The sequence below is a fragment of the Triturus cristatus genome, chromosome 2_1 (assembly GCF_964204655.1).
Source record: "Triturus cristatus chromosome 2_1, aTriCri1.1, whole genome shotgun sequence".
Classification (NCBI taxonomy): Eukaryota; Metazoa; Chordata; class Amphibia; order Caudata; family Salamandridae; genus Triturus; species Triturus cristatus.
This window is the reverse complement of record NC_140581.1, coordinates 937,519,511-937,807,868: the sequence shown is the minus strand read 5'-3', so window position 1 is coordinate 937,807,868 and position 288,358 is coordinate 937,519,511. Positions and strand designations below refer to the sequence as shown.

The window sequence follows — 288,358 nt, the reverse complement described above, 5'->3', positions numbered from 1 at the left end:
TCGCTGCATGAATGGCACAGTGCTTCCTGTAGGCGAGTGCGCTCATAGATGCTTAAGATAAGCAGACGAACAGATTTATGTATATATATATATGTAGGAATATATGCATCAACTAAAAGATGGTTGAATGGCGTAGTGCTTAGGATGCATGGATACTGCACTTTAATTGGGCCAGGTCTGAGGACCAGCACTTATTTTCACACAGCCTCCAAACGACTCTCTACCAGGCTCTATTTTCGGCCCTCTCAAAGATAGTCGATTTTTTTTATTTTTTTTATTACACGGCAGTGACAGCATGCACATCGATGTACGCATGCTTATTTTGGTCACGCGAGGTTAACCACGTTGTAGAAGAAAGGGAAATCCTTTAAAAAAAGGTTTTTTCCCGAGCCTACGATAATTGGAGAGGATCTTCTAAAGCACACAATGATACTTATCTTGATTTAGATCATGCCCCAAGTTGCTTTGACCCCCCCCCCCCCGTTTTAGAGCACCCCCACTTTTTTTTCTCCCACTTAGAACCCTAACACCATAGTAACAAACAGTGTAACCTTCCATTAAAATCTACAATGGCACCAGGTTTCATAATTTTCCATCAATGCTATCAGCCTTCTACCACAGTACAAGAGTGTCTATCAGCACAAAGATGTCTTATCCACAGAAGTGTTGTGTAATTTCTGTACCTGTCTGCTGGAACACTCCCCACCAAAAAGTATTAAAACATGGGAATTTGCCAGAAAAACATATACCATACCATAAAGCGATTCATAAATGGACACACTGCCACTGCACCACCCTCTTCCCCATCCATCCTTAACTTTAGAAACTTAAAGAAAGAGCCACACCAAACCTAGTAAACACACTATACCAATACAAGAACTTAATTTCAACAACCATCTACCGGAACGCTCATGAGCAAAGCGTATTAAAACATACAAATGTGCGGGTAAAACATATACCATGCCATAGGGCACTTTATAAGTGCTTCCAGTGGTACTACATCACCTTCAGTAGCTCGACATCTGCACGTTACTAAATTCTGTGTTTTAATCAGAAACATACCCACCTCCGCCACACCCACCCCCGCCCTTCCTTAAACGTACAAAATCAAACAGAAACCCCCACCATTCCTAGTAGCTCCACTATACCCATACACAGGCTTAATTTTAACAGGTGTGTGCTGGAACACTTAAGTATTCAAACATGCAAATTTGCGGGAAAAACAAACAATACCATAGCACGGTTAATAAATAGGCCCACTCAAACTTCATTACCTTTACTAACTACACATGCCCGCGTTACAAATGTCCGTCTTATAATCAGCAACATACGCACATCCCCTACCTATACCAATGCTTAACCTTACGAAATCAAACAACGAGCCCCTGCACTCACGTAACTGCCACTATAGCCATAGATGGACTTACTGTCAACAGGTGTCTGCCGGAACGCTCATCAGCAAAAGCTATTAAAACTTACAATTTTGCAACTCAAACATACACCATACCATAAGACGGTTTAAAATTAGTCACAGTACCAGTACACCCCCCCAACACCCCGCCCTTGCTTAACTTTACTCAATAAAAGAAAAAGCCCCAGCAAACGTAGAAGCGCCACTATAGCCATACACAGCCTTAACTTCAACAGATGTCTCCTGAAAAGCTCATCAGCAAACCGTATTAAAACATGCAAATTTGCTGGTAAAACATACACCATGCCATAGGGCGCTTTATAAGTGCTCCTAATGGTACTACATCACCTTTAGTAGCTCCACATCTCCACGTTACTATATTCTGTGTTTCATTCAGCAACATAACCACCTCCCCCACACCCACCCCTGCCCTTGCTTAACCGTACGAAATCAAACCGAAACCCCCACCATTCCCAGTAGCGCCACTATACCCATATACGACGTTAATTTTAACAGGTGTCTGCCGGAACACTTATCAGCAAAAAGTATTCAAACATGCAAATTGGCGGGTAAAACAAACCATACCATAGCACTGTTTATAAATGGGCCCAGTCGAACTACACCTTTACTAGCTAGACATCTATATGTTACGAAAGTCATTTAAACACTCTGTAGAGTGTATAGCAGGGCATGGGGAGAGTAAACAAAGTTCTAATTCCCAAACTTTTGATATACAGTCCCTTTACTGTATCTATATTAAAGATATTAAATGAAATGAATTGACGTGTCTCAAAAGGGATAGTGAAGTTCACCATCAGTAAAACACGAACCACCTCAACACCTACATATATCCGTCACAGCGACACAGCCTGACAAATAGAGAACTACATGCGATTATAAGTGATACTAATGTCAAAGTCATACAGAAAATATACCGCACATTTAAAAAAAATTATCACACATTTATAACCTCTCTTCTAAAGAAGCACTCCCCAACTACTTCTATTCCATAAGAACAGAATAATTAATACGTTTATTACCATATATTTTAGTATATCTACCTTTTTATTTTTCACTAGTCAGAAACCACAAAAACTATACCCAAATGCAAACCAGAAACCATATTCATATTCATCTCAACTTAGGATCACATGATTCAACTTATGCGTACATATAAAAGGAACATATCGCTTATCACTTTTCCTATCTCCATCTCCTCTCCATTTAATCTCCAAACACTGTACACGGCCCCACTGTACAACAACCTACCCTGAGTTACATTCAAACCTACCTCTCAGTGTCAAAAATAAGACCACAACCTGCCCACATAACATTTCTGCATTTTGTTTTATCGCTTTTAACTTAACACACACGTCTCCTACCACCACCCCACCCCACTATTTCCACAAAAAGTATCAGTTGCAAACGTGCGACATTCTCTTTATCTCCCCAAATACATTACAAACTCAAATTAACACTGTACCTCATTTTTAAAACAATACAGTCCTATAAAGATGACAAGCTACACTTCTCTGTAAAAAATTCCTAAACATATATAAAATACTTGTATAACAGCTCACATTTTGTGCATATTTCATAACCAATATCAAACACCACACTTTACTAACACTATATTACTTTGAAATAAAAAATACTTTCAAAGTTAAAAACATCACCTCGTGACGGGCCCCACGCGTGTCATGGTACGAGTGTGGCACGCGGCTAATGTAGCGATGGGGTGGAAGGATCGTTTGACCCGGGCGTCACCACTATACGCATCTGAGCAGTTGGGCTCCCTGTGGACCTCGAAGGGCTTCGAGAAGTGGGACATGATAGGCATCAGCAGGGTGGGGGATCTCTGGACGAGGGGGGGATTCAAAACGTTCGAGATGTTCCAGTTGCAGGACAGGGAGTACTTTCGGTATATGCAGATCCGTCATGCACTATGCTCGGCCTTCCCGGACGTCGCCTCCATCCTGGAGTACTCCCCTCTGGAGGATAGAGTGCTGGATGGACCTGTACCGGAAAGCACGATCTCATTAATCTATAAAAAACGGATTAATGACCGCTCGGGATTGCTGACTAATCTTCGTGAGGCTTTGGTTGCCGATGGATTGGAGCTGGACGACGAGGACTGGGTCTCTGCGGTGGCCTCCCCGAAAGAGGTGGCCATACCGGCCCGCCTTCGCTTCGTCCAGCTCAAGATACTCCATAGGGTCTACATAACGGGGCCAAGGCTATTGCGTATGGGCTATGCTGTGGACGGGTTGTGTAAGCGTGGGTGTGGTTCTTTGGGGACCTTTCTTCATATTTTGTGGGAATGCCCAGAGGTGGAGCGATTCTGGCGTGGTGTGCATGAGGTCCTGCGGGTGGTTACGCGTGTGTCGCTACTGCCCGAAGCGAGGAGATGCTTGTTGAACGGGTGGGAACCAACAGACTACTCGGCGCCACAGACGTGGTGGGTGACTCTGGGATATATGGTGGCCAAGCGCGATATTGCTCAACTGTGGGGTTCCCAGAGGTCCCCGACTGTTTCGGCCTGGAAGGAAAATATGGACTGGTGCATGTTTCGGGAAAAGGTGGTGTATGTAGCGAGAGGTAAGCCTGGGACATGGGTGAAAGTATGGGGCCCCTGGAACGCCTACCGCGGGGGAATCTGTGCCCCGCCGTTATTGCCTGATCCATCGCCTGCCCCGTCCCCTTAGCCGGTTTAGCTCTCCGGTACCGGGCACGGAGTCCACCCAGTCCCTGTCCTGACCTTCTCCCCCCCTTGATACTCCTATGGATCGGTAGGGTCCCCCTTCAAGGGGAGCACATGCTGCTGTTTTCGATTGTGGGTTGCCTTGTGGTTTGATTTTTTGTTATTTATGTTAAAAAGAAACCGTTATGTGGGGTCCGGATGGTGTGGCCATCAACGCTGCTAACTCCTGTACGTTTCCCTTTGCCGCAGCATGCGTTCTACTGTGTGTATCATATGCTCCTCTTGTTTGCTAGCGGCCGGCCTGAAGGTTGTAGGCCCATCTTTGTATATTCTTTGAACTTTGTAATAAACGGTTTCAAAAAAAAAAAAAAAAATAGCTTAGGCTCAATCTGAATCCATCCAGTAAAAAAAAAAAAAAACATCACCTCAAATACTTAATCAATACTATAAAACACATAACACACCTTGTTAATTTCTAACTCACCTTTGTAGTTGTTATCCAGCTTTCAAATGACATACGCATACAATTCTCTCTCTCACATAGTACATGTAAAGCTCCGACTTCATTAAGAATGAAACCAGGAATGGCACAATTGGTCGCTCCACACAAATACATGTAAAGAACAAATCAGAATACTTCATTCCTTCAACAACATTCCAAAACTTTCCTTCATTGGTTAATTTTGAATTTTCCTTCCGAAAAGCTACTTCTTATTCTGCGCCTCATACAGGTCACAAGTTCAACCTATTTTATCACTACACTTTCTGGAACCTTGTACAACACCTGCAGGTTAAAAGTTCATCATTTTTTTTTTAACCCAACGATTTACTTTTGCAACATTTTATCGAACATTCAACGGCATGTGCACTTTAAAAGTTCACAATAGGGGTCAGTAGTTCATCAGCTTTATTCCCAACTCCAGCAGCACCTCACCCTATGTCCCCAGCACCAAATTCATTTCATACACACGAATTTACCTTCACACTCCCTATATAACACCCCTAAGCACCATACACAAGTTACAATGTTTGAAACAAAAGTTCCTCCAAGTAGCTTGAACTACATGCTGACACTACTTGCACAGATGTGGTACAGCGGCCAGAGCACATGACGTCACAGCATACGACACAGATTGGGCTCACGCTTTCATCCCCGAGTCCGGCAGCAGCTCAGCTTAGCAGCATGAGACTCTACACACTACCTCACATATTTTTCGTACCCCAGAACTTTCAGACCAGTACAGGTCAGGAGTTCGTCCTAGTAGGTATAAATACATGATGCTACTTCCACAACTGTACTGCAGCGGCCAGGGCACATGACTTCACAGCATAAGACACACAGTGTGGGCTCACGCTTTAATCCTCGAGTCGCACACAAGCTCACCTTAGAGACATCACACACTAGCCAAAACCTCACTTAATTTTTGTAGCCTAGAACCGGTAGGTATGATTAGTTCACTTCGCACCCCCTCTATAGCACACCCTAACCACCCCACAAAGCTTACAGTGCTCCTACCCTCCTCTCTGCCACATTTTCGCCCTGTATCCCCTCTTACTAGCTTCAACGGAATCACACAATGGAGGCCAACACTTCCTAGTTGCAAACGCTCGCAGCGCTGGCAGCCAATCAGCAGCAAGCTCGTGCTCGTAACGCCTCAGCCAATCAGATGTCAGAATTCCCAAATATCGATATCTGTAAATTTCGATATTTCTCAAAAATTACTGAACGGATTTACACCAAATAAACAAAAGCGTGCTTTCTAGACCAAGACCCTTCTCCCTGCCAAATTTTGCGTAATTACGTTCACCTGTTCGACCTGTTGCCTTGTCTAAAGTTTCCTATGGAAATTAACATTGAAAAAACACGTTTTGGGACCCCCTTTACGAATCACCCCAAACTTTCAACATAGGAGCTGATCTCAACAAAGAATTTGTTTTGAAATTTTCACGAAGATTCATCAATCGGCGCCAAAGTTATTGCGAATAGAATGTTGCCATTTTCCTATAGTAACTAGGTCCTAACTATAACTACCTACTGGCGACCGCCAGTAGGTAATATGTGTATATATATATATATATATATATATATATATATATATATATATATATATATACGATCATTGTCCATTTCAACTCCTGATGAATTATGGGATTTGCAGTGTGGGAGCAGTCCGGCAGGTACTTACCAATTACCTCTGGGACATTGCACACGTGTTGTACCTCTGAAGAAAGCAATACGCTGAAACGCGTCAGGTGCTTCACCATCGTTGCAGCCTGCTCTTAGCATAAATAAAGCCAGTTTTCCCGGAACCAGTGTTGTGGCGCATTTCTGGTATGGATGTTACACGCGGGGAGCGCTGTCTCCCGTTTAGCCATGAACGCCCTGCAGGGTTGGGGGCCCCCGACGGCAGCGAACTTTGTTGTATGGTATTAATTGGGGGGCATGACCCGCTTGACCCACTGCAAGCCAGAGGATTTACCGGCGATTGTGCAGTGGTAACGAGAAAGGGAGCAGAAAGGGGGTTGATACCTCCTTGTAGCAGGTTCCGGATTCAGCGCCTTAATTATGACATTGTGCAACTGCTACGTGAGCGAGTATGCACCAGAGTTTGCCAGCACCCATACTCACCAGCAACATCATGTCGGACTTTGAGGTGGGATTTAACGACATTAGGTCTGTACGATCATTGTCCATTTCAACTCCTGATGAATTATGGGATTTGCAGTGTGGGAGCAGTCCGGCAGGTACTTACCAATTACCTCTGGGACATTGCACACGTGTTGTACCTCTGAAGAAAGCAATACGCTGAAACGCGTCAGGTGCTTCACCATCGTTGCAGCCTGCTCTTAGCATAAATAAAGCCAGTTTTCCCGGAACCAGTGTTGTGGCGCATTTCTGGTATGGATGTTACACGCGGGGAGCGCTGTCTCCCGTTTAGCCATGAACGCCCTGCAGGGTTGGGGGCCCCCGACGGCAGCGAACTTTGTTGTATGGTATTAATTGGGGGGCATGACCCGCTTGACCCACTGCAACCCAGAGGATTTACCGGCGATTGTGATTTCACCCTCACGTTTATAAAAAAAAAAGCACCCGTCCAGAGTTCAGCAGGTTGGGTGATACCTGTGTTTGTATATATGTATATATATATATATATATGGATGGATTATGACAATGTCCAGTTCAGGCTATAAATGGTTTTGGGAATACCTTACATTTCTTTTTTCATAGGTTCCCATACCATGGTTAAAACAATTTAACAGGATGCAAAAGTGGAAATCCTATGATTCTTGCATCCCTCATATGCCAACATGTTTTGGATGAATTTGAGACTGCCCAATAGGTCACTGCCTTCCTTCGGGCTCATTGACCTCCCTACCTACCCTTTTCTTACTCTAGGGATAACCGGTCAGCTGCAGAAAAGCGAGGACTCCAGTTTCTGCAGCAGACTGTTTGGAGTCCCTGCACTCCCCTGCAGTGCAATGTCCTTGCTGCTGTAACTTGCCATTTTGCTTTCATCATTGCCTTCAGCCAGTATCCTGGCATGCCCAATTGACTCATTTTCATGGAAGTCCTCCAATTACCCCCTCATGTAAAGTGTGACCTTCATACGTTTCACTCTTGTGGGCTCTCCTTTAAACTATAGTCCGGATGATGATCCCTGTATTCTCGAAGGGATCACGCTATTGACTTTAACACCTTGTGTTTTATTTTGATGGGCCATGCTATTCTTGTTTTTCTGGTACATATGATGATCACGCTGTATCACTGGTCTGTATCACTTGAGAGCACCGAGAAGGTTTTTGCACAAGCATCCATTTTCATTGTGTAGGTTGCTTAAAATACCTTTTGGTCATGTAACATAGTATTTGTTGTTAGGATCTGCTGGAGCAGAGTTTATTTAGAAAATTCAGGGGCTTTTGAAGCTCTAGTATGTCTATGCGTATTATTAATTATTAATGAATAACAAATTAATTATTTGTCTTGTGCAAGTGTGTTTTTATTAATCAATCCGTTTGTCTTAACATAAGAGAAAGTTACACGAGGGTTAGCATGTGTGTGCTGTTTTTGTTTTCTAAACAATAACGTGCAAGTTTTCATGTTTAAACGTTGCTGTGTGCTGTTTATTTTGAGCACAAAACGCTGTCTGAATTAATGTTTTTTATGTCGCAAAAGCTAGATAAATGCATACACATAAGGGTATTAGTGGGGTTAACACTGTTTAATCATTATGCTGTAGTAACGTTTATTTTGTCTCTTTAATTAAAGATGGTCTATTGTGGCCTATGGAGGCTGTATTAAGATGGCTGAATTTTGAAGCCTGGCCTCGAGTGAATATGTGAAAGACGTGACGAGGGAGACCCCTGCTGGAAATGGTCTTGAAGTTGACTGACCATGGTCCTTCTATGAAATTTTCCATGAGGACGGCAGCAGTATTTGGGAGTTCTCCAAGAGAAGTGAAAGTGTCCTTGGCAATCTCGAAAGACAAAGGAGCCTTAGAGGAAAACTCTGAACTGTGGCTCGATGGCCGAGGAGAAGCCGGATTAAATGTGATACATGTTTTATTTTCTTGGTTCCTGTTCCATAGTCTTCGTTATGTGTATTTTTCCTGAGCGGAGGTTCACAAATGTTGCAATGTTGCATCCTTTCCTTCTCGCTCTGCTCAGTGATTCAGTGTATTTTGCAAACTTGATGAGTGTTTCCATTGTAATTTTTACTATAAAAATTGTTAGCCTAGGGAGGGCTTTGCCACTTGCCATTTTACCTTTGCTGCGGGAGATTGCGTTGCTGAGGATCGTGCTGAGGACTTTGTCTTGAAAGACTTTACCGAGAGACTTGTCCTGACCCGTTCTGACACTTAGTTAGAATAGGTAACTATGAGAAATGATTTATTCTGATTGATTTACTTTGACTAATTTTAGATAAAGCAATATAATTTTAAACATGGTGTTGAATTTTCTTTCTTGTCAATTATTGGGTTTATATTTTTGATCATTATTGAATATGTTGTGTAGATTATGTTATTGATTAGGACAGTCACTAAACCAGATCTGATCGACCTGATATTGATGCAGGGTGTTTAGGTGTTTTCTTTCCACAGGTTTATTGCTGGTAGAGTATTTGAGCGTATGTTAGTGAAATGGGCCCTAGCGTATGATGAATGTATGTGCGTGTAACTGTGTGATTACTCTATCCGTAGTCTACCCCTCCTTTACAAAATCTTTCAGTAGACTTCGTGTCAAGATTTCTACAAAATCTATTAGTTACAACATAAAAACATCTCCATTGTCTGCTTCGCTAACCACAGAATAGTAAAAGAGAGTCTATTTTCATAAGAAACCTTTCATTGACACAGTAGCACTTCTTCTACTCTGCCCTACTAACATACATTCATTAACTGTTTCCTCTAAGACTTATCCAAAGAGTCTTACAATCAACAAAATGTACAAACATTCACGCACATTCATGCAAGAAAAATATAGTACATACACACAGAATCCTGTTTCCCGAGAACAGACAATCTGCTCCACTACAGAATTATAACATACATTAACTAAGCAACTTCGCCCAGTTCCTCAAACAAGCTCAGAGAATACCTATTACTCCTCCCGCGATAAGCTTTAACGGAAATCCCTACGGATCCCTGGGACTTAAGACCAGAGTTTCAAAGATAACCTTCACTACGATACACACATACCAGAAATATCTAATAGTAACATACGACGATGTCACTGATTCCGAACCCAGACAATGTGAACGCGCAACTTCAATTGTCACACGTTATTCCTTACAATCCCGTCTTTCCCGAGAGCAGCATATACTTCCCTCTGCCCTACTACGGAACTGCTACAACAGCTTCCAAGTTCCAGAAGCACTACATATAACTCAACATGACGACTTCAACATATAATATTAGTACATATACCAATATTGACAAAATAAATCAATAATCAATAAGCCAATGTACAAGCAATCTTATCAGATCAAGACAACCATCTAAAACCATCCTCTGCTACCAGGAAATTGATAGAGATCAGGGTATCTAAAATATGCCCGGGATTGATGAATAATGTAGATCCAGTGAAAATTGCAGTGAAAGAGGGAATTACATATCCTAATATTCCTCAGTACAAAATGACACCAGAAATAATTGAAGGGATAACTCCTATAATTGAGAAAATGATTCAGCAAGGAGTTCTGAGAGAACTACTGAGTAGTCCGTGTAATTCACCGATAATGGGACTGAAAAAGCCCAATGGCAAATTTAGGATCGTACAGGATCTGAGAAAAGTTAATCAAATTGTGGTGGCATGTTGTCCTATTGTGCCAAATCCATCAGTGATTCTGTATCAAATTCCACATGATGCTGAGTGGTATACAGTGATTGATTTGTGTCATGCGTTCTTTTCAATTCCATTGCATCATGACAGCCAGCCAGCCGATTTTTGCATTTAGGTTTGGCCAGCGTATCTTAGCATGGTGTCGAATCCCACAGGGGTATACGGAGAGTCCTTCGATATTCAATCAGTTATTGAAGAAATCGTTGGAAAGTTTGATCATGCCCGAAAACTCAGTGTTAGTGCAGTATATTGATGACCTACTGGTGGCATCAAAGACACGTGAAGCTTGTGAAGTGGATACCATAGCTTTACTGAATCATCTGGCAGATGGAGGGTTAAAGGTATCTCCAGCCAAATTGCAATTTTGTAAGAAAGAGGTTCATTATCTTGGACACAATATTGAAAAAGGTCTGAGAAAAGTGACTACTGACAGGATCAGAATAATCAGAGAAATGAAAGTTCCAAAGACCCAGAGAGAAGTGAGAATGTTCCTGGGTATGGTGGGTTATTGTCGTCGGTGGATAATTAATTTTTCTCTGATAGCAAAGCCACTGATTAAATTGACAAAAAGTGAAATGACAGATCCATTAGATTTGGATGCAGAACAATTGGCAGCATTTGAAGAGCTTAAAAGTAAAATGTGTGAGGCTCCAGCTTTGGGTATGCCTGACTATGAAAAAGAATTCGAGCTGTACTGCAGTGAGAGAAATGGATGTGCACTTTCAGTGTTAATCCAGAAACATGGACAATTGAGAAGGCCTATTGCGTACTTCTCATCAACACTTGATCCTGTAGCTGTGGGTTTACCAGGTTGTCTGAAATCTGTGGCTGCAACATGCAGGAGTCTGGAACAGAGTGAAGGAATCATAATGGGATATCCTGTAAGGGTATTCGTACCTCACAATGTGGCAATTCTTTTGACAAGAAGCAGAACTCAGTACATGTCACATAGTCGATTGACTAAGTACGAAAAAGTGATTCTGGGTGCATCAAATGTGACTCTTGAGAGATGTGTGAATGTGAATCCAGCGACACTCTTGCCGGATATTGAAAATGTGGGTATAAAGATGGAAGATGATCATGATTGTTTGGATGTGCTTGAGTACTGTACGAAACCGAGACCAGACATAAGGGATATTCCCTTACCTGAGAATGACCATGTGTTGTTTGTGGATGGATCATGCTTGTGGAATGATGATGGTGTGCTATGTGCAGCATATGCGGTGTGCAAAGTTTCAGAGGTCATGGAAGCATCACCATTGAAAGGAGTGAAATCTGCGCCAGTTGCTGAATTAATAGCATTGACAAAAGCTTGCGAAATTGGGAAAGATTTGAGGACGACTGTGTTGACTGATAGTCAGTATGGATTTGGAGTGGTGCATGATTTTGGCCAACTTTGGCTACAAAGAGGTTTCTTGACATCGAGTGGAACTCCAATAAAGAATGCTGAAATGATTGGTAAATTGCTTGAGGCGATACAGCTGCCTAAGGAGTTAGCAGTTGTAAAGTGTGCTGCCCATGGTCAGGGGGAGGATTTTATAACGATTGGAAATAGGTACGCCAATGATGTTGCGCAGTACTGTGCCAAGACCAATCAGTCCATTAACAGGGAAAGAGAAAGGGAAATGTCTTTTCTTTCTGTGATGTTTACTAATGTCCTAGAGACCTGGGATGAAGTGAAGCAGTTACAAGATGAGGCAGGAGATGAAGAGAAACAAGATTGGATTAAGGCAGGATGTGCTCCAAGAGAAACAGACCATGTTTGGGTCTACAGAGATGGCAGACCAGTAATGCCTAACTCCATCTTGTCGTCAATGGCAAGGATGTATCATGGCCAGGGACATTTGGGGAGAGACGCGATGGTTAGGTCGTTTAAACAAACCTGGTACAATGAAAAGTTCAGGACAATTGCAGAGAGCATCTGTCAGAGGTGTTTAGTTTGTCAGCAATTTAACACTGGGAAAAAGACAGTGGTGAGTCTGGGAACAATAGGCAGAGAAGGAGGTCCTTTTACAAGAATGCAGATTGATTTCATTGAAATGCCCCAAGTGAACAGACTGAGGTATGTTCTAGTGGTAGTCTGTTTGTTTTCAAGGTGGGTGGAAGCTTACCCGACTAGAAGAAATGATGGATTAACAGTGGCAAAGTTACTGTTGAGGGAGTTGATTCCTAGGTACGGGTTTCCAGTAACAGTTGAGTCTGATAGAGGTAGACATTTTCAAAATGAGCTCATGGGTTTGATTTGTGAAGCATTGAAAATACAGCAGAAGCTACATTGTGCATACCGACCAGAGGCTTCTGGTGTGGTTGAGCAGATTAATGGCACGATCAAGAATAGGATTGGAAAGATGTGCTTAGCCACTGGCATGAAATGGCCAGATGTTTTGCCTCTAGTTCTGATGACAATGAGATCTACTCCAGATAGAACTACTGGTTTGAGTCCGCACGAGATAATCATGGGACGTGCTATGCGCCATGCATTCGTGCCTGTCAATAAGTTGGTGACAATAACTGATGACATGATTTTGGATTACTGTAAAGGCCTGGCTGACGCAGTTCATTCTGTGTTTCACCAGGTTGGAGAAGAAGCTACCACACTTGAGAAGAAGCAAGCCCATGATCTGAGTCCAGGAGACTGGGTGAGGATTAAGGTACACAGAAGAAGAAATTGCTTGATTCCAAGGTGGGGAAGGCCGAGACAAGTTATTCTGACTACAACGACTGCAGTAAAGTGTGCTGGAGTGAAGCACTGGGTACATGCAAGTCATACTCTGAGAGTTCCAAATCCAAAAGAAGGGACTGGTAAAGAGTATTTTGAAGAGTCAGATTCCAGTGATGATGAAGATATTGATGATACGGAATCAGTGAGAAAAGAAGCAGAGAGAGCTTCAAGAGAATCACTGCGAGTATCAGAGAGAAGATCAGATTCTGTAAGAGAGCCTGAAGTTTCAAACAGCAGTGAAGGAAAAAGAAAAGAAAAAAGAAATCACACAGAGACTACTCCTGAATCAGAAGAGGAGGAGATTGAAGAACCACTTGAGATTATACTTGAAGAAGTAGGGTCAGAAGAAGATAGAGAGGGACAGATTGCGGAAGACCCCCGAGGAGGTGTAGGGAACATTCATGAGGAGCTAGGTGAAGGGACAAGTAGACAGCAAGAAGATTGCGTGTCAGAGACCCGAGGAGGGACAGGAATAGGGAAGTCTCAAACAGTGGTGAAAAAATCTGTGGAGAAGAAGAAAGCTGCTGGAAAACGGAAACAGGAGGCACTTGAAACAGATGATGAAGATGAACAAACAGAAGGTCGAGTTCTGAGAAAGAGAACTTGGATTGGAGAAAGAAGTAATAAAGAAACAAAGCCGAAAAAGGTATTAAGAGGAGATCGTTGGCCTAACAACAGAGTTAAGAGGCTGAGATACAGAGTAATAAGAGCAAATTCATCGAAAGCTGAACAAGTGAATGAAGTTTCGAGTCAGAGTTCAAAAGCTGAAGGAGAAGAATCAAAGGAGTCAAACGAACCAGTGGAAATAAAAAGAGTAAGAAGACCCAACCAAAAGTACAGATCACCGGAATGGTCTTATGTGGCACTGTCTGAAGGAGGAAAAGAAGAAACAGTGACTCGAGATAATCCGGAAGTGGTCTTGAGAGAAGTGGTTGAGGAAGATACTGGTGAAATTCTGAAAGTACTTTTGACTGACATTGGAGAAGAGTCGAGTACTGAGGATCTTGACGTTGGAGATCTGATACAATTTGATGTTGAAGAAATTGAAGTAAAGAATGACAAGTATCCAAACTGAGTGAAAGAAGGATTCACTTGGATCAAGTGAACAAAGATCATTTGGATAAACTGAAAGCTGAAGAATTGCTGAAGAATTGAAGAAGTTTAAACAGTAGTGGAGTAGTAGAGGCTAAACTAAAATGGCTAACATAGAGGATAATAGTAATAGATGTGCCTTCTTTAAGAGGTGGTGTAGAATGTGCTGCTGTTGTACTGGATTATTAATGCTTCTATGGGGTGTTTTAATTTTATTAGTTACTTTTAGAGTAGAGTTTGGAATGAATATAGAAAACGTGACAAATGTAGAGAAGAATTCACAAAAAGTAGTTCCAATTAGTAGTTACATACACAAAGATAGGTCAATTAATAATTTTTCTAGTAATGTTTTTTCTAAACTGTTATATGAATATGTGAAGACAATAGAAGTAAGGGATTGCTACGTCTGTATGCAATTACCTGCATCTGTCTCAGAGGGTGTTACTTATCACCATTTACCAGCTACATATGGTATTTCCTGTAGTATTTTAAGTAGTGTTTTTTATTTGTTAGGGAAAGTAGATTATAAGATGTCTAACAGAGATAGTATTTTTGGGCACTTGCCAATGAACAAAGAGCTGAATCCAGCTAAAGAAGCTAACACTTTTGGTGAAATTTTTATTGAAGAAAAGGGATTAACATTAGATTACATTTTTAAGAATAATTTAACTTGCAGTTTGAAAGAAGAGGAGAGAGCTTTCCTGGATATGGTAGAAGAAAGGAGAGTGAACATGCATGAGAAAGGGGGAAAATATGAAGTGAGTGAGACAATTTGGGACATTGAGATGGGAAAGGAGTTGAGAAATGGGGCTAGTCCAACTTTAGCTCTAGATGCGCCACAGAAGGGTAAACTTTGCATTACCAGAAGGAAATCCCAATATGATGCATATTTTGTGGGAACTAGTGAGTGCCATGATACATACTTCATTGCGACAGGTTGGGGTTTCAGGGGTGGAGAAGATACGATTTTTCCAGGAGTGTACTATGTTTGTGGGAACAAGGCTTATTACAAGTTGCCTGACCATTGGTATGGCACGTGTTATGTGGGCCTGGTTTTTCCTAAGATTTTTCATACAGATAAAATAAGAGATGTAGAAGATATTAACTTATTAACACGTTTTAAGAGAGAAACTTGGTCTGAAATTGTGGGTGATATTTTTGGGGTTTTGATTCCAGCAGTGGTAATTTCTTTAAATGCTTATGGAATTCGGAAACTGTCCACAGTGGTTGATCGCTTATCGACAAATACCGCAGGAGGGTTTCTTTTGGTGAATACGGAATTAAGTGCCGTACGTGCCATGTCTATGCAAAATCGACTTGCCCTTGATATTCTATTGGCCAAGGAGGGTGGAGTTTGTGGAATATTGAAAGTTCAACATTGTTGCACTTACATTCCTGACGAAAGTAAAGACCTGAAGGTCTATATCAAAAATATTACTGATTTGCATGAAGAATTAGTACCACTTGAAGCTGGGAGTTTGTGGACTAAAATAGCTAATAAAATGATAGCTGTTAAAGATTTTATTGCAAAAATAGGTAGTACTATTATAGGTAGAATATTGTTTCCCTTGTCTTGTATAATTGTGGCTTTATTAATAATAAGATTGGTGTGTGTGTGTTGTAAAAACAGGGGAGGGAAAAAGAAATTGAATAAGGAGAAGAAAAATAAGAAGTTGAAAAGAGAACCTCAAGAAATTGAACTAGAAGAATTGAGGGAGAGTGTTTACTTAGAGACAAAGAGAGATGATGAAAGAGTGACTGGTGTTTAATGTTGTGTAAGGGGAAAAGACATTTCTGATTTCTCCTAAAATGGGACTAAATTTTCACTAATTTTTTTTTTGGGTTTATTTGGTGATGAAATCACCAAAGGGGGGATTGCTGGAGCAGAGTTTTCATTTAGAAAATTCAGGGGCTTTTGAAGCTCTAGTATGTCTATGCGTATTATTAATTATTAATGAATAACAAATTAATTATTTGTCTTGTGCAAGTGTGTTTTTATTAATCAATCAGTTTGTCTTAACATAAGAGAGTTACACGAGGGTTAGCATGTGTGTGCTGTTTTTGTTTTCTAAACAATAACGTGCAAGTTTTCATGTTTAAACGTTGCTGTGTGCTGTTTATTTTGAGCACAAAACGCTGTCTGAATTAATGTTTTTTATGTCGCAAAAGCTAGATAAATGCATACACATAAGGGTATTAGTGGGGTTAACACGGTTTAATCATTATGCTGTAGTAACGTTTATTTTGTCTCTTTAATTAAAGATGGTCTATTGTGGCCTATGGAGGCTGTATTAAGATGGCTGAATTTTGAAGCCTGGCCTCGAGTGAATATGTGAAAGACGTGACGAGGGAGACCCCTGCTGGAAATGGTCTTGAAGTTGACTGACCATGGTCCTTCTATGAAATTTTCCATGAGGACGGCAGCAGTTTTTGGGAGTTCTCCAAGAGAAGTGAAAGTGTCCTTGGCAATCTCGAAAGACAAAGGAGCCTTAGAGGAAAACTCTGAACTGTGGCTCGATGGCCGAGGAGAAGCCGGATTAAATGTGATACATGTTTTATTTTCTTGGTTCCTGTTCCATAGTCTTCGTTATGTGTATTTTTCCTGAGCGGAGGTTCACAAATGTTGCAATGTTGCATCCTTTCCTTCTCGCTCTGCTCAGTGATTCAGTGTATTTTGCAAACTTGATGAGTGTTTCCATTGTAATTTTTACTATAAAAATTGTTAGCCTAGGGAGGGCTTTGCCACTTGCCATTTTACCTTTGCTGCGGGAGATTGCGTTGCTGAGGATCGTGCTGAGGACTTTGTCTTGAAAGACTTTACCGAGAGACTTGTCCTGACCCGTTCTGACACTTAGTTAGAATAGGTAACTATGAGAAATGATTTATTCTGATTGATTTACTTTGACTAATTTTAGATAAAGCAATATAATTTTAAACATGGTGTTGAATTTTCTTTCTTGTCAATTATTGGGTTTATATTTTTGATCATTATTGAATATGTTGTGTAGATTATGTTATTTATTAGGACAGTCACTAAACCAGATCTGATCGACCTGATATTGATGCAGGGTGTTTAGGTGTTTTCTTTCCACAGGTTTATTGCTGGTAGAGTATTTGAGCGTATGTTAGTGAAATGGGCCCTAGCGTATGATGAATGTATGTGCGTGTAACTGTGTGATTACTCTATCCGTAGTAGTGGGCATATTTTAGATACCCTGATCTCTATCAGATCCCTAGTCTCTTTAATTGCTGTGTTACTCCAGGTCCCTAGTTACTACCGGGTAATTAATTCAGGAGCGCCTGCATGTCTGCTTTCCATTATGGTGCAGCATCCTGCAGGAGAGGGGAGGGCGCTTTCTTTTTAGGTCTTACCTACCACAGTGCATGCGCTGTACTGAAAGACATATTGTTTACTATTCAGTGGGCTTATGAACCACACACTGCGTACCACTGGTTGTTTTCGTTGTCACTTATTTGCAATCTTTGATTCCTTAGCTCCTGTAGTCTTCCTATTCTTTTTTGTATTAGCTCTTCCTGGAGACCAAGTACTCCACGTCTTCTTGCAACATACTGTTGGGGGGGGGGGGGGGGGGAGTGTAGTGTTTTGGTGTTATTCGGTGACGTGCAGTGTGCTTTCCTACATTTAACACTGGCATGCAGCTTCTTATTTATGTTGCTTTCACCCTAACAGTCATCTCTCTCAACGCTTTGGTAATATTGAGGCACCACTCTGGCACATTAAAATAAGTTTCGTAATTGCATCCCAAAACTATTTTTAAATCATAGTTTTCTCCCTCCAAGTCCCACAAGGAGAAAAAAGTTAAAACGTGCTTAGACTTCACCTAGTCCGTCTGCTGACAAGAGGAGGGATCGTCGCCACTCGAGGTCTTGCTCAATGTTTGCGCCAGCACCTGTGTTGTCTCTGCGCCTCCCCGATTACATTCATAACTGTGTAACCCTACCAGATTTGCTGTAGGCACATCTAGGGTACGAGAGTGTTAGTGGTTACGTTCTGCTAGCGCACAGACCATCTTACAACTAAGTTGTAATGGTAAAGTTTTGGGGTTAGTTGACTGTGGCCTTAATTTAAGGTGAACCCTAGCAGTTAATGAGGCATTTTAGGAAGTTTTTCGATTGCTTTTTGAAACTGTGTGTAGTATTTAGTTGTGCAAGTATTAAGGTACATCTTATTTTTAAAAGACACGGCACTGACTGGGCATTCTTGGAGTGTTCCCAGTCCACAGCATTTCCCAGAGTCAAGCCTTTGACTTCTCTGCCCCGCTAACCTGCGAGTCATGTGGCAAAAGGGGTAGTTTGCTTCCGAGGTCCTGTGGCCCCAGTACTTCTGCCCTGAAACTGAACGAAGACACTGGAGTTGAAACAATTGGGGCTCAGTAATTTCTGCCTGTCCTAGGGCCTCTTAGCTCGTCCTACTCAAAATATGGTAGTGCAGTCAAACTCAAGTGTTAGGCTGTCATCCTTGCAGGATGTTCAGTGTGTAGAGAATGAGAGATGCAGGCTCACTGTTTCTCCAAGCAAGCAACTAGGCAACCTAGTTATGGAGCCAAGGGGAAGCCTGCACAATTTATCTTGAGAGAGATAGAAGAAAGAACGAGGTTATGAGTAGTTTATTACCTGTAACTCCAGTTCTGTAGTAGGGGTATCTCTGTGATAGTCATAATCATGTGAAAATAGTCCCACCCATGTGCGTGGACCCTGGAGCACTTCATTAGATATATTCTCTTAAGTTGTCCCCTTCTGCAGTCTTGCATAGACACTTTAAGAGAGAAAGACAATAATGCAGCCTAAAAACCACTAGGCTGTGCTGGCCATTACTTCATCCTGAAGTGAAAAAGAAAGCCAGCTAACAGTTAAATTTAACTATTTTACTGAGTTTCCCCCATAGAGAAATTCCCCTTCACAAAGATCCTTTTTTCATGATAGCGATGAAGGGTTGGACAGACAAGCCCCGTAGGTTGCCATTATGTGTCTGTAAATGGATACCGTGCCTTTAAGAATCCTTCCAGAGACCCTTGGTATCCCATGATGCACAGCCAAAGGCTAGTTACTTTCAGTTCTTTTTAAAGGCGTATAAAGCAAGGCCTGCTAAATTCTGGACATACTGTTTCATCCACTGAGGAGGAGGGCGGGTTGCTTAGGACTATCACAGAGATACCCCTACTACAGAACTGGAGTTACAGGTAAGAAACTACTCCTTCTGTAGTAGGGGGATCTCTGTGTATAGTCAATCATGTGAATAGAATAGCAAGCCCATCCCCAAACAACAAATCCCAGCGGTGGAAGAACCAAACAGACCCACTATTGTGCAAATAGATTCCTCAGTGAAGCCTGCCCAACCTGAGCATCTGCCCTGGCATCAGAGTCCAGGTAGTAGTGTTTAGTAAAGGTATGGACTGACTTCCAAGTGGCAGCCTTACAGATTTCTGCAATTGGGACGTTACGGAGTAAAGCCGCTGTAGCAGCTTTACCTCTGGTAGAGTGAGCTTTAGGCTTACTAATTAGAGTCTTGTTGGCTTTCTGATAACACAACTGAATACAGGACACGATCCACCAGGAGATGGATTGCTTGGAGGTAACAAGACCAGTCCTGACAAAGCCATAGTTAACAAACAACTGATCCGATCTACGAATCTCAGTCTTATCTAAGTAGAACTTCAACACCCTTCTAAACTCAAGAGAATGAAGGGATCCGAGCAGGAGAGGAAGGATGCTGAAAAAATATGGGTAAAGAAATAGTTTGATTCACATGAAACTCCAACACTACTTTTGGAAGGAATTTAGGGTGAGTCCTCATGACTACCTTAGAAGAATGAAACACTGTGTAAGGCTCTTGACAACAGAGAGCCTGGATTTCACTCACCCTGCGAGCCGATGTTAAGGCTACAAGGAAAGCAGCCTTCCAGGACAGATGCTGAAGAGAAGCCTTATGAATGGGCTCAAAAGGCTCCCGCATCAGTCTAGAAAGCACCACATTAAGCTCCCACGGAGGTGAAGGACACCTAATGGGAGGAAACACTTTCTTCAAACCTTCCAGAAAATCTTTAATGACTGGGAGTTGGAAAAAGGAAGTTTGTGAAGGACATTTCCTATACGCAGTTAAAGCTGCTAGGTGAACTTTAATGGAATGAAAATTCAGGTCAGATTGAGCCAAATGCAGCAAATAAGGAAGAATGACATCCTCCTTGCAGGAGGTAGGATCTGCATTCTTAGAGGCACACCAAATGCAAAACCTCTTCCATTTATATGCGTAGGAAGTCCGTGTAGATTGTCTTTTCGCTTCTTTTAATATCTCCATACAGTTCGGAGGGAGATTTAAATATCCATACTGCACTAGCTCAGGAGCTATGCTGCCAAATTCAACCACAAGAGGTTGGGATGCACCATCTGCCCTCCGAACTTCGTGAGACGGTCAGGCCGACACGGAAGCTGAAGGTGCAGCAGGAGAGTCCGGTATAGTAGATCAGTGAACCACCACTGACGGGGCCACTCCGGAGCAATGAGGATCATCTTGGCTCGTGATTGGGAAAGTTTGATCAACACTGTCGGGATCAGGGGAATGGGTGGAAAAGCGTAGAAAAAGCTGTTTGACCAGTTGATTCACAGTGCATTCCCCAGCGTCCCTGGTTAGTAGAACCTGGAGGCGAAGTCACGGCATTTTCTGTTTTCCGCGGTGGCGAACAGATCGACCTCCGAAGTTCCCCATCTTTCGAATATTTCTTGCACCACATCGTCGTTTAAGACCCACTGGTGATTTTTGAGAACGAGTCTGCTGAGAATCTGCCTGAGCATTTTGCACACCCACGAGGTGAATTGCTGTGATGGTCAAGTCCCTGGCCAGAATACAATGCCAAATCGCCTGGGCCTCCCGAGAGTGGGTTCCCCCCTGCTTGTTGAGATAGAATATCGTTGTTGTGTTGTCCGTCTGTACAAGCAGGGAATTGGTGCGAAAGGAAGGCTGGAAAGCTTTCAGTGCCAAGTGAACAGCTCAAAGTTCCAGGAAGTTGATGCGATACGTGGACCCCTTCACGGACCACCTGCTCTGTATCTTGTGGTAAATAAAATATTACGCTCTCAGAATTTTTAGTATATAAATAATATCATGCATAAAGCAAGAGGCTGAGTCTGTGGTATCAGGTTCATAAAGGGCTTTATTCCAATAACTCGAGTCAAAGGGAGAATATTACCATCACCACAAAGGATCTGGAAAGGGACTCAAAAGTATTCTCAATATTCTCAAAACATTATTCACAGAGTACAGTATATATACATTTCTCAATTGTACGTAAGCAAAAGAGCAAGAGAGAATGAGATAAGAGCATGTGGGCGTGTAAGTAGGCGTGAAGGTGGGCGTCCATGTGGGCGTCCACATGATAATAGGTAATTTGTCATAGGTGGGTGGATACCTGGAGGGGGTTGCGTGATCAGCTGGAACTTTACTGGAACTTTGCCTTACTTGTGCTCAACTCGAGCATGACGTGTAACTGACGTGGGGAGGGTTGCTATGCAACCGGACAAGTCTGGAAGTGAGGCCTTCAGTGAGTGAGGCCTTCAGTGTCAGGACGACCAGCACATCTTGTATTATCCGATATCCGATGTCTGGAGCAGGGACTGATTTGTGACATAGGTTGCTCATCACCAAGAGCCGATGTGGCATCTATTTCTTCATTTACTTCATTTACTGCAGAGGCCTTACATGGGGGCTATGGGCTTTTTACTGACGTGAGCTTTGCAATCTCACAAAGAGAGACAGTAAGGCTGGGCTCCCTCCTTGCAGAGGGGTCGCGTTCATTCCTCCTTCACCAGGCAAGAATGCGGCTCTGTAGGAGTAAGCAGATAACCGTGCTCAATACTGTCTCGGCACCTCGGTCGGGGCCCCTTTGGCTGAGGCCCAAGTGTGCAAGGCCAAGGATACGTAGCTGCAGCTTTCAGAGCGTTCTGAGGCATGAAACCTCTTTTCGGCTCTGGCTGAGCCATAAACATGGGCTTCATGAAAATGCAGGAAAACATGATGAAAAACGTGTAGGCCTCAATACAGATTTGTCGTTTCTCTCATGGGAGACTGGATGATGGCAGGCCACGTTATAGCATAAGCATCATGATAGAAAGGCCATGGAGGGGAAATACATAGGTTACATGTATGTGCACATAAGCGTTGGGGGGGGCACATGGGGACACATAGGCCTCATAGATTTTTATTTTCCTCATTCCCTCCTTGTACCCTAGTGAACCCCCTATGTAACGTCTATTTTCATGAGACAGTCGATCTGTTCTTGCAGCATTATTTTTCCATTTTCAATGCTTTGTAAATAGGGATGTGGAACACATGCAGTAGCACACAGGCCACAAATGGCCGGGCCACACTGCAGACATAGGCAACAACTGAATATCATTAATAGTATCAACCCACAGACGGTCAACACTTTCCATCCCCAAGCCGATATTAATCCCCAGAGCCAACCGGACCATGTCCACGTGCCTGGGTCTTGATGTATGTTTTGGGCAATCTTGTGGAGCCTTGTTATTGCTTTGTATTCTTTGGCATCACCGTTGATGGATGTCATTAAGGCAAACCATGCTCCGCAAGAACCATTATGGGAGAACGGAAAAGGAAAAAGAGGCAACACTCCCTTTACCTTCTGATACGGGGGAAATCGGCCACAGACCCAGCAGTCTGTAGCATTGCTAGTCTGATGTGAATGGTGCAGCATCTGAATAAAGGTATTGTTGCGTAAGGCAAGTCGATATGATAGCTCATGGGATGGCAGATCACTAAATGTGTGCTTTATGGTATCATTAGTGGAGGAGTATAAGAGTGAGGCAATAGGAGGAAAAATAGCATGTAGTATTAAGCAGATACATATTATCGTGATGCACAGAAGAGATAGAAAAATTACAGTCACTATACATCTACCACGTAATATTTTACAGTATTTGCTTTTTATCTTGCTCTTTTTATCAATGTTATTGTCCAAGATCTTATGCAAGCCAGAATACATGTTCAACCGCTTCACCACCTAGTGGACTTAATTGATCAAACGGGTTCTGACTTTTTAGATCTGAGTTTAACTCCTGCTGGGGAGTCTCCTCTAGAAAAGGGGGCTCAAAGTCCAAGCAGTCAGTGTTCTTTTGGAAAGTACAGTTATTCCCAAAGTAACGTTTGCAATGATGTATCCATCCTTTCCGTCCCTCGACTTTAACGGCGGTCCTTGTTGTTAGCAACACCAATTTCTGCGTCTTCCACCTCGGCTTAAGAGGGCTTGATCTATCAAAGTTCCGGATCAGCGATGGAGTGTCCCTTGACCTGGGTGTTGTCAGGGAAGGCGGCAGCAACCTGCGAACAACAAGAGAGTAGTGCAGACATCAAGGAAGCCAGGTAATCTGTCAGCATGTTACTATCAACATCAGTAATCTTTTAGGCATTGAGTGCCCCACATATTTGGTGGTCTACCAAAGACCACTTCATAGGGAGATAAGCCTGTTCTAGAATGGGCTATCATTCGCATGTAAAAGAGGGCAACCGGCAGGGCTACCATCCAATCTACACCTTTGTCTGCGCAAATTTTTAATGTCCGATTATGTCTTTCTACAAGGCCTGCTGCTTCAGGATGTCGCACACAATGGAATATCCAGGTATACCCTAACAGAAGGGACACCTGCTTCATTAGTACCAGGACATATTTGTAACCTCTACATCTGTTTATTTGGATATAATCCATTTGGAGCACTTCAAAAGGGTGGTCAGGTGGATGGAATCCACCTTGTTCCATCGGAATGCCTTTACCTGGATTGAATTGGCAACAGATCATACATGTTCTGACCTTTTGTTTCGCTGCTGCACGCAGGTGCTTGTTGAACCATATATTCTGTAAGCTATCTATCATTGCTTTCTCTCCTAAGCGTGCAGGACTATGTGCGGTATTTATAATCACTTGTACCATCGAATCAGGAAGAAACCATGTGGATTTGCCCTTATTCATCCAACCCTGATCAGTCAGTACCCCTCCTTGTTCCGACCATTTCTTTAATTCGTCTAGAGTAGCATGTGTCTGAATGTCTTGTACATCCCTGGAAGGATCCCTAACTGTCATGGCTTTGGACAGTGATAGTATCTGTGATTTTGTCATGTCTAGTGGGGTCTGAGCTGTCTGTTTAGCTGTTCGGTCTGCCAGATCATTGCCTTGGGAAATGGTATCTGTGGCTCTAGTATGTGCTTTACATTTTAGGATAGCTATGGCTGTTGGTAAATGTATTGCTTCCAGTAGGGCTTGAATAAGGGGGCCATGCTGTATCTTGGCCCCATGAGAGGTCAAGAAACCTCTTTCTCGCCACAGAATCGGTGTAAATGTTTACTCTCAGGTGCTTTAGCTCTTATACACGCTTGTGTCAGGGCGATGAGCTCTGCTGCTTGTGCTGACAATATGTCTATTCTTTTAGTCTCTATTATTACAGTATCAGTAGTCACTGCATATGCTGCCACTAATTCTCCCGCCCCCGTCCTCATGCATGAGCCGTCAACTTATAGTGTTAGGTCGGGGTCTGGGAGTGCAACGTCTGTCAAGTCTTGTCTTGGTTTAGTCACGGTATGTATTACTTCAACACAGTCGTGTGGTGAAACGCTTTCTGTACTGGAGGGCAAAAGGGTAGCAGGATTCAGTATGTTGCATCGTCTGATCTCTATGTGTGGTTGAAATAGCGTCAACTCATAACCTGTCAGTCTAGCTACAGTCAGGTGTTGTGTTTGTGTCCGGTTCAAGAGAACCTCTACTGCGTGTGGTACTTGTACTGTCAGAGGGTGGCCCAGCACTATCGAGTCACTTTGTCTTATGGCTAAGGCCGTTGCTGCAACTGATTTTAGGCACGCAGGCAAAGCCTGTGCTACTGGGTCTAATGTACTAGAAAAATAAGCACAGGGCTCGTGTTTTCCTGCATGATCTTGTGTTAGGACAGATAGTGCTGTTCCATCCCGCTCTGTCACAAAAAGCATAAACGATTTGTTGTAATCAGGGTTTGCTAAAACTGGTGCTTGACATAAAGCTCTTTAATTCTTCAAATGCCACAGTGTGTTCTTGTGTCCAAGAGAGGACGTTAGTAGAAACTGCCTCCTATGTCGTCAACTGTATTAGGGGCTTGGCTATGTAAGCATACTGGGGAATCCACTGCCTGCAATATGAAGTGAGGCCAATGAATGCACGTACCTCCTTTTGTGTCTTGGGCTGTGAAAAACCAGAAATCAATTGAATACGTTCCGGTGCCCACAACTAATTCCCCTGAAAGATCACAATAAAACATGAGAAAAAGGGGAAAGCACCATACCTATTTCCTCGGCTTAATTTCTAAGGGGGCTAATTTCTAAGGGGCTTAATTTCTTAAGGGGCTAGCGGGAAGCGAACCTCCTCAGGGGCCAGTAGAAAGCCAATATTCTCCTCCTTCCCCCCTTTTTGACAGGAGGAAATCTGAAACAGATTTCACTGCTGTCAAACACTATCAAACCCTGTGTCTTGTCAACACTATTAATCCCTGTGTGTAGCTACTGGGCGTAAGCAAAATTATAGGAGATACACAGCGTATTTGAAACGGCGAGAAATCCTTCAAATTAATGTACAAACCTCATTGTGTTAGCTCATAAGCTGGCCAAATGACATCTCATATGCAAATGTCCCTATTACATGAACCTACACCAACCTGAAGTCAATATTAATGCTAGGAGGCCCTAATAGGAATGCTAAATTACCTAAATATTCGGAAAACCAAGTTTAAGAACAGTTGTTAATGTTGATAATTAATAATTTATCTGCTAAAGAAATCAGTCATTTTGCAATAATTTCCACCTATACAATAAATAGCCTAATTTAAAAACAAGTCAACTTTTGGGGCCACCACTTACAAGAATGAGCTTACTAAAGCAAACTATAAAAAGGAAATCCTGTCAGATATTTTCTCATTACCCTAAATACCGAGCCTCATTTGTCACTCTGGGGTGGCAGTCCTTATTTAAAACAGGCCTTTCAAGAGTTAAGATGCGAGTGCATAGATCATAATGGTTCCTTAATGTCCAATCTGGAAACATATGACCGAGGCTGCCTGTCTATAAGAGAAAGGCAGTCATGTGATACATATTTTAGTCTTGCATAACTTTTTTCTTCTTTTATTCATCTCCAATACCAATTAGACATACACTGATAACGTGTTGTCTGCTATTTTGACAGCATGATAAAGGTAATATCATGTCTGTGAAATGTAGTAATTGTGAACAAGTTCCAGCCAAGCGCAGCGCAAAGATTTACGTCGTCACGTCCATCTCTGTAACGCCCAGGAGAACTTGTATCAATGCCAAACATACTGGTCAATACAACACAAAAACAAAACATATATAAAATACATATGCCAAGCCATCAGTATACCAAGCACAGAAAGCATAGACAATTACACTAACATATATAAATGAGCAGCGATGCGCAATTACAGTACCTACAGCTCAGAGGCGAACATTCTGGCCTGCTTAATTTGTCAGGCTTATAATCAATAATTGATTTACCTGCCCTATACACCCCCAACTGACAGTGGGTCATCCCAATGATGACCAGCTGGCAGCTGAAATCACCGTGTCAAGTCTGACACACAGGATCAGCAACAATAATCAAAAATGAAGAACACACGAACCTGTCTTTTTTTTATAAAAATGAGCTATGCATCTCTGTACACAATGTACCCTCATGTCCTAGTCGAAGATGCATCTCCCAATTTTCCTCACAGACCCGTAACCACTGGATCATTTATCCAACGCAACTGGTGGCAGCTTGTGGCCACAATTCAAAAATGTCTGAATTTGAAAATCGTTTTTATATAGGCATATAGCCCTTAAAATTCCAAGCAAGAGCAACATTTTACTTTCTGGCCAGAAGCAATATAACAATTGCTAAAAAATAAAACAAATCTTCTCCATAGACATTTCCTCGGGGCACTGGTTTTGCACAGAATAGAACAAGGGAATCTTTCTCGACTTACATTTCTCAGCTGCCCTGTCTTATCAGAGAAGCTAAAAATAGCCCCTCAGCGCGGCCTGAGCCTGGGCTGCCAGCCATCTTTTTTTGTTTTTCCAACTCCTGGCCCCCAAGGCTCTCCGGCTGCAGGCATTACACAGATGCGATGTCAGAGAAGCTTTCTAAGCAGTGCCTCTGTTCTGCTCCTCTCACCGGCCCCCACCTACACTAGCTACAAGGTCAGAATCTGTCTCCGATTTCTGTATCACATTCTGCTCTACACAGCCCCCACCTTCTCCTCACTCTGAAGCTGTCAAAGACAAAAAGACTACTCAATTCCATAAAAACTGCAATAATTCGCCCAATTGAAAAATTATTTTTACATACAATTTGCACTCAGGGGGTCATAATCTTACCGACTTGACCCAGCACATTGGCTCACTGGACCACCAAGAACACAAACCTGTATTCTTGAACAATTTGCAAATTCGAAATACCCACAATTCTTTTTTCAAGCTAAACTTTTCACTAATTATTTTTTCGTTAACACTTTGTACATTAGGGGTGTCATCAAATCACAGGTGTTGCTATTACCCTAGCTACACCCCTCTCAAGTCCCTTTTAACAACGTAATCAAATGTTGGACCATGAAAACACCAGCTATGCGCTGTTCGTTTGGTGGGAGGCTCAAGAACCTTTGGGCTACTATATCATTATTATATGCATCGGGGTACTTGCGGTGGCACTCCAACTGGTCTTTCTACTGGGGCCACTCTTGATAGGTCCTCTGAAAGGACGGGATAAATACCAGCAACGTCAGTATTTCTTTTTCTGTCAGCCTGCGCTCATTTTACCTGCTCCACTTCCTCCTGTAACATCTTTTCCTTGGCTTTTCCAGATTCCAGTCTACTTCTAATACACAACAAAGGACCTGCCTCTTGCGTCAAGCTAAATTCCTACTTTTCTAAGCACGAAGACTGATAGATGTTTTCTATTCTACTTGTAAGCTATAGGTACAGTACGTTATCCTGTAGCTAATGATACTTAAAATAGTAATGTAGACATAATAACTTAACTGTGTATATGTGCAACCAAAAACAATGGGTGTCGACCCTAAGACTAGGGAGAATGAGTCTGATCAGGACCCAAATATTCCCAATTTAAAACCGGGTAGCCCACACTAGCTAAAGAGACTTTTTATTCATGCTGTGTGGCTATCCCCTTAAAAAACCTTATTGTTTTTGGTTGCACATATACACAGTTAAGTTATTAGTTCTTCCCACAATAGGCACTAGAGACAAACGCTATACCTGTTGTGTCACTTTTGTGTTTTTCACTGGGGACGGCAGTAACCAATGATGATAAAGTGAGGTAACGGACGAGTACCTGTCCGCTTACACCTCGTGGGGGTTACGTCCGTGAGGTATTGCCGCCCTCATTTTTCACTTTGTCTACACTTTTCCTTTGTGGCATCGCAGTAGATAACAAGCTTTGGGGGTGGAAGTTGAAACTGTTTAAGCTCTCTTCTTTTCTGCCCTTTCTTCCTTCTTTACATTTTAGGGGGGGCCACACAGGTTTCTAGGGGACCCTATATTAAATTAAATTCACTTAGTCCACAAGTATCGGTAGAGCTCGAGACTATAGAATTGTCTACATTACTATTTTAAGTATCATTAGCTACAGGATAACGTACTGTACCTATAGCTTACAAGTAGAATAGAAAACATCTATCAGTCTTCGTGCTTAGAAAAGTAGGAATTTAGCTTGACGCAAGAGGCAGGTCCTTTGTTGTGTATTTGATATTGAGTGGGGGGCGACCTGCCTCGAAGACCCCCTTAGCTCCTTTGTGTAAATGTCCAGTCTACTTCTCCCTGCTTCGTGAAACACTTACTCTGTCCTCCTATGTGACTCCTTGCGCCAAAACTCAATGGCATCCTTCCGAGCTGGTCTACATTTTCTCTTTCATAAGAGTGTTTCGTTGTCTGTCTACTTGTTCTGCTTTTACTCGGATACCTTCCTCAACTAATACGGTTTCTCAGGCTTTGTCTGAATCCTCCCTACTTTTCTCTTCTTTTCTGAGCGCTTTCTCTGTGCGTCTATGCAATTCTTTACGCCATAATTCAATGGCATTTTTCTGTGACTGTCTGGCTGTCTTTTTCCATAACTCTTCTTCTACTCTCATGATGCAATCTGCATCCCAGGTCCCAGCTGCGGGCCACCTCTGACTTTCTGGTAAATCCTTGGTGTAGTCCACCCATAAATCAAGAAATAATACGGCATCTAGGCCATGCTTATGATACATAAAGTACCCTGGAGTGTCCCTAGGTGGAATGGGAACAGCTTCTTCGAGTACCCCTTTTCTGGTTTTGATCTGTCTTAATTTTGAAAAGAGCGGCATTTTTAGACCTTATTACTTGAACACACTTAATACAATAAACACAATAATGAACAATCATTCACACCACAATATGTAGAACGTATTAAAACATTTAACATTTAACAGTTAACGAACGATGATAACTAATAGGAAACTAGTTACTGACATAATACTAACACTAGAGAATACTGAATTATATGCAAGACATACTAGATATACTGCTAAACAGTACAGATACACTGCTGAAACAGTGCAGACCGGATTTGTGTACCCAAACACGTCTTGACCGGCACAACCTAATGTGCACGTCTAACTGCCTCCCCAGCAACGGTACTCACCGGGTAGCACGGAACGGAAGGCCTCGGAACTGAACTGGACTAGACCAAACTGGACTGGACTGGACTCGACTCGTGACTTGGATACTTCGGAACTTCGGAATCTGGTGGGCCTCTGTATACCTCGGACACAGCTCTCTCGCAGGTGGGCTCTGGGTAGGACAATCTACGTTCCTCACCGCCTCGTCTGGATGCCTGGTCGCAGTCCGTCCCCTTCGTTGGCCTGAGGGAGTTGGCGGGAAGACCCGCGACGTGCGCGCTTGAAGTCCGTCACGGCTATGGAAGGGGGCAAAACTGGACCGTCATCTCCGGCGTGTGGGGAAAGAGATTGAACAGAATTTTTAGTATATAAATAAGATCATGCATAAAGCAAGAGGCTGAGTCTGTGGTATCAGGTTCATAAAGGGCTTTATTCCAATAACTCGAGTCAAAGGGAGAATATTACCATCACCACAAAGGATCTGGAAAGGGACTCAAAAGTATTCTCAATATTCTCAAAACATTATTCACAGAGTACAGTATATATACATTTCTCAATTGTACGTAAGCAAAAGAGCAAGAGAGAATGAGATAAGAGCATGTGGGCGTGTAAGTAGGCGTGAAGGTGGGCGTCCATGTGGGCGTCCACTTGATGATAATAGGTAATTTGTCATAGGTGGGTGGATACCTGGAGGGGGTTGCGTGATCAGCTGGAACTTTACTGGAACTTTGCCTTACTTGTGCTCAACTCGAGCATGACGTGTAACTGACGTGGGGAGGGTTGCTATGCAACCGGACAAGTCTGGAAGTGAGGCCTTCAGTGAGTGAGGCCTTCAGTGTCAGGACGACCAGCACATCTTGTATTATCTGATATCCGATGTCTGGAGCAGGGACTGATTTGTGACATAGGTTGCTCATCACCAAGAGCCGATGTGGCATCTATTTCTTCATTTACTGCAGAGGCCTTACATGGGGGCTATGGGCTTTTTACTGACGTGAGCTTTGCAATCTCACAAAGAGAGACAGTAAGGCTGGGCTCCCTCCTTGCAGAGGGGTCGCGTTCATTCCTCCTTCACCAGGCAAGAATGCGGCTCTGTAGGAGTAAGCAGATAACCGTGCTCAATACTGTCTCGGCACCTCGGTCGGGGCCCCTTTGGCTGAGGCCCAAGTGTGCAAGGCCAAGGATACGTAGCTGCAGCTTTCAGAGCGTTCTGAGGCATGAAACCTCTTTTCGGCTCTGGCTGAGCCATAAACATGGGCTTCATGAAAATGCAGGAAAACATGATGAAAAACGTGTAGGCCTCAATACAGATTTGTCGTTTCTCTCATGGGAGACTGGATGATGGCAGGCCACGTTATAGCATAAGCATCATGATAGAAAGGCCATGGAGGGGAAATACATAGGTTACATGTATGTGCACATAAGCGTTGGGGGGGGCACATGGGGACACATAGGCCTCATAGATTTTTATTTTCCTCATTCTGTAGGTGATCCGTGTTGGAAAGGCACTCGCCGGAGGGGGGTTCGATACACGTCTTGCCCACCCCTTTGACCCACCTCTCCCAAGTAGGCCGAACCAGGCGCGCACACCCTGAGCTTACACTACGAACAGAGTGACACCACAAGTATTCTTTGTAGGACGATAGGTTCTTTTATCGAAGGTTTCAAGGGATCTTTATGATCCAAGGTGTAAGTAGTACATCAGCGGCACAAGAGACTACAAATTGGTGGTAGGGGAGTAAGGGTAGCGGGACAGTCTTTGAAGGTAGTGTCTCTGCAAAGTACCCTGCGGATAGCTCACAATCCTCGAGCTGGAGGGTGTTGTTTCTCTGGGCGATCTCTTGCCAATTCGTCCTCGAGGGGAGAGCCGCGAGTCACTCAGCAGGCACAGGTAGTCGGAGTTCGGGAGCCGCGACCTCGTCAGCAGGGCTCAGGTGGTTCGAGGGTCGGGGCCGCAAGTCACTCAGCAGGCCCAGGTGGTTCGGAGGTCGGGGCCGCGAGTCACTCAGCAGGCCCAGGTGGTTCGGAGTTCGGGAGCCGCGATCTCGTCAGCAGGGCTCAGATGGTTCAATGGCTGGGGGCCGCGAGTCACTCAGCAGGCCCAGGTGGTTCGGTAGTCGCGACAGCGTCCGCAGGCTTCGATGGTTCCAGGTCTTCTCTGCCATTCGTGCCTCCGGCACCCCTTATTATACTCCCCCTGCCCTTTGAAGTCCGGAGTTCTCGCAGAGAGGGGCCTCGGGTGACTGAGGGGGTTCGGCGGGATTTCCTGCCGCTCGTTTCTTTGGTCTTTTCAGGTGGGTCTGGGAGGGACCCCAGACGCTCGGCAGGCGAGGCGCCTGCTCCCCAGGGGCCTGGTGGCCGATCGAGTCCTCCCGGGGGAAGGCGACCCGAGGTGTGACTGGGCTGGCGCCTCGGGGTCTGGCTCGGGGGTTCCCGCTCCCTCGGTCGGACATGCGTGGTAGGGTGTCGAGTCTGTCGGGGGCTCTGGCCGGCCCTCGGGTCTGTGTGGCTGGGGCGGCCGGAGTCGGAGATGCCGTGTCTTGGGGGTGGTTGTAGGTTGGCTGGATGATCGGGAGGGCATACGCCGTGAGGCCGGTCTCACACGCGTCCCCCCCCCAGCTGAAAGGCGTGGAGAACTACCCATCCACTGGGGGGTTCTCCTCGCCGAAGCGGAAGAACCGGGACAGGCCGTCGGCGTTGGCATGATCCGCCCCGGGGCGATGCTCGACAGTGAAGTCCATCCCTTGGAGGGAGATTGACCATCGTAATAGCTTGGGGTTCTCTCCCCTCATCTGCATCAGCCACCGCAAGGGCCGGTGGTCCGTCTGCACTCTTGAGGGCCCAGACTACGGCGAAGGTCTCTCGTTCTATGGTACTCCAACGCTGTTCTCGAGGCAGCAGCCTTCGGCTGATGAAGGCTATGGGTTGATCTATGCCCTTGTCGTTGAACTGCGAGAGGACGGCTCCGATGCAGTGTTCGGATGCGTCGGTCTGGACCACAAACTCTTGGGAGTAGTCGGGGGCCTTGAGTACTGGGGCGGTGCACATGGCGGTTTTCAAGGCGTCGAACGCCTGCTGGCACGGGGGGGTCCACTGCACCTTCCTCGGGAGCTTTTTGGAGGTCAACTCCGTGAGAGGCCCTGCGAGGCTACCATAGTTTTTAATGAACCTCCGGTAGTATCCTGTGAGGCCCAGGAAGGCCCGGACTTCCGTCTGAGTGGTGGGGGGCTCCCAGGACTTGATGGCGTCGATCTTTGGTTGGAGGCGGGCGACCTGCCCGCTGCCCACCTGATGCCCCAGGTAGACCACGGAGCCTTGCCCGAGCTGGCATTTGCTGGCCTTCACTGTTAGGCCGGCTTGGCGCAGGGCCAGCAGTACTTGCCGGAGGTGCTGGAGATGCTCGTGCCATTGAGAGCTGAATACGGCTATGTCGTCAAGGTACGCTGCGCTGAACTCCTCGAGTCCGGCCAGGACCTTGTTTACCAACCGCTGGAAGGTGGCCGGGGCGTTTTTCATCCAGAACGGCATGACCCTGAAGCGGTAGTGTCCATCGGGCGTGGAGAAGGCGGAGCGTTCTTTTGCTCCCTCCGTGAACACAATCTGCCAGTAGCCGCAGGTCAGGTCGAAGGTGCTGAGGAAACGAGCGGCCCCAAGGCGGTCGATGAGCTCGTCGGCGCGGGGGATAGGATGAGCGTCCGCTCGGGTGACCGCATTGAGCCCCCGGTAGTCCACACAGAATCTTAGTTCGGGGGCGACCCCAGGGGCGGCCGCTTTCGGGACCAGGACTACCGGGCTGGCCCAGGGGCTATCGTAGGGTTCGATCACTCCAAGGGTTAACATCTTCTGTACTTCGGTCTTGATGCAGGTGCGGACCCGGTCAGGCACCCGGTAGGCTCGGTGTCTCACAGGTGGGCTGTCGCCGGTGTCCACGTCGTGGACACACCAGTCGGTGACTCTTGGGATGAGGGAGAAGAGGTCTGCGAATTGTCTGAGCAGCTGGTGACAGTCGTCGGACTGTTGGGGAGTGAGGGTGGTCGACAGTTTCACTCCCTCCACGGACCCATCCAGTTCTTTAGTGCACAGGGGGTCGGACAGGGGTTCAGACAGGGGTTCAGTGTCTTATTCCGCCCCATCATCGGTGGCCAGTAGCAAACTCAACTCCGTTCTCACAAAGTGGGGCTTGAGACGGTTCACGTGGAGAACCCGGAGGGGGTTCCGTGGGGACTGCACATCGATCAGGTACGTGACCTGACTCTTCCGCTCGATCACCTTGAAGGGGCCAGTCCATTTGTCCTGTAGGGCGCAGGGTTTCACCGGGGCCATGACCCAAACCTGCTGGCCCGGCTGGAACTCGACCAGAGTTGCGTTCTGGTCATACCAGCGCTTCATTTCTTCTTGGCTGGCCTCGAGGTTAGCCTCTGCGAGTTCTCTGAACTTCCGGGTCTGGTTGCGGAGCGCCAGGATGTAGCGGAACACATCAGGGGGGGTCCCCCGGGGGCTTGTCTCCCAGCCCTCTTTGACCAGGCTCAGGGGCCCCCGGACGGGGTGTCCGTATAGTAGTTCGAATGGGCTGAACCCCAGGGACTTTTGGGGAACTTCCCGGTACGCGAACAGGAGGCAAGGGAGGAGGACGTCCCATCTTCGGCGCAGGGGCTCCTCGAGGCCCAGGATCATCCCCTTCAGGGTTCGGTTGAAGCGTTCCACCAGGCCGTTGCCCTGGGGGTGGTAGGGGGTCGTGAACTTATATGTTACTCCGCACTGCTGCCACAGGGACTTCATGTAGCGGGATATGAAGTTCGTGCCGCGATCACTCACAACCTCGCGAGGGAATCCGACACGGGAGAAGATCCCCATGAGAGCCCGGCCCACCACGGGAGCCGTCACGGTGCGGAGGGGAATGGCCTCGGGGTAGCGGGTGGCATAGTCCACCAGGACGAGGATGAATCTGTGGCCCTGGGTGGTCTTCGGATCCAAGGGTCCCACGATGTCGATGCCGACCCGGTCAAACGGGGTACTCACAACGGGAAAGGGTTGTAATGGAGCCTTGCGCTAACCGCCACTTTTCCCACTGCCCTGGCACGTGAGGCAGGATTTACAGTGGACTTCTACATTTGCTCGCATCTTGGGCCAATAGAAGTGGGTAACTAATCGCTGATATGTTTTGTCTTGGCCTAAGTATCCTGCCAAGGGTACATCGTGGGCCAGGCCCAGGAGGAGGCTTCGGAAGCGCAGGGGTACTACCAGTACCCGGGCTGCGCCTAGCTCGGCTGACTTTTGTTCGCTGTATAGGAGGCCATTGTCCCAATAGACCCAGTGGGTTCCGGTCCGGTCACCGGCGGTCTGTGCTTCGGCTTGTTGTCGGAGTCCCACGAGGGAAGGGCAGGTGGCCTGCTCCTGGCAGAACTCTTCACGGGAGGGACCTCCCTCACAGCGCCACTGGGCCATCTCGGGCAGTTCTCCGAGCTCAGTCAGTGCCTCAGGGGCGGAAGGTTCCGGCCCTTCTCCCGGGTGAATGTCTTCCTCTCCTTCCGAAGGAGGGTTGTCCGTCTTTGGTAGGGTGTCCCGGTTCTCGGGGACAGTGTTCGGTGGGAGGGCCTCCCCGCCCTCGGAGCGGGGCAATCGTGCGGTCATGGAGCGCGTGGTGGCGCAGACCCATTCGGGTAGGCCCATCATCTCGAGATGGGCTCTTCGTTCCACTTGCCCCCACGGGGATCTCTCAAGGTCGTTGCCCAGGAGGCAGTCTACGGGCTGTGATGTTCGGACGGCTACCTTCAATTCTCCGGAGACTCCTCCCCACTCGAAAGGCACCAGAGCCATCTGGCAGAGGCTCTCGGAATTGTCGGAGGATATGACCGGACAGAGGGCACCGGGTAGGATCTGGTCTTCAGAGATTAGGTTGCGGTGGACCGCGGTGACACTTGCCCCGGTATCGCGGAGGCCCTCGACTCGGTGGCCGTTGATGGTCACCTGCTGTCAGTACTTCTTCGTGTTGGCGGGCAAGGGTGTCCCGGGGACCATTTCTCGATCACCAAGGGAGACCAGGGCCATGGCAGCTGGTTCCCACTCTTCGGAGTCCTCTATCTCTTCCCCTAGGGCCACGGAGGCCATCTGCCGGGCCGGTGGGGTTGGTCGTTGCGGTTCGTTGATACTGGGGACACTGGGGGTCATTGGCGTAGTGTCCGGGCTGTTGGCAGCGGAAGCAGGTGATCCTGGTTCGTGGCCCTAGCCGCCCCGGGGCTCCGGTGCTGGCTGGGGACGGGGCTGGACCTGCCGCTGGTGGGCTGCTGGGAGGGCTGTGCGGGGGCCCCCCTGAGAAGTCTCTCGGTCGGCTGTGGTTTCCTCCGCCCCTCTGGCGGGGGGGTCCTTGACTGTGGCGACCGTAGTCTCCCACGGGGCCTCGGGTGGCCCGGGTGTTCACCGACGGTCAGCCTCCGCGGACAGCTTTCGAGGGTCAGTGAGTTTACTGTCCAGGAGATGTTGGCGCAGTTCAACAAAGCAATTGGCCGCTAAATGTTCCCAGGCGATCAGATCAAACAGCTCCTCGAAGGTGGAGACCTTGCTGCCCTTGATCCACCCGTCCAAGGCCCGGCTGTAAAAGTTCACGTATTCTACCCATGTGGTGCCCGGTATCTTTTTGCAATCTCGGAACCGTTGCCGGTACATCTCGGGGGTGAGTCCGTACCGGCCCACGAGGGCTTCTTTCATGTGGCTGTAGGAGTTCATGACCGTGGAGTGCAGATCCAGCAGAGTATCTCTTCCTTCGCTTAAGAACCGGCCCCATAGCCCAGCCCCCCAATCCTTCTGTGGGACTCGGAGAGAGGTCATGGCGACTTCGTAGGCCTTAAACCACTGCTGGATATCGTCATTTTTGTAATACTCCTTTACCACATCCTTGGGGATGTGGACCTTGGCCTCCACGGAGGGAGCGGATGGTAGATTCCCGGAAGGTCGTGACTCTTCGCTTTTAGCCCTCAACTCGATCTCTTTCAGGCCGCGTTCATGTTCCAGCTGGAGTTTCTTTTCGTCGTGCTCTCTTTGGCGTCTCTTTTCCTCGAGTTCCCCTTGTAGCCGTAGCTGCTCGACGGCTAACTTTTTCTCGGCCTATTTTATTCCGCCCTCGATTTTCAGCTTGGCCAGTTCAAGTTCGTGGTTGCGGCCTCTCTCGGTCTGCTAGTTCCTCGGGGGACAGGTTCCCCTCTGGCCCGCTGTTTCTCACCGGGATGCTTTGTGGTTCATGGGCGGACTCTCCTTCCGTTTGGGTCGGGGGCGCCCCAGTCTCGACCCAGGTCTTCAATACTTTCTGGAAGTCTTCCTTTGTGCTTAATCCGGTGGTAGCGATTCCAAGGTCTTTGCAAAATTGTTTTAATTCTCTATGCGTATAATAGTCCAATTGATCCTCTCGGAACGTCGAGCTCATTTCGGTACCTGCGGCACCCAGGGAGGTTTCTCCTTCCATCTCTGTTTGGTAGTGCGTCAGTCGTTCACTGCACGCTCTCTTTTGGTGTCGGCTCGGATCCCGTCGTCTGCCACCAAATGTTGGAAAGGCGCTCGCCGGAGGGGGGTTCGATACACGTCTTGCCCACCCCTTTGACCCACCTCTCCCAAGTAGGCCGAACCAGGCGCGCACACCCTGAGCTTACACTACGAACAGAGTGACACCACACGTATTCTTTGTAGGACGATAGGTTCTTTTATCGAAGGTTTCAAGGGATCTTTATGATCCAAGGTGTAAGTAGTACATCAGCGGAACAAGAGACTACAAATCGGTGGTAGGGGAGTGGGGGTAGCGGGACAGTCTTTGAAGGTAGTGTCTCTGCAAAGTACCCTGCGGATAGCTCACAATCCTCGAGCTGGAGGGTGTTGTTTCTCTGGGCGATATCTTGCCAATTCGTCCTCGAGGGGAGAGCCGCGAGTCACTCAGCAGGCACAGGTAGCCGGAGTTCGGGAGCCGCGATCTCGTCAGCAGGGCTCAGGTGGTTCGAGGGTCGGGGCCGCGAGTCACTCAGCAGGCCCAGGTGGTTCGGAGTTCGGGAGCCGCGATCTCGTCAGCAGGGCTCAGATGGTTCAATGGCTGGGGGCCGCGAGTCACTCAGCAGGCCCAGGTGGTTCGGTAGTCGGGAGCCGCGACAGTGTCCGCAGGCTTCGATGGTTCCAGGTCTTCTCTGCCATTCGTTCCTCCGGCACCCCTTATTATACTCCCCCTGCCCTTTGAAGTCCGGAGTCCTCGCAGAGAGGGGCCTCGGGTGACTCAGGGGGTTCGGCGGGATTTCCTGCCGCTCGTTTCTTTGGTCTTTTCAGGTGGGTCTGGGAGGGACCCCAGACGCTCGGCAGGCGAGGCGCCTGCTCCCCAGGGGCCTGGTGGCCGATCGAGTCCTCCCGGGGGAATGCGACCCGAGGTGTGACTGGGCTGGCGCCTTGGGGTCTGGCTCGGGGGTTCCCGCTCCCTCGGTCGGACATGCGTGGTAGGGTGTCGAGTCTGTCGGGGGCTCTGGCCGGCCCTCGGGTCTGTGTGGCTGGGGCGGCCGGAGTCGGAGATGCCGTGTCTTGGGGGTGGTTGTAGGTTGGCTGGATGATCGGGAGGGCATACGCCGTGAGGCCGGTCTCACAATCCGAATGCGCACCCCACCCGTGGAGAGACGCATCTGTCACGATGGTCTGTGTTGGAATCTCCTTGTGGAAAGGAGTCTCTGAGGAGATTGTGTGGAGAGCACCACCATCGTAGAAACTGGTTGGCTTGCTGTGACAACATAATCCTTTCCTCCCAACTCCTCTTTCTGGTTCCTCTGATCCTCCAAACATTCCTGCAGAGGCTGCATTCAGAGGCGTGCATGAGGAGTGAGAGAAATGCACGAGGCCATGGAGCCCAGGAGAGAGGACACCTTCCTCACAGTCAGGAAGGGTATGGTCGTGAGAGTCTGAGCCTTCCGAAGGATTGAGAAGCGTCCCTCCTCCGAAGGACACACGCTTGCCTTGTGAGTATCGATGGAGGCTCCCAGATACTGCACACTCTGGACAGGAGTAGAGACAGACTTTGAGAGATTGATGTGTAGACCCAAGCGATTCAGCAGAACAGACGTCCTGTTGAAATGCAGTTGTGCTTTCTGAAATGTGGCTGCTTTGATCAGCCAGTCGTCCAGGTATGGATAGACTAACACTTTGCTCTTCCAGAGGTGTGCTGCGACTACTTCCATGCATTTTGAAAAAGTGCTGGGCGTTGACTTCAGGCCGAAGGGAAGCATTGCATATTGGTAGTGATTGGTGCCGACCAGGAACCGTAGGAACTTGCTATGGGCACATGAAAATATGTGTCTTGCAGATCTATTGCACATAGCCAGTCACCCTGATGCAGCTGAGGGTAGATCTGATGCAGGGATAACATGCGGAGCTTTTCTCTGCGGAGCTTTTTTGTTCGCTTGCCGCAAGTCGAGAATGGGTCTGAATTCATTCTTGTCCTTCTTGCGTACAAGAAAGAATCTTGAATTTAGACCTTGTCCCCTCTGGATAGGAGGAACCAGTTCTATCGCCCTTTTCCTTAGCAGGGTACCGGCCTGCACCTGAAGCTCGCGCAGCCGGTGTTGAGAGCGAACTGGCGGTATCGATGGAGGGCTGGTGAAACGTAGACCGTATCCATTACGAACAATATTCAGCACCCAACTGTCCTGAGTTTTCTTTTTCCACTCTGCCAGATAATTTTGAATGCTTCCCCCCACCGGAGAGAACAACAGAAGAGGGGAAAGTAACCCATCAGGGCTTGGAACCTGCTGGGGCCTTGTTCTCTGGTGTCGACTGCTGGTTAGACCTTCCTCTCGACTGGCGTCTCTGAAATAGCTGAAATGACCGTTGAAACTGTTGCTGTCCAGACTGACGGCCCTACCCATGCTGGAATCGCTGAGAGGAATAACGCCGTTGGAAAGGGTGGTAATTCCTACGCTGTTCCTTAGGCTTCTCCAAGCCAACAGCTTTGAGAGTTTCCATCTCAGCCTTCTTGTGGGCCATCTCCTCATCCACATGGGAACCAAAGAGGGTGGTACCCGAGAATGGAAGGTTCGCGCTGCGCTGCTGAGCCTTCTGTTTTAAAGAGGTGAGACGCAACCAGGAATACCGGAGTGTAACGCCATGGCAATACTCGTGGGCTGCAAGGAGAGATGTGTCCGCTGATAATCTGATTAGAGACCATCAGTCCCTCGTTGAGTACCTTCTGGAAATCCTCCCGTTTGTCCCTAGGTAGAAGGTCTATGAACTAGTGATGAGACTCCCACAAGGAACGGTCGTAGCGGCTAGCCACCTTTATTGATGTTGCTGCAGTGTTGCAGACTTTTCTCCCCACAGAGTCAGCTTACGGCTTTCCTTGTCTGGTGGGACTGGACGAGGGGGCCGTAGCATGCTGCTTCTTTGCCGCCAGCACGATGACTGGGGGAGAGTCCGCCTGAAGGAATGCAGGGGCAGACTCCGGGGGACGACATTTCTTCTGGAGCCTCGAAGGCGCAGATTTTACAGAGGAAGGCATAAAGAATAACTCCATCGCCGGGTCCTCCATTCAGGGTACCAATGGAAGCAGAGGACGAGAGGTTTGCGGCTGCTGCAGTGTCTCAAAAATCACCAATGTAGTGGGAGTAGGCACAGACAACGCAATGCCCAATTTCGCCTCTCCCCTCACAAGAACCTCCTGGAATGTGGCAATGTCATCAACAGGTGACACTCTTAGAGGTGGCGAGTCCAATAATGTGGGCAAGTATCTCCCCTCACTAGTGGATGCTGTGTCCCCAGTATATCAAGAACGAGAGCTCGTGACGACAGCGCCGGTGAGACCTTGTAGAAGAATGGTGCCGGCTGCGAGAGCAATGTCTTGGCCGGGACCATGACCTTGCCCTTCTAGGTTCTGCAGGTGGCATAGATGGAGGAGGAGGGGGAGTTTTAGGAGGAGGAGTAGGAGCCCTGGGCCGCAGAGGCGGTGACTGACTAGGAGCCACAGGCTGACCAGGAGCAGGTCAGCCTGTGGCTCCTAGTCAGTCAGTAGGAGAATAGGTCCTGGAATACTCCGAGTCGAGGTAGATTCCACCCTCCTCCGTTTGTGGGCTGGCCTTGAAGAGGGAGCCCTGGATGTAGTGCCCCTCGACGGCGAGCGCCGACATCATTGTGATCTAGAACATGTTGTCGACGTTGAGAGGCTGACCACAGAGGAAGACTGGTCTCTCAACGTCGAACTACGATGATACCTCCTTGACGTTGAACGTCTCGTCGACGGTGAGCGGCGAGGTCGCCTCGACGTGCGCAGATATCTCCTCGACCCAGATAGACGGCAATGGTGTGTCGATGTTGACCGGGATGTCCTAGACGTCGACCTCACCCAAGGCCTCGACGTCCGTCCCCTCGACGTTGATCTTAGACGACGCTTCGACCCAGAGCCCCGAGTCGACGGGGAGCATATTGTCATCATACCTGGTCTTGACGCCGATGTTGTTGACGTCGACCGGCATCGGTTTTGAGCCTTCTTTCAACTGGGGAGCCCTCCCAGAGGCCGACGCATGGGTCTTGGAGGAGGACTGGCTCTCTCCTTGCCCATATGTCCCACCTGCAGCCTGTGGTCTTCTCTGCTCCAGGCCTTGAAGACGAATCTTCTCCCTGTCACGCAGGGTCCTCCTGGAGAAGGATTTACAGATGGCGCAGGATTCAGGAACATGTGAAGTAGGTAGACCGAGAAAACAAACTCTGTGGGAGTCCAACTTGGCCTTCTTCCTGCCAAATTCAGGGCACTTGTCGAATAAAGATGGCATTTTGACAAGAAAAATGTGGGCTAACTGCCCAAAAAAGACAGCAAAAGGAAGGAAAAGGCCAAAGACGTAGAGTAAAACACTCACACTAACTTTAGAAAGCTTAATTATTGAAAAATATACCACTCACGGTAGAGCTCAATGCTCTAGAGTCCTGCTAGCAGGAGCCGTAAAAAAGAACTGAAAGTAACTAGCCTTTGGCTGTGCATCATGGGATGCAGAGGGTCTATGGAAGGATTCTTAAAGGCACGGTATCCATTTACAGACACATAATGGCAGCATATGGGGCTTGTCTGTCCAACCCTTCATCTCGATCATGAAAAAAGGATCTTTGTAAAGGGGAGTTTCTCTATGTGTGAAACTCAGTAAAATAGTTTAATTTAACTGTTACCTGGCTATCTTTTTCACTTCAGGAAGAAGTAATGGCCAGCGTAGCCTAGTTGCTTTTAGGCTGCATTGTCTCTTTAGTGTCTATGCAGGACTGCAGAAGAGGACAACTTAAAAGGATATATCTAATGAAGTGCTCCGCGGTCCACGCACATGGGCGGGACTATTTTCACATGATTGACTATACACAGAGATCCCCTACTACAGAACTGAATATTCCTCAGCCAAGCCTAGAGTGAGGGACAGTACCTACAGTTAGGTTATCTGTTGTGTTCCTTCAGGGCTCAGGGCTGTGATTTTGAATGGTTGCTGAATTTAAGTTGGAGTGTTCTGAAAGTGCACTTACTTGGGCCACCTTTCTGGTCCCGGTTACTACAGTTTTGGGGGCAGAATGGCTAGAGAGCAATGGTTTCTTTTCATAAGCACATTGACAGCAGCAGGATCCTCCATAAGGATGGATAGGACCTTTAGAGACCCAGGGTCACAATGGCTAGATCTGAGCCACCAGATGGCAGTTTCCCACAGCCTTCAGTAGCCCATCTTTATGTGGTGTGAGCCGCTGAAGAACAAGAGTCCAAGCAACCCAGACTTAAGGATCACCATATAGACTTACCATATATATAACACGTACTTACAGCTGTACAATATTTAAAATGAAATAGTTTACAGGGTGAAGCCAATTTAGCAGAGTACAAAGGAGTAATCAAAACCTTGGTAACGCAAATGCAGAGTCAACTTTTGCCTTGATTTTAAAAGTTGGATGTAAAATAGGAAAGTGATGTAAATGACAAAGCAGGAAAATTGTTATACAGGAGAACTGCTTCTTTAAGTTGGAATGGTATATACTTAAGCATGAAACCAGGGGTGGCAGAGCTTGCCTGGGCAGCAAGATGGTCGCTCGTTTAGAACTCCGCTGGCTGAGCGTTATCCGGCAGGAATCCAAGAGACATGGTGTAGGAAGGTGGATATCGGACTATGGTTACCCCCAACTTTTTGCCTAGTGTCTAGCTGGTTTTTCAACTTAGTTGGCCCGAGATCCTGCCATTCAGGGTCTCAGGCTGTCTGCTCTCTCTTTAAAATGGACTCCATGTACCCTAGGTACATTCTCAATTGGTAAGGATCACCTTATTGGACCCTGTACAGTGTACCCTAGGCCTCCCAGGGGCTGCAGCATGTATTATGCCACCCCTGGTCTGGCCTTCCAATCAGACACAACTGGCTGATCACTCAGCTGGGGCAAGGTCGTGTAATCACCCCTTGCTTAGATATAGTATGCCTATATCTACCCTTATATATAGACACATGTGTACCTATCAGTCACTCCTATGGCAGGCCTTAACAATCCTGGAGGCAGAGTGCTTGGTAACATGTGAGATGGTGCTCTAGCATGAGCTGAGCCTGTCTGCAGCTTTCGGAACCATGTCCTTATAGCTGTTCTATGATATAGCCTACCATATGCTCTTAAAGTGCCTTATAATCTTAAACGGTTATGGTAACTATGGTTTGGCTTTATCAAAACATGTCGTGTAAGGTGTCTAACACTTTGGAATAATACCCCCATACCATTTCTGGTGATGAGGATATTATTCCTCCCTTCTAGAGGGAGAGACATGTTAAAATCCTACTTTGCTGTTTAACTCTAACCAAAGCCTCAGCATCACAAAATGGATGCTGCTGCCACAGACACAAGTCTGACCTCCTGCTGCTGGGAGTGATCCCGGCAAGGGAGGCTTGGACAATAGGTTTCCTGCTTGGGGAGGTGCTAGCACCTCCCCAGACAGACTTTAGTGTATTGGGGCAGGGAGGGCTGAAAGGAATGAGACATGCCTGGGTCACACAAGGTGTCCCATGCATAGTCCAGTTCAAACCGGTGCTGGGGCACACCAGTCCCAGTCCTGGCACGAAACTGGACAAAGGGAAGGGGGTGTAACCACCCCCCTCCCAGGTCCCACCCATAAGGCGTGACCTAGCAGGTATCCCAGCCCCCCAGATTAGTATAAGAGTGGGAGTTGGGCCTCAAGACTTTAGATTATCCTGAACCTGCAAACTTGAACATAAACTCTGGACCTTCGACATTCGACGAAAGAAGAAGACTGAAGAATCTCCCTTGTGGCAAAGGAGTGGCTACCCTGTGCAAACAGGCACCATCAAGAGACTACCCTTTGCTTTGCCCAAGTTCTACGAGGAACCGACTGCAGAGCCCGACCAGAGCCTTGACTTCCAGACTTCTCCGACCCTGATCCTTATCCACAGCAGAGCTGAGATCCGTGGAGGCGACGAGAGACGTGGGACTGGTTACCTGGGAAAAGTGGCTAGTATCTACAAGCGCAGCTTCTGAGGCACCCTCGCAGTTGTGCACCGGGGATTGAGAAGCCCCAACCCCAAGCACCATCTGCACTGAAGACCAGCCCCCCACACTCCACGAGTCCTGCGTGGGGCCCTTCTGCATTTTCCTGCTTGCCGCGTCTGTCCGGTTGCTTGCCCGCTGGCTAGTGGCCTTTGTGACGACGCACCCCGTAATCTTCAGCGCTGGTTTGGTTCCTCCAGACTGGCTCCTGCTCCTTTGAAAAAGAGAAGCATCCCAGACCTTCCTGGTCTGCACCAGAAGCAAGTCCTCCGTTCTGCGTGGGTTCCGCTTGCCAAGGCTTGGTGAGTCCTAGTCCAACTTCGACGCCGCCGACAGCAAGAGCCTTCGTGGGACAGCTCGTCTCCTGGTCCTGGTCGTCCTCGATGCTTCCTGGTCCTCGTGGCTGCAGCGACAAGCTTCACCTTCACCTGCAATCTTCACGACATCGCCTGGTTCCACGTGGTCACTGGCTAGTGACCTTGACTCTGTCCCTTCTGCTTGCAGGTCTCCTCTCTTCTTGATCCCAGCCTTGGGATCCACCGGACACTCTTCACTGACTGCCTGTCAGCATCTTTCTTCAGGCATCCATAGGAGTCGACGACGAAACCCGACGCAACTTCACCCCTATGCACCCGCAGCCTGTGGGCTAGGTAACTTGGGTACTCCGGTGCTCATCAGGATAGTGACTATTCTAGTGTCTAGTTTTCCAGTCTCTACTTCCTAGCTACTCCGGAAGTGTCCTAAATCTATCTATTTCTAAACTGTACTATTGCTACTGGCTTTTACGCATTACGCGTGAGTGTTTCCACTCTGTACCTGAATCCCGTGGGCCTCCCACTTCCTAACCTTTGGTAGTATAGTGTAGCCCCAGCGATTCCCTAGGCCTATCCTATTTCTGTGACAGTGGTCCTTATACCACTTACTTAGTATATGGTTTGCGTGGCCCCTAGGGCCTAACTGTATTACTTACCTGTGTGACTTAATGTATGCATAAATAAGACTGTGTTGTACTTACCTCTAATCTCATAAAGAGTGCTGATGGTTTGACTAGAATAAATACACTTTATTTTATATATATATCTGTTGTGGTGTCCTTTCATTTGGTATTCAAGGGATTATATATGGTATCACAGCTGGCTTCACATGCCATTCAGAGTTTAGCCTAAGACTGCTCTTGTCCATGCTACCACTAGGATAGCTGGTCTATAAGGTTGACTTTACAACCAATCACCATAAGGGTATTTGGACTGATATAAGGTGTACACTAGAACTAGTGACATCATACATCAGGCCAACTTCTCACATTGGTGAGCAGCGGTTGGGATCGGAGCTTGCTGTTGTAATACCATTGTAATCTTGAGATACTAAATTGAAAGATCACACAGATATTGTTTAGGTACATATAACATAGATTATAATACTTAAGTCCTACTGGACTTAGTGGTTGTAGGGAGTAACACACCCTGACTACAACTACTAGAGAGGTTTAGTAGATACAACTAGTGTAGGTAGGTGCACACACCCCACCCTCACTAGAATCATGTCCCTGAATGGAGATCACACTGATGCTCCCTCAGGAGAGGAGAATCCTAGACAGATTCCCTCTAGATATGATGCATTCACTTTCCAGGAGATGAGACAACTGTGTACCTCCAGGAGATTAAAACAGGGTTCCAACCCTACCCTTAGACAGCTAGTGGAGCTTCTGGAGGCCTATGATGCTGAAAGAGCTGCCAAGTATGGTGCCATAGCTGTAGATAAGGGTCTACCCACCACAGAGGAGTCAGATGGGGCTTCAGATGAAGAGGTAGACAGCCAGGGCCAAGTAGGAAGACTTAGCCAGGCTAACCTAAGCTTACATGAGAGTTTGCATGGGGTCCCCCCATACAGACCCCCAAGTAGGCTTAACCAGAGAAGCAGGAGGGACAGATCCCCTTCAAGGGAATCCATCCACTCCCATGTCTCTAGCATCTCTAGTGCTTCCTCTCACAGGGGAATGACTTCCCATGAGAGAAAGGAGCATGAAGCCAGAATGAGGGAAGCTAATCTGAGGATTCAGAGGGAAGAACTTGCCCTTGCCAAGGAGAAGCTTGCTCTGGCTAGAGAGCAAAAATTGTGTGGGTCAGAACCCACTGGTGGCAGCAACATTCCTAGAGATAGGGATAGGTCTTATGACCATAGAAACCTAAGCAAGATAGTCCCCCCCCCATATCAGAATGGGGATGACATCCACAAGTGGATGACTGCTTTGGAGAGGGCCTGCAAAGTACAGCAGGTACCCCAGAGTCAGTGGGCAGCTATCTTGTGGCTCTCCTTTTCTGACAAAGGCAGAGACAAGCTCCTCACAGTCAGTGATGAGGATGCTAACAATTACAAAGTCCTGAAGAGTGCTCTGATAGATGGGTTTGGCTTAACCACTGAGCAATATAGGTTGTTGTTCAGAGACCCCCAGAAGACACAGACACAGGACTGGTCTGATTTTGTGGATTGTGCCACTAAGGCTTTGGCAGGTTGGTTAACTGGCAGCAAGGTGCAGGACTATACAGGATTGTACAACTTGATTATGAGGGAGCAGATCCTTAGTAATTGTCAGAACCAGCTTCTCCATCAACACCTGGTAGACTCAGATTTGACCTCTCCCCAAGAATTGGGAAAAAGGGCAGATAAATGGGTCAGGACCAGGATTAGGCCTAAAAATCAGGGTGGTGACCAAAAGAAAGATACCACCAAGCCTCAAGAGAAGGGTGGGGATAAAGCAAAAGAGAAATCTTCCTCAGGGCCCCAAAACTCCACACAGGGTGGTGGGTCCCAAGCTCCCTCCTCTACCACAGTTAAAAAGCCTTACTGCCATGAGTGTAAAACTCCTGGGCATTGGAAAACTGACAGCAGTTGCCCAAAGGCTAAAAACAAAACTGTTCCTCCAATTACTCCTGTCACACCACCTATTACTGTCAGCAGTAATCCCCCAGGTGGTGGGAGTGCCCCCAAAAATTTGGTTGGGTTTTCTTGGGGAACACAGGGGGACCCTGGCTTAGCCAATTCCCTTACAGCAGCTACTCTTGTCTGTGATGGTGGCATGGGGTTTGCCAACTTCACTGCCTGTCCCAACACTTTGGGTAGGTACAGACAGGAGCCCTACATCAATGGTAGAAAAGCTGAGGCCTACAGAGACACTGGAGCTAGCATCACTATGGTGGCCCATAGGCTAGTTCCCTCTGAGCAGCTTTTGCCGGGTTTCTCATACCAGGTAACTAACATTGATGGCAAACAGAACAGTCATCCCATGGCAGAGGTATGTCTCAGCTGGGGAGGTGTCACTGGCCCTAAAAGGGTGGCAGTGTCTCCAACCTTGCCTGTGGACTGCTTACTGGGGAATGACTTCGAACTCGCAGCTTTGGCTGGAGTTGAACAAGACACCCATTCCAAAATGGTAGGCCTTTCACAAAAGGGTAGTGGGGTTGTGCCAGTCACAACCCCTGTCCAAGTAGATTTCCTCCCTGAAAAGGTTGGAAGTGCAGTGGTAACCACAGCCCAGGCAAAGACAGACTTCCCTGTAGAGATTGGCAGAGCTGTGACAGTCACAGCTCAAACCCAAACTGAGTGCCTCCCTGAAAAGGTTGGCAAGGCTGTAATGGTCTCAGCCCATACTCAGACTGACATAGGTGTAGTGAAGCCTGAAACTATGGATCACTCCACACAAACAGAGTAGTGGGGAAGAAGAAAAGTCTCCCTCTCCCCAGACATTAGGAAAAGGTCAGCCTCCTCAGGGATCTGACCTCACCCCTTGTGAAGGAACTGCCCCAGAGGTAGCCAGGCCTGGCCTGGCAGAGCCTCTGATGTCAGTGGCCCCTTCCAAGGTGGGACCCAGTCTGGTGCAGGTAGCCTGCCTCTCTCTACCCTGCCTCAGTCAGCCCAGGGCTGCAGAGGTCAGGGAGGCCAGTGGACCCCAAGAGGGCCCCTGTCCACAAGAAACCCCCCATCAAAAGAATGAGGATTGCCTGGCTAGTAGCCCTAGCCAGGTGATGGTTAAAAACATTCCTGAGGGATCTCCCTTACAGGTAGTCAGGGACCTCCCCCAGAGGGATTCTGTTGGGCACAGGCAAACATGGGACCTTAGGGCCCCAAACCTGACCTGTCCCTCCAGTAAGCCCACAAAAGGGACCCAGCCTCCAGCTTTAGGTAGCCAGAGGCTGACCCTGAGAGCACAGTGCAACTCAGTGAAAGAAAGAAAGGCATCCATGGTGGAGGATGATTGGAGGAAGCTGAGGCCTCACTTTGAGGACACTCACTTCAGTACTCCATCTCAACACCAGCCTTTTACTTTGCAAAGACACACCAAAGGTAGTGATTCCCTATGGTGGAGACCCTATGACACCTTTAGGGTGAGGGATTGCTTAGTGGACCATGAGACAGGGGGTAACCATGCCAGTGCTGGTTCTTCCTTATATGGCCACTTAAGCAATAGAGGCTTACCTTGTCAAGGCCAGCCTTATCTCCTTTCGTTTGGGGGGGGGGGGGTTGTGTAGGAAGGTGGATATCTGACTATGGTTACCCCCAACTTTTTGCCTAGTGTCTAGCTGGTTTTTCGACTTAGTTGGCCTGAGATCCTGCCATTCAGGGTCTCAGGCTGTCTGCTCTCTCTTTAAAATGGACTCCATGTACCCTAGGTACATTCTCAATTGGTAAGGATCCCCTTATTGGACCCTGTACAGTGTACCCTAGGTACCCAGGGCATAGGTGTACCCTAGGCCTCCCAGGGGCTGCAGCATGTATTATGCCACCCCTGGTCTGGCCTTCCAATCAGACAACTGGCTGATCACTCAGCTGGGGCAAGGTCGTGTAATCACCCCTTGCTTAGATATAGTATGCCTATATATACCCTTATATATAGACACATGTGTACCCATCAGTCACTCCTATGGCAGGCCTTAACAATCCTGGAGGCAGAGTGCTTGGTAACATGTGAGATGGTGCTCTAGCATGAGCTGAGCCTGTCTGCAGCTTTCGGAATCATGTCCTTATAGCTGTTCTATGATATAGCCTACCATATGCTCTTAAAGTGCCTTATAATCTTAAACGGTTATGGTAACTATGGTTTGGCTTTATCAAAACATGTCGTGTAAGGTGTCTAACACTTTGGAATAATACCCCCATACCATTTCTGGTGATGAGGATATTATTCCTCCCTTCTAGAGGGAGAGACATGTTAAAATCCTACTTTGCTGTTTAACTCTAACCAAAGCCTCAGCATCACAAAATGGATGCTGCTGCCACAGACACAAGTCTGACCTCCTGCTGCTGGGAGTGATCCCGGCAAGGGAGGCTTGGACAATAGGTTTCCTGCTTGGGGAGGTGCTAGCACCTCCCCAGACAGACTTTAGTGTATTGGGGCAGGGAGGGCTGAAAGGAATGAGACATGCCTGGGGCACACAAGGTGTCCCATGCATAGTCCAGTTCAAACCGGTGCTGGGGCACACCAGTCCCAGTCCTGGCGCGAAACTGGACAAAGGGAAGGGGGTGTAACCACCCCCCTCCCAGGTCCCACCCATAAGGCGTGACCTAGCAGGTATCCCAGCCCCCCAGATTAGTATAAGAGTGGGAGTTGGGCCTCAAGACTTTAGATTATCCTGAACCTGCACACTTGAACAGAAACTCTGGACCTTCGACATTCGACGAAAGAAGAAGACTGAAGAATCTCCCTTGTGGCCAAGGAGTGGCTACCCTGTGCAAACAGGCACCATCAAGAGACTACCCTTTGCTTTGCCCAAGTTCTATGAGGAACCGACTGCAGAGCCCGACCAGAGCCTTGACTTCCAGACTTCTCCGACCCTGATCCACATCCACAGCAGAGCTGAGATCCGTGGAGGCGACGAGAGACGTGGGACCGGTTACCTGGGAAAAGTGGCTAGTATCTTCAAGCGCAGCTTCTGAGGCACCCTCGAAGTTGTGCACCGGGGATTTAAAAGCCCCAACCCCAAGCACCATCTGCACCGAAGACCAGCCCCCCACACTCCACGAGTCCTGCGTGGGGCCCTTCTGCATTTTCCTGCTTGCCGCGTCTGTCCGGTTGCTTGCCCGCTGGCTAGTGGCCTTTGTGACGACGCACCCCGTAATCTTCAGCGCTGGTTTGGCTCCTCCAGACTGGCTCCTGCTCCTTTGAAAAAGAGAAGCATCCCAGACCTTCCTGGTCTGCACCAGAAGCAAGTCCTCCGTTCTGCGTGGGTTCCGCTTGCCAAGGCTTGGTGAGTCCTAGTCCAACTTAGACGCCGCCGACAGCAAGAGCCTTCGTGGGACAGCTCGCCTCCTGGTCCTGGTCGTCCTCGACGCTTCCTGGTCCTCGTGGCTGCAGCGACAAGCTTCACCTTCACCTGCAATCTTCACGACATCGCCTGGTTCCTTCCTGGTTCCACGTGGTCACTGGCTAGTGACCTTGACTCTGTCCCTTCTGCTTGCAGGTCTCCTCTCTTCTTGATCCCAGCCTTGGGATCCACCGGACACTCTTCACTGACTGCCTGTCAGCATCTTTCTTCAGGCATCCATAGGAGTCGACGACGAAACCCGACGCAACTTCACCCCTATGCACCCGCAGCCTGTGGGCTAGGTAACTTGGGTACTCCGGTGCTTATCAGGATAGTGACTATCCTAGTGTCTAGTTTTCCAGTCTCTACTTCCTAGCTACTCCGGAAGTGTCCTAAATCTATCTATTTCTAAACTGTACTATTGCTAGTGACTTTTACGCATTACGCGTGAGTGTTTCCACTCTGCACCTGAATCCCGTGGGCCTCCCACTTCCTAACCTTTGGTAGTATAGTGTAGCCCCAGCGATTCCCTAGGCCTATCCTATTTCCATGACAGTGGTCCTTATACCACTTAGTATGGTTTGCGTGGCCCCTAGGGCCTAACTGTATTACTTACCTGTGTGACTTAATGTATGCATAAATAAGACTGTGTTGTACTTACCTCTAATCTCATAAAGAGTGCTGAGGGTTTGACTAGAATAAATACACTTTATTTTATATATATATCTGTTGTGGTGTCCTTTCATTTGGTATTCAAGGGATTATATATGCTATCACAGCTGGCTTCACATGCCATTCAGAGTTTAGCCTAAGACTGCTCTTGTCCATGCTACAACTAGGATAGCTGGTCTATAAGGTTGACTTTACAACCAATCACCATAAGGGTATTTGGACTGATATAAGGTGTACACTAGAACTAGTGACATCATACATCAGGCCAACTTCTCACACATGGACTGCAAGACTCACAGCCGTGAGTCGCTCTAACCCGTGGCTGACCGGAGTTCAAGAAGGGGCATAGTGGTGGAGTGGGTGATGGCGGCGGCAACAGGAGCGGGCCGGATTGTGCGGAGCAGGGCCTGTGGGCTGTAGTGACTGCGGAGACCGCGCTGGGGCTGATGTGGGTGGCGGTCTCCCAACACTGGAGTGGTGCGACCTGGCTGCTCGCCATAGAGCTCCAGCAGCCTCCGTCTCCTTCGTGGTACACAGCAGGACCAGCACAGGGTGTGTGCCGGCATCCGGTGTGGGGGGGCTGGAGGAGAAGGTGCTGCGGTAGGATTCCTCCACGTCCACCCACGTGAAGTGTGCGGAAGGTCCAGTCAGATCGGGTGAATACCTGCTTGGTGGAGAAGCAGGGCAGCCCGCGTAATGTCGCACTCCGCTGATATAGAGTGAAGACTGCAGGTGGAGACGCGAGAGTCACCGTCTACTGCGCTGAAGGGGTCCCCTCACACAGATAAAGCGGTATGAGGGGGAGCCCGGAGGGGCGGCTTACTCTGACAGGGCCCCCCTGATCCTTCTGTACAGGGTTCCTTGGCACTGTTGTGTTGCGATCCATTTACTTGTCCACACATACACCATAGCTCTCTCCCACCCGTCATCAGCTGTCCGTTCTAGAATGTTGACAGCAACAGCTAGTGACTGAGGTGAGCAGTCGTGACCTCCTGAGCTCCACGACCTTAGCGGAATCTGTGTTGGTTTTCATGAATAAAAGAAGTTCTTCTCTCAACGATTTGGCTTCTTTATTCTGTACAGTCTTGCTCAAGCGACTGCGTGGGCTGGGCCTTGGACGCCCCTTGGGAAGCAGGAGCTAGGCTCTCCTGGTATTAATAGATTTGGAGGCCTGTTGTGCTTTTTCCTGGAGCCTGTGTGCCGGGGCGGGCTGCTTGGCCCGACTGGCGGTTGAGCTGCTGGCTGGGACTCCACTGGATGATCTACTGAGCGGGTGCGGACTCTTGGCCCCGTGATCAGAGGCTGAGGTGACAGGGACGCAGTTCATGCTGCTGCCAGCACCATGAGACACCACAGCGGACCAGTCTCACAGGAAGCGGTCTCACCATGGCGAAAAGCGACAGTAAACAAATGAAGCTCCAATTTGACAGCAAACGTAGCACCAGGCAAGGAGGGTCCAGCACGCTCTCTGGAGCTTCCCTTGAGCGCACTGATAGTCAGCTGCAGTCTGATGTGGATTTAAAGGAGATTCTGGTCCAGGCCCAGTCCAGTCTTAAGGCTATTGACGCTAAGTTGGATCTCCTTACTAACTGGAACATGTCAAGCAAAGAGTAGATAAGCACGATGACCACATTGACCAGCTTGAATGAGTATCTGACGCGGAGGCACAAGAGCAATTGTTAAAAATGGACAAGGTGTTGGAGGCAATTAGGGCCAACAATGAGGACCTCGAAGCGCGCGCTTGTCATAATAATCTCAAAATCACAGGCCTCCCGGAGTCCATTAACATTACGAAAATGAAGGACATCGAGAGCATGCTTAAGGACCTGTTTGGGGATGGACTGTCAGCCAGGTTTGCAGTAGAGCACCCCCATAGGTCACTGGGATCCAGGCCTCCTCCTGGGGCCGCTGCTAAGCCAGTAGTGGCATGGCTGCTTAAATATCAATACCAGGACGTCGTGCTAAACATAGCCCGAGAGCGTGGTACGATACGGTATCAGAGCAATGCCAGTTCTTTCTACCCCTACTTTACTATTACTGTGCAGGCAGCCTGGCACGAGCTCACCCCAGCAAAAAAAAAAATACTGCGAAAGGCTGAGGTCCCCTATGCAATGATTTATCCAGCGCGTCTGAAGGCAACTTGGGAGGGCAAATCGCGCTTTTCTTAATGATGCTAAAGCTGCATTAAAATTAGACAAGTAGGTTGCAGCGCACAGGGGCTCCCCCTAGATCTTCCCCAGCGGAACTGCCTGCTCATGCACTGAGTGAGAATGATTGATTTCATAGAACCTGCTGATAGGAAAGTACTTAATTACATGCTTTGCATGTCTGCACGGTCAACTATGGTGCAATGTAATTGACCGTTAAACATTGTCCCTTGATCAATCACCTGCTTTGCTGCTATCACAAGCAGGTCTACATGTTACACGGTCGGTGAGCCTATAGGATGTTCTATTGTTCTTCGGTCTGTTTGTTGCAGCTGATCTCTGCCACCCTGCCATTTTGGTAGGGGTGTATGCCCATATTAGCTCTGTCCCACAGGATGAGTCCCTTGGTGTTCAATTTCATTATGGGGTATTGGAGGCGATGGGGGAGGGGACAGGGGCACAGCCTCGTTGGGCGGTTGGTGTGGGTAAGGGGGGCTTGTTGTTTCAGCATTGGATGATGCAAATACGAAATGCTGGTGTGCCTTTTGTGAGGGGGAGGCATAGATCACCCACATCATTACCCATCATTGCAACCAGACGCCCTGTCTTAAATTTCTTACATGGAACATCCGAGCTTTTAATGACCACCGAAATACCCGTCAAGTTTTTGCTGATCTCCAGTGACACGCAAAAGATATAGGCTTGATGCAGGAATTACATCTCAGAGGGCTCCGCATCCAGGCTCAAGTTCAACCAAGTACGTGAGAAACATCTTGCTTTACTCTGACTATAGCAGAGATGGGGGGGGGGGGGGGGGTGATTGTCTTCAGAAAGGGAGTGGCGAATGCGCAGGGTCAAGTGAGACACGGAGGGCAGGTATGCGATTGTCACGGGCAACATGGGACAACCGATTAGAATAATAGCGGTCTATGGGCCGTATGCTGTGGTGGGTGGGTGGGGGGGGGGACAGACTTTAATGTAATGCCCTCTTTAATGTAATCCTAGATCTTGTGAAGGACGGGGATAGCACCCCCAGACGTACTCATCCACGGGTGATAGCTCAACTAGGCTTACTCATGAGGGACTTTGACCTACATGACATTTGGAGATCCAATATCCCAGCACGTAGGGAAGGTACAAGCATAAATACTGCACACTACCTGGTCGCGCCTGATTATTGGCTAGTGTCGCGCAATATAACATGGTCCGCACTGTCATCAAATCTTCCGCGCTGATTTTCATATCACGCCCCATTACTTTTAGAATTGAAGCTACTGGGTATTCCGACCCAGGCCTTCACTTGGTGTCTGCCGCCAGGAGCCCTACGGGAACGGTCTTTGAGGAAGATATTAGGGTGGCTTCCACAGCATTATTTCGAATGCAACGTTAAAGAGGATGCCATGAGGGCCACCCTCTCGGAGGCCTGTATGGAGGTTATGCATGGGGAATGTATAGCAACACATGCTGGGTGCTTCGGGGGGGGGGGGGGGGGGGGGGGGATGGAGGGATCTCATATGGCTGGAGCGGGAAATCCATGATCTGGAGACCAGATTCTTCTCTGGCGGGAATCAGAGCATTCTGCCAGATATCCGTGGGAAACTGACAGACTACGAGGAGGCAGCTCAGTGGATGTTACAGGGAGAGTGAGCGGCTGTTACGGCATAAACCATGGGCGAGTGAATACATCACCGAATTGCGAGATGAGGAAGCACGCACAGGCACAGAGAATGTCCAGGCATTGATTTTTTTTGCCTTGCTTTACTGCTCATGGCAGGATGGCCCTCCACCGGACCTCCCAGACTATTTTGACCCACTCCAGCTCCTGTGGCTGGAGGAAGGCCACAGGCGCTACCTAGATGAGCCTTTTACGATAGAGACTGTGGGGGTGATTCGCTCGCCGCCAGCAGACAAGGCAAATGGATTGATGGACTCCTAGCAGCATTCCATAAGGAGTTTGCCCCAATCCTTGCTCCTCACCTGCTAGAAGTATTTGCACAAGCCATGACTACGGGAGTGCTCCCAGAGTCCTTGAGAGAGGCGCTCATTGTGACTATCCTCAAATCATATAAGGACCCCACTCACTGATTCCTTTAGGCCCCTGACCCTAATAAATACGGATAACAAAATATTCGCCAAGCTGCTCGCTTCGCCTGCTCCCGCTGCTTCCATGGCTTGTAAGGCAAGATCAAGCTGGGTTCATACCCGAGAGAACCACTTCACATAACATACGCACCTTTTTCGCTATTCATCATTCCATTGGTCTCACTGCATGTGGCTGCGTTTATTTTAGACACCGCTAAGGCGTTCGACTCCCTCAAGTGGCCGTATCTGTTTGCCCTCCTTGGGCGCTTGGGTCTGAGCACATCCTACATAAAGGCTATTGGATTGCTCTACTCCCAGCCTACGGCAAAGATGCACATCAATGGGAGTGTGTCGGAGTCCTTACTGTTTCCCGGCGTACCAGACCGGGTTGGACATTGTTGCCGATCTTTGCGATTGCTTTGGAACCCCTTTCAGCCTATTTGTGTCAACACCACGCGCAGAGAGGATTGGCCTTGTTTCATGTGCTGGTGTCCCTTTACGCAGATGAGGTTACTCTATGTGCAGGGGTCCCATATCAACTTAGATACACTCATTAGGATTTGGGGGGGTGGTGTGGATTGTTATCAACTGGGCGAAGTCCATTTTACTTCCCTTGACTAATGGTACTCCCATGACTGGGTTGAGTTCCCATTGGTGTGGGCCAAGGGTGCAGTCAAATAACTTGGTATTTGGCTCAGCAGAAATAGACAAATTGTAGAAGACCAACTCTGGTTGACCGGCTCGATGAGACCCGCCGGTTGGTCGCGGCTCCCATTGTTGCTTCTGAGGCTATTGGGCATTGTCAAAAAGATTATCCTAACAAAGTTCTTAAACCGGTTTCTAAATCTGCCGCTCCCTTTATCCCTTCGCTTCCACAAGCAACTCCGCTCGCACCTCATCTCACTCACATGGGCAGGATCGCAGCCTCTATTGCCTGGGAGACAGTGACGCTTCCCTTTGAACAGGGTGGTCTTGGAGCACCATTTTCAAGTCTATTACTGCGCCCGGGCCCAATTCAGACACCATTGGCTATTTCTTACACCATTCATGGCACATATGGCCCCTGAAAGCGTTTGGGCAGCGTCCTGCCCACTGCAAATGGCCATGTTTAAGACTCCGGTATGCCCACAGGACTGCGTGGACACGGTGGCACAGTATGGGCGTTGGATGCACTACATAACAGAGCTAGACTGGACCATCTTTTCGCCCCTTTGGTGCCCATCATCACACACCCTACACTGGCAATTACATCCGAACCTGATACTTGTGTCCGACTGCGCAAACTTGAACTTACATCCATGGGTACACTATTCCCTACCGATATCTTCATCTCCACCCAGGATGCCCTCCGGGACAGCGCCCCAACCGTCTTTGCCTCCTACACATTTCCAAGTGCGCACAGGCATTCATACATTATTTGCAGGGTTCCCTGATGCCCCTCTGAAATTTCACGTGCTGGAGAAGTTCCTCACATCCCCCCTCGCCCTGCAGACTTAACACGATATTGTATGCTGACATGCAACATACCGGGCCAGTGCGCATACTTACAGTAGGGCAGCGTGGGACGCGGATATCACGCCCCCATTAACAGATGTTCAATGCCAGTATGCCAGTACTTAGACTCATACATTTCACGTTTCTGCACCGTCTGTATAGCACTCCGGCAGGGATGCACAGAATGGGGTTGGGGGGGGGGGGGGGGGGGGGGAGAGACTCTAGATGTTGTAGGTGTTACGCCCCTGATGCGGATTATCTCCACCTCTCCTGGACATGCCCGGGTATCTTCACATACTGGGAGGAGATCTTTGCTAGACTGGGTGACATTCTAGGGCTCCAGCTTGAGTGTTCTGCCCTGGTTTCACTACTGGGATTTGTGCAGGCAGTGCCTCTGGACAAGCACAAACTGGCAGCGCTTTTGTTGCTGCTAGCTAAACGCAGGGTGGCCACGGTTGGGATGTCATGCCTTTGCCCCGGGTGGCAGACTGGCTTAAAGATGCTGCCTATTGTCAGGAACAGCTTGCTGCCTACTGGGAACTCCTGCCGCCACAGACACGGACGAAAGATATATGGGCTCCACTAGTGTAATATTTGTGATGTCAAGATGCCTGCGGCATCATAAGATGGCAGGTTGTAATAATTCAATTATACTGAGCTATAGCGCACTGGTCCTCAGAACGATCAGCCCCCTCACATGGACAAAAGGTGTGCTTTTGACTGGTAATACCAAGTTCCAATTGTATGACTATATTGGTATGCAAGCCGATGCGGACTGTTATATATTGTACTTTGTGAACTTCTGCACCTAAAGTATTTCCTTCAACAGCAAGGCGGCCCGGCAAGGGGTATTTATAAGCGATGGACATATTATATGGTTTGTACATGTATATTGGTCATTAGTGCATACTGCACATCATTACTTGCTGTCTGACCAGGTTGCTATGAGACATTGTATGCACACCTAATGTATTTTTTCCAGGCAATGAGACGGACTGCCGCGATATCTTTACAAGAGTGGAGTATAATTTAAGCCTGTACATGTGTATTAGATGCATAGTACACAATGCACGACAACGCTTACTGTGGAACTATGTCACTAGGCGATTATGTATGAAGTCAATGTTTTCAAAATAAATTTAAAAAATACTTAAAACCAGAAAAACAAATTCACCCCAAAATTTTACAATTAGACACTTCAATCTTCAAGCCCAAAACCAATTGTGCAGGGTTGTGAGAGAAGCAAACAATATTTTGCCTGCAGGTCTGGCTATCAGATCAGGTAAGTGAGCTGAAAAACAATGTTAGTAGGGGACAAAAATGAAAGGAGTGAGTAATCCAACCTGTTGAACACATTAAAAACAGCCTCCCCATAAAAAGTGTCTTTTTAATGTCAAATTTGACACTCTAAATCATCTGGAAACACAAAGTTTAAAGCATTTTCAGAAATTGATGCTCAATGGTAAGAAACCAGAACACATGTAACCACAAAAAAAAAAAAATGTAAACTAAGTCTGGTAACGCCGAAAAGCAACATAATAAAAAGATAAATTGCAATAGAAGATAGAACAGGAGAAAACATAGGATCTTTATTGGAATACCAAATCAATATGTTAAAAACGCATGTAATAAATGTTTAAGATTAACCTCTAACTCGTTCAGGCAGTAGTGGGTTATATTTGAAGATAATGTTTAAAGAATTATTAACACCTGTTCTTCCTAATATTTTTTTTATACAAAAAGTTATATATTTACAACGCAAATTACTTTAATAGGCACTCAAAAATCTGAAACATGAAAAAGGACATCTCTTTAAAGACTGACTCCCAAAAGTAAACAAAAAAAAGTTACATTAAAATTTGAAAGTGAAAAGAGGAAGCTCTGAGCCCTAAACATTAAAAAAGGGTGTCTGATGAAGGCATCGTTAACATGGATTGCTGCGGAAATAGACACTGAATCAAGTCAGCTTCCGGGTTGAACTGCTCCCGTCCAATGCTTTGATTGTATTCACAATTTTGTGTAGCAGCAATTCAATTAACAATATGTGGACTAAGACAAATATACACAGTATATAAAACCCCTTATTCGAATCTGGGGAGGAAAGAAAAAGGACATCTTGCCAAGTTCAACCAAAGTGATGAAAGGACAGTCTTGTGAAAATAATAAGGGACTAGGACAAGGCCCTCTTCTGCTCTGCAAACGGTGATTCATAAGAGTCCATTGGTGGGCAGGTGCAGACCAAGTGCTGGTCGCCGTAGATGTCATCTATGCGAGATATGGTAGGCCAGAACTTGCTATCTGGTTTCACGAATGGCTAAAAACACAAAAAATGTCAGAATGAAATGCACATACACAGCCAGAACTTACGCATTTGCCTTTTATTTTTGTGTCACAAATAACGTGCAAGGTTTTGCATTGGCATTGCCAGGGTCCTAACGCAAGTGAGAAAAAAATGGCTGACCTACTGGAAGAGGAGCAAATGTGGAATTACTTTACTTGCATGGAGAGATTCGATGCACAACTCTGCAGACAAATTAACTAAACATTGTTTCAACCCATCAGGCAGACCAAGGTATTTCTAAACTAACTTTTTAGGTCAAGCCTGGGCAGCGCATGCACCTCTGGTCGGCATGCAGTATTCAAGTAGGGACTTGAAGCTCCGCCCATATTTTTCATTTGCATATGTTCTTGTCAACTGTAAACTGTGGCTGTTCGTTGGTTAATAGGCTTAGTAGCCCCTCCTTAGTACCACCTTGTCTCATTTTGTAACCCCCAGAGCAACACCTCCCATTACGTGTGCTACTCGGTAGGCTTTAATTACAGCCTCCGAGCACTATTTTCTCAAATAGCTTTGTCCTGCCTGCAATGCTCTTTCCTAGTGCTTTTTAAAAATGTTATAGGACAAACGCAATTGCAATGCAATATGTCTTGTATTTGCGAGAGTTCAATCTATTGGCTTTGTAAATGACAATGCCTTTTATTTCTCGGTTTTAAAAACACAAATTAAAGGTATTGTCATTTACAATGCCAATAGCTCAAACTCTTGTAAATACAAGACCTATTACATTGCAAATGCTGGTTTTCAAATGACGCAACAGCTTGAGGCAGACTTGCAGTATGGTTTGGCAAAATTGTCATTACTTACCAGTGGGAAAGCAGCTACTTCTCTGGAATAGGGCCGGTCCCATGTTGAGGAAGCAATGCAAGTTAAAGTGTGAGGTGCCATCTATTAACAGAAAAGAGGGGGGGGGGAAAAACAGGCCGTTACTGACTGACAGCAGGAGGAAACAAAACCGTGCAAGCCACAATTTTCTAGTAGAGACAGACGAGGGCACAAAACGACCACCCTCGGCAACTGTGTAGTTCTGGCTACAAGCATAACATTTCAGCTATCTTGACGTGTGTGGGTAATCTGAGCATGGACCTGTTCAGAACAAGGCAATAGAGAGCAAGCTTCCAGAGTCAGTGGAAATGAAATGCCGTAGATGGGTGGTGTTTACCTGTCACCCTAAAGGTTTGGTTTATGTGGTACACATACATTTTAAGTTGTCAAAACTAATTTGAAGCGGAGATATCCATATGTATACTTTCCTTTGAGCATTTTAAGGCTTGAAAATGCGGGCAAGCGCAATTTTAACCAGACACCTGTGCTGTGCTTTAGTCCAATATCACATTTTCCTTAGTGATACTTATGGACAGGCGAACAAGTCAAACATTTGCTGCTCAACAGAAATTAGTTATGTATAGAACTCTACTCGTTTCACAATAACCCAAGATTTTCTTGTACCTCACTGTACATCTTTTTTTTTTTACCTCCACTGAGGCCCGGACTATGTCCAGTTAAAGTTAAGCTTGCAAAATGAGCGTTGCCGGGTTCTAAGTGCACCCAGAATCAGGACTATACACATTGAGGGCTGCCCTGTCACTGTGTAACTTTAAAAGGCAGAAAGGAGGAGAAAAATACATGTTTTGCACTTGCTAAACTCCCAGCCCCCCCTGTGTTGTGACCCAGTACTTTCAGTACAGAGCATCTACCGGCAACAAATGCATTGAACCCCGTGAAATGACTGCTGCAGTCCATGCCATGCAGGTACTGGTGTGCATGCACACAGGGGGTAAATGCTGTGCCCCCCTGTGTGCATCCACATGGCATGAGGCACAAGGGTGCCCCTGTAGGGCTTGCTTTGTTTTCTCACAGCCACACTTTTCATAGCAGTCGCACTACCATGAAAAATACCACCACGCCGCCACCAGAGATCTCAGATCTCTAGCAGGTGCAGTGGTCCTAAGGCAGCCCAACCGCCCTGGCTGTAACAGGGCGGTTGGAAGGCTGCCACCACTGTGCCCCTGCTTGTCTGGCAGTCTGGACTGCCTGACTCGTAATAAAGCCCTTAGTATTTTTGGGTCTCGGTGTAGGATACCAAGTTAACATTAGCATGGGTGAAGGGGGTCAACCAAGGTACCCTGTCAAATTGATCACGTTGGAAAAGCCAGAATGAGGAGGGCCAGGATGGTTTATTTATGTGACTCTATTTCATATAGGTAAGATTATATCTGTATAGCTGGCATATATCCTAAATAAGCTTAAGAGAATAGCACATGTGCAATGAGTGGAAGTTGTTCTTCAAGAATGTCACCATGATAGGATTCCTAGACCTAGATAAGCAGATAAAAGGTGCTGTTCAAGAACTTCTCATATGCCCTGCATACACTTCTGCAGTCCTGATCAGGATGTGGGTCTCCTCCGGCACAGGTCAGAGCCAATGCAAACCTGTTGCCCATGAGTGGGAGCCACAGATCTGGGATACCGGGACTGCACGTCACTTTCAAAGTGTTTCTGTATGGTCATAATGACTGCATATCAAGACAATTCGCTCATGTAAAACAGGCTAAGTGCACCTATTCATCCTTGTTGGACTCGGCCCTTCTGGCAGGTTCACCCCTGGAACTTTTTGCTTTGTGCTGTGACCTGGTGTTAGTGATTTTTGGCTTCTGCGCACTTTACCACTGTGTCCCAGGGTAAAGTGCGTGCGTGTAGTGAGGTTGGCCTGCCCTCCCATAGGAATGCATGGGTGAATACATGTGTCCCTGGTAGTTCCTGATGCGTGGGGAGTGCAGCTGCGAGTTTGGTATGTGCGGACTCGTGTGATGAAATGCTGCGCGATGTGTGCGGCGTCATGTGCCTAGTGTAGAAGTGCCCCTTCTAGAAGTTGGCATTTCTGTGTGCAGTGCGAGATGAGTGCCTTGTCTGGCGATTGGCTGGCTGAGGTCATGTGATGGGCTAGGGAATCCCCAGAGTCAGGAGGAGTCACCCAGTGGTGAATGGGGAGATCAGCAGCCAGATGGGTGGGAGGAGTACACCTAGGACCTGAATAGGGCTGGGCTTTACCCCCACAATGCTGGCTCCGCCCCCTGTGGTGCGACTGAAGACCCTGGCCTGTTCTGTCAATAGGGAGAGGGGCTGAGCAAAACAAAGTGCTCAGTAACCAGTTGTAACTGGTTCGCCCCTTCCCTGCACCTTGAGACAATGGAAACCTGTTTATAAGAAGGGGCTGTGACCCCATGGTTCAATGTTCTTTGCTGATCCTAACTGGGGGGGGGGGGAGGCCGTTGCTGCTGCTGGGCGCCAGGAGAGACCGCCACTGGGGACTGCCTCCCTGCCTGGAGGGCCCTGTGAGCTGGCCCCTGGGCCCAGCCCTTGCCCCCCCTGCCTCCTAGGAAACGTTGTGCCTGGAGACTTGTTGCCTCCAGCACCCTGGGAGCGCTTTTGTATACTTTACTAGAGCGCTTGGCTCTTTATCCACCGAGGAAGAAGCGCGTCCCGTGTTTGCCGCAGCACGAAGCGGCCGGTTTCCCCTAGGAAATCCCGACGTGGGGATTCCCCTGAGTGAGGAGAGCGACGCGGGAGCCCACCCCGCATTGGGTGCTGGTTTTATATCCCTAGCGGGTGCCCACCCCCCCAGAGACTTTGTGCCGTTTTGTATCCCTAGCGGGTGCCCACCCCACCAGGGACGTTGTGACATTTTCATACCCACCACAGGAGCCTGCCCCGTATCGCCGCCGAAAACCCTGGGCCGCGGCGCTGCCTGCGGCGACCCGGAAGGAGTCAGGGAACCCCTGATTGCGGGCAGGGCTTGTGACGTGCCCCCGGAAGTAGCCAGGCCTCTCGTGAGCTGGGGGAGACCCGGGTCACCGCTAAAGAGGCGAGAGCCCACCCCGCTCTCGCGACCGGAGAGAGCCCCACCGCCGCGTCAGGAGCAGCGCCTGAAGAGCCCGGTGAGTGGGGCTGTGTTTGGTGTCTGGGGAGGGGTGAGACCGAGCCCCCACCCAGGCTGCCGAAGCACCAAGAGTGCCAGTGGAGGCACGGTACTTGAGCGGCCCCGCCTGCCAGAGGGCCGCTCCAACGACGGGGCCAGCATGTGTTTTAGAGCGCGAGGTCGCTCCAACGTGGGCATAGTTGCTTAAGAGCCTAGAGAGCTCCAACGCATGCAGCATTGTTTGTTTATGGCGCTAGTGCGCTCCAACGACGGGGCCAACATTGTTTTTTTTTTTTTTTTTTTTTTTTGAAACCGTTTATTGCAGTTTGAAAAAGTTACAGGTATGGGCCCACAACCACTCGGCCGGCCGCTAGAGTGACAAAAGCATATTGCATACATACAGTAAGAGTCTCTTGGCAGTGCAGATTAGCAAAACAGGAGAAATCAATGTTGCAGGCCGCATAGCTCCATGCCCACAGTACGGTTCCCTTTTATCGAAACAAAACAACACAAAAAACCACACCCGCAAGGCAACCCGCGATCCAAAGTGACAGCACGTGCTCCATAAGTGGGGGATCCCAACCAGCAGCAGAACTCTGGAGAGGGGAATGGGAATAGATCAGGGACTGGGGGACCGCGTGCCCAAGGCCGAGGGAGGGGGGCCATCTAGGGAGACGGAGCAGGCGAGGCAGCCGGTAGCAGTGGCGGCTCACAAATACCCCCGCGGTAGGCGTTCCAGGGGCCCCAGATTTTCACCCACGCCCCAGGCTTACCCCTCGCCACATACACCACCTTTTCACGAAACATACACCAATCCATATGTTCTTTCCAGGCCAACACCGCAGGGGGCCTCTGGGATCCCCACAATTGGGCAATGTCACGCTTAGCTATCATGTATCCCAGAGTCACCCACCGCGTCTGCGGGACCGAATAGTCATTTGGTTCCCACACATTCAGCAAGCATCTCCTCGCTTCAGGCAACAGCGCGACACGCGTAACCACACGCAGGACCTCATGCACACCACGCCAGAATCGCTCCACCTTTGGGCACTCCCACAGTATATGCATGAAAGTTGCCAACGCGCCACAGCCACGCTTACACATTCCGTCACCAGCAAAGCCCATACGTAGAAGCCTTGGCCCCGTCACGTAAACCCGGTGAAGGATCTTAAGCTGGACGAAACGAAGGCGAGCCGGGATGGCCACCTCTTTTGGAGAGGCCACCGCGGAAATCCAATCCTCGTCGTCCAGCTCTAGCCCGTCGGCAACCCAGGCCTCGCGGAGACTAGTCAGCAGGCACGATCTGTCGTTGATCAGTTTTTTATATATGAGGGAGATCGTGCTGTCTGGGACATGGCCATCCAGCACTCTGTCCTCCAGGGGGGAAGACTCCGGAATGGACGCGACATCCGGGAAGACGGAGCCCAGCGCATGGCGGACTTGTAGGTACCGAAAGTACTCACTGCCCTGCAGCTGAAACTCGTCTGCAGCGTCGCAAAAGTCTTGAATCCCCCCCTCGTCCAGAGATCTCCCACAGTGCTGATTCCGATCGTGTCCCACTTCTCAAAGCCCTTCGATGTCCACAGGGAGCCCAACCTCTCAGGCGCATATAGCGGTGACGCCCGGGTCAAACGGTCCTTCCATCCCATAGCTGCATTAGCCGCGTGCCAGACACGCACCATGACACGCGTCGGTCCCGTCAGACGGGGGTCGGGCGCGGCAGAGTAAAGCGCTCGATTGTAGTCACCACCGGGCAGGAGCATCTTGTCCATCTCAAACGCCGGGTTCAAGGCGGGCCCGTAAAGGCCATGATTAATTGCAGCCAGTTGGGTGGCCCAGTAATACCGTTTAATGTCCGGGAGGGCGACCCCCCCATCGTACCACGGGAGCGTCAATTTAGCCAAAGCAATGCGCGGCCTCCCGTCCCAGAACAGGCGCCGCTGGAGGCCCTCCACCTCACGGAAGTAGCGTGCCGGAACCAAGTCCATAGTATTCTGGAGGGCGTAGAGGAAGCGCGGCAAGGACATCATTTTAACAAGGCCGCTCGGCCGAGCGGCGAAAGCGGCAGACGCCGCCAGCGCACCACGTCCTCCTTCAAGCGCTGGAGGGGGGGGCAGCAAATTCCGCTCATAGCGGGCCTCCGGGTCAAGAGTGATATATATACCCAGGTACCGAAACCCCTGGGAGGCAATCTGGATCGGACAGTCCCGTGGTAGGACCGGAGCCTCCCCGGAAAGCACATATACACAGGATTTCGCCCAGTTGATGACAAGGCCTGAGTTGCGACCGAATGAGCGCAAAACATCAACCAGGACGATCAGTGATTTACGCGGGGAGGCGAGATAGAGGAGGATATCATCAGCATAGAGGGACACACGGTCCTCATGCTCGGGGGTCCAGCGGAGACCACGGATGGAAGGGTGCCACCGCAGCCACTCCGCCAGGGGCTCCAGGGCCAGTGCAAACAGGAGAGGTGACAAGGGGCAACCCTGTCGTGTGCCCCGCCCCAGCGCGAATGGGACCGAGACTCGCCCATTCACCACCACCTGCGCCAAGGGGCCCGAGTACAACAATTTGACCCAGCTAATAAAGCCCGGTCCAAATCCAAATTTCGCCAGCATCGCCCAGATGTATGGCCACTCAAGCGTGTCAAACGCCATGGTGGCGTCCAAGGACGCTAAAATGGCCGGCTCCCGCACAAATGGGACACGCGCGAGCACACCGTGCAAGCGCCGCAGATTGAGCGCCGTGTTGCGGTGTGGTATAAAGCCAGATTGGTCTTGGTGGACCAAATCGCCCACCACGCCAACCAACCGGTTGGCCAACACCTTGGCGAGGATTTTGGGCTCCGCGTTCAAGAGCGAGATCGGCCGATAGGATGCGACCCGTTCACGGGGCTTCCCCTCCTTGTGGATCACCACGATTGTGGCCAGACGCTGGTCCGGCGGGAGGGAACCCTGCGAGTGTGCCGCCAGGAACATCGCGCGCAGGTGGGGCGCCAACACATCCGGGCGTAGCTTGTATAGTTCGATGGGGATACCATTGGGGCCCATGGCCTTGCCGGATGCAACCGAGCGAATAGCCAAGGCAATTTCGTCCGAGGTGGGAGGAGCGTCCAGCGAATCCCTGTCCTCCACCGTAAGGGAGGGCAGTGCAATGTCCCGAAGCAGGGCATGGGAATCTTCCTCCGAGCAGGGGGAAACCGGGGAGTAGACTTCGCGGAAATAATCCGCAAAGCAGGAGACAATGGCTTCCGGCTCGGTGACACACGCACCATCCGCACTCTCAATCAAAGGAACCACGCGACTCGCTCTCTCCCTCTTATCCAACCACGCAATCAATTTGCCAGCCTTATCACCCACATCATACAATCGCCCCTGCTGCTCTCGACTGAGGCCCCTGGCCGCCTCCGTGACGAGGGCCCGATAGGCCGCCTGCTTTAGGTGTAGAACATGCAGCTTGGCATCTGTTACCCCGCTCCCCAGGTCACCCTCCAGTTCTGCAATCTCGGCCTCTACCCGGGTCACCTCCTCCCGCTCGCGCCGCCGGGCATGGGAGATAAAGGAGAGGGCCTCCCCTCTAAGAACTACCTTAAAAGCCTCCCACAGGGAGATGGCCGAAGGGACCGACCCCACATTCTCGTCGAAATAACGCTGTAAGGATTTGATCAAATCGGCACGAATGGTGGGGTCGCGCAAATACCATGCATTGATTGGAGCCACCCTGCCATCCCCCCTCGGGAAGACATCGAAATGTAACAGCAATGGGGAGTGGTCTGAGATACCCCGCGCCAGATGGCGCACCTCCCCCACCCTCCCTGCATGGGCCGCCGGGACAAGGATGTAATCAAGCCGCGAGAGGCTACCATGGGCACCCGAGTGGAAGGTGTATTGCCGCTGTGCGGGATGCTTTAGTCGCCAGCAATCCACCAGGCCCAGCGTGTCTAAAAGGCCGGGCAGCCACGCCTGTGCCCGGGGGAGGTCCCTGGGGGGATGGCGATCCATAGACCCAGAAGCTACCGCATTAAAGTCCCCTCCAACCACCAGCAGGCCACTCGGAAGGTCCAGGAGGAGGTGCCCCAGGTCCGCAAATGTGGTGGCTTGTAACCCAGGCGGGACGTACACTGATATCAAAATAAACACTCTACCCTCCATTCTTCCCACCAGGACAGTGTAGCGTCCCCTCTCATCATGGCGCACCTCATCGATCTCCAACGGGAGCGAGTTCTTGATCATAATACCCACCCCCCGCGAGCCCGAAGTGAAGCCAGAATGGGCCGCCAAACGATAGCCCCGCCGATTCATTGCCTGAAAGGAGTTACCTATAAGGTGTGTCTCCTGCAGGAAGACAACATCTGGTGAAATACATTTCAAGTACTGCAGGACCACACCACGCTTAATCCTATCCCCCAGGCCGTTAACATTCCATGACAACACAGTCAAATCCCTACCCCCCATCATACGTCGAAACAATCGGTCGTCCCCCACAGAGCATCTTAAAAACAACAATACAGTAACGGGTTTGCCTTGCGGTGCAAACAAACAACACACCCCCCCCACCCCCCCATCCCAACAGAACTCCCCCCTCCCTGCACCCCTGCATGAGCCCAGACAGCCCCCCCAAAGTGCAGTGTGCCTGTCGCCCCATAGCTAAAAACTAACTAGTCCCCCAGAGGAGGAGGGAAGCCCCCAACAGACCCCGCACGACCTCCATAGGAGGGGAACATATGCAATCAATAAATGGGGAAGGAACATCGTCCAGAGCAAGGCCTATTCAGTCACCCCTCAATTCTGATCCGGCGGGCCCTCCTCGCCAGCCGCGCCCCCCCCGCCCCCCCGGCCCCGATCTCCAGGCAGAGTGTCCAACCAGTCCCCAGCCGCCTCGGGCCGGTCAAAGAAGTGCGTGCGACCATCCACCTCCACCCTCAGCTTAGCTGGAAAAAGCATTGAGTACTTAAGGTTCAGGTCCCGTAGGCGACGTTTAACACCAAGAAAACTCTGTCTCTGCTTCTGAACCGCCGGAGTAAAGTCTGGGTAGAAATGCACATCCATGTTGTCAAGCTTGACCGGTCCCTGTTGCCTGGAGGTCTGGAGGATAGCATCTCTGTCCCGAAAGTTAAAAATCCGGGCGATGAGAGGCCGCGGCGGGGCACCGGTCTTAGGTCTGCCCCCAGGGACCCGGTGTGCACGCTCCACCGCAAAAAGCTTACTCAGCCCCCGGGGCTGGAGATGGGTAAGGATCAATTCTTCCACAAAAAAATCTGCCGCCTCCGCCTCTCGTCCCTCCGGCACCCCCACAATACGGACATTATTCCTCCGGGCCCGACCCTCGGAATCCTCCAGTCGCCGGTCCATCAGGGCGCTCGCCTGGCCAAGCCGGCGCACCTCCTTTTGGAGGGCCACCACATCCGTCGTGAGGCTCGTTGCGGTGTGGGCCAGGGAATCGACCCGGTCGTTCGTTTTGGACAAGTCTGCCCTCACAAGGCTCACATCCACCAGGACCGAGTCTATTTTTTGCGCTAGGGTGTCGAAACGCTGGTCCACCGAGGCCTTCATCTCTGCGATGGCGCCCATGACGTCCCGGAGGGTCAGATCCGCAGGCTGAGCAGATGCCTCCGTCGGGCCCGCCGGGGATGTGCGCGATGTCTCTGGAGAACCCTTCTGGAGAGTGTAGCGGTCCATACTGTTAGCTTGGTGCGCCGTGCCACGGCGGGTCGTCTTCACCTTCGCTCGGTCGCCATCTTGTTTGGTGGACATGCTTGCTCTCCCACCGTCGTGCCAATCTCCTCGAACGGGCCGCTATACCAATTCACGGGCTCCGGGGGGGGGTGGGGGCGACCACCGAACCGCAGGTCAACCCACAGCCGGCGGGTCAGCCGGGCACTTGGACAAGACCACACCACCGCACCCCGCTCCGCAACCCTACCTCGCTTGAGGGCAAGGAGGGCGCAAAAGCGAAAGTGAAAGTGCGGGGTACGCAAGTCGCCCAGCCTTGCCCGCCGCTGTTGTTCACTTTGTCCCCGGATCGCCCCACTACTCCAATCCGGGGGGCCGGCGAGGAGAAGGCCGCAACCTTCGATCGGTGCTCCCACCGGTGTCCGGGGTCCGATTCGAGCCCGAAAAACGGGTGGCGCCTCAGCTCGGGTTCCCCGACACAGTCCCCTCAACAAGGACAGGATATCGCCAGGATTAATTCAGGAGGTCGCGGAGGTCCTCGGGAGCCTCGCACCTACGCGGCCATCTTGGTTGCGCGCTAGGCTCCTCCTCCCCAACATTGTTTTAAGAGCCTAGAAGGCTCCAACACTTGGGGGCATTAGTCCTGTCCAGAGCCCTGTGAGGCTCCAACGTTTGGCCCCATCATTTGTTTAGAGTCGGGCATTCTTTTCTCAGAGCCCAGAGAGGCTCCAACGTATCCCATATTTGTTTTAAAGGCACCGTGGTGCCCAAGCTCATTTCCCCTGCTGCCCAGCACTTAGTGGGCAGCTGCAACGTTTAGGTTGTGGCCTTTACGATTTGGCTTGCGCAGCCTGCGCAGTCTAGCCCCGACTCTGCTGGACAAAGGGCGTTTGAGCCCCTGAGAGGCCAGGTTGGCCTAGGGGACAGGTCTAGGTGACCTGTGCGCTATTTGTAATTATTGCCTAATGTGATTCATGCAATGCTTTGTGTATCCCTCTAGATGTATTTTTATACCTAGGAGGTTGTGTTACCTAGTATAGTGATACTAGTGAGTTCATGGTTCCACGTAATATTTTCCTAATGTGGTTAGGGTTGCGTAGGTGGTACTTACCTTTTACCAGTGGTTACTGGCTACCTTTCTACATTTACATTTGGTGATTTGTGATGATTCTGACAGTGGTCCATGTGGCCCTGTCTTGTGTAAATAGTCCCCTGTAAATTCCGCCCAGTGCCAGTTGGCACAGTGTAAATATTATCTAATGTGTTTTGGTAATACAAAGGCTATTTTTATATATATCCTTGTGTGGAGTTTCTTTTGTGGTGGGCCTTGGGTGTTGTTGCTGGGTGCGCGCGCAAACGCTTTACACATTGCCTCCGGGATAAGCCTGACTGCTCGTGCCAAGCTACCAAGGGGGTGAGCAGGGGTTATCTTTGGCGTGTAACTCCCCAGCCCTGACTAGAGTGGTGGTTTCTGCCTGGCTTTGGCGCAAGCCCTAGCCAACCAGAAATCCCATTTCTAACAATCCTTAATACTCTGTATCAAGGACGGGAAAGCAATCAAATGCTAAATACACGTTGCTGGAGGAAAGCCATGAATATAATTACTGCTGGACACAAAGTACAACTAGGATTACGCAACTGCTGTGCATTTCTGATTGAAGCTTTAAAAGACAAAGGCCTGTTGACGATAATCTTTTAGGCATAAAATCTGATGGATGAACACTACAGCAGGGAATCAAACAACCCTCAAGATTACAACAACATTTCCTTAGCTAGAAAAGCTGCTAGTTTGACCCACTTATTTTCAGATGGTAAATGTTTCACATCTTTGTACCTTCCATTGATAAATTCCAATAAAGGACTACAGTCAACCCAGCATTTCTTTTAAGGGTTTGCTACGATGTTATTTATGAGCCACTACTAACCATACATCGGAGGGTGATAATCACTTAGTTTCAAATGGAAAGGAACCCCCCCCAAAAAAGAGCCCGCCCTGCATTTTACACATAAGAGTACATCCTCACTACCAACTCCACATGAGGTTTAGTATTACAACAGCATGATTACTCCTGGCACAGCCCTTCAGGCATACTACTGAGAATCTTCATGGATTCTAAAAAGTAGTAAATCTGCAGCGGTTTATAGGGCTACTAATACATGTGCAGATTTAATATTTGGGATTCGCACCCTTAGCGTTTTAAAAACCCAGGATGCCTATACGGTCGATTGCATAGAGCTTAAGTGATGGGGCAGCCGTCAGAACCATACAAGACTATAGTAATTGGCTTTGTGCTAGTCTTAGTGCAAATCAAACTCCAGTGAGAGTAAGTCCAAAATACTGCCAGTGGACTAGTTTACAAGTGATGGATAAACAAGGAGAGAGAGAAGCAATAACCTGTTAGTCTTCCCAGCCAAGTCATTCAGTAAACAAAATTAGAACGGATTTCCTACCTATTTTCGTATTAGTTCTGCAGGTCTACTCCTTCAATCTCTTTTAAAGCTTCAGAAACCTGGAACCCACATGGTGTTTTAAAAGAACCCTGATTCACCTACCTAGTAGGTGACCTGCTTCTTCATTGGGTTCCCACCCTGGTCGCCGAATGCTCCCAGGGTGTGCTGCGACACCCGATTACAGCGGAGCTGGTTATTTTGAGTGTTCAAATAACTGTGTTGTGAGGATTAAAAGTGGCTCGAGAGTCCCTATTTTTGGTAGTGATTTTATTCTTGGGACTCTCGGTCAATATTAAAAGTGAGTTATGGATATATGTGGGATAGTTAGTTGGTCCCACTTACTTTGGGTGTGGTCATCCTGGGTGAGGTCTACATGTTTGAGCCACTTTTAATAGCCCATCTAGGTCAATGTGGCTTTCTCTAGGACCAAGTTCAGAGTGCTTGCACACTTACTAAGTCATGCAAGTAGGGGGGTGTCTGTAGTAAGTACGTACAAAACCCCTGGAGAATTCGATCTCAATATTTCTTGTATCATATTATTTGGTATCCTGTCTTGCTTCCTATGCGTTTTAAAAATCAATGATGCCTCTACTGTCCGATTGCATAGGGCTTTAATGATTGGGCAGCTGTCAAAGCCATATAAGACTATTGTAATTCACTTGTGCTAGTCTTAGTGCAAATCAGTCTCCGTTGAGTAGGTCCAAAATATTGCCAGTAGACTAGTTTACAAGTGCATCTGAAATACTTACATTCAACTCCTTGGTGAGCAATAGCAATTGTTCTATTTCCCCCTTTCGTGCCCTTCCTATTAAACATCGATCTTGTTCAACTCCAAAACTCGCCTTTAAACTCGGTCTCAATCAGCTCCAGCCAATGCTTACTGTGTCACACCACCCTTTCCTCCAATACCATCAAAATACTATTCTCCTCTTCACTCGACCCCAACCTAGTCCTTTACTACTCTACTCCAACTTGGACCATCAATTATCTCCCTCTTCTCTGGATGCTCCCTCTCCCAACTATCGTTTAATTTATAAGACCTTGTGTAGGAAAATGCCCTTTTTTGCATCGTTACCGCCACACTTTTTGCCAGATAACTGATGCAAACTTGACTGAGTGTGCACTGGGTCCCTGCCAATCAGGTTCCAGGGCCTGTGTTCTGTCCCAAAACTGCACCTTTGTTTCCACCATTGTCACACCTCTGGGCCACATGCAAGTCCCTTGTAAAAGGTACCACTGATACCAAAGGGTCTTGTCACCAGAGAAGGTCTCTGAGGGCTACAGCATGTATTATGCCACCCCCAGAGACCTCTCACCTTAACACCCACAAACTGCCATTGCAGGCTGTTTGTTTTGCTGCAGCCCATACTAAATAGTAGACATGGCACACATCCCTGTTTGCCATGCCTACCAACACTGGCAGGTCTCACAGCCCTAAGGCCAAGTGCACCATAACACTGGTGAAGGCATAGCTGCATGAGCAATATGCCCTTACAGTGCGTCATTCACAGACATTGTAAGTGCAGTGAAGCCATTTTGAGTAAATGGGCTGGGAGTTTGTTATTACGCACGCCACAGCTCCATGATTACTTTACTGAATACTGAGAAGTTGGATACCAAACTTCTCAGCCTAATAAACCCACACTGATGGCAGTGATGGATTTATTATAAACAGCACTCTGGGGACATCTTAGAGATATCCCCTGGAAAAACGACCGAACTCTAGTGTATTGGCTGACTGGTCCCAGTCACCACCTGACAGCCTACTCTGGGTGGAGGCTCTTCACACCACCCCCTGGCAGGAACAGCAACACTTGGCAGTGAGCCTCAAAGGCTCTCACCTTGTGATGTGCTGATTTGGGCAGCTCCCACTAGTGGAGATGCCTGCCCCCCTGTCCAGACCCCACTTTGGACAGCTGGGAAAATTAGTAAGCACCGTAGGAATGTCCACCTTAGCCTGGCACACCCCTAGGGTCTCCAGGAGCTGAGGAGACCCCTCCCCCCCTTAGAAATTCTCCATCTTGAATTAAAGAATTAGGCCCAATAGGAAAAGGGATATGACTCTCTCCACAAAGGGGACATAGCCAGTGGCTACTACCCCCACACCCCCTCCCCCCCCCGACCTCAGTAACACCCTTAAATTTTGTATTCAAGGCTTCCTCAAATTCGACAGACCAAGGAAGAAGACTGAAGAAGACCGCCTCCTGTAACGGGTTCAACAACTGGACCTACTGTCCTTTCAGAAACCCAGCAAGAACCCCCAGAGACCTTTCAGCCTTCACCAAATCGCCAAGAACCTACCTTAGGGCTAGAGTCTCTAGTCCCCAGTGCCACCAGTACACAAACCGCAGATTCTTGAAGACCGACACTTGTGTTGACGTGTGTTAGAAGGCGACCTCAGGGGAGCCCGGAGGGGACCCTGACTGTCCTGAGACCCACCCTCAAGGTATCGTAGCCGGGCACTGGCGGGAGATTCCGCAGGGGAGGAATCTCGTACCTAGGATCGTACACTTGGCACCACACGACAAAGACACCACACCGAGGGTTCTTAGGATTCAAGCTTTATCAACTCGAAGTGGTAGGATCTTTATGATCAGCAAGGCAGATATTTACAAGCAGAGCGTGGGCTCAGAGTCTTGGCGGGGGTAGGAGGTAGCGGGACAGTCTTTGGGGGGGATCGGATCAAATGCAGGAGCGTACCCGGCGCACAGCTCACAATCCTCGAGCTGGGGGATACGCTTGTCGTCGTGGGGTCCGGCGGGACCAAAGAGAGTCAGGGGGAGCCGCGAGTCACTCAGCAGGCTCAAGCACCAGTTCGGAGGTCTTACGATCTTCAGGGAGCCGCGAGTCACTCAGCAGGGCTCAAGCACAAGTTCGGAGGTCTTACGATCTTCAGGGAGCCGCGAGTCACTCAGCAGGGCTCAAGCATAGGTTCGGAGGTCTTACGTTCTTCGGGGAGCCGCGAGTCACTCAGCAGAGCTCAGATGTTCCAAGGCGAATCTGCCGGACAGTCCCAGAGCACCCCTTGTTATAGGTCGACCCCTCTTTGATGTCCGGAGTCTGTGCAGGCAGGGGTCTTGTCACCTGGGGGTCGCTTGTCGAGGTTTCCTGCTATTGTCTTTTGATCCTTTCAGGGCCGGGTCGGGAGGAGTCCCAGACACCCAGCAGGCGTGGAGCCAGCCCTCAGGGAGGCCGGAGGGCCGATCGAAACCCATCGCCCCAGGGGAGTTCAGAGGTGCGATAGAAACTGCTCCTCCCTCTCTCATCCCCTGGAAGCGTGATGTCCTCCAGCCGGAGTGGCGCCTCTAGGCCCGGGTTGTGCTGGGGCCGGGCGGCCATCTTGGTGCACGAAGTGGGCACGCGTGCCCGGGGTGGCCGAAAGGAGAGAGGCCATGGACGGGGAGGCCCGGGCTGCGTGTGTGTGTTCTGGTGGGAAGGATCGGCTGGGCCGTGTGCTTGGGGTCCCTGGTACCAGGTTAGGTAGTGCGAGGACAGGAAGGGCCATGCTACGAGGCTGGGTCTAACACGCGTCCCCCCCAGCTGAAAGCTGGAGAGAACTACCCATCATCTTGGGGGGTTCTCTTCGCTGAGGCGGAAGAACCGGGAGAGGCCATCCGCGTTGGCGTGGTCCGTACCAGGGCGATGTTCCACGGTGAAATCCATCCCCTGGAGGGAGATAACCCCAAGCTACTGCGGTGGTCAATCTCCTCGCATCTGCATGAGCCATCGCAAGGGCCGATGGTCGGTTTGTACTTTGAAATGGGTGCCAAACAGGTAGGGGCACAGCTTTTTGAGGGCCCAGACTACGGCAAATGCTTCGCGCTCAATGGTGCTCCACCTCTGTTCCCTGGGCAACAGCCGCCGGCTGAGGAAGGCGATGGGCTGGTCTAGGCCTTGGTCATTCACCTGGGACAGGACGGCCCCAATGCCATGCTCGGAGGCATCGGTCTGGACTACAAACTCCTTGGAGTAGTCGGGAGCCTGGAGGACGGGGGCCGTGCACATGGCCTTCTTTAGGGCATCGAACGCCTCCTGGCAGGCAGTCGTCCACTGCACCCTCTTGGGCTGTGTTTTTTGATGTGAGTTCGGTGAGGGGGCCAACCAGGCTGCCATACCCCCGGATGAATCTTCGGTAGTAGCCAGTGAGGCCCAGGAAGGCTCGGACATCCGTTTGGGTGGTGGGCGGTTCCCAGGCTAGGATGGCGTCGATCTTTGGCTGTAGAGGGGCGACCTGACCGCTCCCGACCTGGTGCCCCAGGTAGACTACTGATCCTTGCCCAATCTGGCACTTGCTGGCTTTTACTGTGAGGCCTGCCTGGCGCAGGGCGGTTAGTACTCTCCGGAGGTGCTGGAGGTGCTCACTCCATCCGGAACTGAAAACAGCGATGTCGTCTAGATAGGCCGCACTGAACTGTTCCATCCCGGCCAGGACCCTATTCACCAGTCGCTGGAAGGTGGCCGGGGCATTTTTCATTCCGAAGGGCATTACGCGGAAGCGATAATGCCCATCTGGGGTGGAGAAGGCGGACCGCTCCTTGGCTTCCTCTGTGAGCGCAATCGGCCAGTATCCGCAGGTGAGGTCGAATGTGCTGAGGAACCGGGCCGCCCCGAGTCGGTCAATGAGCTCGTCGGCTCGGGGTATGGGGTGGGCATCGGCCCGGGTGACGTCATTGAGCCCCCGGTAGTCCACGCAGAATCGGAGCTCGGGGGCGACACCGGGGGCCGCTGCCTTCGGAACTAGGACCACGGGCTCGGTCAGGGACTCGGTAGGCTCGGTGTCTTACTGGCGGGCTGTCCCCGGTGTCCACGTCATGGACACACCAGTCGGTGACTCGGGGGATCAGGGAGAAGAGGTCGGAGAATTGTCCTAGGAGCTGGCGACAGTCCGCTTGTTGCTGGTCAGTGAGGGATGGGGAGAGGTTCACTCCCTCTACAGAGCCATCCTTCTCCTTGACACACAGGAGGTCCAGGAGGGGATCGGACTCATCTTCGGCCCTGTCATCGGTGGCCAGCAGGAGGCTCAGTTCTGTCCGTACGAAGTGAGGCTTGAGGCGGTTCACGTGTAGGACCCGCAGGGGATCCCGGGGCGACTGGACGTCCACCAAGTACGTGACTGGACTCTTCCGCTCAATCACTTTGAAGGGCCCGGTCCACTTGTCCTGGAGGGCGCCAAGCTTCACGGGGGCCATGACCCATACCTGCTGGCCCGGCTGGAACTCGACCAGAGTAGCATTCTGGTCGTACCAGCGCTTCATTTCTTCTTGGCTGGCCTCCAGGTTGGCCTCGGCCAGCTTTCGGAACTTCCTGGTCTGGTTCCGGAGGGCCAGAACGTAGTGGAACACATCTCGTGGGGGGGTCTGGGGTGCTGCCTCCCACCCTTCCTTAACCAAACTGAGGGGACCTCGGACGGGGTGCCCATATAGTAATTCAAACGGGCTGAACCCCAAGGACTTCTGTGGGACTTCCCGGTAAGCGAACAGGAGGCAGGGGAGCAGGACGTCCCACTTACGCCGGAGGGGTTCTTCTAGGCCGTGGATCATCCCCTTCAGAGTCCGGTTAAACCTTTCTACTAGGCCGTTCCCTTGGGGATGGTACGGGGTGGTGAACTTATAGGAGACCCCACATTGTTGCCACAGGGACGTCATGTATTTCGAGATAAAATTAGTGCCGCGATCGCTCACGACCTCGCGGGGAAAACCCACCCGGGAAAAGATCCCCATCAGGGCTCGGCCCACCACGGGAGCCGTGACGGTGCGTAGGGGGATCGCCTCAGGGTATCGGGTGGCGTGATCCACTAGGACCAGAATGAAACGGTGACCATGGGAGGTGGGGGGATCCAGGGGCCCCACGATGTCGATTCCGACTCTTTCGAATGGGGTACTGACGACCGGGAAGGGTTGGAGGGGAGCCTTGCGCTTCCCCCCACTCTTCCCACTAGCCTGGCACGTGGGACAGGACTTGCAGTGGGCTTCTACAGCTACTCTCATCCTAGGCCAGTAAAAGTGAGTCACGAGACGGCTGTAGGTTTTGTCTTGACCCAGGTGGCCGGCGAGGGGGACGTCGTGGGCCAAGCCCAGGAGGAAGTCTCGGAAGCGTAGGGGTACCACCAGCACCCGGCCGGATCCTAGCTCCACCGACTTCTGCTCACTGTACAAGAGGTTATTCTCCCAATAAACTCGGTGTGTTCCGGTCTGGTCGCCTGCGGCTTGGCCCTCGGCCTGGTGCCGTAGTCAGACCAGGGAAGGACAGGTGGCTTGCTCCCGGCAGAACTCCTCCCGGGTGGGCCCGCCCTCGTGGCGCCACGGGGCCAATTCGGCCAGATCGCTTAACTCGGGGACCGGGGTGGTGCCGGAGGGTTCGTCGCTGGCGACTGACCCTCCCGATGGGGGGACGGGAGGACCCTCGGCGGGGACTGCTCTGACTCCCTCGGTCGGGGGGTCCTCGACTTCCCCCAGGGGGGTGAGTCGGGCGGACATAGATCGGGTGGTGGCGCACACCCACTCGGGGAGTCCCATCATCTCTAGGTGGGCCTTGCGCTCGACGTACTTCCAGGGAGAACTCTCCAGGTCGTTCCCTAAGAGGCAGTCGACCGGCTGGGAGGTTCTTACGGCAACCCTCAGTTTACCTATCACCCCTCCCCACTCAAACGGCACCAGGGCTACCTGACACATACTCTCTATTATCTGCGGAAATTACGGGGCAAAAGACGTTGGGTAGGATCTGCTCCTCGGGGACTAAGTGCCTGAGGACACCGGTGATGCTGGCCCCGGTGTCTCGCAGGGCTTCTATCTGGTGGCCATTGATTTTGACGAGCTGCCCGTACTTCTTCGTGTTGGAGGGCAGGAGGCTACCAGGGACCATCTCTCTGTCTCCCAGGGACACTAGGGCCATAGCTGCTGGTTCCCACTCCCCGGTGTCCTCAACCTCCTCCCCCAAGGCTACGTTGGCTATCTGTCTAGCAGGGTTTGCAGCAGGGGGGACCTGGGGGGCCATGGGGCACTCCGGGTCATTGGCATAGTGCCCGGGCCTTTGACAACGGAAACAAGTGATGGTTACCCGGTGCCCCCGTCTCCCGGGGGGTCCGGAGACAGGTGGGGGGGCGCCGGGAAAGGTGGAGGTTGGGCCTTCGGGGGACTCGACTGGGACTCTCTCTGCCCTCCCTGGTTCCCTCCCCCTCTCTGGCGGGGTGGTCCCTGACTGGCTCGGGGGTATTCTCCTACATTGCTCCGGGGGACCCGGGTGTTGGTCCAGCGGTCTGCTTCCACAGCCAGCTTCCGGGGATCGGTGAGTTGGCTGTCGAGCAGATGCTGGCGTAGTTCCACAAAGCAGTTCGCCGCCAGGTGTTCCCACAACATCAGGTCGGTGAGTTCCTCGAGGGTGGTGACCTTGCTGCCCTTGATCCACCCATCGAAGGCCCGACTGAAAAAGTTTACATACTCCACCCAGGTGGTGCCCGGGATCTTCCTGCAGTCCCGGAATCGCTGACGGTACATCTCTGGGGTGAGACCGTACCTTGTGAGTAGAGCCTCTTTCATGTGGCTGTAGGAGGTCTGCAGGGAGAGGGGTAGGTCGAGCAGGGTGTCCCTTCCTTCGCTCAGAAACCGTCCCCACAGCCCTGCCCCCCAGTCCTTCTGCGGGACCCGATGAGAGGTCATGGCGACCTCGTAGGCCCTGAACCATTGTTGAATGTCATCCTTTTTATAATATTCTTTGACCACGTCCTTGGGGATGTGGACCTTCTGTTCTGCCGGGGAGGTCGCCTCTCGGTTCCCCGGGGGCCTCCCTTCCTCGTTTCTGGCGGCTTTGAGCTCGATCTCCTTCAAGCTGCGTTCGTGCTCTAGTTGAAGCTTCCTTCCTTCGTGCTCCCGTTGGAGCTTCTTCTCCTCCAATTCGCCTTGTACGCGCATTTGTTCTACTGCTAGCTTTTTTTCTGCTAATTTCAATTCGCCTTCGATTTTGAGTTTGGCTAACTCGAGTTCGTGATTGCGACTTCTCTCTCTGTCTGCGAGCTCTTCCGGGGAAAGGCCCCCGTCTGGCACGAAGCCTCGCACCTGATTGCTGCTGCTTTCGCCTTGGGTGGGTTCTGCTTCGTCGTGTCGCTCCCCCATGCCTTCTGGGCGGGAGGCCCCGGCATCCACCCAAGCTTTCAGTGCTTTCTGCAAATCTTCCTTGGTGTTGAGACCGGTGGTAGCGATTTTAAGTTCCTTGCAGAATTGCTTCAGTTCCTTGTGCGTGTATTCTTCTAGTTGTTCCACCTGGAACACCCTGTTGGTGTTGGTTTCTGCGGGGCTCATGGCGCTTCCTTCTGCCATCTTTGTCGGTAGTGTCAGTCGTTCACGGTACGATCTCTAGGTTATGGGCCCGAATCCCGTCGCTGCCACCAATGTTAGAAGGCGACCTCAGGGGAGCCCGGAGGGGACCCTGACTGTCCTGAGACCCACCCTCAAGGTATCGTAGCTGGGCACTGGCGGGAGATTCCGCAGGGGAGTAATCTCGTACCTAGGATCGTAAACTTGGCACCACACGACAAAGACACCACACCGAGTGTTCTTAGGATTCAAGCTTTATCAACTCGAAGTGGTAGGATCTTTATGATCAGCAAGGCAGATATTTACAAGCAGAGCGTGGGCTCACAGAGTCTTGGCGGGGGTAGGAGGTAGCGGGACAGTCTTTGGGGGGGGATCGGATCAAATGCAGGAGCGTACCCGGCGCACAGCTCACAATCCTCGAGCTGGGGGATACGCTTGTCGTCGTGGGGTCCGGCGGGACCAAAGAGAGTCAGGGGGAGCCGCGAGTCACTCAGCAGGCTCAAGCACCAGTTCGGAGGTCTTACGATCTTCAGGGAGCCGCGAGTCACTCAGCAGGGATCAAGCACAAGTTCGGAGGTCTTACGTTCTTCGGGGAGCCGCGAGTCACTCAGCAGGGCTCAAGCACAAGTTCGGAGGTCTTACGATCTTCAGGGAGCCGCGAGTCACTCAGCAGGGCTCAGATGTTCCAAGGCGAATCTGCCGGACAGTCCCAGAGCACCCCTTGTTATAGGTCGACCCCTCTTTGATGTCCGGAGTCTGTGCAGGCAGGGGTCTTGTCACCTGGGGGTCGCTTGTCGAGGTTTCCTGCTATTGTCTTTTGATCCTTTCAGGGCCGGGTCGGGAGGAGTCCCAGACACACAGCAGGCGTGGAGCCAGCCCTCAGGGAGGCCGGAGGGCCGATCGAAACCCATCGCCCCAGGGGAGTTCAGAGGTGCGATAGAAACTGCTCCTCCCTCTCTCATCCCCTGGAAGCGTGATGTCCTCCAGCCAGAGTGGCGCCTCTAGGCCCGGGTTGTGCTGGGGCCGGGCGGCCATCTTGGTGCACGAAGTGGGCACGCGTGCCCGGGGTGGCCGAAAGGAGAGAGGCCATGGACGGGGAGGCCCGGGCTGCGTGTGTGTGTTCTGGTGGGAAGGATCGGCTGGGCCGTGTGCTTGGGGTCCCTGGTACCAGGTTAGGTAGTGCGAGGACAGGAAGGGCCATGCTACGAGGCCGGGTCTAACAACGTGACTCTGCCCTGCCAGAAGAAAGCACCGCAGCAGGACGGCTCCCATGACCTAGAGGGATCTTCTCGGCCCAACGACCCCAACTGTTCCCAGCTCCGTTCCGGAGAGCCTGTACCCTCTGGAAAGTTGCCCTGTCTGCCTCCACCTGCACAACCGTGGCCTTTCTAGGACGGTCCAACATCGCCAGAACGCCATCGCCGGCACATCTCCGCAACCGCTAGGCTGAAAGTGCGTCCCTTCGACCTCCAGTGACCGGCTGACGACAACCACGACGGTACCAGAGTTGGCAGTCTACTGAATCCCATTCACCTCCATTGCTCTGCGCAGACTGCAACATCAACCATCATTGCCGATATCGCCCGCCACTACTGAACCCTGCACTTCAAGTGCCCCCAGTCCCTACTTATTAGCCCTGGACTCAACGAACCCTGCGATTGGTGGTGCAGAACGTCCCTAAAAACGGACCTTAGCCCAGTGCTGGTCTAAACCCCTGGAGACTGGAAAAGCTAGTTGTGTACTTACCTGCTGGTGCATAACCGTGCTTTTCCTTCTAAAGATTGCATTGCATGGTTACTGTTTGATCAGCGCAAAAGTAGTTGAGACGATAAAGGATTTCTACTACATGTTGAAAGCGTTGCAATTGAAAAGTACTTGCGTGTAACTGAGTTCAACTGGGTTCCTAGAAATAAAAGTAATTAAAGTAATACTTTTCTACAAACATTGTCCTGGAGTCAGTCATTAAGTCTGTTTCTGCCTTGTGGGAGTATGTACACCAAACGCATTCACACTACCCTATGATAAGCCTAACTGCTCAGCACAGCACCACCAAATTTGGGAGTAAGGTATCTATTTTAACCTCTGCCATACCTTTGGGGACTCACTGGACTCTGTATATACTATACCAAAAAGTATTGTGTACATAGCCAGCTTCCTACACCTTGCTTTGCTCAACAAAAGATCACTCCTAAATGCAGATACCACACCCGTCCAATTCTTGATAAAAAAACATAAGCCTACTTTATTACCGAAATATATCTCAGAGAAGATGCCACCACAGTTCCAAAAGCAGCAATTCCTCTTAGACACAAGACCTTTACAAGTTTTAAACAAAGCAGGAGGGTGTACAATTTACCATAACATCACGTCCTTTCTAAGCAGTAAAATGCAAATCACTTCACATCAGCTGTTACATACTCCCAAGGCTTTATAAATCCTTCATTGTATGGAAACATCGTAACTTCGGCATTTTAAGAGACTTCGAAACTTTGTTTTATACGACTCTGGAACTGAAATCCTGTCACCCAATTTGTAAGTGCTCTACCTGTATTAATGCATCTCAAGAGGAACATTCTTCCGGGCACACCTTGGGTGCCACTTTTTCAAGACAATGTCCATATACATCTTTGAAATTAATATATTTAGGAATCTCGAATTGCATAGCAAATTTGTCAAAGCACACAAGTCTTTAGTTTGCTCACAAAGAACAAAGCCGAAACTGGAAAGATTTATTGCTTTCTGAACTGGTTAACATTTTATTTGAGATAAGCGTTTGCTTGTTTTATTAGATGATTCGCTCACTGCTGCCCTCGATTTACTGATCCTACTAAAGGAGGAACACAATTTCTAGATCATGCCCCCCAGATAGCTTATGAAGGACCAATCGGTTGCTGCAAAGACATTGGTGGAGAAATGGGAAAAATCTAAATGACCCGATTCACTAGTTCAGAATGTACAAAACATCCACTGAGAAGAACTATTACTCGATGTATATTACATGTGACCTATGCACAGAGATTCTACAAATCTATGAATTCTAAAAGCCTTCAGCAGAGATTGTACAATCCCAAATGCTTTGCGACTCACTTTCTCTTCACTTCCTGACCAAAGTACAACTGAATACATTGTTTGGATCCAAGGCACCACCGCAGCTCTTTGGAGCTTTCTGCATCTATTAATCTAGAATCACTCCTTGCCACTGACCCACTGGCAATCAAGGGCTTCCTTCTATTCACATCAGCTGTAGCGATCGTCAAGAAAATGCACCGAAGGAACCTCTCCCTGGGATATCATGGCTTCATACTCAAAATCCCTCCTCAAAAAGAAATTTATGAAGAAGTCTACCCACAAAACTGAAGACCAACTGCTAAAGGCAGATTCTTGAACAAAACAAACCTACTCCCTGGCTACAACCTTTCTTTCTATCCGCGACAAGGTTGCAACGTCCCCCCTGGTTGCCAATTGGGATGATCAAGATAATTGCAGCGGGGTATGCAGCAATGGGAAACTTCATTCTTTGATGCAGCACATTGTGCCACTCATCAGAAGACTAAGCCTAATGGGCATTCAAGGAACAGCCTTAGATGGATTGCCTCCGTTCTACCTGGTAGGACATTGTTAGCCTCTCTCCTTCTAACAAATCAACACGAAAACATTCATGTGAACCACAGGGTTCTAGGACAACATTAGCACTCGGACATCCACTCTCTCCTACCCAGCCTAATCAAGTATGAACTCAACAGATGAAATCCAAATCAAACTAAATCTGGAAAAATGAGATACAAGCCCACCATACAAACCAGGACCTTTCCTCCAGTCAACTAGCAACTACAAGAGGAAAAACTACCAGAAAACAGCTAAACCAGAAAATGACACTTGGGTAATTGACTTCAATATCGGAATGCTTAGTTGCTTTCTAAAGTAGATGACTCGCCTAGACTAGCCCGCATTGTCAGCAATTTATATGTTTATCTCGAGTTCTAGTATAATCTATACTAGGACTGAAATTTGAGGCAGTGGTCACTTTTTTTTTTTTTAATACATGTTGAGACTGCCAAAGGCCTCTATCTTGGATTCTGGTATTTAGTAAAAGCGAACATGATTCATGCACTCCTTTGAACGGACTACACTATGGAACCCCTGCATGGAAGCCGAAGGATCCAAAACATGGCCATAAAATTGCTCCTAAGCCCATATATTGGCAGCCTTAAAGTCTGCAATGACAGCCCACGACCAAATGGATACGCTTGTAATTAGCATACTTCACTCACAGGACTATTCATGTACACAAGCTCTCATTTTGTGAAAAAAGTTACACATCTCCAGTTCTAGAGGGAGTTTATGTTCTAAATCAAAAACACAAACTCGTATCATAAACGACCTCAAATTAAACATGGGCCGATTGTCAGACTGTGTAAAATCAGCTACACTTTGGAACTTAACCTATACAGATATGGCAATGACCATTTGAAGTTCAGAAAAGCCATCAAAACAAAGCTCTCCTCCACCTTACCCAGAGGATTAAAACCCTCAGAAGCCTTCATGTCAGTACTAAACAACTTCATGCAACAGTATGTGCGGGTCACTGGCTAAAGACAATGGAACAAGGATACTGCCAGCTGGGCCACCACTGGGGCAATAAAAGCTCACCACCACCATAACCAGGCTTCCTCTTTAGATTACCTGATCTTTGCATGTTGCACCCTATTTTTCATTATTTCACTTCCAATGGTAACTTTATCGCATACCTCATACACAGCCTTAGAATGCCTAGCATCAGACACTAAAAATCTAGCTTATGCTGGAGAATGAAAATAGATAAGACACTTACCTTCAATGGGTTGACCCTAGAGTCCATTCTGCCCTCTTCTATTTCTGCGATTTCTTGCCTGATGCTGATCATTGCGTCACAGAATCTGTCCAGCTCGCCCTTGTCCTCAGACTCGGTTGGCTCAATCATTAGCGTTCCCGCCACTGGCCATGACATTGTGGGAGCATGGAACCCTGACAGAAAATAGCAGTAAGTCATTGAGAGTGGAAGTATTAACAGACCTCGTTTTGACAAGCCCCCACCCATAAGCACTCCAGTCAGAACATTATTTTTAACATAGGCCTAGATATGAGGCCCACATCCCTAAATACATTACAGTTTAGAACAGAGACAGTCTCAAATACCGGGGCCCAATTCACGAAGACCTCTGGGTTTCTGGAGTACTCGTGGCTTACACCTGAAACTCGAGTAAACATTAGGAGTTGAAGTCCAAGTCCCATCTACTCCTACACCAATCTTGTACTAAACACAACCTGATCACCAGATTCCTGGTGGTACACTCATACCATCCCACAGTGGGGAAAAAAACCGATAACAAAACTTTGGAGTATATATTGGTCATTACGCGGAGTTCAGTCTTACGTTAATTGCAGAAATAGGTTTGCGGAAGACTTCGATAAACAAATCCCTGGGTCCTAAGGAAAGGACAGGGCAGGACCCAAAGATCCATGTAAACCGATGAGTCTGCAGGTGGTACAAAAGTGTCCGGTTTTAAATTTCTTAACTAATAAAAGGCACGCCTCTGAGCAGCACAGTCACAGGAAGAGTTTGTTGAGTAAAATGAAAAACAAAAAGACAACACATATATAACTAATTTCAAGCAGAGTCTGCACAAGGATTAGCAGCTGAACCTTGGAGGCCACCCAGCCTTACAGGACCCAGAATGCTCTGCACCAGCACCAGTCCCTCACTTCTATTTGGAGATTATTGAGACAGCATGAACCAGAGGAGGCTGGTCAAATCTGTTAGGACCGATTAAGAGAACTAGAATTAAACATTGGAAACGCTTACTTAAGCGATAGGCCTTCATGTAATAATCACTAGGGAGACTCAGAAATTAGTAGCTCAAAAGAGAAGACAACATTTACATTATTAAAAGGATAATCTTTTAAGGTTTACTTTTCACACCCGAGAACAGAGTATGCTTTTGTAGCAGGCTTTTGGATGAAGCATGGACGGGCCTCCAACGTTGCTTAGAAGAGCTACTGCCTTCAATCCAGCAGAGGGCGCTCTATGACTTGCTGGATGTTGAAGGTTGGCGTTTGGGTGACAAGTGCATGAATCTGCTAGAATTTCAGTTCGAAATAGTCTCGAAACCGAAATGTAAATGGATACATCCGTGGAATACCCATTATCTAGTTCAGTTAGTAACTGGAACCTTGTCGCTTCCCTGTCACACATGGTGCAAGCCTGTTCGAACTAGGCCTCGGCAACATTTTGAAATTCAGACCGGGCCTGTGTTTTCAATCTTTGTCTCGCCACACATCGCAAACTGTGCTCAAATGACATGCTGTGATTTAATTCTTGGTAAGCCCCGGAGGAAGCCTTTTCTTCCAAGGTTCTTCCTGCCGGAAGCTCAGTGAGCCCTATTAATTGCATACATCCCCCTTTCTTTTGTGTAACTCGAGGTGTATTGTCACATCCGATGACAATAGGGCAAATGACGACTATGTTATTCATTTATTATGGGATAATGTTACAGGTCATTGCGCTTTAATCTGCATTGTGATTTGTTGAGCCTATGAAACAGTTTGCTATTAGGGGGCTCATTTTGGAGGAGAGCCACACTTGCTCTGCCTGCTTACTTTGCCTCTCTTGGGGAGCTTTTCCTCACACGGTTAGGGGCAGATTTATACTCCAACAGATCCATGCTTTAGACTGAGGAAGGCCTTGAGCATCTTATCCTGCATTTTGTTATTGACCGAGCTTTACGCTGATCCATTGTATATTCCGAAATGAATAACTATTTTGCCTTCTGTCATGATTTCTAAACTTTAACTACACGTTCATGGTTTCCAATTTGCATCTGACTCAGGGAGGCTTATTTCAAAGTCTATGCTCTTTGGTTTGTTCATAACCTCTAGATTGCAAGGGGCGCGTGGCCTCATTCTTCGGGATAGCACCTCACCCCACCAGCTTAGGCACTTCATCTTCAATAATCTGATAAGATAGATACATTCCACACAGTGCAAAGCATTCAGAACTACTAATATAAATTGTTATTAATTCGCAATCTTTCACTGGAGTAGAAGTAGATGAGGCTACAGGTAACAGATCCTCAGAGGCACATTTGTCAATGTAGCTTACAACCGGGGACTTAAAAAATAAAAATATGAAGGAATATTCTAAAGTGTTGCTTGAAGCCTTGCAGTTACTCCAGAGTGCTAGGAGGGCTTGGGAAATGTACCAAAGAAGTTGAACGTTCAGTCTGTGATGGGGAACCCTCAAGCCTTATTCTACATTGCTACCCACAAAAGAGCTGCAAGCTCTAGGGTATGCGAGCCAGAACAGCGGTTTTCAAACTCTTCTGGAGCATTAGATTTGGTTAAAATCTCAGACCGAATATACGCATATTTCATTACTTAGGATCCGGGACTCCCGATCTTTTCTTTCCAAGTTTCACGCCTTTGAGGACTCTTCAGGTGATCGATTGTTCAGTTGTAGAGCTTTGGGTTCTGTGCGCGTCATACTGGGAAGCAAGTTTGCTTGTACACTAAGCCCTTACACTCCAGCAGGCTTCAAGCACGGTGCACAGCACCTGGCTATTCATTATTTCCTCCTCTGGGAGCCAATAAAGTGGTTTCAGGGCAACTTTGATTGGGTCTTTCTCCAAAAGGATGAAGCACATACTGTTTGGATTCATAGCCATTTGAACCGGACAGTTTTACACCGACCGCTGTAGATGTTTCAGTGGTCAGGGTGAACCATCAAGGGTTTAGTCTGCTCAAAACAGTCAGTGTTTACATTTTGGAGAATACCCAACACCCATGAAACAGTCGATTTTCCTTAATGCCTTTTCAAACAAGCATTTGCAATGCAATAGGTCTCGCATTCACGCAAGTTTTAACTATTGGCATTGTAAATGACAATGCCTTTTATTTATGTTTTGGGTTTTAAAACATAAAAGGCATTGCCATTTACAATACTAATAGCTTAAACTCTCGCAAATGCAAGACCTATTGCATTGCAATAAAAGGCCTTCTCGACCGCTTGTTAGATTGTAAATATCGGAGGTAGAGACCAGCATGCAACGTCTTCAAAGTAGTGATAAATAGTGCATTGAAGAAGATGTGTAAGTGTTGTAAAATACACAGACGCAATGTGTGAAGTGAGAGTTACATATAATTCAAGCTATAAAAACCAACAAGGCGCTCCAACACCTTTCGCTCTGATCTCACTGTCGCAGCTCAGGAGGAAGAGCGCGGGGGGGCTATTTCCTGCCCTCTCCGTGATTTGAGTGTGCAGTATGGCATTGCATAATGTCATTGCTATCTTTGACCTAATAAAAACACTCCAGCTGTAGTAGGGCCCTGGCTTCACCACCTGCTGCAGGGTGGGCTGTGCTTTATGGCAGGCATGGAGGGAGGGATGGTCTCTGCTGCAGCTCCGGCCTCGTACAGTGCCCCTGCTATTTCTAGTGAGCGAGAGGCGCCGAGGTGGTGGTATTGGTGGCAGTATTGGGGGTGGCGGTACTGGTAGTGGTGCTGGTAGTAGAAGCGGTGGTATTGGTGGTAGTATGGTTACTGTGGTGGTGGGTGGTAATGGCGGTGGTGGTACTGGTATTGGGGTGGTGGTATTAGTGGGGGTGGTGGTGGTATTGGGGGTGGTGGTGGTGGTATTGGTGGAGGTGGTGTTACTGGTGGTGGAGGTGGCATTGGTGGTGGTATTGATTGTGGTGGTATTGGCTGTGATGGTATTGGTGGAGGTGGCGGTATTGATGGTGGTGATGTTGGTGGTAGTATTGATGGTGGTGAGATTCATGGTGGTGGTGTTTATAAAATAGGCTTTTGAAAACAACCAGTCATGTAGCTTTAGTACAGATGACATGTAACACAGATGTGTTGTCAGCTTCAGCCGATTAGCCCACGATTACGTGCTACCTGGAATTCGCATGACTTAATTAGCTAATCATTTCTAAATCCATATTACATGAGGGGGTTGAAACAGACAAGATAATGCTGCATTAAAGTGATTGGAAGCAGACGCCCGTGCTGCCTAAAAAAGCACAAGTGGTTTCAGCTGAAGCATCTCATGTCCGTCCTGCAGTAAGAGAAACTAAGTAAATAGTGCTTACAGACTAAATAACAGGTCCCGTGTAACAACTGAAGTAAAAGGGCCAGTCGCCATGGGAGGGTACAAATGAAGACAAGGCTGTACTGAGGAAGGACTAACAAGCCTATTAATGAATCCGAAGGCAGCATTTACGAAAGACAATGACAGAAGCCAATGAAAAATATGGGAGGAGAGTGGGCATGGCTTCTCTCCCATACTCTACTACAGCAGTCTCGCAGAACGATCAGCGCGTGCGCGCTGCAGCTAGGCTCGACCTAAAAACCATGAATACTATGATGGACTTTTGTCACAGAGGGTTTCCATAAATACAAATGATGCCTATATGTAAGAGGTTCAGCTAATTAAAATACCCACATTATTGGAAAATGTACCCTATCTGCAGGCTTAACCCCAAACATTTTACCTTCTTTCTCCCAATTTTTGCTGAATTCATTTTTGTTGGTCTTAGGACTCTGTGCCCTTTACCACTGCTAACCAGTCCTAAAGTGCTTGTGTGCTCTCCTCTAAACATGGTGTAATTGGTTTACACCCGTTTGGCATATTTAATTTACGTGCAAGTTCCTTGTAGAATTGTACATCATATACCCAGGGCCTGTAAATTAAATGCCAACAGTAGGTCTGCAGTACTTATTGTGCCACCCACTTAAGTAGCACTCTAAAACTTGTCCCAGGCCTGCCATTGCAGTCGGAATGCAGTGTCACACTGCCATGTCGACTTGGCATTTAAAAACCCTTACCCAGCCTTAAACTTTTACTGCACATAAGTCACCCTTAAGGTAGGCCGTAGGCGCCCATATGGCAGGGTGCTGTTTAATTAAAATGGTAGGACATGTACATTTTTTTTTAACAACTTTATTTAGCATTTTGTAGAGAAACCGGACACTTTTTAGCATCATTACAAGTATCGGAGAAGTCAATAGAACAGGAGGGTTCAGCACGTCATTTCCTAAAATTGTTAATAGGGAAGAAGTAGAGGAAGGTCAACATTGCTCTAAAATGTACAACAGTCCCTATGCCCCTCTCAAGCTGCACAAACCACACATGAAAACCCCCCCACTGTAATAAGAATAGACCCAAATGGAGTTGGGACTAGGTGGGTGGCTCTCGGATTCGGGGGGGCAGGGGGAGAGGGCTGGGGGGGGGGGGGGGGGGCTGTACCCATAGGTCTGAGGACTTCCGTGTTTTAGACCTAGTAGGGTGTATGCCCCTTATTCTGTTTTGACGATGTATGTGCGTGGTGAAAGGGCACCATGTACCATTGAATTTATCCACCCTGGCCGAGTATAGCTACAAGCTTCTTCATGGCGCATAGATTCCATACTTTTCCCCACCATAAGTTCAACGTAGGGGCTTGTGGCTGTTTCCACATTTGTTTGACATACATTTACCTCCGACACCATTGATCACAAATATGTCTTTTCTCAGCTAGCCTATTTAATGACTGCGAGTTATGAATCAATTATTACAATTTGTTTGTTTGAAACAGAAAGAACACTACTTCATTTCACAATGCACATGTCCTATACATAAAACAGTGACGAATATTTACATTTGTACAGTGACTTCATGACATATCGTACAACATGGAAAAAGTGCTTAGAACACACAAAAAATACATTTTTACATAACAATGATAAGGTGTCCACTTTAGTGTGTCTTTGGGAACTCAAGCCAATTGGCTCCTCAAGTTCTGGCTATTACTGTGGTCCTGAGCAGAGTCAGATAATTGTGACGTAATGATTTAGGGGAGCAATAGACGGATTTGATTTGATTGGTTCTTGTACAAGAACCAATCAATGCGCACCACCGAATCGAAGCATTTCACAAATGCCGGAGACTTGAAGGAGGGAAACGCCGAAGACGTGGAGGAAGAAAACAACGAACTTAAAGTGAGCCGGTCCGCCACCACAAAAAAGGTACAAAATGAGAAAACAAGAGAGGTCCATTCACAAGCACGCGGTGATTCGAAGGGGCACACGATATTCTCAAGCACCGATGTAACTTAGAAAATTCGTTACATTATGGGAGACGCAACCACACCACGCCCGTAGTCCGCAATATCCCTGGGAGACTAAACCGGCACTTAAAGCCCCAACATCACATATTCGTGGCACGCAAAAATAAGGTGAACGAGCACCAGTAACCACAGCATTTTATAACGCACTGGCAGGTTCGTCAAGAATTTTTGAACTCAAAGATAACACGGCCACGCCCCCACATTGTAGCAACTAACAAACTAAGAGCACAAAGCCAGACGGATAAGGCTAGTCTCTATTTCAAAAAACTAACCACACTACTCGGACTTGCCTACACAATTAAACCATTCTCCCCTCCACCATCTGCTTTTTACAGAGCAATCAGCTACAGCAAGCAAGACATGATCAACCACGCACGTCGGTCCCTTACTCAAAGAATCGTAAGCTAGGGTACGTACCAACTAAGCAAATGATTATAACGAGGCAAACTCAAACGAGTGAGTGCAAATTCTCACTTCATTTATTCATGTATTATAGGCAAAGACGAAACAGCAACCCTCACCTGAGTGCACGTAAGTTTCCAAAACAATCTTGTTTTCACAACTACCCATTTTAGTACACAAACTAAAACAGGCATATTTTTGTCCTCACAGGAATAGATGTCCCACTCGAACCATATAACAGCCCTGAAGACGACCTTATGAACACAATACAGGTCCAATACGATATAGGTCGAAACGCGTCGGCTGGCTAGCAGAGATCCAGACACGCTTGGGATAGAACAATCCAGACATCAGAGTCCCCTAGAGAGCTTAAATAGCAAATCAGTCTATTGCTCCCCTAAATCATTACGTCACAATTATCTGACTCTGCTCAGGACCACAGTAATAGCCAGAACTTGAGGAGCCAATTGGCTTGAGTTCCCAAAGACACACTAAAGTGGACACCTTATCAATGTTATGTAAAAATTTATTTTTTGTGTGTTCTAAGCACTTTTTCCATGTTGTACGATATGTCATGAAGTCACTGTACAAATGTAAATATTCGTCACTGTTTTATGTATAGGACATGTGCATTGTGAAATGAAGTAGTGTTCTTTCTGTTTCAAACAAACAAGAAATTGTAATAATTGATTCATAACTCGCAGTCATTAAATAGGCTAGCTGAGAAAAGACATATTTGTGATCAATGGTGTCAGAGGTAAATGTATGTCAAAAGAAAGTTAGTATAGATTCCAGCCTTTGTACACCTTATTGAATCTTCCCCCCTTTTTTTGTATCTCTGTTTCCACATTTGTGCTATTAAGTTTTACATGTCCTGGTAGGGAAAAACTTCCAAATCCATGTTTCACTACTGTGAGGCCTACCCCTCCCATAGGATAACATTGGGGATTCCTTATACATTTAATAAGCTGTAATTCCTAATTGAGAAGAGGTAGATCTGTAATGGGTGGCACCTATGAAACTAATGATCAACCCTTTTTAATGGTAAAGCCAAATTTATCATTGCGATTTTGAAAATGGCATTTTTTTTTAAAGTTGGCATTTTCCTGCCCTCAGCCTGTCTAGGTCACATGACTGGGTATAGCTGGCAGACTGAATTCCCTCTAGACAGTCAAACATTGGCTTTAGCCGAGCCTCAATGGGCCATCAACTGGCAGGATGGGCAAAGTAGTATCTGACCTTGTGGAACTGTCTGCGGCTACAGCCTCCTGCTCCGTCCTGCTAAGTTTTTCAAATCTAAGTCTGAAGGTAAAAAGCTTCACTGCAGCTCCACTCCATATCTATCTGACGACATTGATCCCTCCTCGGACACATCTGTAGCCTTGCCCCTTGCTTCTACCTTCTCCGACACTTTTTCTTCAAAAACTTTAAGCCCGACAGTAAGCGCTGACCAGGCCCAATCCACTTTTATCCAACCCGTGCTCCATCAGTCATACTTTGACCCGGTCTAGCACGACCAGATGTTCACGCTTGGATCTTTTAGGTGCTAGATTTCACTTTAAACTTTAGAAATCCATAACTCCAGTTCTACTGATTAGGTTATTGGAGTTGGTGTCAATTAATTTATTAGAATGGAGTCTATTTTTCTAAATTGGTTTAGGATTTTTCTTGTGTTGTGTTTGAACGTTATTACTGTTTGTGTGTTGCCTAAATACTTTACACATTGCCACTAAGTTAAGCCAGACTGCTTTTTGTGCCAAACTACCCAGGGGTAAAGCACAGGCTGATTTAGAGTGACTTTGTGGTTCACCCTATAGGGATTGTTGCAGTTGCTTGACCAGGGCTCATACCACAGTCAACCAACAACCCAAATTATCACAAACCTATAGGAACAAATAGGCCAGGAAGATATTTATTAATCACACTACAATTTAAGAAGGATATGCCATATTGCAGAAAAGGTGCCCGCCCCCACAAGACATGATTAGCAATATAGACCAATGTAGCGTACCATAGAAAACTACTATTTGCTTTGTTCATTTAAGTAGTAGCTTTGCCAAGTAGCCAGAATGTCTAGGTTGGAGAGGATCTGATGTGTAGGTTGCAGAGGATCAGATGTGAAGGCAAACATAAGAAACCACATTTCCCATAAGCACCCATACAGCTATGCAATTTCTCAACGATGCATCATGTGATAGTGACATCAGACAATGTGGCGGGAGACGCAGCCTGACTAACAGATGATCAAACTTCACAATCACAGAAGTAAGCGAAGCGGTCCAGGCTATGAACGTCAGGAAAACGCTGGGCGACAAAGGGCTTCCTATAGAGCTTTACAAACGCTTCCCGGCCCTGCTTCACCCCCATCTCCTGTACTTCTTTGAAGAGGAAAACACAGAAGGGGCCATGCCTCCAGACCTTAACCACAATATTATTGTTGTTACCTCGAAGGGCAGTCACCCGCTTTTTTCCCTTTCTATCGGCCAATCTCCCTACTCAACTCCAAAAGTAAGATACTGGCAAAAGATCCTCATATTTAGATTAATGGGAGTGATCGGCGATCTTGTCCACGCAAACCAAACTGACTTTATGCCAGGGCAGTCCACAAGGCTCAATCGTCACAGATTGTTCCTCTGGATGGATATGTGCAAGACCGATCATTGGACACGGAAATAGCATTCAACTCCATCGATTGGTGTTACTTGTTTGAGACGCTGAAACGTCTTGGCTTTGGCGCAGATTTTGCCGGTGGGTGGCACTCCTTTACAAGCACCCATGGCGGCGAAGGTAAACGGTGTGTTCTCTGAGCAGTTTGCAATTGGGAGGGTAACAAGGCAAGGCTGTCGCCTCTTTTTGCCTTGTGCATGGAACCACTGGCATGCTCGGTGAGCAGTAGGGTGGATATTCTGGAACCTCAAATGCCATGGGTTGAAAAGGCAGGGTTACCCTAGCTACCCGCCCTGTGGAGAGGTACGATGTTGACGGGGAGGTTATTGGATTTTAGCCAGTTGGGGTGCATTGGGATTGAGACCCTGGCTGATGTTTGGGAGGTTAAACCCTTTGAGGCCCTACAGGAAAAATGATCTTGTAGAGACCCATAAGTTCAAAAACCAGGTGCTTGCACACGCCCTTAGTGGCAACCGGGTTCTGGACCTCACAGCGTCCTCGCCGCTGGAGACATGGGTGTTGGGAGGAGGCACTGGTCCATAAGCGGTTTCCTACCTCTGTCGCACTATACCCAATGCGCCGGATCACCTGGAAGGGGGGGGGGGGGGGGGGGGGACTGCAAGAGAAATGGGAAAGGGGCGTATGGGACTTGAAGGATGTGGACTGGGGGGCAGAGATGATGCATCCCAGAGGGTAGAGCAAATACCTCAATGTGCCACCACGGTTGCACGGTTGAGGGTACATTTCTTCAAACACTCTGGGAATGCCGGGAGTTATCAAATACTGGCGGAGGCGATTGGTGAGCTGGAATCGGCTCTGGAGTCTCCCATTCCTAGAACACTGCAGTTGGTTATCCTAGGCATACCAATGACGTGGACCTCACCAGGAAGCAATTGTTTTGCATCTTGGGTCTTGTTGTTGCCAAGCGAGATCTCGCCAGGTGTTGGGGAAGCTGCAGCAGCCACCAGGAGGGAGTGGCAGGAGGGGATGAATCCATGCATGAAGGCAGAGAAAGCGGTGTACGAAAGTAGAGGATGCTCTAAGAGATGTGAGAAGGTATAGGGACAGTGGAGGGCATTCCATGGCCCCACAGAGGTCTTTGGGAATGCCCAGGGCTAGGGCAGCAGCATGTGACTGTTGGGGGGGGGGGGGCGGCGGGGAGTGGCCGGTGCCTGCACCGAGGCCCAGGATGCTTGCTTTGATACTCTGCACTGGGCAAGCTGCGATCGGTCCACTATGTATACTGCAATGGAACTGTGGGCGTGATGTGGGATTACTGCATATACATTTAATTTTTATTGCAGGTTATTTTTGCATAAAAAAAATGTTTTAAAACAAATGAACACCATATAAAACCGGCATTGAGTGTTGGGGGGGCTTCCATTATTAGACACAAAGGCAGCACAATAGGTGAATCCGCAGGGGTACCCACAAATAAGGGACAGAGAGCTAGCGGTCTCTTTCTAAATGCACGACTCATTACTATCCAACCAAATTAACTAAGACATACTTCTCTGGCAGTCTAACTGAAATGTACAAATGGGGCCTCCAGCCTAGTGACTTCTTGGGGTACAAAACCAAACCAGCATAGGTCAGCACGCCTAGATCTCACTATGAGTGTGGAGTTTACAATGCAACACAAACAGGTTGATGTGTGCCTAGGTCAATGTGTGTAGGTCAAGCATTCTGTATCCTCTCCTCACAGAATCTGATCATTGCATGAACTAGGTTTATATCTTATGAACCAAATAAAATGTTGTGCTTTACTGCACTTATTCCAGGACAACATCCATTTTCACCAACAGTGGCCTGTCGGACTCTACTCTTTACACAAGTAGATCACAAAAATTGACCCACCTTGAAATAGAATAGGTAGGTTAGTTTAGGCTAATCAGGAGGGTCATGACGTCCTGATGAAAGCAGAGTGACTGAAATCTAATTACGACAGAAACATGTTCACCAAATGCAAGTGATAAGACGTGCCCTAATAACCACCAATGATCCCCCCGTATATTTGAGATCGAGGCAACAGTCAAATGAATATTTTTCCACACTTAATGCAATTTTTAACATTTAGGATCCTCAATACATCCAAAATAGCTGTTAGTTGCTGGCGAAGGAGCACAGCCAAGAATGAAGCGTACCACCATGTGTAGGTGAAGGTTTGTTTTCATTTTTAGTAAGAATCCTGCTAGAGCAACTAGTGAAATGCAAGAGTGTCCCATTACAATAGGGTTCAATCTAATACCCTGTTTGTAGAGCTACCAGACTTTGGTAGTTATATAGATGTGTTAAGGGGGGGGGGGGGGGGGGGGAAGTACCGGGATAGCTCTCAAAAAGCCCCTTTCCTTCTTGATTATGCAGTAAAAATTCAAAATGCCTTTGCTTTTAGTGAAGGTTTCTGTGATGTTAGATGAGTGAAAGGTGGGTCTCTGTTCAATGCTAAGGTTTTGCATAGTGTCTAATCAAGTTTCTGAAATGTAAAGAATCGCAATGTTTCCATAGGCACGTCACCCAGTCAATGAGCTACAAACCCTCTACTATAACAGATGGGTTAGAGGCCCATCATTTGAATGCGTCAGACCTGTGAGCTATGGAAAAGAGGAACTTTATGGTGAAACAAACACTATGACCCAGTGATACCTCTGTTAATTCTTATGGTCCTCAGACCACTGCTGGGTTTTAATTTATGGTTTTGGGGTCAGAGAGCATGTGTACCTAAACCACACTGCTAAAAATATGTTGAGGGTACACAGAGTTTGAGCTTTGCCCCACCTTACTTCTACCCCACTTTCATATACCCAGTCTTCATTGGCTCCGTTGGTCCTTTGCCATTACCCATTTGTGTAAATATAATGTAAGACTCCAAACCATCTCCCTTCATGATCCGATGATTTAGGGCCTCAGTGGAAAAAGGGACATCTTTCCTTTCCAATAAAATCTGGTTTTATTCAACTTCCCTCCAACTCACTTTGGCTTACCCCAAGAAGAGAATATGGTGTAATCGGTTGGCAAATGCCCACCTCCAGAACCCCATCATATGTGGAAGGGAATTACTCTAGACCTTTGCAGCCTTCGACTCGTGGGGTCCATGCCAAATTCACAGGTGCACCCCCTGGTAACCTGTAGACCTGGGAGCGGACCACAGGCCTGCTGCAACCTGATGTATAGCAAGTGGGTTATTACAAATGCTCTGCGACACGGGCTCATGGTTGCAAATCCCTAGTACATTTACACAGGAACTTGTAAGTCCATTTGGGCAGCTCCAGCCTTGCAAGCCGCTAATCTATAGCTAGGTGGCTCCCTCTGGGTAAATGTGGTCAGTTAACATTTCATGACTGTTACAGGTAACTCTAAAGGGCAGAGACACTGCCTCTGAAAGAGGATACCAAAAATACTTAGATTTTTGTATGCATCAACGACTAACACTTCCTTCCTTCAGGTGTATTGTGAGCCTCAGACCCGAAGGACTTTCTTCACATAGGATCTTAACGCATCTCTGAATAGTCTGCTCTTTATTCCTGGGCTCAGATGAATGAATATAAAATAATTCAGATTAGAAAAAAAAGTTTGATTTAATCATCAAGGCAAATTGCAGTGCAACCAGAACAGCATTTCTGTTATGTGCCTTTCTTTTAACCCCTTGCATGCCCGCCCCTTTCCCCGCCCAGTGCCGCGCCTTCCATTAGCGGGCGGAGTTCATGACGAGCTGGACTCGTCATGGGCACAGCGCCACCGCAGCCCATGACGAGTCCAGCTCGTCATGGGCACTGAAGGGGTTAATCACGCTGTTTTTACATTGACAGCCAACAGAATTTGTGTTTGTCTATTTTAAGTGGCACCCTGAAGTTTAGGAATAGCACAATTAGCCATCTACTAAATTTAGTATCGAAATAATCCAAGTTCAATAGGTTTACATCAAAGTAGACAGCTGGCAAGAAAGTACATACAAGAGCTAATTGGTCTGGCCTTTGCAAGCATGCTATGCTCTTTATTGTAATATCTGAAAACGCATGCAAAAATAATTCGCCCCCAAAAAAAAGTATAATACAGGAGTGGTCTAGCAGCCCAGACAAAAAAGTCCCGGCAATTACACGCACTCCTTTTCAGGCGGCTGTGCACATGTGATCAGGAGCTGCTAGCAGCCAATGGATGACGTAGGCTGGCCCTTTGGCCAATGTAGCATGAAGTGGAGGGCCGAAGCAAAATGTGAAAGGCGCTTTAACAGACACTGGCTAAAAAGAGCTGACTGAATGCCGCCGTGACTAAAGCTAGGTCTAGCCAGACCTAAAATGGATTAGATTCTCACGCAACTCTCCTTCATGCGGTCTGACAATGCATCCAAAGACCAGTCAAAATCCTATGACCGTGGATTTAGCATTTTAATTAACTAGGATTATCCTTTTAGGTTTAATCCTCAACACTTCCAAACCAAGCTGCTCAAGAGCTCCACCGACTCACCATAATCCTGCAGCCTCTTGGCCACATCCACAGCTTCAACATTTGCGGATTTCTTGAAGGGTCTTGTATCCAAAATGAACTCGTGAGCAACGTAACCTGTAATAAAAAGATAGCTGGCTTGAATGCAGGAGTAGATCACAAACTAGAACACAAATGACCATGAGCACCTCTCCGTTTGGCAGCAGGTGTGTGAAAATAAACGTAAGAAAAAGTTTTGTTGGAGGTTGGTTTTCTTGACTTGCGTGCACACAACTCCATTGCCTTTACAAGTACTTCTTATAATAAACCATGTTAACATTAAGGAGCAGTGCATATAACAAAGCTTTTATCAAATGCTTCCTTGAAACATTAATGGTACTGTGGTGTATCCGGGTGCAGAACTAACAGTTATGAAACAAGGGGAAGTGTTCCCATAGAAACACATGGTAAATGGCATGCAATAAGGAGGGCCAGAAGACGGAGGTGGGGACGGGAAGGAGTGCAACTTGGGACAGATTGCACGGATATCTCGTTTTTAATCGTGAACACTGCTTGGCTCCCCACCCAGCCACATTCACCTTCCCCGATTGGTCATGTTGAAGCACGTGGCCTCCCTGACCCGCCTCAGCACCAATAGCTTAAGTGAGCAACAGGGTGCAACACCGCTATTCTAACGCTCAGAGGTGGTACTCAACGCGTGGTGATTGCCTGGAGTTTCTCTTGCCTGCAGTGATCGGTGCTCCATCTCCAAAGCCCCAATCTAGAAAACCCTTTCATCTGCCTCTTGTTGGGTCAGAGTAGCCCTGGACACCGGACCCTAGACTGAACATAGGTCAATAAAAATTGTGATTCCATCCAGCCATGGCATCCCATAATCAAAGGAGTAGCTAGAGAATTAAAGTACCCCCCTTCCCCCTTTGAAATGAAAGCTCTGGTGGCAAAAAGCAAATCAAGCAAGTGATCCGACCCCTCCCTAGAAGAGCTCCCCCCGTCTCTTCCACCCAGATATCTATCCATTCATCCTTTCAGCCTTCCATCCACCCACTGTTATCCACAATGTTACCTTTAGTTTTAAATCCATTCATTTTTTTCACGCATCAGTCGATCTTTCCCCATTCCATCCACTCTGCCAACTAGTCGACCAACCATTCACTCTGCCATCCATCCAGTCTGCTATTCATCCATTTACCCTGCCATCCATCATCCTTTCTTTCATTCATTCATTCATTCAGCCATCCATCCATCCATCCAGCCATCCTTTAACTCATCCGTCCACTTGCTCATCCTTTCACCTATTCTTCCAGCCATCCCTTAATTCTACCATCTTTTCACCTGTCCATCCATCTATCCATTGATTCACTTATCCATTGATCCACTGTGCCATCAGGACACCTGTTTATCCACCTATCCGTTCACTTATTAATTCACCCATGCATCCATCTTCCCACACATTCATCCACCTAGTCATACCACTAGTCACTCCTTCACCCTTCCTTCTACTCAATATTCCATCCTCCTTTCCCTTTTCTATTTACCATCTTTTGTTTGTCCTTGCTCACGCATGCTCTTCCGTGGACACTGAATTCCTCCATTGTGTTAATTAGGAGATTTTGACTGCCGAGTTGCAGACAGAAGAGGCCCATAAATTGCTCCACCTCCCCTGTAGCTGCCAAAGCAGGGGGTTCACGAAGCCCCTGCTCATAATAAGCCAAGGCTCCCTCCATCCGTCCATGAAATGCTGTATGGCCAGAAACATGACCAAAAAGATGTCCTAGAATGTCTAACTATGAACCCATAGGCAGCTAAAGTGCCAGTGACACGGGGAGACAATCACCTAGTAAAGCGCAAACTAATGTCTCAACTTTCTTCTTTGGCCCAGGACCTAGCCCAAACTATCTCTGAACTCGACCATAATCTACAGAAAGGGGAACCAAAAGTCAACTGCATTGCACAGCCGATTGGAGAAACAGCACAGACTCCCTATGCCTGAGCAAGCGTTAATCCAGCCCGTTCAAGCCAATCCCCACCCTGCTCTCATGCTTGGGGGCAGCGTGGGAATTGGCTGGGGAGTCTGATGCCAGGACTGGAAGCGTAGGAGCGTGAGGCAGCCAGCAGCACCAGTTATATGTTTTTTTTAAAATTATTATTATTCCCCCCTAGCCACGTGCTCCCCCCCCAGCGCTTTACGCCCCATCACCCCCAGCCCATTCCGCCAGTATTTATCTGTGTCGGCCGCCACTGGAGGAGGATGTTTTTCGTTCTACTTGCATCTTTTATAGGGTTCTACAACAGTATCTGGATTCTTCCTTAGCTGCTGCTATGCTTCGTCCAGTGACTCCTCTTACACTGAATTTCCTGTCTTGTGTTTCAATAGGTGAGTGTTCATCCACTCACGAGGGTGATTCCCATCTACCTCAGTCTGCTGAAGAAGCTTTAGAAATTATAATCCTTTCTCGAGTTGGGGGGAGCAGAACTGAGCTAACCAGGAGAGGCAGGTGTCACTGCAATCACTTTGTGGTAGTCCCCAGTCCCACTGCTCTTGTCGGATTGGCCACTGGCTTCACCTGGATGGAGAATTTTAATTGAGTGCTAGTGCACTGGAGGCTGGCATCTCCGGGGAGCGGGTGCGAGTAAATAAATTAGACTTAACTTACCTGAACGAGACGTAACGTACTCTGGTCCTCTTCTCTCCCCTGGGACTGGCAGCAGCAACTACCTTGACCAATCAGAGCACTACTCTCATGCAGCATGAGAGCAGCCCTCTGATTGGAGGGAGCAGTCTAACTCGGTGCTCCACCGCGCGGTTGAGGCTATGGCTTGCTCTAACCCAGCTGTCTTTAGACAACTGGGTTAGAGCGGTTTAAAGTACGCATGTGCGGCCAAAAAGACATGCACACTTTAAACCTTGCCATACAAGCCCACCCTCCTCTCTGCGGAGAGGCATGCTGCTGTCACTCAGCAGCGGTACCTCTCCCCCCCCCCCCCCCCCCCTCCCTCCGATGTTCGGGACGGGGAAGAAAAATAAAATGGTAATAAATTATCATTTTATTTTCATGGGGTTGGGGGGGGGGGGGGTGGGAGGGGGGCTTTCAATGCTCTTCTACTCCAGCGGAGGATCCACCCCTGAGCTAGTGGCAGTGGGCGAGATGCGCTGGGGCCGAGCCACAAACTGATTGCACATGAATCAAGATTTCATTTTTGCCAATGTGCAAAGATTTTGTGCATTATAGCCTTCCTAACCCTACATCCAAAAAGTCTTGAGAAAGGAAGACAGCATGTACCCATATCCACATGGAGAATGAAAGGGAGATCTCATACTAGGAACTGCAGTACGTGGAGGAGTGAACAAGAATGCTGTATGCAGTTTATTAAAATGAAAATAAATGTTCACATTTATTTGTAAGATGTGAGCCAGTTTGAAAGTGTGAAAGTCAACGAAATGACAGCTAATGCTCCTGGTTAGAACGAATATAGAAACACAGGGGAGGGTTTATAGTATGGTCTGTGGCCAGGAGTCCTGAAGCAAAGCCACAGTCACAAAATGGTTGCTATGTAAATAAGCCATGTGACATCAGTTGTAATGAACTGCAACTTACCTCTGATACCCCTGAAAAGCACTTTGTAATGCGTTTCTAGTCTCCTTGCCATGTAATTGGCATTTAATATGGCAATCTCGGTAGCATGTTTAAGACCTTTTGAGCCCATCATCTGGAATACAGTAAAGCAGTAATGAGAAACTAGGAAACAAGTTCAAGGGGAAAAAAACAAACTCAGTATACTCTTAGTATTACTGCAGATGTGATATCAAAGACAAATTGGCAACAAGATCAGAAGCCCTTACAATGGCTCCATCTCCAAGAACCCAAAGAGTGTGCATATGTAATCTGCACACCTAACTATACTGTTTATGCACTTCAAGGCTGTTACACGATTTAAAAAGACCACACATCCACTCAGTGCCGATGACTATAGTGAAGCTAAATATAAACACAGTGCCAGATCTCTGACTGGCGCAATTTCATGTCCATGGTGGTAATTTAAGATATTACTTGACACAAACACCTTTTACCCAGTGTCTTATGGTTTTCTGGAGGTGGTAATGTTTGACAAGAATGTGTGCATTTTGTTGTGTGCCATTTTGTTTTGGTGGTGATATGCGTTGCTGTTTTTGTACTTTGATGGCCATGTGTTGTGCTGTGGTTGTCTTGCATTCTGTTTGGACTTTTTTTGAGCTGGTCACAGTTACGTTTTAACTGTTATGTTGATTTGTGTATATTTTTGTGCTAGTTCTGGTACTTTAGATATGTTCAGAAATTCTGCGACATTTTCCAGACAAAATCAGCACATGCCTTTACATTTCCTATGACAATCAACCATTTACCGCAGTCTAGGGTAGTAAAATAGCGCCGCTTCAGCTCTAAAAATTAAATACATCAGTCCGTCCAAACCTGTCGCAGAGACCATGCCTTAAGTAATCACTTGCAGTGGTCACTACATGGTACGGCGGTGAATGTTTTATAACATGGTTTAACCCAACCCTGGGTCCTGAATACAGATCACCTCACCAACATAAAACGTTACTATTCAGCACGAATAAAAACAAACACTAACGTTTGTGGCAATACAATCAAATTCCACTGTTCTAACCAGTGCTTTAAATAGGTAGGTAGTGCCCGGTACAGAGTACCTGCACTTCTCAGCACCACTGCAATACATTTATTGGGAGAGTACTAGCACTTCTCAGGAGAGAATAGTGAGTACCTGCACTTCTACATTGCTATTGCAAGCGCTGGTTACTGAGGAGGTCCTCCATCTAGCAGTGATCAGTGAGGTTGCTGGTTCAATGCTCATCTGAGTGCCCTCTCCTCTCAGTAAATGGAACTTATGTAGAACACCTGGCAGGACTACACAGAAGCTCCAGACTTCAAATGGTTGGGGGTAATGTTACTGGAGCTTGGGTAAAAAAACCAAGCGGTTATACATGAGCAATTAAAGGGGCAGGGAACGAAAAAAAGAGGACATATGCTCTGGTGCCGATGTCTCGTGAATAGCTGAGGGGATGGTGCACTCTTGGGAGGAGAGAGCCAGGAAAGGAATCCGTGATATATGGATACATGAGATGGAAGAAACAAATAGAGATAGTCACAGAGGGTGTAGGCGAGAGTGTGTGTGTGGGGGGGCGGGGGGGGGGTGGAACAAGCATTGGCAAAGTCAATAGGTATCGCCTATGCAAGACCTATTGGATATGCAAATATATTTTAGCCATGTTGTACACCAGTGTGGCTGCTGTTTAGCATGGCTAACAGTTAGTCGGTAAAGGAGAGTGGCGTGGAGTGGCGTAAAGTAGAGTTGTGTTATGGAGCAGCGTGGAGTGGTGTAGAGTGGAGTGTCATGGAGTGGTGTGGAGGGTCATGGAAGGAGTAGTGTTGTAGAGTGGAAGGGCGTAGAGTTCAGTGGTGTAGACTGTCAGAGTAGATTGTCGTAGTGTGGAGTGGCAAAGAGTGGAGTAGTGTATGAGAGGGGAATGGCAGTCTCGTAGAGTTGACTGGTGTAGAGCGGAGTAGCAGAGTGGTTTGTAGTGAGGTAGGGTGGAGTAGTGGGTTGTAGAATGGAGTGAAGTGGCTTAGAGCATTGCATACAGAGTTCTAGAGTGGCATAGCGTGGAGTGGCATAGAGTGGAGTAGAGTTTAATGGAGCAGAGCATCAGAGTAGAGTATCGTAGAGTGGAGTATCGTTGCCAAAAGAGAAGTGGCATAATGTATGCAGAGTAGAAAAGAGTGGCTTAGCGTGCAGTAGCAAAGAGTGCAGTGGTTTTGAGTAGTGGTGTTTACTGCATTGGCGTGGAGTGCAGTGGTTTAGAATAGAAGGCAGTGGCATACAGTAGAGTGATGCAGCGTAGAGTGCAGCGCAGTCGAGTTGTGGCAGAGTGCAGTGCTGCAGAGTACACTGTCAGAGTGCAGTGGTACATAGAGTGGCGTGGAGTGCAGAGGCATAGAGTGGTGCAGAGTAGGGGCACAGAGAGCAGTGGCATATAGTACAGTGGTGCAGAGTAGAATAGAGTGACGTAGAGCAGTTATTCCTTCCGGGCTAGATCCATGTCAGATGTTTAGCATATCTTCATTTAGATAAATGTAGTTATCTTATGGATCCGGCACCCCAGGAGAGACTGGAGAACCCTAACAGAGTACAATGGCAGAGTGCAGTAGTATAAAGTGTTGTAGAGTAGATTGGCGTAGAATGCAGAGGTGCAGAGTAGATTGGCCTAGAGTGCAGTAGTGCATAGAGTGCACTGGCGTGGAGTGCAGTGGCATAGAGTGGTGCTGAGTAGTGGCTTAGAGAACAGTATTGGAGAGTAGAATAGCGTGACAGATTACAATGGTGTAGAGTGTAGTTGCGTGAAGTGTTGCAAAGTAGAGTATAGTGGCGTAAGTGTAGCTATGCAAACTGGAGTGGCGCATAGTGGAGTAGAGTGGTGTAGAGTGGTAAGGTGTGCATAGTATTTTTAAAGCAATACGGTGCACACACTAAAGTGCCAATACTCAATTAGACAAAGTGTAAGATTGTGACAGAATTGAAAGGTACATGCATCATGCAAATGAAATAAAGAACAGTGTAATCGTCATTTTCTGGTGTCCTTTAATCCGAACAATTGCCGAGCCAACACGTGTTTCTTATGGGGAAGTACCCCACGACTTCTTCAGGGCTTATGGCAATATAAGAAGATCTGGAGAGCTCTCCGCTGGTTTTAATTCCGTCCCGGCTGGCAAGTGGGTTAAATCTTCTCACACGAAGTCCTAGTAGTGGACGCAAATCCTTATTTAAATAAGCACTCCTGTACGTGGTGTTCGAGCAGAACAAAATTCAGGCAATAATGCTGCACTCAGAGTACGGGTCCCAAAACAGAGAGTATGCTGACCGTGTAGAACACCAGTCTGCGGTTCAGAAATTCACACGGAGGTGATGTATCTCGAGGAACTCAATCCAGGTGATTACAAAATGAGAAATTATTCCAACAAGATATCTAAAAATAGATAATGCCAAGCCTGTTGCACCACACTAGGCATGGAGAGTAACTCACCCCTTCAAACTCTAAGCAATGAAACCCCATTAAGTGTACTCCCGAACGCACCTTGATATATGCCCAGGAAATTGGCAGGATTGCGCTGGAGCCCCACGGTGCAGCGCTGACTGTGCCCAAGGGGGTGGCATTGCTGTCCGTATGCAGAGGGATGACAGGATGGCTGGGGAGGAATGGAGCAAGATGCCTTTTTCTGTAAATTGAACAAAAAGAGAAGAAAATGTTAAACAAGAAACACAGCAAAAACGTTTGTTCTTGCAGCCATGCAAGTCTTGTACCCCCAGGGGCAAAAACTGCCTTGTGATGTATGCAGCCAATAGTAGGGTACACACAGCGTTCTCTATACGATTAACATTTTATTGCAATTTTAAAGTAGTGTACATACAGAATCAATGACATGAACATGACGTTCGGTGGGAAGCACATCAGTGGAGGTGCTAGAGTGTGCTCCCAAACTCTTATAAACACACAGCTTTGCTCCTCAGGAAGTGAACAAAAGAATGTAAAGTTTCGTCTTTTGGGAGGTGTATTGTACATCTATGAGCACAGGACACCTTCTGGCTAGACCTGTCATGCAGCAGCAAGTGCAAACCCATTCTAGATTAGTGTTAAAAGACACTGACAAAATCAGTTCAACAGAAATCAAGGGCAGTTTAGGTCCCCATTCAATGGGGAGAGGGGAGGGGGGGGGGGGGGGGTGGGACTCCTGCTCCCACACTAGCGGATCATCGGGAACATAAGCTGAACACCAATGGTGGCGGGCCCTTTATATTGTCCTACTTGGATTTCAAATTCTTTAGCATAACTATGGAAAACAGATGCCCAGGGCCTGGAGAATCAGCACTGGAGGCCAGCCTTGGCTCAAGCACAGGTGTAGAGCGGACCTTGGCCTTCAGGCTTGCATGAGGATGTGCTCTATGTTGGCTGTGTGTATATGCCACAAGGCCTCGCTCAGACTGTCCGAGTGCTGCAGCTTTCCACTGATGTTCACTCACTACAAGAGTTCTTCAGTGTAACTATGCCTCTTTGCAGGGCAGGTCACTGAAAAAAAGCGTAGCTAGACCATTGGCGGCCCCGGTGTTTGCCGCCCGGTATGTAAGAGCGGGTGGGAGCTACGCCACTGGGAAAGAGGGCTTTTGAGGAAAAGACATCCATTCACCAGTAAAGACACATTCACTGGTTCTTTTTAACAGAAAAACATAGCACAGGTGTGGGGGAGGTGGTCCCAGGAGGTGTGGCATGAATGGAGAGGGCTTGAGCCTGAATACTGTAACAATAACCCGGACATGCTTCAAATGTCCATGTACAAAGGAAAGAACTGCAGTGAATACAAAGAGTGGTGCTCACCAAAAACACACAGTGGTGCCCACGGTTGTCTGGCAAGGTTTGTGCCAAACAACCATTTAAAAGGACTGAATGATGGGTAAACCTGTGGTTATGTCACTCATCTGCATCCAAGAGCATATGAGCCAGGTAATGCCACTGGCCAGTGCTTAATTTGAGTCAGTGATTGCCAGTGGGATCTTCCAGCACATATCTTTTACTCAGATAATGACGGCGAGCAAGAGGAAAAAAAAAACCAAAAACAAAAAAACCACACAAATGTGAAACGAGGAGGAAGAGAAAGACGGAAAAACGGGCACCAGGGAACAGCAAGAGTGTCAAAGGGGCAGAAGGAGGGGCGGCTGGTGAAATTTGAAAGTGGTGAAGCACAAAAGAACTTTCCAACTTAAACACTGACTGAAAGACGCAAGTAAGACCATACTTACAAGAACCCAAGGTCTGAATTGCGCAATGCAATTTAATAAATGCCAATGACGTGGAAACAAGACACAGAGCATGGATAGCAATGCAGCGCCTACTTGACTGGAGACAGCAGCAGTAAGTCGGAAAACATACTTTGTGTAAATAAATTAAAAAGTACTTACCTGACGGTGTGCAGGGAAGACACTGGAAGAGGCATGACGCCAGGACCACCATTCAGTGTTCCTAAACCACAGAGCCTCCAAGCCCGACTCTGATGTGAAGAGCCAACAAATGTAACCAATCATGGAGCTGCTCTCATGCGGTTTCAGCATGAGAGCAGCATCATGATTGGTCTGAGCAAGCTAGCAGGGTTCCTTTTCTGATTAGGAGCCTGTAAACTTAATGGTGCGCCTGAAGTGCCCCATGTCTGGCTGGCTGTCGCAAAACAGCCAGCCAATCTGACATGCGGACTATGTTTAGGCAACCACTCCCGAGTCTACAGAGATGCAACACACTTCAAATGTTCATGTGACCATTGACCATTTTATTAAATAGATGTTTTCTGCAGCAGCTGCTCTCGCAGCAGGCGGGGCGATGCTCCTCCGCCCTAGAGGAAGAACCGCAGCTGGGCAGAAGTGACTGGTAGGGGATTAAAGAGGCCTGAGGTGAATTCATCACTATGCAGCCTTGGTATTCGGTGAACCGATTTTTAATAACACCGATGGAGCAGAATTTTGGGGTCTGGCACTCATTCTTTTACAAATTAAGTACTGCCCTGGGATACCAAACGGCTTCTGCTCAGGACAAAAAGTGCTCTGGCTTTTTCTTCCAGGCAGTATATACATTCCAACAATCAGTAAAGGGACTGAATGCAGGCATATTGTGCCATTCAAAGAGAATCCCTGAGCCAATGAGCGTAGGATTTGGAGGAACATGGCGATACCTTTGACACAGGTTTCCTAATGCATCAGAACATATACTGTGTAGTATGGATAGTAAATTAAACCAGGCTATTTTACTCCACCATATTTAGGATTCATCAATTGAACAATTACTTGATATGAACGTGGCTAAGCGATAACTAAACCCTTACATTTTAAAAATCAGACTTCTGATTAGATGAAAAAGGCAACAAATAAGGTGATGTATGTAATGCTTGAATCAATCTCAGCCATTAGCAATCGCTACGGGATGCACTCCAGTCCATTGTTTTTCACCACCATGCCACTCTAGAAAAATGGCTGCCTTATGCAAATCAGTACTGCCCCTGCCCCTCAAGGTAGCAGTCTGACATGAACTACCAGGCAAGGCCCTCTCGAGAAGGGAACAATCAACTACAGATTATTTGTGTGTCAGAAGAAGAAAGGCAACCCAATGTATATGTAAAATTGATCTCATCCCTGAATGAAGCAGTTTTGGATAAACCAGCCCTGCTGCACCCACAAATTTATGCCAGCTGTATAGGATCCATTCTCTGGTCTCAGAGGAACACAATTACATTTCTATAAAAAGTACTAAAGTGACGTTAGTAACAAGTACACATTTTCTGATGCGATGGGCTCAAGATGAGTGAGCCCCATAAGATACTAACACTCCGATTGGTCCCATTCCAGGTCCCCCGCCACCATGGGGAATGCAGAAGGTTTTGTGAAGGTTTAAGTGCGAGACGTCGGATCCATAGTCACCAGGACGGCATAGCCCCACCTGTCAAGAAAAAATACGATCTCAGTAACGCAAACAGATTGTCAAAACATATTCAAAGGACGTATTTGAGCATATGGATGCAATGTAATGCCACAGGTTGTTAGCCTCCTTTGAGTGTTGGAAATCTTACTGCACTTTTGATTTAGGTCGCCTTTATATTAACATGCTAAGTACTGCCTTCACTTAAGTGGGACAACAAATGTTGCATTTACTACAGGAGGTGAGGATGAGCTTGAAAGTTGCGCGAGAAGCAGAGAAATGAAATAATGTGTTACTAAGAGGTGGTTTTATTTTGCTCTACCTTCTGCACACTTGACTATTCAATTTGAGCTTTGTGACATTTTGTGTTGTGTTTTCAAACTTGAGATGGAGTTGCTAGTATGTCAGGAAAGGTCCTCTTAAGATACCTTCTACCTGCAGATTACAGTTATTTACAATCATCTCATATCACAGGCTGGAACTTGGACATCAGCATGCTCCCTCAAACTGAATGCAATAGGAGGCCGCGGGTCGATCCATAGGATAACCCTCAAACTGAATGCAATGGGAGGCAGCGGGTTGATCCATAGGATAACCCTCAAATTGAATGCAATGGGAGGCAGCGGGTTGATCCATAGGACCCCTCGAACTGAATGCAATGGGAGGCAGCGAGTTGATCCATGGTCTTCGAAGAGCTGATCAGGTCAGTCTGTCCCATCTCACTGAATCTGATGGTAGGAAGCCTTCTGGATCTTTCTCACCCAAGAAACATTGTTCAAAACTTTGCTTTCAAAATTGTGAATAAAATGTGACATTTCAGAAATAAGTCTTTAGGTTCACAAACTGGGTGGGTTGTAGTTTTACATAACGATCACTAGAGATGCAAAAGGGACAATTTTCTCATTTTTAAGTGCTTGCGTTTTGGTGGTAAAAGGAATGGATGTGAACAAATGAACTAGAAAGTTACATATTCATAAAAGGGGAGTTGTGAATTAAGTAACCGGCAAATCATGCGTTTCGCCAAATAAGTTCTATCCATTTTACATGCAAATACATCTGTGCGTGCATTGTTCTCAGACGCGAGAGATTCCAAGGTCACTCAATTTTATAGTTTTTCTGAAACATTAACGTGTCCAAGACTATGACTCAGCAGAGCCTACAAGGACTTCTCATTGCCTCCTCGTAGACTTGCGGCCAACCATCTGCCATGGGAGAAAAAAAAATCCCTTCCCAAGGTATTTCTAAAATAAGAGTACATACAGACTTCGGTTAATTCTATATCGACAAAAAACCCTCAAGAATGCCATGCAAAAGGGTAATTTGGGTGAGGGGAATTTATTTTTATATTGACCCCTCCCACAAAACAGTCCAATTGACAAATGATAAAAAGCTACTATTACGGCCTTAACATATCAAATGATGTTTTAGTCCTGGTGTCAGAGCAGTTTCCTGCCCTCCTGCTTCTGCCAGCATGTGGCCTCCAGTCATGTACAGCCCACTGCAACCCGCTTCGGGCTATCCGTGGCCTACCAGTATGAGCCTCACTCATCCCAGGTGCTGCTTCCTTGTAAGTTAAAGTATATCCTAGTTGACATGCTACTGCAGAACAGCACGGTTCAGACTTGTGACATGGTATGGGAGTGGCTCCTTTCCTAACATGACAACTCACTATTCTCAATTTCGGAACAATTCCAACGTCTTCCTAGTTAAGTGAAGTGAGAGCATAACATGAAGCTTTCAATGTTCTGCATTGCATGTTGCCAGTGAATCCTGGTAATATCGCTCTTCTCGCTTGATTCCAGTTGATCCTGTGCCCCTTTTTGGGGAGGTCCTTGCTGGGTTGCTACCTTCATGCAGGTGCTTGTGCAGAGTTTTTCTACCAAAGCTGTTGATGCATTACCGGATTTCAGTTTCCTAGTTCCAATTCCCCCACCTATTGCCACAAGCATTCACAAGGACAGAGGAACCAGAAGTCCCTTTTATCACTATCAAGAAGGCCACAACATGCTAGGAAAGTGCAGAACATAAGTTCTTCCCACACTTATCCCAGTAAAAACAATAGCATATTTTCGAGTTGAAAGACAGGCCAGAAATGCAGCCAGATAAACTGATAGATTTGATCCAAATTCAAAGTAACATTTTTCTGCGCTGGACAACAGTTTTAGTGAAAAGCTGTGCAACGTCATACCTTAAAAAAATGTATTAATGTAGACAAATTAGGAATCCATAAATCGTGGTCACACACATAGAACTTCTAACTTTTTCCAAAACAATCCACAAGAGCACAAAATATTGTAAAAAAAATCCTTGTATTTACTTGAAACATGCATTCACCCATTCAAGTAACCTGCTACTCTGTTACAGTCGCAGATTCAGCAATCTCTCAATTGGACAAAGAAAATTTGATCCACATTCTAGGATGCGTCTTGCAAGCAATCTTTTTAATCTGAGGAAGGATGAAATTCATGGAAGTCTAGCAGTGTCTTACATTTGTTAAAAGTAGATCTCTAGAGGAATCCCTTCTAAGGAGACTAACAATGCCCTCAAGATATGTCACCCCATAATGCACTTTAAGAACCAGTAGTGTGCCCAAGTAACTTTTAACAGCCAAACCCGCTGTGAACCTGGTTAAACTAATCAGCACAACTGTTAGTACTCTGTTTCCAGGCATCTTTAGTAACAAAGACAGGTATGAAAATGCTACCGTACCATACAGAGTCTAAGTGAATACGCTCCTGTACCATACCGAGCCGAAGTGAATACGCTCCTGTACCATACCGAGCCGAAGTGAATACGCTCCTGTACCATACCGAGCCGAAGTGAATACGCTCCTGTACCATACCGAGCCGAAGTGAATACGCTCCTGTACCATACCGAGCCGAAGTGAATACGCTCCTGTACCATACCGAGCCGAAGTGAATACGCTCCTGTACCATACCGAGCCGAAGTGAATACGCTCCTGTACCATACCGAGCCGAAGTGAATACGCTCCTGTACCATACCGAGCCGAAGTGAATACGCTCCTGTACCATACCGAGCCGAAGTGAATACGCTCCTGTACCATACCGAGCCGAAGTGAATACGCTCCTGAACCATACCGAGCCGAAGTGAATACGCTCCTGTACCATACCGAGCCGAAGTGAATACGCTCCTGTACCATACCGAGCCGAAGTGAATACGCTCCTGTACCATACCGAGCCGAAGTGAATACGCTCCTGAACCATACCGAGCCTAAGTGAATACGCTCCTGAACCATACCGAGCCCAAGTGAATACGCTCCTGAACCATACCGAGCCTAATTAAATATGCTCCCGTACCATACGGAGTCTAAGCTATAAATAAAAAAAAGAGCAATTTAAGGGAAAACCAGCAAAGTATACAAAATCAATACTTTGAAGTCAACTGCCAGTGAGGTCAGCTGGTGTGGAATGGAAAGGAATATGCTACTTACCAGTATGCATCTGTTCTTGGCATGTAGAGCTGCAGAGTTGTACACTTAGCATAGGTCGCCATCTGGTGTTGGGCCCGGATGTTTGCAGTTTGTTTTTCTTCTTGGACCGTCTTTGGAAGTCACGAGTTTGGTGACTCCTCCTTCGGTCCGTACTGCGCATGGGCTTCGGCTCCATCCTCAGATTGTTTTTCGCCAACAGGGAAATGATGGAGCGTAGTAATAACAGTGAGAAACCCATGTGTGTTGTATCTAAATAAGATGGACTGGAACGGATACAGGTAGCCGGGGAGGCGGGTGGGCGTGTACAACTCTGCAGCTCTACATGCCAAGAACAGATGCATACTGGTAAGTAGCATATTCCGTTCGAGGCATATGAGCTGCAGATTGTACACTTAGCATAGATTATATAGCAGTACCCAACCTTAGCGGCGACCACCGGTATCCGTTGCAGCTGTTTGAAAGAGTGTTTTTAGTACAGCCTGGCCCACCCTAGCTTGCTGCTGGGAGTGCACATCTACACAGTAGTGTTTTGTGAATGTGTGCGGTGTAGACCATGTGGCTGCCTTGCATATGTCATCTAAGGGTATATTCCCTAGAAAAGCCATAGAAGCCCCTAACTTTCTTGTAGAGTGGGCTTTAGGGGGAACAGATAATGTTCTCTTTGCCTTCTGATAGCAAATTTGTATGCATTTTACAATCCACCTAGCTATCCCTGATTTTGAGATGGGGTTGCCTTTATGTGGTGGAGAAAAGGAGACGAACAACTGTTTGGTCTTCCTGAAGGGTTGCGTTCTTTGTATGTAATAAAGCAACGCTCTTTTCACATCTAGTGTGTGTAAGGCCCTTTCCGCAACAGATTGGGGTTGCGAAAAGAAGACAGGTAATTCCACTGATTGATTGAGGTGGAAGGGGGTAATGACTTTGGGCAGGAACTTCGGATTAGTTCGAAGTATGACCTTGCTGTGATGCATTTGTATGTAAGGTTCCTGTATGGTGAACGCTTGTATTTCACCAACCCTTCTAAGGGAAGTGATAGCTACAAGGAAAGCTGTTTTCCAGGTGAGAAATTGTAGCTCACATTTGTGCATTGGTTCGAAGGGCGGACCCATTAGTCGTGTAAGGACCAAATTTAGATTCCATACAGGGGAGGGTGGTGCCCTGGGAGGAATTACTCGTTTAAGGCCTTCCATGAAGGCTTTAATAGCGGGCACTCTGAAGAGTGACAAATGCTGTCTGTTTTGTAGATAGGCAGCGATCGCTGCTAGGTGTAGGCGTATGGATGAATACGCCAGGTTACACCTGTGAAGATGGAGCAGATAGCATATGATGTGTTGTATGGATGCATCTAGAGGGTTGATTGTATTGTTACGGCAGTACATTACAAATGTTTTCCACTTTGCGGCATAGCATGCTCTAGTGGTAGGACGTCTGGCTTCCATGATGATGTTCATGCAATCAGGGGGAAGGTTAAGGTACCCGAATTCTAAGATTTCAGGAGCCAGATCGCCAGGTTGAGCTGAGCTGGGTCCGGGTGCCTGATTTCTCCATGGTTCTGGGTTAGGAGGCATGGGGAAAGGTGCAGTTTTTGATGTGGTACCACTGATAGTTGTAGTAGCGTGGTGTACCACGGCTGTCTGGCCCACGTCGGAGCTACCAGAATGAGTGTGAGGGAGTGCTGTTGTAGTTTCCTGACCACTAATGGAATTAGTGGGAGAGGTGGAAAGGCGTATGCAAATCTGCCTGACCAGTTCATCCATATCGCATTGCCCTTGGACAATGGGTGTGGGTATCTGGCGGCGAAGCTTGGGCATTTTTTGTTTTCGTGGGTGGCGAAGAGGTCTATTTGAGGATGCCCCCACTGTTGGAAGAATGGGTGAAGAACTTGTGGATGCAGTTCCCATTCGTGTAGTTGTTGAGTCTGTCTGCTGAGCAGATCTGCTATGGTGTTTTGTACGCCTGGAACATGTTGTGCCAGGAGAAAAATGTTTTGGGGAATTGCCCATCTCCATATGCTCTGGGCTAAGCGGGAGAGCTGGGGAGAGTGTGTCCCCCCCTGTTTCTGTATATAATACATCGCAGTCATGTTGTCTGTGCGAATGAGGACTGCTTTGCCTGAAATCTGGCTTTGGAAAGATTTTAGGGCTAGAAAGATCGCCAAAAGCTCCAGATGGTTGATGTGGAGCGTTTTTTGCTGTGGCGTCCATAGACCTTGCATTGTGAGGTGTAAGAGGTGCGCTCCCCAGCCGGAGAGCGATGCGTCCGCTGTTAGAGTCACTTGGGGAACCGGGTCCAGGAACGGCCGTCCCTTGGAAAGGTTTGTGGTGTTCCACCACTGCAGAGAGTGATGTGTGCGGCCGTCCACCAACACCAGATCCGTCAGCTGACCCTGGGCCTGGTTCCACTGTTGTGCTAGGCACTCCTGAAGTGGACGCATGTGGAGTCTTGCATGGGGCACTATGAAGATGCAAGACGCCATCATCCCTATGAGCTTCATAAACACTCTTGCTGGTAGAGAGTGTTGAGGAAGGAATATTTTGCGTAAGGCTAGAATGCTTGTGATTCTGGCTGAGTTTGGATAGGCAATACCTTTTGAGGTGTCTATGGTGGCCCCGAGATATTGCTTTGTGTGAGATGGTATGAGGTGGGACTTTTGGTAGTTCACCGTGAAGCCTAGCTGATGAAGCAGTTGGATGGTGCTGTTTGTATGTTGCACGCATTGGTGGTAGGACGCGGCTTTTATGAGCCAGTCGTCTAAGTAAGGGAAGACGTGAACATGTTGACGTCTGAGGTGTGCTGCTACTACTGCTAGGCATTTGGTAAACACCCGTGGTGCAGTGGTGACCCCGAAGGGGAGAACCTTGAATTGGTAATGTTGCCCGTCCACCACGAACCTGAGGTATTTCCTGTGAGAGGGGTGTATTGGAATGTGAAAGTACGCGTCTTTCAGATCCAGTGTTGTGAGAAAGTCTCCCTGGCAGAGGAGTGGGAGGACTTGTTGTAAGGTGACCATGTGAAAGTGGTCTGAATGTATGTAGGCATTTAGAGGCCGGAGATCCAGAATGGGTCTGAGGGTCTCGTCTTTCTTTGGGATTAAGAAATATAGGGAGTAGACCCCTAGATTTCGTTGATTGTCGGGTACCTGCTCTATAGCGTGTTTCTGGAGGAGCGAGAGTACCTCTTGTTTGAGCAGTGTGGAATGCTCTTGGGACATTGGACGGTGCCTTGGTGGGATATTGGGTGGGGTAGATGTTAGCTCGAGGCAGTACCCTGACCGAATGATTTGGGTCACCCATTTGTCCGATGTTATGGACTCCCATACGTGGATAAAATCTTGTAGTCTGCCCCCGACCGGAGTGGAATGGTCTGGGGGGAGCGAAGGGGAGTCATTGTGCGGGTGGGGTGGCAGAACGGGTATTGTTGGTTTTGCCCCTGCCCTTATTGTTGTTGCCTCTGTAACCACCTCTTTGGTTGCCCTTTGAAAAGGTATTTTGAGGAGGGGATTTGTAGGAGGTAGAGGCATTATCGGTGGAGGAGCCTCTACCTGTGCCACGAAAGGACGAGCGTCGAAAGGAACGCTTAGAGGCTTGGGTCTGGAGCGCTCCCATAGACTTCGCTGTGTCTGTATCTTTCTTCATTTTTTCGAGCGCTTCGTCTACCTTTGGGCCAAAGAGTGTTTGCTGGTCAAAGGTGTGATTAAGTATTGATGTCTGGACCTCAGGCTTGAACCCTGATATCCTGAGCCAGGCATGGCGGCGAAGCAGGACACTGGTGTTTATGGCTCTAGAAGCAGTGTCTGCTGCATCGAGGGCACACTTAATGGAGGTGTTTGTGATTAGTTTGCCCTCCTGTATCAGGTCATGAGCTTGGCGTTTGTATTTCTCTGGAAGGTGCTGCATAAGAGCCTCTAATTCATCATAGTGTGCTCTATCATATCGCGCAAGCAGTGCTTGTGTATTTGCAATGCGCCACATGTTTGCAGCCTGGTAGGCGGTGCGCTTACCAGACGCGTCCAGAAGTTTAGATTCCTTGTCTGGTGGTGGGGCATCTCCTGAGGATTGGGAGTTAGCCCGTTTTCTAGCTGTGGAGACAACTAGGGAATCTAGAGGAGCAGGGCCCTTGATGTATGCAGGGTCTGTGGGTGCCGCCTTGTACTTCTTCTCTATTCTAGGGTTTAGTACTCTGGCTCTGACAGGGTGTTTGAATACCTCTGTAGCGTGCTTGGTGACACCCTTAAGCATGGGTAAAATAGCAGTGGAACGATCTTGTAAATCAAATGTATCCAGTAGGAAGTTTTCTTCCACTGGTTCAGTGTGCATGTCCACCCCATGGTAGTGTGCTGCTCTCTGCACTAAATGGTGAAACCCTAAGGAGTCCTCTGGAGGAGACGGCCTTGATGGGTATAGGTCGTCTTGAGGTACATTGGGTATATCAGGGTTATTATAATCCTCCCATGGATCTGGGGTCCCTGGTGGAGTGGAATCCATTGGGGCGTCCCCTGGGTCATTGTCCGGGTCCCCGTCATCCGGATCTGGGGATGGGGCCGGATCGTAGTGAGGTAAAGGTGGAGGGGGTGGTGGTGGGAGGGGGGGTGGCAGTGGGGAGGGTACTCTAAGGGGAGAAGTAGCTGAGTCCCTCTTTTTGGGTGGAGGAGGAGGAGCCGGAGCCTCAAGGCGACGCTTCTTAGTAATCACAGTCAAAAGGCCAGTCTTTGGATCTCTGGACAAAGTCTTTTGTAAAGGGTCTGGTGTAAACAGAGCCAATGGCGCCGAGTCGTCTGTCGGCACCGGCGATTTCGGAACCGGAGGTTTCGATGTTCTGTGTACGCCATGCTTTTTGGAGGTCTCCGTGTGTTTCGGCGTCGAATGCTGTTTCGGCGCCGGAGCGTCGGTGCCGACCGATTTCTGTTTGTGTTTGGTCGGCGCCGAGTGTCCAGGCTTCGGCACCGGTGGTTTCGGAGTCGAGCTGGATTTTGCAGGCTTCGGTGCTGAGTGGTGTTTATCGGCACCGGGCGTCGGCTGGCTCGATCCCGAGCTGCCGTGAGACTTTGAGTGCTTCGACACCGGGCCCGAAGGTGGGGTGATCGAGGCTTTGGTTTTGGTTTTGCCCAGGCCGGCAGGCGAGGGAGTAACCGGAGTCTCTTTGGTTTTCGGTGCGGGGCTGGGAGGGGGTATTGTACTCACGGCCCGCTGTCCTGGTGTTACGTCCTCCCGGTCGGAGTCGTCGGCCTCGGAAGCGCTGACGATGTCTTCTCCCAGTTCGGTGTGTGTCTGCCCCGAAGCTTCGGCGTCGTCTCCGAAGATGTCCGGTGGAGCTGTCGAGGATGAGTGCGCCATGGTGCGTCGAGCCCTTCGATCTCGGATCGTTTTCTTCGATCGAAAAGACTTGCAGGCGGGGCAGTCTCGAGCCTCGTGTTCTGGAGAGAGGCAAAGGTTACACACCTGATGGAGGTCGGTGTGGGGAAATTTAGACCCACATTTTGGGCACTTTTTAAACGGAGTCCTTTCCATCGGCCGGGACCGGAGTCGCGGAGGGCCCGAAGGCCGGTGTCGATGTACGGGATGGAAAAAGTGCCGCTTCGAGAGATGAAGATGATGAGGAACTCGAAGAATCGAGGATTTTCCGTCGAGGCTGGAACCGTAGAAGTTCGAAGCCGGAGCACGAAGTATCACATCCGAGCCCGATGGCGGAAAAAAACAATCTGAGGATGGAGCCGAAGCCCATGCGCAGTACGGACCGAAGGAGGAGTCACCAAACTCGTGACTTCCAAAGACGGTCCAAGAAGAAAAACAAACTGCAAACATCCGGGCCCAACACCAGATGGCGACCTATGCTAAGTGTACAATCTGCAGCTCATATGCCTCGAACATGTTTTTTTGATAGGACATTGCTCAGGCAGATGGAATCATTTGTGATGAGATCATGGTCTTCACTTTCCAGCAGCGCCCCTTCTCACTGCCAGTCTGCATCGAATAGTGGAATCACAGATGAGCCAAGTGCGGTGGCCACAGCAGCCTCATTGGATTGAGAGAGGGGGTCTGGTACTGCGGTTGAAAAGGCCTGTTGCCTACATCAATTGGGACCATAGACTAGCGCAGCTCATTCTACGCATTTACACAACCATTGACGCAAAGTTGAACCTTGCCATATTGTAGCAGTGCAGCATTAAAACACACTTTACTCAAAAAAAGTGCCAATTTTTTAGTTGCGTATCAGGTGCTTGACCACGTAACATTGGCTATTCACTTTGTACCATTTGGGAACAAACCCTAAATTTACGCGACAACTAGTTTCTTTTGAGCTTCAGAAGCATGATTTACGGGGGTGGGAGGGATGACATGGTGCTCCGTTGCACCTTCCCAGCCACAGCGCTGCGAGGTGGTCTTGGTGACATGTTGGCTTGTTATAAATATACATCGGTATATAAGGGTGGAGAGAGTTGTGGTAAATGATCAGTTTCCTACTGAGCTGGGAGTGCATGATAAAGCTTTTAAACTCCATTTTAATTTGAGACCTTTTTGTGGCCACATGGGGTATTTGCCAAAAATGTAGCGCTTCCTTTCAACACAAGTTTTTATATAGCGTAGAGTTAATTAAGAAGCTCATAGAAGGTTATTCTATTCTTAAAGATAAGGTGCCCATTTTGAAACTGGAGTGGGTGAATGCAAAGATACAGAATTTGGATTTAATAGTAATATTTTAAAAGGGTATTTAAATACAAGAGAAAGGATTTGAAGGCTGTGTGCAATTTCTATATTTCACTTCAAATCTGCTTACTTGATTTCAGTCAAGCACAATGAAATATCCAGATACTCGCACAGCACTAAAGGGGTCACTCTGCCTGGGAACACAGAGCTTAACGCAGTTAAACTCAAATCTGTCTGTGACCCAGATTCAAAAGCTCGCAAAACAAACTGATTTGTTTCCTACACAACCTCGAATGTTAGTCCGAAGAAGCGCAGCATACATTAAACTGCAGCGTGTCCAGGCATATAGGCACCAGGTGGCGCAGACCAAGGAGGCAAGGCCCCTATCCTCGGCTTTACTTTTACAGTTCACCTTTTTCAGGTGTGTCAGTTCAAATGCCTCAACTAATGTCACCCAGGAATACAACTTCCATGAGTTAGTTTAAAGAAAAACTCAGAAGTGGAGGACTGTTCTCTGCGATACGGGCAAATTAAATACCTTAGCTGTGTTCATACTCTGTTAAACCTCAGAGATAAATCAAAATTTCCTCTTAAACTGACAGGACGCGGGGTCTGGGTTTAAACAGAGGGCTAAAAAGTAAATGGAAGGACATACATGTCAATTTCTCAAATCATTCCTGTACATTTGTGGAACATCATCTCACTTAACTTGCACACAGACTAGCAAGAGTAGGTTTCAATGATTTATATAATGAATTAACTTTTGTTAAAAATAGCTTAGAAGCAGTAGCTCCCATCAACTCCATCAACAGAAGCTCAAAATCAATACAATCCCATGATGCACACCACTCAACTCAAACCCAACTCCACAAAGTTATGTCTGTAGGAGGAAAACAATCCCCACCTGAGCATTCATGTTTGCTCCATCCAAGTAGACCTGGCCACCGTGTCTGTGAATGAGATCGCAGACATCGCTGATATCTTCTTCGAACACGCCGTTGGTGGATGGATAGGTTATCATAATGGCTGCCAAGTTTTCTTTGTATTTGTCAACCTATGAGACAGAATCGAAATATCAAATGAATGTACATCACAAGCATGTTCTGTGGCCTGCCGAGATGGAGAATATTGGTTTGCGGATGGGACAGGCCTTTGCTATTTTTGGTAATGTTGCTGCTTTACCTCACTTTAAGGGACTATCACTTAGAATAGACACAGAGCAGCCTCTTCTGCAGCTTCAGTGCATTGGAAGGGATTTATGACAACCCACATATTCAGTTGTAACGGAAGCCGTTGCAGTGCGAATGCCGTTACCACACATTGCCTTTACAACAAATAATGCTGTAAAAGCAAAGTCAAGGCATATGCGTGGTAAAGGTTTCACTAAAATATTTTACAGGCAAGTATAAACTATTAAAAAAAAAAAATATATATATATCTATATATACATATACATACACATACAATTACACGCAAAGGGTTTATATTTTCCTGTAAAGTATTTACATTTAAGTGGTGAAGATATGCATGGTAAAACATGCACAGGTAGGTACAAACACTTGTTGACACACTATATATGTGTGTATTTAATATTCTTACACATGCACAAATACATAATATGCATGATTATATATTTAGTAAATACATAGATGCATATCTTTAAAACCCCACAACCCCTCAACCAATACCCACTCTAAACCCTGAAATTACAATTGCCATCCAAAAACCCATACCCACCCTAAACTCTAGAAATACCATTGCCACCCATAAATAATGCCCACCCTAAACCCTTTAAAAACGTACAATTATACACACACATTTTACAACACATATGCCTTTACCATTCATGCCTTTATAACAAAATTAATTAGAAAGGCATGCGTTGTAAAGGTTATGCATGGTAGTGTTAAAAGCGTGGTAACGGCCACGTAACGGCAATGCTTGGTAACAGCAGAGTTGTACTGGCTGTTTCTTCATTGGAAGTGATCTTTGGAAGGAAATCTTTTGCTTGGGACTCCACCTGGAGGCCCCACACCAACCGCGTCTACTCATGCCAGATATTTGGGAATCATCCCCGATGCTAAAGCTATACAGGACAGTCTAAGTAAACACAGTAATCTCCACCTCCTTTCACATCCTGACTATGCTGCAAAATATTAACAAATAGCTAGCAGAAAACACTGAAAACGGTTACCCATGGGATGAGTACCAGCAGACTTGTTTAAGGCAACACTCTGCAGGAATCGCCAAGAAACTCCTTAACTGGTTCCAAATTATGCAAAATGCTACAACAAGGAGCATCCTCAACCTACCTCGCCGCACCCACATCTCAGAGAATTCCACTGGCTCCCTATACACAAACGCACCCAGGTCAAAATGCTCGCACACAAAGCATTACACAATCTGGGTCCTGCCTACCTCAACAGTAACATACATTTCCACCTACCTCCCAGGCACCTCTACTCAGCCAGACTCCCACTAGCACACATACGTGGCATACACAAAGCCACAGCAAGAGGTGGCGTCTGCTCCTACATCTTCCCTAAAGCATGGAACAACCTCCGTCACCACATCCGAGCCTCCGTCACTTTTCAAATTCTGCAAGAATCTAAAGACCTGGCTTTTTGAATAACCTCACCATGCAGACAGCCGCCTAAACCTTCTGCAAAGCGACTGGGTTCCCTCACGTGATTAGCACAATATACATAAGCTAACATCCTCCAAATGGTAGTTAAAGTCGAACTCCTGTACCTGCTATTAACCCTCCATGTGGTCAGAGTACTGAGATGTGTGTCAGATATGCAGAGAAATTAAAAAAAGAAGAGGTTGGGGCCTGCTTTGGGATCCACATGCCTGGTGTTCTGTTTCTCAACCAGTTTACTCACCTTCTCCTTTTCATCTCCCTTCATGAGGGTCAAGTGAATCTGCAGCAGCTTTGATGTGATCAGTTCAGTATACCTCAATGCTGCTCTGGGACCAGGGTCCAGGACACCTGCCTAAAGCACCCACTCATCCGGGTTTATTTGGCTGGATGATGTAAAATGCAGCTATCCTTTGTGTATATTGAAGAAACTCCTTTTTGTAGAATAAAGGACCTCCAGCCCTTTTCTTCTATTTTAAATTAAAATCACAGACATCCCTAGGAAGAGGCTTGATGCATGGAAAGGGTAAGACTCCCGAGGACACGGATTCCTAGTTGGGCCATCTTATCCATGTACACAGAAGCAGGACTTGTAACTCCCCCCTCTCTCCCAATTGAACCGCCTCGTAGGAACTTTATCACCAAACTGGAGGAGGTGGAGAAGTCACTCAAGGTCTTTGTTTCTGAGACATTATTTCCATTACAATGAAGACTCAAAGGCAGAATGTGCATAGGAGAGTGCAAAAACGACAAGCCTCTATTGTCAAAAACGAACACATCCTCAAACAAACTCAAATGCTTAAGCCAAACAGCAGAGTGCAGCTGTTGCTAATAAGTTTGAGCCAAGGGTTCCAACTTTAATGGTAAAGACAGTCTTCAGTGGCTTTATTGAATTAACTCCCATTCCCCCCCCCCCCCCCCCCCCAACCCACACACCTTAGGAACAACGTTCCAAAGGCAAGCCCCAAATAGCATGAAGGCCCTGGGCCATGTAAAGAATGAATGGGGAATAAGGAAAGAGGGTGAAGCCAAACAATCTACAGCAGCTAGTGACTGGCATGCAAGTGTAATGAACTACCTTTCAATGTGCAGTACAGTCAAGTTAAAAACAAACTGACTTAATATTTGGACTACATCAACATCTTTTAAAAGGTAAACCAGTATTAACATAAGTTGAAGGAGAAACATACCAGGGGTAACTGAAAGAGGAGAATACAGTAATCACATGACACAAGGGAACAGATGGCAAGAAAGCTTGACTAATGAAAAGTTCAAAATAGCAAGAAAATGTTTAAAGCATTTCCATCTTAGCTGCATTACATTTTGATTGGGATGAAGAGAAATGAGGACAGCAGGCACTGGTTATCAGTTACAGGAGAGCAACAATACTTGCCATGGCCTTCAGGTGCGCAACATCTATATTTCCATGCTTGTCCACTTCTACAGGTTGGATCTTCATGCCTGCCATCTGGGCACTGGCCGGGTTTGTTCCATGAGCAGATTTAGGAATAAGGCAGACCTAAATTTCACCACAAACATGTCACATCAACTGCGGGTCTAAATATCACCTCTTGCGCTGCGCATTTAAGGCATTCAAAGTAACAAGCATGATATATCCATGCAACAATTGTAATTTTGCACGTTACAAAGTCAACATGGAAGCATTTGAAGATAGTTTCAAATTAAACTCTCTAGAATAAAAAGTACCTCTGCAACATGAGGTGCAACCGAAAGCTACGATACAACCAGCAAAGTCCCAGCGTGTTCCTTCCCACGTCACTGTTACTCCTTTTATTAAGCTCTTAAGTATCCAACTTGTTTGGATCCTTCTAGATAATCATGAACACTGCAAGGGTTCTTTGTAGGCCCTCATACCATGGTGGCATACGAGAGCCATTTCTGTATGCCACTGTTGGGAAGCCTTTGCTGTATGTCATCAACTCCAAATAAACATTTTCAGTGGGCAAAAACCAAAGCATTAGGTCAATTGACAAGCACATGTATTAATCCACAAACTCACTCGCCTCCTCACCAGATTAGGAGCTTTGGATGACTTAGTACATTCATCTCAGGTCCTCTGCTGAGGTTTGGTGTTTTAGCCAAAAGTATGACCTCATTTCGAATTACAGTCTATCTGAATGACATATCCCCAAAAATAGGCAATTGTAAGAGGTAAACTTATGAATAAAGGTAAAAGATTAGACCAGGTGGGTTTTTGGATCTTTCCTGAATCTGGTGGACTCTTATGCATAAGACATGTTAAAGACAGTCTCTAGTTGGCAGGGGCTCACACCCTGTCCAAGTAGGAACCTTCACTCTAGTCTGGGTAAGTAATGTCAAAGGGGTGCATGGGAGCGGATGTGGCGGTTGCTGAGATGACCCTCGGTTCCTTACTGCTGTGCAAGGTCAATGATTAAGCCAGAGGTCAAGCTGGGAGACTTCGGGAGTACTGTGTAGCGGTTGGACCACTGGGCCACAGCTGCAGTGCCAGAGTCTGAGCAGTGCGTCACGGATGTCAGGTGTGCGGCACGTGAGACTCCCGCAGTGGCGGCCCTTCGGAGGCACTGCGCAGTCAGAGGCTGCGTTGTAAGTCGCAGTCGTTGCACCGTGTGGGGACCACTGCTTCGGTGCAGACAGCGGCATGGTGCCAAAGTTAGCGCCAGGCGCCTGATCCGGAGTTGCTTGGCATCGGTTTCTTCTTGTAGCATGGAACTCACTTCCAAGGGCACCTGAACTGGATTTGGCACCACTTGGCAAGTAGGACTCCCAGCAAGGGAGCCCAGGTTCCACAGGTGAAGTATTTGGTGGCCCTGAGACTTCCAACAGGAGGCAATCTCAACTTAATACCTTGGAGAACCTTAGAAAGCAGAATTTAGAGAGCAAAGTCCAGTAATCTCACTCCCAGGACAGAAGCAGTAGGCCAACTGAACAAAGCAAGCTGTCCAGAAGTGTTCGAGTATATGGTGTCAGAGGTCCAGTACTTATACCCATTTTAGCCTTTGAGTTAGGGAGACTTCAAAGAATGGTCTTTTCATTGCACAAGACCCTACCCTTCCTTGCTCTGGCTTCAGACACTACATGTGGTGGAGACTCCTTTGTGAGAGAATAGGCACAGCACTATTCAGGTGCAAGTCTCAGCTTCTCCCACCACTCTAGATGAGGAAGGCTCATCAACCTGGTGATGGGCCATCAGGATATGCAGGGCACACCTCAGCTACCAATGTGTGACTAGAGTGAATTCACAAAGCCGAACTGTCATCCAATCCAGATGTGTATTCTAGGGATAGGCAGAGGCACTAAATGGTTAAGTAAGAAAATGCTAACTTTCGAAAAAAGGCATTTTCAGACCTGCAATTTAAAAACCAACTTTACTTAACCCCTTCGGTGCTCATTACGGAACGGTTCCGTCATGAGCGTCGGTTGAGCTGTGCTCATGAGGGAACCGTTCCGTCATGACCACGCCCGCGCAAGAAACGGTCAGCGCTGAGCGGGAATCAGCGCCGCATCGAAGGGGTTAAAGAAGTTTAAATTATGAGTCCAGAGACACCAAACTCCAATTTTCTATCTGCTCCAATTGGCAGATACTCTTGTAAGATATTACCAGGCATCTCCAATGCGAACATATGGGAGACATAGGCCTTGCCATAGTGAACAGGAATTTAACAGTTCACGGCCAGAACATTTAAAACCCATGCATACATGTTCTACCTTTTAAATATACTGCACCCTGCCCAAGGTATTATCTAGGGCCTACCGCAAGGGTGCCTTACATATAATAAAAGAAGGTTTGGGCCTGGCACGTAGATGGACTTGCCAAGTCGCCAGGGCAGCCAGAGACTGCATACACCGGTGTTGCGGTGGCAAGCCTGAGACAGGTTTGAAGGGCTACTAATGTGGGTGGCACAATCCGTTCTGTGACCCACTAGTAGCATTTGAGTCAGAGGCCCTGGGCACACGTAGAGTACCGTATTGGGGATTTACTAGTAAATCAAAAACGCCAATCATGGAGAAACCAAATGCCACTACGTTTTAGTCACATAGTACATGCACTTTAGCACTGGACAGCAGTTGTAAAGTGCTCAGAGTCCTAAAACCAGCAACAAAGAAGTTCAACAGTCAAAAAAAGGAGGCCAGAAGCAAAGACAGGAAAAACCATGCCAAAAGATGCCAGGTCTAAAAGGATATATAGAAGCCCAACATTTGGTTGGGCTTGGTCCCAAAATGCTCATTGAACTATGTGCAGACAGACCACAGTGATCAACAAGTGTAGCTCTGTTGAATGTGGTTCAGTTTATAGGAATTCCGAAAATGAGAACTAGTCAGAAGGCCTTTGCTGGAATAAGCTTCTTTTAACGTTCGAGAGGTGCTTTGATGTAAATGTTTGCATAAAGAATAAGGACCTTCTTAGCGTAGGTCACTTGACCATATTTAAGAGCATGTTCAGTTCTGGAGGGCACGGACAATAGGACTTTTCTTTATTGCTATTGGTATATTGTTTGGTGCAATAATCTGAGTGAAAGCGTAGTCTGCTTAAAAAAACTGCAGATTTTACGAACACTTGTGAAGTTCCATCTGCATTGAGGATTTTGATGGTCTCCCTTTAAAAATATATTCACAGGGTTCGCAGGTACTGTGACAATTGAAACTATCTACTGTTCTAACAGCACAGGTGCACATTATTTGCTGCTACTACATACAGGGGCAACATGGCAACCTGCTGCTGAAGGTGCAGAAAAAGTTCACTTTTCCTAACACTAGCTTCATGCAATATGCCAAAGATAGAACTTGCAGTAGCAGAGAATATCATATTGCACCAATATCCATATATCTGCTCATTCACACAAATGCACATCTGAATAAAACGATAAGTAATTCCTAACAAAACTGAATATTGTCTTTACTACTTTCACTGTGAACACTAAATAAACAATTTAATATAGTGTCTGGCTATATGGACTAATATTTGCTGTGCATGCTCACAAACACCAAAGAAAGCCAGAAGTTAACGCTTATACTGCTATTCCCTCTGAGGGTCTTCTCAACTTGAGCAGTAGAGGCATCTAAGCTAGGTAGGCTTCATATTTCACTCCACTATTTCACACTTACAGTTCGGTGGTGTTCTCCTTTTCCATTTAGATAAGCCTTAATCGCAGCCAAGCCAGCATACTCGCCTTGGGCTCCACTGGTGAGAAAAGGTACATGCGATTAAGTCAAGAGATGTGCATTCAAACACGATTACAATCCAATGGTTCACATCTTGCAAAACAATATATTTCCCTTGACAAATTTTCTGAAGTATTTAAACATATCAGTGACAATGTCAGGATCTTCATAATGCATTTGAATAAATCCAGTAGGGCTTTGGGAGGACTTCAGAACTGACACATGGCAAACTATGTGCAAGAGTGGTAATTCATTCAAATATTAAACCGTATCCAAATTTGGATCAACGGAAGTCCTCCGCTACCGCTGACTAGAGAATGGTGGGTAACCAAGGTGGACAATACAGAGAAATGGATTCGATCAGTCCCTGCAAAATAGCATCACAAATTACCATAAGCTCTTCAGTTAAGCAGAATTATTTTGATTAGATCGACCCCTCAGATTTGAAGCATAACGAAGCACTAGAATACATCGAACATAACCTCAACAAATTATTGAAAATAGGGTAGAGAAGGCCTCGATACTTCAAACAGATACAATTGCAGACAATAGAATTGCCATTATAATACTAGGAATGTAAGGATGAGATCTACTCCAAGAATCCACAGACTTTCTTTGAACTCCTCACACCTAGTGCCTTCCAGACTGTATTTTCCATAACCAAAACACCAATGAGCTGCCACAAATTCTCTTGGGCATCACATCTTTGTCCACAAAGGATACAATTTCAGTTCCTTGTTCTGAATGATTAGTAAAAGTGTGCCTATTTAGTCTTAAAGATCACAAATTCATCCCCAAAAGCAGGTCAGCTGTCTTCTAAAGAAATGCAACTTAAATCACTTTAACTATGTCTCAAGGCATCTTTTGTACAGAGGCTCATTGAAAAGTGCAGCTGATGGACAACTAGCACCATACTTCACCATTAACAATCTAAATAACTTCTAATTTGGTTTCAGACAGACGCCACACAAAATGGATGATTCCTTGTTCCCAGATAATGGAAATATCGGTTTCCTCATTTGGTTAGATGTCTTTGCACAGTACAGCACAATAGAGTATAAGATACTACTCTCCATTATTTCTAAACCAATTGGATCATTAGAATGGCTCTAACCTGCACGAGCCCGAGCGGGTTCTTGCTTTTTAGGTCTCGCCTGACCCAGCGCATATGCTGGTCTGGCGAGACTTTTAGTAAGGGGTTCAAAATATGCTACCATGGCTGGCCTACAGCTTGCGTGCATGTGCGCGGCCGTGCACTTACGAGCAGAGGCGCCATGTGGCTTTCCTCGTCATGCTCATTAAGCGCATGGCTCGCCGTGCTTGATCGTGATCACTTTCGCGGCCCCGCGCGGCTTCAATGTACACTTTCCTCATTACTTTCGCTTTCGGGCCAATGCTGGTTATCTGGTGTCTCAGCTGAAATTGCACCTGCTTCAACATTAGTCAATGGGAATAATGGAGACCCCCATTTATTTTTCGGAATCTCCTGTTCTCCAATATCATGTCAAATGTTGACATGTATGGTTTTAAGAATGTACAGGCTTGCAGGACTGCACCAATCCACTCCTATGCGCAGCTAGGTGTTTGCCACGACACTCTTCAAAGTTGCTGCCGTTGACACACATTAGCTATATATTCCAGAGTTCTCTCGTAGAGCGAATTTCACTCCTTGTTTTCGGTAAATCCTTTGCCCTCTCCCCTCCCCTCCCCTCCGGTCTGCCTTTTACTCCTCCCCTCTAAGCATGACTTCAACACAACAAGCGCTCTTTTCCAGGGATTGCATCACCCCAGGACTATGAACTCCAGCCTGATACCGCAGACCTCCTGCTGTATGGGAGAGCTGCCCTTCTGGGCCTGGGTGCCTGTGGAGTTCTACTACGGACTGCAGACTGGAGATGCGGGCCCCCTGGGCTCGTGAGATGCGCGTGGGATATTACGTGAGCTGCCCAGATGGCATGAGAACCTAAAGCAGTCTGCTGCAGGCCAGCAGAATGGCTTCGTATTGCACCCTTTAAGTGCAAGGAGCGAGCCCACCAAAGGGATTCCCTGAAAACAAAACAAAAAAAACCCAAAAAAAAACAAACAAAAAAAAAAGAAACAAAAAAAAAGAAATCGGAATATCCGTTTCAAAGATTTTATTGATTTTTTTTTTTTGTTTAGTGCATGGTTATAAAGCGCGGACATTACCCGAAGGTGTCAGAGCGCTGTAAAGTGGCGCTTTTGGGCGCTGCATTAGAAGTACAGGAAACTTCCGCGCTTGAGTTGCGCAGAGATTATGCGCATTACAGGAACAATACAAAACAGTCATGGGAACACCAGTGTAAAGTTATTTCACGCTCAGTACATGCTCACAGGCATCAGCAGCTAAGGGCGACGCACAAAACAGGTCACGCACAGGCACCAGCAGTTAGTGCTTCCTTTAAGCAGGCAAGAATCCCGCTGAGGCAGTAACATTCCCTCCACAGGAGTCTCTCAGTAATTTGGTGCAACTCTGCATCTACGCGAGAGTGTAACTACTTCTGGTAATAACAGGCCCAGCAAAACACAAAGCTATGTGAGGAAGGCCATCCTCGTCAAGAGCGCGTACACACAGCCGCAGGCGATTGCATAACCAGGACCCAACAGGCAGCGTGCAGCCCCTCCAGGGCGCAGGCTGCGACTCTGGGAAATAGAGATGACTCCAGAGACCTCAGCGTACAGGCCTACGCAGGTTCCCCGCCACACTGGAGGGAATTGAGTCTTTTGTGCAGTTATAACTCCGCCATCACGCGTGTGCAGCCACTCTCAGCGTTAAGGCTCATGCTCTGTGTAACCACCGCCATGGTTCAGACGTATGTTTGTGATCAAACCGCTACAAACCTGTGTGCACCACTATACAAATGCAAGCTACCTCCTGAGATCACTGATGCCTCACTACAGATATTTCCCTGCAGCCACCCCCTAGGCTGGATGCTCATTGATTGGAGTGACTTATTGACTCCCCAAAAGCCTTGGGTCCATCTCAAGGGGCAGAATCATTTTTCAGTGAACTTATTTGTAGACGGGTAAATACATTTTGTAAATCATTTCATAAACTGCCAGACTTTTCTGTATTATTACTCTTAATTCACCATTCATCTATTGAAGGATCGCTCACAAAGCTGTGGATCTATGAAGTAAGGACCATAGTCTTTGGCGTCTGGCTGCCAGCCAACCTGTGTACCTTCTCCTTAAGCTGGTGTTGCTTATAGCTGTTTTTAGATTTTTTTTGATTCTACGTCACCTTTTTGTACAGGAGGCCACTGACTACTGCCAGCTGGCAACTGAAAGCAAAAGCAGCTAAACCCCAGGTGACTACCCACTGATTACATATAAAAGAGTTTCACTGTACTTTTGGAATATGTGAACTTCAAAATGACAACACAGGCTTGTGGCACATGAGGGTCTATGTGGTGTGTGAACAGCAGCATGACTGCTGCTGCCTGTGAGAGGTTGACCCGTGGCATTATTAGAGTTTTGTACAATACCTGAACTGCAGTTTGAACCAGTGGTCCACCCGATGTCTGTAAAAGCTGCTCCCTTGGGATATGAGGGGCCTTCACAGTATGTGAACTGCGGCCTTTTGCTCCAGGCCTCAAGCTGTCAGTGGGAGAGGTATCCCTGGGCCTGCGATATGTCCTATGTGGGCCGGTTTCTCCCCAGTCAGTCTGCCCATCTGCGCTGTATGTGTGTCGCAATCTGTGTGTATGTGCCAGTCTCTTGAGTATGTGTTAGTACAAGACTGCACACTTGTGGACCAGCCTGCACAGCAGTTCTGCTGGTTTGTACATGCAGGCCCCAGTCTGTTTAGTTGAAGTGCAAGACTGTTTTAATTGCATCAACTTCAGCTTTATAACGAAATCAGATGGAATATTTCACCCCTGCATTGGCATAGCCAATAGGTCTCGCTTTTAGGACCTTATAAGTATTTAGTTATGCAGCCTTGGTGCAAAAACATCAACTGTTGCATGGGTAAACACTAATAAGGTCCCAAAAGCGAGACCTATTCGCTATGCCAAAGCTTGTTCCTTTTGCAAAGATCAGAACTGGTGAAAACACAAAACAAAAAAAACAAACAAAAAAAATCACTTTGATCCTTAACTATTCCTCTTTCTTATGGGGAACTCATGGCTCTGTTATGGCCTCACATCTCTTTAAATCTGCAGAGAACCATGAGGAGCCACAGCACTAACACCTACCAACTCCACCCACCAATAGGATTGCAGGCAGCTGTACCACAAGGGTTCATTTGGATGTTCTAGAGTAGTGGATACATTCCTTCCCACTTACAATTCTAACCAAAGCAAAACAGAAAATGGTCAATTTTTCCAAACTTTGCCCGAAAGTCTATTCGATTAGGAAAATACCCACCCCTAGTGCGACAACCAGAATCTACAGTCTTCACACTGGATGCCGATCTATTTTAAGCCTTGCATTTAAACCACTAAAATTGGCCTCTCCTAACCCTGGCACTTTACAGAAAGTAATTTCAAATGGGCACTTTAGACCCGTTTGAAAATTCCTAGCTCTGTCACAGTTGGTGGAAATGCCTCCTACAAGGCCTTACAAAACATTTAACTCCTGTTAAAGCAATGCGGATGTTGTTCAATATCTCTTGTTAAAGGCATTAAGAAGTCCAATCATGGATACTGCACCTTCCTTCCACACCCCTTCTGATATAGCTTCACTTGCTCCAGCTCAAAACTCATGTTACATTCATGATATGTTGCTTACACCCTTCAAAGTTACCTCCCTATTTGAAGAACATATACCAGTGATTCGGGAAATACCAGTAACACCATAGATTCTAGGAGACAAAACAAAACACCTCTACAATCTCCTGTCCCTCTCAGAATTAGAGAGGGTATCCCAATACATTCTCTAATCTTCGAGTGTGGAACAGTATGCCACAGAAAACTATTTCCTCTGAACCCTGCCAGCGTTCACAAAGTCTTGAAGTTTTTTTTCCACATTTTCTAACTCATTCTTTCAAAGATCTTCCATTTGAATTCATATATCTGAATGCCTGTCTTCTAAATTATGCCTTCTGGCTCATGCAACTGCTGTGGCTATGCATCAAATGCAATGCCTGCTCCAATTACTGTTTGATACAAATTTCTTTGTTTCACTATGTCCACAATATTCTCATTCTGTAGTAGTAAACCGCTCTGACCTACACCACTGCTTCATACAGTAAAGCATTGTTAGGATTCTAAGACTGGTAAAACTGCATTCATAAGTTATGTCAATGGTATGAATCGCAGCATCCCAGACCAGCACTTACAGCGCACAATATCATCCACCACTGCAAGGAACCTCAAAACGCTAGTTCAAAATATTTGTAATATGGTGAACAATCATGGAGCCCAATGAAACAAAACATGAACCTTGCTCTGACATCTTAACAGTTGTGTATGTGTGCTAGTGTTACTAAATGACTCCATATCATGAGGGACACCATGTTCAAGACATGGGTTTTCATTTGCGCAACATGCATACTCTGGTAGTCCTGCATTACCTCAAATGAACCAATTGGACTAAATAGAAAAACTGGACGGGAATCGGGTGTCTGATAACATGGAGTCATCTAATAATCATTGTGTCTCAAATCACATCTCTGGAAAAACAGCTAATAACTTCAATAATCTGTTCTATAATACTTAGAAATGCTACAGTTGTTAGGATTTGCAGTGTTTCAAAGACTGCATTCCTGTGGCAGTAAGAAGGCGGAAAAAAATGGAAAATATTTGACAATTCTCTATCCAATGCATATTGCAGTTTAATATATGGCTTACCTGTTTGGTTGGAATGAGATTCTGTCATAACCTGTGATTTCACAAAGGTCTTTCTCAAGCTCCCTGAAAAGCTGTTGGTACCCTTGAGTTTGCTCAACAGGCACAAACGGATGGATATTTGCAAACGACGGCCATGTTATAGGCTGTGAAACAAACAAAAAAGAAATTAAAATGTTCATTTTAAGAAGAGCAGTTTGCTTTTACAACAGTAAGAGATGCATTTAAATGACAGATTATATTGACTGCTTACCATCACTAGACCTTGGTTAGCATCACTAGAACTAAAGAATGTTTTTCTGAAATTCATAGCATCATTTGCTCCGGGAACAAGTAACATTCCTAATAAACTTTCTACATTACATTTAAAGCGAGTCAAAATATTAAGGATTAATATGACCCAGGATCTTATTGACCTTTTATCAGCCATGCATTTTCTGGACAGTGGTCTTGCTTCAGGACAAACACTGGTAGTTGCATGATTTTTTCCCCACTATTTCATTCGCAAGTGTTTTTCTGAGTGTTACATTGGTGGGTTTATTCTATTAAGGGAGCCAACCCATTACACCTAGAAAATTAACTCTTCCAGAAGGGCTGAGGGTAACTCAGGTTTTACATCACAGCAAGCTCTACACGGCTGAGACCCGCCATCACCACCACCGTTACTTATAAATTAAAAGACAAAATGATTTAGAAGACTTTCTAGAAATTTCAAACTGCTGCAGGGGTCAGAAGGGACAGCCAACATACGGAATCTTAAGATCCTGGGTGGTCAGTATATTGTCACTTTGATCAATACTGGCCAATCTGTCCAAGTTTCATGGCTGTTCTGCTTCTGGGGCTTGTGAGAAACAAGAAAGGGAGGCTCTGCAGCTATAGGTAGAATGTGTCATATAGATGGTGAACTAAAACACCTCAAGATACTGCAAGCAAAACATGGTTACATTTATATGAAACTGAGAATGACACTTACAATGACAAACAAGTAAAAGGCATAAACATTCACGGAAATACACGAGAAGGAAAAGCATCCAATAAACAGGCATCTTGGATTCAGACCATTCTGCAATCGACCTCCTCCTGCCCTTCAGAGCCACCTCCTCCCTGAATTCCACAAGAAACTGAAGACATGGCCCTTTACTCTTTATCCAGCGTGAGGATAACCTACCGGGTGACGTGTGGGCTCTACAAAAAGCCATAACGGTAAATTGTACAATATTTCGATACTCTGATTTTCATATATCCGTGCCCATGGGCTGTGCGATTCACCACAGGAAAAGGTTTCCTTTGCGTTCCCATTATGTTCTGCCAAAAAAGCAATTCTACCCAACACTTACCATAAGCTCAGATGAACTGTTTAGTTTCATTGTACACGAACCCTAAAAAAATGAAGACAAAAAAGATGGTCAATGCGTCGTTTCTTCTCAATTTTTGAGTACTTCTGATCTTTCATTTACCCACTCTTCCAAACACTCTTGCCGGCAGTCTTGCCCATCCCACCCCAAACTAAAAGTCCACAATACTTACCAAAGGAATCATACTGTGCACAAGGGAAATGTCTTTGTTCTCCAGTCTTTTCAAGTACCGCACTAAGTTGGTTTCAGAGTGATAGCTGCAGAACATGAAACACAAAAAATGTGGATTTAACAAAAGAAGCTTTTAACACTGCCCCAAAACTCAAATTCCACAAATACCTACTACGCAAACTGACTACAGCCTTACAAAAGCCTTGATTTAGGGTGGCCAACAGATGATGAATCAAATGACAACTAGAAGCATCACAAGTTGTAAACCTAGATCCATCATCAACCCCCTCATACCAAAGTCACTGAACAGTCATCGCACCTTTCTCTTGTCTATTTTTACAACAAACTGGCTCAAACTTAATCCATCTTTCCCTGTAGTTGATCACCAAAGCTTTTACATTATACCCTCGCTGTAACACTCCTACACTTCTAGTAGCACACTCAAGATATCAGGGCAAGTGTGAAAACCAATACAGCAACATCACAGGACTTTGCACAGTATTATTGTGTTTCAGAAGCAGATCTTGATAAACCAACAAAAATTACGATTTTCTGGATTACCATTGTCCAGCAATACGAAGTACATATAGCTAGCATAGGGGTTATGGCATACATACGAGCTAAAGCAAGATCAGTGCTCTTAGAAACTAACTTGGGTTTCAGCCCAGGGTGTGCCTGATCGATTAAGCCAAGTACATGTTTAACACATAGTTTAGTATACAGTTGATAACATCTTATAAATGCGGGTGTCCTGTTTTCTAACTCCATAGAAGACTGACTGGGTCTACTGAGGCACGCTCATTGGAAATTTACAAAGACAGCCATTTCATGTTAATGATTATAAAATAACAGAGAAACCATCAGCAAAGTTCACATTGAAGTCAAGTGTATCTATGAAGGAATTTGTGGACAAAGGAACTAAGTAGGGAAAGACTGTTTCCAAATTTTATTTTTGAATTAAAAAAACAATTGTTCAACAGCATTCATCTTTTTAGATTGAATGATTCTCACTTGTGCAACCTATGCAGTGACTTCAAGTTATACTGATGCTAAGACAACCAGTGTGCATATCCAGTGAAAGGCAGAACATCTAAAATACCATGTTTAAGAGCCATGAGTAGTATGCTTGGTTCAAATAATTCCTAATAGAAAGGCAATGCGGAAGTTGGCTATAACACATGGAAAAGGTTGCCCTCCTAGACTAGCATGATGAACGCGAGGCAGAACTAGAAGGTTAGCAGATGAAAATCTTGAAGCGAAAGTGCCCATGTTGCAGCACAAACGTATGGGAAAGCAAGGAACAGTATTTGCTGTAGCTTTGTTACAAATGCAGAGTTTGAAAAAATATATGATATTTTTGGGTTACAAAGGTGTTTTTAAGGAAACAAGTAGCAAGAGCTTAAAAATCTTGATGTGAGATTAGTACCTGGGGTATTGAAATACAATCAGTGGTCAAAGAGAATTACCAAATTGTGTGCCTGGACTACATATACCAGTAAAAGTAAGCATCAATAAAGACCACCAAGAAATTGGCAAGAGATACCTGTATGAATGGAAAATCAGAATCTACTTTTATCACAACCAAGCATAAAGTGATGGTTGAACATCAAACTGCCAATGTCTTTCAAACGGTTCTGAAAGTCTGCCTGGCATTGGGTAAGAAAGTGTAGCCTGTAAGACATACTGGATGTGATCTTCATAGCAGAAAACCATAAACCCTTGAAGTGAGTTAGAGGCATCATGTTAAGATTAAAATGATTAAGAAAGCCCACAAGGAACTAGATGACACCTAAAGGGAAAAAGCACTAACAATGGTCATCTATCCTTAAGGAAAAAAGGAATCCATTGCAAGGTACTAACTCACCCTAGCCTCAGTAAGACGTGCTAAGAGGATGAGATGCAGAAGAAACGGCGGGAAAAACCAGCAGTCTGTCCTCCTAGATTAAATATTAAAAGCAATTTTAACCTATTCAGTGCCTTGATCAGGAAGAAAACCTGCTTGAGCAGAGTCTAAGGGACACGTCTCTCATAGGCTGAGATCTGGGAATTATCAGTAAAGGAAATAAGATGGGCCAATATTCCAAAAGAATCACTGGGTTGGCACTAAACTGGCCAAATCATTGCGCTTTTTTATTGCGCCCTGAGGCAACACAGAGGGAGGGCGAGAGGCTACATGGAGGGCGAGAGGCAACATAGAAGGGAGGGTGAGAGGCAACAGAGGGAGGAAAGGTTACAGGTGGAGGAGCACACAGAAGATGCCCCGTCTTAGTCAAGACCTAAAATGAAAAGGTCTAAATATAAAGCAAAAATCTCCAATGCAAAAATACAAAAAATAAATCTGCCAGATTTGTGGCATCAGACATTTCAAATTTACTTTTTAGATCACAGGAAATATTGAATTACTTAATTTCCCAATGACAACATGGTACAGCAGCTGAAAGGCTGAGTGGCACTGTAAAAATGTTTTCAGTCCAAGAAACAACGGACAGTAGAAGACATTCCACCATTAATGCGGACAGAGAAGGAATCTGCAAATGGGAAGATGAGGATGTAATAGGAGAGCAGGAATATCCTTGTCCTTCTGAGATACTACACTGGATGAACCAAACAAACAGGAGCATATCAAAAGCCCCATTTCAATTACCTTATTGGCGAAAAACAATATAGCTTTAAAGAATATCTCAATACTGATACTGCATAGCTGAAAGTATTTGACACTATTCAAGATGCCGAATGAAGAATCATCCTGTCTGTTAGATATATCTGAAGTGTAGTGTTTTGCAAGTTCTAAATGATGGAACCCTTATGGATCCTGATGGACTCTGTAGAACTGTGGTCTATTTGCTAGAGCGGAATGCAATGAAGGTTGGTTTAGAATGTTGAGTTTGCAGTTACACGCAGACAAATAAAGACGTGTAATACTAAGCTCCTGAGATGTAGTCATTTGCAGGTACCCAGGCTGAGGAGGATGCTACAACTGGCATAGAGTTAGGAGATATTAACCCAAAGATAAACAGTGATCGCCCAGTTTGCTGTGGTCCAAGCAAACTGCTTGTGTGTGCCACATGTGTTACAGTCAAAGTACGGAACCGTTGCTTAATGCATGTGAAGTCAAAGTGCAACTCCAGGCACTGTAAAGAAATTGAAAACGAAAGCATTGCAAAGAAATCTACATATCAGTGACCAAGAACCTGCTGGTCAGACCGTACATAAAAGGTAACATGCTGCTACGCTAGAGAGTCGTACATAATCTGGAACGTTAAGGCTAAAGGCAGATACAACCAGATTTTCAAAGAGAAGCTATTGATGATCACAAACTGCAAGATAACGTTACAATTTGAAAGTAGTGAAGACAGAGCGTGGACAGAACCACCAAAGGATAAAACAATAATTTACTCAGAGCCTTAGTAAAGTGAGCAGCTACGACCGAAGTGCCAGGCGCCGCAACCCAGAACAAGCACAGCGGTTGTGTTTGACAACTGCGCGACAATCACCACAGTCTCCGATAGCTTAGGAATAGTGAAACACTGCTTTTCCAATAGAGGCAAAGACTGGGGCTGTCTTTCCAAAAGCCATCAAGGATGATCCAGATGCCAGCACGTCCGAAGGCCTCAAAGATGGCACACATGAACAGGGTCGAGATGAACAGGGTCAAGATGAACAGCTGAGGGCGCTGGAGAGGGCTCCACCCTCAATATCACCAATTTCCATAAATGGCTACAGCGCTGCCACTTTCCTGAAACCACCACCAATCGATACCACCAAAAAGCTGAAGCATTGGTTCACTTGAAGAGATTGCTAACAAAAAGATTATCAAAAAATCTGGCTGGTGATGGTGTAAAAAGTCATAAGAACATGCCGCAAACTGATGAAGTTGCATATAGTCAGATTAAACCTTTGACTCAAGTTTAATCCAATACCAAATGTTGATTACGAACGATACATCTTCAACCAAGAATGTCAGAAAGTTGCTGAAACCATTGATGAATTTGTGGAGAATCTCTACACACAGATATTGTAAGTTCAATGAATTTAATGATGAAGCTATACATCGGAGAGTGACTGACAGATGCTCGTCAGATTCATTTAGAAGACGCATGCTAAGAGAAACGTAATCTGGAACGAGTGTTAATGGCTGCCAGAGCTGAAGGACGTTCTGATAGACAAGCTGCTGACATGGAGGACGGAGGTGCCCAGAATGAATCAGTTATGAGTGTGAAACATAAGCCAAAGACTGAAGGACACAAAGTGATGTCTACATATAAAAAGTTGTGTTTTAGAAGTGGATTTCGTTTCCGCACGAAGGTGAAGGTCCCCTCTTGGACAGATATGTAAAGGCTATTGGAAGGAGAGCCAGTTTGTAATGGTTTGCAAAGTGAACGAAAAATTAAGTGAATCACAACGTGAAGACAAAATAGCCGCCAGAACATTCCAGAAGCAATGCTTGACGCACACCCACAAGAGCAAGCGGCGACTTCAGTTAAGACAAATCAGAACTGAAAGAAGTCGATCTTCATCTAAAATCATTGTTAAACAGCTCTTCTATTTCAGTATAAAGCAAAAGTTAAGAAAATGATTGTGCCAAGTTGATGTTTACCTCAGAAAAGCGTGCATATGTTGGTTTGGCTGCTTGTGAAGAAAAATATCAGTCAAAGAAAGATCGACATGACAAAGCATCAAAGTCATTCCAACACTTTCAGAGGATTACACTGAAAGCAAATGATTGTTCAATACCTTTCATTATCGACAGTGGTGCAGCAATAAACAATATGCCCGAGGAGAAATACAATGAATTGTCTCCATTGCAGAAACTTACACCATTGAAAACCAAAGTGTATACATGGGATGCAGCGACACCTTTGAAAAGCAAAGGTTCAATTCTAGCGACAATGAAACACAAGAAAACAACGATACAAGCACCCATTCATGTGCTTCTTGTGCCGGTTTACTCAGTTTCAGCACAGCTGCTGATATGGGACGGATTTCTATGAATTACAACATGAAAGTAAAATTGCATATTAATGAGGACATCCAAAGACAGACTAATTGCTATTCATTTGCAAGAACTGATTGAGAAAGAATTTGAATCATTACTTAAGCATATTATTGAGCGACCTACTTGTCCAACGCCATGGGTTTCTCCCATAGGTGAGAGTATGTGGCGTAACGGCCAGAGCTGCCAATTTTGGAGCTGGGGATCCTGGTTTGAGTCTCGCCATCAGCTCAACATCCTCTAATCAGGAAAAACACTTAATCTCCTGTATACCATCACAGGTGATTAGCCACATATTGCTAACATTACGCAACTAAATGGTGCAAAGGTCTTCTCTCGTCTTGATTTAAATAAAGGTTATCAGTTGGAACTCAAAGATTGCAGGTACAGTACAACATTTTCTACATATGTTGGTCTGTTTTGATACAATAGACTACATTTCAGTGTGTCATCTGCTAAAGAACTGTTTTGACATATACAGCCTGTCATGAATACGTTCAGTTACAGCGATGAAATGTTTTCGGAGCTACAGAAAAAACACAAAGCTCTTACCCAAGTATGTGGTTTACTTGCCAAAGCAGGTTTGACTTTGAATGCAGACAATTGTGCTTTCCATAAGACCAGGTTAAAATTATTTGGTCAGATCTTTTCTGATGGGGGTATGACACTATATCCTGCTACAGTACCAGCGCTTTCACATGCTGATCCACCACAAGATGTTTCTATAGTGCGTTCATTTTTTGGCATAGCCAGTTACTGTTCAAGATACATTCAAGACTTTGCCACTTTAAGTGCTCCGTTGAGACTTGACGAAACAAAATATTTCATTGGTCACATGAATGTGAGGAACGTTTTAAGAAAATCAAAAAAGCCATTGAGAAAGCTACTGAATTGGCATACTTCAATCCGAAGCTTCTTACAGAGGTTGTTGTTGATGCTAGCCCAGTCGGGTTAGGAGGTATCTTAGCACAGCGAACACCAGAATGCTCAAAGGCATACTGTTGCATAGGAAAATAGAAGTTTGACCCAAAAAGAACATGCTTACTCACAACCTGAAAAATAAAGCCTAGCCTTTGTATGGGCTTGTGAACATTTCCATGTATTCCTGGACAGAAAACCCTTTTATGTTGATATCTGATCATCAAGCTTCATTGACTATTTGAAAATCCAAAGGCCAAAATACCTCCTCGCATTGAACAATGGGGACTACGGTTGCAAGAGTATAATTGTACCACTGTACATTATCCAGGGAAGGATCAGAACCTGGCTGACTACTTTTCCAGAGTGACTATACAGGGTCACGGTACTCCATACAAGACAGCGGAGGACTAGATCAACTTCATTGCAAAGTCAAACATACCAGCTGCCATTTCGTTAACCCAGATTATCACTGCCACGAACCATGATAGTGACATGTTAAAGTTGCAGGATATAATTACACATCAGTCATGGAACCAACACCCTCGACCGCTTACTAGTGATGGTAAATATCAAAAATACAATAATGTCGAGGATGAACTGTTCACAACTCAGGAGTTCTACTAAGGGGGAGGGTCGAGAATTTTGATTCCAGAGAGTCTGCGACAGAAAATAATTTAAGTGGCCCATGAAAGACATTGTGAAATTATTGCCACAAAACAAGCTCTGAGACAGTCTGGTTTCCTTATCTTGATGACAGGGTTGAAAAGGAACTAAAAGCCTGTCATCTATGTAACTGCCTTTCTACAAACACTACTCACCACACCTAGAATATGCCAAGCAGTAGCGGCTGGCAGGGAACAGGGATGGCAGCGGGAATAAAATATAAAACATTGACAACTCCCACCTCCGTCCTCACATCCGCTGTCTGTGGAACATGTTAAGTGCATATGACTGTTTGGCCAGTTCCAGACAGCAGGTCAAGCGGTTATGTGCACAAACCACTCCTCCCCCCTGTGCCACCAGCCCCGCCCCAAACCTAAGAAAAATAAAATGTAACTTATCAGTTTATTTTTCTTGCTTTTAAAGCAATGGGGCGACGCTCCTCTGCTAAAGCCCCTGGTCAGAACTGCCAAAGCATGCATGGGAGAGAATAGCCGTTGACTTTTTCGGTCCACTCGACAATGGACATCACCTGGTGGTGATTATGGATGAAAACTCATGATTTCTATTAACTGAAGATCTTTCATCTACTACTCAAGAACGAGTCATTGTAATACTAGATGGCATCTTTGCGACCTGGGGTGTTCCAACAAGTCTGAAAATGTCCCACCTTTCAATAGTAAAGAGTTCAAATATTTCTTGGAGTCATTGGCGGTGCGTCCATTAGGGCGCTAGGGCGTTGACCCACAAGTAATTTCTGGCCCCTAAAAGAAGGTAATAGCCTATTACCTCCCGGGCCGCGCCTGACTCCGAGGCAGTCATTTAGCAGACAGGCAGGGGGTGGGGCCGGGCGGGGCAGCCAGCAGGTTGACTCCAACGTCATGCTGACTGACATGTCATTGTCAGACTCAGCGGAGCGCACAGCAGCACAAATGCACATGTTGGGTTTGGGTCGGAGAATTTTTCCGACCAGCCCAGTCTTGCGCACTAGTGTTTGCACTGGGTGGTGGCTGCGCATTAGGAGAGCAAGGGTTGATAAACGCCGCAGCCCTCGGTCTCCTAATGGGCGACGAGTTTCCCTGCTAAGCCAATCCTGGCGCTGCTGGAGCAGCATCTGTATTGGCTGAGAGGAGTTGCCACACTGCCCCAACAGCCTCTCGCAGTCCGGAGTGGGGAGGGGAGCGTAAGAGGCTCTATCGGAACGGAGTATGGCCAAGGCGGTGAGAGTCATGTGCATGCATAGACCTGGGCCTTGCTTCATTCTTGCTGGGCTAGGATTTAGGAGGTCTATTTCCTCCACCTGCATTCAGTAACCTGTGTGCAGACTTCGGTTTACTGCACAAACCTGGAAAGGGTGTTCTTAAACCCCCCCCCCCCCCCCCGCGAATAATGTAAGCTGCGACTGATAGGTCCCATGAGACACGTGTCAGCCTTAAAATGGGTTTATTAATTTGTAATCCTTGGCTCGCTCGTGTGCATCCCAAGTGAAATGAGGCCCACAGGGTAATACTTTGGTCTTTATTCCAAAGGGGGACATAAGGAAATGCAACATGTTAGGAGTAACAGGAGTAACCTACCTTTCCTGCAATGACAGTACTGACCTCGCTTCTGTTTTTTTTTTTTTTGAACCCCCCCCCCCCCGACCCCTCCGTAGGTTGTTCAGGCTCGCTCGCTACGCTCGCTGCAGTGCAGTAGAAGAATTTTTTTACGCCCCGCCACTCGAAAATCTGTCGCCACTGCTTGGAGTATTTTAATTGGGGCTCCCGGTTTTATGGTATTTATTTTTTTAACATTTCCGTCTGTATTTATCCATATTTATTTTTTGGTAATTTTTTTCAGTATTTATCCATATTTATTTTGTCACGAGCAGAAAAAAGACGATGTAGCTAGTATTTATTCACATTTATTTAAAAAGGCAATGAGCACTTGGTTGTTATAGATTCAGATAGATTTATGCAGATGGGTAAATGGATTACTGCTTTTAACAGATTCTTTTGTTACTTGTTGTTAATAAATTTCAAACCTTCTAATATAAGACAGTGAGCTATGAAGGACCTTGTAAGCCTCACTGTCTTATGTAACGCATCCTATGCAGTGATTTACACATGATTTATTGTATTGTTTTTGCATTTATATAGCGCTTACTACCCTTTACGAGGCATTGAAGCGCTTTTTATCAAGTAGCACGCACACAAACTCAGTATAACCCCGCAAGATGAGCACAGGCATTGACCAGTAAAGGTTAACGCCGTCCTCACTTTTAATGTCCCCACCGCTTCTTGCTCATGGAGGAGCCTCCCCAGACCGAAAATACTGCGGTACTCTGAAGTAAATACAGTGCTGTGCAGAGCTCCCTGTGAAAGTCGCACTGGTCCTGCAATCACCCACCACAGTCTTAAAGAGGACCTTCACATCGTTGCCAAATTATGAAAATGTCACACACAATGTGAAACCTTGGCAGCTATGTGTGCGCATTAACGTAAACAAAAAACTGTCCACAAAGAAAAAACCACGGGAAAGAAACCAGGAGGCACACTCAACTCTTCCTCTCCCCCTCCCCTCCATATGTTGTAAAATTTGTAAGACACGGCATACACACTCTATTGACATCCATCAAAACTTACTACAGAGCAGGAGGCCATTAGACCGTTATCCTTTCCATTGGTGCATAGCCCTGCATTAAATAGAGTAGCGTTCTTACATTTGCATTGTGCATCTTTGTGGCATAAAGCCAGTCTGATTTGCATATTCCACCTGTGGCAGGAGAGACAAAATTAAGCCTGCAAGCACCTTCCCCAGTAATACTTATCTAAGTCAGGAAAGCGGACAATACGAGGCTACTTCAAGTAGGTCTGTATTGACCATGGGAATTACTGTAACCGAAACCTATTTGCATGAGGCTAACAGTATGCCTGCCGCTAGTGCTGGTGTGTATATTATATGCACCCTCGAGGCCAATCAGCACCCCAAATGTTGCATGCACTTTTGTTCAGAGTCCATTACTCCAGGTGTTATTTCCACTGCTAGGTCTTTTTAACTTTTAACTGCACATTTAGCTCTTCCGTCTATACTGGGGAGGCACGAAGCAGGAAAATGCAGGCACGAAGCAGGAAAAAGCAGGCACAAAGCAGGAAAAACCATCTTCACTACAGGTCCAGCAAGCAGCTGGTTCCGAAGATCATTTCACACGAAAGTATAATGTGTGAAGTAAAGTACATGCTTATCTCTTGAATCTAGGGGCTGAACCAAGTCAAAAGCATGCCTCTCAAGTATCTGTGAAGTGATTAGCTTTGTGCATTTGTTTTCCTTCCATTTCTTTTAGGTGTGCATCCCGCCACACCTCTGCTCCCGCCAGAAATGCTCCAAGCCAGGATACTGAAACAAAATGAGGCCTAATGGCCCCTTAACATCGACCTTTGTATCGACTCAGCTGAAATCCGATAAGCCCTCTCCCTGCCTGCGCTCGACAGACTTGTCTTCTCCTCGAAGACCACAACAAAGTTAAACCTATTTATTGGCATTTTTCCGTTTTTATATATAAATGCAGACAAAGGAAAAATATTTATCCGTCTGTATTTATATGTAAAAATCCGTTTAAACTGAAAACTGGGAGCCTTAATTTTAATATAAAGCATATGAAGAGCACACCTCTGTGGTCGCAGGTCAACAGAATTGTTGAGCATTTTAGAAGTACGCTAAATAAAGCAGTGCAGCATGCTACTTTTGAGAAGCTTAATTTTAAATCTGTGTTGAATTCTACCTTGAGAGCTTATCGTTCAACACTTCATTCCACCACAGGTGAAAGTTTGACATTGATGTTCAGGGGTGCAATGAGCACCAAGTTACCTCAATGGACCAATCAGAGAAATAAAGATGACAGCAACTCATGAGAAGGACTTGGATAACAAAAGATGAAAGTGTCTGCTAACAAAAGACATGCAAAAAACATTGTCTTAAAGAAAGGAGATCTAGTGTTCGTATGGCAAATGCAGGGAACAGAATCTGATGCTCCCTTTCATGTAGAACCCTTTCAAGTGGTGTCTACTAAGGGGGACATGGTGACTGCCCAGCGCCCTGGGATGTCTATTACCAGAGACTTTTCTCATTTTAGGTACTTAACTAATTGTTCATTAGATCTAGCTGTTGAAGAAGATGGATCATGAAGCCTCAGTGACTGCTGTTGCCTCTACACCTTAGACGCAGATCCTGGATTGGGGTGGTGACAGCTCCCAGTTAGCAAGAACAAGATGAGGTAGAACAATTAAAGCGCTAAAATAAAGATCGATTGAAGAGATTTAATTGTACATGTTTATAGGTCTGTTTTGTAAACTTTATTTTTTACATACTAGAGGAAGAGATGTAGTATCTTGTAAGTTAGAAATGATTAAACCCTTTAGGGTCCTGATGGACTCTGTAGAACTATGCCCAATTTTTAGAGTGGAATGTAATGAAGTCTGGCTTAGAATGTGGAGTTTGCAGTTACAGGCAGACAAATAAAGTGTAATACTAACCTCGATGTGTGGAGGAGAGGACACTACAAGCAGTGTTTGATAAAACATCATGAAATAATACAGTGTATTGTATCAGAATGGGCCTTCGCATGTAATTTAAACTGGTTTGCATGTCTCCTCACCAAAAGTAACCAACTAGTAAAAACTGGCAAACCTACATCAAAAATAAACTAAATGTCCCAAGGAGTCCTCCCAGGTTCCATATTATTCAACACTTGTGAAACCACTAAGGCTGCACCTCAGAGAAAGGTGTTAAACATCAAATTCTATTTGAAGCTCACCGCTTTCTTAGACCTCAAATCTCCCTAATATTGTCTAAAGCAGTTACAAGACTGGATGAATGAAAGCTTCCTAAGGTTAACCCACAGAAAACAGGGCTCAGGTTAGTAGCATCTTAGGCTCACCGCAAAGTGACCCAATAATTAGTACAAGAATGCTAGCTGGATGTTTTAACTACCCTGGTGTGGTCTGTGAAGTCACTAGGATTCACAATCCGCTTCAACCTACCTCTTAAGCAACACATCAGCAAAACAGCTCATCAGCAAACTACAGTTTAGGTGTGCTCAAGAAACTAAAAAAAAAAAAGCTCGACATACCATCTAATCTCAACAGCACATGCTCTAATTGAGAATACGGCAATGTGATCTTAGCACAAATTCCAACTAGCCCATTAATAGTGGCCAAAAAAATTCTGCCACATTATGCTAATCCTAAGTGACCTCCACTGGCTTCCCAAATAAACCAGAATAGAACTCAAAACCAGTGTAACATTAAGCCATCCCGCAGAAAAGACCCAACTACTTGGCCAATCTCTTCACATTCTCTGATAGAGCCCGAGACTAAAAAAACAAAAACACACAATGAATGCACCTCAACTTCAAAATAAAACAAGAGCAGAACTGATTATTTATTGGAGCAGCAAGAAGTCTGACACTCTCTACCCTCACACCTTCCCAAAAAAAAGTTAAACAATATGGACATATCTGATCTCAAAACATATCTACCTATACTATTGTACTTTGGATCTTAAAGCCTTTTGAAACAGTTACAGTGCATCACCTTTAGGATCATGTAGAAGCTAATATCTTTGGCGAGATAGTCCAGATTCCATGCTCAAAGGCACCGCAAGAGCGATATTCAAATACTCAAATATTCACAATACCATCTTCCATATAACAGACAGTGGTATTATAGCCCTACCCTTTCTTTGGGATGTAAAAGCAGCATTTGACTGGGGTTCCATAGGGATCATGCTGGTTAGCCCATTTCAACTTTTATGTAGAACCCTTGCTTCAATTCAGAGTGGATGTTAGTGCAGAATTTCAGAATTATGTTGCCAACAAATTCGGTTTCTTCTTTCCCAATACCCCATGCTCACCCATTGTCTAAGAATGTATTCTCCTTAACATTTAAACTGTGCAGCTTGTCTCTCACTCACCAATTAATTTAATTTAATTGTGGGTTTATATAGCGCTCACCAATTAGGATTCCGTTTGGATTTGAAAAACATCCACAATGACCATTAACAATAAATTTTTGTTGTGACATCCTCAGTGGCATAACGAAAGTTGAGGGGGCCCCCCCCTGCAAAGCATATTGAGGGGGCCCCTTCTGGACCCTCTCCGGAGCGGACAGGCCAGGGAATGTGCTGAGAGGGCCCCCTGGAGCTCAGGGGCCTCCACGCACTGCGGGGCCTGCGGAGGCCTTTGTTACGCCACTGCTACATGCAGAACATCAAAGCACCCAATCTTTTAGGACAGATACAAAGAGTCCAAAGACAGATGCCAGACAAGTCTAACACAACCATTCTTTGTATCAAAAAGTTGCAGGCTTTGTTGTGACGTGGTAAATTAGGACACACATTCAACAGAATTAAAACACAATGAGTTTTTGAAAAGGAGGTTGATTACTGTATCTTGCAGTTAAAGTGCCAGTACACTTGAGACATAAGCTTCCTATGTTTAGATTTTACCAGTATGGACTACATGAGCAAATGGGGTACCCAATCGCTCTAAACAGACTACTTAAGTGCCAGGGTTTATTTTGAATCCCAGGTACCGGTATCCCAATAATTTGGAAATACCTTTAAACAGACGGACAGCTCAGAACTGGACATTTGGGCTCAAGATTTCTGGAGCTGTGAGCCTTGTTCAGATTTATGGCCAACAAGCTAAATTTAAAGAGCTATATATCCTAGCTGTAAAATTACCTAATGGTTACCTACTCGTGACAAAAGAGGAAGGAGGGATAGTTCCTAGGGAATAGTGTTCCAAGTGTAATACACAGGCTACTCTTCCTCAACGCTATTGAGGGATGAGAAGCACAGACCAGACACTTGCTATTCTGTGTAATCGGTATAATTTTGGATTTTTCTCGTCCACCGGACCAGCTTATCCATCGTGGATAGAATGGTCTTCCCTTACAAAGGCATCACAAGTCTCTTGGTCAGGACAATGATCTGTGGGATGATGCCAAAATTCTCTAAGAGCTCAGGCAACTTGTGGTGCTATGACCAGCCAAACAGCAGGCACTGAAATCAGGTATAGCCCAACTGTTGTATGTGGCAGGAAACGGACATCACGCCACTCTACATTCATGTGAAGTGAATTGCACTACATAAGAGTGGACTAAAGGGATGAGAACTCATTTAAGTAGCTACTCACAGGTCCAGCTACAATCAACAAAAAACCTTCATTCAAAATTCAAGTGGCAAGTCAACCAGCAAAGGGCGTTTTGCAAGAATTCAAGCATGCAAACAGGTGGACCTAATGTGAGAGGGAGTTCATATGATCCTCTAGTCAAACATCTATTAAAGAAAATCCATTCGACAACATCTGGCTCAAAAGATCCAGTTTACAGTGACAACAACTTCTTCTAGTAGGGGACTGAGACATACACTCGCACCTTTATCCCACAAACCTGGATAATAAAGGGCAGCACTATAGAAGAACGTTAGTCATTCTTGTAGTCTTATGTTTATTTCAGAAATAAAATCAATCCAACCAGTAAATCCCATAAATAAGATTCACAACAGCGCTAAAACATTAATCTATTAAAAAAAAAAAGTCTCTTGTTCAAAAACAACCACAGAGACACCCTTACAGGTATGTGCACACGTTATAACAGGTAAGTCAAGCAGCTGTAATTTCAGTTGCACACTGCCATCCGGACTGAAGAGCCCCTTAGGCACAGCTCCCTCGAAGACACAGGGATTTTAAAAAAATCACTTGCAGGAAGTTCAAATGCGAAACTGAATACAGTATAATTATAAAAGTGCAGTTACATTCCCAAAGCAGATAAACCTGCAAGAACCACCTCACAGGAGGGCAATATCACAGCCCACTCCAGCCAGAAGAGAAGGTATGCACAGGTTACTTGCTGCAAAATATGGTTCTAAGGTAATGAAATATCAACCTTCTATAACCCCAGAAATTCTTTTCTGCTTAACCTCCAGATCTCCCGCAGATTTAAAATGCCAAAATGCATATTGTGTTCTGTACAAACCCACATACCATTTCTGTGATCTTATTCCATAATCCTTACAAAAAAAAAAAAAGTCTGTACCAACAAATCTCGTAAGTTCTGAAAGCGTGTGGAGGGAAAAACTGAACTCACTTTTATTTCCAACTGCTTATTTTTATCAGGTCGAATTTTACCATGAACCTTTGCAAAGGGGGAATACCAGGAACCAAGTATATACTCTAGATGCTAATGCTCAGTGAGCCAATCCACACAGGGTTCCATTACCCGTGGCACTTAGTTCAAATAAGCTACTTGAAGAAATATTAATATTTCGGCTTGATTAACTGATTTTAACAAGTGGCCAAAAATCTTTTTATATTAGTACTATTAAAAGTATACTTTCAGGTTCTATTCAAATGGAGTTTAGGCTGATGCCCTAAAAAAATAAGCTGCAATGTATTACAGACAGGAATGATATCGATCCTGCTTACAGTTCATATCAATAAGAGCCCCGATTTTTCGCGTCACCCACAGTTACAACCAGATGAGAACTGGCTGGAAAGCTGCTTTGTAGTCAATAAACCCGACTCCCCACTAGTTGCTCAGAGGTAGTAGAGAAATTTACTCAGCTAAACTACAGATACATCGCAAACATTAATTTGACTTTTGGAAGACGTTTTACTTTAAATAATGGCATGGATTTCTTTTTTTTATGCTCGACAGGTGATCAGAGAGCAGGACACCCAAACACCACCACGCAAATACATAGCAACAGTAGTGGTCAGCCGCGTTAACTATTACAACATTGGTGAAGGCTTTGAGCAACGCTCACGGGTAATTTAAGACAACACACAATGCAAATGTTGAACTGTCACACTTTTAAAATAGGATTTATTTATTTTAACAGTCGGTGTAGCTAGTAGACCCAACACGTAGTCACTACTAATGCAGCAATCGTCTGCTTGTCACAATCGGTAGGTTATTCAATGGAGATGAAAAGAATGGACTATTTGGATGCTTTTCAGGCTCACCATCAAAAGCTCTGCCTTTCAGAACTCAATTATTTCACTGTAGATAACCAGGAGATCTGGTGGTAAGGCGGACAAAATAACAAGGAATGTTTGGGGGGGGGGGGGGGGGGGGGGAACAGAAACAAACCTGCTTGACTGTCGCCTTTACAATTAACCCAACAGAAGAACTTTAGAGAAAAAAAATAAGGCAGGCAATTCAACAAGGCCCAGTTTGTTAATCCACTCTTCCTAAATCCCAGATCAAAATTTTTCTATGGGCAATTCTGGAAATCAATCTAAGTTGGCAGAGAGTAATCTGCTGCAAAGGCACTTGAACGCTCGGAGAACAGGACCAAAAACCCAGCACTGAGGGAAACAAGAAATATAAGTCTGCATGACAAGGGGGAAAAACAGTGAGGTAAGAAACATTATTAAATCTCCCAGACCAAAGTGAATAGTGCAATACAAAGATAATGGAAGCACCTAGAACTCGGACAGACTGACTCACCTGAAGGGCTGAGGCCTGGCCTGCAGCTTCAGAGGCAGGCGCGAAACAGGGCAGGGGTAGGGGTAGGGGTAGGGCAAGGCTAGCCAGGCAGGCAGGGGCTCTAGTAATAATTTAAATTATTATGGCCCGTGAGTGAAGGACGGTCCTTCTCAGTCTGTTGTGGCTGGGTCCTGGGATGCCGCACCTCACAAGTCACGCGCACTTTAATTGCATGACAAATTCAGTGGAATTGGTCACCAGCCCCACCCTGGACTTGCGCAGACACGGAGACAACTGAACACCCACCCACCATCATAGCTGCCAAGGTTTCAAATCGCTATGTGTGATATGTTCATAATTTCAGTGTCATTATGAGTGACATTACAACGACTATGAGTGACACTGTCACGAGCAAAATTAAGCAATGAAGACCAGGGAGAAACAAATATCAGAAAATACACCCAATTGAGTAACAAGAAGCACTAAGAAGTTCTTAGAACTTCTGCAAAGCACTTGAAATGGAGGGCAGGAGAGGCACACTCACAGCCGAGGGGTCACAGCCTGGCCGCAAGCTGTGATTTATTTTACAAAAAGACACAAATAAAAGAGTACGTTGCACAGCCTTACTAGTCCTATAAGCAATTATCACATAATTTGTGGCACAAACAAGGTTTACTTAGTTTAATTAGGATAAATACAAAATACACTTTACCTGCGCTAACTCTCTCAGGCACTTGTAATGCAGCATGCAGACTCCTCATAGCAGCTGCTGAGGCGGCCCTGCAGGCAGTGGGCTGGGGTCAGGTGACATCTGGTTCCTGCTGCTCGAATGTGCAGTTACACTGATAGGACATTGAGGTCACAAGACTCATGGAGCACAGTGGTGTTTGCCCTTTCACGTACCCTCTATATGCCAGTGCAACAGTAGGCAGACTGACGAAAGTTAGCAACACTCCACGGAGACTTTCCCACCGTCACACCTGCTGGCAAAACTATGACAACCAACCACCTCCCCTTGATAGCCCTGAGGTGCAGGTGTGCATCAGAACTGAGGGCCCAAATTAATGTTTAACCAGTTTGATCACTTCGCTGCCTGCAAAGAAGAGCTTACTACAATGGAATGTTACCCACAGACATTCCTAGTGGGTAAAAAGCCTTGGCTTAAACAATTCCATCCATCACTTTTTGTTGTGAAGATGTGACTTCAGTCAGGCACCAGGAGGTAGCAAAGTTTACTGTGTGGAAATTGCTTTAGTTTGTAAACAAATAGTGAAGTCGGGGGGCACAGTCTCTTTTTAGGGGCCCCTTCACAGGTGCTGCCAATTGTTGGGGTTGTTGACTACTAAAGCTGTCTGTTCTAGATTTGATTCCATTCCTCATATTCTTCGGGTACAGATGTCTAGCACCGACATTTTTTTTGGGGAACCGCGTCATTTTTCATTCTTGGACATGGTGCCCAGCACTTCAGATCACCTGCACTAGACAGTACTGCGGTTCTAGCAGCGAGGTGGGAGGAGCTGCTCCGACACCGCACTGACTTCCTGATCCCTGAAGTGGTCAGTACTTTGCCCAGATGGTCGACCTCCACACTGTCGTACCGCACGCGCAGCGAGTGTTTGGGTTTCTGGTTCACGTCAGTGCGCGCGGCAAGAAGTGAAAATCCCTTGTGGCCCCGCCCGGGCGTGCGCACCAACCAATTAGAGGCTGCAGTATCAAAACTGCACCATTTAAATAATGAAGAGGCCGCTGCACGCACCATTTAATTTATGGGGAGGGCGTGAGGCCACCGCCATGCGCACCATTTAATTCCTGATTGAACTTCAATCATGAATTAAATGGTGCACGTGGGCGCACAGACTTGAGGCTTGCAAGTTGCTTGATGGCTTTGCTGAGACTGAGTGAGGGGGCCCCTGGAGCGCAGGGCCCCCCCATACCGCGGGGGCTTGTGTTACGCCCCTGGACATCCTCAACCGTTCGAAGACACCGTGAAAGAGAGGATATTGATAAGCTATAAAAAAAAATCCATGATAAAAAGCCAAAACCACCCCACCTGCCTCAGATGAAACTGGTAACAACTGGACGATAATTTGTATTAGCAACAGTCACACGTGCTCGATTTCTCTTACCTGTTAAATACCTGATGACCCAAGAATGAGCTGGTCCTTCTAAATGCTGTTCCAAGAATTCCCTTGGTGTCTTCGCCCATACCTTCTGCAACCAATTCCTGTTGCAAGAATCACAAATTTAGGATCCAGATTACAAATACAAACATTACAAGCATAATTAAATTATGTGGATCTTAAATCTGGAAAATCAGATGTTTAGACATTGTACATCTGTTATTCTTCAAATTGCATGCTATGTAAAGGTAACTGTTCACTTTTGCACTTAAATCTGAGCAGCATCAACATGCCGTGGGTTACAAGCAATCGTCAAAGGCTTAAAATATATGTCAGAAAGCAAATTGCTTGTATATTCTACTAAACAAGCGTAGCACTTTGAAATCTGGTACCTCAAATGGGCGCTCTGGAAATAGGTATTGTAGGCAGAGGGTGAAAAGCCAGTTACAGTCTTTGCACACATGTATAAAGTTTCCCATGGAATATCTTGTCACCCTGGCACTACTTGCTCCTTGATGGCAGAGCAAGTTATATAGGCTTGTAGCACTCCCCACAGTACAGCTTCAGGAACAGCGAAGACTCAGTGTAAGGGTACAAAGACATTCCAGCACTTCTGCTGACATTTAGAGGGTAAACAGCATTCCCTACTACTACACTTGGTTTTTTAGACAAACTTAGCACCGCTGACACTAATGCGGAGGGTCATGAACGCTGCAGAGTAATAAACATGTCTCGGAGTACTATGTACTTTCTGGAGTTTGTGTTGCCCCTCTTAGTTCTCAAGTGGCAAATAGGAGACTGGTTATGAGTGAAGGATAGGACTATGGGTTAACCATCTGAGGTCACTTCCGAAATTCGTGACATTTTGTTGAACTGATGTCAGTGTGTCTTCTAGCAGTGAAGGAGTAAAGACCAGCGCAACATGGTCACAGAGGAGACATTCTACACAGAAACCGCAATCAAGATGCTATGTAGCGCAAGACAATGCAGTGGATATAGGCGCTTTTGCAGTTCATTTGAGCTCAACCTACAACACTCTTGTTTGCATGAACAAGTTGTCAGATTGCTTAATGCAAGGAATATTTTATTTTGCAAACTAATACACGAGCATGAGGTTCCTGAGAATTTTCCATAAGCAGATAAATGTGTCCATAACATGATACATAAGGTTCAAACAATACATCTTTGAGAAACAGTGAGATTTTTTAAAATCGCTAGCACAAAGGATCTGCAATGTTTAGAAATCAATTCACAACGCACATTGGGTCAAAACAAAGAACATCAACTTACAGCTGATGATTCACAACCGAATATCCACAGCAGATCATCGAGATCTTTCTCATTCACGGTCTCATCAAGCGAAACACCGAGCTAGAAAGAAACGACAGGCGCTCAGGTGAATAGGTGTACACTAGTGGCAGGGGCGGAGATGTGGTCAAGAAGATCCTGCAAACACTTTCTGTAACGGAGAGCATCCCACAAAATCCCACACTATTCTACCTTTAAACATTTGGTATCATTTAGACATCATAATACACTTTTATAATGATCATTACCATTTGATTCTATTTTAGTTTTCGCATACAATTGGATTTAGTGGTCGGTTGGGAACAGGCCTATTGTTCCAATGTAGACTTGGTGGTATTTGGACCCCACCCCTAGCTCACGACTATGCATTTCTCGTCTACCTCTGTTCCCTATTCCGGATTTCATTGCTTTGCTCCATACTCCTGTGTTTGCGCCACACAGGGAGCATTTTGATTTCAGTGTTTTGATTGGAGTAATTGCATACCTCCACGGCGGATCGCACATTGCAGTACATGAAGAACTAATTTATCTCCCATTGTCGCTCCTTGGCCTCCCAGCTCTCCCCTCAATTCCCGCTTTCTTTAAATACTTTCTACCTCCATGCCTGCTTATGCTCGGCCTCACCCTCTTCTCACAACCTTCATTTGTTTATATAAGCTTCTGCTTCCTTCACTTCTTGCGGTATTCCTCTTTTTATTTTGCTGTGCAATTCATCACAAACATCTATTTTTGTGAATCTGGTGCAGAAATAAACCACCATTGGCGCTGGGGATCAAAATGAACATTGCAAGATATTCGGATATTCTTAGCGGACTGCATTTGAGCATTATGTATTATTCACAGGTATTTCCCTCCATTGCATTTCAATGTAGTGAGCTAATGTTTAAAAAAAAAAAAAGAAAGAAAAAAGCTACTACAAACTCCAGGCTCAGTACTTCAATTCAAAATGAAGGTCTGCTTCCAGCAGGACTCTATAGCTCATTCAAAAGTCTTGAGAGGTCCAGCTTTTGCTGGGCTCTGCAAACCTACACCCTGCAACAGCAATATGCTGAAGATGGCATGTGCAGTTCAGAAGAGTTAAAGTTACCCTAAGGCTGAGGAGAGGTTAGAACTCTGGAATTCACCAGTAGTCAACGGCAGGAGCACATCAGCCAACTCCCCAAAGCGGGCTCTTCCGCTATGGCAGTGGAGCATCGCCCCTCCCCCCACCCCCTCTGGAAGAATCAGAAATAATAAAATGACAATAAAACTACTTTATCATTTTATTTTTTCTTTCCCCGATAAAGCCAGCCAAGTCTAGGCGGGCCATGATGACAGCAGGGGAGTAGCACTGCAGTGTAGTATGGTAAGTGCGCATGACAGTTGGGCCAGCCGTCTTAGGCCGGCCAAATCGTCATGCGCACTTAGGTTTCTCCAACCCAGCTGCGTTGGAGAAACAGCAGACTCCAAGGCACTGTGAGTGGCAAACCGAGCCATTCAGACCAATCCTAGTGCTACTCTCATGCTGTTGAATTTTATCCTCATTTCTCTCATCTCCCATCCTACCCCTTCTCCTCCCCAACTTGAGTTCTGCGGCTGCCGCCACTGCAACTCACCTGAAGTCAGGATCCAGTTTGGAACTGGCAGAGCTCAATCTGGTTTTACGGTGGTGAATTTCTTGGGAAGCAATGATCTACACCCTCCGCCTGCTTTCAGAATGATAGTACAGTGCTCGACACGATTAAGTAAAATCCTCTACCTGAAGACGATAACCAACACTTCACTGAATGAGGCAAAATCTGATTGCGGTCAAGGCAATCAGTAGGATGGGATTCTGAAATACCACAGCACCTTCCATACAATGCGCCCTCAGTTTTCAGTTGGAGAGCTTGAGGGCAATTTTGTCAAGATAAGACATCCTGCCATTGCATTAGCATAGTTTGTTTTCATGTTTTTACTTCATACATGGACTACTTTTTATTAGCATAACCCATTCCTAACGTGGTGGGAAACTAAAGCAGTATAAGATGTAAGCAAAAGCAGTTACTTTTTATTTGAATTTTTAGTGAAATTGTAAAAGTATTGAACAACCCAACAATCAAATCAGCAATGTTCAGTAATGAGGAAAAAGGTAAGCGAGAACCACTCAAGGAGGGGTCAGATATTAGCCAAATTCAAGTAATATTCCCATAACACAATCGGAGGCATATCATGGAGTACAGGATGTGTGTAACCATGGGAGGAAGGTATGGTCATGACAACAATTTCATACATAGAATTTTATGGAGGGCAGAGAAGATCGAAACTCTATCCTTATGTGGTGGAGCCTACATTTTGGGTAACAAACCTCTCATGAGGATTCATTCGTAATCTTGGGAGTAAAGCCCATATTAGTGATAGGCTCCAGGTTAGAGTCCAGCTCTATGCCAACTAGCAACAAGAGCATATACTTTAAATACACCAAGTAAGCAAGCCAGGGGGCAGTGGGGATGTGTTTGGAGGTGGGTATTGTAGAGATAATGTCCCTTCCATATTTGAGAAGGAGTACTTCACCTCGAACTGGATAAAAAGCGACAAACGTATGCATGCTTCTTGAAGCCTAAAACAAAAATTGAGTTGTTCATCTCAAAATTCTCCAATACATCGGGACTGAATCGGTTTATGTCATATGGGATGAGAAATCATGGGCAGGCATTTTTTATGCTTTCTGTGTAGACATATGGTACTAGAGAGATTTTTGGTAGCACAGAAGGTCTTAACTTGTATGCTGTCCGAGGTATTTTTTAGCTCAGTCCAACTCAATCTTGGAAGAGCTTGCATGCTCCAAAGATACTGTGCACGGCAAAATTTACAACACTATATTTTACAGCACTGAGCAGCCTCTATGATTAACTGGCAACTGGGTAACTTTAAAGGACTTTTAGTAAGCTAGCAAGAGGGGCAAAACCTCCTTCATGAGTTTATTCCTATGATACAGTAACATCTATAAGTTAAGCAGCATTTTCTTTAAGTTAACTTAGTTTAAAAAAGAAAAACCGTAGAAAGGTGACCCCCCTTGGATGACCAAGTCTGGACCACACACACATACCATGGGAATGTCAAAAAATGCAATTTCCTGGAAAACCCATGTACAAGGAGTTTGGGCGAATGCAACTATACCCCTGAAGCCCACCTGGTGGAATCAACCAGTATAAAGCCACAAGAACATAAATGGTAGCTTGCATGAAGACCAAAATTTAATAACAGACTAACAGAGGGTGAGATTCTAGTTTTAACCACAGTGACTGAAATGGGCACTGGTGACAAGATAGTGCCGCTTCAGGCTCAGTGTAGAAACTTCAAATATGTCGTAAGTGCTCTCTGAACTTCTACTTCACCCCACATCAGGTTGTGCAGTCATGATAAACACATTACGGAGCACCATAGGGATAGCCTAAAATGGATTTGAAAATCTGGGTGGAATTGCCATTTTACTGTAGACATCCTGCATGTCAGTGATGCATGGAATTATAGCCACTCAACCTCTATTTCAGGAATGCAATTATCCAAAACCAATAGTTCCATACACAACCCTGTATCAACTCCCAGATGCCGGTCTCCAAGATGCTATATTGATGGAATTTGTGTTGAGCAGACCAGGTCATCTGTGATTGGAAGATCTCAGGCACACCCTCATTATCAAACCTGCTAGTGGTCCCATCCAGGTCAAAGTAGGCAAGCAAAGGAAGCAAATGGCAAGCCTGCCTCGTTCACTGGGCATACAGCATCTCTGGTCTAACCCGCTGGCATGTTACAGCAAAAGTAAAGTAACAAAATTTTTAATAGAACTGTTATTTTGGCATTTTAGATGAAGGTCATTAAAGATTCCCTCTTCTATTGTGTGAAGCTAATCTTTTTCCCCCAATCCTCCACCAAGGACACCTGCTATAGGTCAGTGCAGTCTTAACATATGGGCAAGTTGGCCAGTTGCCTGGGGACTCCACGAGCATAGGGGCCCCATGCTAATCTATGCACAGACTAGAATTTAACCAGGGGCAGCTTCTCCACAATTCATTCCTGCGAGTGGTTGCGTATGCAGGGCCCAGTGCACTGCTTTGCCCGAAGGCCTATAATGCTGTCAAGACGGTCCTGCAGTAGGCATGGATTTTCATTAAAGTTCATAGGTTCTGCTTCATCACTGAAGGACAGTTTTCCCACTGCTCATTCTGAACCCTGAAGGGCACAGCAAGCAGCAGTGCCCTTAGAGCTTGCAAAGGCATGTCTTCAGTCTTGTGAGCATCAAGGGCCATAACAGAAGTGGTCTTGGGGCACAACGGGCGTAAACCTGCTTTTTGCACTCTACGGGGCACTTAAGGAATGCAGAACCGGCTGCAGACGCTTGTGTGGTCCCTTCGGTAATACAGATCGCACCTACACTAAATGGGCATGTGCAATCTCAAATGGGAGTGGTCATTTGCATAGGGATGTGTCCCATGCAAATGAGGGAATCCTTTGTGCCAGCTTCAAGACAAAGAAGCAGTCACCACGTAGAGCTAAGCAAACAGTCAGTTTGCCCCCGAAGGTACCCTTTAGAGGGGGTATACATGCCCCAGAGACTTCTCTCCTCCCGAAAGATATCCCCCCTGCAGTGCTTAATTTGAGCCTGTGGTTTCCAGCGCTCAGCCACATGGTGGGGCGGTTTGTGTCATTTAAAGATAAACAGAACAGCAGTTTATTAGTTCATTATACATTAAAACCTAATACCCACTCCCAAGCCATTCTAAGAGCTGTGGGGGCCTCGAACAGTCTGAACTGTCACTTGTGGGAGTGTGATGATTAGTAGTTGTGTTAGTACTGTAATTGGCAGCGCTACCAGTGGCAATGGGTGGTGAGCTGCTGTGGCCTCCTGACAAGGGCCCTGGCACTTTCTTTCTTCTTCAAAGTAAGTACTGCCCCCCTCATGCAGATGTGGTCAATCGCTGCACATGTGTAAAGGAGAAAGCGATAGCCCTGCAAGCAAGAGGCTGGGCCTGCTGGTTCAGTTAAAGAAAGACTGGTAACTTCAAATAGCCTTTCAGTAATGTTCTACCGCCCGGTCAGCCATGAGTTTGCAGCTGCGTTGGCGGCAGCACATTAACTGTAATAGGGCAAACTAACCCAGTCTGTGCCCAGCGCACCCTGTTATGGGGGTCTGAGGCACAGACCAGGGCAGTGCTCTCAGTGTGTAATACGGGCCCTGGACGTCAATGGACTGTGCAGAATTCTGGATACACATGTAGCACAGAGTTCTACAATTTGCAACCATCTGGCACCGACAAAAAAAAAAAAAAAACATTGTGCCTCTGTCCCTAAGAGGAGTCCCGGAGAAGACCAGACGTTCTGAAGAGAGTCCATCAGACATTGATGGACCCCCACCCATCAGTCTTCCATCTTGCCCTAATGCGATTAAGAATTCATACCGTATTTCTCCTTGATCTAATCTCCCGATCTAGTTTTATTAAAGCACGTTTAAGTTCCTACCTAGTCTTAACAGTTCAGGACAGTTTGCTGCTTTTTGATCTCAAGTATTTTCGAGTTGTAGACAGTCTAGACATCCTGCAGCTTTAGGGTGCTGTGAGGAGAATGTTGCCAACTACAAACTGGGAACCAATTCTGTAAGCGCATCTCTCCAGTACAGCTTGTTCTACGCACTCCAACGCCCGTTAAAATAACTCAAAATCACTTACGGTGCCATCGCCATTTACGCGAAGGTTAATTTGCCGCTGAGCAGCCCTTCCCAAGACCTCTTTCACAGAACAGCCGCACTGTATTTTCAAAGTATCGAAGAAAATGTCATGTTCCAATTTGTGGCCTGCACGTTTCAGACCTAGAAAAAAACTGTAAATTAGTTCACATTCTCTGCAGATTGTTCATTGAGAAAAATTTAAATGATAAACAGTGAAGAACAAATAAAATGTCATTCCGGCAGATGCCATAAAAGCAAATCAATAAACTATAAAAATCTAAATAAAAATACTTAAAAACACAACATGTAGAATATAAAATAGTTGTTGTTTGTTAATACCTACAAATGTAGCTAGCAGCATATAGAACATGGCTTGTAATCAATAAATAGTTGACATATTTAAAATGCCCACAATTAAAACTAGCAGCATATAGGGGGAACCTCATGACAATTTTGGGATGGAAAAGTTAATGCCATCAAAAAATCTGCATTTCATTATATATAGAAAGACATGCCTTGTGACCACTCATACATCCATGATTACTCGTAAGGATGGATTTAGAAGACACTTTGTCATCAACACCAGTAGAAACCATCCATTTTTTTGATCGAATACCGGTCACAAACATTTCCTGTTCGTATTCCCACACCTGCATACAAATCAATCTGCATCCAGTAGTAAACATTTTACTCCGCCAACATTTATAGCACCAGCCACTATAAGATAGCCTTTAACCAGTTAACTAAACATACTTACCTTCAGCCAAGATCAAAGTGGCATTATGGACCCTCTTTGCAATATGCTTCAAACCACTGGGCCCATGGTAGACGCCAAACATGGCGGCCATATTTGCCAAAAGTGCCTACAAGATTAGATAAGGTATGTTACTCAAATTGCTAGGTTAATTTAATAAAGTTACCATACTCCTAACGCAACAGTACTCAGTACATCATAAGGTTAAGTTGTTCCATTAAGTTCATTTATTTGGGAGGGGGGAAAGAATTCCATGTTAACTATTAACATAGCAAACAGTTACAATGTAATTTCAAAACATTAACAATAAAACAAAATTTTGGAATTTCTACTTAAGATTGCAAAGATCCTTTTCCAATGGTGGCTTCAGACGTGTTATTTAAGATCATCTACCAAAGCATAGACTATTCATAGCAACAGAAACTACCCTGTCCATAACCCCTTCCTTAAATTTATCAGTCTGCCCCACAGCAGACCCTGGCCATTTGCTTCCTCACCCGCCCCACCCCCACCCTTTACATGCACAACACTACCGATTTACTGTGTGATCCTAAAATGTGGTCAGGCAAGCACGGACAAATGTAATACGTTTGGTTTTGCTATAGTGTCACTTTAGTGGGTGCTATGCCTTTGTATGGATTGGGTCATCCACTAAACACTAGAAGCCGATGCATGTTAGTGTTGTGGTTTCAGATGGTGTTTTGCTTTTGTAGGTGTAACACTTAAGTTATAATGTTAAGGTGAAGGTGGCAGATGTAGATATAGGCGAAAGTACGGGCAACAGAACAGTAAATGCCTGCAACAGATGAGGCACACAGAATAAATGTATAGCAACAGCACGTCCACTGCCCTTCGCAGAAACCAGAGAAGCCTTCAACAGCTTTTGATTTGCTCTCACTCCGTGTATACACCGATGCCAGCAGACTGCCCTGAACGGCTCTAAACCTACTTTAAACCCAAAAACTGTAACCGAAGAATAATGCTCACAATTGCAAATGAGCCCTGTGTCCTTAAAAGCCATTACTGGTGATTTGGTCAAACCCTAAATGTTAGAGGATCAAGAGAAATACATACCGTAGCCAAATGTTTTCCTGTTTGTATAATTTGGTTGGGGGATTTTAATTATACCTTATGTCAGCATAGCTCACACTTGGTTTGCGGGGTGTTAGATACTGAAAACCAACCTCTCCCACATTTTAAACACTATTCAGGGTGAAGCTTTAAATGACATAATCGTGACAAATGATTTATGTTTTGCCGAAACTATGGTTTGTACTCCACTTAAACAGTATTCAACATACCAGGGTGGGGGTAGGGTAAGTACTATAGATTTTATATTGATTTCTAGGAAATGTTCCCACCTGGTGAATAACTTTGTTGTGGAACCCAACCCCGCTAGTGACCATAACCCCCTGGCTCTTAGTTTGCAAATAAAGGTATCAGAGGGTAAGACTGATGAACTCCCCTTAAATTATAACTAACCAGGCAGGGGGAGTGGGTTGGGGGGGGGGGGGATTAAAATGGAGTAAAATAAATCCTGTTGAATTTGCAGAGAATATCATACGATCTAATCTTGATAAGGTCATGACAGGTTTGTCCGACATTTCCAGGAAAAAGAGGTCATGCAGAGCTTTGAAAATATCTGCAAAGATGTGGCTAGTAATCTGACCGGGACTATGAAGAGAAGAGAACAGGATGTAAAATGGTTTAATGCTGCGTGTTCTAAGGCCCAAAAAGATCTAAAAAAGCCCTCCATATGGTCCCCCATTCAGGGGATTGAATTAAGAAAGCAAGACAATCATATAAATTAGCAATTGGGAAGAGAAAAGATGGAGTTAAGAAGCCTTGCATGGGATGACCTGGAGAGAGCTAGTGCCCTTAAGAACTCTAGAGACTTCTGGGAAGTCATAAATCGCCCCCTTTTCACAAATTAGGTTAGGAACATGGAATCATTAACTGAAGACGTATGGGTAGTTCATTTTACGAAAATATTTAATCCTAAGGGTGTATCATTGCAAGACCAAAAAGAAGATATAGCCGTTAATGTCGCAACCGCGAACCAACTGAGTCTGTCCATTACGATTGGTGAGGTTGAAGCTGCATTGCTGAAGGGTATTTCCGCAAAAGCCCCAGGGCCCGACGGTGTCCCGTTAGATATGTTTAAAGGTAATCCCCCAATATGGGCACCATTGTTGGTGAATGTTTTTAAATCTGTAAATCTGTAATAGTGGGATGCATACCTGATTCATGGAAAGAAGCCGTGGTGGTCCCAATATACAAGAAGGGCAATAGAAATGATCCAATTTGCTATAGGCCTATCTCCCTAATTGACGCAACATGCAAAGTCATGGGGAGGGTGATTCTTGCCTGTTAGACGGACCGGGAGGGTCGGCCGAGGACAAGGGGAGAGGTCTCCGGGGAGAGCCGTCTCCAGCGATCGTACAGATGAATAACTTCCCCCCCCACAGATATACACCACACAGGGATAAGATTTAGCGTTCTTTATAGGTGATTTCTCAAGGTACGATGAAATGGTACAAGGAGGTCTGGACTCAGGGGTCCCCTCGATTCGAGTCTCTTGGTTTGGGGAAAGGGGGTAGCGGGACAGTCTGGTTACCAGTCTGGTAGCTGAGATGGTATGGTGGATAGCTCACAATCCTCGAGCTCGGTGTTCTAGCTTGGACGGGCCGCGGCAGCGCCAGCCGGTCCCGGTGAAGATGGTCGTTACACGGTCCGCGGCAGCGCCAGCAGGTCCCGGTGAAGATGGTCGTTACACGGTCCGCAGCAGCGCCAGCAGGTCCCGATGAAGGTGGTCGTTACAACGGTCCGCGGCAGCGCCAGCAGGACCCGACGAGGATGGATGTTGCAGAAGGCCGCGGCAGCGCCAGCAGGCAGGACGATAGTTCACAAGACAGGGCTACGGCAGCGCCAGTAGTCCGTCAAGGCTGAGTTCTCTCGGTGTCTCTCGACTCCAGGATACAACTGCCTTCCTGCTCTGGAGCTGCCCTAGTTATAGGTCTGGCGCCCTTTGATGTCCGGACCCTCGCACTTGGAGGTCGGGGGGTCCGGGATGAGGGAGTCCAGACACCCAGCAGGGGGTGGAGCCAGCGCTTGGGGGAGCTGGAGTGTTATCGGCACCTGGCGGGGGAGAGCCCTCGACGCTTCTTTCTCCCATTGACCTGCCAAGTTGTCCGTTCACCTCCTGGGTGGATGGTGGTGCCGGGATGTCGGGGCCGGCCAGGCCCAGGGTTAGGGTCGGGCTGAGGCCACGCGGCCTCGTGGCGCAGTGTCCAAGATGGCGGCTGGTCCGGCCGGGGAAGCCGGTAGTGGTTAGGCCCCATGATACATGGATGTCCGGGGGCAGGAGTTCCGTTGGGAGACGGGGTGCGGGTTGCCCTTGGGGGTAACACCTGGGAGTCCGGGGTTTGGGCCCTGTCGTGCGGGGAGGGAGCAAGCCCTTCATGTGGCCTGTCCATCATTGCCCGTCTTGAGCTCTGGGCTAATGAGTCTGGCCTGATATCCAACTCACAATACGGCTTTAGAAAGGGTATGGGTACGAACGAACAATGCCTCAATCTGTCCTTAGTTATGGGTAAGTACATGAAGGCCAAGAAAGGATCGATCCACCTGGCCTTCATGGACTTATCCAGTACATTTGACAGTTAATAGGGGGAAGCTGTGGCTACTTATGGAAAAGATGGGCTTTGAGGAGTCACTCATTACCCTTTTACATAGGATCCATTCATCTGCCTCCGTTTCTATACGTTATGGATCGGGAGGAGAAAAATCTAGATCCATTGCATCCACAGAGGGCATACAACAGGGATGCATTTTGGCCCCCTTTTTATTTCTTTTATATACAAACGGGGTCGAGAAATTCCTAATAGAGCAGCACTTGGATTATCCGACTGTAGGGGGTAATGCGGTACCCTTGTTATCATACGCAGATGACCCCGTACTGCTGACTTTAACGGCTAATAGCCTTCAAAAAGCCTTGATGGCTTTTACGGATTTTATGACGGATTTGGATCTTAAGGTCTTTTATTAGGGTCTGTGGTCCTAAAAATACAAAAACATTTATGGTAAATGGTAGAACAATTGAAAAGGTCCCTTTTACATATTTAGGGAATGTTATTAATAATAAATTAAATTGGGACAACACGATTGTGACTAGAGCCCAACCGACCAGTAGAATAGAGGGCCCGTTTCGTTTTGCGTGCAAATTAGGACATAAGCCAGTGGCAGAAATACTCGTTTTATATAAATCAAAATGCCGGTCAGTCACAACTTATGGGGAAGTAAAAAAAACCAGCCAATTGCAAATTTTGGAAAACAAATTTATAAAAAGACTGTTGATGGTTCCCATTAGCTCTCCTACCAAATTGTCATTCTGAGCAGGGATTGGATTATGTTGAAGATAGAATTAAAATTGCGCCCATGATTCTGTGGGGAAAAGTGTGGTCATCGAAAGAACTATCATTTACTAGAGCAATTATAAGGGACTGTCTAAGTTTTGAGAATGCATGGTCTATTCCCTGGCTCTGTTATGTCAAAAATGCCTTAAGTAAGATTGGCTTAGGCAATTATTTTGAAAATCCTGATGGCATACCAACCAATATTAAAACAATGATTAAAAATGCTTACTATAATGAGCTAGTTGCATCTAACCTGGACGATGAGACTCCATCCCATGGGTCGCCAAATCTTCATCTATTCTATTTATCTTTTAGTACTCCTACACATTCCCGCTTCCTTTTGATGGGGTTTCGTCTCTGCACATTGCACTTTCTTGTGGCTTTTCCCAATCAGGTGAGTTGGTGAGAGACTGACTCCCTGTCCTTGTGATAACCTAGCACAATGCACCTTCTGCTGTTTTGCACTATGTATAAAGATATAAGGGCTCGTTTTATTAGGCCCATCCTGAGCGAAATTGTCCCTTGTTCATATCAGGATGGTTTTAATTATTTACGTTCTTTGTCCAATGCCGTCACGTGTTGTGCTGTGTTAAATTTAATTAGAATTGTCTTGCGAATCAGAAAAAGATATGAAATGTGATAGGGAAATTGGGAAATAGGGCCTTATGCAATTTTTATTACTTATTTATTTTTACACCCTTGGATTGATATAAAGAAAATGGTAGCTTATACAAAACCCTGCTAAGATATTTTCTATGTTGTTTTGGTTATATTTAGTATGTGCAAAATGTAATATGGAAGATTTTAAGCAATGTTTTATTATTGTAACTATGTACTTTTATGATTCACAAGAATCAAATAAAGTTTTTCAAACAAAACGAAGAGAACTACATAAACGAAAAATACACTAAAGAAATGCTGCAAATTGATGCAATTTAGAAACAGGAAGTGCCATGCTTTACCTGTGCTGTGCAGATGTTGCTTGTAGCTTTATCCCGTCTAATGTGCTGTTCTCTGGTTTGCAAGGCAAGGCGATACACCTCCTTTCCTGTGGCATCTCTAGGACACGAAGGAGTAAAACATGTAACCTTGACAATCGAGCAAAGTAAGACTGCGCCGCCACACTATAATCAATGTTATAGATAGTGTTAACTGTTCTCCAGCCCAATAAAGGATGGATTTGTAAATCAGCACTATACATACACACTGTGGCGGTGTTCATGCAAAACACATTTCGGGAGTGAAAGCGGTGTCATGGTGGAGTCTGGAGACAGCAGCGTGCTTGCAAAGCTACACTATGATGCCTATGGGCACTTCATGTTAACTACTACCGTGAATGTAATGTGAGTTAATGAGATGTCGGCGCCATGCTATTCAAGATGGCATCGACAGATTGTAAACTTCATATTGCAAATGAAAGGGCATATGGTGTGTATAGACTTAAAAGCAATAAAGTGATAGGTTGCAAGCAAATGCAGGACATTTTTAAAACAATTTGTCCGACCTGTGCATCTTGTAGGACTTTAGCGTCCATACAGTAATGTTTATCAATTTTATGTGTAAAGGGCCAAGTAGCAGATTTACATAGGTCTGGCTAATGGGATATTACGCATAAAAATCACTAACTCTTTTCCTCAGAGTTGAATATGTTCTTGGTACAGCAATTAATGTATTCTTGGCTTTTTCATAACATATCTAAATACATCTTACAATCCACCTGGCAAACATGCTTGAGAATGTTTTTCTAAAATGTGGTTCTGCAACTGGAGTCAACAATTGCTTTGCAAATTTGTCTTTGTACATTTTACGTAATAATTATCAGCTCTGCTAACATCTATTGTACATAGACCTCTTTCTGCAAGACCCTATTAGCAGAAAGAGAGAAGATAACTCCGTGGACTGATCAACATGCCACTACCCTCAGCAAGCAATGAGGGTGCAGTCACAACACCACTGTCTAAGTTCTTGTATAAAAGGTTCCTCAGATGGCATAGCGTACAGCTCAGTGACTTTATATCAAGATACGATTAATACGGCTAACTCCAAGAAAGTAACTGCTGAGTGCAAAAAATATTTTTTACTCGAATTAAGGCCAAATAATGTCCATTAAGGTCAATGTTTAGATCCCATGAAGGAATAGGCAGTTAAGGGCTGATTGACAGGTTTAAACCTTCTATAAACGTTTTTACCACTGGAATTTTAAACACAGACGAAGTTTGTTTTAAAAAACACAGCTGTAGCGCCAAGAGGCTTACATATTAACGTATAGGCAATGCCTGACTTCTGTCAATGTGATAAGTAAAAAATAATTATTTGTACATTGACATTTAAGGGTGAGTTGGATGGTGATGGGCGAAACACTTCCATTTAGCTGTAAGAGACATCCTGTAGGTTTGTTTTCTAGCTTTTTAGTATTTCCAAACATGAAGAAGAAAGATGTAAGTACCTAAATTGTGGTGTCTCTGGTGCCAAAACGTAACACTTAACTCCCTGGAATTTGGATGCCACAACAGACAGACATGTGAGCAGATCTGGCCAGGCGCAGTTTCTCTTAAGGATAGGCACTTCCGGCAGCAGTGGGGACAGTGTTCATGGGCCCCAGGCTGGATCAGAAGTCATTCACAGCTGATGCATTTTTCTGATCACAATTGGAATCTCGGATAGTGGGGGTATACATATCCAAATATACCTGACCAGTGAACGCACAGGGCACAGCCTTGTGATTGTGGGCGTGGATACTAGGATGCAAAGATTGTTTTGGCTCATTCTGCTATGTTGCAAAGAGTTAAACTGTTGGGCTGCCCCATCACTAGAGCATCTGAGTGGTGATCTTTCAACTGTTCATTTGTTTACAGTTTCAGCTCAGCAAATCTTCTAAGTCAGTGTTTGGTGCTCTGCCAACAAATGCACTTGGTGGCAAACTGCCCAATGCCAGATTGTTTGCAGAAGATGCTACAATTGCACTGAGTGAGTGCCCCCCCTCCTTATGAAAGTAATACATGGTCGTGTCTGAGTGAATTCGTACAACCTTGTTGCATATTGGGTTCACATAGGCCTGAAGGGATAGTTGTACTGCCACTCATTCTAGTACAATGATGAGTAGCAACTGCTGCTGTAGTGACCGCCTAACCTAGATTGGTAAGTTGGTCATATGTGCTACCCACTTGGAGTAGCATGTCCCGGGCTTCACTTACACTGTACATTCCCATTACCTAGTGACTTCACCATTGTTTTACAAGATACTCTTGAAGAGGATGCATTTTTAACCTGTCCTTTGGTACTCGCCATGACGAGATGTTTTAGGATCACCATCTATGATCGAGAAGGAGACACCTGGTAAACAAAGCGTCTGTGAAATACTACCACTATGCTGGAGTATGCTTTCCCTGTGACTGCATAAAGAGTGGATCCTAAGTGTTTCGGTTTGCAAGGACAAAAGTGTAATTTTTTGCAAGGACAAAGGTGGAATCTTTTGCATGCATCATTAAAGATTGTGCAGAATGTAATTTCGTTTTTTGCCTTTACAGGACAGTGGCAGAAATGCACTGTCGCTACAGCTAGACCTTTTGTAAGCACTCCTGGGACTCTTGAAAACGCCAAATGGCAGCACTTTGAATTGATAATGCACCTGAGGTACTGGCAGTGGGAAGGATGGATGGGTGCATGGAAGTAGAAGTCATTGAATAATGCAAACTTGTCATTTTGATGCGATTTAAAATTATCTCTTGGATTTATGAGCTTAAAGATCACTGGCCACAAATTTCCATTTGGTTTGGTTATGAGAAAGTATAGGGAATAGACGCCTTGTCCCTTCGGAGGCTGAGGAACTGTTTGATCGCTTCCTTTGATAGGAGTGACAGAACTTCTTTCACACATGTTTGCCATTCTCAATATGGGCATGTGGTCAAAGTTCCGGTCGTGGTGTGGAACTCTAAGCAGCACCACCTGTGGGCGATCATGAAAAACACAGACTAGTCTGAAGTTATACTGTTATTGTGGAAGATACAACTCAGTTTTCCCCTGACGAGCGTTGGGAAGGAAAAGTGATTGGGCCATTGTTACTGCAGAGGTCTCGTCTTTTTGCACCTCTACTTTTGCCATGGCCATACACTCCAACTCCACCTCTGCTATACCGTCCCTGGCCTTTAAGGGACGGTCGAAACTCTGCGTGTACTTGAAGATGCTGCTTTAGTTTCTCTGCACGGTTGTGGCCTGCGAAACTCATGCTTTTGTTGGTGAAGCCACTTGTCCGTGGGTCTGGAAGTATAAATGTCTTTTCTCCCCAACATCCTATCCTCCTGTGGGCCAAAAAGAGGTCATCCAGCAAAGGGTAGACCTATACGATGTAGAACTTCTGGTCAATGCTGGGTTCCTTGTTTCATGTACTATAAGTCAGCCTCATGCTACACTACACCTGTTCAATATAATGGGTCTTGTGGCACTTCCCTAGTTTTTCTTTTCCTTTCAATTCTTTAAGTTACGCCCCTAGAATTGAATGGATCTTTTATTTTTTTTGCTATGTACTTTAGCGTCGTTTTTAGCATGACAAGAAGAGGGTATTTCTATTAAATAATCCTCTTACTCATCTACATGTATGGGGACATTGTGGTCACCTGCTTCCCTAACCATGTGTCATCCGATGGGATGCTTTAACAGGATATGGTTATAACCTGGGGTTATCCTGAGGTCTGATTGTAATCATGCCAGGCATCACCCTGCTGTGAATCATAGCTGTAGTGGTTCAGCACCTGTATCAATATCTGAACTACTGTGTATAGACTGTGCAGCAATAATCTACATTTGTAATAATCCATATTTGTAAAGGCAAACATCTCACCCCTTAAAGTTTCAAGGCGCTGGGGGCAGTCGGGGAGATTAAGTGAACAATTGCCTATACTCACAGGATGCTGAGCTGCTGCCAGGAATCGAACCATGAGCCCGGTGCTCCGGAGTCAGCAGTCTGGCCACTGCATCACACCTCTCAAGAGATGTTTGGAACTGTTGCGTGTGATGTAGCCTCCTCGGTTCTAGGTCTAGGTGTTTACTTAGGAAAAGTGTGTTTTAATGTATTCTGACATTGCCTCCTCAAATCATAGCCTAGACTTTGTTCTGGCCTGGTAGTGGGAGGAGGCGGCGGCCTCGCTTAAATGTGCCCTATTATTGGGTCAATGTATATAGTCCTTTGCCTGTGGTAAAGCTGGTCTTCCTCTTTGATGCTGGTGTCGAGATGAGTTTCAGCACGGAGACCGACACTAAAGAAGGGTCGGTGCACTCACGCTGGAGATCTGGTGTCTTGTTTTCAAGGTCTCTGGGCTCTAGTGGTGTTCTCAGAATTGCACTGCTTTGATGGTGGCAGGTGGCGCAGACTGTCAAGACTACCTTGTCAGTTTTGGTTCTACTGAAGCTAAAACTTGGCTCATGGGGCAGTTCCTTATGATTAAGGTAATGCTTCTTTGGAGTTGATCCCTATGAGAGGGAGAATAGGTCAAGATCCTCCCGTTACCTTTTGAGGCTGAGGGTGTTCTGTCTGCGCTGGAAACTTGGGGTTGTCCTAGCCCCGGGTGTAGGTTTTAGGAGTGGCATAACTTTAAATGGGCGGATGCTCGTACATACTGAATATGTGGACTTTCTATATTTTAAATGGACAGTACCTGCATTTTTCAGCAGAGATCCAATACTTCCAAGGGGAGTGCAAAGGCACTTCTCCGTAACAAACCGGTACTCTGGTAAGTGAGGATGTAGCCTTACGGAAAGAGCGGTTGACCTCGAAGCTGGGGAACCGGGTTAGAGTTTGGCAACGACGCTCTCCCCGTGCCTAACAAAAATGAATGTGTCCATCTGTAACAAAACTGGTGCTCGTGTAAAGCTCTCCGATACCCGATATCTTCGGGTCTAGTTCGCGCTCTCTAAAACAAAACACAAAAAAGTGTGCCACCTACACTTTTGGCTTTCCATTTTGCAGCAAATGAAGACTCAATAGTGCCCTGGATCGAAAAAGCACCTAATCGGTGCAAAATAGCCTTTTTCAAATTAAGTGTTATATGCTGAACACACAATCCTGTCAAGCCACTGAGCCACCAGAGTTGAATGTTACATTTTACACCAACACCAAGTAATCCTTGCTACTACCCTAGATTTCCACCATTATTCAATAGTGTATTGTCACAATTGCCAAAGCTGACTTCACGCGAAATAAGATCACTCCAAGGACCACTCTGTTTTGTCTTGTACTGTTAACATTTGCTGTAATCTCTAGGCAGCACTGCAGCAGAAAAACGGATGGGGCAGGTGGGTGGGACGAAAAAACAGACAGGGTGAGTAGGTGGTAAGGAAAAACAGACAGGGAGGGTGGGCGAGACGGAAAAACTGACAAGGTAGGTCAGTGGGACAGAAAAACGGACCATACAGAATAACCGACTGTGTGGGTGGGTGGGTCTCTGGGACAGAAAAACGGACGGGTCGGGTTGGTTAGACGGAACAGAAAAATGGACCGGGTGGGTGGGACAGAAAAAAGGACCTCGGTATGGAAAAACAGACGGGGCGGGTGGCCGGGAATTGGGGAAATTCAGACGGTGGATAAACAGATGGAGGATAAAAGGATGGGTGGATAAAAAATTGATTGAATGGGAAGGGGGTAATGGGAAGGGGGTAATGGACAGGCGGGTAGGAGCGGAAAAACTTGTGGGGAAAGGTGGGAGGGGTAAAAAACAGATGGGTGGGTGGAAACAAACGGACGGGGTGGGCAGAAAAAATAATGGATAGGGCTGGTAGGAGGAAAATAGAAACAGGAAGGATTGAAAAGAAACAGAATGGGGAGGGAGGGAGGTTGAATAGAAACAGGAGGGGTGGGTGGGAAGAGTAAAAGAAACATGATGGGGTGGGTGAAGATGACACAGGAACAGGGTGGGGAGTAGGTACAATGTGACCAATACTGACCAAGTTTTAAAATACATTTTATAAGAAGTAATCCCTAAATCAGTGCGAGCAGCAGATGACTAGCGGAGGGACACTAATCAAATTTAATTAATTGGCTTAGCCCATGCACCACAGAAAGAAAAGTGACGCATGGCAACCACTGCCCAATTAGAAGGCATAAAAAAAGTGACAATAAAGCCAACAATGGTAAGCAATGGGTGGATTCCAAGCCTTTTTCAAAACAAAAGTCTTGCAAGCTAAAGTGCATGCACTAGTGCATGCTCACGCTGGCTCGACCAAAAGTCATTTTTTTTCAGTTTATTTAAGCCAAAAGCAGAAAGATTGTCACCACAGGCAGCCTGGTTAACGCCGACCATTGTTCCAGGATATGCATTTATAGAGTACAATCACTTAACCACATGTTTACCTAATTACATATTTTATTACAGCGATATGGATCAGCAGCTGTTCAAGGGCAGAATTGCGATTACTTAGAATATGGCTTCCAAATGCTAAGAGAAGAAAGGGTCAATCATCTATGACAAAATGTGGTACACAAAAATAAGTACAATGAGCTAAAAATATATAAATATTTGTACAAATGTTGTGCAGTTGATCTTTCATTAATAAACCCACAGCCGAAGTTTTGCAACGGTTTTAGGAAGGCTAGAATAACTTTAGGATGCTAGCACTCCTCTACCAAAGTACTAGTAAACAGTCTACGCAAATATTTTGTGAAGGCACTCTCTGATTGGATCAGTAGTGCAAAATACTTCAGATTGCAGCTTCAGTCCCACTTGGACGGCTTTCTAGTTGGTGTGAAGCCAAGATTAGTTATTAACCAAGGTTCCAGACAACATTATAATAACCTCTGGAAAAAACCTAACCCGGAGGACCATTGAGGTTAAGAACAAACCTAAAAACCACTGAAATTACCAATGTATGGCGATGTAACAGCAACATCCACATTACACAATAGATTTCATCCCCACTGACACTGATGAAAGCAATGATGTGCCACCATAAGCTCCATCACATTGTATGGTAATGCAGCATTTATATAACGCTTACTACCACTATGTGGGTCTACCAGCCAGCATTAAAAACACCCAAGAAGGAGGAGGATTGGGAGCGCGCAACCAAGATGGACGCGTAGGCACAGGGCTCCCGAGACCCTCGCAGCCTCCCACGTCTATCCTGGCTATAATCCTGCTATTTTGAAGAAATATTACGGGTGAACCGAAGCGGAGGTGATTCCCGTTTACTGAACTTAAATCGGACTTTGGGAACTCAACTTATTCTGTACTCCAGAAAGAGGCCTGCCCTGCGGCGCCACCCCAGACTCGGGTTGGCACTGTCCCAGAGCTCCAATCGAACAACAACGGTTCCAGAGTCCTGGGCGGGCCCGTCCCCCCCCCCCCTGGTTTCACTTTCGTTTTTGACTTTCCTCTACGAGTCTGGTGGCGGGCGCTTACAGTCGCTCTACGTTTGGACCGATCTGTGGCTGTCGAGTGGCATTGACAAAGGGAGCTGTCCCTCACTCAGGTGGACTCCCCAGGGTGATCGCTACGCCGCACAGGTATGCTGGATCTGCTCTCCCTGCTGTGTAATGGCGGCCCGGCTGGACGGTGACAAGCAAAAGTCTAGAGCTACCCGGAGAGGTGGCTACGTGCAAACGAACAACATGGACCGCTATGCCCAGCAGAAGGGATCGCCCGGTTTGAGTGGGCTTTCGGATGCGGCCAAGGAGGGCCCGTCACCCTCGACGGAATTGACACTGCAAGATGTTATGGGTGCCATCGACGCCATGAAGGCTTCGGTCGGCCAGCAATTCGACTCGCTGGCCCACAAGCTGGACACCGTGTTGATCGATGTCAACTTACTTAGGGCAGACCTGTCGAAAACCAGTGAAAAGGCCAAATCACTCGATCTCACGACATCGGGCCTCAAGACAGATGTCTCTGAACTGCAGACGGAGAGCCGCAGTCTGCGGGCCCTCAGCGACCTCTCTGTTAAGAGACTGGATGATTTTGAAAGCAGGGCCCGGCGGAATAACGTGCGCATCATCGGTGTGCCGGAGAAGTCGGAGGATGGGCCGGTCGATCTTTTTGTGGAAGATCTGATCCTGAACAAACTAGCGCCGAAAGGCCTCAGCAAATTCTTCACGGTGGAGCGGGCACACAGAGTTCCGGGGGGCCGGCCGAGGCCTGGGGCCCCACCGCGACCTATCATTGCCAGGATCTTCAACTTCAGGGACCGTGACGCAATCCTGCAGGCCTCCCGTGTGAATGGCCCGACGAAGTATGACAATGTGGACATCAGTTTTTATCCTGATTTTACACAATCAGTACAAAAACAGCGAATGGGATATATGACCGTCAAGCGGCGGCTGAGGGACATGGGCTTGAAGTACTCTATGCTTTTCCCGGCCAAGCTACATATTGAACTGGAGGAACGGACTTATTTTTTCGACCGGCCCGAGGCGGTTGAGGACTGGCTTGACACCTTGCACCATCGGCGCGGAGGAACGAGCCGAGGATGAGGGTGGTGGATCAGCGGATCAAGTGTGAACGAATGACTGGTGGTTCCCGGACAAATTTGTGTTCACCTCCGACTTGGGTTTGATGTATTGTTTTTTCTTCTTTAGGATTGTATCACCCTTTCTTCATCATTGGGAGGCTGCGGGGTATCTGGTGAGATTCTTCCTCCTCGGGGGGTTTTCTTTCTTTCCGTAGAGTAGGTTCATGTTGGGGCGACAGGCACACTGCGAGTTGGGGTGGCTTAATGGTCTTGTGCAGGGGTGCAGGGTGGGGGGGGGGGGTGTGTAACGGGAGTTGGGGGGGTGGTGGTAGGGGAGTTTGTGTGGCGTTTGTTTTGTACTAGGCAATCGGTGTGCTGTTTTTTGCTCTCAACGTGGGTGGGGTGACCGTTGTGGTGGAAATGGGGGGTAGGGGATTGCGCATTTTAACATGGAATGTCAATGGTTTGGGGGACCGATTGAAGCGAGGGGTGGTGCTACAATATCTGAAACTTCTCTCTCCTGATGTAGTTCTGTTGCAGGAGACACATTTGGTGGGACACTCATGCCATGCTATGAATAGAAGGGGCTACCGTTTGGTGGCCCACTCTGGTTTTACTACCGGCTCCAGAGGGGTGGGCATTTTGGTTCGATCCTCTCTCCCGCTGGAAATTGATGAGGTGATGCACGACGACCGGGGGCGTTACGTGGTGTTGGTTGGCCGGTGGGAAGGACAGACTTTGTGTTTGGTTTCAGTTTATGTCCCCCCTGGGTTGCAAACCACCACCTTTGCGGACTTGGGAGGGTTGCTGCTTGGGCTCCCGGAGGGCCTCCTGCTGGTAGGTGGCGACTTCAATTCTGTGGTATCGGGTAGAGAGGATCGGCACCCTCCCAGAGACCTCCCCGGGGCGCACTCTTGGCTGGGTGGCTTTATCGACACTATGGGGCTTGTGGATTGTTGGAGATCGTTGCATCCAGGGCTCGCCCAATTTACATTTCACTCTGGCGCCCACGGCTCCTTATCTAGATTGGACTATGTGCTGATGCCGGCCGCCCAAGCTCAAATGATCGGGGAGGTCAGACATCTGGCTCGTGGCATTTCTGATCATTCCCCGGTCCTGCTACACTTAGATTTGGTCTTGGGGCCGGGGGGGGGGGGGGGGGGGAATGGGGGGGAGGGTGGCACCGATAATCCCTGGTATTTGCATGACCCCACAACTCGTGCCCTTTTGGTTAAGTCTCTTGACCGTTATTTTGTAGAAAATCAGGGTTCAGTCTCATCGGCCGTAACATTGTGGGAGGCTTTCAAGGTGGTCATCCGTGGGCAGGCCCTATCCTTGATCTCCCTTGCTAAGAGACGTAAAACTGAGGAGGTGGTACGCCTGGAGTCTGATATAACTGACTTCGAAGAGGATCTCGGGCGGGGGGTCACACGGGATAAACTCCATGCCCTTTGCCTTAAACAATCGGATTATAGGGCGTTGGTTACGGATGCGGCCAAGCTCGCTAGTCAGGAACAACAGGGGCGCCTGTATGATGTTGGTGACAAGGCTGGAAAGTTGATTGCATGGCTGGAGAGGAGAGAGCGAGCTAGTCGTGTGGTCCCGGTGATTGTGCGTGCTGATGGTGTGAGTGTTACGGATCCGGGGGAGGTTGCGAGCTGTTTTGCGGACCATTTGCGTGACGTCTACTCTCCGGTCTCGGAGAGGCCAGAAGACGACTCTCGTCAACTGTTACGAGATATTGCATTGCCGTGCCTCTGTCGACGATAAAGAATTGATGGATGCGGCGTTGACGAACGATGAGATAGCATCGGCGATTCGCTCGGTCCGTTCAGGAAAGGGTCTCGGCCCTAATGGCCTTCCGATTGAGCTTTACAAGCTTCGTCCAGATAGGCTGACGCCTTATCTCCGCGAGATGTTCATTGCATCCCGAGAGGCCGGCTCCCTTCCGCGTGATCAACGTCTAGCGACTATTGTGGTGATCCATAAAGAGGGCCAGCCGCGTGATTGCTGTGCGTCTTATAGGCCTATCTCACTCCTAAACGCTGAACCCAAGATTCTCGCTAAAGTGCTCGCTACTCGTTTGATTAAAGTCATTGGTGACCTGGTACATCCGGACCAGTCTGGCTTTATTCCGCACCGCAACACCGCGCTGAACCTGCGGCGCCTCCACGGAGTCCTCGCGAGAGTTGATTCTATTCAGGAGCACGCCATATTGGCGTCCTTAGACGCCATGATGGCGTTCGACACGTTGGAGTGGTCGTATCTCTGGGCGGCGCTGGCTAAGTTTGGTTTTGGACCTGGATTCATTGGATGGGTGAAGTCGTTATACGTGGAACCGCTGGCGCAGGTGGTGGTGAATGGTAGAGCTTCTACCCCCTTTTTGCTTGGGAGGGGCACGCGGCAGGGTTGCCCCCTGTCCCCACTTTTTTGCTCTCGCGTTGGGAGCCCCTGGCGGCGTGGCTCCGGTGGGAACCCTCCATGATGGGTATTCGGTGGACACCGACGTTTGAGGATCGCGTGTCACTCTACGCAGATGATCTTTTGCTCTCACCTCCCCACGGAAATCGTTGATAGTGTTATTTGATGTATCAAACTCCTTCGGTCGCAATTCAGGGCTTGTCATTAATTGGGTGAAATCCTGTGTTTATGTGCTGGTTGGCGACCCCCCTCTTCTCACTCGTGGCTGTCCGATTCAGATTTCACATTCTGGATTTAAATACCTAGGTATCCACGTGTCCCTGGATCCGGCGGTCCGTTATACTCTGAATCTGCTGCCCCCGCTCCAGCGGCTGCGGGCCAATGTTGCTCGTTGGCGGAAGCTCCCGCTATCGCCGCTTGGCCGGGCAGCCTTATTCAAAATGATGTCTCTTCCATGCTTTTTGTATGCATTGCAGAATACGCTGGACGTGGTGCCCGCTCGATACTTTAGTGAGGTAGAGAGCCTACAGAGGCAACTAGTTTGGGATGGGAGACCGCGAATTGCTCTCGCTAAACTGACCCTTCCGTGGTATGACGGTGGCATAGCTCTCCCTGACATTAGAAGGTATTATTGGGCGTCCCAGTTGGTGGCGGTGAACCACGGGACATATGGCCCGGCGGTGAACCCCGCGTACGAGATGGATAAGCTACTGTTGCCGGGCAGTGATTTCAATAGGGCGCTTTATTCTACGAAGGGAGGCACTAATTTAACAGGTCCTACGAAAAATGCAGTACGTGCCTGGCACGGCGCCACCGCTGCTACGGGATGGACGGGCCGTCTGTCTCGTGCGACTCCACTATATGCGTTTGATGCGTTGGGTGGGTTATGGCGTACTAAGGGCTTTGAGAAGTGGGATTTGATTGGAATTAGTCATGTGGGGGGATCTCTGGACGAAGGGCGCTTTTAAAACGTTTGAAGCTCTTCAGACGGAATATAAGCTGAGCGATAGGGAGTTCTTTCGCTATGCGCAGATGCGCCATGCGCTACTTTCCGCTTTCCCGACTCCTGCAGATATCCCTGAAGCCTCCCCGTTGGAAGATAGTACTATCCGGCAGGTAACCATCAAGTAAACTATTTCCCTGATCTACAAAAAACTGATCAATACTAGAGCGGACCTCCTCACACGTTTGCGAGAGGTCTGGGTCGCCGATGGCCTAGAATTGGATGATGAGGACTGGGTCGCGGCCGTAGCCTCACTGAGGGAGGTTGCTATACCGGCTCGCCTTTGATTTGTGCAGTTAAAGATATTACATAGGGTCTATGTCACCGGTCCCCGCTTGCTTCACATGGGTTACACCAGTGATGGTTTATGTCGGCGTGGTTGTGGCCTGCTTGGTACTTTTCTTCATATTCTGTGGGAGTGTCCGAAGGTGCTACGTTTCTGGACTGGTGTGCATGCAGTGATGGAGGAGGTTACGGGTGTGGCTCTGCTCCCTGAGGCTCGTCGCTGTGTGTTGAATGTGTGGGAACTGACTGACTGCGATGTGGCACAAGAACGCTGGGTGACTTTGGGCAACATGATCGCTAAAAGAGACATTGCACAGCTCTGGGGTTCCGGTAGGCCTCCCACAGTTACGAAGTGGAAAGAGAATATGGATTGGTGCATGTTCCGAGAGAAGACGGTTTACGTGGCCAGAGGCAAACCTAAGAAATGGAGTAAGATGTGGGGTCCCTGGATATCCTACCGTGGGGATATATGCAGCCCCCCTTGGTGGTCACACCAGACGTAACGATGTCCCCTTGACTTTGATGTTCCTGGTCTTTTTCCCCTTTCGCTTTGCAGGATTGATGACCGATCTCTTCCCTGCCCCCCCCCCCTGCCCTTCTTCACGCGAGTAACTGTGTAATGGGCTGCATTGTCGCTGTTGTCCCCCGCACATGAGGGAGCAAATCCCTGCTAATGGAGTTCTTCTGCCTGGTCTAAGTTTCTTTTTGTTGTTTTTATTTATAAAATAGTTAATAAGAAACCTTTCTGTAGTGCTGGGTTCAGTTGTGGGCGGCTGCAGCCGTTACGCGTGCGGTTCGCTCCTGCTCTCATGATTGCTGTATTATTGTTTTCCTCCCCTTTTTCTACGTTAGCGGCCGGCCCAGGCTGTTGTAGGCCCATGACTGACTTTGATGTGTAAATAAAGGTTTAAAAAAAAAACAAAAACACCCAAGAACATACACTTCTAAAGACAGTTGAAAACATGGCTATTTTCCATATAAATGCACCACCTTCATCCCAACAACAGAGACCAGAAAACGGTTGCACCCTCAAGTGCAATCCTCATCTTACAACTCACGAATTGCAAATAACTCAACCAGCAAACTGCTTTCAATATGAAAGACCACTATGAAAGGCGGGCATATGGTTTGTCGTGGCATTATATAGTTGTGCACTTCCATATATACACACCAGTTCTAGTCCACATTAATACTAAAACCATAATACACAGCGATCAGCAACCAATTGTAACCAATACCTCAAATATACACAAGACATCTGCTAAGAGGGTTGCCCATCACCAGCATTGTACAGCCAAAAACCAAACCTCATCAAATTATTAGGTATGGAATAATTGAAGAGTTCTTGCACACATTACTGGACAATTTGGAGGACTTTAATGTAGTCCGCCGCTGCAGGTCGCAACTATCTATACATTGACCACTTCTTCACATCTCACAAAGACTGATATGGGGTGAAAAAATGCCCATCCCAATAGATCTCTTCATTTCCATCTCCCTCCAACCATGCCAGCTCAAGCCACAACTATACACAAAATCTCAGATCAGACAACGCCAGGGAGTAACCAGCTAAGCAGACTATACCATGAAATACCTTATGCACAGAATAGGTGGATATGCTATATCGATATGCACATCATCATATGTACTTATGTCAGAGATTCTGAAGTATCACTTTCTAAACATTCAATAGTGGGTGCTAATACAATGCTAAATACTTATCCACCTGAAGTATTATATTTATTGAGATCACAACGTAATCCCAAAATTAACTCGACATCAAAGGCACTGTAGCACACCAGAACAAAGTCACTATCACAGTTCTCTAAATATGTTAATCCTGATCAATATATCAACATTTGAGTCAATATCAATATGTCCATTCCACTGCGCCAGATAAAACAACTTGAAATATTGGTCTAATTTCACGTCGAGTTGTCAATAATTAAACTTTATTCCAAATTCATAAAGCAGCCATTCCAAATTCACAAAGCAGCCATTCCAAATTCACAAAGCAGCCGACGCGCGTTTCGCCCGAAGGGCTTCCTCAAGGCTCCAAAATAGGTTATTCTTTCATGTGATCAGTAAATTTCTTTCGCAAATTGTCAATCTCCATTAGAGTCCTATCTCAAGGATTCAGATGTCAACTGTGAAGTGCATAATAATAAATCCAGTCATCGTCAGTCTAGGCATATAGATTCCAAATTATTTAAGATGAAACGATCTTCATTCCAGGGGCCATATTACGTCCTCACTGCTGTCCTGTGTTCCGACAGCATAACATCAAATCCTTTGGATTTTCGCCTATACCTCATAAATATACATATCTGCTAAGAGGGTTGCCCATCACCAGCATTGTACAGCCAAAAACCAAACTTCACCAAATGATTAGGCATGGAATAATTGAAGAGTTCTTGCACACATTAATGGACAATTTGAAGGACTTCAATGTAGTCCACCGCTGCAGGTCGCAAATATCTATACATTGACCACTTCTTCACATCTCACGACTCTGAAATGGGGTGAAAAAATGCCCATCCCAACAGATCTCTTCATTTCTATCTCCCTCCAACCATGCCAGCTCAATCCACAACTATACACAAAATCTCAGATCAGACAACGCCAGGGAGTAACCAGCTAAGCAGACTATACCATGAAATACCTTAAAGTGACCCGCAGAGCTGTCCAAAGCTAGCAGCATACTGAAACCCATAAAACTGTCAGTCTCTTGCATTTCATCATCAAAGACACTGCTACATGCTGCAACTAATAACACGATAACCATACCTCGGCGGTCATCACGCATGACATGGATACACTTCCCGCATTGAATCAAAACAGACCACATCATTCCACCACATGCCCTGCCTGGTGTCATTGCTGCAGCCACCAACTGTCCTGACAAAAAATTCTTACAAAGCAAAGATGTTTTCCCCAGTGACAGTCAACAAAGTCCAGAGATTATATGGGGCATTTGCTCAGACAACAAAAGGATCAACTAAAAGACTGCAAGTAGCTGGGCACTGGAATATTTATTTTTCAATAGTGTGACTACATCTTTCTCTGTGCCCTTCAAGTGACAGAAACCATGTTCTCCATGTCACTATTTCCTCTGCTCACCACAATCACCAAGCGTCTATTGTCGTTCTCCTACACTTTTCTGTAGCTTTTGACCCTGTGGCCACCCCTCAATATTCTTTGTACAACCCACGGGTATCAACAGCACAGCATTTCAATGTTATTAGTCATCAATGCTACCATTTTTCGTCAGTGGAGTGAGACTTGTAGAGCTCTGACAGCCCTTTCAATTGGTGTCCCTCAAGGACAAGTTCAAGGTCCACCACTGCAGCAGGATATCGGGCAATAGACATACATAAAGTAGGTCATGCAAGCCATTCTAAACCACTAAAGCACCATTTAATTCTCTAGTACTTCGCAAATTATATCATTACAACAACCTGCTTGATTTCTTCCCTCAAATGCATTCTTCCCAATGGACAAGATAATTACCTACTGAGACCTTACTCAGCAAGCTGGAGGGCTTTCAGCAAAAGCAGGGCCTTCTACAAGCGGTTTACAATTGCTTTCAAAATGGTTCATGGTGTTTCCCCACGCGACATTGCCACCATTTTCACCTACTCTGCATACTTCACAACTTTGGAATCTGCAAGTCCGAACCTATTTGTTACACCAAAATCACCTTGTGAGGCATCTCAATTCGGATATCATTTTCTAGGTTCCCATGACTAGAATGCACAGCCCCCAACATCACAGCCTGTCTCAGACTTGAGTTTAGTACCAGCTTGAAGAGCGATTTCATGAGATCATGGACAAAGACGACTTAATGTTGGCCATTTTTTTCTGATCGAACGATTATGAAAATACACCATGTAACCTATATATACGTTGCATTTGTTTAGCTGATCATTCATCACAAATCTGCAATCACTGCCTCAATTATATACTTTGGTTTGCATTTGTGCTTTTGTAAAATAAAATAAAAATATTACATTCAGATAAATATGCAATCACTGTCTCAATCATACTTCGGTTTGCGTTTGTGTGAAATAAAACAAACATTAAATTCAGCTGCAAGCCTGTAGCACTGCTGTCAGCAATAGCATCCCGGCACACCCTTAACAAAGGTTGTCTGTAGTTCCACTGTCAGAACATAGATGAGAAAGTGCAATTCTGTGTTTTCTAGAATAGTGAAGACATTTACGAAATTACCAATCATGCCATCAATGGAACTTGTGATGTCATTTGACGTTTCGGGTACTTCGAGGGATGAGTGTATCACGTATGCTATAGCGAATGTTAATTTGAGAAATTATTTTTCTTGTGATTTCGGATTGCTATTCAGACTTCTTTAAATGATGTTATTTTCATTATACAGAAAGTTTATTATATGACTGTTAAGTTACTTATCTTAGTAGACAACCAACATCCTTTTATGCTATAATTTAGCAGTGGCAGCAATTTGCCTTTACCACCACTTGCTACTAAGCATGGTCAAAAGTTATGTCCACTATGATTGGCAGTGAAGGTAGCCAGAGGCCACGTCCTGTGCCCAGAACACTAACAGTGCCCCCCTCAGCTTGGCCTCTGACTTGGCACTAGGTGCCAGATTTGTCCTTGGCCTGTACTCGGTAGCCCTTCTGTCACCAGTACCACTGGGCAGTCTGTTACCATCCATATCAGACACAGGACACCACCTTCACCCATACCCTGGGCCTAGTCCTCGTGTGCAATGCACACTGATAATGTATACCTTTCTTGGAAATGTTGTTGAACATTTATAAACCGGGTCAAGATTACTGGCCATTCATAAAACGTTTTACCTATTGACTAACCATCTTAATCTACACCCTTAAGTTAGAGGTGTTTAGATCTACTGGCTATAAGCAATCCTTCAGGAACTGCCTCAGTATTGCCAAAGAATCCATCATTTAATCAGTGGGAGAAAACAAGAGCATACTGGAACCACATCTCGGAATAACCTGGGATGTAAAACAACGTAGTTTAACTGCTACAACAGGCAACAACCTCCACATGAAGTCTACTGCTTACCTAGTAACTCCCACCATTCTTCCAGGCATCATCCTCACCAGACTGTCTTTGACAGCAAAGAAGGCAGCATGGGGTCCTCCATAGCCCAGGGGTACGCCGAACCTCTGGGAGTTACCCAAGGCGACATCCACGCCAAACTCACCGGGAGGCCTCAGAAGACACAGAGCTAAAAGGTCTGTGGCGCAACAGGTCAAAGTCTGGGGAAATGGAGGGATGGAAAGGTTATCAAGTTTGAGGACAAAATATAACATACATTCAACAATTTACGTAATGAACCCCTCCTACCCCATTCTGGTGTGCTCGATCAACCAGTTCAGCGAAGTCTTCCACCTTCCCCTCAGTGTCTGGATACTGAAACAACACTCCACTGACATCTTTCCCGCTGAAATCCATCTCTTGAGGTAGTTTCAGTTCAACAGAAACACCAATGTATCTGAGGAGCAAGAAAAAAAAAAAGGAGGTTAATGAAAACTTTTATATTCGCTCGGTTAGGCTTGCAGAGAACCACCCTAAAGTGCAAGTTCCTATATTACTCTTAAATGAGTCTGCAGTGCTACTGGACAACCAGCCGAAAGAATCAAAGAAAAGCAACTGTTGAGGATGTGGACACACTGCTTCTGCCACCTAGGTTGCCAAAGAACCAAGAGCCAGGAGTCCAGCAGCACACCAGCAACAAACGACTGGCAGGAGGTAACTAGAATCAGAAGATGTCGCAAACTCAGTAGAAAAGCAAGGATAGGAGACAGAGCCTTAGCCACTGTAGAGCCACAAACTCAAGGGCTAGTGGATGATGAATGAAGCAAGAGAGACTTGAGGGGGAAGCCAGAATTTACCCTTAAGATGTGGTCAAAGTGCAATGACCTACTACAGCAATGGGCTGGAGTGCACCAGAATGTAGACCGGATGGTGACGTTTTCCCTTATTAGGGCCAATCGTTGCAATGCCCTCTCCCAAAAACATTACTTTGCCCCTCCCCTAACCAGTTTAAGTTCAACCTATCCTAATCACCTTTAACAAGATCATTAACTATCTGGAAGTGCAGAAATGCGTAATGTGCAATCACAGCAAATGCCAACGCGGACTTCACGCGAGAGAAGATCATTCCAAGGACTATTCGGTTTTGTCTTGTACTGTTTATCACTCAATCCCACATCCTAGTTTCTATCAAACACTAGAAAACATCTTAAGTAAAATTTGCTGTAACCTCTGGGCAACACTGCTGTGTGGAGATTTTATTAAATAAAAGATTAACTTATCACATTTCCAGCACTACACCCCTCTTGTTTCCACACATTTGCACTCTTTTCTTATCCGGCCACATCTTAAAGAGTAACTGATACGATTAGATTATTCTGGCTCTTCAAGAATGGTCCCTCTTTATAATCTAGGAAATATAGATCTATCTCATTAGACAAAATAGAATGTCAGAATAAAAATTAAAAAACAACCTCTTGCAATATATCCTCTGCACCCCTCATTGAATGAAAGAACGCCTTATCCTGATTGCAAAGATACTGAATTGCTCCATGTTAGCAGATTACAGTTTTTCGGTCCAAAGATTATATTGGATACTCCTTACGCATATTAGAGATTGTAGACTTTATGTGCATCATTTAAGCCAACGGGACTACTACATCTCATATCTATTTGCAACAAAAAAAAAAACAAGGACTAGCAGCAAGAAGTCCTGTTGACAGATTGAGGATAAGTTAGCTTGACTCAGCAGTGCGACAATATTATGCTGTTTAACTTCAAAAACGATGATTTGTGTTACACCATCTTTTTCCACACCAGAGTTGCCGGCTGACTACTCAGCTCAGCTAACTTTTCAGTGGGGCTACAGAAATGGGTACTTCAAGGTATCAAATTCATTGTGGCATTAAACCAGACTTGATGCACATGTCTAATTTAAAGTCACTTTTATGGATCATAACTTTTAGAAAGTTGCCCCTCTTTGACCTACTTTGTCCACTGGCCTCACATGGTCACTCGCAACCAGACAGCTGTCTGCCCGCCTGGGGAATAGTGTGAAAGACTACCCAGGCCCAGGAACAATATCCTGCTACAGGTAGAAGTGTTACCTCCCCCTTGCAGGAAGCCACTCGGTGTTAGCCCAAAAGGCGAGCTTCAGAGGCAAAGCCGCTTTTGGTGGGCACATGGAGAATGAACTTCTGAAGGGCTGTCTTTGTTTAGATAGGCAAGCCAGCGGGGGGAACAGAGGAGAGACCATGGACCAAACTGGTTTACTCTCGGGCATGTAGCCCACAGGTAGCCACCCAAGCTCCTTACACCGGAGGAATTGTTCAGACATCTTGGGATTGGGCAGAATAGTGCACTCTGGGATTTCTAGATGTCACACATAGCCGGAAGTTATTACAGGGAAGGAGGGTTCCCGGTAGCCCATTGGCTAGTAACCACATCATTCTCCCCCTTCTGGCATAAATATGGCACCCTGAACCTCAGATCACAATGGAACTGACAAGAGGAAAAGAGGACTGCCCTGCTGATCCCTGGACATGCACCTGCCACACTTTGGGCTAGCAAAGAGGACTGTGCCTGTGGCGCTTGGCTTGAGGAAAAGTTGCTCCCAATCCCCAGACAAAAGGAGTGACTCCAAGGATCAGTCGGCTGACCCCCATCAAAGCTGAAGTAGCCAAACTCGGCAAGTCAATAGTCACTTCTGAGCGTCCCAAGAGAAGTGTGGAGCAGTTGCATTTAATCCACAAGAATTCTGATTGCGATGTGGCAATAAACTTTGAATAATAGAAACTTTAGAGAGTGCACTTCATTGATACGCAGCCAAGACGGAGCTCTGGATTTGACAGTTGGACGTCACTCACCTTCACGTGAAAACGCACACGACACACACACAACACATGACACATCCCTCCCTGAAAGCTTTGTTCCGAGGGAAGGAGGTTTGTGCTACTGGTCCCGTCTGATATGCTCCATGGAGACTGATACATCCCTTATTAAAACCCGCTGTTCTGCACGACTTAGGCCAGGCAGTACAGCATGAGACTCTTTGATCAAGTAAACTGTCCCAGGTGTGATGAGGGCCACTAAACACGAGCCTGGATAGTGCAGTGGTAAATGTGGCTGCTCACCCGACTCTACAAAAAACAAAAAAACAAAAATACATGTCCCGGTTTTGAGAAAGTGCCGGGACAGTCCTTGAAAAACCAGGACTGTCTAGGCAAATCCGGAACATCTGGCTACCCTATCTATGGAAGATGTATTGTGGGACTTAGGTAAACCTGACAGATATATGCCTAGTTTTTGGGAGGACACAAATAGCTGGTAGATGAAGAGCCACTGTCTGCTCGAATAGCATTGCTCGTTGAATACACCACTATCCTTAAAGTGACTTTGGCTTTACTGAGGTTATCTAGGTCGATAGCAGTGACCAAAATTGCCATTTTAAGACTATAAAAAACATCTTGGTTAACAATTTACCACTTAGGACTGAAGGGCATGTATGACATGGCTACTTGTGAGAAATTGATATATAGATTGTGAAGCCTGGATTTGAAAAATAGTAAATTCCTCAGATCATTAAAGGGCTCTGGGTGGACAGCAGCAGCAAGGGGTTCTTTCAGACTTTTTGGAGTGGAATGGCTGGACAGGGGTTATCGCTAAGTTGTCGAGTGGGCAGGGTCGTGCTCAGTTTCAGTTCTACCTCATGCTGAATATAGTTGATTTATTAACTTTTCCTTTCTGAAACATGAAAAAATTACCATGTTTGTACACTACTGGTATTTTTATGATCAATAATGAACAGATTCTAGTGAGAGAACTGAATAGCATACTTCAAACACAAATCCCAATGGACCCTAAGTATGTTCTGCTAGGCATTCACAGACATCAACATCCCCAGATACAAGCTTTTGCTAAGTAACTTAAGTCTAGTAGTAGCAAAACGAGATATAGCTAGGTATTGGGGGAAGGGAAGAACTCCCCACTATGAAAGAGTGGAGAACTGGTATGGATGGTACATGGGTGCCGAGAAAACTGTATAAGGCAAGGGGGTGCCCGAGCAAATTCCAGAAAGTTTGGCAGCCATGGCTGAGTTACTACAACCTAGACTTGGAGGAAGAGGAACCAGATGTAATAACACCCATGTAAAAGTATGTTGGCGATGGGGATACCATTTCACACACGAACATTTGAAGGAACTGGTACACACCTAATGCAGGGATGAGTAAGTGAATTAAAGAGCCATGAAGAAGAAATGTAATGGCATAAACTTTGTACTGTTGATATGTAAATTGTACCTGCTGAAGATTGTTTTTTCACAAAATAAAAATATTTTTTTTTAAATAATAACAGATTCCAAAAATAAATCCGCTAGTTTTTAGGTCTCGCCTGATCCAGCGCTTGCGCTGGTCTGGCAGGATAAATTAAGGGCTTCAAAAAATGCTACCTCCGACCACAGCTTGTAGTGCATGTGCGCACGCTTGAGCAGAGGCGCCATATGGCGTGATTACTGCTGTGCGCGCACCACTCGCGCACATGCACTGCAAGCTGTGGCCGGCGGTAGCATTCCCCCCCTTCCCCCCAACAGCAGTAATTTCTCAAAGCAGGCGCTTGCTTTTTTTTCTGTTTATTACTTCTATGCAGTAATGGCGGCACCCGTGCTTTAGCTTAAACATCTTAGGCTAAATTCTGGTGTTGAGATTATTTCTTTACTTTTGAAGCAATCTCGGCACCCGACTTTAGCTTGAGATGTTTAAGCTAAAGCACGGGTGCCGCCATTACTACAGAGCAGTAATAAACAAACAAGCATTGGCATAGCCAAAAGGTCTCGCTTTTGGGACCTTATAAGTATTTAGTTATAAAACTGTTGCATGGCTAAACACATAGGGTCCCAAAGGCGAGACCTATTGGCTATGCCAATGCTTGTTTTTAAAGCAGATGGACCAGCTTCCTAAGATCAGGACTAGATGAAGCTCACTGGAGAATATTGTACTTCTACCTCAGCAGACACTAGGTGACACCGGTTATTTCAGAAAAGCAAGCAAGTGAAGCAAAGGGTTCAGCAGGAGGTGTATGGCAAGCAGGCAGACCCAACCGCAGACCACTTCACCAATTTTCACAAGACTAGAAGGAGAGATATGCTGGGTAAACAAAAGAAAGCCATTTTGCCAGCCTGAACTCGATCTAGCAGTGTGCCCAAGAATAATTCTAGGGGCATTTTGTGTCCTACTTGAGGGACTGGCAGCTGTTAGAAAATCTTGTGGATGTTTTTATTTAATGTCACTCCCATCTTGATTCCCACCTCCCCCCCACCCCCCCACAAGTGACATATTGACAGCCCACCATTGTTTAGTACATGTGAGTAAGGCATTTAGTTATTTGATGTTTTACACATACAAGGCACCTGCATAAAGAATGCATGCAAGCATTTACCTTTGGAGCTATAATGGCAGAACATTTGTGGAAAGAAAAAGCAATTAATTCCCCTGTTCAGATACATGAAACCGTATACTTAAGAGAAACGAAGAGGAACACTCGTCAAACCTGCCAATGGGAGTGGTCACTGTAGAACAAAGCTTCTTAGATATGGACCATTAAGAGATATGGTGAAGTCAATACCAGTCTAATACAGATAGTCCTCAATAGAATGAGAGCAGTGCGGGGTTTGTACAGGGAGTCTGATGCTGTCCCAGTGCCTGCTGGGACAAGGAAGCAGCACAGAAGGACACAGAGGTGCAAGGAGAGATGTGGCTGTAAGCTTCAGGTAATTATTATTTTCTTTTTAATTAGTTACTCCCCATCATCCACGCACCCTCCACCCACCCCATCACCTCTTCATTGTGTCGTCCGCCACTGGACACATTGCAGGAGCAATTAAAGAAATCAAATCAAAAATTAATGTGGGGATAATAAATATTTTGAGGGAATTGTATAGTGGTAATTAGGCAAGGGTTGAACCAAATCAGCAAGGCCTCTTATTCCAAAAAGTTTGATTAAAAAATGGTTTATGTCAGGGCTGTGTATTTGCTCCCAAATCGTTTTCCCTCTACCTATCAGAGCTTCTATGTATTTTGTCATAAGTGCAGGCATTTTCCCCTAAAATGGGAAGCAGGGTGTTTGAGGTCACATTCTATGTCTGTTATATGCAGATGACTTGTTAATTATGGTTGTTACACCAGTAGTGTACAAAGGAAACCGGAGGCTTTCGCCAAATACTTTGATAAGAAAAGATTGGCGATTAACATGGACAAAAACAAAGTTTGATATTTGTTCGATAAAAGAAACAAATATTAATGGTTTATTAACAGGTAAAAGGTAGAGGAAGTCACTTCATACAGGTACCTTGGTTTTAATTTCCAGTCTAATTTAGAATGGAAACTAAATCGGCGTTCTGTTAAAACTCGTGCGTGTGTGCTGGGGTTACGCAAGATTGACGTGATTTATGGAGGTTACGCAATGACCCCGATCTTACAGGATTCTAAACCAATGGTGCAAACAAAATTTCTTTAGGGAAACCAATCTTATATGAATGGTCATCATGGCTGGAACAAGCTGCAACTTAAACTTGTCTCCTGGTGTTTTTCCTCTATGAAATAAGGGATACGATTTTGAAATAAGTTATTACTAAGTTATAACTAGATGGAGAGGACAAGATTTCATGTTTTTGAAAAATTTTACTTTTAAAGAGTGAATTGTCGTGGGCTACGAGTTTAAGAGATCTTAAGGAAATCTTATTTTACTCTCATTACATTCTACCACTTAAGATTTACCAATGTAAAGGTCTTGAACGGACTTTAATACGAAAATTGTGATTTAGTCTAAGGAACATGATTTGAAGTATTTATGCTAAAAAATATTCATTACCCATCTAATCGATTGATCCTTCTATTTCTAGTTTGCCTGACCCTGGTCTACAGATCATCATCTTCAGATGTAGACTGAGTATTAACCCAATACTGTATGCGATGAAGCTACCCAACTCTTCTGTTAAAAGTGGTTATTGCAAATGTGGTAATATGAAATGTACTAGTTTGAACAATTCATTAGATGGTTTGCTTTATACTGAGGAAAGGGATAGATTGATAGATTGTTAAAGCACATTTTAAAGTAATATAATATCAAAACACAGCAAGCAGTGTCAAAGATTATGTGCCAGTTTTTTTCAAAATAAGCAATAATTGCAGTAGGGACATTTTTGCAAGTAGTAGGAAAGGATATTAAAGGGGGTCTAATGTCTTTGATGTTTATTTCTACCCTATTTGAGCATTTTAGAATATTTAAAATCATCATCTTATGTTTACTATATAGGTTTGTGTTTTAAGTATGGAATAGCTTAATGGACCATGGTCCCAATAAACGTATCTGACTTGATTATCACAATAGGCCATCTTCATGCTTTGAGATGCAGAAGGAGGGCGAGAGTGATAGACAATGGAGGATTATCCTCAGTGCAGCCGTGTCACTTGCAAAATTGATCATTAAACTGGCAAGTAGAAAACAATGTCCCCCATCAGTGAAACTTTAGGGGAAGCCAAAAACTGTTTCTAAAAATCTAAAACTACCAAGGGCAGAGACTGAGCACTCTTAGAAGGCATTTCCTACCTAACATCAAGCACGTTCGGATATGCATCACTCAGGATGGGACGGGGCGGACATGCACATGGTAAGCCAAAGCAGGGTTGCATGTACTGACATGCTCTCAGCCCACTTCTCTGTTGAAGTAGTCCTCCACCCACCATACCTCAATTAGTGATTTACAAAAGCTTATAAAAATAGATACAAAGTGGGGACTATATGCATTCATTAATTGAATATTTGGAGGATTAGGTGGGATTGTTTTCCCCTTGGATGAAGGTTACGTTGTAGAGTGACTTGAACATAAAATAGAGGAAATGGTATCCCGCTTGTTAAGTCGAGAGAAAGTTTTGTGATGGATAGCCCTACCACTGAGCCCAGTGGGTGGACAGCTTCAACACAAGTAAATGTGGGGGGTTGGGGGGGGGGGGGGGGAGGAGGAATAGATTATACCAGAGTAGGACAAAATAAAGGGAAAACGGGGAATGGTTACTTCGTCCTCATCAAGGAGGGGGTCAAGGCAAAGGTCAAGAAGGAGTTTGCTGACTGTTTTTAATACAATGGTCTAGTTCGGATGGATGATTGCGCCAATCCCCCCAATAAATCCATGGCTTCGCTGGTCGAAAATAAATCTCCTATTTCACAAAACACACGTATCAGTAGGTTCTTCTGGGGAATGAGGGTGGGAGCCATACATCTCCAGCCGTGGAGCAGCCTGAAATGAATGCCTCCCCCACTTATGTAGGTTCTGTCGAGGGGACCCCAGTATCTTTCAGATATTCAAAGGATTTTGGTTGACTGCAGGCAAGCGTGCTCTGCACGGCAGGGGCATGCAGGGTTGTGTGGGCCTGTGTATTGTCACATGCTGAAACACTAACACGAGTCTAGTCTAGCGTGGCAGCAAACTTTAACCAATACCCGTATAACCCCCCTGCTCATGTTGGCTTAGCCTGAATTGCTGAAAACGAATGTTCAATATTATCATGACTTACTTTGCCCTAGTCAAGACCACAGCTATTGTTTGGGGGTGGCAGCGGGGATCCACAAAGAACTTTCTTCTCTTGTTGTGCCTGAAAGGATAAAAAAAAAAAAACAAGTAATAAGTAGCTGCCTAAAGTAAATTGGTTTTACATCTCCTGGGCGCTGAGGTCCTGATATCCGGAAGTGCTTCTAATAAAAGCTGCCTTCACTAAGCGAAATTAAGGCCTTCCGGAAATGACATCCAGCAACATGGCAGAGGAAAACAAGGAATAAAAGGGAGAAGGAATTGCAAGCTTTGGGCTTCTCATTTTAAACAACTGTAAAAACCAACTCGAAGGGCCAATGATTCTGTGAACAAACTGAACTCATGCTCTGACTGCAAGAGATGTAAAGTGAGTTAAAGCGAGAGAAAAACAGTGACTCGGCAAGATCGAGATACAGCAAGTGAAAGGAAACACAGGAAAAGCTCACAGCAAGAGGATTGAGTATACTGGGGCCAAACTTATTTTATGGAAGCAGGGCTCTTGGTATGAAAGCAGGGCATTTAAGTGAGACTGTAGCTGAGGAATCGGTCACAAGGTCACCACTCCTGCTGCTGCCACCCTGTGGCACTAGACGCCACTGGTGCTGTTGGAATCACTTTAGCCATATTACCAATAATATCCAACACAGAAAAAGAACAAAGACAATTCTCCCACTGGGAGGCTAATGTCTAGTGCCCTTACAGTCCACACTTTGTGATAACTTCTCTAGTAGGAGACCAAATTCCTGAACAGTGTCCTGGGAAAAAAGGTTGGATAAGGCTCCAAGTGGTTTTGCCTTTTGTTTAACACCATAGCAACACAAAGCATGGCTTTAATTTAATGACAGTCCATAAGAAAAGGTACAGGTAGAATTCACTGGTTTTGATTACCTGTGACTTAGCTGCATGGCCTCCGCTGCTGCCGTGCCCTCGTCCAGCAAAGAGGCGTTGGCAACATCCATTGCAGTGAGGTCACACACCATGGTCTGGTAGTTGAGCAGACTTTCAAGTCTTCCCTGGGATACTTCCGGCTGGTAAGGGGTATACTGCGTAACCCTTTAAAAAAAATAAAGCAAAACATCCTAGAGTATTCTGTGAGCAATTCAAAATCTTGGATACGTCTGTCAGTACGTTTTTTCGAGCTTGATATAGATGGTTATTTCCACATTAGGTGGCAGTGGAATGAGAAAGGGTTTGTCTAAGAGGGTAAGACACTTGCAAGAAAGGGGTGGAGGAGTGGGGGGGGGCATTTAAAAAAGTTTTTTAATTAATGGCTTATTCAAAGTAGTAATATACACCTTAATGCTGTATAGCTTTTGAAAAAAACGAGAGCAAACCTACAAATAAAGCAAAAGGGATTGGAGTCATGTAACAATTTTAAAAGCAATTAAACCCTGGATGCAATAGGTCTCACTTATGTGAGAGCTATTGGCAATGCGTTTTAGCCATGTTGTAAACTAGTGTGGCTGCTGTTCTGCATGGCTAAAGGCTTGTGGTGTGGGATGAGGTAGATTGCGGTGGGGTAAATTGGGGTACATTGAGTGGGGTAGATTGGAGTGGGATTGACTGTAGCAGTGTAGAGTGGGGTAGATTGGAGTAGATTGGGGTTGAGTATATTGGAGTGGGGTAGATTGAGTGGAGCAGGTTAGATTGAGGTAGACTAGAGTAAACTGGAGTGGTGTAGATTGGTGTAATTTGAAGTGGGGTAGATTTTTGTGGGGTAGCTTGAAGTACATTGGAGTGGGGTAGACTGGATTGGGCTTAATGTGTTAGACTGGAGCGGGGTAGATTGAAGTGGGGTGGAATAGGATGCAATGAAGGGGAGCAGTAGCACGTGGAGGAAAGGGGAGAAGCAGTGCCATGAAGATGGAGGCGCAATAGTACGGTGAAGAGGGGGGCAGCGGAGCTTTTTGTCTTTGCATAAAACTGCAATATTGTCAAATTCTGTTTCACTGCATATCTGCTTAACTGCTCACTAATCCGCAACTGCAATGTCGAGAAATCCGTTCCAGGGTTCATTTGCATGCCCATGCTGCCATGGGCCCCAAATGCTGATTTAAGCTGCTTCCTTCTTTTTTAATAGTCTTTTAGCCACTAAAGCAATGTGTTTGAAAGTTGCCAGTAGACAGTGCAGAGTGCATGGGCAGTGGGCCCTAGTTTCCAAACTCACTGTCACTTTAAAATGTTTTCATATGTCTTTATATGTGGTTCTGTGGGATTTTGCTGTAGGTCACTTTCGGCCTGAAAAACATTGCAGCTTCAAGTGCAAAGGGGAAGCAACAACAACTATTGAGAAGGAGGATGTGAGGGGTTTGGGAAAGCTACAAGGAAAACAGTTAGTGGCATTTGCTTGTTTGCTATTGCAAAAGAAATAGAAGTGTGAACCTAAGCAGCAACACAATTATAAAAGTAGCTCAAATAAACGCTAGCAGTGGATGGATACAAGTACTTAGTCCATGCTCTAGAGGAGGGCCAAACACAAGCGGTGCAATGCATGCATGCCATGACAAACTGCAACGAAGGCTATGAGAGCACTGTTGCAGCTAACAAATGGTAAGCCTGTGGGAGGGCTGTAGCCCACTAATGTAACCAACATGTCTCGAAAATGGCAGCACATATACTGTCTAGCAGAGACCTATAAATGTGTAAGCAAAAATAGAATTTATTAGAACACACAGGTACCTCATGTGTGATACCAAAGGAATTCAGGGCAGGCGGAAACTTGGCCAGATATAGCAGCAATGACAATATTTTAAACACGTTTGGTTTCGACTGATGCTCAACTCATTTCAGCATCGGCATATGTGGCCGTCGGTAATAGTGGCACAGGGGCGGCTGTATAAAGGAGGACGGCGATGGTGTTGCGTCACTGTCTCCAAACCCCCTTAACTATAGAATCCTAGTCCAATCTATTCTCAGGCAGGATGCTGCAAGTGCTACCGCTATAAAAGGCATGTGCATGGCTTGCAGATTACATTATCCAATTAGCTCCAGATAGAAGATAGTATGTAATATTGAAAGTGTTGTTGCCTGAGTGACTTGAATGCAGGACATTGCAGTTGAAGGAATGGAAATGTGCTGTGAGAAGCCGCACAGCTAAGAGGGACTTTAGTTCTAGTTCTACCACAGGGCAGGTAAAGGGCAGAGATTCCCAGGGCGTGCACAGGTTCTCTATGATCCTCTCCTTTAGCAGTATGGAGTGGACACAGAAGGTGGACCCTAGAAGGCTAGTGCTTTGGTGAACTCCAAGAAGTCTTCGTGCATCAGGAGACATGGACCAGCAGGAAGGTGATGACTCCGGTGTGAATGCTCAGCTGTTTATCTTTTTACTACACAAGATTTTGCGGTAGAGCTGGAGTAGTTTACACTCAGTCATACTATGAATGGAAGAAATAAGGCCTACAGAATATAGTTGATAGTATGGTGTGAGGTGAATCCAGTTAAGCATTAATAAATCTCAAGTCAGTATGGTGCAACTGTTGAGCTTTTGATGTGGTTAAATTCGATAAGGGATGCAAGGTGCAACTCCCATGATGTAGGTGTAGGATATGCATAGCTAAGCAACAATATACTTGGGGATGTTGTCTTGGACTTTAGAAAAAAGCCTGTGTTGCGTAGAATGAGGCCACATTTGAAAAAGTCTGATCATTTTCCACATGAATCCTTTGGAGTTGCACAGCTAGCCCACCCACATCATCCTGTGACATGGGAAATTAAATAGAGATGTGAAACGGTTCTCCAAAGCAGTAATCCTGGTAAAAAATCCAGAAGGTAGGTATGTCAACTGCTAAAGGCCAAGAAATGAGGCACTTAAGGGCCCCAGTTACCTTAATAAAAACCCTTGCCAGTTATGGGAAATCAATGTAAAGAGTTTGAGTATTACAAAAATATTGTATACAAGTAACATATAGAACAGCTAATGAGTCAGGACTAAGTCCCATTTCCTTTGCAGCATCTAATCCTACTGGCATATTGGTAAGGAAGAATATATGATGGTTTTACAAAACTAAGCTCCTCCCAGGCCTAGTCAGGTGTGACTGAGCCTAAACCGCAGCAGTGGAGCCACAATCATTAAGCTACTTTTCTGCAAACTTTGTGGCATAGTGAAGTGATCAGGTTTCAGGCCAACCATCCTGAAGAACATGCTATTGCAGGACATGATCTCCAAGGGAGTCTAGTGTGAGCAGAGAAATTATCATGCCCCCATTTCAAGGGAGCAAGGAAGTGTGGGGGTACATAGTAAGCCTAAGGGATTTCAAGGTCTTAATGGGTGCAAGTCTACACTCGGATGGAGTGGTCTCGCTTCATTATAAGTCTATCCCTTAAGTCACTTAGGTACGTTTTCAAGAACTCCGACACTGCTGGAAGAGAACTCTGACAACACAAGATTATGAAATTGTATATGAAATCTGGAAAGATTTGAAATAGTTATAGGAGTATTAAAATCCATCTAAATGCATAGCCGACAGCAGTTACTAATGACCATTTTTAATATATGCTTGACCTACTACAATGATTATTTTAGAGCTCTTGTAGCCCCATCGGGGTTGTTACACTATCGGTATATCAGCAAACTACATTCCTAGTTCCAGGTTATGTATGTTTCACATGTAGTATGAAAACCGTGCATTCGCTTTTAACATATCTGAAAGTTCCTGATGCATCTCCTACTGCAAGCAGACGTGTCTGGATACCATTTCAGTTGTATCTCTAAATGTTGTCAGTGGTTATGAAGACCTAAAACCAAGCTAAAATCACAGCAAAAGGTTAGCGCATACTTTGTCCATGCAAACAGGCATCTGATGAGAAAGCAGAAAGTGCACTGTTGCCAATGTTTATTGTGAAAGGAGATGCCGCATCATCAATGTAGAGTACCTAGACAACTGAGCATGAAATGCAGGTAGTGGATGCCAGCTTCCCTGTGGAAAGACAAAAGCAGAACAGTTGTTGGGAGTTACCAGCTAAAGGGTTAAAGGCAGCACAAAAGAGGTCAGGCCTATCGTGTCACAGGAGGAGGTAAAAGGTAGCATAATGTCACCTTCACCAAGTAAATAGTGAACAGACGCCTAGGGTATTCGCCACTGGTAAAATGTAAATTGATACTTGTATAGCGCACTACTCACCCGCAAGGGTCTCAAGGCGCTTGTACGAATACCGCTGTGGAACCCATCCTGGCTTTCCCTGTGAGGCGTCCACTCCTGGGCACCCCCAAGGTGGAGGCCAGGCATCCTTAGCGTTGTGGGGGCCGTTGTGGAGATTAAGCAAGCTATTGCCCAGAGTTGCAGAGTGGGACTCCATGATTGGAATAGGCACCGAGGCAAGAATTATCATGTCCGTGGAATTATTGAGCCCAAGACCCGCCGAGGCGGGGAATTGAACCCTGGTCCCGGGCTAGACCTCTGCATCAGGGTCTGCCGCTCTAATCATTGAGCCACACTTATCCACGTATCCTTGGACCATCACTAGCCACGATAGGACTATATGCACAAATTGTGGGCAGCTAAATAACAGGCACTTGACGTGATCAAAGGGATGAGAGTTATTTTATTTTACTGTTTGCATACTTGTAAAATTAATTTGATATAATTATAAAATTGTGCATAGTGCAAGCAAAGGTGAAAATAGGTGGCTAACTAGATGTGTGTCAGCAGCGGAATGGTTGTGTTAGGTGAGGGTAAATTCCAGTAAGAACCAAAGATTGTAATGAGGCAGACTTATGCTGCGTATAACAGGCCCGGCAACTTACTGGCATGTGTTAATCCTCCCTCAAGGTGTCTGCTTAGGAAAGGCCTCCCCAGTTGATGGGGAGCACTCTTCTCCAATTCCTGAAATAAAAAGCTCGGACGGGTCGGCACTAGGTCCGACTCACCAGTAGCAGCTATTTTTCTCAGGGCCTTTGTGATCCCGGACCATCTGAGCTGCTTTCGGCCGAAATGAAGAGGTGCCATTTTTAGCCCACATTTACCATTCTCCTGCAAGCAGGTGATGCTTGTAGGATCACCACTGTAAGGCCACCAACCTAGATGGGTAGGATAGATCACAAGTGGATGCCGCTCCAAGGCCCCAGTGGTGGAGGCCTGTCTTAGTCCTCGCACACAGCCACTTGCAGAGCCAGACTTTTATCCACTGTATTCTTCAGCATGCCCAACAGATCTGAGGGGCCCAATAGGGATACAGAAACCTAGTCCCTTACATCAGCCCAGATGACACATCCTTGAATCACAGCTTGAAATATCGTCCAGTAAAGACAAGAGCAAGCGCCCCCCCACCCTTCAGCCTTTATAGATGAAATGTGTCCAAGTGCTATCTGAGGTGATCAGATATAGAAGCTCGTTGCTTAGAGAACAAGGATAACTAGGGCCAGAAATGTGTGGAGATGAATGGACAAGTCCATTTGCCGAGGCTTGATGGTAGTGAGACGTTGAGATCGCCTACTGTCACTGCTGGTGTCCACAAACTAAGAGGCCTTTGTTGTACTAAAGATGAGCGGAAGTGCAGAGTCAACTGTGCAAGAGTCTTTGCTAAGGTACCGAGGGATCTGGACTCGAAGAATCAGGTGGTGACACCAACATGCACAATACATTATAATGTAGAAATCACTGTTAATTAGGGAATCTGGGTAAGAGGAGCCCCATGTGGCAGTCCGCTGTCTGACGAGACCAACTCAAAAGGAGAAAGTCCATGAAGGCACAGGGAGCTCGGATCTCCAGTGCAGTTTGGGAAAGGGTTCTCCACCCTAATAGGTGACCTCAGTAAATAGCTGCCCTCGTGTTATTAGGGTGCACCACAGAAAGACGCAAGGCAGGTAACTAGTGAAAGACTACACACCATGGTAAGTAGCAGCTCCACATCAAGTCAATCATAAATACTTAGTTTTAAAGAGAACAGTATTCTCTGCCAACAGGAGTGAAACATTGCTTAATAGAAACTAGGCATTGCCAAACAGCATAACTAACTGCTGTTTGTAACCCGGAACCACCCCACCAACTGCTGTTTATAACACAGAACCACCCCACCAACTGCTGTTTATAACCCAGAACCACCCCACCAACTGCCGTTTATAACCCAGAACCACCCCACCAACTGCTGTTTATAACCCAGAACCACCCCACCAACTGCCGTTTATAACCCAGAACCACCCCAACTGCTTTTTATAACCCAGAACCACCCAACCAACTGCTTTTTATAACCCAGAACCACCCCACTAACTTCTGTTTATAACCCAGAACCACCCCACTAACTGCTATTTATAAGTTATAAACAGCAATTAGTGGAGGTGGGAACATTTACAAAGTAAAAATGTCAAATCCTACTTCAGCATATAGCTAATCAGACTGTGCAAACCACACCGACGTTACACCCCAGCACAACTTGCCCCTTAAAAGACCCACAAACCCAAAACGGCAACTAGCTTCATACCCCTTGTTTATACAACAAATAGTATTACAATGACTTGTGAACATTCAAGTACAGAGAAAGCAAGCAGCTGGTATAGACAAATTGTAAGAAATGCACATTAAAGTGCTGGTAAAGTTAGTCGTAGGTTGCGTTTGCCTGGAATAGCTTGGATGTCAATAGTTCATTCAAACAAACTTCTGGCTCAAAAACGTACCCCTTGCTTTATTCTGAAAGCTATTTATACACATGTATATATTAAAACAAGTTTTACAGCATTACTGCATTTTGTTTACCTGCTGCGTGAGGATTACGTGGCATCGTAAAAAAAAAAAAAAAAACATTTCAAAAACAAAACTGACATTAGCAGTCACACTGGCTTCCTCCCGGACGTTCTGCTCAAACTGTAATACTGGCATTGATGGTCAGAATAACATTTTGTAACAAACAAGGGACGTAAACTCTTTCAAAATACCCTTCAGGTTTCGTAATAGTGAATACACGGGTAGACACAGTAAAAACACAAATGTCCTTCAAACGACATAACTTGTGTTCTGAACTTTACAGTATATTCTCTGGTGAGCGCTGGTGCACGGCAGCAAATCAAAACCTTCACTCAAAGAGCTGTGATTTAACAAAATCATCCATCTAGCCCACAGAAATACAAGTCTAGACCAGATGGAAATTTGTTTAAGAGCCCGCTCATTCAAGCCTGGCCATTCATTCATTTTCCCGTCACGTCACTGAAACTTGTTAGCTCCGTTTCCAAGGCAACGACCTCAGAACGGGGCTTGTGGAGGGGCGGCAGAAGGCATGCGTGCATACCCCCTCTAGGCTCCAATCGACAGGTTTGTTCCTCAGCCACACACTAGCAATCAAGGCTGAAGGGACATTTGTCTAGGCCAACGCATATCAAAAGGGAACACAAGTGCGGTCGGTCTCATCAGGTTTCAAGTTTTAAAGTGTTAGCCAGCTAGGGAAGGTCATAAACTTAAACATGCAACTGCAACGTGCACAGCGAACCGGAAATGGCCCGAGGCAAGTGTAGCACAAGCATTGGCATAGCCAATAGGTCTCGCTTTCGGAACCTTATAAGTATTTAGTTATGCAGCACAAAATCCTTGGTGCAACAACATCAACTGTTGCATGGCTAAACACTTATAAGGTCCCAAAAGCGAGACCTATTGGCTATGCCAATGCTTGTTTCCAGTTGTCTCAACATGACTTTGCAACACGTGTAAAGATAAAAAGGCCTCGCTTACTTTTCTTTAATGATTGCAGCTCTTATCCAAAAGCAGACGTCAGATGTTGTAAATCTCTATCTATCTCTCTCTCTCTCTCTCTCTCTCTCTCTCTGTCTCTTGGTGTCACATAATAGATACAGGGACGACTGCACAATGCAAGGTGCAGCCATTCTTCACACAGTAGATTCTTAATGATCCTGCCTACAGCGCGTCTCTAGTGCCAGCAGGATATTTTTAGCTCATGCAGCACAAGGGAAATTCGAAGACAAGAATAATGGATACGTTTTCCTCAAATAGGTACAGAATGCAACCTATTAGCTGAGTGCTCCCACTATAACCTTGCTTGGCACTGGTGCCTTCCTTGGTTTTGCACAACTGTTGATTTACCTCGTCACGTGAGACAAAGAGGGCCACTGTTAAATGCATGCAATAAAATGTATTTGTTTTTAAATGTACAATTCGCAGTCTAAAGTTAAGGAAACGTTCAGTCTGCGGCAACACGAGCCTTCCTTTTAATGTGCATCTGGTGCTGGAGCGTGGACAGAGAGCTGTTAATGAGCACGCTAAATAGGGTTTGGTGGCATATTTAGACGGCGCGCATTTCTAGTTGACTTTGACTGGACGAGATGGAGTAACTGTTGTGCCAGGCAAGTCTTAATTGCCCAGACCAGGACACGTTTACGGTTTACCTGATTAAATAGAAAGTGGAAGCAGAGTGGATGCTTGAGATTCTGTTTAGCGTCTTCGCTCTTATGTAAGACTGGAAGGTTCTGAGTTGGCGGGAGGAGACTGGGAGGTATTAAGAGCACATTAGGGCAGATTCCGTGGAATTCAGCACCGTAACAAGGGGGCAATGTATCATAAAGTAGGTAAGGGAAATAAGCTCAACTGCCCTTCGACTATATTTTGTAGAAAGACGTCCATAATTGAGGCGCACAGGGCCCCCACTCACCGAGACCTCCGTTCAGCTGCACCTGGGATTTAAGTGGGCCGGGTCCTGCCGGTGCGGAGCACCTGCAGTTCTAAAAATATGGTGCTGAGACGGGTCCATATCGGGCTCTCCATTTTTGCCCTCACTCTCGGTGAAAAAAATAAATCTTAACTCTGCAGCAGTGCCACCCTTCATTGCCTTTGATGTCACTTCAAAGAGGCTCGTTAAGTTCTTTCACAGTCTCACCATGTCAGAACCGAAGCATTCTCAATATGCTATACAGAAGCCATATTTGTTGCTTATTTATCTTACGCAACTAACAACCATTGACAAAGCCAATGGTCCTGGCTAAGTGTTAAGTTACTTACGTAAAATATATACATGGATGCAATGACAGAAGCAGCCAAATACCAATCAGACGGCACACGATGCTAAGCACAGATTTTCAGTTTACGTGTTTTAAGCCACGCCCTTATTACATCGACCACGCCCCTACAGTTTTCCATCACACTTAAAGCCCTGCCTGCTACACTAACTTATAAGTAGGTTCCTGAGAGGGATTGGCATTTGAGCTGGCCCTTACGGTACATGTGAAGAGCCGCGCCTGCGCAGATTTTTGAAACTTGGGTGTTGTCACTGAAGCGAGCAGCAATATTTTCAGGGAAAGGAGTTAAACCAGGAATATTTAAAATAAAATAGCCCTCGAATTGGTCTACTTTGAGTCAAGTACCGTTGCTGCGGTCATTGTTGACAGGGGTGTTGTAGTGGATATTTCCCCACTGGGCGACAGGGTACAGAGCTGCACTCAGAGCTGGGTGAGCTGCCGGACATGTAAGCAATCCCCCTTTGCCCGGTTTTAGGCGTGGCCTCCTTCAGCGTGAAGCTGCTTTGAACGTTTTTGGCTGATTTTGCTTGGCGTTCGTTGCTTGATCTATCAAAAAAAGCTTCAACAGTACAGAACAGACGTAGGAAGATTGTAACTAAAATGTGAAGCGACAGAGAAAAATCATCGTAACAAATACAGAGCTCGATGCTTAAAGGGACAATACACTTGGGATTCCTAAATTATTAAAAGACAATCTGTAGAAGTAGTTGCCTTTGTTCCCTAGCTGTCTACGACAAATACATCACAAATGTAATGAATTTCCCCCAAAGGCTTTCATTGACAAAGATTGTTCCATGTTTGAACCCCTGTGAGGAGATCTTTCCTGAGTGCAATATGCTGGGCATTTCTCTCCCTCCACCCAGCCATCCACCACAAACACTCTCAGCATCAGCTATGCAATAACCTAACAACTGATGCCCTTGCTCCTCCTCATCACCTCCCTTAGAGTCATTATTCTTGGATCTCTGTAAGGCCAATCGCCAAGTCCCAGTCATTAGTGCTGAGATGGATCCCACCACAACAGAGGGAAACAAGCATTCGGCCGCGCGGCCGAAAACGAAAGTAATAGCGATCGCGATCAAAGCAAGTGATCGCGATCGCTTGGACGGGAGCGCTGTGTGGCAAGCACGCGAGTGGTGCGCGCGCAGCAGTGATTGGCGGCTGCGCGCGTGCACGTTCACGTGCACTGTAGCTTTAGGCCACGGCAGCACTTTGAAAATGCCCAGTTATAAAATGTCTCTTCGAGCCTTTGGCTCACGAGACCTAAAAAACCGTGGGTCACTAACTAATCTAGCAGACTCCGTAACTTTCACGGCTATAAAAGGCATTCTGGAAACCCACAATGTACATCCGTGCGACTTAAAGGTCAAAGCGCACTCTAAGAAGTGTCTAACAAAGCAGTTTCCCATAAATAACCTGTGCACATCCGGAAAGCTGTGCCCAGTTGTGATGACTACATTTTCAAAGGGACAGAGCAAAATGTGACAAATCACAGGCTTCTAAAATTATGAATGTGTAGGGTCTCTTCATACGCTTCATACTGCTTCTGCCTGGGATGCTGGGCTTAAGAGCACAATTCTATGCAAGGAGTTGCTGTTGGGTGTGGAGAGCCGCCGGGTGTGACGATAATAAACAACTCAAGTTATGGGTCTGTGTGTGGTATTTATCGGTACAGACTACGTTAAATAACATGCAAATTATACAGCGGAGCCCGAGCAGGAATGTCTCTTTATGTGGGAGGGGCTGAGAAAACAAACTTCGCCGGGGGCATAAGTGAAGCAACAGCTGAGGTGCGGCAGGAAGTCGAAGCCCTGTTATTACAGCACCCCCCCACCCACCTGTTATTTGACGGGTTCTCAAGCATTTTTACTCTACGGCTCCAGTACGGAAGTTGAGCGATCCGACCATAAGCTGAACTGCATTGGTCTGGCATAGAACTTAAAGTGCCTTTTCATATACTGGCACCTTTGTGGTACTGTCGATGGCGAAGTGGGTGAATGAGTCAATGGGTGGATGAGTGCAAAGATAAGGGGCCTAGTGCTTGGAGGATTAGCGGCCGAATACACAGATGGATGGAAAAGGAACTGCATGGATAGAAGTATCCAGGAACTTTTAGTTATAAGCCAGATCTACTGACTTTGTCCAATGCTTGTTTTTTTATGAGAAGAGCTGTGACAAACCACTAAAAGCGGTCTTTAGGCAAACCTAAACAGGCTGACAGTAGTAAAGAGTAAAGAGACGTCAGATGGGTGGAAAAGTTAAAAAAAAAAAAAAAAAAAAAAAGGAGGGAAACGCATATTAAAAGAGGACAAAAAAGGGAAAGGAAAGGTTTAGGATGAAGACAGGAAAGGGGGAGATACTGTAGAGACTGCTACTCCGGAATCCTCCAAAGTGTTATGCGTTGAGCTCTCCTAGAAGTCTCTCCACTGCAGTCCTTCCGCAGCATGTGCCATGACACCGCAGATACCCCTGATCCCCAGCAGTCGGTCACTCGCCCTGTCTGCTGTAATGGCGGGTCTGCAGTGCACCGGCAGTCTCTGCACCAGCATTCAGTGCCGTGCTCCTGGAATCAGTTCTCCTCCTACAGTCCGCTGGGCTTCCCAGGGCTCCATAGGTTTATCCTGTGCTGTGACCCTACAATCCCTCCTGTGTGCTAGCAATCTGTTGTGTCCCATAACTCTGGTGTGCTCCTGCAGCCTATGCTTTAGAAACTCACCCTAAACTGACTAGAACCTGCTGGCCAATTGAATGCTGTCAAGAGGCTGATTAAAGAAACGATGCATTCTGACCACTCCCTTCCCCCTATTCTTTGTTGGTATCACATGAGCTCTGGCAGCAACTACAGCAGTCCCTAGCCAGACCCAACAATATAAAAACAAATTTGCTGGTCTCCATATTGGCCATTATTCCCCAAAAATGTGGCACCCATTTCTAAAAATGAGAACTACACATGCAACTTGTTTTGAAGTGTGGTTTGGGAAGATCCACTTGACATAAGGATGAAACTTAACACACTTTTCCAAAGTACCTCCTGTATTTAGGGAAGTAGTAAGGATAATATCTACTGGACATGTACAGCGATTGGATTTCTGGGCCAATCGAGAAGTGGATGTTTGGTTTAGTGTTTGAGCAGGTATCTTTTACCGCCATCCTCACCAGCACCACAGTAACTCAAATCTATCACGAGCGTGAATAAGGAGTATCTCCTGTGTTTATCTACAAAAAAAAGAAAAAAAAAAACACACTTAGTGCACCAATTAAGCAGTCAGTAAAAAGTAATGATTTTTACTGGCTTTCTCAACCTACTTTTTGGGAAAGCAAGCGTTGATGCTGTAAAGGGCCCCAATGCATCTCCTGTGCAGTAACTACTCTCAGATGATGGGATGGAAGGTGATAGAATGAATGACATATCAAATGTACAGGTGTTAGCCTGGCTTCAGAATTCAGGCCTTTTGTAATTCAGCTGGCAAGAAGCAAGGCACAGAGGCATTTTGCTTCGAAAAACCCGCCAGGAGCAGGTTTGGCTGCTCAGGAAGTCACATGATCACACAGTGGCCAGCAACCATAACCGATGAGATCTAAAGATGTGCACACTGCTTAAAAAGGTGGATAAACCAAAGGCTGGGGAAGACAACACTGGCTTGTAAGCAGGCCTGAAGCTTGAGATGGGGATACACTTCTGAATACTTTAACAGACACACAAAACCCATTATGACACATTTAAGAGAAAATTGACAAACGTGCACCTACTGTGCCAACTATACATTGAATAATCATGAGGGAAAAAAATCATAAGACTTATTTACTGCATCGTAAAAGCATGCAGAAAAGATTAATTAGATGAAATGTAGTCATTTGAATAACAGCTTATACTCCATTTACTAATATTGGTGTGTCTTTTCAAAATATAATCGACGATGTTAAGTGATAAATTCACATGGTTAGAAACATTTCTAAATTTCACTTATGTAATAATGTGTGTGAAGAAATAATAAACTAATGAAATCTATATGACATTTTGTGCGTTAATGAAGACCTATTCAAAACCCCATATTTTGCATATGTGAAATTGGCACCAAGAAAAAAAGAGGAGAAAAGGGATCTGCAAGTTTATACTAAAACCAAATGCTCTGAAACTTTTAGGATATAATCTTCATGCATGTACCAATATGAATCACCAGAAACGATAATTTATGTTTTGAAATAGTTTTACACATTGGTATTTTGAAAATGCTGTAATAGGTCATAGTTACAGGTGCTATTTACAACAAAACTAAAATATTTTATGGGTGCAAAGTAAAAAGAAATGTATAAGGTCTCAAAGGCTATAAATGAAATTTATATTTCCATCATTTTATATTATGTATTTCATGAACCAAAGTCAATTTAGGCCTGCATTCTCCTTACTTTGCTTGATTCAGTTCTGATGGGAAGACTTCGTAAACTTGCAATTTGAGGAAGATACTATGTCTCATAGGGAGAGTTCTCATTCGCATACAAGGACTGCTTGCAACAATTGCGTTAATTTGGGAACATCTGCCATGAGAAACTGTCCTCCTGAACTCACTCATGTGCTTTTGCAAAGGGACTATTGTTTGAAAGTTATGGTTTGACAGCTTACGTGATGATCACAAAATGTTTGCTATATGATGTGTCTTCATGCTGCATGACAATCACCCTATAAGAACTGACCCGTGAACTGAGTGATTGGACCAGATGTGACCCAGGAGGTGTCACCCCTGAACTTGAGGATTATATTATACGTTGATGTGACAGACAGAAGTAAAAATATTCTTTGAGCTTACGCTTCACCTTTTGGGCAGAGTTTTAGAACTTCCTTGTGGACTCTATTGGCTTGCCTTTTGACTGACATGCACTGTGTGTGCTATTCCCAGACTGTTCCCTCTCATGGGAGAGTACTTTTGAGTGGTGATGGCTCATGTTCTTTTCTGAACTTTCCCAGAGTTTTGGTAATTCATGGCAAACCCAAATTTGGTATAAATATATTTTACTCTTAGGGCTTAAATGTCTGATATTGATGTAGTTACTCCTTTAACAATTATGATGAATTTAACTTTAACTAAATCCTGTTTGTATCTCCATTATTTGTCTCCAATAATGGATTGTGCCATCCAATTGGTTTGCCAATGGACAGAATTCTAATAGAGTGATCTCGGGACAGCAGATACCAATTGTATTGTTCCTCATAGCTCTAACTAAATTATTGTTTTGTATGATCTTGGTTGGAATGAATTTCAGCAGATTTGGTCTAGCAGTGATAATACTTTACTTGTATAGCTTAGTTCAGAGTTATATACGCATGAATCTAATTACGAGTTTGTAGGTCAGTTACCCAATTCCTGGTCCTCATTGGATAACTGGAGTTGGATCCCCTATGTCCAACCCTCTCATCACGAAACAAGATCCATCAGAGGACAAAGTGAATGAAAACTAAGGCTGGTGAGGAGAAAGTTAGTGATCAAAATGGGCCCAGTGACGCTACAACACTTGCATCATTCCAATTGCCAGCCACTCAGATTGTAACAGGGCAGAACCGGCCACCCTGCAAAAATGTGCGGCCCTGTGTTGCCTGGTTTTCTTCATGGACTTAATATTGCGTACCTGAGTCAAGGAAAACAGCTCTTGGACTCCTCTAGGGTTGGTTGGACAGAAAGATACATTGTCACTTGAGTCCTGAAAAGGCATTCAGGAGCCCAATTGCCTGAAAGCCAAACAGAAATGACAAGTTGTGTGCCCTATCAATAAATGAGATGGCGTAGAGGTGGTCACGGCAGTGAACAGGCCTCTTTGGGAACCAGAGCTGCTCAAAGCCTGGCAACCGCATTTCAATGACCTGTACCAATATAGTACAAATGTAGCAGAAATTCGGCACATAACCAGTTGAAGTGAGAAGGGGTGATTAATTTAATTTTCTTTGCGGCTTACCATCAATGTAGTAAATGCCAAAAAGCAGAGACGGAGGAATTCTGCAAAGGATGTGTGAATTTACTGCTCCACAAGATGTTACCAGAAAAGCGCGCTATGTTTATCTCGAAACATGTACAACCATCTCAATTTCCATCACACCAAATATTTTTCTAAAAAACACAAACTCTTCATTGCAGGCTCTGGGCAAGATGGGGCACCGCTGTGGAGCACTTGACATCCCTTGAGACCGCATGAAAAGAGCTTCAGAAACTTTAAAATAACCCTGGAGGGCAATCAACTGCATACACTATGTAAACCTGCCAACCTCTGATTCCAGAAACACCTTTGTGCTCCTGTTGCTTTCTTTGTCCCTGCAAGTAGTATCCAAGCATAAAATGTGGAACCCATCCCAGCCATGACCTGCAACCAGTTCAGAGGATACCTTATTCAGTGGGCCCAACCATCACCTCCTCAGAGCAGCCTAGTGCACAAGTAGGAATGCCCGTCTTTTTAACATTTTGAATCTTCAAAAAACTTGAAAGGATCTAAACTAATTTTCAACAAAATAAACCAAGTTTCTATTTATCACTTTCTCAAATGATATACTCCAACCTATTATTATGGCCTTCTGTTCTTTATTCAACTCTACTTACAAATGTGCTAATTGATTTCTGTAACCCTCTGCATTTTGTCAGAATGAAGCCAGGAACCCTGCCTGCTCTAGCCCGGTTGGGCCAAGAGTACGTCATGGAGCCCTTGGATCAGACTCCATTACCCAACTACTGGCTAGGCATTGTGGGAGCTCAGCCAAAGGACTTCTGTCTCCAGCCACACTCCTGCCCTTGAGCTGCACCCGGTTTAGTGAGTTCCATGACGATGAACAGAACACAACTAGATTGTCAGAGGGATTGACTCTCAGTACACTGCTCTGATGACCTGGCGTAGACCGTGGTAGTTCATGCAAGCCTATTTGTAGACAATATAAAGATCGGTCAGAGTGGACACCCTACAGGAGAGTTTCTAAATAGAGCCTTGATTTTGTCAGTAGTCTGATTTGCACACACCATCTAGGAGATGGCAGCTGGGCTGCAATGCCTCAAAGTGCAGATTCATGCACACAGGAAGCTAGAGAAGGAGTACAGGACTTGCAGCCAGATACCAAACATCTAAACAGGAGACAGACACTTGCGTGGTGTATTTTGTTTCTACACGTGAGCTCCAAAACCCGCCCTTCAAACCACCCCCTCAAAAGGGATGCAAAAGTTACAGTAATTACATACATATTACACACAAAAGACGAAACCATCACAAATAAGAAAAATAATGCAGTCTGGCACTTCAGTTAATCTGAAGACCACTCTCTCAATCTAGGGATTGCCAACTTTAAGAGCTTCATACTACACTGGTTGCGGACACCTTCTCAAATCTTTTGCAGAAGGTAGGAGGGAGTAGATACAAGCAGAACATTTAAGGGGAGATATTGCAATTACAGCAAGCAACGGAGGCAAATCTAAGGGCACATATGCTGCACAGATAAAGTAGGTTCTCGGTGTGGCCTTCAGAACTCTTAAACATCTTCAAATGTTGTCTTTTAATAAGGAAGGCACTGGCTGCCATTCATATAGAAGTACATTTTAATTCTCACGCAAGCAAAGCGTCCGACAGTGCAAACTGTCAACATGTACACGAACAGTGTTGCTAAAATGATAATTTTCATACCACTGCCTTAAAGGCATTTATTCAGAAGTCTGTTACATAGATGCATTATCAACAAGCTTGTAAATCTGCTAAAAAGATGCGATGCAGAAGTATGCCTTTGTCTGAAAATAACGACAAAGGCCTTTTAGCCAGTTATAGGAAAGTGCTCTTTCTGCACGGTTGCCCCTAACTTTTTGCCAGATACCGGATGCCATTTGACTGAGTGTCCTGGGTCCCTGCCAATCTGGTTCCCAGGGTCTGTGTTCTTTCCCTAAACTGTACCATTGTTTCCACAATTGGCACAATTCTGGCCTACCTATAAGTCCCATGTAAGGGGTACCTATGGTACCAAGGGCATGGAAGCCAGGGAAAGGCCTCTGAGGGCTGCAGCATGTATTAGGGCACCCTCAGAGACCTCCCACCATAAACCTGCACCACTGCCATTGCAGCCTGTGTGTTTTGGTGCAGCTCAAAGTGAAGAGCTGACATGGCACACATCCGTCCGAGTTTGAGTGAATTCTCACTTCAATTTCTTCACACACTTTACGTATGTGGTTTTGGGCAGACCACAGTCGGGCTGCACGCTACAACTTTGGAACTATGGAGGAACTTTGAAGAATTGGTTTAACAGGAGTGCACTTGTTTAACTCTTTTTTGCTCATAGACCCATCCCTTTGTGCCATGCCTACCAAGCACTGCATGAGCCCTAGGTAAGTCACCCTTAAGGTCGGGTGCACCTCATGTGATGTCTACACGAGCAGACAGGCCCCTATAATATCTAAGGCCATTCTTAGATATAATAAGTGCTCTGTAAAGCCATCATGAGTGTATGGTCCGGAAACTGGTCATATTGGGTTTTCTAGCACCATAATGGCTTTACCGAATCCTGGGATGTTTGGTATCAAAAATCTGAGAATAATAAACTGCACGGATCCCAGTGTCAGATTTATTACTCCCTGCACTCAGGGGTCCCTACTAGAGGACCCCTCAACTAAACCAGCCTCTGGTGGGTTTCGGACTGGTGACCACCAGCCTGCCACCCAGAGACAAGTTTCTGGACCCCTGAGGTGGGAGCCTTCGCTCCATGGGCCCAGAAACAACCCCTTTCCTGGGCATTGGTGTTTACACCTCCCCAGGTCAGGAAGAGCCATCTGTGGCAGGGGAGCTTCAAAGGCCAGCCGCCTTTGCAAAGCAACCCCCAGCCTCTCCTGCTACCAGAAGCAGACCCCCTTCCTCTGTCACCCCTTTTTCGGAGGGTAGACAGACAGGAAAAAGTATACCAGCCCAGAAGGCGTGCCCACCTCTGCCAACCCCACCCCTCAGGTGGGGGAGAAGAGGTGAAGCCCACTCTTCAGTGCCCGCCATCTTGCAGACAGCAGCCACCCTCCAATCAGAGATAGGGATGTCCCCACCCCACCACGATGGGTGAGCACCCTAACTGCATAGTCACCCTAAGGTCAGTGGCTCATTGGCTACTACCTCAAGACCCCTAAACCGCCCCCTAAATACATTTAGGGGGCAGTTTTGAACCCAGGAACTAGATTTGACTCAACAAGAAGGAACGAAGAGCTGTGCTGCAGAAGGACGACAACTACTTTGGCCCCGGCCCTATCAGCCTGTCTTCTGCTTCAGAACCCCTGCAAGCTCAAACCGGCGTGACCTGCAGCCAGCAGCCTACAAGAACCCAGAGGACCTTCTCTGCCTTCCCAAAGGACTCTGATCTCCCGTTGACACTGGATTTGTCCAACAGCAACCCAAGCCAGGACTCAAGATGCAGTGGTATCCTTACGTCCTCACCACTCTGCACCAGACGCCCACGGCTCAAATACAAGTGGCCCAACACACCAGCAAGGTTCCCCAGCGATACAGACCTGTGATCCAGCATTATACGACCTCCGACTCTGCACCCCGGCTGCCCTAGTGCCACTGGTGTTGAATCTTGAGTGCTAACCTGAACCTTGGTTCTACTCCACCAACACTCCATTCCTAAAACATTTTACTTACCTGCAAAGCTAACACTTTGTTTTTCTCCAAAGGACTGTATGGTGGGTTTTCTCTGAAAAATCTTCCAAGTGTTAAACTTGTCTTGTACTGCAACAAAAGAGCAACTTTGTGCCTTCAAACGAGTTAACCTGCTTACTGATGTCCTGTGATACTTAGACTGTGTGATTAGTTTGTTGTGGCAAAAGTAGAGAAGTAACTGAAAAGTTATTAATAAATGATCTAAAGTAATTGTAAGTGTTCTAAAGAGTTTACAACCCATATTCTTGACTACAAAAGTAATTGGCATGTTCCTACAAAACCAGTGCACACTGTATTTTGAAAAGTAACATCGTATGAAAAGTATACTTACTTGCTACTGAGTAAATCTTGGTTCTAGTAATAAAAACAAAGTAACAACTTTTTATACAAATTGTTCTGAATTCAGTCTGAGCATATTACATCATTTATTGCCTGAGTGTTCAACAAATGCTTAACACTACCCTCTGATATGCCGGACTGCTTAACCACACTACCACAAAAGAGAGTAAGGTATCTACTTTAACCTCTGCTATACCACTGGAGATCCACTGAACTGTACACACTATACCTTACTTTGGTACAGTATATACAGAGCCAGCTTCCTACATTGGCGGTTCAGCGGTGGGGTCTATGAAATTGCTTTTGTTGGACCACTTAGTCAACGCCCGATCACATGCCTACAATCCAAAAATTGCCTTTGGCCCAACCTTCCATGAGGAAAGGCAAGAAGACTGGAGGACCAGCTTCTACACAGCAACACGCTCTGGACCCCTCTCCTCAGGGCCACAGTGGCACACTAATTCTATTATACCTCTCAGTGGCATTTGACACAATCTCACATGATCTTGCTTCACCGACTCACCAATATCGGGGTGCAGGAGAAGGCTTGGGCATGGCCGAGGTCCTTACTAGAGGATAAGGAACAGGCAGTGTGGCTCAAACCCTGCTATTCGGACACCAAAAAACTCAAGTATGGAATTCCTCAGGGCTCTGCCCTAAGCCTCACTTTTAAATATTTGTAGGACACCACTGGCATATCTCATCGACTTCGGCATCCATGTCGTCTCGTATGCAGATGCTACTTAACTTCTGCTGACCTTCGAGTCCGATAAAAGTGAAATTTGCTGCCTGTGACACATCTGTGATGGGATGGCTGAAAGCAAATTCCCTTCAATGCAACCCTGATAAAACTGGAGGTCCTGCTGTTTGGTAACAACCCCACGCCAGGGTAGTCTAGGGCTCGGCCAACCAACTGCATGGCACCTCCTCCCCCAGCCGAAGTGGCAAGAAACCTAGGAGTTCTTCTTGATACAGACCTATCCCTCAAACCTCAGATCTCAGTTATAGTTAAAACCACATGCTGGATCCTTAGGATGTTAAAGAAATTCTTCAAACTCCTGCCATGGGAAGCCCAGAACACGGTGGTACAAGCTTTGATCCTATCCAGACTCTACTATGCTACCATCTTATACATAGGAATCCCAGACTACCTCATTCAGAAACTACGAGAGGTTCAAAACATGGCCGTCCGCCTAGTTTAACCTTCCTAAACATGCTTCGATCTCTCAGTACCCAGCTGCATGGACTTGCAGTGAAGTCATTTTTAAAGCACGGGCGGTGGCGCACGCAGTCTTCTAAAGGATAGGTCCTAAATACCTACGGGACAAACTGACGCCCTACTACCCTAAAATATCCTTGAGGTCACAATCGGCTCATTTGTTGTCTAGTCCATTCCATTTACTAGACAAAGGAAATGTAGCAGCTCGGTCTGCTCGGTACTGGCAGCCACACACTGGAACAAACTCCCTCTGTCCCCAAGATGTATCCCAGACGAAAAGATCTACCTCAAACAATTGAAAACCCACCTGTTCAAAGACTAAGTTGGTTCTCCCCTTCCTTTCACCTTTTTGCCTAGCAACGGGACACTAGTAGCAGCTGTGCACTCTACAAATCCCATCATTTATGTATTCATGAAAGTTGTGAATGACATGGCATTAGACAGGTGTAATTTACGAAAAATATAAATATGTCGGTTGATTGTATACTCAAAGACCTGAGAAAAAACAGTAATAGATTTTCAGATTTAGCACTGGTGGTGGCCTGCAGAGACATACTTCCACACTGGCAATCAGACGGTCCACCGCATAGCAGGTGAAAGTGAGCCATAGAGAACTGGGCTACTGCACAGGGCATTGCCATGCAGGCTGCAAAAAACCTACAGCGGATCTATGGATAGAGATGATGGCTGCCTTTCTGGGGTAAGTGTGATGAATTAGGGTTATAAGAATGCAGGGCACCAAAAATAGAGAACTTGAGTTTACTTTGAGTGACCTCACAATGCAATGCCTCACGTACGAAACATAAGCTTTGGAACACAGTGCAAAACACTAAATAGTTCACCGAGGGGAGTTGGACAGAATGGAGGGAGGAGATGAACATAATACCAAAAGTGTTGAGTCACATATGCGTGAAGGGGTTGTAGCATCGGTTTGAAACAGTTGCTAAAAGTTGTGTGCAATAGGAACAATGAGAACTTTGTATGACGAATACCATATACTACAATGAACTCAGAAGACAAATATGACTGAGACATATGCCAGTAAAACGCAATGTACTGAATTTATCTGAAATGTAACAATGTCAGTTTGCTCTAAGAAAATGTTAATACAAACAGTAAAAAAAAATAAAAAAAATAAAGAAATTTGAAGCAACAAATACAAGACAAAAACATCACAAGTTTTCTGGAGTTGTCTAAACTATTCACGCAACTAAAGGCAGAATTGCAGTGTTAAAGACTACATTTGATTTTACAGAATGTTTTGTAAGAGCCATCTTCTGGCTGATCCAGGGCCTTAAACCACATACAAAAAGCTGGTGTTTTTACTCTGACCAAAGTGTTAATCATAACTCAGACACTCACAAACAACCAACCAATCAGGTGGAAACGTGTTCAGCCATCAGGGGAGCAACTCATGGTGACCTTGGATTGGCTGTTTGCCTAGGGACACTTCCCGGTTTCGGCGGAGCGGGGTAGGTTCAATAACCACCCTTGGGCAACAGAATCCAGGCTACTACGCCATCCCAAGAGGCTCGCCACGCACCGACTGGAGCGGTACTAGCTCAATCTTTAGGCCACTCCTTTGCAGAAGTGTTAGATTTTTCCACACCTTCATAGGGCAGATTTGACCAGGCACATACACATATATGTGATATCCTGTTATACACCCTCACGTTTGTAGATAGTTCACACCACATTGGTCCTGATGAATTGCAGTTGGATCCTCCTGACCATTAGGCGAGAAACATGTTGACCATCTGAGTTGAGCGGAGCGCGTCTTTGACCCACTGTATCCAGACTACCGCCACTCATATCGTTTTTAAATAGGGTGGTTTACTGACTCAAACTCGTTATTCAGACTAACCAACCCTGTTTTAAATACACTCACCAACGTCTACACCTACCTGGCCCTCACTTGCACTCAACTTTCGGCAAGGAACAAAAGATCTCCGATAAAGAGCCCCATCTTTGGGTGCCCGTTGGGAATTGCAGCGCCGACCCGACGAGGAGCAAAACCCAGATGATGAAGCATGACACCTAGCTTGCTGGGTGTGTGAGGGTTTTAGTTCCACCCTTGTGGGTCCCCCACCCACCACGTGCATTGAGTCCTCAGGCCGTCTAGATATCATCTTTCACTTTGTCTTCACCCTGGGGTAGAGTGTACACTTTACACAACCTCCCCTGACCAGGAGGAACAGCATACTCTTTCTTTCTTAATTTGCCTAGGGACACTAACATAGACCCGTCTGTCGGTGGGCGACTTAGAGCATTATGCACCTTTACCTGCTGCAGCGGTTCAAGCGCACTGACTGCACACACAGGGTGCAGAGAGGTGGTTTGAGACACAAAGTGGTGAAGTGAAGTTATACAAGCTGTTTAGGCCATCCTGGAGTCTCACTGGAACCAGATGCTAGAGCAGAGCAGCAGTTGCTCCAACCCAAGGGCCACCTTTCTACTGGCCCAGACCTATTGCTAATTCTTGGCATTTCTGCATCACTAGTACTACGTGACGAATTTGTGCAGGCCGTTTACACCAACGTACTCACAACTCATCCAGCTATCCACCCGGCCATGCATACAGCACTTATTCAACCGTCTGCCCACTCACTCAATTCACTCGCATTCACACACCGACTCAACAATGAAGCACATTCACTTCAAAAATAACCAGTTGGGTTTGCCAATGCTTTATCCAGGATGCCCAACATGCTAAAATAAATTACAACTCTATTTGCCTTTTTCCCCCAAGGATATTTTAGTGTCCTGCAAAGTGTCTAACTGAGTGAATTGTTTCAAGGACTTACCTACTGGGACCGCACTGCGATTTTTATTGGAACTTGTCATTGTATATTAAGTAACAATTTGTACTAGCTATTGAGGAACTGGATTATGTGAATCTGGAATAATGTTGAGAATATGACAAAGAAGCTGTATTGTTTTCTTAAATGCGATTAGTTCCAATCATGGGATTCTTACACAGATGTACTGAATGTTGACTCTTATTGCACTTTGTATTATAGAAAGGAGGCTATTCTTGGGGATGTTATGGGCTCATTCTCCCTTCACTTATGGTTCAAATCTTTTTATTAACATTTTGGTGCAAATGATACATGAATGCAGTCGCTATAAGGCCCCTTAACTGGGGCTCGCATAAAAATGAGAAAAATAAAAGCAACCAGAACAAAACCCCAGTTGCTCCACCCCGCAACTCACTGGCCGGGTGGAGCTCACCCCCCCGCCCCCCCATCTCCCACCCCCCTTTGTTGTACATCATCCTCAGTCTCAGTTGCAGCAGGCATAGGTACACGTTGATTTGTACAATTGAACAGAGAGCAGTGTATTGTAGGGTAAGCACAGCTCTCTGTAGGCAACTAGCTGATGGATCATCGCGAGAGTCAGGTGTTCCATACCGAATATATACCATATTCTGTGGAGGCAATTAGTATGAGTCGGGAGTTTCTCTGTTCCCCAAAGAGAATTTCTTGTAGCGCTGCTCCCAGTGCCAAGGAAAATAGATTGATCCCTCCTAGATTTAAGGGAAAAGGTCAAAGGGTGGAAAAGCTTCAGAATAATGTACCCTGGGAAGCGTGGCAGCTGCATGTCAAAGTACTTGTCAATGTCAGTCAGGACCGCATCCTAGTACGCGGTGAGCTTTAGACAAGCCCACAGAAGGCAGAGCAAGGTTCCCACACCAGTCGCTCCAGCAGTACGCAAAGCGAGCGGGTTCCTCTTGGGTAGCCCAACCGATAAGATACTTTTACCTGGAAATTTTAGCAGCTGCTTCTGTACTTGCGGTGATGTGTGCCATATGCTGCGCTCTGTAGTAAATATCCCCCACTCCTTCTGTGTCAGGGTCTGTCCCAATTCCAACTCCCACCGTTTTCGGCCTGGCGCTTTCTCTTCAGTTTGAGATTGCAGCAAGAGGTCATATACATCCGTCATAATGCATTGCTTGCTTTCCTTGTACCCCCCTCTGGAATTCCGGGTGGGTAACCCAGTGGTGAACCTGCAGGTACCGCATGCATCCTGTCTGCCGGCAGGCCATAGTAAGCTAAAGTTATTTAAAAAGGTTAGGAACCCCTAAACCCCCCTCCCAGGCTATGCAGGGAATCTGAGCGTGGTTCATGCGTGGCCTCCACCTTTCCCAAACAAAGCGGGGGTACTAAACGGAGGACCTGAAACAAAAATAGAGCCCTCTGCAGTGTGGTCATTTTCACAGCCACCCTTCTGAGCCTGAAGAGTGGTAGTTGTTACACTGTGCAAAGTCAGTATGTACCTGCCAGAGCAAAGCACGGTAAATGGCGGACCCTCTTCCATGGCGGGGGCAATCTGCACTCCGAGGTATGTCCCTGATGAATCTGATGAGCTGTCCCAGCTCGTCCAGGAAGGCCGGTAGGACCCTGAAGGCGTCCGAGAGCCACTATATCATCCGCGTAGAGACTGAAGTATCCCTGGACTTAAGAGGCAGCAGCATGTCTGTGTGGCCTTTGAATTATATGCAAAAACAGTTGGACAGAATGCAGAACAATGTCATACATTCACCCCAGTACAGAGATCTGGGCCTGAATCCATCGTTTTTTTGCTCACTATGTCATTCCAGTTTGAACCCAGCCATATGCAAATCAGTCTTGACCCTGTGCCTCAAGGGAACAGTCCAGCCTGAACTACCAGGCCAGGTCCTCCCTGGACTGGAACCAAGCATCCTAGGAACGGTTTCGGGGTTTCACCCCTCTTCAGCCAGGATAGCTTGATACCAGTGGCATGGAGAGCACAGGACTCACGTCTGAGCATACCCGTCCCACTCGGGGTGACAAATGCAAAAACAGATGATGGACAGAATGCAGAACAATGTCATACATTCACCCCAGTACAGAGATCTGGGCCTAAATCCATCTTTTTTTGCTCACCATGTCATTCCAGTTTGAACCCAGCCATATGCATATCAGTCTTGACCCTGTGCCTCAAGTGAACAGTCCAGCCCGAACTGCCAAGCCAGGTCCTCCCTGGATGCTGGTTTCCGGTCCAGGGAAGACATGGCTTGGCAGTTCGGGCTGGACTGTTCCCTTTAAAATCCAACACCTTTCCTAGTGTCCGTAAAGACTGGAGTTGGAATGGTAAATTATACTATTCCAACATCCAGCGCCCCCCATCCGCAATTCGTTGTTCCGACTTGCGGAGTAATGGTATGTGGAATCACAACGCGGTCATTGTAACGACCGCGTTGTGATTCCAAGCGGGGAAAAGGGTGGCGGAATAACGTCGTAGATTCAATGGTACACAGATTCAATGGTACACGGTTTGCAAAAATCCTTCAGTCCAAAATTTGTTAGAGGAATAATAATCTCAAAATATGGGGGGCGGAGCTTGCGGACGGCAAGATGGCAGCTTAAAAGCCCGGCTACGTGAAACCGCCACATAATCCTCCAAAAATCCTCCTTCTAATGCCCTCGATAACTCCACTCAGCGGCGGCATTTGTCTCGGAAGAGGCTGGCACCGGGTAGAGCTGTTCGTGACCTTTCTATCCATCTACATACTGCAGATACTGCGAAGCACCCCGCTACGGCCTGCACGCTGCGTTGAAGCACCGGCCTAAAGTGAGTGGCGTCGGGTGCAGCCCCTCGCGATGCAGGCGCCTGCACTACTGCGGCTCCTCTGACACCCGGCAGGCTGGAATTGGCGGAGAGCGGGCTACCGGTACCGCGATCGGACTCTGCGGACCACCGCTCATGCCTGGACACGGATTTAAGCCACCAGCGTAACACTACGGATTGGAAATCGGGCGGGGGCCGGAGTCCCGCACCCGATCCCTGCAGAAGCAACGATGTGAGCGCATAGCTGGAGCTGGGAAAAAGAACAGGGGCTGCGCTGGGGATAATGACGCGCCAGAAGGCCACGCGAGTAGGGGACTTTATACTCAGTCGGGTGACACGGCCTGGTGGGGAGACCTGAACAGCTGCATCACTACAAGTCTGCTTTTTTACATGGAGCTGAGAGATGACAAACAGACGTGCCCTCGCTACTCCTTGTACTAGGTGTCCCCCAAGCAGGATATAACGTGATCTGCATAGTCTGGCTGAGATTACTAGAAAAATCTGCACCAGCCTATCAAAGTGACGACTCAGGAGTTGCTGACCGATTGACAAGAGCTACCAGCGGCACCATAAAGGAACTGTTGAGCCCTACTTCTACCCTCTTGCTGTTTCATAACTACATGCTAGGCCGTGTCAATATCTGAGAGCCCGGCATTGCCCGTGCTGTGCCACACACGATGGGCAGAGTTGACAGATATCAGCCCAAGCTCACATTTGACAATATAAAGTCCAAAAGCCAAGACTCTGCGGTGGAGGAAGAGGATACCACTCTGTACCAACCACACGAAATGGCGGAGGGCGATATCCACTCCATGGTGATCACGATGGAAAAAAATCTCCAAGGCAGCTTGGCAGGCCTGAGCAATAAGATAGATGTCTTTTACTGTATGGATAGGATGTCCGAAAGAATAGACAAACATGCGGAGAGAACAGACATGGCAGAACACAGGATCACTGAGGTGGAAGAGGCACAAATGTCGCTGGACACGAGTCGCCTAATAACGGAAAAAGCCCTGCAAGCCCTTCAAGACAAGGCCGAAGATTTGGAGGCGCGCTCGCGCCGGAAACAACCTGCACATCATGGGGGTCCCAGAATCGACTCCAACAGGCAATATGGAGAAGTTAACTGAGGCGCTACTGACCACACTACTGGGCAAGGAAGTGTTTTCTACCATTTGTGGTGAGAGCGCGCATAGCTCGTTGGGCCCACACCCTCCTCCTGGTATGCCGCCACGGCCCATAATAGCAAGATTACTGAATTACCGGGACTCGGCATTGGCCGCTGCAAGGGCCAAGAAGTCTCTGCAATATGAGGGGTCCAACATCTCCCTATACCCAGACTTCACGGCACGTGTGCAAGAAGCACGCAAGCAACTACTCCATTTAAGCGCCAAATGAGAGACCTAAATATAGACTACGCCATGTTATATCCAGCCAAGCTTCGAGTTAACAGAAATGGCTCCTCACGGATTTTTACTGAACCCAAATCCCTACAAAAAGCTCTGAAAGAGTGGGCCAAGGAGACTCGGAGTAGCCCGGCGCGAGAAGTACTGGAGGGAGCAGTCGGCGGTAGCCTTGAGGAACAGAACTGAGATGAACATTGCAATGTTTTCAGTCGATGTTTGAAGAGGTGTTGTGAGCAGTTTGAGCTTGGGTGGGGGGCGGGGGTCTGACTAATAAATTGTACTATTTGGAGACAGGTTCTCAGTTGCAGCAGTCTCGACCTATGGGTGCCACATGGGCGCACAATGTGCAACATGGGTTGAACCCTTGGAGGTGTCACTGCATTTAACAAAGTATGAAAATGCGAGGGACTTCTTGGTTAGAAGGCTAGTTCTTATTGGCGGTGGATTGCGCCGTGTGCTAGAAACAGCCATTGCTCATGTTTTTTTTCTGTGCGCAACATCTGCCCTTGTGTGAATCACACTACTCTTGTTCAAGTTGTGATGGGGGAATGGGGTATTGAAATCAGCTTAAGTGAATCTGCATATGTTCTTTTGCTTTCTGCAGGGTTTGGGTGGGGAATTGTCGTTCAGGTGCAGTTGGGAATTGCCGGTCGTGGGTGGTGGGAGGGACAGTATTGGGACTCTCAAGGACTGTTTTTACTACCGTGACATTTTGCGGTGTTGTATCATACACATATCAAAACAACAGAACAGAATGGGAGCTATACGTGGAACAGACTTATGACAGATTCGACTAGACCCCGTAGGGACGATTGCTTGTACACTGTTAACGCGCTCACATGGAACGTGCAAGGTCTAAACGACCATAGGAAAGTCTGCAAGATATTAAGTTACCTGCACAGACATGATAGATATCGCACTATTGCAGGAAACGCACCTCCCGCAAGACAGCCCTATGCTGCATACTAGAGGGTTGCAGGGCAACACACATGCGGCTGGCTTTACCTCACATGCTAGGGGGGTTCTTATGTGGGTGAACCCTAGAAGGGCGTTAAAGTTGGAGCCTTTAGAGACTGACAAGGAGGGTAGATTTGTGATCACTAGGTGTATAGGAAAAGGGATGGGTCTGCTTTTGGTGAATGTTTATGGTCCGAATTTTGATAATACCGACTTTTACAGAAGACTGTCCGACGCGGTACAACCCCGCACGTTTGGACGCCTTTTATGGGGAGATTTTAATTTTGTTAGGGACCCTACTTTGGACAGGTCGCATCTCAGCCTCAGCTAAGATTATGGACACCACATTGGTGAGTTTAGACATGTGTGATGCTTGGCGCCTGCGGCATCCGGGACAAGAGGGGATACACACTACTCTGCGTACCATGATGTTCACACTAGGATTGATTACTGGTTTGCTGCTAGGCAGCTGCTTACAAATATTAAGACATGTAAAATTCTCCTGCACACTTACTCTGACCATTCCCCCCTCTTGTTGGTACTTGACGCTCCTAAGGCTCCCAAGGCGCATATTCCCCCCCCTTTACCTGGCGATTCCCTCCCTATTCACTATTGGACACAGTCTTCAAGGAAGAAATGGCCACGGCAAACTGTATGGGAAACATTCAAGGTGTATATAAGGGGTGTGGCTCTGTCCAAGCATGCGGGTGTCCTTTAATCGATTTGCAACAGACTTACTGATCTAGCGCACAAAAAAATTAAATGAAGAAAAAAAGAAAAAAAAAAAATCTCAAAATATACAAGTAATCAGAGTATTGAAGGACCTTAAAAAAAATCTCCAATAAGAGCAATATGGTAGAATTGATTAGTAAGAAAAGGTGCCACGCAGGATAGCAGAAACGTGAGGCCTTAAGTATCAAGTGCAGGAGCAGGACTGGTCAGCTCTACAGCAACCGCCAACCCTTTTCAATCATACCACCAAACTTACCACTCTGCCTCACCCTTCTTTTCAGGGAAAACTGCAAAACTGCCTCACCCTTCTTTTCAGGGAAAACTGCAAAACTATCAGTTTATTCACCACCTCCGGGACGTCGTAGACTAGTCATTTTTTTCTACATCCGTTTTTCACTGGTAGTTGCAGATGTATAGAGCACAGTACTTAGGTACCCTATAAATTATGGAAAACTACCAGAAATAAGATGTTGCAATACAACTAGAGTGGGATAGCTGACACACTTAGACAAGGTCGCCTGACCAGACAAGACGATGTGCGCGCGGGGGGGGGGGGGGGGGGGGGGGGAGGGAGAGTAGGGAGTTGGGGTTTTGTTTGGAGTTATTGAGTGTGTGGTTGGTTTCGCTGATGCCGGCCGGAGTCATATGCAGACTATGGCGTGGGCCAGAAGTAGCGCAGCGGCGGTACGCTGACAGGCGCGAGGTCGCTCATTTGTCATGGGTTGGGTGTTCACGACGCCGCCGGTCCTCCGGGATGTCGTCTGAATGGCTGTGTTATTGCTCTTACGGGGACCCGCCCGCTTGGATGCCCGCGGCCTTTGTATACTGTACGGCGGGCAACTGCCTTATGTTTCTCCTATATTGTCAATAAAGGTTTTTGAAACTTAAAAAAAAAAAAAAAAACAACTAGAGTGGGATGCCACAAAAACAGAACACGCAATTGTATCAGTCTGAAAAGTCAACCAATGTCAGCTTAGGCCTATTCAAACATACGTTTATAGGAGTGGCAGAAAGATCAGTTGTGTATGCCAGGAATTATACAACATTGGCAGGCTCACTGCTGATCAATGTTCTCAGCTCTGTGTCCATGATCACTCAAGGGACAAAGTCTAGTGTGATTGACCAGTGGAGTCTTATCAGTAGCCATAACATGAAAGTAAAGGCCCTGTCTGGAGATCTACTGCTCACATATAATACAATTGTGTTTCCCTCTGTGTTCATCAATTTCTTATATGACCTATAACAGCCAGAAATAGTGACACAGCAGATTAGGTTAAATTGCAATGTTTGCTGAAATATTTTTTCTCAGTGAAAATCGCTAACACCTTTGGGCCTTTTCAAGTATGCTGGATCAAATTAATAGAAAAAAAGTAAGTGCACCCAAGATTGAGCCAAGAAAACTATGCAAATTGGGTAATCAAAAAAAGATAGGGGTGGATCTTGAAGTTAAAATGACTATAGAAAATATGGTGGAATATTTGTTCCAATACAAATACAACTGGGCAGACAAACTTCCACTACAATCTACTGCATTATTGGACTCGTTCTAGGCAGTCAAAATAGGTTATAAGAGGTTATTGGTTCTTTGCAGTGCACCAATCACACGTGAGGGTATCCAGGAGCTCTCTAGAAAGTGTGAGACCAGCCTTATTGGCCATATTGGGAGGGCAAGGTGGCTGGGGGTGGAGAAGAGGAAGAATGTTGCCAAATTTAGTTCTCACAAAAAGCCAGCCTCTAAGGCCAGAGTCTACTTAGCACAACTAAAGGACCAGCCCATTGTGTTCTAGGGGTGGATGTGAAAGGCCTGGAGAAAAGTCACTCCCTGCACCCAAAGCAGACGTTATATTTCTTAAAGCAGGGTTTAGCAACAGTGGTAGCAAATGGTCTTTAAAGGTAGTGGGTCAAAAGCACATGCCCAGAACTGCAGCAAGCTAGTTAGCCTGACTACCAAACATTGTACAGCATAACTGAAAACTGGAACAGCATCACCGACTAGGATTGGAGCATCCTATCAACACCCACCGACCCAAACATAGCAACAGCCTCCCCAAATCAATCAACTTTAATTGGATTACCTCCTGTGCCGACTCCCTGCACCCCCTCAAAAAGCAATACAACAGGATTCAAACCCCAGGCCAAGCGGTACACAGAGGAACTCGAAATTATAAAATGCCACTGCAAACAACTGGAACACAAATGGAGAATGAGCTAGAACAATGCAGACAGGACCACATTCAGATACACAAACACTACTGCCAAACTATTCATTCTACCATACGCGCTACTCTGGCGGACTATCAACGACAGCATCAACAGAAGCAAAGAACACTTCACCATTGTGAAAGATTTCACCTATCACCCCCTCGCAGGACCTCTGCAACAATCTTTCACAATTCTTAGCAACAAAATCACTGCATTTACAGCAACTTCAGCCCGCAACCAGACCAACAGAGCTCAGCAAACACCTCCCGATCTTATCCAATGAACCAATGCTAATACATGGTCTGTCATCACCGCAGAAAAAACATTATGAAGTCCATGCACTCAGGTGCCCCATCGGACCCCTGCCCTCTCCATGCCTACTCCAAAGGACTGCTACCCATCAGCACCATACTCACACCCATTCTGAATGCCTCCACCTCTTCTGCAACCTTCACAGATGCTTGGAAACATCCAACTGTCCTCCCATTAGTGAAGAAACCCTCTGCGGACCTTTTAACGCTAGCCAACTACAGAACCAAGGTCTTAAAGAAAACCATAACAGATGCCTCATTGAACACTTTAACAACCACCATTTCCTCAACACCACTTAGTCTGGTTTCAGACCGAACCACAGTACCAAAACTGCCCTCATCACTGCTACAGATGACATTCACATGATTCTGAACATAGGAGACATGGCTGCTTTCATCCTCTTGTACTTCTACGCAGCATTCAACAGTCTCCACCTCATCTTAATCCAAAGACTACACATCAGAATCCAAGGACATGCACTCCAATCTGCTCTTTCTTGCCTGGAAGGACCCAGTCAGTCAGCCTGGCTCCATACACCCAGAGCTCGACCCCCTCTTCAACACATACATGATCACTCTAGCCAGCATCATCCGCACTGATGAAATCCAAGTCCTCTCCTACGGCGACGACAGACAACTCATTCGCTCCCTCATGGATAAGAAACTCATTACACGTATCAAGTTCAATGCCTGTATGACAGAAACCGCTCACTAGATGAAGAGTAACTGCCTGAAGCTGAACACCGACAAGACAGACGTTACCGGGATGGTCACATCACTGCGGGACTCCACCTGTTGGCCAACAGAGCTAGGACAGACAACCATCCCTACCATCCACACCAAGAACCCCAGGATCATCATCAATAGCAAACTCAACATGATTGCTCAAGTCAATACAGTCACCACCTCATGCTTCCATACGCTGAAGATGCAAGGAAGATTTTCAAATGGCTCCCAATCAGCACCCGGAAGACCGTCAAAAACACCCTGGTCACACACAAGCTGTACCATGGTAGCATCCTCTATGCCTATGAAAGCGCTTCACTGGCTCCCCATTTGCAAACTAGCACAATTCAAACTCCTCATCCACACTCAAAGCACTGGCCATCATACCTCAATCCCAACTGCTTCCACAAACCTTCAAGACATGTCCGCATGTCTGGGCTCCTACTTGCACAAATACCCCGCATAAAGAAAAACAAATGTCCAACCTTCTACTTCGCTCCTAAAGCATGTAGTCACCTGCCACTACATACAAGAGCTTCCGCCTCCCTTTTTGAATTCAAGAAGCTGAAGACCTGGGTTGTTGAGCATTCCCACTAGGCTAGACTTATACCTGCTCAGCACCAGGATACCCTCCCGGGTGATAGCCACTTTATTCCTAAATTTTTATGTAGAGTGCTAACATGCCATTGTTTCTGAAGGGAACCTATTATCTAGTCTGGATATTTCATGGTGTCTCAAGCAAACAGGACTCCTCCCATGGTGTATTGCGAGGTCACCCATGCAAAAAAATTGAGACAGCGGTGTTTAAATTGTGCTTTTTCACCACAAATTTCCCAGACATGTCTAAAAAGCCACAAGAGCCAGTTCAGAAACAACTTTTCATATGGCTTCTCATAGCATCTTTCTTCACCTTTACATGTTGCTTACTTTAATTTTTCCACCCTGCACCTTTCACTGAGATGCTCAGCTTTTTTTGGTGTGATTTGAAATCTCCTTGGAACAGAGAGAAAATACACAAATTGCACTATGTCAGGCCACAGAGTTAAACAAATTTCACCGACTTTCAGTGACACTGAACACTTCAGGTTTGGAAAAGTTCAACTGACAGATTAAAGACATTACAAGGTACAGTATCAGACGGGGCAATAATTAACACTCAAATATCAGCTGCAAATATATATTTGTAAACAGTCCTGCATAAGTAGATTCTTGCATACCCATGCATCTGTCCATTATGTGGGAGGAGTTACTACCATTATACTAGGGGCACTATTGCCCCAGGTTTGGGCACTACGACATATGACAACCATGTGCCAAGAATTAAAGTATAGCCTAAAATGAGCTTAACTCCTCAACTTATCAGTGACAAACCCCAAACCAACCAGACTGGGAACTTATCAGAAAATGTATCGACTGTGTGACTGGTCCTGTGATTTCCACCACAACTAGCGGGATACAAGGTGTGCCACTGACTTATAAAGGCTGACCTACAGTGCTCTCCAGCAGTTCGGTAGAACACAATTTTAGGCACCAGCGCAACTTGCTGGTCACTGCACTTCAGTAGTGCATGTGTGCTAGCCCATCCCACGTGTGTTCAGTGTCTAGATCTGCAGAGCTGTGCCTCCAAGATGCTTTGCTGTAAAGCTGTAGATCTTTGCAATAATAGGAAATATTGGTGGTGGGGGTCCATCTCAAACACACAAGCCTCTTTGGCTGCAGATGCTCAGCGCAGGATTTCAGGAAAGTCCAGCCCTTGTACCCAGAGCTTGCGGGCCACGGCAGACATCTCTGCCCTTCACTCCAGAAGGCTGTGGGCTGAAGGGGCACCAAGCAGCTTCAAAGCTATTGGTCATAAATGGTGATGAAACTCAAAAATAGCATAGCTGACCCTCCACATACACCACCTGAATAATATTCCAATTATAGCCGTATCAGCCAGTTTACACAATTGAACAAAGAAAGCCATAAATCAAACCCCAAGTTCAAATGAAGTGTGCACATAAAATATATATATGTGCCAATTCCGCAGACCTTTGATTCACTCAAAATCAGGATCTGCGGAAACGCATGCCCCATGATGGAATTTGCGAACGAAGTAAAATGTGCACTTATGCTTGATTTACCGCATTTAGTGTTACGGGAGTGGGGGTTGGAGGAGGCCGAGCAGTAGAAAGGAGCGCTGCGCATGATGAATAAAAACCCCACACACTTTAAAAAGTGATGGATGTTCCTAAACAATTTATATGGCTATTAACTTCCAAACATTTAAAAATATACACTAGAAACAATATATTTCCTCCGAGGGTGGGAAAGCCAAGGGCACAACCCCGAAAACAACTTCAGCTGGGTGCAGGACTGGTTTCTCCACAATGTTATGTTACATTGCAAAATTCTAGCAGACCTATACATGCTGTCAGGCCAGCGGGGAATCACAGGAGAAAGAACAGAGAAGCAGCAACTCTGACTGCTTGTTGGCAATCACCAAAAGAGATCAACTTAAGACATACGAGTACAGCTTCCTACCAACAGAATCCCTCACTCTTTAGAAAGGTCATGTGAATCTGCCCCATAAAAGGTCACGCTCATCTTACCACAAAGGGCGGGAGGCACCATCACACCACTATAATTCCCCTTTTATCAAGGTAGCTAGACTAGTCCAACTGCACGCAGCCTTGAAGCACTTTGTAACTCTTGAAGAAATATAAATGACCTTCGAGACAATCCGGGATATCAGGAATGAAGTGCATAGGCCAGAAAATGTTACCATCTTGTTACAGTCAGACAATTATTCATAACACTGCACAGCACTAGGAAATTCCCAGGGACTTTTAATATTATATCATACAGACCAGAGCAAGACAAGCGCATTTAGCTAAAGACGGGGATTTTGCCAACACAAAAATGCTACTCGTTGACTGTTAAAAAAATAGTTAATCATCCAGTCCGAGTCTTGTCAGAAATGTGGTACATCAGGGCCCGTAATTGTCAAATAATAAGTCACAAATGTTCATTGTCACAGTGCAGACTCCAAACCAGGCCTCGTTGCACATCAGAGGCACAAGTTCGAATATCGGGGTCATTTTATAGATTTATATATGGGATTGTAATTACCATCCTGCATTCTCTAACAAATTCCGCAGTATCACCGGTGGCACCGAGCAGTTGTAGTAGCCCATGCCAATGTAGGACCGCCAGATCTGATTCTTACTTGCAATCTCGTGAAGCGTGCGGAGAATTTCATTTTCACCTAAAAAAGTAGAAAAACAATGTGTTAAAAAAAGCGGCCTTTAAAGTCGAATACCACATACTTTTGTGGTTTAGATCCGTAAATTGTCAGTTACACTGTCACTCCCATCTGGATAACTTAAGATCAATTAAACATACGATATCTACCATAATTAACCAAACTGAAAGGGTATATATACACAAGTAGTACTTTAGCATCAATGAGGAATAAGGGTCTCATTCTTTCCGCTTCAGAAAATACGTTGAGGTCGCTTTTAGAATGTGTAATCACACCATTATGTTTTGCGTTTCGGTAAAAAAAATCCAAGTTTACAATTTTGTTTGAGGTGCGGGAAGGGGGTAATAAAGGTCTGTGCATGACCGGAATGTAGACTATTAATGGAGTAAAACTCACTTCAGCGACAGTCATTTGGAAACATAACAGGCAGACCTCATCCTTTTATGTGGCCCAGAGAAATCATTTCCACAGACTTTCAGGTCAGAGATGTGGTTGGTGGTGGCCTTGGCGGGGGCTGAGGCAGTAGCATTTTATTAGCAAGAAAGTTTTGAAATCTTGGCACAAAGAATTCTCTCTCAGTATAGAACTTCCTACAATTACCACCCACCCAACTTTTTGAAAAATAGAACCTCTTTTATCAGGTTTAACCACTGCAGACATTTGCTGAGACTTCAAACAAGCATTTCTCCAATAGCTGAAAGAGTAACATGTACTGTACCATAGACATTTCTATATGGAATTACCCAACCTGAAGGGTGTTGGCAAGGTGTGGGAATATGGTATGAAAGAGGCAGCCACTGAGGGCAAGTTAGCCACACGATGCTAGCAACAAGATTTTAGAAACATGTGGTAGGAAAACTACAAAAGGGGAATATCTGGAATGTACGTACTTTGGCATGATGTGTTCGGCTCCTCGTGTCAAGAATGGTTTCTGCATTGCATTCTGATGTGTACCAAAAAAAGCTCTTGCTAATGTGTCAGTATCTAGCTCATCATTAGAGTTAGACTCTGCAAATTCATCTTACCATTGCACAAGAAATGCTGAAGCAAAACGGGGTGGGATGCAGCTTTCTTCACCCTCCATGCAGTCCAACAAGGAGATCCAGCTCTTGCTAGGCAACGTGAACTGTGGCCTCTCCGGGTCCAGCGGGCAACTTGGAGTGACTTCTTGAATGCCAAAAGCCCAGTTTAAGCCATAGACTAGGCGGTTATTAGGGCCAAGCCAACTGTACCCTATATTAGACTGCTGATCCAAACCTTGACCTCCAGAAACCTGGACATCTATGTTAAAGCTGCCTTCCTGCACTCCCTCCAGTTTCCTCTTCAGCTGTGGGTACACAGGTGGGTGCATCTGAAAGGGATACATTACGTGCCAGGTCCGATTAAAAACTGCTGACGGGGTGGAAGGGCAACCTTCCGCCTCCCCAGGGGCTTTCTTTGGTCAGTCTTATCGCCTGGACAATGCACTGTAATATACGATTATAGCAAACCTTATCTTCTGTTCCCTCCTGTCCCCTCACTCCAAGCAAATTAGTTCTGCCCTCTTCCATCCCATCAAGCAGATAACTTAATTCTGACTACCTATACACAATCTATCAAGTGAAATATTGGTAACAGCCACTTTCTTCACAAGGCTCCTACCACCTTTCGCTGCCCACAACATGGTGTCAAATCCTTCCTATGTGAGTACCTCCTTTCCAAGTCCATTTCTCCCTCAGTGCTTTGACACTAGACCGGCCCACAAACGTAAACCAACAACGATAAAAGAAACCTGCGCTGAATCACACAATCATTTCAAACTTTCAAGGCAACATCAGGTTCTGAAATATCTCCCATTTACTCTGCCCTAGCCCTGCTGGCTTGTAGAGACCCGATCATATCTTTCAGTCTCGCCATTCCAGAACAGGCCTACTTCTAAAGAGCAGGTATGTTTCCAATCTAGCAAATGTTTGGCAACCTCCTGCAGAATTGCCTTTTTATTGAGGTAGTCTTTAATTGTCCAATTGTTGGACAATGCCATCTCTGCAGGCAGATTTCCAAACCTTCTGCCGTTTACCCTCCTGTTTTCTGAGTTTAATTTTTGTTGGTATTAGGGCTATCACTGATTAGCAATGGTAAAGTGCACAAAGTGCTTGTGCCCGGTCCTTAAAACATGGTAAAATTGGCTTACTACTTATAAAGCCCCTAGTAAAGTTGTACTACTTTTACCTAGGGGCTGTAAATTAAATTCTACTAGTGGGCCTGCAGCACTTATGCCACCCACTTGAGTGCCCTTTAAAACAGGTCTCAGGCCTGCCAATGCAGCCTGTGTGCAATTTTAAATTGCCAATTCGGGCTTTCAAAATAAGCTTTATGCCAGGCCTAAACTTCCTTTTTTAATACAAGTAATCCCCAAGTTAGGGCCCACACATCCCCTAGGACAGGGTGCAGTGTATTTAAAAAAAAATAGGGCATGTGTTTTAAGTTTTACATGTCCTAGTAGTGAAAAGCTCTCAAATTCGTTTTTCACTACTGCGAGGCCTACCTCTCCCATAGGATAACATTGGGTTACCGTATTACTTTTATAAGTGCTAACTTTTGATTGGAAAATTTAAAAAGGTCAGGTTTGGCATCAAAAGAATTGCAATTTAAAATCCTCTTTAATGGCAAAGTTGGGTGCTTAAGTCACAACTCTGAAAATGCCCCTTTTAGAAAGAGGACATTTTTTGTACTGACCATTTGGAGCCTGTGTCCTGTATGAATATTTGGCCCTCTGACCAACTCTTCAGTAAACTCCAGGACTTGTGGAGGACCCCCAGAAGGACTGCGTTGCATTCCACAGGACCGCCCCGCTGCTTGAGTACTGGAGAGGACTGCCCTGCTTCTACCAGTGGACTGCCCTGATGCTTGAAGCCACCTTATCCCCTTAGATGACTGCCCTACTGCTTGAGGCATGCCTTGCTGCTTGAATCCAGAACAACCTTAGTGACTGCAAAGGCTAGTTGGCTGGCCTTCTGTCTGAGCTACAGACACAAGCGTCAGACCTTGAATCCTGAACCTGGCCTCTGCCTTGAGTGAGTCCTGACCAATGTTCCTTAAGTTCTTTATCTGTGTAGCAGTGAAGGGTCTCTGCGCACTGCACCAAGGCTACAGTGCACAAAAGGCATGTGCCAATTCAATATTCAAGATTGTGAGCTATTAAATGCTACAATTAGTGCTTCTGATTTGATTCCCATTGCCGTATCAGACTTTCATCCATCCTGTAAGTGTTGATAAAATGAGTTGGTTCAAATGCTAAAGTTTCAATGATTCCTTCCTAGTTTATGCCAGAGCTTTTCACCCCTCTTTTCTTGATCCCTTGGAATAAAACAGTGTCTTGTTCCCGGGACATCAATGGAACACAACAGTATCCACCATGATACTGCCCCATTGCCACTTACTGCCCCAGAGCCCATCTAAATAACACCCAGTTGTCATGATCTATTTATACTTTTAGTTTCCGTTTGTTCTGCAAACTTAAAGAGTGCTTCGAAACAGGGTCTGATTTATGTAGTGAATGCTATAAAAAATAACAGGGCCCTACTCAAGGTGGCCAATTCACTGGTTTCGGCTAGCATCACTGCTAGATGAGGTCCAGTGGATAAATCTTAGCTGTGGAAATGGGAAACATCTAAATTCCAGCATTCCTATTCCCTAAACATGCTAGTAATAAACATAACACAAATTTGGGCATGGCCCCCAACATAGTGGCATTTCTCTGAGAAGGCTGGTGTCTACACCATGCCACCAGAACTCCCCCCACATAGTTTGGGGTCTAGTGGATAGGGTGAAACCAGGAGAAATGGATTATAATCCCAGCCTCCATCCCCACATGTGCAGATCATGTGTTTTTGTCAATCACTTTTCGAACTTACTCCTCTGCGCTCATGTTTTGCCAAAAATATAATTTATAATCCGGCTGAAGGCTGCTAAATATATGAGATTTAAAATACTGGACTGGAACTCATCGGCTACAACCCAGTGAGAGAACACCCAGTCTTATGGCCCGTTTACCAAATATGCTTACCAGTGAAAGTTACAGCCCTTGGAGTTAGCACTTCTACATTGCAGTTTCAGTGGGACTAGTTTGCTAAAGTGTTTGAATTTGAACAAATTATATTGTCCTTCTGCCTGGGTCTCCTAACCTGCCAATATTGGATAACTGAGCACCCCAGAAACGGACTGTGGAGTTGGCTGCATTAGCAAGAGTTGCCTGTTGCCATTACTTCCCAATTGGTTTCCCTACATCTTTGCGAAGAGCCATGCACCAAGAGACAGATTATTAAAAGGAAGTCTCCATCATGGTGTGTAGATCAGAGAGCATGCTCCAGGGGAGAGCACCTAAAAAGATCACTAAGAGGAGCAAGGAGAACTGAAGGAGAGCACAAAGAGGAGGCGGCAGAGGAGAGCACTTGAGTAGAAGACTGTCAGGAACAGGCAGTGCGTGTACTGGACAAAATCCTGAAGAGGAACAGCAATGAACACTGGAGGAGAGCACTGCAAGAAAGCACTTAAGGGCAGTAGAAGAGCATGATGAGTAGACAGTGGAAAGCACTGGATGAAAGCAGGCGCGGCCGGCACAGATTGGGGGTGGCGGGGCAGGGGACAGGGGTTGGGGTTTAAGGAGAATAAAAAGAATTTACAAAACACTAAAAAAATAAAGAAAAACACACCTTACCATAACACTGCGTCCCTTCTCCGTCCCTCTTCCTCGTCCCTCAGCACCACCGAAACACAACAGGAAGCACACCCGGGCTCCCTAAGCCAATCAACGCTGCAATGCAGTATTGTGATTGGTCTGAGCGCCGCGGCACTCAGTCAGGTACTGGGAGCCTGGACATATTCTCCATGCAGGCTCTAATGCAGCATGGGTGGAGAACATGCTAAGTGCACAGGCATGTTTGGTCGGCCCCAAAAGGCCGGCTAAACATTCATGAGCACTTGCAGAGTGCGCTCACACACTCCCCCTGCTCCAGTGTCAGAGCAGCCCGCCCTTCAAAGCTGCTGCTACAGGAAAAAATTAAATGATAACTCGAGGTTATCATCGCTTTATTTTTCCTTTTGTTTGCTGGGGGGGGCGGGGGGGGAGGGGAAGATACTTCTTAGCTGAGGAGCCACCACTGGAGGAAAGCAGGAGGAGGAGGAGGAGGTGGAGAACACTGGAGGAAAGCACTGGAAAACCGCACCAGAGGAGAGCAAAGAAGAAGACAGCTGAAGAGCCTAAAGAGGAAGGGGCAGTGGAGGAGATCGTGAAAAGGAGTGGGTGGTGACCAGTACTGGACGAGAGCATAACGAGGAGGGTGTGAAAGTGCTAGAAAAGAGGGCGAGGAGGAGTGGGCAGGCCAGTCCACTGGAGGAAGCCATAGAGGAGAGGGCAACAGAGCACTGGAACAGAACAGCACTGAGAAGAGAAAGGAGTGGGGAGCACTGGAACAGCGCAACAGAACAGAGCAAGCAGAGAAGGGGGCAGCAGAAAGCGTCAGAAAAGAGCACGAGGAGTGGGGGAAACATGTAGCCCTGGAGAAGAACACTGGTGAAGAACTGGAAGCAGTGTTTTAAGTGGGATTTGAAAAGGGAGGGTCTTTAAAAAGGGGTGTGGTCTGTATAATTAAGGAAATGATTTAAACATGTAACCTAAGTTTGTGATTTTCATATTGAGCTACTGGACCAGTATTTTGGTTCCTCTGTATGCATTCTGTTATTGCTTCCATCCATATAACATAACAACTGACATGCACCTAAAATCAGCCAGGACTGTTTGGCTTGGTCACTGGTTCTTAGCTGCTAAAGGTAAATTAGTAGCAACAATGGTTTTGTTGGAAATAAATATTGAAAATGTTGGTTTGGAAATTGAGACTCAATTGAATTTTACTGCGGCCTGTGAAAGGGGCAGTGATCTTCAGTGTCTCCTCACACCCGTTGTGTTCACGCTCTCCTGAATGCAATTTCTTGCATCTTCTTCAACTCCTCCCCAAACACATCCACCCACCTGTAAGCACCGTATTTTGTTTGCCTTCACCTTGTCAATGTTGACAACTGTGAACTTCCTTTAGACAAACATTCGCACAGAATCCCAAGTGTGACTAAAATACATGACTATTGCTCTGTGCGTTTTGCAAAGAGGCCAAGGATTGGATGACCATGTGGTATTAACACTTTCATGTCCCACTGACAGGCCCTGTGAGAAACTCGCACTGTATTCAGCTTCTGCTCAGGAGTGCTCAATCGCGGCCCGTTTAAAACACATGGAAGGGACTTGGAATAAAGCCGGTGCAATGCAGGAGTAATATGTTAATTAAAAAATACAGAAACTAAACATCCTGAAATGGTTAATTCTCCTAGGGAATGTACACTTAATTCAAACGTGTTAAACAAACAGGAATGTACTGCATGCCTAGAGTAAATAATGTGTCAGCACAAGTAGAGTTTTGAATAGGGAGAGGATGGGGCAAAACTATGTGCCTTGCTCAACTTTACCTTCACAGGCATGTTTCTTCGAAATGTCTTCCAAGTCCGAAGGTGAGACGAGGCCCAATCCACCTTATGTAGCCGAGCCACGCTCTATTGCGGTCTAGCTTAAATTTAGACTTGCATGGCCAGATACCCACGGTTGGTGCTTTGATCTTGAGCGTGCTATCTTTCTCTTAAAACGTTAAAAAAAAAAAAAAAGTTCAGAACTCTGGTTCTACTGATTGGATTTAATTTAAGGTCATTTTATTTATTATAATTTTTTCTATTTTCCTAAATTTGTGTGGGATTTTTCTTGGGTTGAGTTTCCATTTCATTACTATGTGTGCTGCATAGATACTTTACACAGTGGCTAATTTAAGCTTAACTGTTTTTGTGCCAAGCTGGCAGAGGGTTAAGCACAGGTTAATTTAATGACGGTGTGGCTAATCCTGACAGGAATGGTGGTTGTTGCTTGAGAAGAGTCTTCACCCTCCCCTCCCAATCAAAACCCCAATTTCCTACAGCAATTGTCCTGGTTTTGTGGGCATTCATGGCATGATAGTCCCCACTTCTGGTATTATGCTTTTATTAGCATAACAATGACAGTTATAGGCGGATGCAGATATATAGGTATGCAAGGCAAATTGGTGGTGGCATTAGCACAAAAATTACAAAGTGATGTTTGGCATCCAATCGTGCACCTTTGGGTAAAATACATTTTTGAAAGACAAGTTGTTTTTATGACAACAAGCCTTTGTGCTGGGGGACTGATCGATAGACGAGTAGTTGTGTTTTCACCCTGCAGTTAATCTGAGGAACAAAGAACAGCTCAGTATTAGACAGGATTGTTTACTACACATATGAAATGGAGTTTAACATGCCTGTCTTTCTTATAGCCGTTTAGAAATTTAAGGAACGTGCTGAAAAATTGCTATGCTATGAATTTCTAAAGAGCATGGCTACCCGACAGCCTCCCAGCACAGAGGAACAAGTCTGTCACATAGGGGCTGAGACCGAAGCAGGTCACTCAAAAACATATGTTGAGTGGTTTCTTGAATTTGGATTCTTCTCTAAATCGATCTAAGACTATTTCAGCACAATTTTCTAAAAATTTGCTTGGGTGTGTGGGCCTTGTAGTAGGTCTGATTTACTTACCACACCATAAAATACTGTGATACTTCCTAAAGCGCTCTTTCAGAAACTTTGGCTTTTTAGGAAAAGGGCGCTGAAAAATGAATCTGTATTTGGCCCAATTTTTCATGTGGGTCTGGTTGGTAGAGGGGAAGTTTCCCTACCTACACTCCTTTCTCTCAATCCCGAAATCCCTTCATTAAGGGCAACCTGCTCACTCCGTTCATTTCGGGGTGGAAATTAGGGGTGGGCGGAATTTGCGTAGTCACAACGCAAAGTTCCGCCAAAAAGGTAAAAAGTCTCCGCGAACACGCAGTTCCGTGAACACGCGGAATTGCTTGTTCCGCCTGTTCACAATGCTTTTTTCCTGTTTGCGAACGCTGTTTGTGTGCTCGGGGGGGAAATATCTCGCGAACACGCATTTTGAAAGCGCGAACAAGCAAAAAATTCCACGAAACTTGGAATTTTGGGCAATTATGCGTTCTCCGCGGAACACTAAATTACCCAAATTCCGCGAACGGAATTTACCGCCCAGGCCTAGTGGAAATTGATACAAAATGACTTCCAAAGATCAACAGCTGCCAAAGATGTCCCTCTGTCCATTGCTCATGTTGCAGTCTTTGTTGTACCATCCCTGCAACACACAATGGTGGTGACAGAATCTGGGTGTGAGAGCCATAAATGTTTAATTGTGTGCCTAGCACCCACAACCAATGCAGTCTCTTGGGACGAGTGCTTACAGTAAAAGCATTTTCAGGCATAAACACTCAACATTAGAACACTGACATTCCACACTATTGCCACGCCATTGCATTCCAGCACCTGCGCTTTTTCGCACTCAACACACGCACAACAATTGCACTATTTTATACCCAATACTTACACAATGTTAGTGCTCTCTCACACTGACCACTCAAAACCTAAACTCTATGGTACTCTGGTCTCTCGGGAACAAAGAACTTGCCAAGTCTGACAGCTCGGATAACAAGCATTTGCAATGCATTCTGTCTCCCCTTTGGGACCTTATATGTATTTAGCTATGCAGCACATTAGCCTGGGTGCTAAAACATCTACTGTTCTTTAACATGGAGAGAAAGTAAGCAACAAACTGCGTGACATGCCAGGTATGGGAACACATGGAGAGACACATTGCCTTTCAGCGGGAAATGGTATAGTCCAAAGCTCTGTTTTTATTATCAAATCAGGGCCTTCGGTGGTCATATCACTGAAAATACAAGATTTGAAAAAAAAATTGTCTACGGGTGATCGTGGAAGACAATTTCTATGGACTGGAATCTAGAGAATGCTAAAGTGATTCTGGTATTTTACTGACCTCTGCTGGTCGTTTTCTATCAAGAAAGTTAAATGGAGGCAGCTGCCAGAAAAATACAAAGAAAGAAAGTCTGAGCAGAAAGCAATTCTGGTATTTTACTGACCTCTGCTGGCCGTTTTCTAACAAGACAGTTAAATAGAGACCGTTAAACAGAAAAAAAAGTCCCTAAGCGGAAGCAGACCAGTCCTAGGGTTGATCTCCAAAGCCCACAAGGTACATGCACATACAAGTATATAGAAGAGGTCTCGAATGCTCGACCTAAAAATGCCACCTTCGGAAAGAAGTAAAATAGAGTAGTGCTACTGCCTATGTTCGCCATGTCTATATTCAACAGCAGAGCGCTGCTACTACAACTGTGAATCATGGTGTAGGGGGGAGGATTGTGACAACTCTCCAATGTTTGCTGTCGAATGTTGCTTGAAATGTATACTTTCACTAGTATTTCATCTTTAAGTTCAACTATGTGAGTGTTTGCTCAACACACCTTTGCTGTACACACCAAAGAAACGCATTTTTACCTGCACTTCTCTCGGCCATTTATTTTAGAATTGTATGATCTCCTCAGATGTGTCCGTAAAAATTAAATGTTTTCCTGATTTCGACTGTCTCTACAGTAACTGTCCACGATGTACCTTCTTGGTAGGTGGCCACCCCGATTACCGCTCAAATTACAAAAAATAAGCGCAAACGAGTGCGGTCACATTCCCAGCAGCACTGAGCATTCGCTGCACTCTACCCGCTATCACAGCCCGCATTAATAAAAGCATCCTATTAACTGGTTTACTAATCTCTGGCTGGTGCGGGGTCAACGGGGGGGGGGGGGGGGAGAGAGAGGGGGGTGCTGCATTATCCTGGCACAGAGAGCTTTTAAATGTCCTCGTTACACAATAGCTTTTCTTTTTCCCGTTTCATGGTCCTGAAAGCACATTCCTTCGCCCTGACTGCATAAGCCTCTTAAAAACAGAGAATAGCCGAGCGTCCGAGCAGAGCGCGCGGCTCGACAGCCACGGCCCCCGCGTTAACCCCTCGCCCCGTGGCTTCTTTGTGCTTATGTTTTTAAAGGATCTAGTCAGGAATTTGTCAACATGACCAGAGGGGAGGCCAGCAGGAACACCAGAAAACAAACTTCACACTGAAGCAATACGGTGCCTTCCTCAATACACTGGAATCCAGCTGAAATAATGCTATCTAACCAGTTTGTTCGCATCAGTCACTTATTAAGCATCGCAAACCAGCAATAGGACATACCGTGGATGCAAATCGAAGTCCCCAGCGAAGAGCTAACGAATGAATGGGCTTTTGATGTAAATTCTATTCCCCAAAAATACAACGTGATGTCCAGAGACGGCCTCGTCGCAGCCAGTTCGCATTAGCACAGCCATTCAGGCTTCAGTCTGTGGTTACCAAGCAATGGCTGGCGTTTCTCTGCGTGGCACATAAACCAAACTACCACCGCAAGCGGCCCTAGAAACATACAAGTACCAGATGATCATTGGGGTTGTGCGCGATCTTACATAACACCACAACTAACGACGCAAGCACCCTCTACCGCCATCTTAAAGAGCCCCAGCACTGGTGGCCCCCTGTGGGACAACGTTCGTTGGCGCCCCTCAATGACCACCTCTGCCACAGATTCTATCGCTACCACCCCTTAACACTGCCCCACAAGTCCCCATACCAGTCTCTCAGATTCATTTAGTTTTATAGCGCCACTCACACCAATGTGAGGTGTCAGAGCACTTTACATCATACACACATTTAACAGAGACGATCAAGCGTGTAAAGCAGTGTATAAGAAGTGTTGCATAAAACAGAGGATTACAAGATGTAGGAGTCACATGTCATCCATACTGGTATGCGGTATAGTTTGAGAGCCCTTGGTCTGGAAAAGCACAAATTCAGAATTTAAAACATAACACTAATTGTGAGGGGGTTCTCTTTAATAATTAATTTCTACCCAATTGAAACCTTTTTGCAAGATTAGGTAAATGAAAGACCGGGCAAAAAAAAAACATAGGTCTAATATACACCTTGCAGTTTGCATGCACCTCTTTGATGACGGTTAATAGCTCACTATTTATTAAGATTTTAACTAATAAACTTCAAATAACAGATTTTTGACAGAAGCAGTAACCCATTGACCTTTTAACATTATCTGCCCTTTGTTTTCTGCATGGCACACATTCTTAGCAGCAGGCATATTAACCCTCTGAGCTACCTTAAGAGGAGTCAAACTAGCTCTAGACAAAACTCCGTCTCTCTCCAGGAAGAACATATCACTGGAGTTACCTTGACATTTTTATTGATGTCTGACAATTGCTGGGGGCAAGGAACGGGGCAACAGATGGTTTTCAAGCCATAATATATTTGCCAACAGGGAGCCCCCACCCCAAGACAACGCCCGGTGCAGTGGCACCGTTCGCACCGCCCTAGAGCCAGCACCTGACTCCGTATGACAGACACCCATGGAGGTCGATTCACCAAAATGCAAGGGGTAGTAGCCGAAGTGACAATGTCTTAATGACATCACAGGAAGTCACATCATTTGACCGTTGACCTCAAATCCCCAGGAAGTGGTGTCACAGGAACGTACCCCTAAAGACATCACAATAATGGAGACTACAAAGCACCATAACTGCACGATTAATATAAACAGACAAATTTCCATTTTAGAAATCACCTACATTAGGGCGCTGACCTGGTCCTTGAAAGTGGCGGGAAGCAATACTTGCCCTAAATTGTTGCAAAGCAGACCTCTCCTAAGAAATCTTTGGGGTCCTCGCCCTGAGAACAGAGTTAAGGAGGTTCAAATAGTGCATTTAAAAGCACAATTTTCACATAATTCTGCTAATAAAACCATAGGCTCTGAAAAGAAACTCCTTCATATTCAAGTTGTTTCATGGTGTGCCAAGGCAATAAAACCGGATGCTCCTGAGAAGACCCGATTGTTTTCTAGTTCAGAATGTGCTATGGGTGCCCCCATATGTCAAACATTACCTCCATTGTGCTAGGACCAGCATTTTATCATGCAGGCCAGTCATATGCCATGGGTGTCGAATTACACCAAGAATTCCCTACAATACACCAGGGTCAGACGTTTGCAATTAATTCTATCCATATGCCTCATGTTAAAATCATCACCTCTAGTATGTCAGGGGCAGTATTATATGCTGGTTGCCATCTCCCATGTGCCATGGTTTTCCTCTTATGTCATGTAGTATTTGTAATGAGCTAAAGTCACAGGTGCCCCAATGCCAACATTTTCATCAAGTGTCAGCATTTTTCCATGGGTGCCCTGTGTTCCAAGGCTTGCTTCTGGTATGCTAGTACAAGTATTTTACTTAAGGGTGACCATTATGGCAATAATTAACTCTAGCATGCCAGGGGCAGTATTTTGCCACAGATGCCCGTCATGCTACCAATTGTCTACAGTTTGCTAGCAGCAGTATTTTTCCTGGACGCCTGTATAAGTCAAGAATTACCCTCAGTATGCCAGGGCCAGTGCCATACACTACATTCTTACCCACACGCACACTCCATTCATTCTATACTTACTTGCACTTATTCACTATCTTGCACTCTTATTCACTCACTCCTACTCACTGATCATTATTATCACTCTGTCACTGACTCACATACTCACGCATACACACGTGCTCACAAACACCCTCTTGCAGACAAACATTCTCACCCACAAGCAGGCACTCAACATATATTTAAAACGTTTTTTTACTTGCATCATCTGCAACTGGAGATCTCGTTCTAGCTCTCGGTGCTCCATTTTTGTATCAAATAAATAGTAAATAATAAACTATTACCTGCTAGTATAATACAACATGGGCAGAAATCAAGGGCAGAGCATTCACGCCCATAACAGAAAGCGGTCCCAGTCTTTTTGGCACTGACTTTGCTACCTGTGAGGCCAGGGGTCGCAACGGCAGGGCCAGGGGTGGCAAGGGGAAGCCAGGGTTCGCAGCTGCAACCCATGGTGACCACTAAATGACGTTTTTGCAGACACCAGTGTCCAGTCCTGGCACTGCTTTTAGGTACTTTAACCCAATTGGTTTCTATGAATTTAGCGAACATTCCAATTCCCAGAATGCTCTGAAAGTAAAGTTCAGAAGTGGAAAAGTGTGTCCCTGATTACCCAAGGAACAAGATGCTAGTGACAACCCTTTACATTAGTGGGACCAACTTCAAAGCCTTTTATAGTCGAAGTCCTATTTTTGAGGTTGCAAGTAACTACGTTTATGTCTGCCAGCTATACACAAAAGCCTAGCTATTCGGTGTGAATGTTTTTTTTCTACTTAATTGTACACTACAACTGCATACACTTACCCAGTAATACATCCTGTACAAAGGGTTGTGAGTGGGAGGTCGAAGGAATGGCTTGCATTCAAAGTTTGTGAATGTCCACAAACCTGTGAGTTTATTGGGATTCCCAAACTCCTCCCTGAACCCTTCGCACTCTGCAAACAGACATTTACTCCAAAGGGCAGGCATAACACAGTCTAGGACAAACACCCCAAAACTCTGGGGTGAAGGGGGGGGGGGGGGGCACACAAATTACACATCGGCCTAGTACTGTGTGCAACTGTACATCATGTACAAGTACGCTCTGGGGAAATAACGGATTTAAGGGGATGGGCACATGACTGATAAGCAGCGCACATGGAGCAGCTATCTAGGTGTGGTATTCTTGAGTTTTCAGATTAAAGGGACCAATTTACGTTCCCTCTATAAATAAGGCTCAATGCTTTTAACATGTGGGGCAATTAAGTGGGGTTGGGAGACAAGACGAGGACTGCATACATGTTGGTGTACTTTAATATCCGGGGTGGTGAGAATCCAGGAAAGTTGTTGTCGCCCTGCTGTTGCACCCTTCCCAGATGGCTAGTAGGAGATCAACCGGTAAATGTACTTGGTATGGGGAAGGGAGATTGTGGCATTAAAGGGGGGTGCGGGGGGGCAGTCCTCTATAAACCGTCTCTGGTCTTCTGCAGGCACCATTGATAAAGAAAACGTCTTGACATTGTACAGTACGTTTTCTTTCAGCCGGGCCAATAACCCAGAGGACTCTTGCGCAATAAAACAAATTGTTCCTGGCGATGAGCCGAGTGCAACAATAGAAGTTTAAATATTTCGCTTGTTCAGTCTTACACATTGGTGAAAAAAACGAGGACAGATGGAACTGTCTGTTCCAGTAGAAATGAAACTCAAAGTACAACTTTTGTTTTATATACATAGTTTCCAAATCGTCCTCCCCCCCCCCCCCCTTCAAAATAAATAGCAAGTTGAATTGCATAAGAATATTTAGATCTTCCTTTGACAAGGAAAGTTAGCGAAGAGCATTCCTAATTATCCATTCTCTCCCCGACCCTGTAATTGTGGCTTTGTATAATTTCTTTTAACTCGAATGTCTGGCGAGAGAGACTCGAGTTCTAGATTAAAAATCCCTTCTCAAGTCTCGCCTTGCACCACTAAGGCATATTGGGTCTTGCCCGGCTCAGAGAAGGGGAGCATAATGTCCACAATATTTACGAAGGGTCCCCTGCACCCCCACCCATCAAGCTATCTTTCAGCGGGATTATCAGATGCTGAAGCCAAAGCGTTTTCTTGTGTGCGCTTAGATCCTCTACAGACTTGGATATAAAAGAAGCAGTTTTTTTGAAAGTCTGCTTTTGCCCTAAAAAAATCCACCAACAGCATTTTAGCTTCCTGGGTGATTAAAAGTGAAGGTTCAAGAGGAAAAGGTGAGTAAAAAGGGGGAACGGGTTCCTTTGCATCAAAGACAGTAGAAGATCTAACAGAAACAAGCACTTTTGCTAAACACCCGATGTTGCCAATGAGAACATTAGCCAATACTTCTAGCAATCAAATTCTACTTTGGACAACTAGTCCCTCTGTTGCTTGCCCTCATCATAAATATGTGGCTACGTAGCTTACGATAGGTTAGGATGCGTGGCTATGAGGTTAAGATACTAGAACAACTCGATCAAATAAAATTGTGGTTTGATTCAGCAATGTACCAAGACTGAGCTGCATTATGTGGACAGGTACATCCTTCTCCCCTCTCAGCTGGGTAGCACTTGACCTCTGTGGTGCACGTCTATAGGACTGAAGTGGCTGTTGAATGGTTTGGAGCAATTTATTAAGTAAAATGTTTTACCACTGCATGTTAAATGAATATTTAAGTCTTTATGAGGCGGAAATTCTTTTTCTTAGTTTTGTCAAAGTGATGTCCATTAAAATGGTTCTCTTACCTGCCTTTTTAAAGTTGTACCTTAACTGGTGGACCCTCCATATATAGATATTTGTTTCCTGTACGGCCCTCATCAGAACAGAGATCAAAAGAAAGTGTCCATATTATTTGCTGCTTTTCCTTTCTATGTCTAAACTCCACCCATCCCTGAGCCATTAAAACACCTTACCACCCTAAACTCAGCCCATCTGTGAACCATAAAAACTCAACACCCCTGAACATCACCCATCTCCGATTCCTAAAAGTCATCCCCACCCGCAAAACCCTGCCTAAGTTGAATGTAATTTCGGATTTGTTCTTAAACTTCATTTAAAATATTTCCTTTCATTTAATTTTATTTCCTTAATTGGTTTTCCATGATTGTTTCCTCTAATGCGGTTGTTAGAAATGGAGGTCTATAGTTGGCAGAGGTTTGCACCCTGTAGAAGTAGGGACCATTATTCTAGTCAGGGTATGGTAGTCACACAGCTAAGATAACTCCTGCTCATCCCCTTGGTAGCTCGGTATGAGCAGTCAAGCTTATCCCAGAGGCAATGTGTAAAGCATTTGTACACACACTGGAAACACTACAAAATGAGTCCACACAAGTTTAGAAAAATAGCCGATATTTATATGAATAAACAAGACCAAAACGACAAAAATCCAACATACACAAATCAAGATATCACTTTAAAAAGGTGTTTGTTTTTTAGAAAGGTTCAAAGTAGTTCAGTCCATAGGAAACTACAGATGTGTCACTTTTACTGCAAAGTAACTGGGATGCGTCAAAATCAAAGACAAAACAGGCACAGGGGAGGTGAGGCACCGGAAAAGCAAAGCGATGTGTTGATTACTTACTCCCAGGGGAGGTGATGGGTCGGTTCCTTACTATCAGGGGAGGTGATGCGTCGATCTCCAGACAAGCAGCTTTGGTTCCTTACTGCTGGGCCTTCTAGATGAAGAACTTGGCGTCAAGGGACGAGGAGTCGAAAATTCAGACGTGCTGGGTCAATGAGGCAGCAGCAGAGCAGGTGCTGCGTCAATTTCCCAGCTAGGAAGCAGGTGATGCACCTTGTTCTTCAGCCACACAGCGAGCCGGCACCGGAGTTGCAGCTTGCGCCACGGACGTCGGGGACACTAATCAAGATCTGGTTGCAGGGATCTTTCAGCTACACGGCAAGCGATGCGTTGACTCTTCGTCAGCACCCCGGCAATGCGTTGCTTTTTCTATCGCACAGCGAGGCTGCGTCGGAAATTCAGACATTGAGTCTCGAGGAGTGGATTTTCTTTTTTTTTTTTTTTTTTTTTTAAATCAAAACCTCCAAGGGCCTGGAACTGGCACAGAGGTGGTCAGGGGCTGCAGATGATGTCTATGATTGCCTTAAGAAAAGGCACGCACACAAGCCCTTGGAGAAACTTTGGAGCAGGCTGTAGAAAGCAAAATCCAGTCCTTTCACTTCCAGGACAGAAGCAGCAAACAGGCCAGCACAATGCAACAAGCAGAGTGGCATTTCTCCTCCTACAGCATCCAGCTCTTTCTGGCAGAATGGCTTCTTAGTCAAAAAGTGTTATGAAGTTATGGTGTCACAGCTCCAGTACTTATACCAGTTTGTCTATGTAATGCACAAGACCCTGCCTTTTTCTGACCTAGCTCCAGAAACACCAGAGGGTGGAGACAGATTTGTGTGAGGTCAGGCACAGCCCTATTCAGGTCAGTGAATGCTTTCCACCACTCTAGCTCAGGAAGACCCATCAGCCTGGAGATGAGCCATCAGGATATGCAGGGCACACCTCCCTCCCTTTGTGTGACTGTCTAGAGTGAATGCACAAATAGCTCAACTTTCACCCTCCCTCAGACATGGATTCCACAGGCAGGCAGAGGCACAGAATTGTAAAGCAAGACAATGCCTACATACTATCTAAAAGTGGCATTTTACAATGCAGTATAAAAAAACAACTTTACTAAAAAGGTGTATTTTTAAATTGTGAGTTCAAGGACCCCAAACTCCCAATCGCAATACCTTCCCAAATGGAAGAAACACCAGTAAGATGTTACATGCCAGCTCCAATGATAACCTATGGGAGAGATGGTCCTTGCAACAGTACAAAACAAAAATTAGCAGTATTTCATAATCAGGACATTTAAAAAACACACCAGTACATGCCCTACCTTTTAAATACACGGCACCCTGCCCATGGGGCTACCTTGGGCCTACCTTAGGGGTGACTTGCATGCAATAAAAAGGAAGGTTTGGGCCTTGCAGGTGGGTGCATGGCTATTCATGGGGAGACCTGGTTGCAAGGCTATTCATGTGGGTGGCACAATCAGTGCTGCAGGCCCACTAGTAACATTTGATTTACAGGCCCTGGGCACACCTGGTGCACTTTACTAGGGACATACTAGTAAACCAAATATGCCAATCATAGATAAACCAATTACAGATACATTTTACACAGAGCACTTTAGCACTGATCAGTAGTAGTGAAGTACTCAGTTTAAAAAACAGCAAAAACGAAACACAGCACATAGCCAAATAAAGGAGGTCAGAAGCAAAAAGACATGAAAAATACGCCAAAAATGCCAGGTCTAAGTGTTTTTTTAGTTTAAGTTTTTCCATTTATTCACATACATCAATTTTACATTGCCTGCTCCTGGCAGCTGACACTTGCCAAAGGAAATCTCAATTTGACAAAAAAAAGTACAATATTCTGATATTAAGAAAAAAAATGTGGAGAAGCTGCCTGGCTTAAAGATTGACCTCTAGGATAATACAACCTGTTGGACACTAACAATAGACTTCGCCACCTCCCACCCATTTATTGCTGTACAAACTGCCAGCCATTAATACAACGATCAATCCAGCAGGTATGGCATTAAGGTGTCTGTGGACAGCTCCCCTCTTCCTCATTCGCCTTCCCATACCTCACTAAATGAGGTACTACTGCCTGCAGGTAGGGCTAATCTTTGCCTCAGCCTAGTTTTGTTGGTCTCTCCCAGTGACAAACTCAATTGAACATAAAGATGTTGGTAAACCCATTCACCCTGGAAGTAGTGCTACTCATGTCTTACCCACTTGGTAAAGTAAAATAAAGCTTGCCTAACACTGCAATAAACTTATCAAAAATATTCATTTGTAAAGTGGTTAAAGCATTACTTGTGCTATTAAAATTAAGTATGAAGATGGATAAACAAAGAAAGCTCACAGTGTAGGGTTAGCTGATAACGTGCCATGGACTGTTTGAGTCCATGGAACTCTTAGCAACCTAAAGGCATTCTGGGAATTGCAGTCCTGGTCATGCTCAATTGAACCAACTGGATTAACGTTCAAGATTAGATTTTTCTTTTTCTAGTGAAAAATGTGTATTTGAGTGTGGTAGACATGGACTCATTTAAAAACTGTATTCCATGTCTAGTCAATGGGTGTGTGATAAACTATTATTCGGTCTTCTTTCCCCAACCCCTGATTCTACACCAAGTAGAAACACAGTAATAACCCTGGTAACTGCTGTGGGTTTATTATTTTTTTAAACGTTAAAAAAACGTTAAGAGGGGACGTTCTGTACCCAATAAGGTTCTTGTAACCGTTTTTATTTATACCCGCATTCTTCCAGTAGGTCTCCAAACTTGTAGCTGGTTTAGCAACAAAAATAAAGCATGGAGTTGGACAACTAGAGGTGACCTCGGTTTCCACTCAATGTAAACAATAGCCAAACAAATCTCTGCAATGTTAGTACCAGTTTCACGTGCATCATTTCATTTGTTTTTAGGTCTGGCTAGGGAACGCTTAAGCTGACTCACCAGCCTTCGGTTTAAAAAATATGAATTAATGCACACAAAGGTGCTTTCCGTCAGCCTTCTTCATCCATTGGTCAGGTTGAGTGCTATTCACATCTTTCTTCAGCCCATCACAGCATACAGCATGGCGAAATGGGTCAGACCACTTCATCCAGTTGTCTTGCAGAGTGAGTAACGGAATTTTGCCTGGTCACATGGCAAAGTATTCCTGAAAAGGAGTGCACCTTTTGGGCAATTTTTGGCAAGCATATGCTATAGAAAGGAGCAGGATTAGTATTAAGTACTTTTAAAATTAATTCGGTTCCATTTGCTTGCAAAAAAACAATGGGACTGGTCTCAATTCCAGTCCTATTGGTTTTGCCGGTGCTTGTTTGCATAAAACCTTTCCTAAAAGTTTTGCGCGGCAGGCCTCACCGGCTCTTTAGATAAATGCAAGTTGCTCCAGAATTCTACTGAATATGCATTACACGGCATGGCCAGCCTGAGGCACACATCCCCCAGCAAATGCAAAGTTCATCGTACACATATGGGACCGTTATCACAGCAGGGGACGTCACGAGGCCAGCCATAAACAGATTGTTGACGAGCCCTCCGCCGCCTGCCCTACTGTAAGGAAGAAATGTGTTTACCTAAAGAGCTGAGCCAGCGGTTTCCACTGCATGACTTGCTTTTTTGAAAGTACATTCTACCCATTAATCACTGGGACAGTCTCAGTCGTAAAGCACAGAGTATCACTACGGGTCAAAGCAAACAGAACTGCGATATCAAAGATTCACTCCAAATGTTCGAGCCTCTGAGCTACTGAACGCCATCCACCGCCCCACCTCACACCAGATGCAGCCTCACTATTCACGTAACCAACAGAAGGCTGACCCATGCTTCAGAAAACCAGAGGCTTTTGCCATTTCCCGTCATTAGCCACACAGTCGGCTGCCCTGGTGGTATCTGCTGGGAGGAGGCACTCCTGAATAAACTCACTCAAAACGTGTTTACTTACAAGCATATCGAGAAACAAAATGCGGATGGTGTTTTTTTTAATTTATATTTTGATCTCGTCTGGGGCACTAAAATACATCGATGCTCTGTATAAAACAGAGTGCCACAATCGCCTATGTGCACAGAGTAAATGCCTATACAATCCACAGTAACTGAATTTATATAATGATAGGCACCAGAAAGATTATTCCAAAGCTAATATTCTCTACTCTACAGTGCTACCGCACCAATGCAGTATTAGAGCGCCTTACACATAACGCAACGGATATATATGCAAGTAAACTGTAAACAGAAAATATGGATGGGTTAATGTAGGAGAGTAGGATCTGCACTTACGTTGCCCCCACTTTTTTTCTGATGTATACACTGGTTTCTGGCCATAGTCTGGCTGGGTCCCTGCTAATCAGGGCCCCAGTCTCACTGATCTCTAAACAACTTGGTGTGCATATTAGATGCACTAGTGATTGGATACTGTGGTACCTTATGAGCCCCTAGTATATGGTACCTTAGGTACCTAGGGCATTGGTACTTCACAGGCCTACCAGGGGCTGCAGCATGTATTATGCCACCCCTGGAAAGCACTCACAATCTGACACCACAGGCCTGCTACTGCAGCCTGTGTGAGGTAGCGTTAGCACTCCTCACTGAGGTATAGTTTCCTCATTTCGTCCATCAGACACAGGTCTATAGTAAGGGAAAGGAGGGGAAGGCAGAGACTCAAGAAGGCAAACACATACCAGCAAAGAATACAAAGCCGGAAAGAATGCTAAGGGGAGAGCTGCTCCTCAGGCGGGTCCGGGTCTGGGGGCAGGCATATGCCCCCTCTGTACTGGTTCCATCGCCCCCATACGGTGTGCCATTTCCGGGGGCGCCCTCGAGCACAATACACTATCTTCTCCCTAAACATGCTCCAATCCATGTTTTCCATCCACGCTGTCAATGTAGGAGGCCTAGTAGAGCCCCACAGGCGAGCGATGTCGCGCTTAGCTACCATGTTCCCTAGGGTCACCCACTGAGTGTGCCGCGTCGTGGTCCGTAGGACCCCAAACATTCAGGAGACAACACCGCGCCTCCGGCTGCATGACGATGCCCGTCACCTCCCCCATCACATCGTGGATTCGCTTCCAGAACTCCATGATCGCACCGCATTCCCAAATATGTAGGAAGGTGCCCACCATACCACAGCCTCTCTTACATAAGCCCTCCTCAGAGAAACCCATATGGACCAGCCTAGGCCCTGTCACGTAAACTCTATGGAGTATTTTAAGCTGCACCAGCCGCAGGCGCGCAGGGATCGCAACCTCTTTGGGAGAAGAAACTGCATACTGCCAATCCTCATCATCTAATTCGAGGCCATCCCTAGTCCATTGATCGCGCAACCCTAGAAGAAGATCTGCCCGAACATTAATTAATTTCTTATAAATGAGAGAGATCGTACTCTCTGGCATATGGCCATCCAGGATCCGGTCCTCTAACGGAGAGGACTCGGGCACCGTCTCCCCCTCTACAAGGACTGACCGCAAGGCGTGACACACTTGAGCGTATCGGAAGAACTCCGTGCTCCCTAGCTCATATTCCTTCTGCAGCTCCTCGAATGACTTCACCCTACCCTTAACCAAAAGGTCTCCAACCCTGGATATACCGATCAGGTCCCATTTCTCAAACCCTTTTGTATGCCAAAGCTTTCCCAGAATATCGGAGTCAAACAAAATACATTTTTTTAAACTTTATTTATATTTTCAGAAAAATGCAACGCATTCCACATGAATGTACAAATAAACATCAAGCAAACATGCAAGTTAGGGACACCCCCCCCATCTTATCACCAAGTAAATTCATATGCAGTGCTGCAAGGCCTATAACAAATCTTTATATGTTGGAGTCTTATATGATTCTGAAGGAACTACAACAAGGCATTTTCAGCAACACAAGTGAACATCTAGAAAGGGTTCAAGAAACAAAGTATGGGTAATGAACTGTGAAGGAACGCCATATGACTCAACTTCAGATTAAAAATAAGCTAAATGAACACGTTGTGCTGTGTCTGAAGGAGACTTGTTCCAAGTAAGGCTTGGAAGACAAGCATAGCCACGCACGAGGCACAGGAGCGAATTAGCATTCACCTCCTTTGCAGCCTGCCTGATGTCATGCGGGAGTAGAGCGCAGGGTACCCAGTGTCCACAGAGGAGGAAACGGCATAGGAGATCAGAAGGTTGAGCCAGAGACTGGTCTTGTACCTCTGTAGAGCTGGAAACCAGACACTGAAATACATTGTGACCTTACTTCATGCACCCACACAGCCAGGGACGGCTGGCCAGTTACCGTGGTCTGGAACTCCCAGTAAGCCCTTGAGCTAGGCGCGTAGCTATTAGAGAAGCCAGTGCAGCACCACCATGCCCAATGAGTTTGCGGGCCTGCAGCCTAATTATGGCTTTTTACTAAAAAAACAGGGGGTGGTGGGGCAGAATTTGGTCATTTTATTGGCCTGCACACTCATGCTTCATGTTGATATTGCCGGGATTGGCTTAGGGCAGTGGGGTATTGAAGGAGTTATAGGCAATTCCATTTGTCTGCCAGTACCCATAATTTCGAATATTCCCCGAAAAAACTGTTTGCCCCAAGGGACCATGTTAGACGGACCGGGAGGGTCGGCCGAGGACAAGGGGAGAGGTCTCCGGGGAGAGCCGTCTCCAGCGATCGTACAGATGCGTAACTTCCCCCCCACAGATATACACCACACAAGGATAGGATTTAACGTTCTTTATAAGCGATTTCTTAAGGTACGATGGAATGGTACAAGGAGGTCTGGACTCAGGGGTCCCCTTGATTCTAGTCTCTTGGTTTGGGAAAGGGGGGTAGCGGGACAGTCTGGTTACCAATCTGGTAGCTGAGATGGTCTGATGGGTAGCTCACAATCCTCGAGCTCGATGTTCTAGCTTTGGACGGGCCGCGGCAGCGCCAGCAGGTCCCGGTGAAGGTGGTCGTTACACGGTCCACGGCAGCGCCAGCAGGTCCCGATGAAGGTGGTCGTTACACGGTCCGCGGCAGCGCCAGCAGGTCCCGACGAGGATGGAGGATGTAGAAGCCCGCGGCAGCGCCAGCAGGCAGGACGATAGTTCACAAGGCAGGGCTACGGCAGCGCCGGTAGTCCGTCAAGGCTGAGTTCTCTCGGCGTCTCTCGACTCCAGGATACAACTGCCCTCCTGCTCTGGAGCTGCCCTAGTTATAGGTCTGGCGCCCTTTGATGTCCGGACCCTCGCACTTGGAGGTCGGGGGGTCCGGGATGAGGGAGTCCAGACACCCAGCAGGGGGTGGAGCCAGCGCCCGGGGGAGCTGGAGGGCGATCGGCACCTGGCGGGGGAGAGCCATCGACACTTCTTTCTCCCATTGACCTGCCAAGTGGTCCGTTCACCTCCTGGGTGGATGGTGGTGCCGGGCTGTCGGGGCCGGGCCAGGCCCAGGGTTAGGGTCGAGCTGAGGCCACGCGGCCTCGTGGCGCAGTGTCCAAGATGGCGGCTGATCCGGCTGGGGGAGCCGGTAGGGGTTCGGCCCCATGATACATGGATGTCCGGGGGCAGGAGTTCCGTCGGGAGACGGGGTGCGCGTTGCTTTGGTGGGTAACACCTAGGAGTCCGGGGCTTGGGTCGTGTCATGCGGGGAGGGAGCGAGCCCTTCATGTGGCCTGTCCAACATGCGTCCCCCCCAGCTGAAGGCGGGGAGAGTCACCCATCCTCTTGGGGACTCTCCTCGTCGAGGCGGAAAAAGCGTGACAGGCCATCTGCGTTGGCGTGGTCTTGGCCCGGTCGATGTTCCACAGTGAAGTCCATCCCCTGCAGGGAGATGGACCATCGCAATAGTTTTGGGTTTTCCCCCCGCATCTGCATTAGCCACTGCAGGGGTCGATGATCGGTTTGCACCCGGAAGTGGGTACCGAAGAGATAGGGCCGGAGCTTTTTGAGGGCCCACACCACTGCGAAGGCCTCCCTCTCGATTGTGCTCCAGCGCTGTTCTCGGGCCAGGAGGCGTCTGCTGATGAAGGCCACCGGCTGGTCAAGACCCTCGGGGTTCAGCTGGGAGAGAACCGCCCCGATGCCGTGGTCGGAGGCGTCCGTTTGCACAATGAATTCCCGACTGTAATCGGGGGCCTGGAGCACAGGGGCGGTGCACAGGGCGGCTTTCAGCTTCTCGAAGGCCGCTTGACAGTCGGGGGTCCAGTTAATCTTCTTCGGTTGGTTTTTGGACGTGAGACCCGTGAGGGGCCCCACAATGCTGCCATAGTCCCTCACGAACCGCCGGTAGTAGCCGGTGAGTCCCAAGAAGGCTCGGACCTCGGTCTGCGTGACTGGGGGTTGCCAGGACTGGATGGCAGCGATTTTGAGTTGCAGAGGGGCCACCAGACCGCTTCCCACCTGGTGTCCGAGGTAGGTCACGGACCCCTGACCAATTTGGCACTTGCCGGCCTTGATTGTGAGGCCGGCCCGCTTGAGGGCTTGCAGGACCTCGGAGGTGGTGGAGGTGGTCGGACCAGTGGTGGCTGTACACAGCGATATCGTCCAGGTAGGCGGCGCTGAACTCCTCGAGCCCCGCCAAGACCTGGTTCACTAGTCGCTGAAAAGTAGCTGGGGCATTCTTCATGCCGAAGGGCATGACCTTGAAGTGGTAGTGGCCATCGGGGGTAGAAAAGGAGGACCGTTCTTGGGCTCGGGGTGTGAGACCGATCTGCCAGTAGCCCGCTGTCAGGTCGAAGATGCTGAGGTAGCGGGCAGCCCCCATGCGGTCGATCAATTCATCCGCTCGGGGGATGGGATGAGCGTCGGTCCTGGTGACAGCATTCAAGCCCCGATAGTCGACGCAGAATCGGAGTTCAGGAGTGGTGCCGGGGGCAGCGGCTTTGGGGACCAGCACGACCGGGCTGGCCCAGGGGCTGTCCGAGGGCTCGATGACCCAGAGCGTGAGCATCTTGAACACTTCCTCTTGGATGCAGGCCCGCACCCGATCTGGTACGCGGTATGCCCGGTGTCTGATAGGGGGACTGTCCCCAGTGTCCACGTCGTGCAAGCACCAGGGGGTGACCCCTGGGGTGAGGGAAAACAGAGTAGCAAACTGCAGCAGGAGGTCCCGGCAGCCTTGGCGTTGCTCTGGGGTGAGGGCATCGGAGAGCTGGACCCCGTCCACGGAACCGTCCTTCTCCTGAGTCTTCAGGAGATCAGGGAGAGGCTCGGAGTCTTCTTCCGCCCCACTGTCTGTAGCCATCAGGAGGCTGAGTTCCGAGCGCACAAAGTGGGGCTTGAGTCTGTTGGTGTGGAGGACCCGGAGGGGGTTCCGGGGAGACTCCATATCGATGAGATAGGTGACGGGGCTCTTGCGTTCGACCACTTTGAAGGGCCCCGTCCACTTGTCCTGCAAGGCACATGGTTCGGTGGGGGACATCACCCACACTTGTTGACCAGGTTCGAATTCGACGGAGGAGGCATTTTGATCGTACTTTTTTCATGTCCTCCTGACTGGCCTCAAGATTAGCTTTTGCCATTTCCCTGAATCGCCGGGTCTGACTGCGTAGTGCCAGGAGGTACTTGAAGACGTCTGGAGGGGTCTTTAGGGGGGGGGACATCTCCCAACCTTCTTTGACTAGGCTGAGGGGCCCTCGCACAGGGTGCCCGTACAACAGTTCGAAGGGGCTAAAACCAAGGGACTTCTGGGGAACTTCGATAGGCGAAGAGGAGGCACGGAAGTAGTACATCCCACTGGCGACGGAGGGGCTCTTCCAATCCCCCAATCATTCCCTTGAGCGTGCGGTTGAATCGCTCAACTAGTCCGTTTCCTTGAGGATGATAGGGGGTCGTGAATCGGTAGGTGACCCCGCACTGTTGCCAGAGGGACTTCATATATTTCGAGATAAAGTTTGTGCCTCGGTCGCTGATGACTTCTCGGGGGAAGCCCACCCGGGAGAAGATCCCCATTAAGGCCTGGCCGACCACCGGGGCTGTTACAGTTCGCAGGGGCACAGCCTCGGGGTAGCGGGTGGCGTGGTCCACCAGTACCAGGATGAACCGATGTCCTTGTGCGGTGCGGGGGTCCAGGGGCCCCACAATGTCTATTCCCACCCTCTCGAACGGGGTGGTGACAACTGGGAAGGGTTGCAGAGGTGCTTTGAGCTTGCGGCCGCTCTTCCCGCTGGCCTGGCACGTGGGGCAGGACCGGCAGTGGTTGAGGACGTCGTTTCGCATCCTCGGCCAGAAAAAGTGGGTCACCAGGCGACTGTAGGTTTTGTCCTGGCCCAGGTGTCCCGCCAGAGGGACATCGTGGGCCAAATTTAGCAGGAAGTCTCTGAAACGGAGGGGCACCACCAGCACTCGACTGGCCCCTAACTCCGCGATTCTCTGTTCACTGTATAACAGGTCGTTATCCCAATAGACCCAGTGGGCTCCGGTGGAGTCCCCTGCGCTCTGGGCGATGGCTTGCTGGCGGAGTCCCTCGAGGGAGGGACAGGTCTTCTGCTCCTGGCGGAACTGTTCCTGGGTGGGCCCCCCTTCTTGACGCCACTGAGCCAGGCCGGGAAGGTCCTGGGGCTGGGCGACCCCTTCGGGGGTTGGCTCTGGGGGGTCGGTATCCTCTACTGGAGCGATCGGTGGAGGAGGTGCAGGCCATTCTGGTTCTTCTGGTCGGGGGATGGCACGGGCGGCCATGGACCGGGTGGTTACGCACGCCCAGTCCGGGAGGCCCAGCATCCCCAGGTGCTCTCTTCTTTCGACGGCGGCCCACGGGGAACTCTCAAGATCATTCCCCAGGAGACAGTCCACGGGGGCATCATCCCGGACCGTCACCTTCAACATGCCGGAGACCCCTCCCCATTCGAAGGGGACGCAGGCCATCCGACATAGACCCTCGGAATTGTCGGCTGAGCGGACGGGGCAGAGAATGTTCAGCAGGATCTGCTCTGGTTTTACCAGGTGACAGCGGACGGCCGTCACACTGGCCCCTGTGTCACGTAGGGCTTCGGCCCGGCGCCCATTAATGTTCACCCACTGGCTATATTTTCTGGTGTTGGCGGGTAGGGGAGCCCGCGGGACCATGTCTTTTCCCCCTAGGCACGCTAGAACCATGGCGGCCGGTTCCCACTCTTGTTGTGCCTGCTCATATTCTTCTTGTTCCTCGGAGATTTGTTCTCCCCCCAAGGCGGCGGCAGCTACCTGGCGGGGTTTTGGCGTTTGGTTCTGCGGGCAGTTCGGGTCATTGGCGTAGTGGCCGACTCGCTGGCATCGGTGACACGTGACGTTGGCTCGGAACCCCGGGCGCATCGGGGGGTTGCCCCGGCCGGCCGGGGGCGGGGTGCTGGCAGCGGGAGTGGCCGGGACGGTGTCTCTCCCTCGCCCCTGGCCTCCTCCTCCTCGGGGACGGTGCTGACCTTGGTTGTTCCGGTTTTGCTCGTGTGGCCCTCTCCGGCCCACTTGGGTGCTTTCCCACCGGTCAGCTTCGGCGGCGAGTTGCCGTGGGTCAGTCAATTTACTGTCGAGGAGGTGCTGCCTGAGCTCGACGAAGCAGTTGTTAGACAGGTGCTCCCACACCATGAGGTTAAAAAGTTGCTCGTAGGTCGTTACGTGGCTTCCCTTGATCCAACCCTCGAAGGCTCGGCTGAAATAGTTGACATATTCCACCCACGTTGTACCCGGGATCCGGGTGCAGTCCCGAAACCTCTGGCGGTACATTTCGGGTGTGAGCCCATATCGGGTGAGGAGGGCAGCCTTCATGTGGTCATAGGATGACATCTGATGGTCTGGGAGCTGCAGTAGGGCATCGCGGCCTTCGTTGACGAACCTCCCCCATAGGCCGGCTCCCCAGTCACTCCGATCGATCCGGTGGGAGGTCATGGCGATCTCGTAGGCCTTGAACCACTGTTGTATGTCGTCCTCTCGGACATACTCTCGGACAACATCCTTGGGGATGTGGACTTTCTTTTCTGTCGCTCCCGGGGTGCGCAGTCGCTCGGGCACCTCCGGTTCTTTGTTCTGCTTCCGTAGTTCTATTTCTGCCAGTTTGCGCTCGTGTTCGAATGTTAGTCTTTTTTCTTCGAGCTCTCTCTGCCTCTGTTTTTCTTCCCGTTCTTCTCGGAGCCGCAGATGTTCTAGGTTCAGTTTTTGCTCGGCTAATTTTAGTTCACCGTCCATTTTGAGTCGTGCCATTTCCAACTCATGTAATCTGTTTTTTTCTCTTTCTTGGATCTCTTCCTGCGAGAGGCCCGTTCCTCGCTCCTCGGGAGCCGTGGCGTTCCTCTCCGATGCTGCACCGTTTTGGTCCGGGGATCCGGCGACCCCGGTTTCTGCCCATGACTCAATGGCGTGCTTAAAATCGTCTTTGGTACTCAGGCCGGTGGTAGCAATGCCTAGTTCCATGCAGAATTGTTTCAGTTCACGATGGCTATACTCCTCCAATTTATCCATCTGGAATTTCTCAGTGGATCCGCTCTCTTTGGTTGACATCGTGGTTTTGTAGTGGGGTGAGCTACTCTGTACGATTACGCGTTGATTCGGATCGCGCCGCTGGCCACCAATGTTAGACGGACCGGGAGGGTCGGCCGAGGACAAGGGGAGAGGTCTCCGGGGAGAGCCGTCTCCAGCGATCGTACAGATGCGTAACTTCCCCCCCACAGATATACACCACACAAGGATAGGATTTAACGTTCTTTATAAGCGATTTCTTAAGGTACGATGGAATGGTACAAGGAGGTCTGGACTCAGGGGTCCCCTCGATTCTAGTCTCTTGGTTTGGGAAAGGGGGGTAGCGGGAGAGTCTGGTTACCAATCTGGTAGCTGAGATGGTCTGATGGGTAGCTCACAATCCTCGAGCTCGATGTTCTAGCTTTGGACGGGCCGCGGCAGCGCCAGCAGGTCCCGGTGAAGGTGGTCGTTACACGGTCCGCGGCAGCGCCAGCAGGTCCCGATGAAGGTGGTCGTTACACGGTCCGCGGCAGCGCCAGCAGGTCCAGATGAAGGTGGTCGTTACACGGTCCGCGGCAGCGCCAGCAGGTCCCGACGAGGATGGAGGATTTAGAAGGCTGCGGCAGCGCCAGCAGGCAGGACGATAGTTCACAAGGCAGGGCTACGGCAGCGCCGGTAGTCCGTCAAGGCTGAGTTCTCTCGGCGTCTCTCGACTCCAGGATACAACTGCCCTCCTGCTCTGGAGCTGCCCTAGTTATAGGTCTGGCGCCCTTTGATGTCCGGACCCTCACACTTGGAGGTCGGGGGGTCCGGGATGAGGGAGTCCAGACACCCAGCAGGGGGTGGAGCCAGCGCCCGGGGGAGCTGGAGGGCGATCGGCACCTGGCGGGGGAGAGCCATCGACACTTCTTTCTCCCATTGACCTGCCAAGTGGTCCGTTCACCTCCTGGGTGGATGGTGGTGCCGGGCTGTCGGGGCAGGCCCAGGGTTAGGGTCGAGCTGAGGCCACGCGGCCTCGTGGCGCAGTGTCCAAGATGGCGGCTGATCCGGCCGGGGGAGCCGGTAGGGGTTCGGCCCCATGATACATGGATGTCCGGGGGCAGGAGTTCCGTCGGGAGACGGGGTGCGGGTTGCTCTGGTGGGTAACACCTAGGAGTCCGGGGCTTGGGTCGTGTCATGCGGGGAGGGAGCGAGCCCTTCATGTGGCCTGTCCAACAGACCAACCAACAAAGGCAGCGCGATTGAGAAGCTAGACACAAAGGGATCCAAAAGCAGTCCTGACAAGATGAACACAAGAACCACAGTGCACCGAGCAACCCCCAACCTAGTACTTGAGAGTTTGTGGGATGGTCCTATCAAAAATATGCAAAATGTAAATCCAAAAGTGCATTTTACTGCACAATTTTTCAGCTTAGGTGAAGCTCTGTTTGGGAGGCCGACCATACCTCAAACACAAAAGACATAATTAAATACAGTATACAGCTTTGGTTTTGCCCCTTTGTTGAGAAGCCTACACACAAGGAACTCTGGTAGGCTGGGTTACAAGCGGTGGTAGCCTTACTAGCATTGCTGCCAATTTGAAAGAGTGTTGGTTATAAAGCGATCTCAGGCCGTCAGGCAGCACTGTCCAGAGGTACTGGGGAGGTGCAACATGCATAGCCTCTGTCCCATCAGAAGTGATGAATGGACATGTAGGACAACGCAATGGTGCTTCTGCCTTAGCAGTCCGGACTGCCTACAGTACCAAGCCCATCTGACCCAGAAGCAGATGCTTTAGAAAAGAGGAACACACTGACCAGGAATGACAATGACAGAAGGGATATTTTCTGGGGACCCAAAAACACGCTGCCCCCAAAACTGAACGTCTTCTAGAAGAGTTTAAGACAAGCCACCAAAAGTGGGTGCGCATCCAGAAAGAGTGGAAGATATGACACCAAGGGAGACACCAACCAGGTAGAATGAACACTTGAAGTACAGTTGAGTCGACCACCCAGAAGAACAAATGCTTAAGGACAGAAGTGACTGCACACCCTTGTGTACGTTAATGCTATGAGCAGCCCAAGTAGAACCGAACCTTAAGAAATGTATATTATTGAATGTGTGTACAACTAGATGGCAATGCAAAGACAGCTGGTGGTAGTAGAGGCCACCTTATAGCATTCACTTACGAGGAATTAAGTAGATGCTGTAAGAGGAGATCCACCCAATAGTGAATTCTATGTATGAGGATTACTACCACGCCTCAAAACTTTGGACCGGAAAACTTGGATAATTAGCATTGACAATAAAACCTAATGCCAGCACTACTCCAAAGTGTGGTCGTTAGAGATACTGGGACTAATGTGCAAACAGTAGATACACAGCTGTTCAATGAACTGTGTAGCACTTAGCCTTTGATTTGGAGGGCCAGCGGCAGACATGAGGTCTTTAGTGGAATGCCGAACATGTGCACTGTCATGTTTGATTTAGTGTCTGCATCCAGTTGCTCACCTCTTGGGTTTACCACCAACATGCCCAACCTCGCACAAATCTACTATCTACAGCACATACATACAATGCACTAAAGCACGGTTTAAATTATCAGAAGGTGAGTGTGTGGCCCTTGCCACTGGGTAGAGGTCTGTAACAAGAAGAGCCTTAATGGCTAGTCGCTGGACGGGCATCCCTTCCAATAAATAAAGCAGACTTTTAGGCTGTAGTCCTTCAAGCAAGTTAGGCCCAGGTGGACACTTCGGCAATGGGCACAGCGGCCCGTGTAACATACAAAGCACAATTCAAACCATGCGCAGAAATCTGCATGAAATTCGCACATTTAAATGTCCATCCTACATTTCCAGATGGAGAACAGTCCCTCCAATCCCACCACATCCATATTAAATCTCCATTTGCCTTGATTTGTGAGTGAATTTACATAGCACTTCTCACCCCTAAGCAAAATGTCAAAACACCATCAGGGAAGTTGCAAGCCAGTGCTCTGTATATTTTTCGATGATGAGTAAGAGCTGTCAGATGAGGTGGACTTTGATTCTCTGCCCCTAACGGATAAAAAAAAAAAAAAGGTCACTGTAACCACTTCCTTTCTGATATGGTGGGGGCGTTCCCTCCTTACTGCCATTCTCGAAATGTGCCAACGCCTACCCTTAGTAGGAGTAAAGAGGTGTGTCTATGCCAGGCAGTGCCTAAGAGCATAAGTATATCCAGTCCGATAGGTTTTTGGGGGCTCACTTATTTTTCCAGGCAGACCCACCCCAAACTTCAATGCAAGACTATGAAAATGTAACCAAACGGATAGAATTGAAATATTTCCAAACGCACCTTAAATGTAAAAGTTTAACAATTCTAGTGAATCAGGATATTTAAATGGATACCTTTACACAACTAAATAGAACTTTGGTAAACAAAATGCTTTGAGATTTGGGGCCCACAATGCTGAAGATCCTGCCAAGGCAAAATTCTGACGTCATGCGGGGACCCTAGGGATTCAAAAGGCCACTGTACTGCAATTTGGGTACATCTTTTTAAATTCTGATAAAATATGTAGTATTGTAAGACACTCGAGGTTTGGAACCCATGGACGTTCCTCCCACTTCTGTGGTTTGATCCGAGCTTGTCTGATTCAGGGTGCCATTTACCCCAAATCTAATTCCCCCGGGGGCCAGAACTTAATCATGTATGAGAAACAGCACCGATTCAGAGTTTACGGGGACTAACATGCAGGTTTTGGTGCTTACTGCACCAAAATATGCTTGTCTCTAAATACTGCATTATTTTCCCCTGTTAAATTTCGGTTTGACCAACTGAAACTCAACGTATGATGTATATAAAACACTTTGTAATTACCAGGTGTGGTACACACCACCCAATGTGGAATTCTGACACCTTCACCAACAGGGGCTTGCGCAAGGGTCTGAAAATAATAAATTAGGAATTAGGGTTGAAGTACTAAAATCATATTATATGGGGAGTTCCAGATATGAGACTATCCTCAAGACGATGTAAAAACTCCACTCCAAGTTTCAAGCATGTTAAGGTGAGGGACACCAGGCAAAGCTGAATGGAAAAACACATCCTGGCTACACTGCTGTTCTTTTTGGATTTCACAAGAGAATCAATCAAAGCGGGGTAAATAAGCTAATTTGCTTCAGCGTGGTCTAAAAACCCGCGAGCAGGCAGAAAAGTGGTGCGAGGTTATGCAACCGAGAAAGGTCACTGATCTTCGTGTACTAATCTAGGTTGTGTTGCAGAAAGACAATTGCCCAACACCATATCTGTATGCGACAGGAACCTCCCGTCAGGCACTGCAGGAATCCTTTTCACCGAGGCTTTCAAGTCCAGAACACAATATTTCGACAAATGATAGATGTCTACTTCCCATACAAAATAACTTGTGTTATTTAGTGTCAACACTGGAGCCGTGTAGGCTAGAAGGACCGGATTGGAGCACGAGCAGGCAACGCCATAACTTCACTAAAAGTGATGACCGAGGTAAACCACTACAAGAACTAGAACAGCTGAAAAGAACACCCGTGAGTGTAAAAAACACAAACACCAGGAAAGCAAGAATGAAAAACATGTTTAGTTGTTATTGGAACTGGAGAGTCACGTTGAAAAGTTCAAGACCATACTTGCAAATGTTCTTTCCGAATGTTACACAACCTGAAGCCCAGAAAAACACGATAAGGTGCTCTGAATTGTCTTTACACAAAGCTATAAATCAACTGGGAGCACCCACGCACATTTATAGCACAGCTGTGGGCCATCACGTGACACGCTAGTGGAACCACTGCTCTGACTGGTAAACATGTTGCCTTCTCTCACTCCCTCTCTCTCCGGCCCCTTCAGTGTTGGAGCGCAGGTGTGGGTGTAACACCTTTTCAGTTTACCTGAACTGGTTCAGCCAATCACGTGACTGATTGCAGTGTGACAAGTGGGGAAAAATAGCAAGGATTGTAACAATGTTCAGGGAAGACCTGCCATACTCAGTTCAGTGTCATTTTCACGCTTGGCCTGTGAGAACCATCTTGGAAAGGTACCAAGAACGCGGCCTTCAATGTAACCCATAAAAGGTACGCTTTATCTCAGGAGAAGCAAGCTACCCAGGCGGTATGGGTAGTCTCCAGCGGCGCTTCCATGAACAGTTAAGATAAGGTGTGGAATCTGACTGAAGACAGCCAACACATGCAAACTTCTACATTACTTGCTATTCAGCTCAATTAACAATTGTGCCTTTCTCTTCCTCTTTCTCTATACGTCTGGGGTGCTTCAGGGGGATTATAGTGATGGGCCCTGCAGCGATGGGCTTAAATAAACATAAGTAACTGTTTCTAGGGTCAAAAAAGGGCACAATAATGTGTGACAGCAGCTCACCAGGGTGAAGCCATGTTTCATTTGTTCCTAGTTTTAAAGTTGGGTCCTTTTCGCAATTAGCAGAAACAACCCAATGACTTAAGCACTAGACTGTTGCATGAAGAGGAAGTGGATGCTTGACATCCAGATCACAGAAACCATGCGAATAGTGCAGAGCCGTGCCCATGGTGCTTTATAAAGCAGTGTTTATTGACCTCACCATCTGCTGCTTAATTACTAACCTTTCAAAAAGGACACCTTCTAGATACAATGCTGAAGACCAGCTAACCTACCCACCTCTAATGTGGTGGGAAGAGGGGCGTTTCTGCTTGCACGTCATTTTTTGCACTGCGTATCACTGTTCTCACACGGTAGGAAATGGTCGCAATGCCAGAGTTCTTGGCATTATTATTTGTGGCAGACGGGAGATGTAGACTACACAAAGGTCACAGATGACCCACTGTTGCAGGGGATAGTTCCAAGCAGGAGGCGTGATGGTGGCACAGAAGCAGCGGATTGCATTCCCAACAGCCTGCTCCATCACGCCTTCAAGTCCCCGAGCCCACCCCAGGCACTTGTTTAGGTAGCGTGGGAAACCTCAGAAGCAGATCACCCATTTGGTAGGAGCAGTCAAGCACCATACATGCCTTTCACTATTCTCCTCTGGCCTGGCGAGACTGCACACCATTGTCGTCGCAACTGTGGTCTAATTGCTCCGGACTTGGCTGCACCATCCTTAGGCCAGCACTCCCGACACCAGGGTCCCCTCTGTCACCATAAGAAATATTAAACTACCAGTTCACAAACTGGAGTTAAGACTTGCTTGGCCAGGTAGAGCCTCCTACAGTGATCTTTAATTGGATTTCTCTCCAGGCCCACCGCACTAACATGGGACAAGAAGGCCTGGCATAATCAGTATTCTGCCAGAGTGAAGGTCTGATGGCTGTGCCCCAAAGGGGAGGTGCATCAGCTGCAAAACAAAACACAGGACAGAAGGCGCAATTGTTTCACTGTTTGAGAACGAAAACAGTTTACATTCATGAGATCGAAGAAAAGCATCCAATCATGATTATTATTCGGATATTCCAAAGAATATTACTTTTACCTATAATATGTAGATGACGCTGGGAAAGAAGTTGTCGATACAAGAACAACAAATTCAAGTGTGGCGTTCCATTAAGGCCGCGTTTGTCTCGAAAGATAATAGGCTGTTCTTAAGCACTAGGGTCAATCTTATTTGAGGAAATCCCTTTTCAGGATATTTCAATTTGCTGATCTTCACAGCGAGAGGACATATGACAGGCCAACCTCTTACCCCTCGTTTATGTAGGGATGCAAGATAACGACCGACCAACCAACAAATAGGCGAGCTGTAGTAGCATTTATAATGTACCCAGAGACTCGCATGTAACAAATGAAATGTGGTACAAAAATCACCTGCAATGTTTTCATTTTGTTTCACAAAATAAATGATACCAACTGAACCTAGCCACCTAATAAGAAAGAACTTTCAAAACAATTGATGAACTGAAAAAAAAATAGATTGATAAAAAATAAAAATAAACTCTTGTTAATCCAATCTTGTGCTGAAATATTCATAATTCTTAAATGAAACGTCTTTAAATGTTGCCTCAGACGGCGCATGCGTCATCTTTTGCGAGACCTTTTGCTGCCTTGCAGGGGGGTTTGAGACCCCACCCAGTGCTTAGCACTTTACTTCATGGTCACCTATCTGATTTCTTCTTATTTACCAGCTTCCGAAGGCATCCTTCTTTGTTCATTAGCCCCACCTCTGGTGCAGATGCATTAACTTGTGTACTTCCACTTTTTTTTCTGGGGCTACTTTTTCTTTTGGTTTAAGTATGCTACAAGACTGCATGGGTTCTTCAACTGACTCCCTCGTGTACTTATCCCCCCCCCCCCCGTAATAATCCCTCAGCCCCATCTATTGTTCTTTTGCTTGCCCCAGCATCCACCCCAACAAGCTGCTGTCAGTCTGCTTGCCACAGCCCCCTGACCACCCACTGTTGCCCGTCTGCTTGCCACACAACTCTCACCCACTCTACGTTGTCCATCTGCTTGCCCCCTACCCAATCCTGTTGCCCACCTGCCTCACTCTCCATGGTCTTTTAAAAAAGAAAGAAATAATAAAAAGACATTTGCGCAGGCTGCTTCCTAGAGCTTATATAGGTCTTGCCTGCACTAGCGCAAGCGCTTTTGCTGGCGAGAGATTTGTATGGAATAAGGGATTTAGAGTCCACCCATTAGTTATGAGTTGCGGGCTTCATTGTCACTTCTATACTGCCTTCTAATTGAGCAGTGCAAGCAATGTTCACCTTCTCTTGTTTTGGCCGGAGCATGGACCAAGTACTGATTGCTTCACTTGGATTGGAGTCCTTATGCTGCTGGCGCTGTGATTGAGGAACTATTTTTTTTTACATTTATTTTCTTTCTTCCCCTGCTTTCACTGTGCCAGCAGCGAAAGGCACGTAAGGAGTTCCGGCCTTGTTGCTTCTTACCCTCCCAGGCCCAGTCCCATCACACCCATGAATGTGTTAATTTTTCCCTCTCCCCTCCCCTGCTATGTTCCTTATTCAACTAAACCCACCGCTGTCCCACTTGCCTATTCCTCCCCGACCCAATCTACCATAATGGAAAAAAGCTCTATGATGCGGCCAACGCGGACCCCTTCGTGTTACTTTACCGTCCTTTTTTTCTTATGAGGACCTTAAGCTCTCATGCGCAGATTAACACTCCCTGTATCAATTGCCTTGTTTATTTTTGTTAATGTGGGCTTTATGCTCTCATGCACGGATAAATGCTTCCTGTATGGATTGCCTTGTTCGTGCTACCATGACTACCAGGAAGCTGAACTGCACTTCCGGTTTTTCAAACACTGCCTTCCAGGGATTCATGTATGCTCATTCAGGATGTACTTTTCAGCCCCGGCTGAATTTCACTTATTACCATGGAATGGGATACATGATTTTCTCAGTTACGTTTCTTCACCAAAATGAATGCCAGTGCTGCCTTTTCAGGCGCAGTTTACCCATCTCCATGTTAAACTATGTCTCACTGCTTCGCATCTGACCGCTTCCCTTCCAAAACTCCATCACCCAATGGTCTTATTTCTATTTTAAACCGATTCCTCCGTGGCATTCAGTGAGACAAGGAAGCAGAGGACTGAGTTCTCGCCTGAATTAGGAAAATAAACTTGCAGGGCTCTGGAATAACAGCAGAACTGCAGAAAAGAGCAGGAATATATTCAGCGATTAATAAATGAACATGTTTGTAACAGTGAGCACCGAAACAACCACAGGGAAAAAAACATTCTTTCTCCCCACATTTTTGGGGCTTTGCATATAATACTGCCAGATGTGTTTGCTTGTGCTGTGGAAGGCTGCTGACGGCTGTGAAATATTTTACAAATTATATTTGCAGTTTTAGGCGATGCGGTGTTAATCGTTTGGGGAATAAGCGCCCTCAGAGCAACTCCAGATGCGAATGAGGGTTTACAGTCTGCAGGGTGCCCTGTGGGGAACGTGGCAGGATGGTTGAGGGGTCTCCAGGTGGCAAGTAATAAGTATTTCACCTAAAAACAAGCATTGGAAAAGCCAATAGGTCTTGCCTATGTGAGAGCTATTAGCTTTGCTAATGTATTTTAGCAATGCTGTAGACCAGCATGGAAGTTGAGAAACACGGCTAAAAGTTATTTTAAAAAATAGCGTTTTTTTTTTTAAAATAAACTTTCCTGCATCATTGCATCCGGTTTTTTAATACATTTTTATGGCTATACATCTTTCGACAATGCTGAACAGCAGCCACGCTTCTCTACAACATGTTTAAGAGACATTGGCAAAGCCAATAGCTCTCACGTAGGTGAACCCTATTGTCTTTGCCAGTGCTGGTTTTATTAGTTTTATCCATGCTGCACAGAAGTCAAGCTGCTCTACAACATGGTCACAAACATTGACAAAGCCAATTGCTCTCGTAGGTGGGACCTTTTGGCATTGTCAATGCTTGTCGAACTTGCAGTGGCATAAAGTACAACTGATGAACCATCTACAAAATTTGCTCTGGTGTCACTTTTAAACCAAACATACACAAAACTTTAATGGCAGAAAGACTCTAAAAAGTAAGTGTTCATTTCCCAATTTGTTTCTCAAAAAGCCCCAAATTCAAATCCTGGCACAGCCAACTCAGCCTTTCAAAATGACACGGTTGATAAACTGGGTGATGTAAAATAAGAAATAAAACTTCCTTTTTATAACACAGATGACAAAAAATGTGCTCTTTTTGTACAATCTAGATAACTAGTTATCTGGTCAGTATACGGAGTCATATCATGGGGGAGTTGGTCTATTCCCTCCCCTCTGCTATCCCACAGCGGGTAATGTGCGGCATAAAAAAAACAGTGCAAAGTACATCAAGGGGTTTCTATTTGTCAAAAACTTAAAGCACTATTAGGAAAAATATATATATATATATATATATATATATATATATATATATCCATCCACCACAATTGTTTGTTTGAAAGTCCCGAAAAACGATAGCACAGCCACCTGATATATATATTTAAACTGTGGCAGTCCCCAGTAAATACAATAAACTGCATCGTTTCAAAGAAGTTCGTTCTCTGCAAATAGTTCTCATTTTCAGCACTTCATACCGATAGCTTTTTCTTTAGCATGGGTGAATAGGACATTTTGGAAACATGAGGGCAGATGGTACAGTGCGTAGACCACAGAAACTCTGGCTACCTGTGTTCTCCGTACTATTAGAACGTTGAGCACTCCACTGGAGAGAATGGGGTGCTCTGGGCTTCTAGAGGCCAGTAGAATCCAGCAGAACATTCTAATGCTTTGGCTCCGATAGACCTTTGTTTTTACTAATTAGACCATTCAGCCCTCTGGAGCAGAATGTTTTAATAGCCCTAGAGCCCTGCTACCGGGCATTAAAGGCCCGCTCCATTATAAACGCTGGAGTGGGCCTTTAATGGCTGTTAGAGCCCACTGGGTCGGTTTTAAGGCTAGATTACAGCACCGAGATCATCCCAAAGGCAGGTCTGGGAACTAAAATCAGCCATAACAAGCTGAAACCAGCACAAAATTGTAGGATGACTAGAGGAGAATGGGACCCTGGTTGGGCCATGGCAGGCCCTCCCTACTAAGAAAGCAGCCCAAGCCTCCAGTCTACCGGAAAAAAAAGCCAGTGGCCTAATGGCCAACCCGGCCCCTGATCCTATCATGATTAATCACAGATTTACAAAGGATGGCCACTGCAACACAAAGGCACCCACCCCAAGAGTTTCTGCCACATCACTCTACTAGGATAGCTTCAGCCATCAACCTGATGGTGAAGGTCTGCTGCTTGATCTGGAGGTCCACACGAATTAGTGGAGAAGGAGAAACAGATTGTAGGCCAAGGGGCGTAGCTTCAGCGGGGTGTTACACCACCCTAAATGTATTTTGTGATAGTGGGTTACATGTGCTTTCAGTCTTATGGAGTGGTGTCTGTCAGATGTCACCAGGAATCTTTACAGACTAAAAATGCACACACACTACTGTCTGTAAAGAGAATGAAGAAAATGTTTTGGTTAATTAACAAAATAATGTGTTTTCACACTTAGTACCCCTACCAATCTGCATTACTCTTCCTTTCTACTGCCCCTTAAGTCCCTCTTGAGGCACTGTCTTGTTATATAATGTATTTTAACGTTATGGGGTGTATTTACCAAGATTTTGTGCAGTGTTTGCCCCACAAAAGTGACACAAACTGACAAAATCTTTTCCCTCCAATTTACTTTCCAGCATAAAACTTGTTTTAAAGTTAGTATAAGCATTGTATTTTGTATGGTACCCTTCCAGTACAAGACCTATGCTAGACTCATGCAGACATCCTTGCACTATGGTGCAATGATGTGTGCATGGCGCAGGGCTACCCGATTGCGAGGCCTCAGCACCAGCTTCCCTGGTCTATAGTCACCATGGTGGCACACCAAGGCAGCATGCCTGACCAGCATCAGTATGAGCCCCAGCTGGATGACCGCACTATCACATCCAACAAAAGTCTGGTTTAAAAAAAAAAAAACAAGGCCTTGGATGACCTCGAACCTGCAGCACGTGCAAATCATGTCGGAGAACAGCCCCAACTCTCCACAGGGTCCACCAGAAGGACAGGCGGCAGCAAAGTCACCAGTACAGGACCACTAGCCTGACCCAGTGCAACAACGGCAGCAGGCACATAGGTAAAGTAACAGCTCTTAATCATATATAGTACCTTGAAGAGTGAAAGTAAGGCTATCTCGGTGGTAGAGGATTCCTGCAATGCAAGCTTAGTCCAGATGTGCCTTCTCTGGGCTTTTGGATACCTAGGCGGTGACAAATTTCACCTACAGCATATGCTAGGCACTAGATTGCTCCAAAAGCAAGTGCTTCCAGTTTACGCTAGGATCGCTTCTCAGCAGCTGAAAACTATAAGCTTTGGATCAGTTCTACATGATGACCATGGTATAAACCTCATGTAGAAGTGGTTTCCCACAGCTTTAGTTGCCCAATTAGGTCCGGATCCCCCAGCGCTGCATTTCAGCATCAGAGGACTACATCAGTGCAATCTTTTACTGCCTTTTCAGCGCTTCAGTATGCCAGATAGAAGCAACTTCCTGTGGAAATACCTTCTCAGCAGTAAAGCGATTCAGCAGTGACAGCTTCGTCCAGCATGGGTTTCTCTGGGCTTCAGGTCAGATAATACCAGCTTCCTCTGGAAGTGCTATCTCAGAGGTAGAGACTTCCAGCAGTGTGACCTTCATCCAATAAGGTCACCTCGGTACTTTAGGAGGGCTGATAGTCTCACAGACAAGGCACAGAGGCTTCTCAGCAGCAGAGAACTCCAGCATAGTGTTATCATTTCTAGTGTACTGGTCAAGGCGACCAACACTCAGCATTAATGGATGTGATCAGCTGCACAAAAAACACCCAGCCTCAAACAGAGCAGATAGGATCGCAGACTAGTACTATCATGTTTTATGAGTTGAAGTATGCAATGTTGTACAGTTCAAAGGTAAGATTGGATTGATACCTGGCAAAAGTGCCCTTCATCTCTCCATAGCCCCGCTCATACATTTCACTGGTTTGGAAGTGCTAATAAAGGCTGGCTTTACTAATCCACTCAGCTATTCACATAACATATACAGATATGTTCTTGCAGCAGGTGCATTAGCCTTTTGCGCTGCTTCATGACAAGTCAAAACTGCCACTAGACAAAACTCCATTTCACTCTGGTGAACGCCAACACTGCACCAATTCAGGAAAGACCATTAATCACTAGAGTTCTCTTGGCATTTATATTGCTGCCTGAAAGCACAAGGAACTCTGCAGCAGGTGCTTTTAAATTATCGCCAAGCACAGCCCCAACACCCCCCCCCCCCCCATGAGGCCAGCGCCTAGTGCGTGCTGCCGTACCGGTCGCACCACCCAAAAGCCGTCCCTCGTGTCATGTATGAGGAATATAAAGCCACATCGTGTTCGCATTGCTGCTGAATTAAACCCCCGGAGAAAGTTTTACAGGCGAGTTTATCCACTAGATTCTCACCGTAAAGCGCAAACACTAAACCCAATCCCCACATGCGTGAAATCCGCAAATAATCTGCTGCACCACCTCCAGTTTTGCAGAGCGCGAACTATTTCCCCTGATGCGCTTCTATTGGTACCGCCAAGCCTGACGTCATCTCGGCCTAACCAGATTAAACTGGCCATGGCCCTCACAGGAGCTGCGGGGTCTAAAGTTTAGAATCAAATTGCAATTTGCCGGACGAGGAGCAGTAGGAATACGCAGGGGGGGGGGGGGGGGGGGGTGGCGACGTCTAAATCATGTCCCTTGTTAACCCTTCACTGAAACGTAATGTACGATAAAAACTGATGTATCAACAGGAGCCTCAAACACGCACCCACGACTCTTCAGGCTGCTTGGACGTGCCCCCTTCACAGCCCTTATTGGAAGGGGCGTTGCCATTTTAAGAGACGTTATGACAGTTCAATTAAACACTAGTGTTTTTATAATTTGGCAGCCAGCCTGCCGTTTTAAACAAAAAAAATAAAAAGGCAGCAGCAAGAACCTGCATGGTCATATTTTCCATTTCAGCCTGAGTACTTGCGCGCCACCGAGCAGGTGCATCGTGTTTGTTTATACTCCTTTATGCAGCGGGGTTTGCTTTCTAGTATTTTTTTTTACAGCTCCAAGCGGATGCTCACCGAGAACAGAACGTTCACTGCATGCATTTATTCTGAAGTGAAAACTCTTGACGAATGGGAGGGGGCAGTCAGTATCTTTTAAAAAAATGAGTGAGTGGGAGGCAGTGCATAATTGAAAAGAATGGCTGGCATCTCAACAAAAAAAAAAAAAAAATCAAAAAGACACTCACAGACGGGGTCATCCAACTTCAGTGGCCTCCCCAGGCGGATGCTGGCAGGAACCGCCCGATCAATCAACTCATCGATACTCTGAAGAGGAAAGAAGGAAAATGGAGGTGGGTTTGGGGTTAGAAATATAATGCGATGTTTAATTGGTATGAAAGGACGCTGGTTCATGTGACACTACACGTTGCATGTATGTAGAGATACCACCACCACTTACCAAATTTCCCGTCCAGGGCTTTCATTTAATTAAATCCAGCGTGGGAATCCGAGTCACTCATTTTGTGTGGCTCCAAGTGAATTATTGTGCCAAATTACAATGGGCTGTTGAAAGCCAATAAATACTTTTCTTTAGCCCTATATATACACACACTGGGGATGCAGGGATGGGTGAATTGTGTGTGTGTGTGTGGGGGGGGGGGGGGGTAGTATCCCAGTATACCACCATCTCAATTTTTTGTTTACGTTGATGTCGCGTGCAAAATCCACCCTGTTTACTCTAACGAGTCCCTCTGCCGGCCACAACATGCAATTGTTCTGAAGCGTCTAATGTTGGGTGCATACATTAGAAATAAAAACATATGTTATGTAAGGCGACGCTCCTGCATGGTTAGTTTGGGAGTTTGCAGTGTGGCCGCACCTCACAGCGGTGATGTTAGATGAATATAGCTCACCTGGTTTCAAGCCCGCTTTGTAGGTTTCTCGGCGGGCAGCGGAGGGTGTCCACAGACTCGGTAAAGTATGCAATACTGGGGGGCTCAAGTTGCCCCCTCACAGGGCCCATATACCCGTCAATCGCATTCACGAGTGACTTCTCCAGTTGAATGCCTGTCCCATTTAACAGATGCGGGTACCAGTAGGTTAACCTAAAATAACGCCCCCCACCTCACCCCCGCAGAGTGCGATAAGCCTTCCCCCCCCCCCCCCCCGAGTCTCGCATCTCTCAGATTTTCATCGGCCTTGGGGTGAATGGATGTCCATTTTGAAGGGATGAGCACCCCCCAAGGATGCCCCACACCCCAGGGGCGTTCGCGACGCCCCTTGCGGGTACAGTGGTCTAGCATTTGTTTTTGAAAGAAACGGTAAAAAAATGATGCCCCCTTTTAAGGGGCGAGGAGAACCACACTACAGAGCAACAAGTGCCTCTGAGGACACCCGTGCGGACTTGGAGAGTCACCCACCCTCTCACCTGTGAGGTCCTTCACACTCACCCCGAGCCCCAAGGTGCGCAGCATCTCCCGCTTCTCTTTGTCCCTGGGTCCGATGTGCCTCTCTGAAAAGTCATCGTGGCGAGGGACGAGGCGCTCGATGTGCCTGGGAGAGCACCCCGGCTCCGGCACGCTGCCGCTGCTCTCCCTGCTCCGCAGGCTCCAGGAGGCATGGGGCAGGAGCAGTCTGCCGCCCGCTAGAGAGCGGGAGCGACGGCAGAAGAGCCCCCAGGCTGCGGCACAGCTCTGCATGCTGCTGGCGGAGGATGCCGGGCGCACACGACGTCAGTCGAATAACTGCTGAAAGTTGGCTCTGGCTCTCAATTCACCTGCAGCTCACCCTGATGATCGCGCCCCCTGCAAGGCCACGCCTTATACGTTGCTCAGCCAATGGGGGCCGGCGCGCCTGACAAGCCCCCCTGACGCCCAGGAGCAGAGTGCGACCAGCAATGTGCACAAGGAACCAACACCCACGAGGCACGCAGCCTGTTCCCAGAAGAACCGCCCAGAGGGTACAGTCACGCTATTTTAACAACGCCCAGCGTACCTTCCCCACTTTGGTGTCTTTTATAAACAAGCATTTGCAATGCGATATATCTCACATTTTTGAGAGTTTGAGCTGTTGACGTTGGTGAATGACAATGCCTTTCACCCATGTGTTTTTGTTTGGAGTGTATGTATGTGGAGTGGAATTATGTGGGTTGAATTGCATTTGTTAGTTGTGGAGTTGTGTTGTGTTGAATTGTGTGGTGTGTAGTGGAATTATATGGCATGGTTAATAGATAGGAGTGCGAGCTGCACAGAATAGACAGAATGGAAGATAGAGACGGATAGGTACTTTGTGCACATAGTGGGGAATGGACTCCAGACAGAGGAGCACAAAGAGTATGTGAGAAAGAGTGAAAGAATGGGAGAGCAGGCCATACACTCATTGAGAGGGAGCACCTGTGTATGCAGAAGACATCCCAAGAAGAGGAGGAGAGCGGGGGTTTGAGGGATGGAAATGGGACCGAAACTGCGCTCAAAGACCTGAAGTAAACCACATGAGAATGGCGGGAAGAGTGCGTGAGAGAGAGGTGTGGGAGAGAGGGAAGAGTGGAAGGGACATCTGGGCAGGGGGTTGGGGGGTGGATGTGAGAGGTGGGCCAGTGCATAGCACAAGAAAACTAAATTATGACTAAAATTAAACCAAAACTAAAAGAGAGAAATGAGGTGACTGTATCAGGAGGGCTTGTATTAACTGAGGGGCCTGGGTCAGTCACGTCTGTGGTTTCTGTGCTGACAGTTGCAGTTGGGGGGCACTGGCATTTATTTAAAGGGGCCAGGTCTTATATTTTCTCTTTATGGTTTGACACTGAGCAAAACAGAGAAATACAATAAAGGGAGGCAGAAGGAGGAAGAAAGAGACTGGAAAACAGACAAGAGGAGAATGCAAAGATGGGAAGGAAAAGAGTGAGATTAAAAGCCAGGATCTGCAAGGTGGTGGGAATAAAGAGGCTTAAAGTGGAATCAAGGGTAGACAGCCTATTTACAAATTGAGCCATATGTATCGGGCTGCTGCTCTAAAAGTTTGGTAACTAAGTAACTTTTCAGGTTGGTGGAATGCAGGAAATGAGGAGGATCCCGCTGGAACACTGTCCTGGCATCTATTTCTGAGCTGGAACTAAGATCCAGCCGACCCAGCAAAATATGCTAAATTTGTCCTGGTGTAATTTTTCAACACAATTCAGCAGTACTGTACGTTGTCTGCTTTCAGTTCAGAGCAGAAACATGCAGGTGGTGGAGGAGATTTATATTCACTTCCTGCTGTGCCCAAAACAAAGGACCACCAATTGCATTAACCTAACTCTAGATGCATAGCACCTTTGCAGGGCTGCATGATCCACAGCCCCACCAAGTGCTACGTATCTAGAGTAAGGTTAATGCATTTGGTAGTTTTTCCCACATTACCAGGGACCCGAGATTCTCATGCAATCAGATATCAGTGTGATAGATTTCACAGGGCCTTGCAGTATGCTGGATAGCTAGTTTTCTTAAATCAGTAGGTGGAAGTTATACGGTGATGTGTTAGTCTCTGCCCCAGTCTGTTAAGTTATTTGCCCTGGTGAGTGTTCAGACAGCGACGCTCCTCATCCTCAATGGCAGCAGTGTGTTCAGATGAAACATTATGTAAACAATCCATAGAGTCCCTGCTGAGCACTTCAGTCTCATGAGAGAGAAGCCCTATTATTTATTTATTTGAAGGTTTTATATAGCGCGAACAAGACCCATGCGAGTATCAGAGCGCTTTACAAGTCATATGAAGAAAACAAGGCATAGCACACAAAGATATAGGTGAAACAGCTATACAAAGCTCATAAACGAAAAAATAAGCTAGCGCAAAAAGAAATGGACACTATGGAGCAGGGGTCTCCAACCGGTCGATCGCGAGCTACTGGTAGCTCGCCAAGGCCCCGTAAGTAGCTCGCGCTGGTAGCGGCACAATTTAGTAGCCTATTTACATCGTTGTAACATTTCGGCCTTTTTTTATGGCGACGTTACCCGCCCTCACCCAAACCAGCTGCTCAAATTGAATTTAGCTGGGAGGGGCGGGCCAAAAAGGATTGGTTGTTCCTCCATTAGTCTCATGCGCAGCCGTCACCTGCCTTTCAAACCCTGGAGGCGCCTTTTTCTTCCTGCGCGTCGAGTGCCGGTGCACAGCAGCAGGCATGGCAGAGCGGAGCGGCCGGTGCTGGAAAGCGTGCAGGTGGCGCGGCCCTGTGGCGCCTGCCTTGTTCAGCCTGCCACCAGGTCGACCGGAGCAACAGGTAAGCTTAATGAGCCCTGCGCAGGCCTGATCAGCTCCACACCCGTAGCGAGCCCCTACCCTGGCCTGTTATTTTTTGTTGCATATTTATATAGCCGAGCGCGAACTCGACCCGAAGGTATTGGAGCGCTTTACATAGCACCGTATTTACATTACGGGGAGATTAAGTTATTTGCCCGTATCCTCTTTTCCTATTAATAGAGATTATTAAAACAACTACAGGGTTACAGCGGTTGTGAGAGCAAAGGGCAGGTCTGGGCTATTGTGTTCTTGGTGGCATGGAATCGAGATGTGGTCATCTAACTCGAACACCAACCAACATGGTTGGTTCAAAACATTCTACACACAAGTCCTGGCGCTGTTTGTCCTGGTGCTGGCGTTGTGACCTTTGGCAACAGATTCCTGCGAGTTCCACCAGCACCTGTCAAACTTACTCTATAGTTATCTGAGAGCTCATAGGAGCGCAGAGAAGAAAGTCAATGCACTGGTGGCGCTACATTGAAAGAAGTGTTATAAATATTATACATAAAACGTGAGATAGTAAAGCACGGCGGTGCCCTGGCCAGCTGCAGAAAGGGAGACACAGACAAAACCTCGTAAATAGTAATCTGCCAATCCATCCCGCCTGTGCCCGAGGCCAGTCGTGTCTCTGATGCTGCCCACTGATGCTGCCCCCCACCCGCCCTCTGGTGCATCTGAAATGCGTTTCACTGTTGTGATCGCAGACAGGGGAGGGGGCTCTATTCCCCAGCAGGTGCCTGGAGGGGGGAACTGGGATGCTGCCGAAGCAGACCGGGCTAATTACCAACTGCATTGGAGGGGAACTCCTGCCCATCTGACAGTCTCAGCAGAACCCCCAACCCACCCGCTTAGTCCCCTCCTGCTGCTCCCTCAGTCCTATCAACCACACATCAACTTGAGACGGCTGGGGTGCGGATGACTCTTTTTCGCATTTGTTTCCAGTTTTGTGAGGCTGGCCACACCCCGTGGGTACCAGAGTCCGGCATCACAGATAACGAACACCGAGCGTCCTCCTGGCTGGACTGCGCTCGCTCGCTAAAATTTAGAGTTTTTTGTTTTTATTTTACTTAATTTAGGCAGCATTATTTTGTTATTTAATGTCATATTTTGTCGCATTTGTAGGATGGTATGATTTGGGAGGAAAGGAGTGTGCGCTTATTGCTCATGTGAATTATGGGTGAAAACTGGGGATGATTACTTTTTCGTTTTCATGCAATGATTATGAAGTTGTTTCTTGAAGTGTTTGCGGTGCACGTAAATAATTTTCAAAGCTGTCTCTTAAATGTTTAAACTTCAGGTCACGGGGTTAGAATTACACCTGGTTTTTTGGCGTGTACGTGCTTTAAAATAACGCACGGTAGTGGTTTGAACAAGACGTAATGCTGGCAGCAGGGAATGGAAGTGCACATGATGATGAGGTTGCAGGTTGCGGCTTTGTAAGTGATTTATGTGTTTATCCATTTGTTCAGAGATTAGGAGGCAAGAAAAGTGACTTATCTGCAAAAGAGTGATTTAGTAGCTGGTTGAAAGCGGGACGCAGTAATAGCTGAGAAAACAGTTTTGGGGTTTCCTTTTAATTTAAGCACATGAGAGATTAAGCTGGAGGGATGGGATTAGTTTTTGCATTTTAGGATTGTTTAAGGATGATTGCATAAAGAAAAGAAGAATGTGTTAAAAGATTAAGGAAATGTTCTGATCTAGCAGTGCTACAGAAGGGCGCGCAGATGCGTGCCCCCTTTGATACACCTTGCAGTCCAGGGCACATGAAACCATAAAAAAACTGATTAAAACGCTGCCTTGTAATATAGATCCTATTTATGATCTTTCTCGTGTTTGAATTGAGCTTCATGTTTGCACACTGCAATGAAACTGAAAACAGTTTTGTTTTCCGCTTCAAGAGCTTAACAATGTTAAATGCAAATCATTAAAATCATATACATACAATTATTAATTTGCAGAGAAATACTTCAATTGCATAAAAGAGGATACATGCTCAAATTACCAGGTTTACCTGAAATGTTATAAAACAGTGTTTCTTATGAGTGTCACTTTCTAAGGCTCACTTAAATAAAACATTAGGCATGCTTGCTGCCGTGTTGACATTCCGTCTCATGGCAGATAATTTGGTGATGCAATGCTTGTAAGAACGTCAAAAAGTGTCCATCACGTGGAGGGAAGTTGCATCATGATCCATTATGTACCAAGTGTTCTTGATGCTGGTGGGTGTTCTCTCTGCATCCATTATGTACCAAGTGTGTGTGCTGACAGGGTGTACAATGCACATTATGCAAAAACGTGCCCATTCTCTGCAGTGAGGGTAGCTGGCCAAGTGTGATAATGCACAAAACAGTTTTGAAGAGGGATACTTTATTTTAAATTAGGAAAGTTTTGAATCACAAATGTAATTTAAGTAGCACACTAATACAAAGGCTGGAAGAGCAACGGGTAAATGTGTCTTAATAAAAATAAATGTCCTTCTTCCATTTCCAGAGATGCCAGTGGACACGTCACATGCAGCTCTCAACCAATCTTGGCTTTCTGCGCAATAGAACATTGCATTGTGGGCCTTGTGTATGTGCTTTTTGGATTGGAATTTTGGGCGCTAAATGTCGCCATGCAAAACTTTATCTAAAAGCCTGAACTGTCTGAAAGTGTTACAACCGATATTAAGTCACTTGGCTAGGCAGGATATTATTATATTCATGTCAGTACAAATATAAACCTCCTGCCCTCATCAATACACAAACTACACTTAGCGGTTGCGCAGCCAACTGTAGTTCAAACACTAGTGTAGTCTCCTTACAACTGGGCGTGGGGGTCTCTTGGAAAAATGCGCGAGTTGCTGGGCCTTTAGTAGCTCACGATGAATTTGATTGACCAGAAGTAGCTCTCACTACAGAAAAGGTTGGAGACCCCTGCTATGGAGCATTAAAACAGAACTGGTAATAAAATACAGTAAAAAGTCAGAGAGTTCACGTGAATTTAGCCATGAGAATCGCTTTCACTTCTTTTTAGAAGGAGGCAGTGGAAGGGTTCATTCTTGTTTCAATGGGCAAAGCGTTCCAGATCCTAGGAGCCATACCAGAGAAGGAGCGGTTATAGGTTTTTTTCTTGGCAAATCGTTGTGGTTTTAGAAGAAGAGTCTTGGTACTCCTGGAGGCTCTGATGCCCGCAGAGAGCACCAGTTTCTGAGCTAGGTAGTGCGGGGAGTTGTGGTGTAGGGCCTTGTGTGTCATACAGGCATTTTTCAGATGAATTCTAGCTTCAAACGGTAGCCAGTTGAGGGCTCTCAGGTCTGGGGATATGTGAGAGTTTCGCTTTGAACCTGTGATGAGTCTTGCAGCTGAGTTGATAGTGGCTCTTAGCGGGGCTGTCGATGACCTTGGGAGGCCACATAAGGTTACCGCCCCATATTCCACTCTAGGGATTACTAGGGCTTGAACTGCTTGTTTGAAATCGTAGGCTGGCAGAAAGGGTTTCAGTTTTTGCAGGGTCTTCATGCGGAAGTTAGCTCCTTTTTTGGAGGCGCTGATATGCTTCTGCATCTTTAGGTTACTGTCCAGAGTTACACCTAGCGATTTCGCTGAGTCGACAATGAGAGGTTGTCCTTTGAGACCTGTTAAGTGCTTCAGCCAATACAGGATAGTGGGTGTTTTGTTAGGGGGAGCGATTAAGAGGAATTCCGTTGTGAGGGAGTTTAGTTTCAAATTGTTTTCGGCCAATCATGTTTGGGTTTTTTGTATTGTGGTGTTGAGCGATTTGATGTCATCAAGTGAGTAGATCTTAATGTAGATTTGCGTGTCGTCTGCATACATATGGAAGTGAATCTTGGCGAGGCTGAGAAGATCGGTAAGAGGTAAAAAGGGTGGGTGAGAGGGAGGAGCCTTGCGGAACTCCTAACGTGACTGCCATGGGGTTGGACAGGGATTGGTTGACCTTGAATCTTTGGGATCTATTTTGGAGGAAAGAGGCAAACCAGTTAAATACAGATCCAGACATTCCCATTCTGTGTTTCAGGAGTTCTAGCAGGTTGCTGTGTTTGACGGTGTCAAAGGCTGATGACAGGTCGAGTAGGATTAGTAGACAGGCTTCGTTTTGGTCCAGGATTTTTAGAGCATCGTCTATTACATGTGTCATGGCTGATTTGGTACTGTGACCTGCTCGGTAGCCTGACTGAAATTGGTTAAGCAGGTTGAATTGATCAATGTGACTGTTTAGCTGCATGTTAACACATTTTTCCAGGAGTTTGGCTAGCATAGGTAAGTTAAAAATCGGCCGATAGTTATTTAGGCCCAAAGGGTCAGCTGTTGTTTTCTTTAGGCTAGGCAAAACCTGACCTGTTTTCAGGATGTCTGGAATGGATCCTTGAAGGAGGGAAGTATTTATGATCTTGGTCCAGAGAGGTAGTAACAGATGAATGAATTATTTTAAGTAATTAGCCGGGAGCGGGTCTGTGAAATGGTTGGAGGGTTTCAGAGTGGTTAGTGTCTTTAATATGGTATCTTCACTGTAAGTGTTGAAGTGGGACCAAGTTGCGTTGTTTTTGAGTTTGAATTTTGGGAGGTCATTAGCTTGGGCACCAGCCGGGGCAATGATGAATTCTTTTTCATGTCTGAGAGGGATAAGAGGTCCTTAAGTAGATCTGATTTTAGGGATTCTGTTTTAGAGTTGAAGAAGGAGGCAAATTCATCACAATTGGGTAGAGTAAGTGGGATAGCATTAGGGAGAATGGGTGCATTCTTGGTTTGCGCTTTGATAAGATCGAATAGCTTTTTGGGGCAGTTCTTGGCTTGGTCTAGTTGAGTCCTCAAGAAGTCTGTTTTAGATTTTCTGATCTTTCTAAAATAGGAGTTTCTGGAGGTTCTTAGAAGCTTGAGGTGGTCAGCTGAGGGTGCGGCTCTCCAACATCGTTCAATTACTCTAAGAGAGCGTCTGTCTTCATTTAGCATCCCATCATACCACGGTTTTGAGTCTTTTGTGGAAGTTCTTTTCAGTTGAAGCTATTTTGTCTAGTAGGTTGTTCATGGAGTGAAAGTAGTGATTGGTCAGCCCCTGGACATCGGCTAGGTCTTCCGGGGGACATAGAAGGTTTGAATTAGCTGATGCTAGAAGGTAAGAGCCGACATTTTTCAGGTTTCTCTTCCAGATCTTAGTTCTCAGAGGTTGTGTTGGGAGTCGTTTAACCGTTTCCAAGGCTTGGAATGTAATGACGTGATGGGCAGACCAGTCACAGGAGAGGATCGAGTCGAGCTGTGTGGAGTCCACTTTAGAGATTACTAGGTCGAGAATTGCGCTTTGTTCGTGTGTTGGGCTGTTACATATTTGGTTAAGATTAAGGTCAGCAAGGAAAGCTTTGAGGCTGTTTACCCCTGGGTCGTTCTGGTCATCCCAGTGAAGGTTGAAGTCCCCCAGGAATATTTGCTTATTTTGTTGGCTGTAATTTGACGCTAGAATATCCATGAAGTGTTTTATGAATGTGAGGTTATCTCCAGGAGGGTGGTAGAAAGTGTGTAAAGAACATATTTGTTTGTTATTAGTGGTGATGTTTAAGCAGAGGTATTCACATGAGGATAAAGTGGGGGCATTGGAGTTGGTCACTGTTTAGCTGATCTGATGTATGCTGGCTATCCCACCGCCTGGTCTGTCCGTTCTGTCTAGTCTGGTGATGTCATAGTTAGGGGGTAGCAAGATGTCCATGATGGGAGTAGATGCTTCATTTAACCAAGTTTCCATCAGGATCATAATGTCTGGTTCGTTAGTGAGTAGTAGGTCAGCTATATCGGCTGCATGTCTAGATGTGGATCTGCAGTTTAGGAGAATACAGTTTAGACACGTCTTGTTGGATACTGTGGTGGGTTCGATTGTGAGGGGGATTCTAGTGAGATTATTTTCAACTATGCCTCTGGAGCTGTGTCTGGTGGCTCTGTATGTGTTGATCGGGATAGATTGTATTCGGGAGTCTGCATGTGAGTTAACTGGATGCCCAGCGTTATGTGGAGGGTGAGGTGGCTCGTAAGAGTGAAGGAGGGCCCCTAATTCTTTAGCAGATAGAGGGTTTATCATCCTGAAAGGGCGGGATATGGCATTAGGGTGAGGAACTGTGCTCCAACGTGGAGACCCCTGAGCCTGGGAGCTTGCAAGTAGATGTTGGGTGCGTCTAGAGTTCTTGGAGTGTGGGAAAGATCTGTATTCCTGTTTAGTGCAAGTGAATTTGGGTTGCTGTATAATAAGGTTGTATAGGGTTCGGATGTCAGTTTTGACTTGCTGAAGGGCTGATAATATCTGGTCAAGTCTGGGGTCAGGCGTTAGAGTGTCCTTATTGGAAGGGTGGACTGAGGGAGTAGGCGGAGTAGTAGCATCTTTAGTGTCGTTTGAGGGGGGGTCGTGGTCGGGGAAACTGCAAATAGCTCTTTCTGTGTGTATGTCACTGGAGGAGGGGAGTGAGGAAGCCGGATGGGGAGGGGACTGAGACGGCTATGCCAGGATCTGTGTGGATCTGCTATGACCAGAGACACACAGGAAGAAAGCAGAAGAGCGCACACTCTCACGCATTAATTCAGCTTGGTGTCGAGAAGACCACGGAGGACAGTGAGGCACCTGACCTCTTCTGTTACTCAACATGATCATGCCTCTGCATAAAAACAAGGCTTTTTAACGCACCAAAAGAAAGACAAGTGCCTCGATGCAATTCAACAGCACTATAACATTCTGTGTGCGACTGCATCACTAAAGTATTGAACAGCCTGAAGAATCTGCGCCAGGGGCAAGTTATACTTAACACAATAAGATGACAGATTTAACACACCTCCCTGTGCAAACTATGCAAAACTTTCTGGATCACCTCTCCCTGCTTTCCATTTACCGTCCCTACATCTTGAACCAGGGGCGGCTCCTCCGTAATGGCGAAAGAGCATTGCCCCACTGGTCCGAGTCGGGCACAGAAAATTAAAATGATAATAAAACAATAATATAATTGTATTTTTCTGTGACTGGCTCTGGCTGGCCTGGCTGTGTAGGGTGGGGCCAGGCCATGACAGGGAGGAGCGGTGGGCACTTAGAAAAGCGCATGTAAGCCTACTGTCTTAGCCAGCCAAACAGACATGTGCACTTCTATTCCTCCAACCCAACTCTGTTCACAGCCGGGTTGGAAAAAAGCAGCGGGCTCCCAGGCATTGTCTGAGTGGCAGACCAGGCTCCTCAGACCAATCCTGGCTGCCTGTGGATTGAGTGGGGAGCCTGTGCTTTCCATTGACTGCTGGAGACAAGCACCATGGCAACCGTCAGCACTAGCTGTAGGAACAGGTACGTCTTCTAAATTGTTACAATTTTTTTTTACCCCCGTCCACCCCCCACTTGCCTTTTGTGGCGGCCGTCACTGTCTTGAACTATCATTTTAGCCGCACCCTGCAGTGACTACATGCAGAAATAAAAAATAAAGAAACGGTATTCATTCTGGTCTTATATGCTGCTTGATATGTACAGCTCTCAGCAGAGTAAACAGGCACAAGAACTAGGTTTAACATTCTTCTAATATGTTCACCTGTCACTGAGCCTGGATCATGGAGGTGAATGCACGGAGGGCAAAAGGTGTGGGGGAAGATCTGCAAGAGCAGTGCTGGATCTTTAAGCTCAGTAAGTAAATTCAGACTCCTGTTCAGTCTTTAAGACTAGTCTTTATAGAAGAAAAGTGCTCAAAGCTACCAGTTATCTAGACAGTTAATTCATACAATATTAAAGGCAGTAAAATAAGACTACATCTCCCAGAATGCACTGATTAAAAAAATTAAAACTTAAATGAAACCCAGGACTGAAATTGCGATACCCTGGAGACACCAATCTGTTATTTCTTCGCATGCTGCTTTTGGGGGCTATCCAGAGTCTCCCCTAAATGTAGTGTCCTTTCTACAGACCATAATGGGGTCTCAACTGCATGCTGTTTGGCCAGCGCTGCGATCTCCTTCTGATTGAAGAGGTAGAATTTTGAGCTGAGTCACGTTGTCAGCAGTTGAATGACCACAGCCAGGAAAGCCAGCACCAGCGCTGCCAGCAGTGCCCGTGAACTGAGCACAGCCATGCTGTAGCCAGAGAGGACCTTGGAGATGCAATGCTCTACCTGCAGCCTTTGCTGCCTCCCTGCTCCTGGTGCAGACCGTGAGAGTAGCACAGAACAGTGGGGTCTGCTGGCATGTGCCCTGCATGACACTGCCAGCCTGGAGAGGATAAGGTTTAGCATGAGCATGTTTCCAGCCACCTCCTCCCGCGTGTTGTGGAAGAGGGTCGAGACAGTGTAGCTAAATCAGGAGCCTTCTTGGAAGGGTGTAGATTCTAGTTAGTCTTCCTAAATGTGAGGACAAGAGCAATTATGTCCTCTCACTTTCCCCCATATTTTAGCACTTATGTGACATATAAATAAACAGTAACAAAATATTCACCCCTACCCAGAATAGCAAAAAATGCCGCCACCATGTTTAATTTGATGTTAATGTGGCCTGTTAAGCACAGACTCTCCCAAAATAAAAATGATCCCGCAGGACAAAAGAAAGGTGTGGCCGCCATGCTTAAAGATAAAGCTCTGCGTGCCATGCTGATGAAATGTTGGCAAAGTAAACAAGGTCGACATCCAAAAAGCCCAATCCCCCTTAAAAGTAACGTCGACATCCAAAAAGCCCAATCCCCCTTAAAAGGGAGCCCAAAACCAACGACTATCTTACCAAAAGAAGCCCAACTGACAGTCGATTTCCAAAATTGTTAAAGAAGGCTAAAAACATGAATGCAAGCAACTGAGCAGGAGTTAGCACTAACACAACTGTGGCATTAAGAGGCGGTGGGAGATGGAATGTTATATTAAACTGGAAGCAGCATATATATATACATACATACATATATATCTGTGCCACTGTTAACTGCAGTTCGTGATTCCACGAAGGAATCCAGATCACTGCATCCGCATTTTCCAGGCCACCCAAGGAGCGGATCAGTGTGGTTTGAGGCGTTTTGGGGACTTGGGAGTAGTATTTGTTTTAAACTGCCTCGACTACCACAGCCCTGAACAGCGTTCTTAATGTTATCCTGATGGTTTTGTTTTACAGACATTGCTGACTGAAGTCACTTGCCTAGCATGCGGTGAGAGAACATGCTGGGACTTGCAGTTTACTACTGGGATTGCAGGTCTGTGTGTGACTTTTAACTGGCCTAATAGGAGAGCCACCAATGGCGGAACAACTGGAGGAATTTAAACGGAACTGTGGTTGATCGGGGGTGGAGCGGGCATTTGAGAAAGGCAATGTCCGAAACGCGTCATGCCCATGCTCTTTGAAATAAATCCCCTGTTTGAAGTACCCCATGGTGTCCCTCCGGTTCTTTCAAGCAAAAGGATCTCTTCGTGGCACATATATATATATTATCTACTGGCGGTCACCAGTAGATAGTTATAGTTAGGATCGTGTTTCCATAGGAAATCTCAAAATTCTATTTTGAATAACTTTGGCGCCGGTTGATGAATCCTCGCGAATTTTTCAAAACTAATGGGGCGCTCCATTCAGCTCCTACCCTGAAAGTCTCGGGGTGATTCGTCAAGCGGGGACCGAGAAAAAAGGGGGGTCCCAAAACGCATTTTCCCCATGCATTTTTCCATAGGACCTTTAGTGGAAGGTACAGCCCGAACGGCTGAACAGAATTACTTGAAATTTGGCAGAGAGGTAGTCCTCAGGTCAGGGAAGTGCCTTTTGCGGGTCTGGTGTAAATCTGTTCAACATTTCCAGAGAAAATTGCATTTAAAACCATATAAATATCTATACGTGCGCACCGTGTGTGCACCGTGCGCGCACGGTGCCGTGCGCGAGCACAATTCTGATTGGTTGTTAGATGTCAGTAAACATTCTTATCGGCCGAAATCAGGAAGTGTTGGCCGCCATTTAGTCTGAGGCAGTGAAAAACAAAGTTGGAGAACGTGAAAAGGGGCAGGGAAGAGAGTTCCTGATCCCCTAGCCTTTGTCAGGGGGTCACAGAAGGACACCCAAGGGTGAAAAAAACATTATATTTTTTTTAAAAAAAATTACGGGGCGCGCACGGTGCGCGCACGGTGAAAAACCTGAAAAAAAAATATGAATAAATACATAACTTAGCATTTAAAAAAACTTACAAATTCACTTAAAAAACCATAGGTTTCACACACGTTATAGTTAGGAATTAGCATTTAAAAATCCTTGCAAATTCACTTAAAAAACCATAGGTTTCACACAGGTTATAGTTAGGTGGACATTTCCCTCGTAAAAAACCAATGAAATTCCCCCGTTATAGTTAGTTCAGATAACTATAACTCGCACGACCGCCACTCTATCACAAGGATGATGTCATCAGTGATGTCATGAGTGATGCCACTGACTATGTCATGAGTGATGTAATATGTGACGTCATGAGCAGTGGATTGCGAGGGCGCGAGTTATAGTTAGCTGAACTAACTATAACGGGGGAATTTCTATGATTTTGTACGAGAGAAATGTCCAACTAACTATAACGTCCCTAAAACCTATGGTTTTTTCAGTGAATTTCTAAGGTTTTTTAAATGCTAATTTCTAACTATAACGTGCCTGAAACCTATGGTTTTACAGTGAATTTCAATGGTTTTTTAATGCTAATTTCTAACTATAACGTGCCTTAAACCTATGGTGTTTTCTGTGAATTTCAATGGTTTTTTAAATGCTAATTTCTAACTTTGCCTACAAAGTTAGGAGATGTGAAAAAAAGAGGAAGAAAAGCGCAGAAAGAAGCAAGACAAATGCAGAAAGAGGCAACAGAAGTCCAGAAAGATGAAGAAAAGTTCAGGAAGAAGCAAGAGATGTGCAGAAAGAACCAACAGAGGAGCAGAAAGTCCTCCTGTGCCCCCAACATTTTAGTGACGGGTACTGGTGGTAACTGACTCTGACTAACCAGGACCGGAGCCAGTGCTATGCTAAAAGACACTTAGAATACAGTGAAAACACATACATACACTAGGGAACACTATGCGTTGGGGTACCCCTGTAATTAGCATGACCGCCTCTGTATTTGCCATGAGTTAGTGCCTGGGTCATTCCATGAGTACATGGGTAGTGACTGAATGATTAGAGTGCTGCAAGGACAGTGCATTGTGATTTTGTAACTGCTTGGGTTTTGGCGGAGTGATTGGATAAGTACATGATGCTGGATGTGTGATTTGAAAAGTGCATGGCTAATGACAGAGGGATTTCTAGAGAGCATGGATAGAACCTGGGTAATTGGAGGAGTGAATCAGTACTGTGTACATGGTTAGAGGTCTGCATGGGTAGTGCACAGAGGATTGTAGCAGTGCATGTGTTAGTGCCTGGGTCATTCCATGAGTACATGGGTACTGACTGCAAGATTAGAGTACTGCAAAGAGAGTGCATGGTGAATTTATAAGAGCCTGGGTTTTGGCGGAGTGATTGGATAAGTACATGGTGCTCGCTGGGTGATTGAAGGAGTGCATGGGTAGTGACAGGGCGATGGCTGGACTGCATGGGTACTGCTCAGGGTATTGTAGCAGTGCATGAGTTAGTGCATGGGTCATTGTATAAGTGCATGGGTAGTGACTGGATGATTAGAGTGCTGCAAGGAGAGTGCATGGTGAATTTATAAGTGCTTGGGTTTTGGCGGAATGAATGCATAAGTACACACATGTCACATCAGGCCCTGCCCCCTCCCATCACAACTGTGCAGACGCGCCCCCTGGCGGGCTTTAATTAGGGGGATTAATTCCCCTTCAATCCTGAGGGTCCCTGGGGGCCAACTAGCCCACCAGGTACCTCCAGTAAGCGCCACAGAGCTGCGTTGCAGAGAAGTGGTCCGAGGCAACGCCCCTTTTTTACACCTCTCTGCAATCCAACTCTGTGGCACTTACTGGACATACCTGGTGGGCTAGTTGGCCCACAGGGACCCTCAGGATTCATGGAAACTTAATTCCCCAACTTAAAATGCGCCACAGGGCGTGTTCGCACACTTGTCACATCAGGCCATGCCCCCTCCCTGCACCACTGTGCAAACACACCCCCTGGTGCGTTGTATATTGGGGTATTAAGTCCCCTTGAGTCCTGAGGGTCCCTGGGGGCCATCTAGCCCACCAACTACCTCCAGTAAGTGCCACAAAGCTGCGTTGCAGAGAGGTGTAAAAAGGGGCGTGGCCTCTGAGCATCTCTCTGCAACGCAGCTCCCGGGCGCATACTGGAGGTACCTGGTGGGCTAGTTCGCCCCAGGGACCCTCAGGATTGAAGGTAACTTAATCCCCCAATTTACAATGTGCCAGGTGGTGCGTTTGCACACTTGCTATGTCAGGCCCCACCCCCTCCCTGCACCACCGTGCAAACGCGCCCCCTGGTGCATTGTAAATTCGGGGATTAATTCCCCTTGAGTCCTGAGGGTTCCTGATGGCCAACTAGCCCACCAGGTACCTCCAGTAAGTGCCACAGAGCTGCGTTACAGAGAGGTGTAAAAAGGGCGTGGCCTCTGAACACCTCTCTGCAACTCAGCTCCCTGGCACATACTGGCGGTACCCAGTGGGCTAGTTGGCCCCCAGGGACCCTCAGTTTTCAAGGGGAATTCATTCCCCAACTTACAACATGCCAGGGGGTGCGTTTGCTGAGTGCTGTGGGGATGGGGCAGGGCCTATCTGCGATGCCGTCTTTTTAAAAAACAAAATTTGTAAGAAGGGGTCTGTGTGCCCCCCTTCTCTTTCTTTTTTTTGGCCCCGGGGACCCCATTCCCCGGGGCATGGCCATACATTTTTTGTTTTTAATGTAGGAGGGGGCTGCGTGCCCCCCCCCCTCCTGAGGCCTCTATTAGCCCCGGGGACCCCATCCCCCGGGGCTGTGACTCTTTTTTCTTTTTTCTAATTGGGGGAAGGGGGCCGCGTGGCCCCCCTCCTAGGCCACTTATGGCCCCGGGGACCCCATCCCCCGGGATCTGGCCTTTCTGTTGGGGACCGTGGGGGGATCCCAACTCCCCCACGGTCCTGCTGGTTCCCTGCCTCCTGCGGGAGCTGGCATCAGTTTTCCACATGGGGAGCTGCTGACATGCAGCTCCCCTTGTGAAAAAGCAATCTGGTTTGGAAACCTGCTCTCGCTTACAAAATCCAAACCAGTGTTTGCTATGACAGGGCGGGAGCCGCACGGCTCCCGCCCTGCCATAGCAAACAGCAGTGTCCCGGGGGTGGGCACACCAGGACACTGCAGGAGCCGGCCCAGGGGGGTGGCGGTCCCCAGGGCCATAAAGGGCTCCATGAGGGGAGCCGCGCGATCCCCTTCCTAGAAGTGCAAAGCCCCGGGGAGGTGGTGGTCCCCGGGGCGTGTGGGGAGGCTCGTGCCCTCCCTACACATTTTTTTAAACTGAGCCCCGGGGAGGTGGCGGTCCCTCGGGGTTGCGGGGGGGGATTGGGGCCCCAGAACCTGAATGAATACCTTTTTGCCCAATTTGGGGTAATTCCGCTCAGCAGTTCGGGCTGAAGCCTGTCTCAAAATTTGCTATGGAAATTAACATGGGGAAAACGCTTTTTTTTCAGACCCCCTCTTGACGAATCATCCCAAAACTTTCAGGTTAGGAGCTGACCTGGATAGACTTTTTTTGGGAGAATTTCGCGAAGATTTGTCAAACGACGCAAAGTTATTAGCAAATCAAAAAATGCTTTTCCTATGGAAACTAGGTTTTAACTATAACTACCTCCCTGGACTGGAACCAAGCATCCTAGGACCGGTTTTGGGGTTTCACCCCTCTGAAACCGGTCCTAGGATGCTTGTTTCCAGTCCAGGGAGGACCTGGCTTGTCAGTTCGGGCTGGACTGTTCCCATGAGGCACAGGGTCAAGACTGATTTGCATACGGCCAGGTCTAAACTGGGGTGGCATGGTGAGCAAAAGAATGATGGATTTAACTCAGATCTCTTGACTGGGAGTGAATGTTTTGATTTGTTCTGCATCCCATCCATCAATTGTGTGTCTTTTGCTTTCTCGCCCTAAACGCGCCAGGTATGCCCAGACGTGGGTCCTGGGCTCACTGTGCCACTGAAATCAAGCTATCCTGGCTGAAGAGGAGTGAAACCCCGAAACCAGTCCTAGCATGCTTGTTTCCGGTCCAGGGAGGACCTCGCTTGGCAGTTCGGGCTGGACTGTTCCCATGAGGCACAGGGTCAAGACTGATTTGCATATGGCCAGGTCTAAACTGGGGTGGCATGGTGAGCAAAATAATGATGGATTTAACCCAGATCTCTTGACTGGGAGTGAATGTTTTGATTTGTTCTGCATTCTGTCCATCAATTGTGTGTCTTTTGCAGGTCCCGCGAGGCTTCCAAGCTCCAGACACACGTCCAGCAAGGCATCCAGGCTCCAGACGAAGGTCCAGCAAGGCATCCAGGCTCCAGACGCAGGTCCAGCAAGGCATCCAGGCTCCAGACGCAGGTCCAGCGAGGCATCCTGGCTCTCATCCTGGTCATCCTGGATGTTGGGTGGCTTGCAGGG

The 288,358-nt window shown here is 46.5% G+C and overlaps 1 protein-coding gene across 1 annotated transcript; it reads right to left on the bottom strand.

Annotated features, from left to right (window-relative positions):
- Positions 1 to 58,724: 58,724 nt before the first annotated feature.
- GLDC (glycine decarboxylase) lies at positions 58,725 to 271,515 on the bottom strand. The gene is made up of 25 exons (XM_085633437.1): positions 271,036 to 271,515; positions 269,833 to 269,911; positions 227,532 to 227,667; positions 192,225 to 192,389; positions 191,323 to 191,400; positions 183,065 to 183,212; positions 182,780 to 182,976; positions 165,528 to 165,624; positions 160,154 to 160,259; positions 159,398 to 159,537; positions 153,696 to 153,776; positions 152,412 to 152,509; positions 134,243 to 134,327; positions 134,053 to 134,094; positions 132,719 to 132,861; positions 126,849 to 126,924; positions 123,136 to 123,261; positions 120,006 to 120,155; positions 108,915 to 109,027; positions 105,629 to 105,770; positions 102,096 to 102,207; positions 98,521 to 98,616; positions 84,681 to 84,853; positions 60,303 to 60,383; positions 58,725 to 59,471 (listed from the first exon to the last, which is right to left on the bottom strand). The coding sequence occupies exons 1-25, from the start codon at positions 271,282 to 271,284 to the stop codon at positions 59,328 to 59,330; spliced, it is 3,057 nt and encodes a 1,018-aa protein (XP_085489563.1). The 5' UTR covers positions 271,285 to 271,515; the 3' UTR covers positions 58,725 to 59,327.
- Between the last annotated feature and the right edge of the window lie 16,843 nt (positions 271,516 to 288,358).

Bases quoted from the DNA above. Each gene is read 5' to 3' on its own strand.
- GLDC (XM_085633437.1), bottom strand. From the start codon at position 271,284: ATGCAGAGCTGTGCCGCAGCCTGGGGGCTCTTCTGCCGTCGCTCCCGC. The intron at 152,510-153,695 runs GTAAGTTGATGT...TTCTTGCAACAG, and splicing joins TCGGTTGTGAATCATCAGCT to GAATTGGTTGCAGAAGGTAT. The intron at 60,384-84,680 runs GTAAGTGTCTTA...TTCTGTTAATAG, and splicing joins CTAGGGTCAACCCATTGAAG to ATGGCACCTCACACTTTAAC.